Below are 265,000 nucleotides of genomic sequence, written 5' to 3' on the forward strand. Positions count from 1 at the left end.
GATGCCTCTGTATAGATAGCCAGGATTAGATGCCTCTGTATAGATAGTCCGGATTAGATGCCTCTGTATAGGTAGCCAGGATTAGATGCCTCTGTATAGATAGTCCGGATTAGATGCCTCTGTACAGGTAGTCAGGATTAGATGCCTCTGTATAGATAGTCTGGATTAGATGCCTCTGTATAGGTAACCAGGATTAGATGCCTCTTTTTAGATAGTCAGTATTAGATGGCTCTGTATAGGTAGCCAGGATTAGATGCCTCTGTATAGATAGTCCAGATTATATGCCTCTGTATAGCTAGTCAGGATTAGATGCCTCTGTATAGATAGTCAGGATTAGATGCCTCTGTATAGATAGTTAGTATTAGATGCCTCTGTATAGATAGTTAGTATTAGATGCCTCTGTATAGGTAGCCAGGATTGGATGTCTCTGTATAGGTAGCCAGGATTAGATGCCTCTGTATAGGTAGCCAGGATTAGATGCCTCTGGATAGATAGTCTGGATTAGATGCCTCTGTATAGCTAGTCAGGATTAGCTGCCTCTGCATAGATAGTCCGGATTAGATGCCTCTGTATAGATAGTTAGTATTAGATGCCTCTGTATAGATAGTCATGATTACATGCCTCTGCATAGGTAGCCAGGATTAGATGCCTCTGTATAGGTAGCCAGGATTAGATGCCTCTGTATAGGTAGCCAGGATTAGATGCCTCTGGATAGATAGTCCGGATTAGATGCCTCTGTATAGGTAGTCAGGATTAGATGCCTCTGTATAGGGAGTCAGGATTAGATGCCTCTGTATAAATAGTCAGCATTAGATGCCTCAGTATAGATAGTCAAAATTAGATGCCTCTGAATAGATAGTCAGGATTAGATGCCTCTGTATAGAAAGTCAGGATTAGATGCCTCTGTATAGAAAGTCAGGATTAGATGCCTCTGTATAGATAGTCCGGATTAGATGCCTCTGTATAGGTAGCCAGGATTAGATGCCTCTGTATAGATAGTCTGTATTAGATGCCTCTGTATAGGTAGCCTGAATTAGATGCCTCTGTTTAGATAGTCAGTATTAGATGCAGTGGCAGACATACGGCCGTGCAGGCCGTGTCGCCGCACGAGAGCCCCCTAAAGTTCCGTTGCTTCAGGGGCCCATTAAGTATTGCTGTTTTTTTTTCCTGGGGAGCACCGACTCCTATCCTCTCTCCCTCACCTCGGGGGGCCCCCCTCCCTCACCTCGGTGGGGCCCCCCTCCCGGTATGCGCGGCAGGAGAGCGGCAAATACAGGAAGTCTCCGGGGCTCCAGGCAGGCGCTAGAGGCTCAGCGGCCACTTGGTCTCCGATGTCTCCAACTCTATATACTGCTCGCTACTAAACCAGGAAGTAGCGAGCAGTATATAGAGTTGGAGACATCGGAGACCAAGCGGCCGCTGAGCCTCTAGAGCCTGCCTGGAGCCCCGGAGACTTCCTGTATTTGCCGCTCTCCCGCCGCGCATACCGGGAGGGCCCCCCCCCCCCCCGAGGTGAGGGAGGGAGGGAGGATAGGAGTCGGGTCCCCCACCCGGGTAGCTACCCACCCACCCGGCTACCTACCTACCTACCCACCCGGCTACCTACCTACCCACCCGGCTACCTACCTACATACCCGGCTACCTACCCACCCACCAGGCTTCCTACCTACCTACCCACCCGGCTACCTACCCACCCACCAGGCTACCTACCCACCCGGCTACCTACCTAACCACCCACCCGGCTACCTATCTACCTACCGGGCTAGTTACCAACCCGCTCACCAGGCTACCTAACCACCCGGCTACCTACTCACCCACCTACCTACCCACCTGGCTACCTACCCACCCACCAGGCTACCTACCCACCCGGCTACCTAGCCACCCACCAGGCTACCCAGCCACCCACCCGGCTACCTAATCACCCACCCACCCGGCTACCTACCCCCCCGGCTACTCACCCACCAAGCTGTCTACCTACCCACCAGGCTACCTACCTACTGGGCTAGTTACCAACCCACCCACCAGGCTACCTACCCACCCACCAGGCTGCCTACCTACCTACCTACCCACCAGGCTACCTACCTACCTACCTACCGGGCTAGTTACCAACCCACCCACCAGGCTACCTACCCACCAGGCTACCTACCCACCTGGCTACCTACCCACCAGGCTACCCACCCGCCAGGCTACCTACCTACCTACCCACCCACCCACCAGGCTACCTACCTACCCACCCACCAGGCTACCTACAATCCCAGCTACCCAACCACCCACCCACCAGGCTACCTACCCACCCACCCGGCTACCTAAAGGGCTGCCTACCTACCTACCCAGCCACCAGGCTACCAAAACCAGGCTACTTAACCACTCAGCCACCCATGGGAGCTGCGCGCCGGATGGAGGCTGGGACAGGAGGTCTGCTGCTACAGGCGAGTAAATGTTTTTTTTTTAATTTATATTTGCAGGTGTATGTTCTGGGCAGGTCTGCCACATGAGTGCATGTATTTTCTGGGCAAATCTGCCGACATGATTGCACGTATTTTCTGGGCATATCTGCCGACATGATTGCACGTATTTTTTGGCCATATCTGCCGACATGATTGCACGTATTTTCTGGGCATATCTGCCGACATGATTGCACGTATTTTCTGGGCATATCTGCCGACATGAATGCACGTATTTTCTGGGCATATCTGCCGCCATGATTGCACGTATTTTCTGGGCATATCTGCCGACATGATTGCACGTATTTTCTGGGCATATCTGCCTACATGATTGCATGTATTTTCTGGGCATATCTGCCGACATGATTGCACGTATTTTCTGGGCATATCTGCCGACATGATGTGTATTTTCTTGAGAAAACCTGCACAATTATGTGAATTTTCTGGGGAAAGGGTCACCAAAACTTGGGCCCTCTGTCTTTGCGTTGCACTTTTCAAGGGAACCTGAGGTGAGAATAATATTGAGGCTGCCATATTTCTCTCCTTTTAAGCAATACCAGTTGCCTGGCTGCCGTGCTGGTCCTCTGCCTCTTATTCTTTCAACCATAGACCCTGAACAAGCATGCAGCAGGTCAGGGGTTTCTGACAATATTGTCAGAACTGAGAAGATTAGCTGCATGCTTGTTGCTGGTGTAATTCAGTTTATTACTGCAGCCAAATAGATCAGCAGGGCCGCCAGGCAACTAGTATTGTTTAAAAGGAAATAAACCCTCACCCCGGGTTCGCGCTAATTTACAGTTAGCTCCGCCCTCACCTGGTCATTGCCACGGCGCGCCGCAGGTTATAGCCACACCCATTTTTTACCGCAGATCATAGGGGCCCGCAATTGCAATTTTGCACAGGGGCCCACTGCTGGCTGTGTCCGCCACTGATTAGATGCCTCTGTATAGATAGTCTGGATTAGATGCCTCTGTATAGATAGTCAGGATTAGATGCCTCTGTATCAGGGCCGGATTTAGGGATAGGATAGGCCTCCAAGGCCAGTTCCTAGGGTGCCAGAATCCACGGGAGTCTTAGGGGCGGGTGGTGACAGGTTGACTCCACCTGTCACCAGTCCTGAGAGGAGCCGCTGCGTGTCCACGGCCGCCCTTTCACTAGGTGGGCTTGGATTGGTGCAGGCTGGTGGAGAGAGCGAGCGTGCTGCGACCCTCTGGGCAGCGCTGTGCAGCTTCCTGTTAGCGGCCGCATTACTTTGCCCAGCGCCTCTCTCTCCCTCCCTTTCCCGATCCCCCCTCTCCTCCCTTCCCCGATCCTACCCCCGCACGTTCCCGCAGAGTAGCAGCAGAGGCAGCCACTTTACCTCTCCAGGCTTCCAGCGCCGAAGCTTCCTGTGTCCCGCTGCCGCTAGGTGCTTGTTTCTCCAGTCAGCGTCTCTCCCATGCGAGTCACATGATGGGAATCGCCAGCAAGAGAGAGGCGCTGCTACTCTGCGGGAACGTGCGGGGGTAGTATCGGGGAAGGGAGGGAGAGAGACAGAAAACAAGGACTGGCTCCTGGTGGTGGTGGGGGGAGGGGGAAATCAGCCAACATTATGATCCCTCCCTATACTAAAAGGGGTACACAGCATACCCTGACTACCTATGAAAATGGGAGGGGGGGGGGGATATGATAGCATCTGGCTTCCTGTGTGATAGCATCTAGCTACCGATACTAAAGGGGAGGGCAATGGGGGAAAACCATCTATCTACCTATGTTAAGATACTAAAGAAAGGGGGGGAGGTGCAGCACCTGCCTACCTGGACTAAGATACTAAGGGGGGGGGCAGCACCTGACTACCTATGCTAAGGAAGGGGGGCAGCACCTCACTACTTATACTGGGGGGGCTAACACCTGGCTACCTATACTAAAGTGGGGGGCAGCATCTGGCTATCTATACTGGGGGGGTTCAGAGACCCTATTTTTACTCATGGCTGTGCTCCCATGTACAAGTGCAACTATACTGAGCAAGCCCAAGTATGGTCCTCACATTCCCGTTTGCACAGAAACAGACATGTACGAAAGGCTTCGTGCTACTTGGCATGTGCAGACCATATTTGCACAGCTCCAGTATGGTTGCACACAGAGGAGAGTGCAGCTACAGGAAGAAGAGGGTTCCAGGCAGCAGTGAGGGGTCTGAATATGCTCAGAGGGTTCCAGTGCAGGAACAAGACTTTTTGCAGGTTGAAAAAAAGAGTGTAAGCTTGGGGGTGTTGAGAAGTTGTGTGTGTGTGTGTGTGGGGGGGGGGGGGGGGAGCTGGTGACAATGGGCGGTAAAAGGTACAAATCCGGCCCTGCTCTGTATAGATAGTCAGGATTAGATGCCTCTGTATAGGTAGTTAGGATTAGATGCCTCTGTATAGATAGTCAGGATTAGATGCCTCTGTATAGGTAGCCAGGATTAGATGCCTCTGTATCGGTAGTCAGCATCAGGGGGGACGCAGCAGCAGCTGCTCAGCAGTCATTAGATACTAACTCGGCCATGCTCCACGCGCGGCAGCTACAATCTTCTTCCTGTTCTTGTGTTCCATCTCACAGCAAGAGCGTCCCCTAGGGAGCACTCTTAACCTCCTTAGCGGTAACCCCATGCTGGACACGGGGTAAGCTGCAACGGAGGATTCCTCAGGCCCTGCTGGGCCGATTTGCATAATTTTTTTTCAAACACGCAGCTTGCACTTTGCTAGCTTCATGTTTGTTGCGATCGCCGCCGCCCACCGCCAATGCGCCGCTACCCGCCGTGATAAAGAGCCCCCCCGCATACCCCTTGTGCAGCCTGGCCTATCGCCAACAGGCTGTGCTATGGGATGGATCAGGATTCCCTGTGACGTAACGCCGTTGGCGACGTCGATGATGTCACTCCGTGGGAAGCCCTCAAGGAAATCTCGTTCAGAACGGGATTTCCTTATGGGCAAGTGGCGCCGGCGGCGATCGGTGAGTACGGGGGGACACCGCAGGGAGGGGGGAAGCATGTAGCTAGTGCTAGGCTAGCTACACGCTAAAAAAAAAAAAGAAAAAAAAACCCTCCCGCGGTTGCGCAGCTGCACATATCATACCGCCAGGGAGGTTAATGTGAGATGGAACACAAGAACAGGAAGAAGTTTGTAGCTGCAGCGCATGGATCATCGGCAAAGTGAGTATCTGATGACTCCCTCAGTGGCAGCAGTTTAAAGTTTTTACTGTTTCATTGTCTCTGCTCAATAACCCTTCATTGAAGTATGCCAGAGCTAAAATCTATGAACTGTTGACCCTTTTTAATCTTTTCTGCTCTCAGAAGCCATTTTCTGTATTATCGCTGTAATTTCTTATCACTGAGGGTTACGCTGTGGTCCCACCCAGTCCCAAACCAGTCACTTGCATGCCTGATGTTTAACTCTTTCAGACAAGGAAAGAAAAAAAGGAACACAGAATAGTTATTTGTATGCTTGGCGCTGTACATACACATGTCTATCTCATCATGTCACCTCGTGTATCCTTTCAAGGGTACCTGAAGCGAAAAAAGATAATTGAATACTTACCTCAGTAGTGGGAAGCCTCTGGAGAGTTCAGAGTCTTCTCAATCCTCCTTGATCCCACCGATCCAGAACTTATTCGACAAGAGCCTGTGGAGTCATGGAAACAGTACATTTAATTTATAAATACTGTTAAATACTGTTATACATGTTGATTAATATTAAAATATGAATTACCCAATTCACATAAAAACATTAGTTCAAGGTGGTAATTTAGGAATGATTTCTGTATAGACAGGCTAGCGGGCTATCTGCTGAGCAGCCTGTTCTGTTGTACGGAAAGGGGAGGGGAAAAGGGGTGAGCTGGAGTTGTAGGAAAAACAATAGAAGATAACTGTCAAACAATGCTGATCTAAAGTGTGTAATGGCTGAAGGGAATGCCAGGAACATTTGGGGCACCTGGACACACACTTCAGACTACTTGAACAATTTATTTAAGCAGCAAGATTCTAATATACTGTATATGCTTTATAAGTGTTGTGCAGTTACAGTACGTTCAGGACACTCAAGCAGTCCCCACAATATACAGTATATACCCTACTCTGTTCCTAGTGTTTGTTTATGGCAAAGGCCAAAGGACACACTTTTCACCAGAGGTGTAATCACAGAGAGCAGCCCCAGTGACTGCAGGGGGCTCCAGAGCTGTGGGGGCACGGCTTCTAGCCACCCCCCCCCCCCCCTCGAGTACAGGGGCCCATCTCACATATCAGAAAATGCAGCACATTAGCCAGTATAGAAAATGCATGTGAAATCGGCGCCGGTAGACTTGGGCGCAGGACACAGCCAGTACATGGCTGATCCTGCTTCTGCACAAGTCCGGGCCGTGGTAATTACTATTTCCCCTCAGGGGCGTCGCTAGCCCTGTTTTGGGGGGGCACGAGCCCCCAATCTATCCTGGGGTGCCACGGATCTCCGCCCGGCCCCCTCTGGCAGCGGCTCCCTCCAGCCGCCGCGTCACTCAGACCTCAGGATCAGGCGGCGAGCCGGCGACCAATCGTGCGGGCGCTAGGACTCAGCGCCCGCACTGATATGCGGAAGTGACATTACTTCCGCATATCGAGCGGGTGCGTCCAGCGCCCGCTCTTACTGGTCGGGTCGCCGCTGATCCTGAGGTCTGCTACAAGGTAAGGGGGGTGGGGGGAGCAGCGGCGGCGGCGGGGGGGCCTCCCTGGCACTCACTCACTCCCTAAAGGGGCTCCCTGGCACTCACTCCCTAAAGAGGCTCCCTGGCACTCACTCACTCACTCCCTAAAGGGGCTCCCTGGCACTCACTCCCTAAAGAGGCTCCCTGGCACTCACTCACTCCCTAAAGGGGCTCCCTGGCACTCACTCACTCCCTAAAGGGGCTCCCTGGCACTCACTCACTCCCTAAAGGGGCTCCCTGGCACTCACTCACTCACTAAAGAGGCTCCCCCTGGCACTCACTCACTCCCTAAAGGGGCTCCCTGGCACTCACTCCCTAAAGGGGCTCCCCCTGGCACTCACTCACTCCCTAAAGGGGCTCCCCCTGGCACTCACTCACTCCCTAAAGGGGCTCCCTGGCACTCACTCACTCCCTAAAGGGGCTCCCTGGCACTCACTCACTCCCTAAAGGGGCTCCCTGGCACTCACTCACTCCCTAAAGGGGCTCCCTGGCACTCACTCACTCCCTAAAGGGGCTCCCTGGCACTCACTCACTAAAGGGGCTCCCTGGCACTCACTCACTCCCTAAAGCGGCTCCCCTGGCACTCCCTAAAGGGGCTCCCTGGCACTCGCTCACTCCCTAAAGGGGCTCCCCCTGGCACTCGCTCACTCCCTAAAGGGGCTCCCTGGCACTCACTCCCTAAAGGGGCTCCCCCTTGCACTCACTCACTCCCTAAAGGGGCTCGCCCTGGCACTCACTCACTCACTAAAGAGGCTCCCCCTGGCACTCACTCACTCCCTAAAGGGGCTCCCTGGCACTCACTCCCTAAAGGGGCTCCCCCTGGCACTCACTCACTCCCTAAAGGGGCTCCCCCTGGCACTCACTCACTCTCTAAAGGGGCTCCCTGGCACTCACTCACTCTTTAAAGGGGCTCCCTGGCACTCACTCACTCCCTAAAGGGCCTCCCTGGCACTCACTCACTCCCTAAAGGGGCTCCCTGGCACTCACTCACTCCCTAAAGGGGCTCCCTGGCACTCACTCCCTAAAGGGGCTCCCTGGCACTCACTCACTAAAGGGGCTCCCTGGCACTCACTCACTCCCTAAAGCGGCTCCCCTGGCACTCACTCACTCCCTAAAGGGGCTCCCTGGCACTCGCTCACTCCCTAAAGGGGCTCCCCCTGGCACTCACTCCCTAAAGGGGCTCCCTGGCACTCACTCCCTAAAGGGGCTCCCCCTGGCACTCACTCACTCCCTAAAGGGGCTCCCTGGCACTCACTCACTCCCTAAAGGGGCTCCCCCTGGCACTCACTCACTCCCTAAAGGGGCTCCCTGGCACTCACTCACTCCCTAAAGGGGCTCCCCCTGGCACTCACTCACTCCCTAAAGGGGTTTCCTGGCACTCACTCACTCCCTAAAGGGGCTCCCTGGCACTCACTCACTCCCTAAAGGGGCTCCCTGGCACTCACTCACTCCCTAAAGGGGCTCCCTGGCACTCACTCACTCCCTAAAGGGGCTCCCCCTGGCACTCACTCACTCCCTAAAGGGGCTCCCTGGCACTCGCTCACTCCCTAAAGGGGCTCCCCCTGGCACTCCCTCAAGGGGCTCCCTGGCACTCACTCCCTAAAGGGGCTCCCCCTTGCACTCACTCACTCCCTAAAGGGGCTCGCCCTGGCACTCACTCACTCACTAAAGAGGCTCCCCCTGGCACTCACTCACTCCCTAAAGGGGCTCCCTGGCACTCACTCCCTAAAGGGGCTCCCCCTGGCACTCACTCACTCCCTAAAGGGGCTCCCCCTGGCACTCACTCACTCCCTAAAGGGGCTCCCTGGCACTCACTCACTCCCTAAAGGGGCTCCCTGGCACTCACTCACTCCCTAAAGGGGCTCCCTGGCACTCACTCACTCCCTAAAGGGGCTCCCTGGCACTCACTCACTCCCTAAAGGGGCTCCCTGGCACTCACTCCCTAAAGGGGCTCCCTGGCACTCACTCACTAAAGGGGCTCCCTGGCACTCACTCACTCCCTAAAGCGGCTCCCCTGGCACTCACTCACTCCCTAAAGGGGCTCCCTGGCACTCGCTCACTCCCTAAAGGGGCTCCCCCTGGCACTCACTCCCTAAAGGGGCTCCCTGGCACTCACTCCCTAAAGGGGCTCCCCCTGGCACTCACTCACTCCCTAAAGGGGCTCCCTGGCACTCACTCACTCCCTAAAGGGGCTCCCCCTGGCACTCACTCACTCCCTAAAGGGGCTCCCTGGCACTCACTCACTCCCTAAAGGGGCTCCCCCTGGCACTCACTCACTCCCTAAAGGGGTTTCCTGGCACTCACTCACTCCCTAAAGGGGCTCCCTGGCACTCACTCACTCCCTAAAGGGGCTCCCTGGCACTCACTCACTCCCTAAAGGGGCTCCCTGGCACTCACTCACTCCCTAAAGGGGCTCCCCCTGGCACTCACTCACTCCCTAAAGGGGCTCCCTGGCACTCACTCACTCCCTAAAGGGGTTCCCCCTGGCACTCACTCACTCCCTAAAGGGGCTCCCTGGCACTCACTCCCTAAAGGGGCTCCCTGGCACTCACTCCCTAAAGGGGCTCCCTGGCACTCACTCACTCCCTAAAGGGGCTCCCTGGCACTCACTCACTCCCTAAAGGGGCTCCCCCTGGCACTCACTCCCTAAAGGGGCTCCCTGGCACTCACTGACTCGCTAAATGGGCTCCCTGGCACTCACTCACTCACTCCCTAAAGGGGCTCCCTGGCACTCACTCACTCCCTAAAGGGGCTCCCTGGCACTCACTCACTAAAGGGGCTCCCTGGCACTCACTCACTCCCTAAAGCGGCTCCCCTGGCACTCACTCACTCCCTAAAGGGGCTCCCTGGCACTCACTCACTCCCTAAAGGGGCTCTCCCTGGCACTCACTCACTCCCTAAAGGGGCTCCCTGGCACTCACTCCCTAAAGGGGCTCCCCCTGGCACTCACTCACTCCCTAAAGTGGCTCCCCCTGGCACTCACTCACTCCCTAAAGGGGCTGCCTGGCACTCACTCCCTAAAGGGGCTCCCTGGCACTCACTCACTCACTCCCTAAAGGGGCTTCCTGGCACTCACTCACTCCCTAAAGGGGCTCCCTGGCACTCACTCACTCCCTAAAGGGGCTCAATGGCAATAAATCACTCCCTAAAGGGGCTCCCTGGCACTCACTCACTCCCTAAAGGGGCTCCCTGGCACTCACTCACTAAAGGGGCTCCCTGGCACTCACTCACTCCCTAAAGCGGCTCCCCTGGCACTCACTCACTCCCTAAAGGGGCTCCCTGGCACTCACTTACTCCCTAAAGGGGCTCCCCCTGGCACTCACTTACTCCCTAAAGGGGCTCCCCCTGGCACTCACTCACTCCCTAAAGGGGCTCCCTGGCACTCACTCCCTAAAGGGGCTCCCCCTGGCACTCACTCACTCCCTAAAGGGGCTCCCTGGCACTCACTCACTCCCTAAAGGGGCTCCCTGGCACTCACTCACTCCCTAAAGGGGCTCCCCCTGGCACTCACTCACTCCCTAAAGGGGCTCCCTGGCACTCACTCACTCCCTAAAGGGGCTCCCTGGCACTCACTCACTCCCTAAAGGGGCTTACTGGCACTCACTCACTCCCTAAAGGGGCTCCCTGGCACTCACTCACTCCCTAAAGGGGCTCCCCCTGGCACTCACTCACTCCCTAAAGGGGCTCCCTGGCACTCACTCACTCCCTAAAGGGGTTCCCCCTGGCACTCACTCCCTAAAGGGGCTCCCTGGCACTCACTCACTCCCTAAAGGGGCTCCCTGGCACTCACTCACTCCCTAAAGGGGCTCCCTGGCACTCACTCACTCCCTAAAGGGGCTCCCTGGCACTCACTCACTCACTCCCTAAAGGGGCTCCCCCTGGCACTCACTCCCTAAAGGGGCTCCCTGGCACTCACTGACTCCCTAAAGGGCCTCCCTGTCACTCACTCACTCCCTAAAGGCCCTTCCTGTCACTCACTCACTCCCTAAAGGGCCTCCCTGTCACTCACTCATTCACTCCCTAAAGGGCCTCCCTGTCACTCACTGACTCGCTAAATGGGCTCCCTGGCACTCACTCACTCACTCCCTAAAGGGGCTCCCTGGCACTCACTCACTCCCTAAAGGGGCTCCCTGGCACTCACTCACTAAAGGGGCTCCCTGGCACTCACTCACTCCCTAAAGCGGCTCCCCTGGCACTCACTCACTCCCTAAAGGTGCTCCCTGGCACTCACTCACTCCCTAAAGGGGCTCTCCCTGGCACTCACTCACTCCCTAAAGGGGCTTCCTGGCACTCACTCCCTAAAGGGGCTCCCCCTGGCACTCACTCACTCCCTAAAGTGGCTCCCCCTGGCACTCACTCACTCCCTAAAGGGGCTGCCTGGCACTCACTCCCTAAAGGGGCTCCCTGGCACTCACTCACTCCCTAAAGGGGCTTCCTGGCACTCACTCACTCCCTAAAGGGGCTCCCTGGCACTCACTCACTCCCTAAAGGGGCTCAATGGCACTAAATCACTCCCTAAAGGGGCTCCCTGGCACTCACTCACTCCCTAAAGGGGCTTCCTGGCACTCACTCACTAAAGGGGCTCCCTGGCACTCACTCACTCCCTAAAGCGGCTCCCCTGGCACTCACTCACTCCCTAAAGGGGCTCCCTGGCACTCACTCACTCCCTAAAGGGGCTCCCCCTGGCACTCACTCACTCCCTAAAGGGGCTCCCTGGCACTCACTCCCTAAAGGGGCTCCCCCTGGCACTCACTCACTCCCTAAAGGGGCTCCCTGGCACTCACTCACTCCCTAAAGGGGCTCCCTGGCACTCACTCACTCCCTAAAGGGGCTCCCCCTGGCACTCACTCACTCCCTAAAGGGGCTCCCTGGCACTCACTCACTCCCTAAAGGGGCTCCCTGGCACTCACTCACTCCCTAAAGGGGCTTACTGGCACTCACTCACTCCCTAAAGGGGCTCCCTGGCACTCACTCACTCCCTAAAGGGGCTCCCCCTGGCACTCACTCACTCCCTAAAGGGGCTCCCTGGCACTCACTCACTCCCTAAAGGGGTTCCCCCTGGCACTCACTCCCTAAAGGGGCTCCCTGGCACTCACTCACTCCCTAAAGGGGCTCCCTGGCACTCACTCACTCCCTAAAGGGGCTCCCTGGCACTCACTCACTCCCTAAAGGGGCTCCCTGGCACTCACTCACTCACTCCCTAAAGGGGCTCCCCCTGGCACTCACTCCCTAAAGGGGCTCCCTGGCACTCACTGACTCCCTAAAGGGCCTCCCTGTCACTCACTCACTCCCTAAAGGCCCTTCCTGTCACTCACTCACTCCCTAAAGGGCCTCCCTGTCACTCACTCATTCACTCCCTAAAGGGCCTCCCTGTCACTCACTCACTCACTCACTCACTCACTCCCTAAAGGTCCTCCCTGTCACTCACTCACTCCCTAAAGGGGCTCCCTGGCACTCACTCACTACCTAAAGGTCCTCCCTGTCACTCACTCACTCCCTAAAGGGCCTCCCTGGGACTCACTCACTGCCTGAAGGGCCTCCCTGGCACTCACTCACTGCCTGAAGGGGCTCCCTGGCACTCACTCACTGCCTGAAGGGGCTCCCTGGCACTCACTCACTGCCTGAAGGGGCTCCCTGGCACTCACTCACTGCCTGAAGGGGCTCCCTGGCACTCACTCACTGCCTGAAGGGGCTCCCTGGCACTCACTCACTGCCTGAAGGGGCTCCCTGGCACTCACTCACTGCCTGAAGGGGCTCCCTGGCACTCACTCACTGCCTGAAGGGGCTCCCTGGCACTCACTCACTGCCTGAAGGGGCTCCCTGGCACTCACTCACTGCCTAAAGGGGCTCCCTGGCACTCACTCACTGCCTAAAGGGGCTCCCTGGCACTCACTCACTGCCTGAAGGGGCTCCCTGGCACTCACTCACTGCCTGAAGGGGCTCCCTGACACTCACTCACTACCTGAAGGGGCTCCCTGGCACTCACTCACTACCTAAAGGGGCTCCCTGTCACTCACTATCGGGGTCCCTGTCACTCACTACCTAACTGGAGGCGCCTGTCACTCACTAGCTAACCTGGGGGTCCCTGTCACTCACTACCTAATGTGGGGGCTACCATATTAAGGGGGGATTCTGCCTATTTATGTGAAATGCTGTCTATTTATGTGCCTCATGACTGCTGAATTTGTCTTGTTGGAAGCCTTATGATTTGTTGGGGGCCTCAAGATTGCTGAATATGTCTTGTTGGGGGCCTCATGATTGCTGAATTTCTTGTTGGGGGGCCTTATGATTTGTTGGAGGCCTCATGATTGCTGAATTTGTCTTGTTGGGGGCCTCATGATTTGTTGGGGGCCTCATGATTGCTGAATTTGTCTTGTTGGGGGTCACATGATTGCTAACTGCGAGACTATGGGAAAAGCTGAATCCTTATCATATGAGACAATAGCATTAAACCTACTTTTTTAGCTTTTTAAAACAGAAAATAAAACTGGGAGGTTCTAAAAAATTGAATACATTTTTCAGGAGTAGGATGGATGAAATTGTTTATCTTCACAGTTTATTTTCAACTTGGATTTTCCATAATGTTCATGTATGAGTTAAAACGTTTGTACAGTATTTAGTTTAAATTGCGGTTGCCACTTTGCGATAGATAAGTGACTTTTGGGTTGCAGTTTGGGCACTCGGCCTCCAAAAGGTTCGCCACCACTGTCATAATCTAATGTCCCATCATTGCTAGGTTCATGTAAATTTGTTTCCACCCGGCCGTTACCACACCTATATTCTGGTCCATGGCCCACCCATTTTTCGGTGCGGCACGATAAGCACGCCGCACAACGTGATCCTCATATTTTTGGCACGCTAGCTGCAGTGTGCTGAATTCTGCTGCCTACAGTATGTACAGTATACGCTGTTCTCTAGTTGCTGCACTGTGTGCTGATTTACCTCCAGTGTGTACAGTGTAAGGTGTTACTCTGTGCCTTTACTGATTGTAAACCAGCTATATTGTATGCTGATCCCTGCTACTTTCAGTATGTACAGTATTAGCTGTAAAGCCTGGTACACACATACAATTTTGATTAGCCAATTTTAGCTCTGTTCATAAAATTCATTGTCTGTTGGCCCACTTACTGCACGGGGGTGGTAAAATTGGGGGTCAGTAATTGACCAATCAAAATTGTATGTGCGTATACATCTTTGATCTATGCCTATACTGATTGTAAATTATCCAAATAAAGGACAGGGGGCTCCATCCAATATTTCGATGGGCAGGCCCGTTATCTGTAGCTTACACCGCTGCTAAGTTCATGTACATTTGGCCCCACCCATGGCCACGCCCACTCACCGCATGGCCACGCCCATATACAAAATGCAGTCCATTAATAAAATGCAGCATGTTAGCCCATATAGAAAATGCAGCACGTTAGCCCATGTAGAAAATGCAGTCCATATATAAAATGCAGCACGTTAGCCCATGTAGAAAATAAGAAGATTAGCCCACACATAAAATGAGCATATTAGCCCATACAGAAAATGCAGTCCATATATAAAATGCAGCATATCCTACTAATATTATAAAAGGGGAAGTTCGGATGTTTGTTACTCGATCACGCAAAAATGGCTGAAGGAATTTGAATGAAATTTGGCACACACATAGTACATTACCTGAAATAACATATAGGATACTTTATATCCCCACAGCCAAAAAGGGCTTGATTCACAAAGCAGTGCTAACCTACTTAGCACGTCTAAAGTCTTTAGACGTGCTAACCAGGGTGCTAAGTAGGTTAGCACCGGATTTCTCAATCAGATCACGCACAAAGTTTTACGCGCGCAAAGTCCTATGCGCGCACTAAGTCCCATAGGCTTTAATGGGCACAGTGCGCGCGTAAAGTTTTACGCGCATAAAGTTTTATGCGCATAAAGTTTTGCGCGCGAAAAGCTGTTTTAGACGTGCTAAGGGGGTTTTCACAGGCGTGCTAACAGTTAGCACCGCTTTGTGAATCAAGCCCAAAGTGGGCAAAGACAAATACAAATTTCACTGGGAAAATGTAAACTGCAGCCATTCTTACACTGTTAATAGCAGGGTTCTCAAACTTTGCACAGTTGGTCACTGGGTGACTGGGATTAATATTCAGTAAAAGTGGGTGGAGCCTATAAAAGCCAATCAAAATTCACCTATTGATTTTCACATGGAATATTTAATTGCTGCCATTCTTGCACTGTTAATGGCGCAAGCCTCAAACCTGGTAGAGTTAGTCATTGGGTGACTGGGGGTCAAATTCAGAAAAGGGGTGGAGCCACCGCCAATCAGATTTGTTTCATTTCAATGCAAATTATTGATGCCAAAGACTGCAAAGCTCACAAACTTGGTCACTGAGTAATTGAGTGTTTAGGTGTTAGTGTTAGAAAAAGTGGGTGCAGCCAACACCAGCCAAATTCATACCCGAGCAACACCGGGTTATCAGTAGAGAGAGACAAATACAAATTTCACTGGGAAAATGTAAACTGCAGCCATTCTTACAATGGAAGGGTTCTCAATCTTTGCCCAATTGGTCACTGTGTGACTGGGATTGATATGCAATAGAAATAATCCGCACTCCTCAATAGTACTGGTGTGCAGCTTCCAGGACAAAAAGCATCATACCTTAACCATAAAAAAGAAAAAAGAGGTATTGGAAATACAGGCTGCATCACCATTCCAAATGTAAACAATCTTTATTGGACACCATGCAAAGAACACATAAAAGCATTTAAAAAGTTACAGCTAACAAGCAGCAACTCACCAGAATACATCAATTGCGGACCAATGATCAATAAGTGTCTCACCACCTATGTAAACAATCAGCCCTGTAACTGCTTAAATTGTCAAAAATTGGGTTCAATGATTGAGTCCAATGTAAGGCAATCCCAGACCCGGGTCTAGACCTGAAAATGACATGCTACAATAATAAGCCCTATAGTGACCAAAGTGCTAAGAAATAAGGATAGATATAATGCTCAAAGAACATAAGTGTTCAGGTAAAAGTGCATGAACAGTGCATATAGGGATCAGTAATGCAAGTCAAAAGTTATATATGGGGTTGTAGCATATATATATTGATGCTGGTGATACTGGAGGGTCCTGGAATTGATAGCAGCATTCAGATGAGGGCCAGACGCTCCATGCGTGGCATGGTTAAAGATAACCACTTCCTCAGGAGCAGTGTATCATGGGAACAGGGGTTGCTTAAAGAGACTCTGAAGAGAGAATAAATCTCGCTTCAGAGCTCATAGTTAGCAGGGGCATGTGTGCCCCTGCTAAACCGCCGCTATCGCGCCGCTAAACGGGGGTCCCTTCACCTCCAAACCCACCCCTGCAAGACTTGGTCGCAAAGTTGGTCGTGAAAAATCTCTTCCTGGAGGCAGGGCTAACGGCTGCAGCCCTGCCTCTAGTCGCGTCTATCAGACGCGCATCGCCGCCTCTCCCCCGCCCCTCTCAGTGAAGGAAGACTGAGAGGGGCGGGGAGAGGCGGAGCTACGCATCTGACAGACGCGCTAGGGGCAGGGCTGCGGCGGTTAGCCCTGCCCTAATGCGGAAGCGCTCCCCCGCTGTACGGAGGGGATTTGGGGGTGAAGGGACCCCCGTTAAGCCACGGGATAGCGGCGTTTTAGCAGGGGCACACATGCCCCTGCTATCTATGAGGTCTGAAGCGAGATTTATTCTCGCTTCAGACTCTCTTTAAGGATTAAACAACATTATATCATGGTACACAAGGGATAATATACATGTAAATAAAGTGATGAACAAAATAATAATATTGAAAATACAGCAGGAAAATCGGCACAAAATGCAGAGCAGAGACATCCCAGGTAAGGGGCGTTACTGTTTGACTCAAACAATAAGTAAATGCAAAGCTATATGGATATAGCCAATCAGGTAAGAGGCACTAACCATAGCGTCCATGTCCTACCCAATTCAATTTTTGATTTGTCCATTATTTATGTATACTCAGAAAGAGAGAGGAGGGGGATTTTTTGTTATTTGGTTGCCAAGAGGGAGGTAACAAGACACAAAAAGTGTTACGTAAAGTGCATGCTTCAAAATACACCAACAGGGGGAACTTCATCAATCAGTGTGATTGTCGGGTAAGGGAGAGGTTAATGTGGGTTCTGGGGGGTGAGAGAGGTTAGTGTGAGTGGTGGGGGAAGGGAGAGGTTAGTGTGGTTGTCAGGGAAGGGAGAGGTTAGTGTGGGTTCTGGGGGGTGAGAGAGGTTAGTGAAGTGGTGGGGGAAGGGAGAGGCCATGTGTGGTTGTCAGGGAAGGGAGAGGTTACTGTGGATTGTGGGGGGTGGGAGAGGTTAGTGTGGGGGGTGGGGGAGGGAGAGGTCAGTGTGGGTGTTGGTGGGAGGGAAAGGTCAGTGTGGGTGATGGAGAGGTTAATGTGGGTGGAGGGAGAGGTCAGTGTGTGTGTGTGTGGGAGGGGGGTAGAAGTTACTGTGGGTTCTGGGGGGGGGGGGGTGATAGGTCAGTGTAGGTGATTGGTGGAGGAAGAGGTCAGTGTGGGAGTGGGTGTGTGTGTGGGGGGGGGGATGAGGGAGAAGTTACTGTGGGTTCTGGAGGGGGGTGAGGGATCAGCGTAGGTTGATTGGTGGAAGGAGAGGTCGGTGTGTGTGTGTGTATGGGGGGGGGGGTCAGTGTGGGTGATTGGTGGAGGGAGAGGTCAGTGTGTGTGGAAGGGGGGGGGGATGAAGGTGAAGCTACTGTGGGTTTTGGTGGAGGGGGGGCTGAAGGTGAGGGATCAGCGTGGGTTGATTGGGGAAAGGAGAGGTAAGAGTGTGTGTGTGGGGTGGAGGGGGTTCTTGAGGGAGAAGATACTGTGGGTTCTGGGGGAGGGGTCAGTGTGGGTGATTGGTGGAGGGAGGGAGAGGTCAGTGTGGGTGTGTGAGAAAGAAGTTACTGTGGGTGCTGGGGGGGGGGGGGGGGGGGGGCAGGGGTCAGTGTGGGGGATTGGGGAAGAGGTCAGTGTGGGTGTGTGAGAAAGAAGTTACTGTGGGTGCTGGGGGGGGAGGGGTCAGTGTGGGGGATTGGGGAAGAGGTCAGTGTGGGTGTGTGGAAGAAGGAGAAGTTACTGCGGGTGCTGGGGGGAGGGGAGGGGTCAGTGAGGGTGCTAGGTGGGAGGGATTAGTGTGGGTGATTGGTGGAGGGAGAGGTCAGTGTGGGTGGGCTGGGGGGAAGAGGTCAGTGTGGGTGTGTGGATGAAGGAGAAGTTACTGCGGGTGCTGGGGGGAGGGGTCAGTGAGGGTGATTGGGCATGAGGGTCAGTGAGGGTGATGTGGGGAGAGATCAGTGTGGGTGCTGCTATCGGGGATGCACATTCTCACCTGCTCCCACATTCCTGTCAGGGCTTCCTCTTCAAAGTGTCCTGGATTGGGGGCGGAGCTTCTCGCGGCCGGGGGCGGAGCTTCTCGGAACCTGGGGCGTGGCTTCTTGCAGCCACCTTTGTTGTATGTAAAAAAGGCATGTGGGGGTCGGGGGGATGTGCCAGAGCCCCTCCCCTCTGCACGTGACCCTCTACTGTGACGAAGCCGCATCTGAGCCTCCAGTGCCGAGTCTGCCGACAGCTCCAGGGTCACGTGACAGCCTCTGTGCTTCTTCCATCACACTACTTTGTTCATAGCTCCCCATCACCGCCACCTGGAGGCCCCAAATAGCATTTCATGTGTCTGCTAGAGACCCCTCCTCCACCCCCAGCAGCGATCTCCCCTCTCTGTCCCCTCTCATCCCCGCAATCTGCCCCCGAACAGCAGATTCCCCGCCGCTAGCGCTGTGACCGCCAGGGGGCGCCCATGGATCGTGGGATTTCCACATGAAAGCGGCGGCATTCCTCCGGGATTCCTGTTCGGGTCTTCGGGGGGAGTCCGGAGATGGAGATATGCGGCTGGTCCCGGGTTTGGGGGTCGCCGATCGCCTGAAAGCCCCGCGAAGAGGCGGGAGAAGAAGCACAAGTGTGGCACAGCAGCGCGCAGGGGTTGTGTATGTTCTCAACGTGGTCCGCTCTGTGGCTTTATAAGGAAGCTCCGGTGCGGGAGCGAGGCATTCGCCTATAGACCGCCGAACCGAGCGGGGCTCCTCTGCCGCTGATCGCAGCTCCGATGCTTCACACCGCAGGAAGGAAGGAAGGAATGTTTTAGTAATTATTCTTTTTTATTATTTACACAACAATCATAGAGTCACATGAGGATTTCAATACAGCAATTATGGTAATAAAAGCGGTATATATATATATACAGTAGCCAGGGGAAAAGTAATGTAAGCTGATATTCCAAATGATATCAGAAATGATGGCTATATGTACCTGTCAAATAGCTAAAGAAAGATCATGTATGTTTTTTTTGTAACGTTTTACTGTAAATTGTCTTTCCAGATGAAAACTTGACTGATCAGTTGCAGCTGTTTTTTCCCCACCTGATGACCTCACAGTACTCAGATGGGTACAAATAGAGAATGCTGGGATTACCTAATGAATTTACAATACTCAGCTCGGTATAGAGGATTCTGGGATTATCTGATGGACCTCACAATACTCAGCTGGGTATAGAGGATGCTAGGATTACCTGATGACCTCACAATACTCAGATGGGTATAGAGGATGTTAAGATTACCTGATGACCTCACAATACTCAGCTGGGGATAGAGGATGCTGGGATTACTTGATGACCTCACAATACTCAGCTGGGTATAGAGGATGCTGGGATTACCTGATGACCTCACAATACTCAGCTGGGTATAGAGGATGCTAGGATTACTTGATGACCTCACAATACACAGCTGGGTATAGAGGATGCTGGGATTACCTGATGACCTCACAATACTCAGATGAGTATAGAGGATGCTGGGATTACTTGATGACCTCACAATACTCAGCTGGGTATAGAGGATACTGGGATTACCTGATGACCTCACAATACTCAGCTGGGTATAGAGGATGCTAGGATTACCTGATGACCTCACAATACTCAGCTGGGGATAGAGGATGCTGGGATTACCTGATGAACTCACAGTACTCAGCTGGTTATACAAAGAGGATGCTGGGCTCACCTGATGACCTCACAATACTCAGCTGGGTATAGAGGATGCTGGGATTACTTGATGACCTCACAATACTTAGCTGTGTATAGAGGGTGCTGGGATTACCTGATGACCTCACAATATTCAGATTGGTATAGAGCAGTGATGGCTAACATTTCAGAGGCCGAGTGCCCAAACTGCGACCTAAAATCGACTTATCTATCTCCGAGTGCCAATGGGCGGGGTGTTTGCCGAAAAATGGGCATGGCCATGATATTGTATGGGCGGAGCTAACGTAATGATGTAACAGCGAGGCAGAAGAAAGCAGTGTTTCCGCCATGATGTGGTGAAACGAGGATTCGCATCATGGGTGTGCAGAAACTGTATGATGCTATTTATACGGTTACCCGCCGTAACCCCAAAGCAGCAAATATAGCCAACTATGACCCTGGCGTTCTGATTAAATCGCCAGGGTGGCTGCGGGAGGGTTTTTTTTAAATAAAAAAAAAACTATTTCATGCAGCCAACTGAAAGTTGGCTGCATGAAAGCCCACTAGAGGGCGCTCCGGAGGCGATCTTCCGATCGCCTCCGGCGCCCAGAATAAACAAGGAAGGCCGCAATGAGCGGCCTTCCTTGTTTTGCTTATATCGTCGCCATAGCGACGAGCGGAGTGACGTCATCGACGTCAGCCGACGTCCTGACGTCAGCCGCCTCCGATCCAGCCCTTAGCGCTGGCCGGAACTTTTTGCTCCGGCTACGCTGGGCTCGGGCGGCTGGGGGGACCCTCTTTCGCCGCTGCTCGCGGCGAATCGCCGCAGAGCGGCGGCGATCAGGCAGCACACGCGGCTGGCAAAGTGCCGGCTGCGTGTGCTGCTTTTTATTTCATTAAAATCGGCCCAGCAGGGCCTGAGTGGCAGCCGCTGGCGGTGTTGGACGAGCTGAGCTCGTCCAGACCGCTCAGCTGGTTAAGGGCTCATTCACACTATGTGCTGCGCTGTCAGTTTTGACGCAACACACATAATGTAAGATTCATATGGTAACATGAAAGTCAATAGACTTCCATGTTACCATTCACACTACAGGTGTGCGTTCCCATGCTTTACGTTGTAACGCATCTGGGAACATTTTATTGCACAACGCATACGTTTCCCCGATGGGTACAGCTGCCGACGCCCACGCTTTAGCGCACCACAACGTGCATTCCATGCGATCACTGTGTGTTGGCAGCGCATGCATGAAATCACATTCGTGCATACGTTCTGTAGTGTGAATGAGCCCTTAATAATAAATGCAGCAACAGTTACCCCAGACACCAGAAAATAAACGCGATGGGCTTGATTCACAAAAGAGTGCTAACTGTTAGCACGGCCATTTTCGCGTGAATTTTCGCATTGCGCGTGATCGCAAATTTTCGCGCGACACGATAATGTTTTCGCGCGCAAACGCAAATTTTCGTTATCGATTTCGTGGTAAAATTCGCGTTTGCGCGCAAAAACGTCCGTGCTAACAGTTAGCACTCTTTTGTGAATCAAGCCCAATGTGTGCAACATTTCAGCAGAAAATAATGCAATGTTGGTAACATTTCAGCAGAAAATCATGCAATGTGGGCCACATTTCACCAGAAAACAAACGCAGTGGGCCACATTTCACCAGAAAACAAACGCAGCGGGCAGCGTTTCACCAGAAAACAAACGCAGCGGGCCACATTTCACCAGAAAACAAACGCAGTGGGCCACATTTCACCAGAAAACAAACGCAGCGGGCCACATTTCACAAGAAAATAAACGCAGTGGGCCACATTTCAACAAAAAAACAAACGCAGTGGGCCACATTTCACCAGAAAACAAACGCAGCGGGCCACATTTCACCAGAAAACAAACACAGTGGGCAGCATTTCACCAGAAAACAAACGCAGTGGGCCACATTTCACCAGAAAACAAACGCAGTGGGCCACATTTCACCAGACAACAAACGCTGAGGGCAGCATTTCACCAGAAAACAAACGCAGTGGGCCACATTTCACCAGAAAACAAACGCAGCGGGCCACATTTCACCAGAAAACAAACGCAGTGGGCCGCATTTCACCAGAAAATAAACGCAGTGGGCCACATTTCACCAGAAAATAAACGCAGTGGGCCACATTTCACCAGAAAACAAACGCAGCGGGCCACATTTCACCAGAAAACAAACACAGTGGGCCGCATTTCACCAGAAAATAAACGCAGTGGGCCGCATTTCACCAGAAAATAAACGCAGTGGGCCACATTTCACCGGAAAACAAACGCAGCGGGCAGCAATTCACCAGAAAACAAATGCAGTGGGCCACATTTCACCAGAAAACAAACGCAGCGGGCAGCATTTCACCAGAAAACAAACGCAGTGGGCCGCATTTCACCAGAAAATAAATGCAGTGGGCCACATTTCACCAGAAAATAAACGCAGTGGGCCACATTTCACCAGAAAACAAACGCAGCGGGCAGCATTTCACCAGAAAACAAACGCAGTGGGCCACATTTCACCAGAAAAAAACGCAGTGGGCCACATTTCACCAGAAAACAAACGCAGCGGGCAGCATTTTACCAGAAAACAAACGCAGTGGGCCACATTTCACCAGAAAACAAACGCAGCGGGCAGCAATTCACCAGAAAACAAACGCAGTGGGCCACATTTCACCAAAAAACAAACGCAGTGGGCAGCATGTCACAGGACATAAACACAATGTGACAAAACATTTTACCAGAAAATAACACAGTGGGCCGCATTTCACCTGCAAAAAATAGTAATGTACTCACCTGACAGAAGTCTTCTCTCTCGGCTGGGCTCTGGCGCGCATCTCCCCCGGACGTTCCTCCTGCAGTCTCCCGCGCTGCCGCTGACAGGCAGAGTGCAGGGCTACGGGAAGATGGCGCCCGAAGCCCTGTACTGGAGACACAAATAGTCTCCAGTACAGGGCTTCGGCAGCCATCTTGCCGTAGCCCTGGTCTGCCTCCAGGGAGACTGCGGGGCTGCGGGCTATGAACTGGTCCAGTACACGCTGCGGCCAGTTCATAAGCAGCGGAGGCGTGCCAGCAGATTAGGCTACGCATGCCGGGCCCGGCACGCGTGCCATAGGTTCGCCACCGCTGGTATAGAGGATGCTGGGATTACCTGATGACCTCACAATACTCAGCTGGGTATAGAGGATGCTGGGATTACCTGATGACCTCACAATACTCAGCTGGGTATAGAGGATGCTGGGATTACCTGATGACCTCACAATACTTAGCTGGGTATAGAGGATGCTGGGATTACCTGATGACCTCACAATACTTAGCTGGGTATAGAGGATGCTAGGATTACCTGATGACCTCACAGTACTCAGCTGGTTATACATAGAGGATGCATATAGGAAGAATAAGTATATGGAATAGAGAACATACAGGCTAGGTGCACACTTAGCAGAAACGCTAACGTTGCAGAACAAAAGCTGCGTTTTTGTTGCTAATGGAAGTCGATGGGCCGCAGGAAAAAATGCATATAAAAACGCATATGTGTTCTCAAACATGCGTTTTTAAAATGCAGGTTTTGTTGCATAATATTCAAAAACGCACATAATGAAAGTCAATGGGAACGCAATGGTATGCGTTTTTTATGTTTGTGTTTTACATGCGTTTTTACATGCGTTTTTATTTAAAAAAATTGTTTTCTGATGTATTTCCGCTTCCTGTTGTCTTCCTAGGGATTAGCATAAAACGCAATTGAAAAGCGCATACAAAACGCATATGGGTTTGTATATGCGAAACACAAATGCATAAAAATGCACACAAACGCTGGAAAATCGCATCTGCAAGGAAAAACCGCACACGTACTAAAAACACACACAAAAAACCCCACACATGACAGAAAACGCAACCTTTCACATTCTGTTATGTGTGCACCCAGCCTCAGTCAGTTTTAAGCACTGAGTATTTGCTGAGTGTAAAGGTGGCCATACACTTATAGATTTGCAGCAGATTTGACCATCAGATAGCTTTCTGGCAGATGCCTGTCAAGTCCAATCTGACAGGAATCAATCTGATGTGTCACACACTAGGAACAGGTTTCCAATAGATTTCAGAATGAAATCTATTGGAAATCGATCTAAATGCATTATTGGACCATTAGATCCAATGCAACTCTATGGACCATCGATCTGCTACCAGCAGCAGATCAACCTGGATTTTCCATCCTGTAAGATAGATCAAATTGATCAAAATCGTCCGCAAATCAATCGAATGGGGAATTTGATAGAATTGATTTTTGATCGATCGATTCTATAGAATCGATCGATCGCTGAAATCGACCAGTGTATGGGTCCCTTAAGTGCATTAGTAACCATAACTGTGGATTCATGATTGGCCAGCTTGGTGTTAGTAGTTTTCAGATCATCAAATCATATTTGTGATCTGTACACAGAAACTATGGTAATTAGTAGCCAAATAGAAAGTTATATAAACACATCACAAATATAATGACTTGATGATCTGAAAACTTCTAACACCAAGCAGGCTAATCCCGGCAAAACGATGGAACGTTTGACATGTTTAGTAGCCTGGTACCAGAGGCGGCCTTTGGGGGTGGCAAGTGGGGCGATCGCCCCAGGCCCCGCACATGAAGAGGGCCCCACATGTCATGCCCGCCATGCCATGCTCATTTTGGTGGTGGTGAAGGAATTTATTCATTTATTTATATATATATATTTTCTATATGTATGTATGCATCTTTGCATATCCACACTCTCACTATACACATTTAATGTTTCAGCGTTACTCAGCATACGTTTTTGCCATTTAGGCTAAACATAAACATGTATGTATATATTCTTTACTTATGTGTACCTGCTTTCTCCACAAGAGGGCGGAGTTGTATTGTTTTTTTTCCCTTGCCATATATATGTTCTCACGTATGTGTTTCGTATATATATATATAATATTTTTGTATCTTTGTATTATCCCTATTTGTGTATGTATGCCATATCCATATTTTATTATATTGTTTATATATTGCGCATTATTTATATATTTTTGTTATGCGCTCCAAGTCCCCTCCGTGTGCTGCTGTACATTGAAAATGAGGCTTGAACTCGGCGGTGCGCCGGAAGGGGGAGGCGCGTCTATGACGCGATGCCCAGTCCGGCGGGGGGTGTGGCCACGCCCCTCGATCGTTTTGCTCCACGGATAGGGTTTTTAAGGGATTGCGGTAGTTTGATACACTGTCTCCGACGAAGGACAGCAGTCCGACACGCGTCAGACAGTGAGCCCAGCCTCGCACAGCGGACAGCAGCATTACTTGGGGGTGAGTGGATTCATTGTACATTTTGGCACACACTGGCTGTCTTGTTGTCATGGACGCATGCTTCTATGGCAGCTTTTGTGGATCTGTATGCACCATCATGATTTGAATTCCCCCATTGCATGCAGGAGATATATATACCCATATATGTATAGGACTATTTCTTAGCATCCTTTACCAGTGTTTGCTGTATGCAGAGTGTTGGGCTCTGTGTGTGTTTTTAATTGCTTTTATTATCCCTTCATGAAATAAAATTCATTATTTACTTGCTTGGAGTTTTGCTGTTTTTGTGATTGTTTGGTTCAGTATGGACTTCTGTATGTTTTTCCAGTGGTGAAGGAAAGGTCTACAGAAGTCTAGCTGTTTGTGTTCTGAGCAGTGTGTCATTTACAAATACTCAGATTTTCCTATTTAGTTTTACACACCTTATATTTTGCACCCCCTCCCCTCCCTTTTATTGCTTAGGTTTTCGTCTTCAGCGTGCTTTACTATACTATGCCGTTTGCATTTTTTTAATGAATTTCTGCACTGACATGAAGCTTGCCAAATGTCAGATAAGGTAATGTGCAAGAGCCTCAGCCTGAGGGCCCCAGGGGCATTTAGGTCAGTCAAGCATGGACTGGAGCTAGAGGGGGCTCAGGCTGGTTCCAGACTGGCTAGGGATTGGTGCTAGGTTTCATGGGGAGCTAGGGATAGGTAGAGGCTGACTAGGGGGCTAGGGATAGGCACAGTTTGATTACATTATGTATTGTAATTGTTTCTGTATTGGTTGGCTTAGGGGCCTTTAACAAGTTTTTAAACAATAATAAGGCATACTGCTTTAGAGGTGGACAAGCCCATGACTGTGGTGGTACGGTACATGGCCTTCACTTATGCCTCTAGGCCCCACATATGACACTCGCCCCAGGCCCTGCGTACTCTAAGGCCGGCTCTGCCTGGTACACACTTTCAATTATGATTGGCCAATAACTGACCAGTTATACCACCTATGGCTAGGTCCACACTTGTCCGTTCAGGATCAAATCCATTTTAAACGGATCCTTTTTTTCTTTTTTCCTAAACAAAAGAGGCTATGGTAAAGCCACAGGGGACGTTTCCAGTCCGTGGAAACGTCAGCGGGGAGGGGGGTTATTACCCCGCCCCCCCCCCCCCCTTACCTGGGTCCCCCATCCCCGCTCTCCCTCCAGCTAGTGGGGGTCCTTGAAAATGTTGCAAATCCGGACTGCCCGTTCAGGTTTTAAAAACGGGTCCCCCTGAACGCAGACGGATCCCTTTTTTTTATGGGTGAAGAAAACTGCTATCTTTAACACTGGTATCCGTGGCTCCAGTTTTGATCCGGCCTGAAAAACAGAGCCACAGATACGTTAACGGACCAAGTGTGAACCTAGCTATATGTAGTGTGATTGTTTACCTACACTATCTGCTCATTAAATCCAATATCTGTTGGCTCCCATAGTGCATGTTGGTAAGGTTAGTTAGTGATTGGCCAATCATAACTGAAAGTGTGTACCGGATTTACTCACTGGGAAGACTACATCCTATAGGTGCTATGCCTGGGTCACACCATGCAATTTCCTTCAGATAGACCAGCCTTTCTCCACCTTTTTACCCTGGAGGAACCCTGCAAATAACTTTTGGATCACAAGGAACCCCTGCAAGTAATTTTTTGATCTCGAGGAACCCCTGCATTTATTTTGCAGGAGGCATGGTCTTTAAAAGTATGTGTAGCTGTTTATTTCACTGCCCCTATTACACTGCCACTCATTATACTGTTTTCTGAGCCCTCAATTTAGTGCTTCTTGTTACAGTACCACCTATTATAGTGTGCTCTATTATACTTCCCCCACGATGGGGGAAAATGCCAAGGATCCCCTGCAGAGTGCTCAAGGAACCCTGGTTGAGAAAGCCAGAGATAGACGGATTGAATTGATCATTTTCAGCAGATCCGATCTTATTTCAGATCGTTTTTCCAATTAAACTTTCCAAAAACGTCTACAAAAATGCATCAGAAAAATGATCAGAAATCAGATCAGATAGGACCTGTCAGAAATCATTGTTTGGACCCGTCTATCTGACGGGAAATTGCATGGTGTGCATGTACCAGGCATAACAACTAGCTGGAAGCATCTGAGTCATTATCTGATCATGCATGATATGTGTGAAAGTGGAGATTCCATTCTACAATGGGGCACAGTTCCATCTTATATCTGCTTATTAATGTTACTTTTTCTTTATGGTTATGATTGTCTCGCAAGGTTATATTCTCTACCGCAGGCTTATTAACTCCTTCCATAGAGTCAGGATCAGGCCTGTTTTGTAGGGATGTGCGGCCGCCCTGAGGGCGGTGGAGGGCGCAGTGATGGAGGGGGAGCTGCAGCTGTGGGGAGAGCGGCCCGACCTCTCCCTCCCTTCCTCTCCCGGGCCACCCTCCGTGCTCCCCCTCCGATGCAGAGTAAAGCGCAGCAGGAAGCAATGTAGAGAGCAACAGGAAGTAAGGTAGAGGGCAACTCACCTGCCTGAGTTCCAATCGCCGGTCACTAGCCGCTGGCCTCCTCCTCTGCATAGCGCTTATACACACTATACTTCCTGGGGGTACCTATTTAGCAGGAAGTATAGTGTGTATAAGTGGCTATGCAGAGGAGGAGACCAGCGGATAGTGACCGGCGATTGGAACACAGGCAGGTGAGTTACTCTCTACATTCCTGCTGCGCTTTACTCTGCATCGGAGAGGGGAGCACTGAGGGCGGCCTGTGAGAGGAATGGAGGGAAATGTCGGGTCGCTCTCCCCTCGGCTGTCTCCCCTCTCCATGATGGGGGGAAGAGGGTACCTACCTATCTAGCCGATACTGGGGGCAGCTACCTATCTAACCTATACTGGGGGTACCTACCTATCTAACCTATACTGGGGGCACCTACCTATCTAGCCTATATGGGGAAAACCTACCTATCTAACCTATACGGGGGCAGCCTCCTATCTAACCTATACTGGGGGCACCTACCTATCTAGCCTATACTGGGGGTACCTACCTATCTAACCTATACTGGGGGCACCTACCTACCTAGCCTATATTGGGGGGCACCTACCTATCTAACCTATACTGCAAGCACCTACCTATCTAACCTATACTGGGGGAAGCTACCTATCCTATACTGCGAGCACCTACCTGTCTAAACTATATTGGAGGCAGCTACCTATCTAACCTATACTGGAAGTACCTACCTATCTAAACTATACTGGGAGTACCTACCTATCTAATCTATACTGGGGGCAGCTACCTATCTAACCTATATTGCTGGTACCTACCTATCTAACCTATACTGGGTCAGCTACCTATCTAACCTTTATTGCTGGTACCTACCTATCTAACGTATACTGGGGGCAGCTACCTATCTAACCTATATTGCAGGTACCTACCTGTCTGAAGAAACCCGACGCCGGGTGAAACGCGTCACGTAAGGCTGCGATCATGTGACGGATCTCTGTGTACGGCCTCGCTCTCTCCCCCCAGCATCCTGGTTCCTGCTTCAAAACGCCTGAACAGCAGAAGTAGCCGGTGCACATAAACGGACGTCGGCAGATGAGTGGCACGCAAGGGAACCTGGCATATGGAGGTTGCTAATGCCGGAAGTACCCGCCATTATAGCGTAACACTCTTATACAAAAGGACAGGTGAGTCCCGGCGAGTGTCGGTCTGCTTAGAAAAATTGCTGGGTATGTTCTGCATATAAAAAGGGGAGCTAAAGTAAGAGGCTGAAGTCTATTCATCATATGCTGTCCATGACATATGGCACATGACCCGGATACCTATAGAGAACATCACAAGGATTAATAGCATCCGGAGTTTACATAAAGGGGGCCCGAACAAATACGCTATTAATAACTGTTGTTTATGCTTGAATAATAGAAGTGCACTCCAAATTCATCTAGCGCTAGGCCTACCATCCTCTATGAGAACTGCAGCCATTTTTATGGTTTTAAAAGGGGGGGGAGGGGGGGGGGGTTGTTCACACTATGCTTTTGGAATAAAAAATATTTTCGATATGTTGTATATGAGGCTCCCGACTAACTTTTTTGTCATACTTACCTATTTAACCTATACGGGGGGCCGCTACCTATCTAATCTGTACTGGGTGCTTCTACCTATCTAACCTATACTGGAGGAACCTACCTATCTAGCCTGTACTGGGGGCACCTACCTATCTAACCTATATTGGGGGCAGATACCTATCTAACATACTGGGGGCACCTACCTATCTAGCCAGTACTGGGGGCATCTACCTATCTAACCTGTACTGGGGGCACCTACCTATCTAGCCTTTACTGGGGGCAGCTACCTATCTAACCTATATTGGAGGCACCTAACTAACTAACCTATACTGGGGGCACCTACCTATGTAACATGCTGGGGGCAACTTTTCTGGCTACCTATATTGGAGGCACCCACCTAGCTAACCTGTACTGGGGACGCCTACCTATCTAACCTATAGAGGCGACACCTGCCTATCTAACCTATGCCGGGACAACTATACTACATACCTATACTGGAGGCACCTACCTGGCTAACCTATACTGTGGGGACCTATAGCTGGCTACCTATACTGGGGCACCTATGCCTGGCTACCTATACTGGTGGGACTTATAGCTGGCTACCTATACTGAGTGCAACTAGACCTGGCTAACCTATACTGCGGGCACCTATACCTGGCTCCACATGGAGGGGGGAGGGTGCCCTCGCCCTGGGTGTATTTTTGCCTAGAAACTGCCCTGGCCAGGATTACCTGATGATCTCACACTACTCAGCTGGGTATAGATAGAGGATGCTGGGAGCCTCTGGCACCCGCCCTCTCAGGTGGTGCTTTTCACTGCTGTTCTAGTATGGATGCACATTGGGGTAGAGGACTGAAAGGAAAGCAGATCTTGGTCACTCTGCAGTACTGGAGGCCGGGTGCCGGGTTCTGCAGAGAATACATCCTGTAAGACAGTCCTGCAGCTCTACAAATGGGAGAGGTACCCAAAAGTCATTTCTCACCACCATTTACAACTGATTGAAAGAGCGTGACTGTATACGCCGGCCCTGAAACATGGTCACACTTGATAGTAATCTGGCGTTACAATTTATAGGAGGACAGGGTGGCAACAATTCTCCAGTTATTTCATGCAACAGCTATGAATTGCTGCTATGAATTGTTACTCTGTGCTAGTATATGGTCCTGAAAAAGCATCACACTTGATAGATACATTTTCCAACAAGCCTACACACTCCAACTTCGGCCACTCCCACATCAACCTCTGGCAAAGTTGTGCTCCTCACTAGGAAACCTAAAAACACATCACCTCTTGGTATACATGCAGGGCCGGTTTAAGCAACAATGGGGCCCCAGGGCAAAATAAACCTGGGGGCCCCCCATCAGATACCCCGGAACAAAAATCGTCATTAAGGGACCTTTTTTGCAGCTGGTATTGTCAGGGTGTAAAGCCCCAATCCGTCGGAGCTCCACATTCTGGCTATCCCAGCCTGCATGGGGGACGGGGGTTAAAAAGTTTCAGGAGGGGGGACCCCACATAATTAAAAAAAAAATCCCACACTCTAAACATACAAAAAAAAAATGGGAAAATAGGAAAAAGTGCCAGGGATCTTCATACAGCCATATTGTGGCTGTATAGCGATCTCTGGCCAAAGCGCTGCGGCTGCATATGGACCCCCTGGAAACCCCATCAGGAAATTCATTGCTCTTTCCTTTGGTACATGTAAAATTACACTACCGTTAGGTTTGTTACTGAAAGTGACATTTACCGCATTTAAAAGTATACTTTTTTTCCTTCGAAACTTTAAAATCGATTTTCTCAAAAACTGGAAGGTCTTTTTGAAAAATATTTTTTTTCCTCTTCTTCCCAATGATCTCCTTAACATATCCTGCAAATATAGGGATTTTAGCATTTAAGGTGGTTTTGCTATTAACCGTTAAAGTCGGCGGGTTTTTAAATGTGTAATTTTTTTTCCTTTGAAACTTTAACCTCCCTGGCGGTAAGCCCGTGCTGAGCACGGGCTATGCCGCGCAGGGGGATTTCTCAGGCCCTGCTGGGCCGATTTGCACAGTTTTTGGTTTGCAACACGCAGCTAGCACTTTGCTAGCTGCGTGTGCAGTCTGATCACCGCCGCTCTGCGGCGATTATGTGCCTCCGCTCGCCGCGCCGCCCCCCCCCCCCCCCCAGACCCCGTACGCTGCCTGGCCAATCAGTGCCAGGCAGCGCTAAGGGGTAGGCCGGGACTCCCAATGACGTCACGACGTCGATGACGTCGGTGACGTCATGCCGTCCGTCGCCATGGCGACGGGGGAAGCCCTCCAGGAGATCCCGTTCTTTGAGCTGGGGGGATGCCGCTGAGCAGCGGCTATCATGTAGCGAGACTTTGTCTCGCTACATGAAAAAAAAAAAATATATTAAAAAAAAAAGATTTGCTGCCCCCTGGCGGATTTTTTGCAAACCGCCAGGAGGGTTAAAATCAGTTTTCTCAAAACCTATAAGGTCTTTTTGAAAAAAATTGTTTCCTCTTGTAGCCACTGGGGGCCCCTAAAGGCTCTGTGGCAATTTCCTCCTTTGCCTCTATGGTAGCGCCGGCCCTGTATATATGTTGTTTACTACCCCATCGCCCCAATTCTCATAGATTGTAAGCTTACAAGGACAAGGCTCTCTCAACATGTTGCGTCATGTAACATTTGTCACTGTAATTACTTTGTCTACCAAGTCTAAATTTTGAGCCAGTGCATTTATATTTGGTATACACATTTTTTCTGTACTACAATACACCCCATGTTTTTACTTACTTTCTACCGCGTACAGTAATTTGTTGGTGCTTGGAGTGCTTTTGGTGGGGAGCGTTTCTGCTCTTTGCTGAAAGCCGGTATTCAGCAAAGCACTGTGGTAAATCCTTGCAGTGCCTGCGGTGTGCTTTATATCGCAAAGGTGCACTGCATGCAACATGTTGGTGGTAGTTAGTATGCCATCCTGATTCTCTGGAATGAGACTCAAAAAACGCAATCACTGCACCATGTAGCCACAATTGCTTGGTAAAAATACAATCACACTCCATAGGCGATTGTGATTTGCCTTTTGCGATTCCAATGTTGAACCAGGCCTAAGGGGGACCAACTGGATTCCAATTATCAGGTAATCGTCGTATGTCCAGACATTACACTTGAGGGTGAGAGAGTGGTACCCATGATGACCACCTATCCCCATTATCCCTCTTCAAAACTGCCATCCCCTAGACCTCTCTCACTCCCTTCTCCCAACCCGCCCTAAGAGTCTACCTTGCCATGGTGGGCCGGCTTACAATCCTATTGGCCAAAATGTGATTTACTTCTAGCCAATTGGATTAGCCAAAGCCCTCTGCCAAAAAAGAATATAATAAACCATCTTAGAGGGAGATCAACTAATTAGGGCCCTTTTGTATTAGGCATGTTACAATTCAAAGATTGTATCGTGCCCATTCTGCCAATAGCAACAGCACAGCGATGGACATGTAATTTGCATTGCTGGGTTTTTGCTTTGTGCAATTGGTATTTTCCAGAATTACGATTGTTGGCCTGCATCTTTTTTGTTTTGTTTGCGCTTCTATGCTTTGTAACTTTTTGGAGAGGATTGGTATGGCTGTGGGGAGGAGGAGGCCATAACTAGAACTTGGCAGCATATTTAAATCATTTTAAATATGCCCCTGAGTTCTACACTGCAGGTTGCAACAATTTGTAATCACCAATCAAATTCTCTCAAGGGCCAGTTCACACTTGTTGTGCTTTTGGTGGGGAGCGTTTCTGCTCTTTGCTGATAGCCGGTATTCAGCAAAGCACTGTGGTAAATGCTTGCAGTGCCTGCGGTGTGCATATGTCGCAAAGGTGCACTGCATGCAACATGTTGGTGATAGTTAGTATGCCATTCTCATTCTCTGGAATGAGACTCGAAAAACGCAATCACTGCAACATGGAGCCACAATTGCTTGGTAAAAATGCAATCACACTCCATAGGTGATTGTGATTTTCCTTTTGCGATCCCAATGTTGAACCAGGCCTAAGGGGGACCAACTGGATCCCAATTATTTATCAGGTGGTCGTCATGTTTCCAGACATTACACTTGAGGGTGTAAGAGTGATACCCATGATGGCCACCTATCCCCATTATCCCTCTTCAAAACTGCCATCCCCTAGACCTCTCTCACTCCCTTTCCCCAACTCGCCCTAAGAGTCTACCTTGCCATGGTGGGCCAGCTTACAATCCTATTGGCCAAAATGTGATTTACTTTTAGCCAATTGGATTAGCCAAAGTACTCTGCCAAAAAAGAATATATTAAACCATCTTAGAGGGAGATCAACTAATTAGGGCCCTTTTGAATTAGGCATGTTACGATTCAAAAATTGTATCGTGCCCATTGTGCCAATAGCAACAGCACAGCGATGAACATGTAATTTGCATTGCTGGGTTTTTGCTAGTGCAATTGGTATATTCCAGAATTACGATTGTCGGCCTGCATCTTTTTTGTTTTGTTTGCGCTTCTATGCTTTGTAACTTTTTGGAGAGGATTGGCATGGCTGTGGGGAGGAGGAGGCCATAACTAGAACTTGGCGGCATATTTAAAGCATTTTAAATATGCCCCTGAGTTCTACACTGCAGGTTGCAACAATTTGTAATCACCAATCAAATTCTCCCAAGGGCCAGTTCACACTTGTTGTGCTTTTGGTGGGGAGCGTTTCTGCTCTTTGCTGATAGCCGGTATTCAGCAAAGCACTGTGGTAAATCCTTGCAGTGCCTGCGGTGTGCATATGTCGCAAAGGTGCACTGCATGCAACATGTTGGTGATAGTTAGTATGCCATTCTCATTCTCTGGAATGAGACTCGAAAAACGCAATCAATGCAACATGGCGCCACAATTGCTTGGTAAAAATACAATCACACACCATAGGCGATTGTGATTTGCCTTTTGCGATCCCAATGTTGAACCGGGCCTAAGGGGGACCAACTGGATCCCAATTATTTATCAGGTGGTCGTCATGTTTCCAGACATTACACTTGAGGGTGTAAGAGTGATACCCATGATGGCCACCTATCCCCATTATCCCTCTTCAAAACTGCCATCCCCTAGACCTCTCTCACTCCCTTTCCCCAACCCGCCCTAAGAGTCTACCTTGCCATGGTGGGCCGGCTTACAATCCTATTTGGCCAAAATGTGATTTACTTTTAGCCAATTGGATTAGCCAAAGTACTCTGCCAAAAAAGAATATAATAAACCATCTTAGAGGGAGATCAACTAATTAGGGCCCTTTTGTATTAGGCATGTTACGATTCAAAAATTGTATTGTGCCCATTGTGCCAATAGCAACAGCACAGCGATGAACATGTAATTTGCATTGCTGGGTTTTTGCTAGTGCAATTGGTATTTTCCAGAATTACGATTGTCGGCCTGCATCTCTTTTGTTTTGTTTGCGCTTCTATGCTTTGTAACTTTTTGGAGAGGATTGGTATGGCTGTGGGGCGGAGGAGGCCATAACTAGAACTTGGCGGTATATTTAAATCATTTTAAATATGCCCCTGAGTTCTACACTGCAGGTTGCAACAATTTGTAATCACCAATCAAATTCTCTCAAGGGCCAGTCTACACTTGTTGTGCTTTTGGTGGGGAGCGTTTATGCTCTTTGCTGATAGCCGGTATTCAGCAAAGCACTGTGGTAAAACCTTGTAGTGCCTGCGGTGTGCATATGTCGCAAAGGTGCACTGCATGCAACATGTTGGTGATAGTTAGTATGCCATTCTCATTCTCTGGAATGAGACTCGAAAAACGCAATCACTGCAACATGGAGCCACAATTGCTTGGTAAAAATGCAATCACACTCCATAGGCGATTGTGATTTGCCTTTTGCAATCCCAATGTTGAACCAGGCCTAAGGGGGACCAACTGGATCCCAATTATTTATCAGGTGGTCGTCATGTTTCCAGACATTACACTTGAGGGTGTAAGAGTGATACCCATGATGGCCACCTATCCCCATTATCCCTCTTCAAAACTGCCATCCCCTAGACCTCTCTCACTCCCTTTCCCCAACTCGCCCTAAGAGTCTACCTTGCCATGGTGGGCCAGCTTACAATCCAATTGGCCAAAATGTGATTTACTTTTAGCCAATTGGATAAGCCAAAGTACTCTGCCAAAAAAGAATATAATAAACCATCTTAGAGGGAGATTAACTAATTAGGGCCCTTTTGTATTAGGCATGTTACGATTCAAAAATTGTATTGTGCCAATAGCAACAGCACAGCGATGAACATGTAATTTGCATTGCTGGGTTTTTGCTAGTGCAATTGGTATATTCCAGAATTACGATTGTCGGCCTGCATCTTTTTTGTTTTGTTTGCGCTTCTATGCTTTGTAACTTTTTGGAGAGGATTGGTATGGCTGTGGGGAGGAGGAGGCCATAACTAGAACTTGGCGGTATATTTAAATCATTTTAAATATGCCCCTGAGTTCTACACTGCAGGTTGCAACAATTTGTAATCACCAATCAAATTCTCTCAAGGGCCAGTTCACACTTGTTGTGCTTTTGGTGGGGAGCGTTTCTGCTCTTTGCTGATAGCCGGTATTCAGCAAAGCACTGTGGTAAATCCTTGTAGTGCCTGCGGTGTGCATATGTCGCAAAGGTGCACTGCATGCAACATGTTGGTGATAGTATGCCATTCTCATTCTCTGGAATGAGACTCGAAAAACGCAATCACTGCAACATTGAGCCACAATTGCTTTGTAAAAATGCAATCACACTCCATAGGCGATTGTGATTTGCCTTTTGCAATCCCAATGTTGAGCCAGGCCTAAGGGGGACCAACTGGATCCCAATTATTTATCAGGTGGTCGTCATGTTTCCAGACATTACCTCTTGAGGGTGTAAGAGTGATACCCATGATGGCCACCTATCCCCATTATCCCTCTTCAAAACTGCCATCCCCTAGACCTCTCTCACTCCCTTTCCCCAACCCGCCTTAAGAGTCTACCTTGCCATGGTGGGCCGGCTTACAATCCTATTTGGCCAAAATGTGATTTACTTTTAGCCAATTGGATTAGCCAAAGTACTCTGCCAAAAAAGAATATAATAAACCATCTTAGAGGGAGATCAACTAATTAGGGCCCTTTCGTATTAGGCATGTTACGATTCAAAAATTGTATCGTGCCCATTGTGCCAATAGCAACAGCACAGCGATGAACATGTAATTTGCATTGCTGGGTTTTTGCTAGTGCAATTGGTATTTTCCAGAATTACGATTGTCGGCCTGCATCTTTTTTGTTTTGTTTGCGCTTCTATGCTTTGTAACTTTTTGGAGAGGATTGGTATGGCTGTGGGGCGGAGGAGGCCATAACTAGAACTTGGCGGTATATTTAAATCATTTTAAATATGCCCCTGAGTTCTACACTGCAGGTTGCAACAATTTGTAATCACCAATCAAATTCTCTCAAGGGCCAGTTTACACTTGTTGTGCTTTTGGTGGGGAGCGTTTCTGCTCTTTGCTGATAGCCGGTATTCAGCAAAGCACTGTGGTAAATCCTTGTAGTGCCTGCGCTGTGCATATGTCGCAAAGGTGCACTGCATGCAACATGTTGGTGGTAGTTAGTATGCCATTCTCATTCTCTGGAATGAGACTCGAAAAACGCAATCACTGCAACATGGAGCCACAATTGCTTGGTAAAAATGCAATCACACTCCATAGGCGATTGTTATTTGCCTTTTGCGATCCTAATGTTGAACCAGGCCTAAGGGGGACCAACTGGATCCCAATTATTTATCAGGTGGTCGTCATGTTTCCAGACATTACACTTGAAGGTGTAAGAGTGATACCCATGATGGCCACCTATCCCCATTATCCCTCTTCAAAACTGCCATCCCCTAGACCTCTCTCACTCCCTTCCCCCAACCCGCCCTAAGAGTCTACCTTGACATGGTGGGCCGGCTTACAATCCTATTGGCCAAAACGTGATTTACTTTTAGCCAATTGGATTAGCCAAAGTACTCTGCCAAAAAAGAATATAATAAAGCATCTTAGAGGGAGATCAACTAATTAGGGCCCTTTTGTATTAGGCATGTTACGATTCAAAAATTGTATTGTGCCCATTGTGCCAATAGCAACAGCACAGCGATGAACATGTAATTTGCATTGCTGGGTTTTTGCTAGTGCAATTGGTATTTTCCAGAATTACGATTGTCGGCCTGCATCTTTTTTGTTTTGTTTGCGCTTCTATGCTTTGTAACTTTTTGGAGAGGATTGGTATGGCTGTGGGGCGGAGAAGGCCATAACTAGAACTTGGCGGTATATTTAAATCATTTTAAATATGCCCCTGAGTTCTACACTGCAGGTTGCAACAATTTGTAATCACCAATCAAATTCTCTCAAGGGCCAGTTCACACTTGTTGTGCTTTTGGTGGGGAGCGTTTATGCTCTTTGCTGATAGCCGGTATTCAGCAAAGCACTGTGGTAAATCCTTGTAGTGCCTGCGGTGTGCATATGTCGCAAAGGTGCACTGCATGCAACATGTTGGTGATAGTTAGTATGCCATTCTCATTCTCTGGAATGAGACTCGAAAAACGCAATCACTGCAACATGGAGCCACAATTGCTTGGTAAAAATGCAATCACACTCCATAGGCGATTGTGATTTTCCTTTTGCGATCCCTATGTTGAACCAGGCCTAAGGGGGACCAACTGGATCCCAATTATTTATCAGGTGGTCGTCATGTTTCCAGACATTACACTTGAGGGTGTAAGAGTGATACCCATGATGGTAACCTATCCCCATTATCCCTCTTCAAAACTGCCATCCCCTAGACCTCTCTCACTCCCTTTCCCCAACTCGCCCTAAGAGTCTACCTTGCCATGGTGGGCCAGTTTACAATCCTATTGGCCAAAACGTGATTTACTTTTAGCCAATTGGATTAGCCAAAGTACTCTGCCAAAAAAGAATATAATAAAGCATCTTAGAGGGAGATCAACTAATTAGGGCCCTTTTGTATTAGGCATGTTACGATTCAAAAATTGTATTGTGCCCATTGTGCCAATAGCAACAGCACAGCGATGAACATGTAATTTGCATTGCTGGGTTTTTGCTAGTGCAATTGGTATTTTCCAGAATTACGATTGTCGGCCTGCATCTTTTTTGTTTTGTTTGCGCTTCTATGCTTTGTAACTTTTTGGAGAGGATTGGTATGGCTGTGGGGCGGAGAAGGCCATAACTAGAACTTGGCGGTATATTTAAATCATTTTAAATATGCCCCTGAGTTCTACACTGCAGGTTGCAACAATTTGTAATCACCAATCAAATTCTCTCAAGGGCCAGTTCACACTTGTTGTGCTTTTGGTGGGGAGCGTTTATGCTCTTTGCTGATAGCCGGTATTCAGCAAAGCACTGTGGTAAATCCTTGTAGTGCCTGCGGTGTGCATATGTCGCAAAGGTGCACTGCATGCAACATGTTGGTGATAGTTAGTATGCCATTCTCATTCTCTGGAATGAGACTCGAAAAACGCAATCACTGCAACATGGAGCCACAATTGCTTGGTAAAAATGCAATCACACTCCATAGGTGATTGTGATTTTCCTTTTGCGATCCCAATGTTGAACCAGGCCTAAGGGGGACCAACTGGATCCCAATTATTTATCAGGTGGTCGTCATGTTTCCAGACATTACACTTGAGGGTGTAAGAGTGATACCCATGATGGCCACCTATCCCCATTATCCCTCTTCAAAACTGCCATCCCCTAGACCTCTCTCACTCCCTTTCCCCAACTCGCCCTAAGAGTCTACCTTGCCATGGTGGGCCAGCTTACAATCCTATTGGCCAAAATGTGATTTACTTTTAGCCAATTGGATTAGCCAAAGTACTCTGCCAAAAAAAGAATATATTAAACCATCTTAGAGGGAGATCAACTAATTAGGGCCCTTTTGTATTAGGCATGTTACGATTCAAAAATTGTATCGTGCCCATTGTGCCAATAGCAACAGCACAGCGATGAACATGTAATTTGCATTGCTGGGTTTTTGCTAGTGCAATTGGTATATTCCAGAATTACGATTGTCGGCCTGCATCTTTTTTGTTTTGTTTGCGCTTCTATGCTTTGTAACTTTTTGGAGAGGATTGGCATGGCTGTGGGGAGGAGGAGGCCATAACTAGAACTTGGCGGCATATTTAAAGCATTTTAAATATGCCCCTGAGTTCTACACTGCAGGTTGCAACAATTTGTAATCACCAATCAAATTCTCCCAAGGGCCAGTTCACACTTGTTGTGCTTTTGGTGGGGAGCGTTTCTGCTCTTTGCTGATAGCCGGTATTCAGCAAAGCACTGTGGTAAATCCTTGCAGTGCCTGCGGTGTGCATATGTCGCAAAGGTGCACTGCATGCAACATGTTGGTGATAGTTAGTATGCCATTCTCATTCTCTGGAATGAGACTCGAAAAACGCAATCAATGCAACATGGCGCCACAATTGCTTGGTAAAAATACAATCACACACCATAGGCGATTGTGATTTGCCTTTTGCGATCCTAATGTTGAACCAGGCCTAAGGGGGACCAACTGGATCCCAATTATTTATCAGGTGGTCGTCATGTTTCCAGACATTACACTTGAGGGTGTAAGAGTGATACCCATGATGGCCACCTATCCCCATTATCCCTCTTCAAAACTGCCATCCCCTAGACCTCTCTCACTCCCTTTCCCCAACCCGCCCTAAGAGTCTACCTTGCCATGGTGGGCCGGCTTACAATCCTATTTGGCCAAAATGTGATTTACTTTTAGCCAATTGGATTAGCCAAAGTACTCTGCCAAAAAAGAATATAATAAACCATCTTAGAGGGAGATCAACTAATTAGGGCCCTTTTGTATTAGGCATGTTACGATTCAAAAATTGTATTGTGCCAATAGCAACAACACAGCGATGAACATGTAATTTGCATTGCTGGGTTTTTGCTAGTGCAATTGGTATTTTCCAGAATTACGATTGTCGGCCTGCATCTTTTTTGTTTTGTTTGCGCTTCTATGCTTTGTAACTTTTTGGAGAGGATTGGTATGGCTGTGGGGCGGAGGAGGCCATAACTAGAACTTGGCGGTATATTTAAATCATTTTAAATATGCCCCTGAGTTCTACACTGCAGGTTGCAACAATTTGTAATCACCAATCAAATTCTCTCAAGGGCCAGTTCACACTTGTTGTGCTTTTGGTGGGGAGCGTTTCTGCTCTTTGCTGATAGCCGGTATTCAGCAAAGCACTGTGGTAAATCCTTGTAGTGCCTGCGGTGTGCATATGTCGCAAAGGTGCACTGCATGCAACATGTTGGTGGTAGTTAGTATGCTATTCTCATTCTCTGGAATGAGACTCGAAAAACGCAATCACTGCAACATGGAGCCACAATTGCTTGGTAAAAATGCAATCACACTCCATAGGCGATTGTGATTTGCCTTATGCGATCCTAATGTTGAACCAGGCCTAAGGGGGACCAACTGGATCCCAATTATTTATGAGGTGGTCGTCATGTTTCCAGACATTACACTTGAAGGTGTAAGAGTGATACCCATGATGGCCACCTATCCCAATTATCCCTCTTCAAAACTGCCATCCCCTAGACCTCTCTCACTCCCTTCCCCCAACCCGCCCTAAGAGTCTACCTTGACATGGTGGGCCGGCTTACAATCCTATTGGCCAAAACGTGATTTACTTTTAGCCAATTGGATTAGCCAAAGTACTCTGCCAAAAAAGAATATAATAAACCATCTTAGAGGGAGATCAACTAATTAGGGCCCTTTTGTATTAGGCATGTTACGATTCAAAAATTGTATTGTGCCCATTGTGCCAATAGCAACAGCACAGCGATGAACATGTAATTTGCATTGCTGGGTTTTTGCTAGTGCAATTGGTATATTCCAGAATTACGATTGTCGGCCTGCATCTTTTTTGTTTTGTTTGCGCTTCTATGCTTTGTAACTTTTTGGAGAGGATTGGTATGGCTGTGGGGAGGAGGAGGCCATAACTAGAACTTGGCGGCATATTTAAAGCATTTTAAATATGCCCCTAAGTTCTACACTGCAGGTTGCAACAATTTGTAATCAACAATCAAATTCTCTCAAGGGCCAGTTCACAGTTGTTGTGCTTTTGGTGGGGAGCGTTTCTGCTCTTTGCTGATAGCCGGTATTCAGCAAAGCACTGTGGTAAATTCATGCAGTGCCTGCGGTGTGCATATGTCGCAAAGGTGCACTGCATGCAACATGTTGGTGATAGTTACTATGCCATTCTCATTCTCTGGAATGAGACTCGAAAAATGCAATCACTGCAACATGGAGCCAGAATTGCTTGGTAAAAATGCAATTACACTCCACAGGCGATTGTGATTTGCCTTTTGCGATCCCAATGTTGAACCAGGCCTAAGGGGGACCAACTGGATCCCAATTATTTATCAGGTGGTCGTCATGTTTCCAGACATTACACTTGAGGGTGTAAGAGTGATACCCATGATGGCCACCTATCCCCATTATCCCTCTTCAAAACTGCCATCCCCTAGACCTCTCTCACTCCCTTTCCCCAACTCGCCCTAAGAGTCTACCTTGCCATGGTGGGCCAGCTTACAATCCTATTGGCCAAAATGTGATTTACTTTTAGCCAATTGGATTAGCCAAAGTACTCTGCCAAAAAAGAATATATTAAACCATCTTAGAGGGAGATCAACTATTTAGGGCCCTTTTGTATTAGGCATGTTACGATTCAAAAATTGTATTGTGCCCATTGTGCCAATAGCAACAGCACAGCGATGAACATGTAATTTGCATTGCTGGGTTTTTGCTAGTGCAATTGGTATATTCCAGAATTACGATTGTCGGCCTGCATCTTTTTTGTTTTGTTTGCGCTTCTATGCTTTGTAACTTTTTGGAGAGGATTGGTATGGCTGTGGGGAGGAGGAGGCCATAACTAGAACTTGGCGGCATATTTAAAGCATTTTAAATATGCCCCTGAGTTCTACACTGCAGGTTGCAACAATTTGTAATCACCAATCAAATTCTCTCAAGGGCCAGTTCACACTTGTTGTGCTTTTGGTGGGGAGCGTTTCTGCTCTTTGCTGATAGCCGGTATTCAGCAAAGCACTGTGGTAAATCCTTGCAGTGCCTGCGGTGTGCATATGTCGCAAAGGTGCACTGCATGCAACATGTTGGTGATAGTTAGTATGCCATTCTCATTCTCTGGAATGAGACTCGAAAAACGCAATCAATGCAACATGGCGCCACAATTGCTTGGTAAAAATACAATCACACACCATAGGCGATTGTGATTTGCCTTTTGCGATCCCAATGTTGAACCAGGCCTAAAGGGGACCAACTGGATCCCAATTATTTATCAGGTGGTCGTCATGTTTCCAGACATTACACTTGAGGGTGTAAGAGTGATACCCATGATGGCCACCTATCCCCATTATCCCTCTTCAAAACTGCCATCCCCTAGACCTTTCTCACTCCCTTTCCCCAACTCGCCCTAAGAGTCTACCTTGCCATGGTGGGCCGGCTTACAATCCTATTTGGCCAAAATGTGATTTACTTTTAGCCAATTGGATTAGCCAAAGTACTCTGCCAAAAAAGAATATAATAAACCATCTTAGAGGGAGATCAACTAATTAGGGCCCTTTTGTATTAGGCATGTTACGATTCAAAAATTGTATTGTGCCCATTGTGCCAATAGCAACAGCACAGCGATGAACATGTAATTTGCATTGCTGGGTTTTTGCTAGTGCAATTGGTATTTTCCAGAATTACGATTGTCGGCCTGCATCTTTTTTGTTTTGTTTGCGCTTCTATGCTTTGTAACTTTTTGGAGAGGATTGGTATGGCTGTGGGGCGGAGAAGGCCATAACTAGAACTTGGCGGTATATTTAAATCATTTTAAATATGCCCCTGAGTTCTACACTGCAGGTTGCAACAATTTGTAATCACCAATCAAATTCTCTCAAGGGCCAGTTCACACTTGTTGTGCTTTTGGTGGGGAGCGTTTATGCTCTTTGCTGATAGCCGGTATTCAGCAAAGCACTGTGGTAAATCCTTGTAGTGCCTGCGGTGTGCATATGTCGCAAAGGTGCACTGCATGCAACATGTTGGTGATAGTTAGTATGCCATTCTCATTCTCTGGAATGAGACTCGAAAAACGCAATCACTGCAACATGGAGCCACAATTGCTTGGTAAAAATACAATCACACACCATAGGCGATTGTGATTTGCCTTTTGCGATCCCAATGTTGAACCAGGCCTAAAGGGGACCAACTGGATCCCAATTATTTATCAGGTGGTCGTCATGTTTCCAGACATTACACTTGAGGGTGTAAGAGTGATACCCATGATGGCCACCTATCCCCATTATCCCTCTTCAAAACTGCCATCCCCTAGACCTCTCTCACTCCCTTTCCCCAACCCGCCCTAAGAGTCTACCTTGCCATGGTGGGCCGGCTTACAATCCTATTTGGCCAAAATGTGATTTACTTTTAGCCAATTGGATTAGCCAAAGTACTCTGCCAAAAAAGAATATAATAAACCATCTTAGAGGGAGATCAACTAATTAGGGCCCTTTTGTATTAGGCATGTTACGATTTAAAAATTGTATCGTGCCCATTGTGCCAATAGCAACAGCACAGCGATGAACATGTAATTTGCATTGCTGGGTTTTTGCTAGTGCAATTGGTATTTTCCAGAATTACGATTGTCGGCCTGCATCTTTTTTGTTTTGTTTGCGCTTCTATGCTTTGTAACTTTTTGGAGAGGATTGGTATGGCTGTGGGGCGGAGGAGGCCATAACTAGAACTTGGCGGTATATTTAAATCATTTTAAATATGCCCCTGAGTTCTACACTGCAGGTTGCAACAATTTGTAATCACCAATCAAATTCTCTCAAGGGCCAGTTCACACTTGTTGTGCTTTTGGTGGGGAGCGTTTCTGCTCTTTGCTGATAGCCGGTATTCAGCAAAGCACTGTGGTAAATCCTTGTAGTGCCTGCGCTGTGCATATGTCGCAAAGGTGCACTGCATGCAACATGTTGGTGGTAGTTAGTATGCCATTCTCATTCTCTGGAATGAGACTCGAAAAACGCAATCACTGCAACATGGAGCCACAATTGCTTGGTAAAAATGCAATCACACTCCATAGGCGATTGTGATTTGCCTTTTGCGATCCTAATGTTGAACCAGGCCTAAGGGGGACCAACTGGATCCCAATTATTTATCAGGTGGTCGTCATGTTTCCAGACATTACACTTGAAGGTGTAAGAGTGATACCCATGATGGCCACCTATCCCCATTATCCCTCTTCAAAACTGCCATCCCCTAGACCTCTCTCACTCCCTTTCCCCAACTCGCCCTAAGAGTCTACCTTGCCATGGTGGGCCAGCTTACAATCCTATTGGCCAAAATGTGATTTACTTTTAGCCAATTGGATTAGCCAAAGTACTCTGCCAAAAAAGAATATATTAAACCATCTTAGAGGGAGATCAACTAATTAGGGCCCTTTTGTATTAGGCATGTTACGATTCAAAAATTGTATTGTGCCCATTGTGCCAATAGCAACAGCACAGCGATGAACATGTAATTTGCATTGCTGGGTTTTTGCTAGTGCAATTGGTATATTCCAGAATTACGATTGTCGGCCTGCATCTTTTTTGTTTTGTTTGCGCTTCTATGCTTTGTAACTTTTTGGAGAGGATTGGTATGGCTGTGGGGAGGAGGAGGCCATAACTAGAACTTGGCGGCATATTTAAAGCATTTTAAATATGCCCCTGAGTTCTACACTGCAGGTTGCAACAATTTGTAATCACCAATCAAATTCTCTCAAGGGCCAGTTCACACTTGTTGTGCTTTTGGTGGGGAGCGTTTCTGCTCTTTGCTGATAGCCGGTATTCAGCAAAGCACTGTGGTAAATCCTTGCAGTGCCTGCGGTGTGCATATGTCGCAAAGGTGCACTGCATGCAACATGTTGGTGATAGTTAGTATGCCATTCTCATTCTCTGGAATGAGACTCGAAAAACGCAATCAATGCAACATGGCGCCACAATTGCTTGGTAAAAATACAATCACACACCATAGGCGATTGTGATTTGCCTTTTGCGATCCCAATGTTGAACCAGGCCTAAAGGGGACCAACTGGATCCCAATTATTTATCAGGTGGTCGTCATGTTTCCAGACATTACACTTGAGGGTGTAAGAGTGATACCCATGATGGCCACCTATCCCCATTATCCCTCTTCAAAACTGCCATCCCCTAGACCTTTCTCACTCCCTTTCCCCAACTCGCCCTAAGAGTCTACCTTGCCATGGTGGGCCGGCTTACAATCCTATTTGGCCAAAATGTGATTTACTTTTAGCCAATTGGATTAGCCAAAGTACTCTGCCAAAAAAGAATATAATAAACCATCTTAGAGGGAGATCAACTAATTAGGGCCCTTTTGTATTAGGCATGTTACGATTCAAAAATTGTATCGTGCCCATTGTGCCAATAGCAACAGCACAGCGATGAACATGTAATTTGCATTGCTGGGTTTTTGCTAGTGCAATTGGTATTTTCCAGAATTACGATTGTCGGCCTGCATCTTTTTTGTTTTGTTTGCGCTTCTATGCTTTGTAACTTTTTGGAGAGGATTGGTATGGCTGTGGGGCGGAGGAGGCCATAACTAGAACTTGGCGGTATATTTAAATCATTTTAAATATGCCCCTGAGTTCTACACTGCAGGTTGCAACAATTTGTAATCACTAATCAAATTCTCTCAAGGGCCAGTTCACACTTGTTGTGCTTTTGGTGGGGAGCGTTTCTGCTCTTTGCTGATAGCCGGTATTCAGCAAAGCACTGTGGTAAATCCTTGTAGTGCCTGCGCTGTGCATATGTCGCAAAGGTGCACTGCATGCAACATGTTGGTGGTAGTTAGTATGCCATTCTCATTCTCTGGAATGAGACTCGAAAAACGCAATCACTGCAACATGGAGCCACAATTGCTTGGTAAAAATGCAATCACACTCCATAGGCGATTGTGATTTGCCTTTTGCGATCCTAATGTTGAACCAGGCCTAAGGGGGACCAACTGGATCCCAATTATTTATCAGGTGGTCGTCATGTTTCCAGACATCACACTTGAAGGTGTAAGAGTGATACCCATGATGGCCACCTATCCCCATTATCCCTCTTCAAAACTGCCATCCCCTAGACCTCTCTCACTCCCTTCCCCCAACCCGCCCTAAGAGTCTACCTTGACATGGTGGGCCGGCTTACAATCCTATTGGCCAAAACGTGATTTACTTTTAGCCAATTGGATTAGCCAAAGTACTCTGCCAAAAAAGAATATAATAAAGCATCTTAGAGGGAGATCAACTAATTAGGGCCCTTTTGTATTAGGCATGTTACGATTCAAAAATTGTATTGTGCCCATTGTGCCAATAGCAACAGCACAGCGATGAACATGTAATTTGCATTGCTGGGTTTTTGCTAGTGCAATTGGTATTTTCCAGAATTACGATTGTCGGCCTGCATCTTTTTTGTTTTGTTTGCGCTTCTATGCTTTGTAACTTTTTGGAGAGGATTGGTATGGCTGTGGGGCGGAGGAGGCCATAACTAGAACTTGGCGGTATATTTAAATCATTTTAAATATGCCCCTGAGTTCTACACTGCAGGTTGCAACAATTTGTAATCACCAATCAAATTCTCTCAAGGGCCAGTTCACACTTGTTGTGCTTTTGGTGGGGAGCGTTTCTGCTCTTTGCTGATAGCCGGTATTCAGCAAAGCACTGTGGTAAATCCTTGTAGTGCCTGCGCTGTGCATATGTCGCAAAGGTGCACTGCATGCAACATGTTGGTGGTAGTTAGTATGCCATTCTCATTCTCTGGAATGAGACTCGAAAAACGCAATCACTGCAACATGGAGCCACAATTGCTTGGTAAAAATGCAATCACACTCCATAGGCGATTGTGATTTGCCTTTTGCGATCCTAATGTTGAACCAGGCCTAAGGGGGACCAACTGGATCCCAATTATTTATCAGGTGGTCGTCATGTTTCCAGACATTACACTTGAAGGTGTAAGAGTGATACCCATGATGGCCACCTATCCCCATTATCCCTCTTCAAAACTGCCATCCCCTAGACCTCTCTCACTCCCTTTCCCCAACTCGCCCTAAGAGTCTACCTTGCCATGGTGGGCCAGCTTACAATCCTATTGGCCAAAATGTGATTTACTTTTAGCCAATTGGATTAGCCAAAGTACTCTGCCAAAAAAGAATATATTAAACCATCTTAGAGGGAGATCAACTAATTAGGGCCCTTTTGTATTAGGCATGTTACGATTCAAAAATTGTATTGTGCCCATTGTGCCAATAGCAACAGCACAGCGATGAACATGTAATTTGCATTGCTGGGTTTTTGCTAGTGCAATTGGTATATTCCAGAATTACGATTGTCGGCCTGCATCTTTTTTGTTTTGTTTGCGCTTCTATGCTTTGTAACTTTTTGGAGAGGATTGGTATGGCTGTGGGGAGGAGGAGGCCATAACTAGAACTTGGCGGCATATTTAAAGCATTTTAAATATGCCCCTGAGTTCTACACTGCAGGTTGCAACAATTTGTAATCACCAATCAAATTCTCTCAAGGGCCAGTTCACACTTGTTGTGCTTTTGGTGGGGAGCGTTTCTGCTCTTTGCTGATAGCCGGTATTCAGCAAAGCACTGTGGTAAATCCTTGCAGTGCCTGCGGTGTGCATATGTCGCAAAGGTGCACTGCATGCAACATGTTGGTGATAGTTAGTATGCCATTCTCATTCTCTGGAATGAGACTCGAAAAACGCAATCAATGCAACATGGCGCCACAATTGCTTGGTAAAAATACAATCACACACCATAGGCGATTGTGATTTGCCTTTTGCGATCCCAATGTTGAACCAGGCCTAAAGGGGACCAACTGGATCCCAATTATTTATCAGGTGGTCGTCATGTTTCCAGACATTACACTTGAGGGTGTAAGAGTGATACCCATGATGGCCACCTATCCCCATTATCCCTCTTCAAAACTGCCATCCCCTAGACCTTTCTCACTCCCTTTCCCCAACTCGCCCTAAGAGTCTACCTTGCCATGGTGGGCCGGCTTACAATCCTATTTGGCCAAAATGTGATTTACTTTTAGCCAATTGGATTAGCCAAAGTACTCTGCCAAAAAAGAATATAATAAACCATCTTAGAGGGAGATCAACTAATTAGGGCCCTTTTGTATTAGGCATGTTACGATTCAAAAATTGTATCGTGCCCATTGTGCCAATAGCAACAGCACAGCGATGAACATGTAATTTGCATTGCTGGGTTTTTGCTAGTGCAATTGGTATTTTCCAGAATTACGATTGTCGGCCTGCATCTTTTTTGTTTTGTTTGCGCTTCTATGCTTTGTAACTTTTTGGAGAGGATTGGTATGGCTGTGGGGCGGAGGAGGCCATAACTAGAACTTGGCGGTATATTTAAATCATTTTAAATATGCCCCTGAGTTCTACACTGCAGGTTGCAACAATTTGTAATCACTAATCAAATTCTCTCAAGGGCCAGTTCACACTTGTTGTGCTTTTGGTGGGGAGCGTTTCTGCTCTTTGCTGATAGCCGGTATTCAGCAAAGCACTGTGGTAAATCCTTGTAGTGCCTGCGCTGTGCATATGTCGCAAAGGTGCACTGCATGCAACATGTTGGTGGTAGTTAGTATGCCATTCTCATTCTCTGGAATGAGACTCGAAAAACGCAATCACTGCAACATGGAGCCACAATTGCTTGGTAAAAATGCAATCACACTCCATAGGCGATTGTGATTTGCCTTTTGCGATCCTAATGTTGAACCAGGCCTAAGGGGGACCAACTGGATCCCAATTATTTATCAGGTGGTCGTCATGTTTCCAGACATCACACTTGAAGGTGTAAGAGTGATACCCATGATGGCCACCTATCCCCATTATCCCTCTTCAAAACTGCCATCCCCTAGACCTCTCTCACTCCCTTCCCCCAACCCGCCCTAAGAGTCTACCTTGACATGGTGGGCCGGCTTACAATCCTATTGGCCAAAACGTGATTTACTTTTAGCCAATTGGATTAGCCAAAGTACTCTGCCAAAAAAGAATATAATAAAGCATCTTAGAGGGAGATCAACTAATTAGGGCCCTTTTGTATTAGGCATGTTACGATTCAAAAATTGTATTGTGCCCATTGTGCCAATAGCAACAGCACAGCGATGAACATGTAATTTGCATTGCTGGGTTTTTGCTAGTGCAATTGGTATTTTCCAGAATTACGATTGTCGGCCTGCATCTTTTTTGTTTTGTTTGCGCTTCTATGCTTTGTAACTTTTTGGAGAGGATTGGTATGGCTGTGGGGCGGAGAAGGCCATAACTAGAACTTGGCGGTATATTTAAATCATTTTAAATATGCCCCTGAGTTCTACACTGCAGGTTGCAACAATTTGTAATCACCAATCAAATTCTCTCAAGGGCCAGTTCACACTTGTTGTGCTTTTGGTGGGGAGCGTTTATGCTCTTTGCTGATAGCCGGTATTCAGCAAAGCACTGTGGTAAATCCTTGTAGTGCCTGCGGTGTGCATATGTCGCAAAGGTGCACTGCATGCAACATGTTGGTGATAGTTAGTATGCCATTCTCATTCTCTGGAATGAGACTCGAAAAACGCAATCACTGCAACATGGAGCCACAATTGCTTGGTAAAAATACAATCACACACCATAGGCGATTGTGATTTGCCTTTTGCGATCCCAATGTTGAACCAGGCCTAAAGGGGACCAACTGGATCCCAATTATTTATCAGGTGGTCGTCATGTTTCCAGACATTACACTTGAGGGTGTAAGAGTGATACCCATGATGGCCACCTATCCCCATTATCCCTCTTCAAAACTGCCATCCCCTAGACCTCTCTCACTCCCTTTCCCCAACCCGCCCTAAGAGTCTACCTTGCCATGGTGGGCCGGCTTACAATCCTATTTGGCCAAAATGTGATTTACTTTTAGCCAATTGGATTAGCCAAAGTACTCTGCCAAAAAAGAATATAATAAACCATCTTAGAGGGAGATCAACTAATTAGGGCCCTTTTGTATTAGGCATGTTACGATTCAAAAATTGTATTGTGCCCATTGTGCCAATAGCAACAGCACAGCGATGAACATGTAATTTGCATTGCTGGGTTTTTGCCAGTGCAATTGGTATTTTCCAGAATTACGATTGTCGGCCTGCATTTTTTTTTTGTTTGCGCTTCTATGCTTTGTAACTTTTTGGAGAGGATTGGCATGGCTGTGGGGAGGAGGAGGAGGCCATAACTAGAACTTGGCGGCATATTTAAATCATTTTAAATATGCCCCTGAGTTCTACACTGCAGGTTGCAACAATTTGTAATCACCAATCAAATTCTCTCAAGGCCAGTTCACACTTGTTGTGCTTTTGGTGGGGAGCGTTTCTGCTCTTTGCCGATAGCCGGTATTCAGCAAAGCACTGTGGTAAATCCTTGTAGTGCCTGCGGTGTGCATATGTTGCAAAGGTGCACTGCATGCAACATGTTGGTGATAGTTAGTATGCCATTCTCATTCTCTGGAATGAGACTCGAAAAACGCAATCACTGCAACATGGAGCCACAATTGCTTTGTAAAAATGCAATCACACTCCATAGGCGATTGTGATTTGCCTTTTGCGATCCCAATGTTGAACCAGGCCTAAGGGGGACCAACTGGATCCCAATTATTTATCAGGTGGTCGTCATGTTTCCAAACATTACACTTGAGGGTGTAAGAGTGATACCCATGATGGCCACCTATCCCCATTATCCCTCTTCAAAACTGCAATCCCCTAGACCTCTCTCACTACCTTCCCCCAACCCGCCCTAAGAGTCTACCTTGCCATGGTGGGCCGGCTTACAATCCTATTGGCCAAAACGTGATTTACTTTTAGCCAATTGGATTAGCCAAAGTACTCTGCCAAAAAAGAATATAATAAACCATCTTAGAGGGAGATCAACTAATTAGGGCCCTTTTGTATTAGGCATGTTACGATTCAAAAATTGTATTGTGCCCATTGTGCCAATAGCAACAGCACAGCGATGAACATGTAATTTGCATAGCTGGGTTTTTGCTAGTGCAATTGGTATTTTCCAGAATTACGATTGTCGGCCTGCATCTTTTTTGTTTTTGCACCATGGCGCCACAATAGCTTGGTAAAAATGCAATCACATACCATAGGCGATTGTGATTTGCCTTTTGCGATCCCAATGTTGAACCAGGCCTAAGGGGGACCAACTGGATCCCAATTATTGATCAGGTGGTCGTCATGTTTCCAGACATTACACTTGAGGGTATAAGAGTGATACCCATGATGGCCACCTATCTCCATTATCCCGCTTCAAAACTGCAATCCCCTAGACTTCTCTCACTCTCCATTATCCCTCTTAAAAACTGCCATCCCCTAGACCTCACTCCCTTTCCCCAACCCGCCCTAAGAGTCTACCTTGCCATGGTGGGCCGGCTTACAATCCTATTTGGCCAAAATGTGATTTACTTTTAGCCAATTGTATTAGCCAAAGTACTCTGCCAAAAAAGAATATAATAAACCATATTAGAGGGAGATCAACTAATTAGGGCCCCTTTGTATTAGGCATGTTACGATTCAAAAATTGTATTGTGCCAATAGCAACAGCACAGCGATGAACATGTAATTTGCATTGCTGGGTTTTTGCTAGTGCAATTGGTATTTTCCAGAATTACGATTGTCGGCCTGCATCTTTTTTGTTTTGTTTGCGCTTCTATGCTTTGTAACTTTTTGGAGAGGATTGGTATGGCTGTGGGGAGGAGGAGGCCATAACTAGAACTTGGCGGTATATTTAAATCATTTTAAATATGCCCCTGAGTTCTACACTGCAGGTTGCAACAATTTGTAATCACCAATCAAATTCTCTCAAGGGCCAGTTCACACTTAATGTGCTTTTGGTGGGGAGCATTTCTGCTCTTTGCTGATAGCCGGTAATCAGCAAAGCACTGTGGTAAATGCTTGCAGTGCCTGCGGTGTGCTTATATCGCAGAGGTGCACTGTGTGCAACATTTCGGTGGCAGTTAGAATGCCATTCTCATTCTCTGGAATGAGACTCGAAAAACGCAATCACTGCACCATGGAGCCACAATTGCTTGGTAAGAATGCAATCACACTCCATAGGTGATTGTGATTTGCCTTTTGTGATCCCAATGTTGAATCAGGCCTAAAGGGGACCAACTGGATCCCAATTATTTATCAGGTGGTCGTCGTGTTTCCAGACATTTCACTTGAGGGTGTAAGAGTGATACCCATGATGGCCACCTATCCCCATTATCCCTCTTCAAAACTGCCATCCCCTAGACCTCTCTCACTCCCTTCCCCCAACCCGCCCTAAGAGTCTACCTTGCCATGGTGGGCCGGCTTACAATCCTATTGGCCAAAATGTGATTTACTTTTAGCCAATTGGATTAGCCAAAGTACTCTGCCAAAAAAGAATATAATAAACCATCTTAGAGGGAGATCAACTAATTAGGGCCCTTTTGTATTAGGCATGTTACGATTCAAAAATTGTATTGTGCCAATAGCAACAGCACAGCGATGAACATGTAATTTGCATTGCTGGGTTTTTGCTAGTGCAATTGGTATTTTCCAGAATTACGATTGTCGGCCTGCATCTTTTTTGTTTTGTTTGCGCTTCTATGCTTTGTAACTTTTTGGAGAGGATTGGTATGGCTGTGGGGAGGAGGAGGCCATAACTAGAACTTGGCGGTATATTTAAATCATTTTAAATATGCCCCTGAGTTCTACACTGCAGGTTGCAACAATTTGTAATCACCAATCAAATTCTCTCAAGGGCCAGTTCACACTTGTTATGCTTTTGGTGGGGAGCGTTTCTGCTCTTTGCTGATAGCCGGTATTCAGCAAAGCACTGTGGTAAATCCTTGCAGTGCCTGCGGTGTGCATATGTCGCAAAGGTGCACTGCATGCAACATGTTGGTGATAGTTAGTATGCCATTCTCATTCTCTGGAATGAGACTCGAAAAACGCAATCACTGCAACATGGAGCCACAATTGCTTGGTAAAAATGCAATCACACTCCATAGGCGATTGTGATTTGCCTTTTGCGATCCCAATGTCGAACCAGGCCTAAGGGGGACCAACTAGATCCCAATTATTTATCAGGTGGTCGTCGTGTTTCCAGACATTACACTTGAAGGTGTAAGGGTGATACCTATGATGGCCACCTATCCCCATTATCCCTCTTCAAAACTGCCATCCCTTAGACCTCTCTCACTCCATTCCCCCAACCCGCCCTAAGAGTCTACCTTGCCATGGTGGGCCGGCTTACAATCCTATTGGCCAAAACGTCATTTACTTTTAGCCAATTGGATTAGCCAATGTACTCTGCCAAAAAAGAATATAATAAACCATTTTAGAGGGAGATCAACTAATTAGGGACCTTTTGTATTAGGCATGTTTCGATTCAAAGATTGTATCGTGCCCATTCTGCCAATAGCAACAGCATGGCGATGAACATGTAATTTGCATTGCTGGGTTTTTGCTAGTGCAATTGGTATTTTCCAGAATTACGATTGTTGGCCTGCATCTTTTTTGTTTTGTTTGCGCTTCTATGCTTTGTAACTTTCTGGAGAGGATTGGTATGGCTGTGGGGAGGAGGAGGCCATAACTAGAACTTGGCGGTATATTTAAATCATTTTAAATATGCCCCTGAGTTCTACACTGCAGGTTGCAACAATTTGTAATCACTAATCAAATTCTCTCAAGGTGCAGTTCACACTTGTTGTGCTTTTGGTGGGGAGCGTTTCTGCTCTTTGCTGATAGCCGGTATTCAGCAAAGCACTGTGGTAAATCCTTGCAGTGCCTGCGGTGTGCATATGTCACAAAGGTGCACTGCATGCAACATGTTGGTGATAGTTAGTATGCCATTCTCATTCTCTGAAATGAGACTCGAAAAACGCAATCACTGCAACATGGAGCCACAATTGCTTGGTAAAAATGCAATCACACTCCACAGGCGATTGTGATTTGCCTTTTGCGATCCCAATATTGAACCAGGCCTAAGGGGGACCAACTGGATCCCAATTATTTATCAGGTGGTCGTCATGTTTCCAGACATTACACTTGAGGGTGTAAGAGTGATACCCATGATGGCCCCCTATCCCCATTATCCCTCTTCAAAACTGCAATCCCCTAGACCTCTGTCACTACCTTCCCCCAACCCGCCCTAAGAGTCTACCTTGCCATGGTGGGCCGGCTTACAATCCTATTGGCCAAAATGTGATTTACTTTTAGCCAATTGGATTAGCCAAAGTAATCTGCCAAAAAAGAATATAATAAACCATCTTAGAGGGAGATCAACTAATTAGGGCCCTTTTGTATTAGGCATGTTACGATTCAAAATATGTATAGTGCCCATATTGCCAATAGCAACAGCACAGCAATAAACATGTAAATTGCATTGCTGGGTTTTTGCTAGTGCAATTGGTATTTTCCAGAATTACGATTGTCGGCCTGCATCTTTTTTGTTTTGTTTGCGCTTCTATGCTTTGAAACTTTTTGGAGAGGATTGGTATGGCTGTGGGGAAGAGGAGGCCATAACTAGAACTTGGCGGCATATTTAAATCATTTTAAATATGCCCCTGAGTTCTACACTGCAGGTTGCAACAATTTGTAATCACCAATCAAATTCTCTCAAGGGCCAGTTCACACTTGTTGTGCTTTTGGTGGGGAGCGTTTCTGCTGTTTGCTAATAGCCGGTATTCAGCAAAGCACTGTGGTAAATCCTTGCAGTGCCTGCGGTGTGCATATGTCGCAAAGGTGCACTGCATGCAACATGTTGGTGATAGTTAGTATGCCATTCTCATTCTCTGGAATGAGACTCGAAAAACGCAATCACTGCAACATGGAGCCACAATTGCTTGGTAAAAATGCAATCACACTCCACAGGCGATTGTGATTTGCCTTTTGCGATCCCAATTTTGAACCAGGCCTAAGGGGGACCAACTGGATCCCAATTATTGATCAGGTGGTCGTCATGTTTCCAGACATTACACTTGAGGGTGTAAGAGTGATACCCATGATGGCCCCCTATCCCCATTATCCTTCTTCAAAACTGCAATCCCCTAGACCTCTCTCACTCCCTTCCCCCAACCCGCCCTAAGAGTCTACCTTGCCATGGTGGGCCGGCTTACAATCCTATTGGCCAAAATGTGATTTACTTTTAGCCAATTGGATTAGCCAAAGTACTCTGCCAAAAAAGAATATAATAAACCATCTTAGAGGGAGATCAACTAATTAGGGCCCTTTTGTATTAGGCATGTTACGATTCAAAAATTGTATTGTGCCAATAGCAACAGCACAGCGATGAACATGTAATTTGCATTGCTGGGTTTTTGCTAGTGCAATTTGTATTTTCCAGAATTACGATTGTCGGCCAGCATCTTTTTTGTTTTGGTTGTGCTTCTATGCTTTGTAACTTTTTGGAGAGGATTGGTATGGCTGTGGGGAGGAGGAGGCCATAACTAGAACTTGGCGGCATATTTAAATCATTTTAAATATGCCCCTGAGTTCTACACTGCAGGTTGCAACAATTTGTAATCACCAATCAAATTCTCTCAAGGGCCAGTTCACACTTGTGCTTTTGGTGGGGAGCGTTTCTGCTCTTTGCTGATAGCCGGTATTCAGCAAAGCACTGTGGTAAACCCTTGCAGTGCCTACGGTGTGCATATGTCGCAAAGGTGCACTGCATGCAACATGTTGGTGATAGTTAGTATGCCATTCTCATTCTCTGGAATGAGACTCGAAAAACGCAATCACTGCAACATGGAGCCACAATTGCTTGGTAGAAATGCAATCACACTCCACAGGCGATTGTGATTTGCCTTTTGCGATCCCAATGTTGAACCAGGCCTAAGGGGGACCAACTGGATCCCAATTATTTATCAGGTGGTCGTCATGTTTCCAGACATTACACTTGAGGGTGTAGGAGTGATACCCATGATGGCCCCCTATCCCCATTATCCCTCTTCAAAACTGCAATCCCCTAGACCTCTCTCACTCCCTTCCCCCAACCCGCCCTAAGAGTCTACCTTGCCATGGTGGGCCGGCTTTCAATCCTATTGGCCAAAATGTGATTTACTTTTAGCCAATTGGATTAGCCAAAGTACTCTGCCAAAAAAGAATATAATAAACCATCTTAGAGGGAGATCAACTAATTAGGGCCCTTTTGTATTAGGCATGTTACGATTCAAAAATTGTATTGTGCCCATTGTGCCAATAGCAACAGCACAGCGATGAACATGTAATTTGCATTGCTGGGTTTTTGCTAGTGCAATTGGTATTTTCCAGAATTACGATTGTCGGCCTGCATCTTTTTTGTTTTGTTTCCGCTTCTATGCTTTGTAACTTTTTGGAGAGGATTGGTATGGCTGTGGGGAGGAGGAGGCCATAACTAGAACTTGGCGGTATATTTAAATCATTTTAAATATGCCCCTGAGTTCTACACTGCAGGTTGCAACAATTTGTAATCACCAATCAAATTCTCTCAAGGGCCAGTTCACACTTGTTGTGCTTTTGGTGGGGAGCATTTCTGCTCTTTGCTGATAGCCGGTATTCAGCAAAGCACTGTGGTAAATGCTTGCAGTGCCTGCGGTGTGCTTATATCGCAGAGGTGCACTGTGTGCAACATTTCGGTGGCAGTTAGAATGCCATTCTCATTCTCTGGAATGAGACTCGAAAAACGCAATCACTGCAACATGGAGCCACAATTGCTTGGTAAGAATGCAATCACACTCCATAGGTGATTGTGATTTGCTTTTTGCGATCCCAATGTTGAACCAGGCCTAAAGGGGACCAACTGGATCCCAATTATTTATCAGGTGGTCGTCGTGTTTCAAGACATTTCACTTGAGGGTGTAAGAGTGATACCCATGATGGCCACCTATCCCCATTTTCCCTCTTCAAAACTGCCATCCCCTAGACCTCTCTCACTCCCTTCCCCCAACCCGCCCTAAGAGTCTACCTTGCCATGGTGGGCCGGCTTACAATCCTATTGGCCAAAATGTGATTTACTTTTAGCCAATTGGATTAGCCAAAGTACTCTGCCAAAAAAGAATATAATAAACCATCTTAGAGGGAGATCAACTAATTAGGGCCCTTTTGTATTAGGCATGTTACGATTCAAAAATTGTATTGTGCCAATAGCAACAGCACAGCGATGAACATGTAATTTGCATTGCTGGGTTTTTGCTAGTGCAGTTGGTATTTTCCAGAATTACGATTGTTGGCCTGCATCTTTTTTGTTTTGTTTGCGCTTCTATGCTTTGTAACTTTCTGGAGAGGATTGGTATGGCTGTGGGGAGGAGGAGGCCATAACTAGAACTTGGCGGTATATTTAAATCATTTTAAATATGCCCCTGAGTTCTACACTGCAGGTTGCAACAATTTGTAATCACCAATCAAATTCCCTCAAGGGCCAGTTCACACTTGTTGTGCTTTTGGTGGGGAGCGTTTCTGCTCTTTGCTGATAGCCGGTATTCAGCAAAGCACTGTGGTAAACCCTTGCAGTGCCTGTGGTGTGCATATGTCGCAAAGGTGCACTGCATGCAACATGTTGGTGATAGTTAGTATGCCATTCTCATTCTCTGGAATGAGACTCGAAAAACGTAATCACTGCAACATGGAGCCACAATTGCTTGGTAAAAATGCAATCACACTCCATAGGCGATTGTGATTTGCCTTTTGCGATCCCAATGTTGAACCAGGCCTAAGGGGGACCAACTGGATCCCAATTAGTTATCAGGTGGTCGTCATGTTTCCAGACATTACACTTGAAGGTGTAGTAGTGATACCCATGATGGCCCCCTATCCCCATTATCCCTCTTCAAAACTGCAATCCCCTAGACCTCTCTCACTCCCTTCCCCCAACCCGCCCTAAGAGTCTACCTTGCCATGGTGGGCCGGCTTACAATCCTATTGGCCAAAATGTGATTTACTTTTAGCCAATTGGATTAGCCAAAGTACTCTGCCAAAAAAGAATATAATAAACCATCTTAGAGGGAGATCAACTAATTAGGGCCCTTTTGTATTAGGCATGTTACGATTCAAAAATTGTATTGTGCCAATAGCAACAGCACAGCGATGAACATGTAATTTGCATTGCTGGGTTTTTGCTAGTGCAATTGGTATTTTCCAGAATTACGATTGTCGGCCAGCATCTTTTTCGTTTTGTTTGTGATTCTATGCTTTGTAACTTTTTGGAGAGGATTGGTATGGCTGTGGGGAGGAGGATGCCATAACTAGAACTTGGCGGTATATTTAAATCATTTTAAATATGCCCCTGAGTTCTACACTGCAGGTTGCAACAATTTGTAATCACCAATCAAATTCTCTCAAGGGCCAGTCCACACTTGTTGTGCTTTTGGTGGGGAGCATTTCTGCTCTTTGCTGATAGCCAGTATTCAGCAAAGCACTGTGGTAAATCCTTGTAGTGCCTGCGGTGTGCATATGTCGCAAAGGTGCACTGCATGCAACATGTTGGTGATAGTTAGTATGCCATTCTCATTCTCTGGAATGAGACTCGAAAAACACAATCACTGCAACATGGAGCCACAATTGCTTGGTAAAAATGCAATCACACTCCATAGGCGATTGTGATTTGCCTTTTGCGATCCCAATGTTGAACCAGGCCTAAGGGGGACCAACTGGATCCCAATTATTTATCAGGTGGTCGTCATGTTTCCAGACATTACACTTGAAGGTGTAAGAGTGATACCCATGATGGCCACCTATCCCCATTATCCCTCTTCAAAACTGCCATCCCCTAGACCTCTCTCACTCCCTTCCCCCAACCCGCCCTAAGAGTCTACCTTGCCATGGTGGGCCGGCTTACAATCCTATTGGCCAAAATGTGATTTACTTTTAGCCAATTGGATTAGCCAAAGTACTCTGCCAAAAAAGAATATAATAAACCATCTTAGAGGGAGATCAACTAATTAGGGCCCTTTTGTATTAGGCATGTTACGATTCAAAAATTGTATTGTGCCAATAGCAACAGCACAGCGATGAACATGTAATTTGCATTGCTGGGTTTTTGCTAGTGCAATTGGTATTTTCCAGAATTACGATTGTCGGCCTGCATCTTTTTTGTTTTGTTTGCGCTTCTATGCTTTGTAACTTTTTGGAGAGGATTGGTATGGCTGTGGGGAGGAGGAGGCCATAATTAGAACTTGGCGGTATATTTAAATCATTTTAAATATGCCCCTGAGTTCTACACTGCAGGTTGCAACAATTTGTAATTACCAATCAAATTCTCTCAAGGGCCAGTTCACACTTGTTGTGCTTTTGGTGGGGAGCATTTCTGCTCTTTGCTGATAGCCAGTATTCAGCAAAGCACTGTGGTAAATCCTTGTAGTGCCTGTGGTGTGCATATGTCGCAAAGGTGCACTGCATGCAACATGTTGGTGATAGTTAGTATGCCATTCTCATTCTCTGGAATGAGACTCGAAAAACGCAATCACTGCAACATGGAGCCACAATTGCTTGGTAAAAATGCAATCACACTCCATAGGCGATTGTGATTTGCCTTTTGCGATCCCAATGTTGAACCAGGCCTAAGGGGGACCAACTGGATCCCAGTTATTTATCAGGTGGTCGTCATGTTTCCAGACATTACACCTGAAGGTGTAAGAGTGATACCCATGATGGCCACCTATCCCCATTATCCCTCTTCAAAACTGCCATCCCCTAGACCTCTCTCACTCCCTTCCCCCAACCCGCCCTAAGAGTCTACCTTGCCATGGTGGGCCGGCTTACAATCCTATTGGCCAAAATGTGATTTACTTTTAGCCAATTGGATTAGCCAAAGTACTCTGCCAAAAAAGAATATAATAAACCATCTTAGAGGGAGATCAACTAATTAGGGCCTTTTTGTATTAGGCATGTTACGATTCAAAAATTGTATAGTGCCCATATTGCCAATAGCAACAGCACGGCAATAAACATGTAAATTGCATTGCTGGGTTTTTGCTAGTGCAATTCGTATTTTCCAGAATTACGATTGTCGGCCTGCATCTTTTTTGTTTTGTTTGCGCTTCTATGCTTTGTAACTTTTTGGAGAGGATTGGTATGGCTGTGGGGAGGAGGAGGCCATAACTAGAACTTGGCGGTATATTTAAATCATTTTAAATATGCCCCTGAGTTCTACACTGCAGGTTGCAACAATTTGTAATCACCAATCAAATTCTCTCAAGGGCCAGTTCACACTTGTTGTGCTTTTGGTGGGGAGTGTTTCTGCTCTTTGCTGATAGTCGGTATTCAGCAAAGCACTGTGGTAAATCCTTGCAGTGCCTGCGGTGTGCATATGTCGCAAAGGTGCACTGCATGCAACATGTTGGTGATAGTATGCCATTCTCATTCTCTGGAATGAGACTCGAAAAACGCAATCACTGCAACATGGAGCCAGAATTGCTTGGTAAAAATGCAATCACACTCCATAGGCGATTGTGATTTGCCTTTTGCGATCCCAATGTTGAACCAGGCATAAGGGGGACCAACTGGATCCCAATTATTTATCAGGTGGTCGTCATGTTTCCAGACATTACACTTGAGGGTGTAAGAGTGATACCCATGATGGCCCCCTATCCCCATTATCCCTCTTCAAAACTGCAATCCCCTAGACCTCTCTCACTCACTTCCCCCAACCCGCCCTAAGAGTCTACCTTGCCATGGTGGGCCGGCATACAATCCTATTGGCCAAAATGTGATTTACTTTTAGCCAATTGGATTAGCCAAAGTACTCTGCCAAAAAAGAATATAATAAACCATCTTAGAGGGAGATCAACTAATTAGGGCCCTTTTGTATTAGGCATGTTACGATTCAAAAATTGTATTGTGCCAATAGCAGCAGCACAGCGATGAACATGTAATTTGCATTGCTGGGTTTTTGCTAGTGCAATTGGTATTTTCCAGAATTACGATTGTCGGCCTGCATCTTTTTTGTTTTGTTTGCGCTTCTATGCTTTGTAACTTTTTGGAGAGGATTGGTATGGCTGTGGGGAGGAGGAGGCCATAACTAGAACTTGGCGGCATATTTAAATCATTTTAAATATGCCCCTGACTTCTACACTGCAGGTTGCAACAATTTGTAATCACCAATCAAATTCTCTCAAGGGCCAGTTCACACTTGTTGTGCTTTTGGTGGGGAGCGTTTCTGCTCTTTGCTGATAGCCGGTATTCAGCAAAGCACTGTGGTAAACCCTTGCAGTGCCTGCGGTGTGCATATGTCGCAAAGGTGCACTGCATGCAACATGTTGGTGATAGTTAGTATGCCATTCTCATTCTCTGGAATGAGACTCGAAAAACGCAATCACTGAAACATGGAGCCACAATTGCTTGGTAAAAATGCAATCACACTCCATAGGCGATTGTGATTTGCCTTTTGCGATCCCAATGTTGAACCAGGCATAAGGGGGACCAACTGGATCCCAATTATTTATCAGGTGGTCGTCGTGTTTCCAGACATTACACTTGAGGGTGTAAGAGTGATACCCATGATGGCCACCTATCCCCATTATCCCTCTTCAAAACTGCCATCCCCTAGACCTCTCTCACTCCTTTCCCCCAACCCGCCCTAAGAGTCTATCTTGCCATGGTGGGCCAGCTTACAATCCTATTGGCCAAAATGTGATTTACGTTTAGCCAATTGGATTAGCCAAAGTACTCTACCAAAAAAGAATATAATAAACCATCTTAGAGGGAGATCAACTAATTAGGGCCCTTTTGTATTAGGCATGTATCGATTCAAAAATTGTATTGTGCCAATAGCAACAACACAGCGATGAACATGTAATTTGCATTGCTGGGTTTTTGCTAGTGCAATTGGTATTTTCCAGAATTACGATTGTCGGCCTGCATCTTTTTTGTTTTGTTTCCGCTTCTATGCTTTGTAACTTTTTGGAGAGGATTGGTATGGCTGTGGGGAGGAGGAGGCCATAACTAGAACTTGGCGGTATATTTAAATCATTTTAAATATGCCCCTGAGTTCTACACTGCAGGTTGCAACAATTTGTAATCACCAATCAAATTCTCTCAAGGGCCAGTTCACACTTGTTGTGCTTTTGGTGGGGAGCATTTCTGCTCTTTGCTGATAGCCGGTATTCAGCAAAGCACTGTGGTAAATGCTTGCAGTGCCTGCGGTGTGCTTATATCGCAGAGGTGCACTGTGTGCAACATTTCGGTGGCAGTTAGAATGCCATTCTCATTCTCTGGAATGAGACTCGAAAAACGCAATCACTGCAACATGGAGCCACATTTGCTTGGTAAGAATGCAATCACACTCCATAGGTGATTTGCCTTTTGTGATCCCAATGTTGAATCAGGCCTAAAGTGGACCAACTGGATCCCAATTATTTATCAGGTGGTCGTCGTGTTTCCAGACATTACACTTGAGGGTGTAAGAGTGATACCCATGATGGCCGCCTATCCCCATTATCCATCTTCAAAACTGCCATCCCCTAGACCTCTCTCACTCCCTTCCCCCAACCCGCCCTAAGAGTCTTCCTTGCCATGGTGGGCCGGCTTACAATCCTATTGGCCAAAATGTGATTTACTTATAGCCAATTGGATTAGCCAAAGTACTCTGCCAAAAAAGAATATAATAAACCATCTTAGAGGGAGATCAACTAATTAGGGCCCTTTTGTATTAGGCATGTTACGATTCAAAAATTGTATTGTGCCCATTGTGCCAATAGCAACAGCACGGCAATAAACATGTAAATTGCATTGCTGGGTTTTTGCTAGTGCAATTGGTATTTTCCAGAATTACGATTGTCGGCCTGCATCTTTTTTGTTTTGTTTGCGCTTCTATGCTTTGTAACTTTTTGGAGAGGATTGGTATGGCTGTGGGGAGGAGGAGGCCATAACTAGAACTTGGCGGCATATTTCAATCATTTTAAATATGCCCCCGAGTTCTACACTGCAGGTTGCAACAATTTGTAATCACCAATCAAATTCTCTCAAGGGCCAGTTCACACTTGTTGTGCTTTTGGTGGGGAGCGTTTCTGCTCTTTGCTGATAGCCGGTATTCAGCAAAGCACTGTGGTAAACCCTTGCAGTGCCTGCGGTGTGCATATGTCGCAAAGGTGCACTGCATGCAACATGTTGGTGATAGTTAGTATGCCATTCTCATTCTCTGGAATGAGACTCGAAAAACGCAATCACTGCAACATGGAGCCACAATTGCTTGGTAAAAATGCAATCACACTCCACAGGCGATTGTGATTTGCCTTTTGTGATCCCAATGTTGAACCAGGCCTAAGGGGGACCAACTGGATCCCAATTATTTATCAGGTGGTCGTCATGTTTCCAGACATTACACTTGAGGGTGTAAGAGTAATACCCATGATGGCCCCCTATCCCCATTATCCCTCTTCAAAACTGCAATCCCCTAGACCTCTCTCACTCCCTTCCCCCAACCCGCCCTAAGAGTCTACCTTGCCATGGTGGGCCGGCTTACAATCCTATTGGCCAAAATGTGATTTACTTTTAGCCAATTGGATTAGCCAAAGTACTGTGCCAAAAAAGAATATAATAAACCATCTTAGAGGGAGATCAACTAATTAGGGCCCTTTTGTATTAGGCATGTATCGATTCAAAAATTGTATCGTGCCCATTGTGCCAATAGCAACAGCACGGCAATAAACATGTAAATTGCATTGCTGGGTTTTTGCTAGTGCAATTGGTATTTTCCAGAATTACGATTGTTGGCCTGCATCTTTTTTGTTTTGTTTGCGCTTCTATGCTTTGTAACTTTCTGGAGAGGATTGGTATGGCTGTGGGGAGGAGGAGGCCATAACTAGAACTTGGCGGTATATTTAAATCATTTTAAATATGCCCCTGAGTTCTACACTGCAGGTTGCAACAATTTGTAATCACTAATCAAATTCTCTCAAGGTGCAGTTCACACTTGTTGTGCTTTTGGTGGGGAGCGTTTCTGCTCTTTGCTGATAGCCGGTATTCAGCAAAGCACTGTGGTAAATCCTTGCAGTGCCTGCGGTGTGCATATGTCACAAAGGTGCACTGCATGCAACATGTTGGTGATAGTTAGTATGCCATTCTCATTCTCTGAAATGAGACTCGAAAAACGCAATCACTGCAACATGGAGCCACAATTGCTTGGTAAAAATGCAATCACACTCCACAGGCGATTGTGATTTGCCTTTTGCGATCCCAATATTGAACCAGGCCTAAGGGGGACCAACTGGATCCCAATTATTTATCAGGTGGTCGTCATGTTTCCAGACATTACACTTGAGGGTGTAAGAGTGATACCCATGATGGCCCCCTATCCCCATTATCCCTCTTCAAAACTGCAATCCCCTAGACCTCTGTCACTACCTTCCCCCAACCCGCCCTAAGAGTCTACCTTGCCATGGTGGGCCGGCTTACAATCCTATTGGCCAAAATGTGATTTACTTTTAGCCAATTGGATTAGCCAAAGTAATCTGCCAAAAAAGAATATAATAAACCATCTTAGAGGGAGATCAACTAATTAGGGCCCTTTTGTATTAGGCATGTTACGATTCAAAATATGTATAGTGCCCATATTGCCAATAGCAACAGCACAGCAATAAACATGTAAATTGCATTGCTGGGTTTTTGCTAGTGCAATTGGTATTTTCCAGAATTACGATTGTCGGCCTGCATCTTTTTTGTTTTGTTTGCGCTTCTATGCTTTGAAACTTTTTGGAGAGGATTGGTATGGCTGTGGGGAAGAGGAGGCCATAACTAGAACTTGGCGGCATATTTAAATCATTTTAAATATGCCCCTGAGTTCTACACTGCAGGTTGCAACAATTTGTAATCACCAATCAAATTCTCTCAAGGGCCAGTTCACACTTGTTGTGCTTTTGGTGGGGAGCGTTTCTGCTGTTTGCTAATAGCCGGTATTCAGCAAAGCACTGTGGTAAATCCTTGCAGTGCCTGCGGTGTGCATATGTCGCAAAGGTGCACTGCATGCAACATGTTGGTGATAGTTAGTATGCCATTCTCATTCTCTGGAATGAGACTCGAAAAACGCAATCACTGCAACATGGAGCCACAATTGCTTGGTAAAAATGCAATCACACTCCACAGGCGATTGTGATTTGCCTTTTGCGATCCCAATTTTGAACCAGGCCTAAGGGGGACCAACTGGATCCCAATTATTGATCAGGTGGTCGTCATGTTTCCAGACATTACACTTGAGGGTGTAAGAGTGATACCCATGATGGCCCCCTATCCCCATTATCCTTCTTCAAAACTGCAATCCCCTAGACCTCTCTCACTCCCTTCCCCCAACCCGCCCTAAGAGTCTACCTTGCCATGGTGGGCCGGCTTACAATCCTATTGGCCAAAATGTGATTTACTTTTAGCCAATTGGATTAGCCAAAGTACTCTGCCAAAAAAGAATATAATAAACCATCTTAGAGGGAGATCAACTAATTAGGGCCCTTTTGTATTAGGCATGTTACGATTCAAAAATTGTATTGTGCCAATAGCAACAGCACAGCGATGAACATGTAATTTGCATTGCTGGGTTTTTGCTAGTGCAATTTGTATTTTCCAGAATTACGATTGTCGGCCAGCATCTTTTTTGTTTTGGTTGTGCTTCTATGCTTTGTAACTTTTTGGAGAGGATTGGTATGGCTGTGGGGAGGAGGAGGCCATAACTAGAACTTGGCGGCATATTTAAATCATTTTAAATATGCCCCTGAGTTCTACACTGCAGGTTGCAACAATTTGTAATCACCAATCAAATTCTCTCAAGGGCCAGTTCACACTTGTGCTTTTGGTGGGGAGCGTTTCTGCTCTTTGCTGATAGCCGGTATTCAGCAAAGCACTGTGGTAAACCCTTGCAGTGCCTACGGTGTGCATATGTCGCAAAGGTGCACTGCATGCAACATGTTGGTGATAGTTAGTATGCCATTCTCATTCTCTGGAATGAGACTCGAAAAACGCAATCACTGCAACATGGAGCCACAATTGCTTGGTAGAAATGCAATCACACTCCACAGGCGATTGTGATTTGCCTTTTGCGATCCCAATGTTGAACCAGGCCTAAGGGGGACCAACTGGATCCCAATTATTTATCAGGTGGTCGTCATGTTTCCAGACATTACACTTGAGGGTGTAGGAGTGATACCCATGATGGCCCCCTATCCCCATTATCCCTCTTCAAAACTGCAATCCCCTAGACCTCTCTCACTCCCTTCCCCCAACCCGCCCTAAGAGTCTACCTTGCCATGGTGGGCCGGCTTTCAATCCTATTGGCCAAAATGTGATTTACTTTTAGCCAATTGGATTAGCCAAAGTACTCTGCCAAAAAAGAATATAATAAACCATCTTAGAGGGAGATCAACTAATTAGGGCCCTTTTGTATTAGGCATGTTACGATTCAAAAATTGTATTGTGCCCATTGTGCCAATAGCAACAGCACAGCGATGAACATGTAATTTGCATTGCTGGGTTTTTGCTAGTGCAATTGGTATTTTCCAGAATTACGATTGTCGGCCTGCATCTTTTTTGTTTTGTTTCCGCTTCTATGCTTTGTAACTTTTTGGAGAGGATTGGTATGGCTGTGGGGAGGAGGAGGCCATAACTAGAACTTGGCGGTATATTTAAATCATTTTAAATATGCCCCTGAGTTCTACACTGCAGGTTGCAACAATTTGTAATCACCAATCAAATTCTCTCAAGGGCCAGTTCACACTTGTTGTGCTTTTGGTGGGGAGCATTTCTGCTCTTTGCTGATAGCCGGTATTCAGCAAAGCACTGTGGTAAATGCTTGCAGTGCCTGCGGTGTGCTTATATCGCAGAGGTGCACTGTGTGCAACATTTCGGTGGCAGTTAGAATGCCATTCTCATTCTCTGGAATGAGACTCGAAAAACGCAATCACTGCAACATGGAGCCACAATTGCTTGGTAAGAATGCAATCACACTCCATAGGTGATTGTGATTTGCTTTTTGCGATCCCAATGTTGAACCAGGCCTAAAGGGGACCAACTGGATCCCAATTATTTATCAGGTGGTCGTCGTGTTTCAAGACATTTCACTTGAGGGTGTAAGAGTGATACCCATGATGGCCACCTATCCCCATTTTCCCTCTTCAAAACTGCCATCCCCTAGACCTCTCTCACTCCCTTCCCCCAACCCGCCCTAAGAGTCTACCTTGCCATGGTGGGCCGGCTTACAATCCTATTGGCCAAAATGTGATTTACTTTTAGCCAATTGGATTAGCCAAAGTACTCTGCCAAAAAAGAATATAATAAACCATCTTAGAGGGAGATCAACTAATTAGGGCCCTTTTGTATTAGGCATGTTACGATTCAAAAATTGTATTGTGCCAATAGCAACAGCACAGCGATGAACATGTAATTTGCATTGCTGGGTTTTTGCTAGTGCAGTTGGTATTTTCCAGAATTACGATTGTTGGCCTGCATCTTTTTTGTTTTGTTTGCGCTTCTATGCTTTGTAACTTTCTGGAGAGGATTGGTATGGCTGTGGGGAGGAGGAGGCCATAACTAGAACTTGGCGGTATATTTAAATCATTTTAAATATGCCCCTGAGTTCTACACTGCAGGTTGCAACAATTTGTAATCACCAATCAAATTCCCTCAAGGGCCAGTTCACACTTGTTGTGCTTTTGGTGGGGAGCGTTTCTGCTCTTTGCTGATAGCCGGTATTCAGCAAAGCACTGTGGTAAACCCTTGCAGTGCCTGTGGTGTGCATATGTCGCAAAGGTGCACTGCATGCAACATGTTGGTGATAGTTAGTATGCCATTCTCATTCTCTGGAATGAGACTCGAAAAACGTAATCACTGCAACATGGAGCCACAATTGCTTGGTAAAAATGCAATCACACTCCATAGGCGATTGTGATTTGCCTTTTGCGATCCCAATGTTGAACCAGGCCTAAGGGGGACCAACTGGATCCCAATTAGTTATCAGGTGGTCGTCATGTTTCCAGACATTACACTTGAAGGTGTAGTAGTGATACCCATGATGGCCCCCTATCCCCATTATCCCTCTTCAAAACTGCAATCCCCTAGACCTCTCTCACTCCCTTCCCCCAACCCGCCCTAAGAGTCTACCTTGCCATGGTGGGCCGGCTTACAATCCTATTGGCCAAAATGTGATTTACTTTTAGCCAATTGGATTAGCCAAAGTACTCTGCCAAAAAAGAATATAATAAACCATCTTAGAGGGAGATCAACTAATTAGGGCCCTTTTGTATTAGGCATGTTACGATTCAAAAATTGTATTGTGCCAATAGCAACAGCACAGCGATGAACATGTAATTTGCATTGCTGGGTTTTTGCTAGTGCAATTGGTATTTTCCAGAATTACGATTGTCGGCCAGCATCTTTTTCGTTTTGTTTGTGATTCTATGCTTTGTAACTTTTTGGAGAGGATTGGTATGGCTGTGGGGAGGAGGATGCCATAACTAGAACTTGGCGGTATATTTAAATCATTTTAAATATGCCCCTGAGTTCTACACTGCAGGTTGCAACAATTTGTAATCACCAATCAAATTCTCTCAAGGGCCAGTCCACACTTGTTGTGCTTTTGGTGGGGAGCATTTCTGCTCTTTGCTGATAGCCAGTATTCAGCAAAGCACTGTGGTAAATCCTTGTAGTGCCTGCGGTGTGCATATGTCGCAAAGGTGCACTGCATGCAACATGTTGGTGATAGTTAGTATGCCATTCTCATTCTCTGGAATGAGACTCGAAAAACACAATCACTGCAACATGGAGCCACAATTGCTTGGTAAAAATGCAATCACACTCCATAGGCGATTGTGATTTGCCTTTTGCGATCCCAATGTTGAACCAGGCCTAAGGGGGACCAACTGGATCCCAATTATTTATCAGGTGGTCGTCATGTTTCCAGACATTACACTTGAAGGTGTAAGAGTGATACCCATGATGGCCACCTATCCCCATTATCCCTCTTCAAAACTGCCATCCCCTAGACCTCTCTCACTCCCTTCCCCCAACCCGCCCTAAGAGTCTACCTTGCCATGGTGGGCCGGCTTACAATCCTATTGGCCAAAATGTGATTTACTTTTAGCCAATTGGATTAGCCAAAGTACTCTGCCAAAAAAGAATATAATAAACCATCTTAGAGGGAGATCAACTAATTAGGGCCCTTTTGTATTAGGCATGTTACGATTCAAAAATTGTATTGTGCCAATAGCAACAGCACAGCGATGAACATGTAATTTGCATTGCTGGGTTTTTGCTAGTGCAATTGGTATTTTCCAGAATTACGATTGTCGGCCTGCATCTTTTTTGTTTTGTTTGCGCTTCTATGCTTTGTAACTTTTTGGAGAGGATTGGTATGGCTGTGGGGAGGAGGAGGCCATAATTAGAACTTGGCGGTATATTTAAATCATTTTAAATATGCCCCTGAGTTCTACACTGCAGGTTGCAACAATTTGTAATTACCAATCAAATTCTCTCAAGGGCCAGTTCACACTTGTTGTGCTTTTGGTGGGGAGCATTTCTGCTCTTTGCTGATAGCCAGTATTCAGCAAAGCACTGTGGTAAATCCTTGTAGTGCCTGTGGTGTGCATATGTCGCAAAGGTGCACTGCATGCAACATGTTGGTGATAGTTAGTATGCCATTCTCATTCTCTGGAATGAGACTCGAAAAACGCAATCACTGCAACATGGAGCCACAATTGCTTGGTAAAAATGCAATCACACTCCATAGGCGATTGTGATTTGCCTTTTGCGATCCCAATGTTGAACCAGGCCTAAGGGGGACCAACTGGATCCCAGTTATTTATCAGGTGGTCGTCATGTTTCCAGACATTACACCTGAAGGTGTAAGAGTGATACCCATGATGGCCACCTATCCCCATTATCCCTCTTCAAAACTGCCATCCCCTAGACCTCTCTCACTCCCTTCCCCCAACCCGCCCTAAGAGTCTACCTTGCCATGGTGGGCCGGCTTACAATCCTATTGGCCAAAATGTGATTTACTTTTAGCCAATTGGATTAGCCAAAGTACTCTGCCAAAAAAGAATATAATAAACCATCTTAGAGGGAGATCAACTAATTAGGGCCTTTTTGTATTAGGCATGTTACGATTCAAAAATTGTATAGTGCCCATATTGCCAATAGCAACAGCACGGCAATAAACATGTAAATTGCATTGCTGGGTTTTTGCTAGTGCAATTCGTATTTTCCAGAATTACGATTGTCGGCCTGCATCTTTTTTGTTTTGTTTGCGCTTCTATGCTTTGTAACTTTTTGGAGAGGATTGGTATGGCTGTGGGGAGGAGGAGGCCATAACTAGAACTTGGCGGTATATTTAAATCATTTTAAATATGCCCCTGAGTTCTACACTGCAGGTTGCAACAATTTGTAATCACCAATCAAATTCTCTCAAGGGCCAGTTCACACTTGTTGTGCTTTTGGTGGGGAGTGTTTCTGCTCTTTGCTGATAGTCGGTATTCAGCAAAGCACTGTGGTAAATCCTTGCAGTGCCTGCGGTGTGCATATGTCGCAAAGGTGCACTGCATGCAACATGTTGGTGATAGTATGCCATTCTCATTCTCTGGAATGAGACTCGAAAAACGCAATCACTGCAACATGGAGCCAGAATTGCTTGGTAAAAATGCAATCACACTCCATAGGCGATTGTGATTTGCCTTTTGCGATCCCAATGTTGAACCAGGCATAAGGGGGACCAACTGGATCCCAATTATTTATCAGGTGGTCGTCATGTTTCCAGACATTACACTTGAGGGTGTAAGAGTGATACCCATGATGGCCCCCTATCCCCATTATCCCTCTTCAAAACTGCAATCCCCTAGACCTCTCTCACTCACTTCCCCCAACCCGCCCTAAGAGTCTACCTTGCCATGGTGGGCCGGCATACAATCCTATTGGCCAAAATGTGATTTACTTTTAGCCAATTGGATTAGCCAAAGTACTCTGCCAAAAAAGAATATAATAAACCATCTTAGAGGGAGATCAACTAATTAGGGCCCTTTTGTATTAGGCATGTTACGATTCAAAAATTGTATTGTGCCAATAGCAGCAGCACAGCGATGAACATGTAATTTGCATTGCTGGGTTTTTGCTAGTGCAATTGGTATTTTCCAGAATTACGATTGTCGGCCTGCATCTTTTTTGTTTTGTTTGCGCTTCTATGCTTTGTAACTTTTTGGAGAGGATTGGTATGGCTGTGGGGAGGAGGAGGCCATAACTAGAACTTGGCGGCATATTTAAATCATTTTAAATATGCCCCTGACTTCTACACTGCAGGTTGCAACAATTTGTAATCACCAATCAAATTCTCTCAAGGGCCAGTTCACACTTGTTGTGCTTTTGGTGGGGAGCGTTTCTGCTCTTTGCTGATAGCCGGTATTCAGCAAAGCACTGTGGTAAACCCTTGCAGTGCCTGCGGTGTGCATATGTCGCAAAGGTGCACTGCATGCAACATGTTGGTGATAGTTAGTATGCCATTCTCATTCTCTGGAATGAGACTCGAAAAACGCAATCACTGAAACATGGAGCCACAATTGCTTGGTAAAAATGCAATCACACTCCATAGGCGATTGTGATTTGCCTTTTGCGATCCCAATGTTGAACCAGGCATAAGGGGGACCAACTGGATCCCAATTATTTATCAGGTGGTCGTCGTGTTTCCAGACATTACACTTGAGGGTGTAAGAGTGATACCCATGATGGCCACCTATCCCCATTATCCCTCTTCAAAACTGCCATCCCCTAGACCTCTCTCACTCCTTTCCCCCAACCCGCCCTAAGAGTCTATCTTGCCATGGTGGGCCAGCTTACAATCCTATTGGCCAAAATGTGATTTACGTTTAGCCAATTGGATTAGCCAAAGTACTCTACCAAAAAAGAATATAATAAACCATCTTAGAGGGAGATCAACTAATTAGGGCCCTTTTGTATTAGGCATGTATCGATTCAAAAATTGTATTGTGCCAATAGCAACAACACAGCGATGAACATGTAATTTGCATTGCTGGGTTTTTGCTAGTGCAATTGGTATTTTCCAGAATTACGATTGTCGGCCTGCATCTTTTTTGTTTTGTTTCCGCTTCTATGCTTTGTAACTTTTTGGAGAGGATTGGTATGGCTGTGGGGAGGAGGAGGCCATAACTAGAACTTGGCGGTATATTTAAATCATTTTAAATATGCCCCTGAGTTCTACACTGCAGGTTGCAACAATTTGTAATCACCAATCAAATTCTCTCAAGGGCCAGTTCACACTTGTTGTGCTTTTGGTGGGGAGCATTTCTGCTCTTTGCTGATAGCCGGTATTCAGCAAAGCACTGTGGTAAATGCTTGCAGTGCCTGCGGTGTGCTTATATCGCAGAGGTGCACTGTGTGCAACATTTCGGTGGCAGTTAGAATGCCATTCTCATTCTCTGGAATGAGACTCGAAAAACGCAATCACTGCAACATGGAGCCACATTTGCTTGGTAAGAATGCAATCACACTCCATAGGTGATTTGCCTTTTGTGATCCCAATGTTGAATCAGGCCTAAAGTGGACCAACTGGATCCCAATTATTTATCAGGTGGTCGTCGTGTTTCCAGACATTACACTTGAGGGTGTAAGAGTGATACCCATGATGGCCGCCTATCCCCATTATCCATCTTCAAAACTGCCATCCCCTAGACCTCTCTCACTCCCTTCCCCCAACCCGCCCTAAGAGTCTTCCTTGCCATGGTGGGCCGGCTTACAATCCTATTGGCCAAAATGTGATTTACTTATAGCCAATTGGATTAGCCAAAGTACTCTGCCAAAAAAGAATATAATAAACCATCTTAGAGGGAGATCAACTAATTAGGGCCCTTTTGTATTAGGCATGTTACGATTCAAAAATTGTATTGTGCCCATTGTGCCAATAGCAACAGCACGGCAATAAACATGTAAATTGCATTGCTGGGTTTTTGCTAGTGCAATTGGTATTTTCCAGAATTACGATTGTCGGCCTGCATCTTTTTTGTTTTGTTTGCGCTTCTATGCTTTGTAACTTTTTGGAGAGGATTGGTATGGCTGTGGGGAGGAGGAGGCCATAACTAGAACTTGGCGGCATATTTCAATCATTTTAAATATGCCCCCGAGTTCTACACTGCAGGTTGCAACAATTTGTAATCACCAATCAAATTCTCTCAAGGGCCAGTTCACACTTGTTGTGCTTTTGGTGGGGAGCGTTTCTGCTCTTTGCTGATAGCCGGTATTCAGCAAAGCACTGTGGTAAACCCTTGCAGTGCCTGCGGTGTGCATATGTCGCAAAGGTGCACTGCATGCAACATGTTGGTGATAGTTAGTATGCCATTCTCATTCTCTGGAATGAGACTCGAAAAACGCAATCACTGCAACATGGAGCCACAATTGCTTGGTAAAAATGCAATCACACTCCACAGGCGATTGTGATTTGCCTTTTGTGATCCCAATGTTGAACCAGGCCTAAGGGGGACCAACTGGATCCCAATTATTTATCAGGTGGTCGTCATGTTTCCAGACATTACACTTGAGGGTGTAAGAGTAATACCCATGATGGCCCCCTATCCCCATTATCCCTCTTCAAAACTGCAATCCCCTAGACCTCTCTCACTCCCTTCCCCCAACCCGCCCTAAGAGTCTACCTTGCCATGGTGGGCCGGCTTACAATCCTATTGGCCAAAATGTGATTTACTTTTAGCCAATTGGATTAGCCAAAGTACTGTGCCAAAAAAGAATATAATAAACCATCTTAGAGGGAGATCAACTAATTAGGGCCCTTTTGTATTAGGCATGTATCGATTCAAAAATTGTATCGTGCCCATTGTGCCAATAGCAACAGCACGGCAATAAACATGTAAATTGCATTGCTGGGTTTTTGCTAGTGCAATTGGTATTTTCCAGAATTACGATTGTCGGCCTGCATCTTTTTTGTTTTGTTTGCGCTTCTATGCTTTGTAACTTTTTGGAGAGGATTGGTATGGCTGTGGGGAGGAGGAGGCCATAACTAGAACTTGGCGGCATATTTCAATCATTTTAAATATGCCCCCGAGTTCTACACTGCAGGTTGCAACAATTTGTAATCACCAATCAAATTCTCTCAAGGGCCAGTTCACACTTGTTGTGCTTTTGGTGGGGAGCGTTTCTGCTCTTTGCTGATAGCCGGTATTCAGCAAAGCACTGTGGTAAATCCTTGCAGTGCCTGCGGTGTGCATATGTCGCAAAGGTGCACTGCATGCAACATGTTGGTGATAGTTAGTATGTCATTCTCATTCTCTGGAATGAGACTCAAAAACGCAATCACTGCAACATGGAGCCACAATTGCTTGGTAAAAATGCAATCACACGCCATAGGCGATTGTGATTTGCCTTTTGCGATCCCAATGTTGAACCAGGCCTAAGGGGGACCAACTGGATCCCAATTATTTATCAGTTGGTCGTCATGTTTCCAGACATTACACTTGAGGGTGTAAGAGTGATACCCATGATGGCCACCTATCCCCATTATCCCTCTTCAAAACTGCCATCCCCTAGACCTCTCTCACTCCCTTTCCCCAACTCGCCCTAAGAGTCTACCTTGCCATGGTAGGCCGGCTTACAATCCTATTGGCCAAAATGTGATTTACTTTTAGCCAATTGGATTAGCCAAAGTACTCTGCCAAAAAAGAATATAATAAACCATCTTAGAGGGAGATCAACTAATTAGGGCCCTTTTGTATTAGACATGTTACGATTCAAAAATTGTATTGTGCCCATTGTGCCAATAGCAACAGCACAGCGATGAACATGTAATTTGCATTGCTGGGTTTTTGCTAGTGCAATTGGTATTTTCCAGAATTACGATTGTCGGCCTGCATCTTTTTTGTTTTGTTTGCGCTTCTATGCTTTGTAACTTTTTGGAGAGGATTGGTATGGCTGTGGGGAGGAGGAGGCCATAACTAGAACTTGGCGGCATATTTAAATCATTTTAAATGTGCCCCTGAGTTCTACACTGCAGGTTGCAACAATTTGTAATCACCAATCAAATTCTCTCAAGGGCCAGTTCACACTTGTTGTGCTTTTGGTGGGGAGCGTTTCTGCTCTTTGCTGATAGCCGGTATTCAGCAAAGCACTGTGGTAAATCCTTGCAGTTCCTGCGGTGTGCACATGTCGCAAAGGTGCACTGCATGCAACATGTTGGTGATAGTTAGTATGCCATTCTCATTCTCTGGAATGAGACTCGAAAAACGCAATCACTGCAACATGGAGCCACAATTGCTTGGTAAAAATGCAATCACACACCATAGGCGATTGTGATTTGCCTTTTGCGATCCCAATGTTGAACCAGGCCTAAGGGGGACCTACTGGATCCCAATTATTTATCAGGTGGTCGTCATGTTTCCAGACATTACACTTGAGGGTGTAAGAGTGATACCCATGATGGCCACCTATCCCCATTATCCCTCTTCAAAACTGCCATCCCCTAGACCTCTCTCACTCCCTTTCCCCAACCCGCCCTAAGAGTCTACCATGCCATGGTGGGCCAGCTTACAATCCTATTGGCCAAAATGTGATTTACTTTTAGCCAATTGGATTAGCCAAAGTACTCTGCCAAAAAAGAATATAATAAACCATCTTAGAGGGAGATCAACTAATTAGGGCCCCTTTGTATTAGGCATGTTACGATTCAAAAATTGTATTGTGCCAATAGCAACAGCACAGCGATGAACATGTAATTTGCATTGCTGGGTTTTTGCTAGTGCAATTGGTATTTTCCAGAATTACGATTGTCGGCCTGCATCTTTTTTGTTTTGTTTGCGCTTCTATGCTTTGTAACTTTTTGGAGAGGATTGGTATGGCTGTGGGGAGGAGGAGGCCATAACTAGAACTTGGCGGTGTATTTAAATCATTTTAAATATGCCCCTGAGTTCTACACTGCAGGTTGCAACAATTTGTAATCACCAATCAAATTCTCTCAAGGGCCAGTTCACACTTGTTGTGCTTTTGGTGGGGAGCATTTCTGCTCTTTGCTGATAGCCGGTATTCAGCAAAGCACTGTGGTAAATGCTTGCAGTGCCTGCGGTGTGCTTATATCGCAGAGGTGCACTGTGTGCAACATTTCGGTGGCAGTTAGAATGCCATTCTCATTCTCTGAAATGAGATTCGAAAAACGCAATCACCGCAACATGGAGCCAGAATTGCTTGGTAAAAATGTAATCACATTCCACAGGCAATTGTGATTTGCCTTTTGCGATCCCAATGTTGAACCAGGCCTAAGGGGGACCAACTGGATCCCAATTATTTATCAGGTGGTCGTGATGTTTCCAGACATTATACTTGAGGGTGTAAGAGTGATACCCATGATGGCCCCCTATCCCCATTATCCCTCTTCAAAACTGCAATCCCCTAGACCTCTCTCACTCCCTTCCCCCAACCCGCCCTAAGAGTCTACCTTGCCATGGTGGGCCGGCTTAGAATCCTATTGGCCAAATTGTGATTTACTTTTAGCCAATTGGATTAGCCAAAGTACTCTGCCAAAAAAGAATATAATAAACCATCTTAGAGGGAGATCAACTAATTAGGGCCTTTTTGTATTAGGCATGTTACGATTCAAAAATTGTATAGTGCCCATATTGCCAATAGCAACAGCACGGCAATAAACATGTAAATTGCATTGCTGGGTTTTTGCTAGTGCAATTCGTATTTTCCAGAATTACGATTGTCGGCCTGCATCTTTTTTGTTTTGTTTGCGCTTCTATGCTTTGTAACTTTTTGGAGAGGATTGGTATGGCTGTGGGGAGGAGGAGGCCATAACTAGAACTTGGCGGTATATTTAAATCATTTTAAATATGCCCCTGAGTTCTACACTGCAGGTTGCAACAATTTGTAATCACCAATCAAATTCTCTCAAGGGCCAGTTCACACTTGTTGTGCTTTTGGTGGGGAGTGTTTCTGCTCTTTGCTGATAGTCGGTATTCAGCAAAGCACTGTGGTAAATCCTTGCAGTGCCTGCGGTGTGCATATGTCGCAAAGGTGCACTGCATGCAACATGTTGGTGATAGTATGCCATTCTCATTCTCTGGAATGAGACTCGAAAAACGCAATCACTGCAACATGGAGCCAGAATTGCTTGGTAAAAATGCAATCACACTCCATAGGCGATTGTGATTTGCCTTTTGCGATCCCAATGTTGAACCAGGCATAAGGGGGACCAACTGGATCCCAATTATTTATCAGGTGGTCGTCATGTTTCCAGACATTACACTTGAGGGTGTAAGAGTGATACCCATGATGGCCCCCTATCCCCATTATCCCTCTTCAAAACTGCAATCCCCTAGACCTCTCTCACTCCCTTCCCCCAACCCGCCCTAAGAGTCTACCTTGGCATGGTGGGCCGGCATACAATCCTATTGGCCAAAATGTGATTTACTTTTAGCCAATTGGATTAGCCAAAGTACTCTGCCAAAAAAGAATATAATAAACCATCTTAGAGGGAGATCAACTAATTAGGGCCCTTTTGTATTAGGCATGTTACGATTCAAAAATTGTATTGTGCCAATAGCAGCAGCACAGCGATGAACATGTAATTTGCATTGCTGGGTTTTTGCTAGTGCAATTGGTATTTTCCAGAATTACGATTGTCGGCCTGCATCTTTTTTGTTTTGTTTGCGCTTCTATGCTTTGTAACTTTTTGGAGAGGATTGGTATGGCTGTGGGGAGGAGGAGGCCATAACTAGAACTTGGCGGCATATTTAAATCATTTTAAATATGCCCCTGACTTCTACACTGCAGGTTGCAACAATTTGTAATCACCAATCAAATTCTCTCAAGGGCCAGTTCACACTTGTTGTGCTTTTGGTGGGGAGCGTTTCTGCTCTTTGCTGATAGCCGGTATTCAGCAAAGCACTGTGGTAAACCCTTGCAGTGCCTGCGGTGTGCATATGTCGCAAAGGTGCACTGCATGCAACATGTTGGTGATAGTTAGTATGCCATTCTCATTCTCTGGAATGAGACTCGAAAAACGCAATCACTGCAACATGGAGCCACAATTGCTTGGTAAAAATGCAATCACACTCCATAGGCGATTGTGATTTGCCTTTTGCGATCCCAATGTTGAACCAGGCATAAGGGGGACCAACTGGATCCCAATTATTTATCAGGTGGTCGTCGTGTTTCCAGACATTACACTTGAGGGTGTAAGAGTGATACCCATGATGGCCACCTATCCCCATTATCCCTCTTCAAAACTGCCATCCCCTAGACCTCTCTCACTCCTTTCCCCCAACCCGCCCTAAGAGTCTATCTTGCCATGGTGGGCCGGCTTACAATCCTATTGGCCAAAATGTGATTTACTTTTAGCCAATTGGATTAGCCAAAGTACTCTGCCAAAAAAGAATATAATAAACCATCTTAGAGGGAGATCAACTAATTAGGGCCCTTTTGTATTAGGCATGTTACGATTCAAAAATTGTATTGTGCCAATAGCAGCAGCACAGCGATGAACATGTAATTTGCATTGCTGGGTTTTTGCTAGTGCAATTGGTATTTTCCAGAATTACGTTTGTCGGCCTGCATCTTTTTTGTTTTGTTTGCGCTTCTATGCTTTGTAACTTTTTGGAGAGGATTGGTATGGCTGTGGGGAGGAGGAGGCCATAACTAGAACTTGGCGGCATATTTAAATCATTTTAAATATGCCCCTGAGTTCTACACTTCAGGTTGCAACAATTTGTAATCACCAATCAAATTCTCTCAAGGGCCAGTTCACACTTGTTGTGCTTTTGGTGGGGAGCGTTTCTGCTCTTTGCTGATAGCCGGTATTCAGCAAAGCACTGTGGTAAACCCTTGCAGTGCCTGCGGTGTGCATATGTCGCAAAGGTGCACTGCATGCAACATGTTGGTGATAGTTAGTATGCCATTCTCATTCTCTGGAATGAGACTCGAAAAACGCAATCACTGCAACATGGAGCCACAATTGCTTGGTAAAAATGCAATCACACTCCATAGGCGATTGTGATTTGCCTTTTGCGATCCCAATGTTGAACCAGGCCTAAGGGGGACCAACTGGATCCCAATTATTTATCAGGTGGTCGTCATGTTTCCAGACATTACACTTGAAGGTGTAAGAGTGATACCCATGATGGCCACCTATCCCTATTATCCCTCTTCAAAACTGCCATCCCCTAGACCTCTCTCACTCCTTTCCCCCAACCCGCCCTAAGAGTCTATCTTGCCATGGTGGGCCGGCTTACAATCCTATTGGCCAAAATGTGATTTACGTTTAGCCAATTGGATTAGCCAAAGTACTCTACCAAAAAAGAATATAATAAACCATCTTAGAGGGAGATCAACTAATTAGGGCCCTTTTGTATTAGGCATGTATCGATTCAAAAATTGTATTGTGCCAATAGCAACAACACAGCGATGAACATGTAATTTGCATTGCTGGGTTTTTGCTAGTGCAATTGGTATTTTCCAGAATTACGATTGTCGGCCTGCATCTTTTTTGTTTTGTTTGCGCTTCTATGCTTTGTAACTTTTTGGAGAGGATTGGTATGGCTGTGGGGAGGAGGAGGCCATAACTAGAACTTGGCGGCATATTTAAATCATTTTAAATATGCCCCTGAGTTCTACACTGCAGGTTGCAACAATTTGTAATCACCAATCAAATTCTCTCAAGGGCCAGTTCACACTTGTTGTGCTTTTGGTGGGGAGCATTTCTGCTCTTTGCTGATAGCCGGTATTCAGCAAAGCACTGTGGTAAATGCTTGCAGTGCCTGCGGTGTGCTTATATCGCAGAGGTGCACTGTGTGCAACATTTCGGTGGCAGTTAGAATGCCATTCTCATTCTCTGGAATGAGACTCGAAAAACGCAATCACTGCAACATGGAGCCACATTTGCTTGGTAAGAATGCAATCACACTCCATAGGTGATTTGCCTTTTGTGATCCCAATGTTGAATCAGGCCTAAAGTGGACCAACTGGATCCCAATTATTTATCAGGTGGTCGTCGTGTTTCCAGACATTACACTTGAGGGTGTAAGAGTGATACCCATGATGGCCGCCTATCCCCATTATCCATCTTCAAAACTGCCATCCCCTAGACCTCTCTCACTCCCTTCCCCCAACCCGCCCTAAGAGTCTTCCTTGCCATGGTGGGCCGGCTTACAATCCTATTGGCCAAAATGTGATTTACTTATAGCCAATTGGATTAGCCAAAGTACTCTGCCAAAAAAGAATATAATAAACCATCTTAGAGGGAGATCAACTAATTAGGGCCCTTTTGTATTAGGCATGTTACGATTCAAAAATTGTATTGTGCCCATTGTGCCAATAGCAACAGCACGGCAATAAACATGTAAATTGCATTGCTGGGTTTTTGCTAGTGCAATTGGTATTTTCCAGAATTACGATTGTCGGCCTGCATCTTTTTTGTTTTGTTTGCGCTTCTATGCTTTGTAACTTTTTGGAGAGGATTGGTATGGCTGTGGGGAGGAGGAGGCCATAACTAGAACTTGGCGGCATATTTCAATCATTTTAAATATGCCCCCGAGTTCTACACTGCAGGTTGCAACAATTTGTAATCACCAATCAAATTCTCTCAAGGGCCAGTTCACACTTGTTGTGCTTTTGGTGGGGAGCGTTTCTGCTCTTTGCTGATAGCCGGTATTCAGCAAAGCACTGTGGTAAACCCTTGCAGTGCCTGCGGTGTGCATATGTCGCAAAGGTGCACTGCATGCAACATGTTGGTGATAGTTAGTATGCCATTCTCATTCTCTGGAATGAGACTCGAAAAACGCAATCACTGCAACATGGAGCCACAATTGCTTGGTAAAAATGCAATCACACTCCACAGGCGATTGTGATTTGCCTTTTGTGATCCCAATGTTGAACCAGGCCTAAGGGGGACCAACTGGATCCCAATTATTTATCAGGTGGTCGTCATGTTTCCAGACATTACACTTGAGGGTGTAAGAGTAATACCCATGATGGCCCCCTATCCCCATTATCCCTCTTCAAAACTGCAATCCCCTAGACCTCTCTCACTCCCTTCCCCCAACCCGCCCTAAGAGTCTACCTTGCCATGGTGGGCCGGCTTACAATCCTATTGGCCAAAATGTGATTTACTTTTAGCCAATTGGATTAGCCAAAGTACTGTGCCAAAAAAGAATATAATAAACCATCTTAGAGGGAGATCAACTAATTAGGGCCCTTTTGTATTAGGCATGTATCGATTCAAAAATTGTATCGTGCCCATTGTGCCAATAGCAACAGCACGGCAATAAACATGTAAATTGCATTGCTGGGTTTTTGCTAGTGCAATTGGTATTTTCCAGAATTACGATTGTCGGCCTGCATCTTTTTTGTTTTGTTTGCGCTTCTATGCTTTGTAACTTTTTGGAGAGGATTGGTATGGCTGTGGGGAGGAGGAGGCCATAACTAGAACTTGGCGGCATATTTCAATCATTTTAAATATGCCCCCGAGTTCTACACTGCAGGTTGCAACAATTTGTAATCACCAATCAAATTCTCTCAAGGGCCAGTTCACACTTGTTGTGCTTTTGGTGGGGAGCGTTTCTGCTCTTTGCTGATAGCCGGTATTCAGCAAAGCACTGTGGTAAATCCTTGCAGTGCCTGCGGTGTGCATATGTCGCAAAGGTGCACTGCATGCAACATGTTGGTGATAGTTACTATGTCATTCTCATTCTCTGGAATGAGACTCAAAAACGCAATCACTGCAACATGGAGCCACAATTGCTTGGTAAAAATGCAATCACACGCCATAGGCGATTGTGATTTGCCTTTTGCGATCCCAATGTTGAACCAGGCCTAAGGGGGACCAACTGGATCCCAATTATTTATCAGTTGGTCGTCATGTTTACAGACATTACACTTGAGGGTGTAAGAGTGATACCCATGATGGCCACCTATCCCCATTATCCCTCTTCAAAACTGCCATCCCCTAGACCTCTCTCACTCCCTTTCCCCAACTCGCCCTAAGAGTCTACCTTGCCATGGTAGGCCGGCTTACAATCCTATTGGCCAAAATGTGATTTACTTTTAGCCAATTGGATTAGCCAAAGTACTCTGCCAAAAAAGAATATAATAAACCATCTTAGAGGGAGATCAACTAATTAGGGCCCTTTTGTATTAGACATGTTACGATTCAAAAATTGTATTGTGCCCATTGTGCCAATAGCAACAGCACAGCGATGAACATGTAATTTGCATTGCTGGGTTTTTGCTAGTGCAATTGGTATTTTCCAGAATTACGATTGTCGGCCTGCATCTTTTTTGTTTTGTTTGCGCTTCTATGCTTTGTAACTTTTTGGAGAGGATTGGTATGGCTGTGGGGAGGAGGAGGCCATAACTAGAACTTGGCGGCATATTTAAATCATTTTAAATGTGCCCCTGAGTTCTACACTGCAGGTTGCAACAATTTGTAATCACCAATCAAATTCTCTCAAGGGCCAGTTCACACTTGTTGTGCTTTTGGTGGGGAGCGTTTCTGCTCTTTGCTGATAGCCGGTATTCAGCAAAGCACTGTGGTAAATCCTTGCAGTTCCTGCGGTGTGCATATGTCGCAAAGGTGCACTGCATGCAACATGTTGGTGATAGTTAGTATGCCATTCTCATTCTCTGAAATGAGACTCGAAAAACGCAATCACTGCAACATGGAGCCAGAATTGCTTGGTAAAAATGTAATCACATTCCACAGGCAATTGTGATTTGCCTTTTGCGATCCCAATGTTGAACCAGGCCTAAGGGGGACCAACTGGATCCCAATTATTTATCAGGTGGTCGTGATGTTTCCAGACATTACACTTGAGGGTGTAAGAGTGATACCCATGATGGCCCCCTATCCCCATTATCCCTCTTCAAAACTGCAATCCCCTAGACCTCTCTCACTCCCTTCCCCCAACCCGCCCTAAGAGTCTACCTTGCCATGGTGGGCCGGCTTAGAATCCTATTGGCCAAAATGTGATTTACTTTTAGCCAATTGGATTAGCCAAAGTACTCTGCCAAAAAAGAATATAATAAACCATCTTAGAGGGAGATCAACTAATTAGGGCCCTTTTGTATTAGGCATGTTACGATTCAAAAATTGTATTGTGCCAATAGCAACAGCACAGCGATGAACATGTAATTTGCATTGCTGGGTTTTTGCTAGTGCAATTGGTATTTTCCAGAATTACGATTGTCGGCCTGCATCTTTTTTGTTTTGTTTGCGCTTCTATGCTTTGTAACTTTTTGGAGAGGATTGGTATGGCTGTGGGGAGGAGGAGGCCATAACTAGAACTTGGCGGCATATTTAAATCATTTTAAATGTGCCCCTGAGTTCTACACTGCAGGTTGCAACAATTTGTAATCACCAATCAAATTCTCTCAAGGGCCAGTTCACACTTGTTGTGCTTTTGGTGGGGAGCGTTTCTGCTCTTTGCTGATAGCCGGTATTCAGCAAAGCACTGTGGTAAATCCTTGCAGTTCCTGCGGTGTGCACATGTCGCAAAGGTGCACTGCATGCAACATGTTGGTGATAGTTAGTATGCCATTCTCATTCTCTGGAATGAGACTCGAAAAACGCAATCACTGCAACATGGAGCCACAATTGCTTGGTAAAAATGCAATCACACACCATAGGCGATTGTGATTTGCCTTTTGCGATCCCAATGTTGAACCAGGCCTAAGGGGGACCTACTGGATCCCAATTATTTATCAGGTGGTCGTCATGTTTCCAGACATTACACTTGAGGGTGTAAGAGTGATACCCATGATGGCCACCTATCCCCATTATCCCTCTTCAAAACTGCCATCCCCTAGACCTCTCTCACTCCCTTTCCCCAACCCGCCCTAAGAGTCTACCATGCCATGGTGGGCCAGCTTACAATCCTATTGGCCAAAATGTGATTTACTTTTAGCCAATTGGATTAGCCAAAGTACTCTGCCAAAAAAGAATATAATAAACCATCTTAGAGGGAGATCAACTAATTAGGGCCCCTTTGTATTAGGCATGTTACGATTCAAAAATTGTATTGTGCCAATAGCAACAGCACAGCGATGAACATGTAATTTGCATTGCTGGGTTTTTGCTAGTGCAATTGGTATTTTCCAGAATTACGATTGTCGGCCTGCATCTTTTTTGTTTTGTTTGCGCTTCTATGCTTTGTAACTTTTTGGAGAGGATTGGTATGGCTGTGGGGAGGAGGAGGCCATAACTAGAACTTGGCGGTGTATTTAAATCATTTTAAATATGCCCCTGAGTTCTACACTGCAGGTTGCAACAATTTGTAATCACCAATCAAATTCTCTCAAGGGCCAGTTCACACTTGTTGTGCTTTTGGTGGGGAGCATTTCTGCTCTTTGCTGATAGCCGGTATTCAGCAAAGCACTGTGGTAAATGCTTGCAGTGCCTGCGGTGTGCTTATATCGCAGAGGTGCACTGTGTGCAACATTTCGGTGGCAGTTAGAATGCCATTCTCATTCTCTGAAATGAGATTCGAAAAACGCAATCACTGCAACATGGAGCCAGAATTGCTTGGTAAAAATGTAATCACATTCCACAGGCAATTGTGATTTGCCTTTTGCGATCCCAATGTTGAACCAGGCCTAAGGGGGACCAACTGGATCCCAATTATTTATCAGGTGGTCGTGATGTTTCCAGACATTATACTTGAGGGTGTAAGAGTGATACCCATGATGGCCCCCTATCCCCATTATCCCTCTTCAAAACTGCAATCCCCTAGACCTCTCTCACTCCCTTCCCCCAACCCGCCCTAAGAGTCTACCTTGCCATGGTGGGCCGGCTTAGAATCCTATTGGCCAAAATGTGATTTACTTTTAGCCAATTGGATTAGCCAAAGTACTCTGCCAAAAAAGAATATAATAAACCATCTTAGAGGGAGATCAACTAATTAGGGCCCTTTTGTATTAGGCATGTTACGATTCAAAAATTGTATTGTGCCAATAGCAACAGCACAGTGATGAACATGTAATTTGCATTGCTGGGTTTTTGCTAGTGCAATTGGTATTTTCCAGAATTACGATTGTCGGCCTGCATCTTTTTTGTTTTGTTTGCGCTTCTATGCTTTGTAACTTTTTGGAGAGGATTGGTATGGCTGTGGGGAGGAGGAGGCCATAACTAGAACTTGGCGGTGTATTTAAATCATTTTAAATATGCCCCTGAGTTCTACACTGCAGGTTGCAACAATTTGTAATCACCAATCAAATTCTCTCAAGGGCCAGTTCACACTTGTTGTGCTTTTGGTGGGGAGCGTTTCTGCTCTTTGCTGATAGCCGGTATTCAGCAAAGCACTGTGGTAAATGCTTGCAGTGCCTGCGGTGTGCTTATATCGCAGAGGTGCACTGTGTGCAACATTTCGGTGGCAGTTAGAATGCCATTCTCATTCTCTGAAATGAGACTCGAAAAACGCAATCACTGCAACATGGAGCCAGAATTGCTTGGTAAAAATGTAATCACATTCCACAGGCAATTGTGATTTGCCTTTTGCGATCCCAATGTTGAACCAGGCCTAAGGGGGACCAACTGGATCCCAATTATTTATCAGGTGGTCGTGATGTTTCCAGACATTACACTTGAGGGTGTAAGAGTGATACCCATGATGGCCCCCTATCCCCATTATCCCTCTTCAAAACTGCAATCCCCTAGACCTCTCTCACTCCCTTCCCCCAACCCGCCCTAAGAGTCTACCTTGCCATGGTGGGCCGGCTTAGAATCCTATTGGCCAAAATGTGATTTACTTTTAGCCAATTGGATTAGCCAAAGTACTCTGCCAAAAAAGAATATAATAAACCATCTTAGAGGGAGATCAACTAATTAGGGCCCTTTTGTATTAGGCATGTTACGATTCAAAAATTGTATTGTGCCAATAGCAACAGCACAGCGATGAACATGTAATTTGCATTGCTGGGTTTTTGCTAGTGCAATTGGTATTTTCCAGAATTACGATTGTCGGCCTGCATCTTTTTTGTTTTGTTTGCGCTTCTATGCTTTGTAACTTTTTGGAGAGGATTGGTATGGCTGTGGGGAGGAGGAGGCCATAACTAGAACTTGGCGGCATATTTAAATCATTTTAAATGTGCCCCTGAGTTCTACACTGCAGGTTGCAACAATTTGTAATCACCAATCAAATTCTCTCAAGGGCCAGTTCACACTTGTTGTGCTTTTGGTGGGGAGCGTTTCTGCTCTTTGCTGATAGCCGGTATTCAGCAAAGCACTGTGGTAAATCCTTGCAGTTCCTGCGGTGTGCACATATCGCAAAGGTGCACTGCATGCAACATGTTGGTGATAGTTAGTATGCCATTCTCATTCTCTGGAATGAGACTCGAAAAACGCAATCACTGCAACATGGAGCCACAATTGCTTGGTAAAAATGCAATCACACACCATAGGCGATTGTGATTTGCCTTTTGCGATCCCAATGTTGAACCAGGCCGAAGGGGGACCTACTGGATCCCAATTATTTATCAGGTGGTCGTCATGTTTCCAGACATTACACTTGAGGGTGTAAGAGTGATACCCATGATGGCCACCTATCCCCATTATCCCTCTTCAAAACTGCCATCCCCTAGACCTCTCTCACTCCCTTTCCCCAACCCTCCCTAAGAGTCTACCATGCCATGGTGGGCCAGCTTACAATCCTATTGGCCAAAATGTGATTTACTTTTAGCCAATTGGATTAGCCAAAGTACTCTGCCAAAAAAGAATATAATAAACCATCTTAGAGGGAGATCAACTAATTAGGGCCCTTTTGTATTAGGCATGTTACGATTCAAAAATTGTATTGTGCCAATAGCAACAGCACAGCGATGAACATGTAATTTGCATTGCTGGGTTTTTGCTAGTGCAATTGGTATTTTCCAGAATTACGATTGTCGGCCTGCATCTTTTTTGTTTTGTTTGCGCTTCTATGCTTTGTAACTTTTTGGAGAGGATTGGTATGGCTGTGGGGAGGAGGAGGCCATAACTAGAACTTGGCGGTATATTTAAATCATTTTAAATATGCCCCCGAGTTCTACACTGCAGGTTGCAACAATTTGTAATCACCAATCAAATTCTCTCAAGGGCCAGTTTGCACTTGTTGTGCTTTTGGTGGGGAGCATTTCTGCTCTTTGCTGATAGCCGGTATTCAGCAAAGCACTGTGGTAAATGCTTGCAGTGCCTGCGGTGTGCTTATATCGCAGAGGTGCACTGTGTGCAACATTTCGGTGGCAGTTAGAATGCCATTCTCATTCTCTGAAATGAGACTCGAAAAACGCAATCACTGCAACATGGAGCCAGAATTGCTTGGTAAAAATGTAATCACACTCCACAGGCAATTGTGATTTGCGTTTTGTGATCCCAATGTTGAACCAGGCCTAAGGGGGACCAACTGGATCCCAATTATTTATCAGGTGGTCGTCATGTTTCCAGATATTACACTTGAGGGTGTAAGATGATACCCATGATGGCCCCCTATCCCCATTATCCCTCTTCAAAACTGCAATCCCCTAGACCTCTCTCACTCCCTTCCCCCAACCCGCCCTAAGAGTCTACCTTGCCATGGTGGGCCGGCTTAGAATCCTATTGGCCAAAATGTGATTTACTTTTAGCCAATTGGATTAGCCAAAGTACTCTGCCAAAAAATAATATAATAAACCATCTTAGAGGGAGATCAACTAATTAGGGCCCTTTTGTATTAGGCATGTTACGATTCAAAAATTGTATTGTGCCAATAGCAACAGCACAGCGATGAACATGTAATTTGCATTGCTGGGTTTTTGCTAGTGCAATTGGTATTTTCCAGAATTACGATTGTCGGCCTGCATCTTTTTTGTTTTGTTTGCGCTTTTATGATTTGTAACTTTTTGGAGAGGATTGGTATGGCTGTGGGGGGGAGGAGGCCATAACTAGAACTTGGCGGCATATTTAAATCATTTTAAATATGCCCCTGAGTTCTACACTGCAGGTTGCAACAATTTGTAATCACCAATCAAATTCTCTCAAGGGCCAGTTCACACTTGTTGTGCTTTTGGTGGGGAGCGTTTCTGCTCTTTGCTGATAGCCGGTATTCAGCAAAGCACTGTGGTAAATCCTTGCAGTGCCTGCGGTGTGCATATGTCGCAAAGGTGCACTGCATGCAACATGTTCTTGATAGTTAGTATGCCATTCTCATTCTCTGGAATGAGACTCGAAAAACGCAATTACTGCAACATGGAGCCACAATGGCTTGGTAAAAATGCAATCACACACCATAGGCGATTGTGATTTGCCTTTTGCGATCCCAATGTTGAACCAGGTCTAAGGGGGACCAACTGGATCCCAATTATTTATCAGGTGGTCGTCATGTTTCCAGACATTACACTTGAGGGTGTAAGAGTGATACCCATGATGGCCACCTATCCCCATTATCCCTCTTCAAAACTGCCATCCCCTAGACCTCTCTCACTCCCTTCCCCCAACCCGCCCTAAGAGTCTACCTTGCCATGGTGGGCCGGCTTACAATCCTATTGGCCAAAATGTGATTTACTTTTAGCCAATTGGATTAGCCAAAGTACTCTGCCAAAAAAGAATATAATAAACCATCTTAGAGGGAGATCAACTAATTAGGGCCCTTTTGTATTAGGCATGTTACGATTCAAAAATTGTATTGTGCCCATTGTGCCAATAGCAACAGCACAGCGATGAACATGTTATTTGCATTGCTGGGTTTTTGCTAGTGCAATTGGTATTTTCCAGAATTACGATTGTCGGCCTGCATCTTTTTTGTTTTGTTTGCGCTTCTATGCTTTGTAACTTTTTGGAGAGGATTGGTATGGCTGTGGGGAGGAGGAGGCCATAACTAGAACTTGGCGGCATATTTAAATCATTTTAAATATGCCCCTGAGTTCTACACTGCAGGTTGCAACAATTTGTAATCACCAATCAAATTCTCTCAAGGGCCAGTTTGCACTTGTTGTGCTTTTGGTGGGGAGCGTTTCTGCTCTTTGCTGATAGCCGGTATTCAGCAAAGCACTGTGGTAAAACCTAGCAGTTCCTGCGGTGTGCATATGTCGCAAAGGTGCACTGCATGCAACATGTTGGTGATAGTTAGTATACAATTCTTATTCTCTGGAATGAGATTTGAAAAATGCAATCACTGCAACATGGAGCCACAATTGCTTGGTAAAAATGCAATCACACACCATAGGCGATTGTGATTTGCCTTTTGCAATCCCAATGTTGAACCAGGCCTAAGGGGGACCAACTGGATCCCAATTATTTATCAGGTGGTCGTCATGTTTCCAGACATTACACTTGAGGGTGTAAGAGTGATACCCATGATGGCCACCTATCCCCATTATCCCTCTTCAAAACTGCCATCCCCTAGACCTCTCTCACTCCCTTTCCCCAACCCGCCCTAAGAGTCTACCATGCCATGGTGGGCCGGCTTACAATCCTATTGGCCAAAATGTGATTTACTTTTAGCCAATTGGATTAGCCAAAGTACTCTGCCAAAAAAGAATATAATAAACCATCTTAGAGGGAGATCAACTAATTAGGGCCCTTTTGTATTAGGCATGTTACGATTCAAAAAGTGTATTGTGCCAATAGCAACAGCACAGCGATGAACATGTAATTTGCATTGCTGGGTTTTTGCTAGTGCAATTGGTATTTTCCAGAATTACGATTGTCGGCCTGCATCTTTTTTGTTTTGTTTGCGCTTCTATGCTTTGTAACTTTTTGGAGAGGATTGGTATGGCTGTGGGGAGGAGGAGGCCATAACTAGAACTTGGCAGTATATTTAAATCATTTTAAATATGCCCCTGAGTTCTACACTGCAGGTTGCAACAATTTGTAATCACCAATCAAATTCTCTCAAGGGCCAGTTCACACTTGTTGTGCTTTTGGTGGGGAGCATTTCTGCTCTTTGCTGATAGCCGGTATTCAGCAAAGCACTGTGGTAAATGCTTGCAGTGCCTGCGGTGTGCTTATATCGCAGAGGTGCACTGTGTGCAACATTTCGGTGGCACTTAGAATGCCATTCTCATTCTCTGAAATGAGACTCGAAAAACGCAATCACTGCAACATGGAGCCAGAATTGCTTGGTAAAAATGTAATCACACTCCACAGGCAATTGTGATTTGCCTTTTGCGATCCCAATGTTGAACCAGGCCTAAGGGGGACCAACTGGATCCCAATTATTTATCAGGTGGTCGTCATGTTTCCAGACATTACACTTGAGGGTGTAAGAGTGATACCCATGATGGCCCCCTATCCCCATTATCCCTCTTCAAAACTGCAATCCCCTAGACCTCTCTCACTCCCTTCCCCCAACCCGCCCTAAGAGTCTACCTTGCCATGGTGGGCCGGCTTACAATCCTATTGGCCAAAATGTGATTTACTTTTAGCCAATTGGATTAGCCAAAGTACTCTGCCAAAAAAGAATATAATAAACCATCTTAGTGGGAGATCAACTAATTAGGGCCCTTTTGTATTAGGCATGTTACGATTCAAAAATTGTATTGTGCCAATAGCAACAGCACAGCGATGAACATGTAATTTGCATTGCTGGGTTTTTGCTAGTGCAATTGGTATTTTCCAGAATTACGATTGTCGGCCTGCATCTTTTTTGTTTTGTTTGCGCTTCTATGCTTTGTAACTTTTTGGAGAGGATTGGTATGGCTGTGGGGAGGAGGAGGCCATAACTAGAACTTGGCGGCATATTTAAATCATTTTAAATATGCCCCTGAGTTCTACACTGCAGGTTGCAACAATTTGTAATCACCAATCAAATTCTCTCAAGGGCCAGTTCACACTTGTTGTGCTTTTGGTGGGGAGCGTTTCTGCTCTTTGCTGATAGCCGGTATTCAGCAAAGCACTGTGGTAAATCCTTGCAGTTCCTGCGGTGTGCATATGTCGCAAAGGTGCACTGCATGCAATATGTGGGTGATAGTTAGTATGCCATTCTCATTCTCTGGAATGAGACTCGAAAAACGCAATCACTGCAACATGGTGCCACAATTGCTTGGTAAAAATGCAATCACACACCATAGGCGATTGTGATTTGCCTTTTGCGATCCCAATGTTGAACCAGGCCTAAGGGGGACCTACTGGATCCCAATTATTTATCAGGTGGTCGTCATGTTTCCAGACATTACACTTGAGGGTGTAAGAGTGATACCCATGATGGCCACCTATCCCCATTATCCCTCTTCAAAACTGCCATCCCCTAGACCTCTCTCACTCCCTTTCCCCAACCCGCCCTAAGAGTCTACCATGCCATGGTGGGCCGGCTTACAATCCTATTGGCCAAAATGTGATTTACTTTTAGCCAATTGGATTAGCCAAAGTACTCTGCCAAAAAAGAATATAATAAACCATCTTAGAGGGAGATCAACTAATTAGGGCCCTTTTGTATTAGGCATGTTACGATTCAAAAATTGTATTGTGCCCATTGTGCCAATAGCAACAGCACAGCGATGAACATGTAATTTGCATTGCTGGGTTTTTGCTAGTGCAATTGGTATTTTCCAGAATTACGATTGTCGGCCTGCATCTTTTTTGTTTTGTTTGCGCTTCTATGCTTTGTAACTTTTTGGAGAGGATTGGTATGGCTGTGGGGAGGAGGAGGCCATAACTAGAACTTGGCGGCATATTTAAATCATTTTAAATGTGCCCCCGAGTTCTACACTGCAGGTTGCAACAATTTGTAATCACCAATCAAATTCTCTCAAGGGCCAGTTCACACTTGTTGTGCTTTTGGTGGGGAGCGTTTCTGCTCTTTGCTGATAGCCGGTATTCAGCAAAGCACTGTGGTAAATCCTTGCAGTGCCTGCGGTGTGCATATGTCGCAAAGGTGCACTGCATGCAATATGTGGGTGATAGTTAGTATGCCATTCTCATTCTCTGGAATGAGACTCGAAAAACGCAATCACTGCAACATGGTGCCACAATTGCTTGGTAAAAATGCAATCACACACCATAGGCGATTGTGATTTGCCTTTTGCGATCCCAATGTTGAACCAGGCCTAAGGGGGACCTACTGGATCCCAATTATTTATCAGTTGGTCGTCATGTTTACAGACATTACACTTGAGGGTGTAAGAGTGATACCCATGATGGCCACCTATCCCCATTATCCCTCTTCAAAACTGCCATCCCCTAGACCTCTCTCACTCCCTTTCCCCAACCCGCCCTAAGAGTCTATCTTGCCATGGTGTACCGCCTTACAATCCTATTGGCCAAAATGTGATTTACTTTTAGCCAATTGGATTAGCCAAAGTACTCTGCCAAAAAAGAATATAATAAACCATCTTAGAGGGAGATCAACTAATTAGGGCCCTTTTGTATTAGACATGTTACGATTCAAAAATTGTATTGTGCCCATTGTGCCAATAGCAACAGCACAGCGATGAACATGTAATTTGCATTGCTGGGTTTTTGCTAGTGCAATTGGTATTTTCCAGAATTACGATTGTCGGCCTGCATCTTTTTTGTTTTGTTTGCGCTTCTATGCTTTGTAACTTTTTGGAGAGGATTGGTATGGCTGTGGGGAGGAGGAGGCCATAACTAGAACTTGGCGGCATATTTAAATCATTTTAAATATGCCCCTGAGTTCTACACTGCAGGTTGCAACAATTTGTAATCACCAATCAAATTCTCTCAAGGGCCAGTTCACACTTGTTGTGCTTTTGGTGGGGAGCGTTTCTGCTCTTTGCTGATAGCCGGTATTCAGCAAAGCACTGTGGTAAATCCTTGCAGTTCCTGCGGTGTGCATATGTCGCAAAGGTGCACTGCATGCAATATGTGGGTGATAGTTAGTATGCCATTCTCATTCTCTGGAATGAGACTCGAAAAACGCAATCACTGCAACATGGTGCCACAATTGCTTGGTAAAAATGCAATCACACACCATAGGCGATTGTGATTTGCCTTTTGCGATCCCAATGTTGAACCAGGCCTAAGGGGGACCTACTGGATCCCAATTATTTATCAGGTGGTCGTCATGTTTCCAGACATTACACTTGAGGGTGTAAGAGTGATACCCATGATGGCCACCTATCCCCATTATCCCTCTTCAAAACTGCCATCCCCTAGACCTCTCTCACTCCCTTTCCCCAACCCGCCCTAAGAGTCTACCATGCCATGGTGGGCCGGCTTACAATCCTATTGGCCAAAATGTGATTTACTTTTAGCCAATTGGATTAGCCAAAGTACTCTGCCAAAAAATAATATAATAAACCATCTTAGAGGGAGATCAACTAATTAGGGCCCTTTTGTATTAGGCATGTTACGATTCAAAAATTGTATTGTGCCAATAGCAACAGCACAGCGATGAACATGTAATTTGCATTGCTGGGTTTTTGCTAGTGCAATTGGTATTTTCCAGAATTACGATTGTCGGCCTGCATCTTTTTTGTTTTGTTTGCGCTTCTATGCTTTGTAACTTTTTGGAGAGGTATGGTATGGCTGTGGGGAGGAGGAGGCCATAACTAGAACTTGGCGGTGTATTTAAATCATTTTAAATATGCCCCTGAGTTCTACACTGCAGGTTGCAACAATTTGTAATCACCAATCAAATTCTCTCAAGGGCCAGTTCACACTTGTTGTGCTTTTGGTAGGGAGCATTTCTGCTCTTTGCTGATAGCCGGTATTCAGCAAAGCACTGTGGTAAATGCTTGCAGTGCCTGCGGTGTGCTTATATCGCAGAGGTGCACTGTGTGCAACATTTCGGTGGCAGTTAGAATGCCATTCTCATTCTCTGAAATGAGACTCGAAAAACGCAATCACTGCAACATGGAGCCAGAATTGCTTGGTAAAAATGTAATCACATTCCACAGGCAATTGTGATTTGCCTTTTGCGATCCCAATGTTGAACCAGGCCTAAGGGGGACCAACTGGATCCCAATTATTTATCAGGTGGTCGTCATGTTTCCAGATATTACACTTGAGGGTGTAAGATGATACCCATGATGGCCCCCTATCCCCATTATCCCTCTTCAAAACTGCAATCCCCTAGACCTCTCTCACTCCCTTCCCCCAACCCGCCCTAAGAGTCTACCTTGCCATGGTGGGCCGGCTTAGAATCCTATTGGCCAAAATGTGATTTACTTTTAGCCAATTGGATTAGCCAAAGTACTCTGCCAAAAAATAATATAATAAACCATCTTAGAGGGAGATCAACTAATTAGGGCCCTTTTGTATTAGGCATGTTACGATTCAAAAATTGTATTGTGCCAATAGCAACAGCACAGCGATGAACATGTAATTTGCATTGCTGGGTTTTTGCTAGTGCAATTGGTATTTTCCAGAATTACGATTGTCGGCCTGCATCTTTTTTGTTTTGTTTGCGCTTCTATGCTTTGTAACTTTTTAGAGAGGATTGGTATGGCTGTGGGGAGGAGGAGGCCATAACTAGAACTTGGCGGTTTATTTAAATCATTTTAAATATGCCCCTGAGTTCTACACTGCAGGTTGCAACAATTTGTAATCACCAATCAAATTCTCTCAAGGGCCAGTTCACACTTGTTGTGCTTTTGGTGGGGAGCATTTCTGCTCTTTGCTGATAGCCGGTATTCAGCAAAGCACTGTGGTAAATGCTTGCAGTGCCTGCGGTGTGCTTATATCGCAGAGGTGCACTGTGTGCAACATTTCGGTGGCAGTTAGAATGCCATTCTCATTCTCTGAAATGAGACTCGAAAAACGCAATCACTGCAACATGGAGCCAGAATTGCTTGGTAAAAATGTAATCACACTCCACAGGCAATTGTGATTTGCCTTTTGCAATCCCAATTTTGATCCAGGCCTAAGGGGGACCAACTGGATCCCAATTATTTATCAGGTGGTCGTCATGTTTCCAGACATTACACTTGAGGGTGTAAGAGTGATACCCATGATGGCCCCCTATCCCCATTATCCCTCTTCAAAACTGCAATCCCCTAGACCTCTCTCACTCCCTTCCCCCAACCCGTCCTAAGAGTCTACCTTGCCATGGTGGGCCGGCTTAGAATCCTATTGGCCAAAATGTGATTTACTTTTAGCAAATTGGATTAGCCAAAGTACTCTGCCAAAAAAGAATATAATAAACCATCTTAGAGGGAGATCAACTAATTAGGGCCCTTTTGTATTAGGCATGTTACGATTCAAAAATTGTATTGTGCCAATAGAAACAGCACAGCGATGAACATGTAATTTGCATTGCTGGGATTTTGCTAGTGCAATTGGTATTTTCCTGAATTATGATTGTCGGCCTGCATCTTTTTTGTTTTGTTTGCGCTTCTATGGTTTGTAACTTTTTGGAGAGGATTGGTATGGCTGTGGGCAGGAGGAGGCCATAACTAGAACTTGGCGGCATATTTAAATCATTTTAAATATGCCCCTGAGTTCTACACTGCAGGTTGCAACAATTTGTAATCACCAATCAAATTCTCTCAAGGGCCAGTTCACACTTGTTGTGCTTTTGGTGGGGAGCATTTCTGCTCTTTGCTGATAGCCGGTATTCAGCAAAGCACTGTGGTAAACCCTTGCAGTGCCTGCGGTGTGCATATGTCGCAAAGGTGCACTGCATGCAACATGTTGGTGATAGTTAGTATGCCATTCTCATTCTCTGGAATGAGACTCGAAAAACGCAATCACTGCAACATGGAGCCAGAATTGCTTGGTAAAAATGCAATCACACTCCACAGGCAATTGTGATTTGCCTTTTGCGATCCCAATGTTGAACCAGGCCTAAGGGGGACCAACTGGATCCCAATTATTTATCAGGTGGTCGTCATGTTTCCAGACATTACACTTGAGGGTGTAAGAGTGATACCCATGATGGCCCCCAATCCCCATTATCCCTCTTCAAAACTGCAATCCCCTAGACCTCTCTCACTCCCTTCCCCCAACCCGCCCTAAGAGTCTACCTTGCCATGGTGGGCCGGCTTAGAATCCTATTGGCCAAAATGTGATTTACTTTTAGCCAATTGGATTAGCCAAAGTACTCTGCCAAAAAAGAATATAATAAACCATCTTAGAGGGAGATCAACTAATAAGGGCCCTTTTGTATTAGGCATGTTACGATTCAAAAATTGTATTGTGCCAATAGCAACAGCACAGCGATGAACATGTAATTTGCATTGCTGGGTTTTTGCTAGTGCAATTGGTATTTTCCAGAATTACGATTGTCGGCCTGCATCTTTTTTGTTTTGTTTGCGCTTCTATGCTTTGTAACTTTTTGGAGAGGATTGGTATGGCTGTGGGGAGGAGGAGGCCATAACTAGAACTTGGCGGTATATTTAAATCATTTTAAATATGCCCCTGAGTTCTACACTGCAGGTTGCAACAATTTGTAATCACCAATCAAATTCTCTCAAGGGCCAGTTCACACTTGTTGTGCTTTTGGTGAGGAGCGTTTCTGCTCTTTGCTGATAGCCGGTATTCAGCAAAGCACTGTGGTAAATCCTTGCAGTGCCTGCGGTGTGCATATGTCGCAAAGGTGCACTGCATGCAACATGTTGGTGATAGTTAGTATGCCATTCTCATTCTCTGGAATGAGACTCGAAAAACGTAATCACTGCAACATGGAGCCACAATTGCTTGGTAAAAATGCAATCACACGCCATAGGCAATTGTGATTTGCCTTTTGCGATCCCAATGTTGAACCAGGCCTAAGAGGGACCAACTGGATCCCAATTATTTATCAGGTGGTTGTCATGTTTCCAGACATTACACTTGAGGGTGTAAGAGTGATACCCATGATGGACACCTATCCCCATTATCCCTCTTCAAAACTGCCATCCCCTAGACCTCTCTCACTCCCTTTCCCCAACCCGCCCTAAGAGTCTACCTTGCCATGGTGGGCCGGCTTACAATCCTATTGGCCAAAATGTGATTTACTTTTAGCCAATTGGATTAGCCAAAGTACTCTGCCAAAAAAGAATATAATAAACCATCTTAGAGGGAGATAAACTAATTAGGGCCCTTTTGTATTAGGCATGTTACGATTCAAAAATTGTATTGTGCCAATAGCAACAACACAGCGATGAACATGTAATTTGCATTGCTGGGTTTTTGCTAGTGCAATTCTTATTTTCCAGAATTACGATTGTCGGCCTGCATCTTTTTTGTTTTGTTTGCGCTTCTATGCTTTGTAACTTTTTGGAGAGGATTGGTATGGCTGTGGGGAGGAGGAGGCCATAACTAGAACTTGGCGGCATATTTAAATCATTTTAAATATGCCCCCGAGTTCTACACTGCAGGTTGCAACAATTTGTAATCACCAATCAAATTCTCTCAAGGGCCAGTTCACACTTGTTGTGCTTTTGGTGGGGAGCGTTTCTGCTCTTTGCTGATAGCCGGTATTCAGCAATGCACTGTGGTAAATCCTTGCAGTGCCTGCGGTGTGCATATGTCGCAAAGGTGCACTGCATGCAACATGTTGGTGATAGGTAGTATGTCATTCTCATTCTCGGGAATGAGACTCAAAAACGCAATCACTGCCACATGGAGCCACAATTGCTTGGTAAAAATGCAATCACACGCCTTAGGCGATTGTGATTTGCCTTTTGCGATCCCAATGTTGAACCAGGCCTAAGGGGGACCAACTGGATCCCAATTATTTATCAGGTGGTCGTCATGTTTACAGACATTACACCTGAGGGTGTAAGAGTGATACCCATGATGGCCACCTATCCCCATTATCCCTCTTCAAAACTGCCATCCCCTAGACCTCTCTCACTCCCTTTCCCCAACCCGCCCTAAGAGTCTACCTTGCCATGGTGGGACGGCTTACAATCCTATTGGCCAAAATGTGATTTACTTTTAGCCAATTGGATTAGCCAAAGTACTCTGCCAAAAACGAATATAATAAACCATCTTAGAGGGAGATCAACTAATTAGGGCCCTTTTGTATTAGGCATGTTACGATTCAAAAATTGTATTGTGCCCAATGTGCCAATAGCAACAGCACAGCGATGAACATGTAATTTGCATTGCTGGGTTTTTGCTAGTGCAATTGGTATTTTCCAGAATTACGATTGTCGGCCTGCATCTTTTTTGTTTTGTTTGCGCTTCTATGCTTTGTAACTTTTTGGAGAGGATTGGTATGGCTGTGGGGAGGAGGAGGCCATAACTAGAACTTGGCGGCATATTTAAATCATTTTAAATATGCCCCTGAGTTCTACACTGCAGGTTGCAACAATTTGTAATCACCAATCAAATTCTCTCAAGGGCCAGTTCACACTTGTTGTGCTTTTGGTGGGGAGCGTTTCTGCTCTTTGCTGATAGCCGGTATTCAGCAAAGCACTGTGGTAAATGCTTGCAGTGTCTGCGGTGTGCTTATATCGCAGAGGTGCACTGCATGCAACATGTTGGTGATAGTTAGTATGCCATTCTCATTCTCTGGAATGAGACTCGAAAAACGCAATCACTGCAACATGGAGCCACAATTGCTTGGTAAAAATGCAATCACACTCCATAGGCGATTGTGATTTGCCTTTTGCGATCCCAATGTTGAACCAGGCCTAAGGGGGACCAACTGCATCCCAATTATTTATCAGGTGGTCCTCATGTTTCCAGACATTACACTTGAGGGTGTAAGTGTGGTACCCATGATGGCCACCTATCCCCATTATCCCGCTTCAAAACTGCCATCCCCTAGACCTCTCTCACTCCCTTCCCCCAACCCGCCCTAAGAGTCTACCTTGCCATGGTGGGCCGGCTTACAATCCTATTGGCCAAAATGTGATTTACTTTTAGCCAATTGGATTAGCCAAAGTACTCTGCCAAAAAAGAATATAATAAACCATCTTAGAGGGAGATCAACTAATTAGGGCCCTTTTGTATTAGGCATGTTACGATTCAAAAATTGTATTGTGCCCATTGTGCCAATAGCAACAGCACAGCGATGAACATGTAATTTGCATTGCTGGGTTTTTGCTAGTGCAATTGGTATTTTCCAGAATTACGATTGTCGGCCTGCATCTTTTTTGTTTTGTTTGCGCTTCTATGCTTTGTAACTTTTTGGAGAGGATTGGTATGGCTGTGGGGAGGAGGAGGCCATAACTAGAGCTTGGCAGTATATTTAAATCATTTTAAATATGCCCCTGAGTTCTATACTGCAGGTTGCAACAATTTGTAATCACCAATCAAATTCTCTCAAGGGCCAGTTCACACTTGTTGTGCTTTTGGTGGGGAGCGTTTCTGCTCTTTGTTGATAGCCGGTATTCAGCAAAGCACTGTGGTAAATCCTTGCAGTGCCTGCGGTGTGCATATGTCGCAAAGGTGCACTGCATGCAACATGTTGGTGATAGTTAGTATGCCATTCTCATTCTCTGGAATAAGACTCGAAAAACGCAATCACTGCAACATGGAGCCACAATTGCTTGGTAAAAATGCAATCACACTCCATAGGCGATTGTGATTTGCCTTTTGCGATCCCAATGTTGAACCAGGCCCAAGGGGGACCAACTGGATCCCAATTATTTATCAGGTGGTCGTCATGTTTCCAGACATTACACTTGAGGGTGTAAGAGTGATACCCATGATGGCCCCCTATCCCCATTATCCCTCTTCAAAACTGCCATCCCCTAGACCTCTCTCACTCCCTTTCCCCAACTCGCCCTAAGAGTCTACCTTGCCATGGTGGGCCAGCTTACAATCCTATTGGCCAAAATGTGATTTACTTTTAGCCAATTTGATTAGCCAAAGTACTCTGCCAAAAAAGAATATATTAAACCATCTTAGAGGGAGATCAACTAATTAGGGCCCTTTTGTATTAGGCATGTTACGATTCAAAAATTGTATCGTGCCCTTTGTGCCAATAGCAACAGCACAGCGATGAACATGTAATTTGCATTGCTGGGTTTTTGCTAGTGCAATTGGTATTTTCCAGAATTACGATTGTCGGCCTGCATCTTTTTTGTTTTGTTTGCGCTTCTATGCTTTGTTACTTTTTGGAGAGGATTGGTATGGCTGTGGGGAGGAGGAGGCCATAACTAGAACTTGGCGGTATATTTAAATCATTTTAAATATGCCCCTGAGTTCTACACTGCAGGTTGCAACAATTTGTAATCACCAATCAAATTCTCTCAAGGGCCAGTTCATACTTGTTGTGCTTTTGTTGGGGAGCGTTTATGCTCTTTGCTGATAGCCGGTATTCAGCAAAGCACTGTGGTAAATCCTTGCAGTGCCTGCGGTGTGCATATGTCGCAAAGGTGCACTGCATGCAACATGTTGGTGATAGTTAGTATGCCATTCTCATTCTCTGGAATGAGACTCGAAAAACGCAATCACTGCAACATGGAGCCACAATTGCTTGGTAAAAATGCAATCACACTCCATAGGCGATTGTGATTTGCCTTTTGCGATCCCAATGTTGAACCATGCCTAAGGGGGACCAACTGGATCCCAATTATTGATCAGGTGGTCGTCATGTTTCCAGACATTACACTTGAAGGTGTAAGAGTGATACCCATGATGGCCACCTATCCCCATTATCCCTCTTTAAAACTGCCATCCCCTAGACCTCTCTCACTCCCTTCCCCCAACCCGCCCTAAGAGTCTACCTTGACATGGTGGGCCGGCTTACAATCCTATTGGCCAAAACGTGATTTACTTTTAGCCAATTGGATTAGCCAAAGTACTCTGCCAAAAAAGAATATAATAAACCATCTTAGAGGGAGATCAACTAATTAGGGCCCTTTTGTATTAGGCATGTTACGATTCAAAAATTGTATTGTGCCCATTGTGCCAATAGCAACAGCACAGCGATGAACATGTTATTTGCATTGCTGGGTTTTTGCTAGTGCAATTGGTATTTTCCAGAATTACGATTGTCGGCCTGCATCTTTTTTGTTTTGTTTGCGCTTCTATGCTTTGTAACTTTTTGGAGAGGATTGGCATGGCTGTGGGGAGGAGGCCATAACTAGAACTTGGCGGCATATTTAAATCATTTTAAATATGCCCCTGAGTTCTACACTGCAGGTTGCAACAATTTGTAATCACCAATCAAATTCTCTCAAGGGCCAGTTCACACTTGTTGTGCTTTTGGTGGGGAGCATTTCTGCTCTTTGCTGATAGCCGGTATTCAGCAAAGCACTGTGGTAAATGCTTGCAGTGCCTGCGGTGTGCTTATATCGCAGAGGTGCACTGTGTGCAACATTTCGGTGGCAGTTAGAATGCCATTCTCATTCTCTGGAATGAGACTCGAAAAACGCAATCACTGCAACATGGAGCCACAATTGCTTGGTAAGAATGCAATCACACTCCATAGGTGATTGTGATTTGCCTTTTGTGATCCCAATGTTGAATCAGGCCTAAAGGGGACCAACTGGATCCCAGTTATTTATCAGGTGGTCGTCGTGTTTCCAGACATTACACTTGAGGGTGTAAGAGTGATACCCATGATGGCCACCTATCCCCATTATCCCTCTTCAAAACTGCCATCCCCTAGACCTCTCTCACTCCCTTCCCCCAACCCGCCCTAAGAGTCTACCTTGCCATGGTGGGCCGGCTTACAATACTATTGGCCAAAATGTGATTTACTTTTAGCCAATTGGATTAGCCAAAGTACTCTGCCAAAAAAGAATATAATAAACCATCTTAGAGGGAGATCAACTAATTAGGGCCCTTTTGTATTAGGCATGTTACGATTCAAAAATTGTATTGTGCCAATAGCAACAACACAGCGATGAACATGTAATTTGCATTGCTGGGTTTTTGCTAGTCCAATTGGTATTTTCCAGAATTACGATTGTCGGCCTGCATCTTTTTTGTTTTGTTTGCGCTTCTATGCTTTGTAACTTTTTGGAGAGCATTGGTATGGCTGTGGGGAGGAGGAGGCCATAACTAGAACTTGGCGGCATATTTAAATCATTTTAAATATGCCCCCGAGTTCTACACTGCAGGTTGCAACAATTTGTAATCACCAATCAAATTCTCTCAAGGGCCAGTTCACACTTGTTGTGCTTTTGGTGGGGAGCGTTTCTGCTCTTTGCTGATAGCCGGTATTCAGCAAAGCACTGTGGTAAATCCTTGCAGTGCCTGCGGTGTGCATATGTCGCAAAGGTGCACTGCATGCAACATGTTGGTGATAGTTAGTATGCCATTCTCATTCTCTGGAATGAGACTCGAAAAACGTAATCACTGCAACATGGAGCCACAATTGCTTGGTAAAAATGCAATCACACGCCATAGGCAATTGTGATTTGCCTTTTGCGATCCCAATGTTGAACCAGGCCTAAGAGGGACCAACTGGATCCCAATTATTTATCAGGTGGTTGTCATGTTTCCAGACATTACACTTGAGGGTGTAAGAGTGATACCCATGATGGCCACCTATCCCCATTATCCATCTTCAAAACTGCCATCCCCTAGACCTCTCTCACTCCCTTCCCCCAACCCGCCCTAAGAGTCTACCTTGCCATGGTGGGCCGGCTTACAATCCTATTGGCCAAAATGTGATTTACTTTTAGCCAATTGGATTAGCCAAAGTACTCTGCCAAAAAAGAATATAATAAACCATCTTAGAGGGAGATCAACTAATTAGGGCCCTTTTGTATTAGGCATGTTACGATTCAAAAATTGTATTGTGCCAATAGCAACAACACAGCGATGAACATGTAATTTGCATTGCTGGGTTTTTGCTAGTGCAATTGGTATTTTCCAGAATTACGATTGTCGGCCTGCATCTTTTTTGTTTTGTTTGCGCTTCTATGCTTTGTAACTTTTTGGAGAGGATTGGCATGGCTGTGGGGAGGAGGAGGCCATAACTAGAACTTGGCAGCATATTTAAATCATTTTAAATATGCCCCCGAGTTCTACACTGCAGGTTGCAACAATTTGTAATCACCAATCAAATTCTCTCAAGGGCCAGTTCACACTTGTTGTGCTTTTGGTGGGGAGCGTTTCTGCTCTTTGCTGATAGCCGATATTCAGCAAAGCACTGTGGTAAATCCTTGCAGTGCCTGCGGTGTGCATATGTCGCAAAGGTGCACTGCATGCAACATGTTGGTGATAGTTAGTATGCCATTCTCATTCTCTGGAATGAGACTCGAAAAACGTAATCACTGCAACATGGAGCCACAATTGCTTGGTAAAAATGCAATCACACGCCATAGGCAATTGTGATTTGCCTTTTGCGATCCCAATGTTGAACCAGGCCTAAGAGGGACCAACTGGATCCCAATTATTTATCAGGTGGTTGTCATGTTTCCAGACATTACACTTGAGGGTGTAAGAGTGATACCCATGATGGCCACCTATCCCCATTATCCCTCTTCAAAACTGCCATCCCCTAGACCTCTCTCACTCCCTTTCCCCAAACCCGCCCTAAGAGTCTACCTTGCCATGGTGGGCCGGCTTACAATCCTATTGGCCAAAATGTGATTTACTTTTAGCCAATTGGATTAGCCAAAGTACTCTGCCAAAAAAGAATATAATAAACCATCTTAGAGGGAGATCAACTAATTAGGGCCCTTTTGTATTAGGCATGTTACGATTCAAAAATTGTATTGTGCCAATAGCAACAACACAGCGATGAACATGTAATTTGCATTGCTGGGTTTTTGCTAGTGCAATTGGTATTTTCCAGAATTACGATTGTCGGCCTGCATCTTTTTTGTTTTGTTTGCGCTTCTATGCTTTGTAACTTTTTGGAGAGGATTGGCATGGCTGTGGGGAGGAGGAGGCCATAACTAGAACTTGGCGGCATATTTAAATCATTTTAAATATGCCCCCGAGTTCTACACTGCAGGTTGCAACAATTTGTAATCACCAATCAAATTCTCTCAAGGGCCAGTTCACACTTGTTGTGCTTTTGGTGGGGAGCGTTTCTGCTCTTTGCTGATAGCCGGTATTCAGCAAAGCACTGTGGTAAATCCTTGCAGTGCCTGCGGTGTGCATATGTCGCAAAGGTGCACTGCATGCAACATGTTGGTGATAGGTAGTATGTCATTCTCGGGAATGAGACTCAAAAACGCAATCACTGCCACATGGAGCCACAATTGCTTGGTAAAAATGCAATCACACGCCATAGGCGATTTTGATTTGCCTTTTGCGATCCCAATGTTGAACCAGGCCTAAGGGGGACCAACTGGATCCCAATTATTTATCAGGTGGTTGTCATGTTTACAGACATTACACCTGAGGGTGTAAGAGTGATACCCATGATGGCCACCTATCCCCATTATCCCTCTTCAAAACTGCCATCCCCTAGACCTCTCTCACTCCCTTTCCCCAACCCGCCCTAAGAGTCTACCTTGCCATGGTGGGACGGCTTACAATCCTATTGGCCAAAATGTGATTTACTTTTAGCCAATTGGATTAGCCAAAGTACTCTGCCAAAAACGAATATAATAAACCATCTTAGAGGGAGATCAACTAATTAGGGCCCTTTTGTATTAGGCATGTTACGATTCAAAAATTGTATTGTGCCCAATGTGCCAATAGCAACAGCACAGCGATGAACATGTAATTTGCATTGCTGGGTTTTTGCTAGTGCAATTGGTATTTTCCAGAATTACGATTGTCGGCCTGCATCTTTTTTGTTTTGTTTGCGCTTCTATGCTTTGTAACTTTTTGGAGAGGATTGGTATGGCTGTGGGGAGGAGGAGGCCATAACTAGAACTTGGCGGCATATTTAAATCATTTTAAATATGCCCCTGAGTTCTACACTGCAGGTTGCAACAATTTGTAATCACCAATCAAATTCTCTCAAGGGCCAGTTCACACTTGTTGTGCTTTTGGTGGGGAGCGTTTCTGCTCTTTGCTGATAGCCGGTATTCAGCAAAGCACTGTGGTAAATGCTTGCAGTGTCTGCGGTGTGCTTATGTCGCAAAGGTGCACTGCATGCAACATGTTGGTGATAGTTAGTATGCCATTCTCATTCTCTGGAATAAGACTCGAAAAACGCAATCACTGCAACATGGAGCCACAATTGCTTGGGAAAAATGCAATCACACTCCATAGGCGATTCTGATATGCCTTTTGTGATCCCAATGTTGAATCAGGCCTAAGGGGGACCAACTGGATCCCAGTTATTTATCAGGTGGTCGTCGTGTTTCCAGACATTACACTTGAGGGTGTAAGAGTGATACCCATGATGGCCACCTATCCCCATTATCCCTCTTCAAAACTGCCATCCCCTAGACCTCTCTCACTCCCTTCCCCCAACCCGCCCTAAGAGTCTACCTTGCCATGGTGGGCCGGCTTACAATACTATTGGCCAAAATGTGATTTACTTTTAGCCAATTGGATTAGCCAAAGTACTCTGCCAAAAAAGAATATAATAAACCATCTTAGAGGGAGATCAACTAATTAGGGCCCTTTTGTATTAGGCATGTTACGATTCAAAAATTGTATTGTGCCAATAGCAACAACACAGCGATGAACATGTAATTTGCATTGCTGGGTTTTTGCTAGTGCAATTGGTATTTTCCAGAATTACGATTGTCGGCCTGCATCTTTTTTGTTTTGTTTGCGCTCCTATGCTTTGTAACTTTTTGGAGAGGATTGGTATGGCTGTGGGGAGGAGGAGGCCATAACTAGAACTTGGCGGCATATTTAAATCATTTTAAATATGCCCCCGAGTTCTACACTGCAGGTTGCAACAATTTGTAATCACCAATCAAATTCTCTCAAGGGCCAGTTCACACTTGTTGTGCTTTTGGTGGGGAGCGTTTCTGCTCTTTGCTGATAGCCGGTATTCAGCAAAGCACTGTGGTAAATCCTTGCAGTGCCTGCGGTGTGCATATGTCGCAAAGGTGCACTGCATGCAACATGTTGGTGATAGTTAGTATGCCATTCTCATTCTCTGGAATGAGACTCGAAAAACGTAATCACTGCAACATGGAGCCACAATTGCTTGGTAAAAATGCAATCACACGCCATAGGCAATTGTGATTTGCCTTTTGCGATCCCAATGTTGAACCAGGCCTAAGAGGGACCAACTGGATCCCAATTATTTATCAGGTGGTTGTCATGTTTCCAGACATTACACTTGAGGGTGTAAGAGTGATACCCATGATGGCCACCTATCCCCATTATCCCTCTTCAAAACTGCCATCCCCTAGACCTCTCTCACTCCCTTTCCCCAACCCGCCCTAAGAGTCTACCTTGCCATGGTGGGCCGGCTTACAATCCTATTGGCCAAAATGTGATTTACTTTTAGCCAATTGGATTAGCCAAAGTACTCTGCCAAAAAAGAATATAATAAACCATCTTAGAGGGAGATCAACTAATTAGGGCCCTTTTGTATTAGGCATGTTACGATTCAAAAATTGTATTGTGCCAATAGCAACAACACAGCGATGAACATGTAATTTGCATTGCTGGGTTTTTGCTAGTGCAATTGGTATTTTCCAGAATTACGATTGTCGGCCTGCATCTTTTTTGTTTTGTTTGCGCTTCTATGCTTTGTAACTTTTTGGAGAGGATTGGCATGGCTGTGGGGAGGAGGCCATAACTAGAACTTGGCGGCATATTTAAATCATTTTAAATATGCCCCTGAGTTCTACACTGCAGGTTGCAACAATTTGTAATCACCAATCAAATTCTCTCAAGGGCCAGTTCACACTTGTTGTGCTTTTGGTGGGGAGCGTTTCTGCTCTTTGCTGATAGCCGGTATTCAGCAAAGCACTGTGGTAAATCCTTGCAGTGCCTGCGGTGTGCATATGTCGCAAAGGTGCACTGCATGCAACATGTTGGTGATAGTTAGTATGCCATTCTCATTCTCTGGAATAAGACTCGAAAAACGCAATCACTGCAACATGGAGCCACAATTGCTTGGGAAAAATGCAATCACACTCCATAGGCGATTGTGATATGCCTTTTGTGATCCCAATGTTGAATCAGGCCTAAGGGGGACCAACTGGATCCCAGTTATTTATCAGGTGGTCGTCGTGTTTCCAGACATTACACTTGAGGGTGTAAGAGTGATACCCATGATGGCCACCTATCCCCATTATCCCTCTTCAAAACTGCCATCCCCTAGACCTCTCTCACTCCCTTCCCCCAACCCGCCCTAAGAGTCTACCTTGCCATGGTGGGCCGGCTTACAATACTATTGGCCAAAATGTGATTTACTTTTAGCCAATTGGATTAGCCAAAGTACTCTGCCAAAAAAGAATATAATAAACCATCTTAGAGGGAGATCAACTAATTAGGGCCCTTTTGTATTAGGCATGTTACGATTCAAAAATTGTATTGTGCCAATAGCAACAACACAGCGATGAACATGTAATTTGCATTGCTGGGTTTTTGCTAGTGCAATTGGTATTTTCCAGAATTACGATTGTCGGCCTGCATCTTTTTTGTTTTGTTTGCGCTCCTATGCTTTGTAACTTTTTGGAGAGGATTGGTATGGCTGTGGGGAGGAGGAGGCCATAACTAGAACTTGGCGGCATATTTAAATCATTTTAAATATGCCCCCGAGTTCTACACTGCAGGTTGCAACAATTTGTAATCACCAATCAAATTCTCTCAAGGGCCAGTTCACACTTGTTGTGCTTTTGGTGGGGAGCGTTTCTGCTCTTTGCTGATAGCCGGTATTCAGCAAAGCACTGTGGTAAATCCTTGCAGTGCCTGCGGTGTGCATATGTCGCAAAGGTGCACTGCATGCAACATGTTGGTGATAGTTAGTATGCCATTCTCATTCTCTGGAATGAGACTCAAAAAACGTAATCACTGCAACATGGAGCCACAATTGCTTGGTAAAAATGCAATCACACGCCATAGGCAATTGTGATTTGCCTTTTGCGATCCCAATGTTGAACCAGGCCTAAGAGGGACCAACTGGATCCCAATTATTTATCAGGTGGTTGTCATGTTTCCAGACATTACACTTGAGGGTGTAAGAGTGATACCCATGATGGCCACCTATCCCCATTATCCCTCTTCAAAACTGCCATCCCCTAGACCTCTCTCACTCCCTTTCCCCAACCCGCCCTAAGAGTCTACCTTGCCATGGTGGGCCGGCTTACAATCCTATTGGCCAAAATGTGATTTACTTTTAGCCAATTGGATTAGCCAAAGTACTCTGCCAAAAAAGAATATAATAAACCATCTTAGAGGGAGATCAACTAATTAGGGCCCTTTTGTATTAGGCATGTTACGATTCAAAAATTGTATTGTGCCAATAGCAACAACACAGCGATGAACATGTAATTTGCATTGCTGGGTTTTTGCTAGTGCAATTGGTATTTTCCAGAATTACGATTGTCGGCCTGCATCTTTTTTGTTTTGTTTGCGCTTCTATGCTTTGTAACTTTTTGGAGAGGATTGGCATGGCTGTGGGGAGGAGGCCATAACTAGAACTTGGCGGCATATTTAAATCATTTTAAATATGCCCCTGAGTTCTACACTGCAGGTTGCAACAATTTGTAATCACCAATCAAATTCTCTCAAGGGCCAGTTCACACTTGTTGTGCTTTTGGTGGGGAGCGTTTCTGCTCTTTGCTGATAGCCGGTATTCAGCAAAGCACTGTGGTAAATCCTTGCAGTGCCTGCGGTGTGCATATGTCGCAAAGGTGCACTGCATGCAACATGTTGGTGATAGGTAGTATGTCATTCTCGGGAATGAGACTCAAAAACGCAATCACTGCCACATGGAGCCACAATTGCTTGGTAAAAATGCAATCACACGCCATAGGCGATTGTGATTTGCCTTTTGCGATCCCAATGTTGAACCAGGCCTAAGGGGGACCAACTGGATCCCAATTATTTATCAGGTGGTCGTCATGTTTACAGACATTACACCTGAGGGTGTAAGAGTGATACCCATGATGGCCACCTATCCCCATTATCCCTCTTCAAAACTGCCATCCCCTAGACCTCTCTCACTCCCTTTCCCCAACCCGCCCTAAGAGTCTACCTTGCCATGGTGGGACGGCTTACAATCCTATTGGCCAAAATGTGATTTACTTTTAGCCAATTGGATTAGCCAAAGTACTCTGCCAAAAACGAATATAATAAACCATCTTAGAGGGAGATCAACTAATTAGGGCCCTTTTGTATTAGGCATGTTACGATTCAAAAATTGTATTGTGCCCAATGTGCCAATAGCAACAGCACAGCGATGAACATGTAATTTGCATTGCTGGGTTTTTGCTAGTGCAATTGGTATTTTCCAGAATTACGATTGTCGGCCTGCATCTTTTTTGTTTTGTTTGCGCTTCTATGCTTTGTAACTTTTTGGAGAGGATTGGTATGGCTGTGGGGAGGAGGAGGCCATAACTAGAACTTGGCGGCATATTTAAATCATTTTAAATATGCCCCTGAGTTCTACACTGCAGGTTGCAACAATTTGTAATCACCAATCAAATTCTCTCAAGGGCCAGTTCACACTTGTTGTGCTTTTGGTGGGGAGTGTTTCTGCTCTTTGCTGATAGCCGGTATCCAGCAAAGCACTGTGGTAAATGCTTGCAGTGTCTGCGGTGTGCTTATATCGCAGAGGTGCACTGCATGCAACATGTTGGTGATAGTTAGTATTCCATTCTCATTCTCTGGAATGAGACTCGAAAAACGCAATCACTGCAACATGGAGCCACAATTGCTTGGTAAAAATGCAATCACACTCCATAGGCGATTGTGATTTGCCTTTTGCGATCCCAATGTTGAACCAGGCCTTAGGGGGACCAACTGCATCCCAATTATTTATCAGGTGGTCCTCATGTTTCCAGACATTACACTTGAGGGTGTAGGAGTGATACCCAAGATGGCCACCTATCCCCATTATCCCTCTTCAAAACTGCAATCCCCTAGACCTCTCTCACTCCCTTCCCCCAACCTGCCCTAAGAGTCTGCCTTGCCATGGTGGGCCGGCTTACAATCCTATTGGCCAAAATGTGATTTACTTTTAGCCAATTGGATTAGCCAAAGTACTCTGCCAAAAAAGAATATAATAAACCATCTTAGAGGGAGATCAACTAATTAGGGCCCTTTTGTATTAGGCATGTTATGATTCAAAAATTGTATTGTGCCCATTGTGCCAATAGCAACAGCACAGCGATGAACATGTAATTTGCATTGCTGGGTTTTTGCTAGTGCAATTGGTATTTTCCAGAATTACGATTGTCGGCCTGCATCTTTTTTGTTTTGTTTGCGCTTCTATGCTTTGTAACTTTTTGGAGAGGATTGGTATGGCTGTGGGGAGGAGGAGGCCATAACTAGAACTTGGCAGTATATTTAAATCATTTTAAATATGCCCCTGAGTTCTATACTGCAGGTTGCAACAATTTGTAATCACCAATCAAATTCTCTCAAGGGCCAGTTCACACTTGTTGTGCTTTTGGTGGGGAGCGTTTCTGCTCTTTGTTGATAGCCGGTATTCAGCAAAGCACTGTGGTAAATCCTTGCAGTGCCTGCGGTGTGCATATGTCGCAAAGGTGCACTGCATGCAACATGTTGGTGATAGTTAGTATGCCATTCTCATTCTCTGGAATGAGGCTCGAAAAACGCAATCACTGCAACATGGAGCCACAATTGCTTGGTAAAAATGCAATCACACTCCATAGGCGATTGTGATTTGCCTTTTGCGATCCCAATGTTGAACCAGGCCCAAGGGGGACCAACTGGATCCCAATTATTTATCAGGTGGTCGTCATGTTTCCAGACATTACACTTGAGGGTGTAAGAGTGATACCCATGATGGCCACCTATCCCCATTATCCCTCTTCAAAACTGCCATCCCCTAGACCTCTCTCACTCCCTTTCCCCAACTCGCCCTAAGAGTCTACCTTGCCATGGTGGGCCAGCTTACAATCCTATTGGCCAAAATTTGATTTACTTTTAGCCAATTGGATTAGCCAAAGTACTCTGCCAAAAAAGAATATATTAAACCATCTTAGAGGGAGATCAACTAATTAGGGCCCTTTTGTATTAGGCATGTTACGATTCAAAAATTGTATCGTGCCCTTTGTGCCAATAGCAACAGCACAGCGATGAACATGTAATTTGCATTGCTGGGTTTTTGCTAGTGCAATTGGTATTTTCCAGAATTACGATTGTCGGCCTGCATCTTTTTTGTTTTGTTTGCGCTTCTATGCTTTGTTACTTTTTGGAGAGGATTGGTATGGCTGTGGGTAGGAGGAGGCCATAACTAGAACTTGGCGGTATATTTAAATCATTTTAAATATGCCCCTGAGTTCTACACTGCAGGTTGCAACAATTTGTAATCACCAATCAAATTCTCTCAAGGGCCAGTTCACACTTGTTGTGCTTTTGTTGGGGAGCGTTTATGCTCTTTGCTGATAGCCGGTATTCAGCAAAGCACTGTGGTAAATCCTTGCAGTGCCTGCAGTGTGCATATGTCGCAAAGGTGCACTGCATGCAACATGTTGGTGATAGTTAGTATGCCATTCTCATTCCCTGGAATGAGACTCGAAAAACGCAATCACTGCAACATGGAGCCACAATTGCTTGGTAAAAATGCAATCACACTCCATAGGCGATTGTGATTTGCCTTTTGCGATCCCAATGTTGAACCAGGCCTAAGGGGGACGAACTGGATCCCAATTATTGATCAGGTGGTCGTCATGTTTCCAGATATTACACTTGAAGGTGTAAGAGTGATACCCATGATGGCCACCTATCCCCATTATCCCTCTTTAAAACTGCCATCCCCTAGACCTCTCTCACTCCCTTCCCCCAACCCGCCCTAAGAGTCTACCTTGACATGGTGGGCCGGCTTACAATCCTATTGGCCAAAACGTGATTTACTTTTAGCCAATTGGATTAGCCAAAGTACTCTGCCAAAAAAGAATATATTAAACCATCTTAGAGGGAGATCAACTAATTAGGGCCCTTTTGTATTAGGCATGTTACGATTCAAAAATTGTATTGTGCCCATTGTGCCAATAGCAACAGCACAGCGATGAACATGTTATTTGCATTGCTGGGTTTTTGCTAGTGCAATTGGTATTTTCCAGAATTACGATTGTCGGCCTGCATCTTTTTTGTTTTGTTTGCGCTTCTATGCTTTGAAACTTTTTGGAGAGGATTGGCATGGCTGTGGGGAGGAGGCCATAACTAGAACTTGGCGGCATATTTAAATCATTTTAAATATGCCCCTGAGTTCTACACTGCAGGTTGCAACAATTTGTAATCACCAATCAAATTCTCTCAAGGGCCAGTTCACACTTGTTGTGCTTTTGGTGGGGAGCGTTTCTGCTCTTTGCTGATAGCCGGTATTCAGCAAAGCACTGTGGTAAATCCTTGCAGTGCCTGCGGTGTGCATATGTCGCAAAGGTGCACTGCATGCAACATGTTGGTGATAGTTAGTATGCCATTCTCATTCTCTGGAATGAGACTCGAAAAACGCAATCACTGCAACATGAAGCTACAATTGCTTGGGAAAAATGCAATCACACTCCATAGGCGATTGTGATATGCCTTTTGCGATGCCAATGTTGAACCAGGCCTAAGGGGGACCAACTGGATCCCAATTATTTATCAGGTGGTCGTCATGTTTCCAGACATTACACTTGAGGGTGTAGGAGTGATACCCAAGATGGCCACCTATCCCCATTATCCCTCTTCAAAACTGCAATCCCCTAGACCTCTCTCACTCCCTTCCCCCAACCCGCCCTAAGAGTCTACCTTGCCATGGTGGGCCGGCTTACAATCCTATTGGCCAAAACGTGATTTACTTTTAGCCAATTGGATTAGCCAAAGTACTCTGCCAAAAAAGAATATAATAAACCATCTTAGAGGGAGATCAACTAATTAGGGCCCTTTTGTATTAGGCATGTTACGATTCAAAAATTGTATTGTGCCCATTGTGCCAATAGCAACAGCACAGCGATGAACATGTTATTTGCATTGCTGGGTTTTTGCTAGTGCAATTGGTATTTTCCAGAATTACGATTGTCGGCCTGCATCTTTTTTGTTTTGTTTGCGCTTCTATGCTTTGTAACTTTTTGGAGAGGATTGGTATGGCTGTGGGGAGGAGGAGGCCATAACTAGAACTTGGCGGCATATTTAAATCATTTTAAATATGCCCCCGAGTTCTACACTGCAGGTTGCAACAATTTGTAATCACCAATCAAATTCTCTCAAGGGCCAGTTCACACTTGTTGTGCTTTTGGTGGGGAGCGTTTCTGCTCTTTGCTGATAGCCGGTATTCAGCAAAGCACTGTGGTAAATCCTTGCAGTGCCTGCGGTGTGCATATGTCGCAAAGGTGCACTGCATGCAACATGTTGGTGATAGGTAGTATGTCATTCTCGGGAATGAGACTCAAAAACGCAATCACTGCCACATGGAGCCACAATTGCTTGGTAAAAATGCAATCACACGCCATAGGCGATTGTGATTTGCCTTTTGCGATCCCAATGTTGAACCAGGCCTAAGGGGGACCAACTGGATCCCAATTATTTATCAGGTGGTCGTCATGTTTACAGACATTACATCTGAGGGTGTAAGAGTGATACCCATGATGGCCACCTATCCCCATTATCCCTCTTCAAAACTGCCATCCCCTAGACCTCTCTCACTCCCTTTCCCCAACCCGCCCTAAGAGTCTACCTTGCCATGGTGGGACGGCTTACAATCCTATTGGCCAAAATGTGATTTACTTTTAGCCAATTGGATTAGCCAAAGTACTCTGCCAAAAACGAATATAATAAACCATCTTAGAGGGAGATCAACTAATTAGGGCCCTTTTGTATTAGGCATGTTACGATTCAAAAATTGTATTGTGCCCAATGTGCCAATAGCAACAGCACAGCGATGAACATGTAATTTGCATTGCTGGGTTTTTGCTAGTGCAATTGGTATTTTCCAGAATTACGATTGTCGGCCTGCATCTTTTTTGTTTTGTTTGCGCTTCTATGCTTTGTAACTTTTTGGAGAGGATTGGTATGGCTGTGGGGAGGAGGAGGCCATAACTAGAACTTGGCGGCATATTTAAATCATTTTAAATATGCCCCTGAGTTCTACACTGCAGGTTGCAACAATTTGTAATCACCAATCAAATTCTCTCAAGGGCCAGTTCACACTTGTTGTGCTTTTGGTGGGGAGTGTTTCTGCTCTTTGCTGATAGCCGGTATTCAGCAAAGCACTGTGGTAAATGCTTGCAGTGTCTGCGGTGTGCTTATATCGCAGAGGTGCACTGCATGCAACATGTTGGTGATAGTTAGTATTCCATTCTCATTCTCTGGAATTAGACTCGAAAAACGCAATCACTGCAACATGGAGCCACAATTGCTTGGTAAAAATGCAATCACACTCCATAGGCGATTGTGATTTGCCTTTTGCGATCCCAATGTTGAACCAGGCCTAAGGGGGACCAACTGCATCCCAATTATTTATCAGGTGGCCCTTATGTTTCCAGACATTACACTTGAGGGTGTAGGAGTGATACCCAAGATGGCCACCTATCCCCATTATCCCTCTTCAAAACTGCAATCCCCTAGACCTCTCTCACTCCCTTCCCCCAACCCGCCCTAAGAGTCTGCCTGGCCATGGTGGGCCGGCTTACAATCCTATTGGCCAAAATGTGATTTACTTTTAGCCAATTGGATTAGCCAAAGTACTCTGCCAAAAAAGAATATAATAAACCATCTTAGAGGGAGATCAACTAATTAGGGCCCTTTTGTATTAGGCATGTTACGATTCAAAAATTGTATTGTGCCCATTGTGCCAATAGCAACAGCACAGCGATGAACATGTAATTTGCATTGCTGGGTTTTTGCTAGTGCAATTGTTATTTTCCAGAATTACGATTGTCGGCCTGCATCTTTTTTGTTTTGTTTGCGCTTCTATGCTTTGTAACTTTTTGGAGAGGATTGGTATGGCTGTGGGGAGGAGGAGGCCATAACTAGAACTTGGCAGTATATTTAAATCATTTTAAATATGCCCCTGAGTTCTATACTGCAGGTTGCAACAATTTGTAATCACCAATCAAATTCTCTCAAGGGCCAGTTCACACTTGTTGTGCTTTTGGTGGGGAGCGTTTCTGCTCTTTGTTGATAGCCGGTATTCAGCAAAGCACTGTGGTAAATCCTTGCAGTGCCTGCGGTGTGCATATGTCGCAAAGGTGCACTGCATGCAACATGTTGGTGATAGTTAGTATGCCATTCTCATTCTCTGGAATGAGGCTCGAAAAACGCAATCACTGCAACATGGAGCCACAATTGCTTGGTAAAAATGCAATCACACTCCATAGGCGATTGTGATTTGCCTTTTGCGATCCCAATGTTGAACCAGGCCCAAGGGGGACCAACTGGATCCCAATTATTTATCAGGTGGTCGTCATGTTTCCAGACATTACACTTGAGGGTGTAAGAGTGATACCCATGATGGCCACCTATCCCCATTATCCCTCTTCAAAACTGCCATCCCCTAGACCTCTCTCACTCCCTTTCCCCAACTCGCCCTAAGAGTCTACCTTGCCATGGTGGGCCAGCTTACAATCCTATTGGCCAAAATGTGATTTACTTTTAGCCAATTGGATTAGCCAAAGTACTCTGCCAAAAAAGAATATATTAAACCATCTTAGAGGGAGATCAACTAATTAGGGCCCTTTTGTATTAGGCATGTTACGATTCAAAAATTGTATCGTGCCCTTTGTGCCAATAGCAACAGCACAGCGATGAACATGTAATTTGCATTGCTGGGTTTTTGCTAGTGCAATTGGTATTTTCCAGAATTACGATTGTCGGCCTGCATCTTTTTTGTTTTGTTTGCGCTTCTATGCTTTGTTACTTTTTGGAGAGGATTGGTATGGCTGTGGGGAGGAGGAGGCCATAACTAGAACTTGGCGGTATATTTAAATCATTTTAAATATGCCCCTGAGTTCTACACTGCAGGTTGCAACAATTTGTAATCACCAATCAAATTCTCTCAAGGGCCAGTTCACACTTGTTGTGCTTTTGTTGGGGAGCGTTTATGCTCTTTGCTGATAGCCGGTATTCAGCAAAGCACTGTGGTAAATCCTTGCAGTGCCTGCAGTGTGCATATGTCGCAAAGGTGCACTGCATGCAACATGTTGGTGATAGTTAGTATGCCATTCTCATTCCCTGGAATGAGACTCGAAAAACGCAATCACTGCAACATGGAGCCACAATTGCTTGGTAAAAATGCAATCACACTCCATAGGCGATTGTGATTTGCCTTTTGCGATCCCAATGTTGAACCAGGCCTAAGGGGGACGAACTGGATCCCAATTATTGATCAGGTGGTCGTCATGTTTCCAGATATTACACTTGAAGGTGTAAGAGTGATACCCATGATGGCCACCTATCCCCATTATCCCTCTTTAAAACTGCCATCCCCTAGACCTCTCTCACTCCCTTCCCCCAACCCGCCCTAAGAGTCTACCTTGACATGGTGGGCCGGCTTACAATCCTATTGGCCAAAACGTGATTTACTTTTAGCCAATTGGATTAGCCAAAGTACTCTGCCAAAAAAGAATATAATAAACCATCTTAGAGGGAGATCAACTAATTAGGGCCCTTTTGTATTAGGCATGTTACGATTCAAAAATTGTATTGTGCCCATTGTGCCAATAGCAACAGCACAGCGATGAACATGTTATTTGCATTGCTGGGTTTTTGCTAGTGCAATTGGTATTTTCCAGAATTACGATTGTCGGCCTGCATCTTTTTTGTTTTGTTTGCGCTTCTATGCTTTGAAACTTTTTGGAGAGGATTGGCATGGCTGTGGGGAGGAGGCCATAACTAGAACTTGGCGGCATATTTAAATCATTTTAAATATGCCCCTGAGTTCTACACTGCAGGTTGCAACAATTTGTAATCACCAATCAAATTCTCTCAAGGGCCAGTTCACACTTGTTGTGCTTTTGGTGGGGAGCGTTTCTGCTCTTTGCTGATAGCCGGTATTCAGCAAAGCACTGTGGTAAATCCTTGCAGTGCCTGCGGTGTGCATATGTCGCAAAGGTGCACTGCATGCAACATGTTGGTGATAGTTAGTATGCCATTCTCATTCTCTGGAATGAGACTCGAAAAACGCAATCACTGCAACATGAAGCTACAATTGCTTGGGAAAAATGCAATCACACTCCATAGGCGATTGTGATATGCCTTTTGCGATGCCAATGTTGAACCAGGCCTAAGGGGGACCAACTGGATCCCAATTATTTATCAGGTGGTCGTCATGTTTCCAGACATTATACTTGAGGGTGTAGGAGTGATACCCAAGATGGCCACCTATCCCCATTATCCCTCTTCAAAACTGCAATCCCCTAGACCTCTCTCACTCCCTTCCCCCAACCCGCCCTAAGAGTCTACCTTGCCATGGTGGGCCGGCTTACAATCCTATTGGCCAAAACGTGATTTACTTTTAGCCAATTGGATTAGCCAAAGTACTCTGCCAAAAAAGAATATAATAAACCATCTTAGAGGGAGATCAACTAATTAGGGCCCTTTTGTATTAGGCATGTTACGATTCAAAAATTGTATTGTGCCCATTGTGCCAATAGCAACAGCACAGCGATGAACATGTTATTTGCATTGCTGGGTTTTTGCTAGTGCAATTGGTATTTTCCAGAATTACGATTGTCGGCCTGCATTTATTTTGTTTTGTTTGCGCTTCTATGCTTTGTAACTTTTTGGAGAGGATTGGTATGGCTGTGGGGAGGAGAAGGCCATAACTAGAACTTGGCGGCATATTTAAATCATTTTAAATATGCCCCTGAGTTCTACACTGCAGGTTGCAACAATTTGTAATCACCAATCAAATTCTCTCAAGGGCCAGTTCACACTTGTTGTGCTTTTGGTGGGGAGCGTTTCTGCTCTTTGTTGATAGCCGGTATTCAGCAAAGCACTGTGGTAAATCCTTGCAGTTCCTGCGGTGTGCATATGTCGCAAAGGTGCACTGCATGCAACATGTTGGTGATAGTTAGTATGCCATTCTCATTCTCTGGAATGAGACTCGAAAAACGCAATCACTGCAACATGGAGCCACAATTGCTTGGTAAAAATGCAATCACACTCCATAGGCGATTGTAATTTGCCTTTTGCGATCCCAATGTTGAACCAGGCCCAAGGGGGACCAACTGGATCCCAATTATTTATCAGGTGGTCGTCATGTTTCCAGACATTACACTTGAGGGTGTAAGAGTGATACCCATGATGGCCACCTATCCCCATTATCCTTCTTCAAAACTGCCATCCCCTAGACCTCTCTCACTCCCTTTCCCCAACTCGCCCTAAGAGTCTACCTTGCCATGGTGGGCCAGCTTACAATCCTATTGGCCAAAATGTGATTTACTTTTAGCCAATTGGATTAGCCAAAGTACTCTGCCAAAAAAGAATATATTAAACCATCTTAGAGGGAGATCAACTAATTAGGGCCCTTTTGTATTAGGCATGTTACGATTCAAAAATTGTATCGTGCCCATTGTGCCAATAGCAACAGCACAGCGATGAACATGTAATTTGCATTGCTGGGTTTTTGCTAGTGCAATTGGTATTTTCCAGAATTACGATTGTCGGCCTGCATCTTTTTTGTTTTGTTTGCGCTTCTATGCTTTGTTACTTTTTGGAGAGGATTGGTATGGCTGTGGGGAGGAGGAGGCCATAACTAGAACTTGGCGGTATATTTAAATCATTTTAAATATGCCCCTGAGTTCTACACTGCAGGTTGCAACAATTTGTAATCACCAATCAAATTCTCTCAAGGGCCAGTTCACACTTGTTGTGCTTTTGGTGGGGAGCGTTTATGCTCTTTGCTGATAGCCGGTATTCAGCAAAGCACTGTGGTAAATCCTTGCAGTGCCCGCGGTGTGCATATGTCGCAAAGGTGCACTGCATGCAACATGTTGGTGATAGTTAGTATGCCATTCTCATTCTCTGGAATGAGACTCGAAAAACGCAATCACTGCAACATGGAGCCACAATTGCTTGGTAAAAATGCAATCACACTCCACAGGTGATTGTGATTTGCCTTTTGCGATCGCAATGTTGAACCAGGCCTAAGGGGGACCAACTGGATCCTAATTATTTATCAGGTGGTCGTCATGTTTCCAGACATTACACTTGAGGGTGTAAGAGTGATACCTATGTTGGCCCCCTATCACCATTATCCCTCTTCAAAACTGCAATCCCCTAGACCTCTCTCACTCCCTTCCCCCAACATGCCCTAAGAGTCTACCTTGCCATAGTGGGCCGGCTTAGAATCCTATTGGCCAAAATGTGATTTACTTTTAGCCAATTGGATTAGCCAAAGTACTCTGCCAAAAAAGAATATAATAAACCATCTTAGAGGGAGATCAACTAATTAGGGCCCTTTTGTATTAGGCATGTTACGATTCAAAAATTGTATTGTGCCAATAGCAACAGCACAGCGATGAACATGTAATTTGCATTTTGCTAGTGGAATTGGTATTTTCCAGAATTACGATTGTCGGCCTGCATCTTTTTTGTTTTGTTTGCGCTTCTATGCTTTGTAACTTTTTGGAGAGGATTGGTATGGCTGTGGGGAGGAGGAGGCCATAACTAGAACTTGGCGGTATATTTAAATCATTTTAAATATGCCCCTGAGTTCTACACTGCAGGTTGCAACAATTTGTAATCACCAATCAAATTCTCTCAAGGGCCAGTTCACACTTGTTGTGCTTTTGGTGGGGAGCGTTTCTGCTCTTTGCTGATAGCCGATATTCAGCAAAGCACTGTGGTAAATTCTTGCAGTGCCTGCGGTGTGCATATGTCGCAAAGGTGCACTGCATGCAACATGTTGGTGATAGTTAATATGCCATTCTTATTCTCTGGAATGAGACTCGAAAAATGCAATCACTGCAACATGGAGCCACAATTGCTTGGTAAAAATGCAATCACACTCCATAGGCGATTGTGATTTGCCTTTTGCGATCCCAATGTCGAACCAGGCCTAAGGGGGACCAACTGGATCCCAATTATTTATCAGGTGGTCGTCGTGTTTCCAGACATTACACTTGAGGGTGTAAGAGTGATACCTATGATGGCCACCTATCCCCATTATCCCTCTTCAAAACTGCCATCCCCTAGACCTCTCTCACTCCCTTCCCCCAACCCGCCCTAAGAGTCTACCTTGCCATGGTGGGCCGGCTTACAATCCCATTGGCCAAAACGTGATTTACTTTTAGCCAATTGGATTAGCCAATGTACTCTGCCAAAAAAGAATATAATAAACCATCTTAGAGGGAGATCAACTAATTAGGGCCCTTTTGTATTAGGCATGTTACGATTCAAAGATTGTATCGTGCCCATTCTGCCAATAGCAACAGCACGGCGATGAACATGTAATTTGCATTGCTGGGTTTTTGCTAGTGCAATTGGTATTTTCCAGAATTACGATTGTCGGCCTGCATCTTTTTTGTTTTGTTTGCGCTTCTATGCTTTGTAACTTTTTGGAGAGGATTGGCATGGCTGTGGGGAGGAGGAGGCCATAACCAGAACTTGGCGGTATATTTAAATCATTTTAAATATGCCCCTGAGTTCTACACTGCAGGTTGCAACAATTTGTAATCACCAATCAAATTCTCTCAAGGGCCAGTTCACACTTGTTGTGCTTTTGGTGGGGAGCATTTCTGCTCTTTGCTGATAGCCGGTATTCAGCAAAGCACTGTGGTAAATGCTTGCAGTGCCTGCGGTGTGCTTATATCGCAGAGGTGCACTGTGTGCAACATTTCGGTGGCAGTTAGAATGCCATTCTCATTCTCTGGAATGAGACTCGAAAAATGCAATCACTGCAACATGGAGCCACAATTGCTTGGTAAGAATGCAATCACACTCCATAGGTGATTGTGATTTGCCTTTTGTGATCCCAATGTTGAATCAGGCCTAAAGGGGACCAACTGGATCCCAGTTATTTATCAGGTGGTCGTCGTGTTTCCAGACATTACACTTGAGGGTGTAAGAGTGATACCCATGATGGCCACCTATCCCCATTATCCCTCTTCAAAACTGCCATCCCCTAGACCTCTCTCACTCCCTTCCCCCAACCCGCCCTAAGTCTACCTTGCCATGGTGGGCCGGCTTACAATACTATTGGCCAAAATGTGATTTACTTTTAGCCAATTGGATTAGCCAAAGTACTCTGCCAAAAAAGAATATAATAAACCATCTTAGAGGGAGATCAACTAATTAGGGCCCTTTTGTATTAGGCATGTTACAATTAAAAAATTGTATTGTGCCAATAGCAACAGCACAGCGATGAACATGTAGATTGCATTGCTGGGTTTTTGCTAGTGCAATTGGTATTTTCCAGAATTACGATTGTCGGCCTGCATTTATTTTGTTTTGTTTGCGCTTCTATGCTTTGTAACTTTTTGGAGAGGATTGGTATGGCTGTGGGGAGGAGAAGGCCATAACTAGAACTTGGCGGCATATTTAAATCATTTTAAATATGCCCCTGAGTTCTACACTGCAGGTTGCAACAATTTGTAATCACCAATCAAATTCTCTCAAGGGCCAGTTCACACTTGTTGTGCTTTTGGTGGGGAGCGTTTCTGCTCTTTGTTGATAGCCGGTATTCAGCAAAGCACTGTGGTAAATCCTTGCAGTTCCTGCGGTGTGCATATGTCGCAAAGGTGCACTGCATGCAACATGTTGGTGATAGTTAGTATGCCATTCTCATTCTCTGGAATGAGACTCGAAAAACGCAATCACTGCAACATGGAGCCACAATTGCTTGGTAAAAATGCAATCACACTCCATAGGCGATTGTAATTTGCCTTTTGCGATCCCAATGTTGAACCAGGCCCAAGGGGGACCAACTGGATCCCAATTATTTATCAGGTGGTCGTCATGTTTCCAGACATTACACTTGAGGGTGTAAGAGTGATACCCATGATGGCCACCTATCCCCATTATCCTTCTTCAAAACTGCCATCCCCTAGACCTCTCTCACTCCCTTTCCCCAACTCGCCCTAAGAGTCTACCTTGCCATGGTGGGCCAGCTTACAATCCTATTGGCCAAAATGTGATTTACTTTTAGCCAATTGGATTAGCCAAAGTACTCTGCCAAAAAAGAATATATTAAACCATCTTAGAGGGAGATCAACTAATTAGGGCCCTTTTGTATTAGGCATGTTACGATTCAAAAATTGTATCGTGCCCATTGTGCCAATAGCAACAGCACAGCGATGAACATGTAATTTGCATTGCTGGGTTTTTGCTAGTGCAATTGGTATTTTCCAGAATTACGATTGTCGGCCTGCATCTTTTTTGTTTTGTTTGCGCTTCTATGCTTTGTTACTTTTTGGAGAGGATTGGTATGGCTGTGGGGAGGAGGAGGCCATAACTAGAACTTGGCGGTATATTTAAATCATTTTAAATATGCCCCTGAGTTCTACACTGCAGGTTGCAACAATTTGTAATCACCAATCAAATTCTCTCAAGGGCCAGTTCACACTTGTTGTGCTTTTGGTGGGGAGCGTTTATGCTCTTTGCTGATAGCCGGTATTCAGCAAAGCACTGTGGTAAATCCTTGCAGTGCCCGCGGTGTGCATATGTCGCAAAGGTGCACTGCATGCAACATGTTGGTGATAGTTAGTATGCCATTCTCATTCTCTGGAATGAGACTCGAAAAACGCAATCACTGCAACATGGAGCCACAATTGCTTGGTAAAAATGCAATCACACTCCACAGGTGATTGTGATTTGCCTTTTGCGATCCCAATGTTGAACCAGGCCTAAGGGGGACCAACTGGATCCTAATTATTTATCAGGTGGTCGTCATGTTTCCAGACATTACACTTGAGGGTGTAAGAGTGATACCCATGTTGGCCCCCTATCACCATTATCCCTCTTCAAAACTGCAATCCCCTAGACCTCTCTCACTCCCTTCCCCCAACATGCCCTAAGAGTCTACCTTGCCATAGTGGGCCGGCTTAGAATCCTATTGGCCAAAATGTGATTTACTTTTAGCCAATTGGATTAGCCAAAGTACTCTGCCAAAAAAGAATATAATAAACCATCTTAGAGGGAGATCAACTAATTAGGGCCCTTTTGTATTAGGCATGTTACGATTCAAAAATTGTATTGTGCCAATAGCAACAGCACAGCGATGAACATGTAATTTGCATTTTGCTAGTGGAATTGGTATTTTCCAGAATTACGATTGTCGGCCTGCATCTTTTTTGTTTTGTTTGCGCTTCTATGCTTTGTAACTTTTTGGAGAGGATTGGTATGGCTGTGGGGAGGAGGAGGCCATAACTAGAACTTGGCGGTATATTTAAATCATTTTAAATATGCCCCTGAGTTCTACACTGCAGGTTGCAACAATTTGTAATCACCAATCAAATTCTCTCAAGGGCCAGTTCACACTTGTTGTGCTTTTGGTGGGGAGCGTTTCTGCTCTTTGCTGATAGCCGGTATTCAGCAAAGCACTGTGGTAAATTCTTGCAGTGCCTGCGGTGTGCATATGTCGCAAAGGTGCACTGCATGCAACATGTTGGTGATAGTTAATATGCCATTCTTATTCTCTGGAATGAGACTCGAAAAATGCAATCACTGCAACATGGAGCCACAATTGCTTGGTAAAAATGCAATCACACTCCATAGGCGATTGTGATTTGCCTTTTGCGATCCCAATGTCGAACCAGGCCTAAGGGGGACCAACTGGATCCCAATTATTTATCAGGTGGTCGTCGTGTTTCCAGACATTACACTTGAGGGTGTAAGAGTGATACCTATGATGGCCACCTATCCCCATTATCCCTCTTCAAAACTGCCATCCCCTAGACCTCTCTCACTCCCTTCCCCCAACCCGCCCTAAGAGTCTACCTTGCCATGGTGGGCCGGCTTACAATCCCATTGGCCAAAACGTGATTTACTTTTAACCAATTGGATTAGCCAATGTACTCTGCCAAAAAAGAATATAATAAACCATCTTAGAGGGAGATCAACTAATTAGGGCCCTTTTGTATTAGGCATGTTACGATTCAAAGATTGTATCGTGCCCATTCTGCCAATAGCAACAGCACGGCGATGAACATGTAATTTGCATTGCTGGGTTTTTGCTAGTGCAATTGGTATTTTCCAGAATTACGATTGTCGGCCTGCATCTTTTTTGTTTTGTTTGCGCTTCTATGCTTTGTAACTTTTTGGAGAGGATTGGCATGGCTGTGGGGAGGAGGAGGCCATAACCAGAACTTGGCGGTATATTTAAATCATTTTAAATATGCCCCTGAGTTCTACACTGCAGGTTGCAACAATTTGTAATCACCAATCAAATTCTCTCAAGGGCCAGTTCACACTTGTTGTGCTTTTGGTGGGGAGCATTTCTGCTCTTTGCTGATAGCCGGTATTCAGCAAAGCACTGTGGTAAATGCTTGCAGTGCCTGCGGTGTGCTTATATCGCAGAGGTGCACTGTGTGCAACATTTCGGTGGCAGTTAGAATGCCATTCTCATTCTCTGGAATGAGACTCGAAAAACGCAATCACTGCAACATGGAGCCACAATTGCTTGGTAAGAATGCATTCACACTCCATAGGTGATTGTGATTTGCCTTTTGTGATCCCAATGTTGAATCAGGCCTAAAGGGGACCAACTGGATCCCAGTTATTTATCAGGTGGTCGTCGTGTTTCCAGACATTACACTTGAGGGTGTAAGAGTGATACCCATGATGGCCACCTATCCCCATTATCCCTCTTCAAAACTGCCATCCCCTAGACCTCTCTCACTCCCTTCCCCCAACCCGCCCTAAGTCTACCTTGCCATGGTGGGCCGGCTTACAATACTATTGGCCAAAATGTCATTTACTTTTAGCCAATTGGATTAGCCAAAGTACTCTGCCAAAAAAGAATATAATAAACCATCTTAGAGGGAGATCAACTAATTAGGGCCCTTTTGTATTAGGCATGTTACAATTAAAAAATTGTATTGTGCCAATAGCAACAGCACAGCGATGAACATGTAGATTGCATTGCTGGGTTTTTGCTAGTGCAATTGGTATTTTCCAGAATTACGATTGTCGGCCTGCATTTATTTTGTTTTGTTTGCGCTTCTATGCTTTGTAACTTTTTGGAGAGGATTGGTATGGCTGTGGGGAGGAGAAGGCCATAACTAGAACTTGGCGGCATATTTAAATCATTTTAAATATGCCCCTGAGTTCTACACTGCAGGTTGCAAACATTTGTAATCACCAATCAAATTCTCTCAAGGGCCAGTTCACACTTGTTGTGCTTTTGGTGGGGAGCGTTTCTGCTCTTTGTTGATAGCCGGTATTCAGCAAAGCACTGTGGTAAATCCTTGCAGTTCCTGCGGTGTGCATATGTCGCAAAGGTGCACTGCATGCAACATGTTGGTGATAGTTAGTATGCCATTCTCATTCTCTGGAATGAGACTCGAAAAACGCAATCACTGCAACATGGAGCCACAATTGCTTGGTAAAAATGCAATCACACTCCATAGGCGATTGTAATTTGCCTTTTGCGATCCCAATGTTGAACCAGGCCCAAGGGGGACCAACTGGATCCCAATTATTTATCAGGTGGTCGTCATGTTTCCAGACATTACACTTGAGGGTGTAAGAGTGATACCCATGATGGCCACCTATCCCCATTATCCTTCTTCAAAACTGCCATCCCCTAGACCTCTCTCACTCCCTTTCCCCAACTCGCCCTAAGAGTCTACCTTGCCATGGTGGGCCAGCTTACAATCCTATTGGCCAAAATGTGATTTACTTTTAGCCAATTGGATTAGCCAAAGTACTCTGCCAAAAAAGAATATATTAAACCATCTTAGAGGGAGATCAACTAATTAGGGCCCTTTTGTATTAGGCATGTTACGATTCAAAAATTGTATCGTGCCCATTGTGCCAATAGCAACAGCACAGCGATGAACATGTAATTTGCATTGCTGGGTTTTTGCTAGTGCAATTGGTATTTTCCAGAATTACGATTGTCGGCCTGCATCTTTTTTGTTTTGTTTGCGCTTCTATGCTTTGTTACTTTTTGGAGAGGATTGGTATGGCTGTGGGGAGGAGGAGGCCATAACTAGAACTTGGCGGTATATTTAAATCATTTTAAATATGCCCCTGAGTTCTACACTGCAGGTTGCAACAATTTGTAATCACCAATCAAATTCTCTCAAGGGCCAGTTCACACTTGTTGTGCTTTTGGTGGGGAGCGTTTATGCTCTTTGCTGATAGCCGGTATTCAGCAAAGCACTGTGGTAAATCCTTGCAGTGCCCGCGGTGTGCATATGTCGCAAAGGTGCACTGCATGCAACATGTTGGTGATAGTTAGTATGCCATTCTCATTCTCTGGAATGAGACTCGAAAAACGCAATCACTGCAACATGGAGCCACAATTGCTTGGTAAAAATGCAATCACACTCCACAGGTGATTGTGATTTGCCTTTTGCGATCGCAATGTTGAACCAGGCCTAAGGGGGACCAACTGGATCCTAATTATTTATCAGGTGGTCGTCATGTTTCCAGACATTACACTTGAGGGTGTAAGAGTGATACCCATGTTGGCCCCCTATCACCATTATCCCTCTTCAAAACTGCAATCCCCTAGACCTCTCTCACTCCCTTCCCCCAACATGCCCTAAGAGTCTACCTTGCCATAGTGGGCCGGCTTAGAATCCTATTGGCCAAAATGTGATTTACTTTTAGCCAATTGGATTAGCCAAAGTACTCTGCCAAAAAAGAATATAATAAACCATCTTAGAGGGAGATCAACTAATTAGGGCCCTTTTGTATTAGGCATGTTACGATTCAAAAATTGTATTGTGCCAATAGCAACAGCACAGCGATGAACATGTAATTTGCATTTTGCTAGTGGAATTGGTATTTTCCAGAATTACGATTGTCGGCCTGCATCTTTTTTGTTTTGTTTGCGCTTCTATGCTTTGTAACTTTTTGGAGAGGATTGGTATGGCTGTGGGGAGGAGGAGGCCATAACTAGAACTTGGCGGTATATTTAAATCATTTTAAATATGCCCCTGAGTTCTACACTGCAGGTTGCAACAATTTGTAATCACCAATCAAATTCTCTCAAGGGCCAGTTCACACTTGTTGTGCTTTTGGTGGGGAGCGTTTCTGCTCTTTGCTGATAGCCGATATTCAGCAAAGCACTGTGGTAAATTCTTGCAGTGCCTGCGGTGTGCATATGTCGCAAAGGTGCACTGCATGCAACATGTTGGTGATAGTTAATATGCCATTCTTATTCTCTGGAATGAGACTCGAAAAATGCAATCACTGCAACATGGAGCCACAATTGCTTGGTAAAAATGCAATCACACTCCATAGGCGATTGTGATTTGCCTTTTGCGATCCCAATGTCGAACCAGGCCTAAGGGGGACCAACTGGATCCCAATTATTTATCAGGTGGTCGTCGTGTTTCCAGACATTACACTTGAGGGTGTAAGAGTGATACCTATGATGGCCACCTATCCCCATTATCCCTCTTCAAAACTGCCATCCCCTAGACCTCTCTCACTCCCTTCCCCCAACCCGCCCTAAGAGTCTACCTTGCCATGGTGGGCCGGCTTACAATCCCATTGGCCAAAACGTGATTTACTTTTAGCCAATTGGATTAGCCAATGTACTCTGCCAAAAAAGAATATAATAAACCATCTTAGAGGGAGATCAACTAATTAGGGCCCTTTTGTATTAGGCATGTTACGATTCAAAGATTGTATCGTGCCCATTCTGCCAATAGCAACAGCACGGCGATGAACATGTAATTTGCATTGCTGGGTTTTTGCTAGTGCAATTGGTATTTTCCAGAATTACGATTGTCGGCCTGCATCTTTTTTGTTTTGTTTGCGCTTCTATGCTTTGTAACTTTTTGGAGAGGATTGGCATGGCTGTGGGGAGGAGGAGGCCATAACCAGAACTTGGCGGTATATTTAAATCATTTTAAATATGCCCCTGAGTTCTACACTGCAGGTTGCAACAATTTGTAATCACCAATCAAATTCTCTCAAGGGCCAGTTCACACTTGTTGTGCTTTTGGTGGGGAGCATTTCTGCTCTTTGCTGATAGCCGGTATTCAGCAAAGCACTGTGGTAAATGCTTGCAGTGCCTGCGGTGTGCTTATATCGCAGAGGTGCACTGTGTGCAACATTTCGGTGGCAGTTAGAATGCCATTCTCATTCTCTGGAATGAGACTCGAAAAATGCAATCACTGCAACATGGAGCCACAATTGCTTGGTAAGAATGCAATCACACTCCATAGGTGATTGTGATTTGCCTTTTGTGATCCCAATGTTGAATCAGGCCTAAAGGGGACCAACTGGATCCCAGTTATTTATCAGGTGGTCGTCGTGTTTCCAGACATTACACTTGAGGGTGTAAGAGTGATACCCATGATGGCCACCTATCCCCATTATCCCTCTTCAAAACTGCCATCCCCTACACCTCTCTCACTCCCTTCCCCCAACCCGCCCTAAGTCTACCTTGCCATGGTGGGCCGGCTTACAATACTATTGGCCAAAATGTGATTTACTTTTAGCCAATTGGATTAGCCAAAGTACTCTGCCAAAAAAGAATATAATAAACCATCTTAGAGGGAGATCAACTAATTAGGGCCCTTTTGTATTAGGCATGTTACAATTAAAAAATTGTATTGTGCCAATAGCAACAGCACAGCGATGAACATGTAGATTGCATTGCTGGGTTTTTGCTAGTGCAATTGGTATTTTCCAGAATTACGATTGTCGGCCTGCATTTATTTTGTTTTGTTTGCGCTTCTATGCTTTGTAACTTTTTGGAGAGGATTGGTATGGCTGTGGGGAGGAGAAGGCCATAACTAGAACTTGGCGGCATATTTAAATCATTTTAAATATGCCCCTGAGTTCTACACTGCAGGTTGCAACAATTTGTAATCACCAATCAAATTCTCTCAAGGGCCAGTTCACACTTGTTGTGCTTTTGGTGGGGAGCGTTTCTGCTCTGTGTTGATAGCCGGTATTCAGCAAAGCACTGTGGTAAATCCTTGCAGTTCCTGCGGTGTGCATATGTCGCAAAGGTGCACTGCATGCAACATGTTGGTGATAGTTAGTATGCCATTCTCATTCTCTGGAATGAGACTCGAAAAACGCAATCACTGCAACATGGAGCCACAATTGCTTGGTAAAAATGCAATCACACTCCATAGGCGATTGTAATTTGCCTTTTGCGATCCCAATGTTGAACCAGGCCCAAGGGGGACCAACTGGATCCCAATTATTTATCAGGTGGTCGTCATGTTTCCAGACATTACACTTGAGGGTGTAAGAGTGATACCCATGATGGCCACCTATCCCCATTATCCTTCTTCAAAACTGCCATCCCCTAGACCTCTCTCACTCCCTTTCCCCAACTCGCCCTAAGAGTCTACCTTGCCATGGTGGGCCAGCTTACAATCCTATTGGCCAAAATGTGATTTACTTTTAGCCAATTGGATTAGCCAAAGTACTCTGCCAAAAAAGAATATATTAAACCATCTTAGAGGGAGATCAACTAATTAGGGCCCTTTTGTATTAGGCATGTTACGATTCAAAAATTGTATCGTGCCCATTGTGCCAATAGCAACAGCACAGCGATGAACATGTAATTTGCATTGCTGGGTTTTTGCTAGTGCAATTGGTATTTTCCAGAATTACGATTGTCGGCCTGCATCTTTTTTGTTTTGTTTGCGCTTCTATGCTTTGTTACTTTTTGGAGAGGATTGGTATGGCTGTGGGGAGGAGGAGGCCATAACTAGAACTTGGCGGTATATTTAAATCATTTTAAATATGCCCCTGAGTTCTACACTGCAGGTTGCAACAATTTGTAATCACCAATCAAATTCTCTCAAGGGCCAGTTCACACTTGTTGTGCTTTTGGTGGGGAGCGTTTATGCTCTTTGCTGATAGCCGGTATTCAGCAAAGCACTGTGGTAAATCCTTGCAGTGCCCGCGGTGTGCATATGTCGCAAAGGTGCACTGCATGCAACATGTTGGTGATAGTTAGTATGCCATTCTCATTCTCTGGAATGAGACTCGAAAAACGCAATCACTGCAACATGGAGCCACAATTGCTTGGTAAAAATGCAATCACACTCCACAGGTGATTGTGATTTGCCTTTTGCGATCCCAATGTTGAACCAGGCCTAAGGGGGACCAACTGGATCCTAATTATTTATCAGGTGGTCGTCATGTTTCCAGACATTACACTTGAGGGTGTAAGAGTGATACCCATGTTGGCCCCCTATCACCATTATCCCTCTTCAAAACTGCAATCCCCTAGACCTCTCTCACTCCCTTCCCCCAACATGCCCTAAGAGTCTACCTTGCCATAGTGGGCCGGCTTAGAATCCTATTGGCCAAAATGTGATTTACTTTTAGCCAATTGGATTAGCCAAAGTACTCTGCCAAAAAAGAATATAATAAACCATCTTAGAGGGAGATCAACTAATTAGGGCCCTTTTGTATTAGGCATGTTACGATTCAAAAATTGTATTGTGCCAATAGCAACAGCACAGCGATGAACATGTAATTTGCATTTTGCTAGTGGAATTGGTATTTTCCAGAATTACGATTGTCGGCCTGCATCTTTTTTGTTTTGTTTGCGCTTCTATGCTTTGTAACTTTTTGGAGAGGATTGGTATGGCTGTGGGGAGGAGGAGGCCATAACTAGAACTTGGCGGTATATTTAAATCATTTTAAATATGCCCCTGAGTTCTACACTGCAGGTTGCAACAATTTGTAATCACCAATCAAATTCTCTCAAGGGCCAGTTCACACTTGTTGTGCTTTTGGTGGGGAGCGTTTCTGCTCTTTGCTGATAGCCGGTATTCAGCAAAGCACTGTGGTAAATTCTTGCAGTGCCTGCGGTGTGCATATGTCGCAAAGGTGCACTGCATGCAACATGTTGGTGATAGTTAATATGCCATTCTTATTCTCTGGAATGAGACTCGAAAAATGCAATCACTGCAACATGGAGCCACAATTGCTTGGTAAAAATGCAATCACACTCCATAGGCGATTGTGATTTGCCTTTTGCGATCCCAATGTCGAACCAGGCCTAAGGGGGACCAACTGGATCCCAATTATTTATCAGGTGGTCGTCGTGTTTCCAGACATTACACTTGAGGGTGTAAGAGTGATACCTATGATGGCCACCTATCCCCATTATCCCTCTTCAAAACTGCCATCCCCTAGACCTCTCTCACTCCCTTCCCCCAACCCGCCCTAAGAGTCTACCTTGCCATGGTGGGCCGGCTTACAATCCCATTGGCCAAAACGTGATTTACTTTTAACCAATTGGATTAGCCAATGTACTCTGCCAAAAAAGAATATAATAAACCATCTTAGAGGGAGATCAACTAATTAGGGCCCTTTTGTATTAGGCATGTTACAATTAAAAAATTGTATTGTGCCAATAGCAACAGCACAGCGATGAACATGTAGATTGCATTGCTGGGTTTTTGCTAGTGCAATTGGTATTTTCCAGAAATACGATTGTCGGCCTGCATTTATTTTGTTTTGTTTGCGCTTCTATGCTTTGTAACTTTTTGGAGAGGATTGGTATGGCTGTGGGGAGGAGAAGGCCATAACTAGAACTTGGCGGCATATTTAAATCATTTTAAATATGCCCCTGAGTTCTACACTGCAGGTTGCAAACATTTGTAATCACCAATCAAATTCTCTCAAGGGCCAGTTCACACTTGTTGTGCTTTTGGTGGGGAGCGTTTCTGCTCTTTGTTGATAGCCGGTATTCAGCAAAGCACTGTGGTAAATCCTTGCAGTTCCTGCGGTGTGCATATGTCGCAAAGGTGCACTGCATGCAACATGTTGGTGATAGTTAGTATGCCATTCTCATTCTCTGGAATGAGACTCGAAAAACGCAATCACTGCAACATGGAGCCACAATTGCTTGGTAAAAATGCAATCACACTCCATAGGCGATTGTAATTTCCCTTTTGCGATCCCAATGTTGAACCAGGCCCAAGGGGGACCAACTGGATCCCAATTATTTATCAGGTGGTCGTCATGTTTCCAGACATTACACTTGAGGGTGTAAGAGTGATACCCATGATGGCCACCTATCCCCATTATCCTTCTTCAAAACTGCCATCCCCTAGACCTCTCTCACTCCCTTTCCCCAACTCGCCCTAAGAGTCTACCTTGCCATGGTGGGCCAGCTTACAATCCTATTGGCCAAAATGTGATTTACTTTTAGCCAATTGGATTAGCCAAAGTACTCTGCCAAAAAAGAATATATTAAACCATCTTAGAGGGAGATCAACTAATTAGGGCCCTTTTGTATTAGGCATGTTACGATTCAAAAATTGTATCGTGCCCATTGTGCCAATAGCAACAGCACAGCGATGAACATGTAATTTGCATTGCTGGGTTTTTGCTAGTGCAATTGGTATTTTCCAGGATTACGATTGTCGGCCTGCATCTTTTTTGTTTTGTTTGCGCTTCTATGCATTGTTACTTTTTGGAGAGGATTGGTATGGCTGTGGGGAGGAGGAGGCCATAACTAGAACTTGGCGGTATATTTAAATCATTTTAAATATGCCCCTGAGTTCTACACTGCAGGTTGCAACAATTTGTAATCACCAATCAAATTCTCTCAAGGGCCAGTTCACACTTGTTGTGCTTTTGGTGGGGAGCGTTTATGCTCTTTGCTGATAGCCGGTATTCAGCAAAGCACTGTGGTAAATCCTTGCAGTGCCCGCGGTGTGCATATGTCGCAAAGGTGCACTGCATGCAACATGTTGGTGATAGTTAGTATGCCATTCTCATTCTCTGGAATGAGACTCGAAAAACGCAATCACTGCAACATGGAGCCACAATTGCTTGGTAAAAATGCAATCACACTCCATAGGCGATTGTAATTTGCCTTTTGCGATCCCAATGTTGAACCAGGCCCAAGGGGGACCAACTGGATCCCAATTATTTATCAGGTGGTCGTCATGTTTCCAGACATTACACTTGAGGGTGTAAGAGTGATACCCATGATGGCCACCTATCCCCATTATCCTTCTTCAAAACTGCCATCCCCTAGACCTCTCTCACTCCCTTTCCCCAACTCGCCCTAAGAGTCTACCTTGCCATGGTGGGCCAGCTTACAATCCTATTGGCCAAAATGTGATTTACTTTTAGCCAATTGGATTAGCCAAAGTACTCTGCCAAAAAAGAATATATTAAACCATCTTAGAGGGAGATCAACTAATTAGGGCCCTTTTGTATTAGGCATGTTACGATTCAAAAATTGTATCGTGCCCATTGTGCCAATAGCAACAGCACAGCGATGAACATGTAATTTGCATTGCTGGGTTTTTGCTAGTGCAATTGGTATTTTCCAGGATTACGATTGTCGGCCTGCATCTTTTTTGTTTTGTTTGCGCTTCTATGCATTGTTACTTTTTGGAGAGGATTGGTATGGCTGTGGGGAGGAGGAGGCCATAACTAGAACTTGGCGGTATATTTAAATCATTTTAAATATGCCCCTGAGTTCTACACTGCAGGTTGCAACAATTTGTAATCACCAATCAAATTCTCTCAAGGGCCAGTTCACACTTGTTGTGCTTTTGGTGGGGAGCGTTTATGCTCTTTGCTGATAGCCGGTATTCAGCAAAGCACTGTGGTAAATCCTTGCAGTGCCCGCGGTGTGCATATGTCGCGAAGGTGCACTGCATGCAACATGTTGGTGATAGTTAGTATGCCATTCTCATTCTCTGGAATGAGACTCGAAAAACGCAATCACTGCAACATGGAGCCACAATTGCTTGGTAAAAATGCAATCACACTCCATAGGCGATTGTAATTTGCCTTTTGCGATCCCAATGTCGAACCAGGCCCAAGGGGGACCAACTGGATCCCAATTATTTATCAGGTGGTCGTCATGTTTCCAGACATTACACTTGAGGGTGTAAGAGTGATACCCATGATGGCCACCTATCCCCATTATCCTTCTTCAAAACTGCCATCCCCTAGACCTCTCTCACTCCCTTTCCCCAACTCGCCCTAAGAGTCTACCTTGCCATGGTGGGCCAGCTTACAATCCTATTGGCCAAAATGTGATTTACTTTTAGCCAATTGGATTAGCCAAAGTACTCTGCCAAAAAAGAATATATTAAACCATCTTAGAGGGAGATCAACTAATTAGGGCCCTTTTGTATTAGGCATGTTACGATTCAAAAATTGTATCGTGCCCATTGTGCCAATAGCAACAGCACAGCGATGAACATGTAATTTGCATTGCTGGGTTTTTGCTAGTGCAATTGGTATTTTCCAGAATTACGATTGTCGGCCTGCATCTTTTTTGTTTTGTTTGCGCTTCTATGCTTTGTTACTTTTTGGAGAGGATTGGTATGGCTGTGGGGAGGAGGAGGCCATAACTAGAACTTGGCGGTATATTTAAATCATTTTAAATATGCCCCTGAGTTCTACACTGCAGGTTGCAACAATTTGTAATCACCAATCAAATTCTCTCAAGGGCCAGTTCACACTTGTTGTGCTTTTGGTGGGGAGCGTTTATGCTCTTTGCTGATAGCCGGTATTCAGCAAAGCACTGTGGTAAATCCTTGCAGTGCCCGCGGTGTGCATATGTCGCAAAGGTGCACTGCATGCAACATGTTGGTGATAGTTAGTATGCCATTCTCATTCTCTGGAATGAGACTCGAAAAACGCAATCACTGCAACATGGAGCCACAATTGCTTGGTAAAAATGCAATCACACTCCACAGGTGATTGTGATTTGCCTTTTGCGATCGCAATGTTGAACCAGGCCTAAGGGGGACCAACTGGATCCTAATTATTTATCAGGTGGTCGTCATGTTTCCAGACATTACACTTGAGGGTGTAAGAGTGATACCCATGTTGGCCCCCTATCACCATTATCCCTCTTCAAAACTGCAATCCCCTAGACCTCTCTCACTCCCTTCCCCCAACATGCCCTAAGAGTCTACCTTGCCATAGTGGGCCGGCTTAGAATCCTATTGGCCAAAATGTGATTTACTTTTAGCCAATTGGATTAGCCAAAGTACTCTGCCAAAAAAGAATATAATAAACCATCTTAGAGGGAGATCAACTAATTAGGGCCCTTTTGTATTAGGCATGTTACGATTCAAAAATTGTATTGTGCCAATAGCAACAGCACAGCGATGAACATGTAATTTGCATTTTGCTAGTGGAATTGGTATTTTCCAGAATTACGATTGTCGGCCTGCATCTTTTTTGTTTTGTTTGCGCTTCTATGCTTTGTAACTTTTTGGAGAGGATTGGTATGGCTGTGGGGAGGAGGAGGCCATAACTAGAACTTGGCGGTATATTTAAATCATTTTAAATATGCCCCTGAGTTCTACACTGCAGGTTGCAACAATTTGTAATCACCAATCAAATTCTCTCAAGGGCCAGTTCACACTTGTTGTGCTTTTGGTGGGGAGCGTTTCTGCTCTTTGCTGATAGCCGATATTCAGCAAAGCACTGTGGTAAATTCTTGCAGTGCCTGCGGTGTGCATATGTCGCAAAGGTGCACTGCATGCAACATGTTGGTGATAGTTAATATGCCATTCTTATTCTCTGGAATGAGACTCGAAAAATGCAATCACTGCAACATGGAGCCACAATTGCTTGGTAAAAATGCAATCACACTCCATAGGCGATTGTGATTTGCCTTTTGCGATCCCAATGTCGAACCAGGCCTAAGGGGGACCAACTGGATCCCAATTATTTATCAGGTGGTCGTCGTGTTTCCAGACATTACACTTGAGGGTGTAAGAGTGATACCTATGATGGCCACCTATCCCCATTATCCCTCTTCAAAACTGCCATCCCCTAGACCTCTCTCACTCCCTTCCCCCAACCCGCCCTAAGAGTCTACCTTGCCATGGTGGGCCGGCTTACAATCCCATTGGCCAAAACGTGATTTACTTTTAGCCAATTGGATTAGCCAATGTACTCTGCCAAAAAAGAATATAATAAACCATCTTAGAGGGAGATCAACTAATTAGGGCCCTTTTGTATTAGGCATGTTACGATTCAAAGATTGTATCGTGCCCATTCTGCCAATAGCAACAGCACGGCGATGAACATGTAATTTGCATTGCTGGGTTTTTGCTAGTGCAATTGGTATTTTCCAGAATTACGATTGTCGGCCTGCATCTTTTTTGTTTTGTTTGCGCTTCTATGCTTTGTAACTTTTTGGAGAGGATTGGCATGGCTGTGGGGAGGAGGAGGCCATAACCAGAACTTGGCGGTATATTTAAATCATTTTAAATATGCCCCTGAGTTCTACACTGCAGGTTGCAACAATTTGTAATCACCAATCAAATTCTCTCAAGGGCCAGTTCACACTTGTTGTGCTTTTGGTGGGGAGCATTTCTGCTCTTTGCTGATAGCCGGTATTCAGCAAAGCACTGTGGTAAATGCTTGCAGTGCCTGCGGTGTGCTTATATCGCAGAGGTGCACTGTGTGCAACATTTCGGTGGCAGTTAGAATGCCATTCTCATTCTCTGGAATGAGACTCGAAAAATGCAATCACTGCAACATGGAGCCACAATTGCTTGGTAAGAATGCAATCACACTCCATAGGTGATTGTGATTTGCCTTTTGTGATCCCAATGTTGAATCAGGCCTAAAGGGGACCAACTGGATCCCAGTTATTTATCAGGTGGTCGTCGTGTTTCCAGACATTACACTTGAGGGTGTAAGAGTGATACCCATGATGGCCACCTATCCCCATTATCCCTCTTCAAAACTGCCATCCCCTAGACCTCTCTCACTCCCTTCCCCCAACCCGCCCTAAGTCTACCTTGCCATGGTGGGCCGGCTTACAATACTATTGGCCAAAATGTGATTTACTTTTAGCCAATTGGATTAGCCAAAGTACTCTGCCAAAAAAGAATATAATAAACCATCTTAGAGGGAGATCAACTAATTAGGGCCCTTTTGTATTAGGCATGTTACAATTAAAAAATTGTATTGTGCCAATAGCAACAGCACAGCGATGAACATGTAGATTGCATTGCTGGGTTTTTGCTAGTGCAATTGGTATTTTCCAGAATTACGATTGTCGGCCTGCATTTATTTTGTTTTGTTTGCGCTTCTATGCTTTGTAACTTTTTGGAGAGGATTGGTATGGCTGTGGGGAGGAGAAGGCCATAACTAGAACTTGGCGGCATATTTAAATCATTTTAAATATGCCCCTGAGTTCTACACTGCAGGTTGCAACAATTTGTAATCACCAATCAAATTCTCTCAAGGGCCAGTTCACACTTGTTGTGCTTTTGGTGGGGAGCGTTTCTGCTCTTTGTTGATAGCCGGTATTCAGCAAAGCACTGTGGTAAATCCTTGCAGTTCCTGCGGTGTGCATATGTCGCAAAGGTGCACTGCATGCAACATGTTGGTGATAGTTAGTATGCCATTCTCATTCTCTGGAATGAGACTCGAAAAACGCAATCACTGCAACATGGAGCCACAATTGCTTGGTAAAAATGCAATCACACTCCATAGGCGATTGTAATTTGCCTTTTGCGATCCCAATGTTGAACCAGGCCCAAGGGGGACCAACTGGATCCCAATTATTTATCAGGTGGTCGTCATGTTTCCAGACATTACACTTGAGGGTGTAAGAGTGATACCCATGATGGCCACCTATCCCCATTATCCTTCTTCAAAACTGCCATCCCCTAGACCTCTCTCACTCCCTTTCCCCAACTCGCCCTAAGAGTCTACCTTGCCATGGTGGGCCAGCTTACAATCCTATTGGCCAAAATGTGATTTACTTTTAGCCAATTGGATTAGCCAAAGTACTCTGCCAAAAAAGAATATATTAAACCATCTTAGAGGGAGATCAACTAATTAGGGCCCTTTTGTATTAGGCATGTTACGATTCAAAAATTGTATCGTGCCCATTGTGCCAATAGCAACAGCACAGCGATGAACATGTAATTTGCATTGCTGGGTTTTTGCTAGTGCAATTGGTATTTTCCAGAATTACGATTGTCGGCCTGCATCTTTTTTGTTTTGTTTGCGCTTCTATGCTTTGTTACTTTTTGGAGAGGATTGGTATGGCTGTGGGGAGGAGGAGGCCATAACTAGAACTTGGCGGTATATTTAAATCATTTTAAATATGCCCCTGAGTTCTACACTGCAGGTTGCAACAATTTGTAATCACCAATCAAATTCTCTCAAGGGCCAGTTCACACTTGTTGTGCTTTTGGTGGGGAGCGTTTATGCTCTTTGCTGATAGCCGGTATTCAGCAAAGCACTGTGGTAAATCCTTGCAGTGCCCGCGGTGTGCATATGTCGCAAAGGTGCACTGCATGCAACATGTTGGTGATAGTTAGTATGCCATTCTCATTCTCTGGAATGAGACTCGAAAAACGCAATCACTGCAACATGGAGCCACAATTGCTTGGTAAAAATGCAATCACACTCCACAGGTGATTGTGATTTGCCTTTTGCGATCCCAATGTTGAACCAGGCCTAAGGGGGACCAACTGGATCCTAATTATTTATCAGGTGGTCGTCATGTTTCCAGACATTACACTTGAGGGTGTAAGAGTGATACCCATGTTGGCCCCCTATCACCATTATCCCTCTTCAAAACTGCAATCCCCTAGACCTCTCTCACTCCCTTCCCCCAACATGCCCTAAGAGTCTACCTTGCCATAGTGGGCCGGCTTAGAATCCTATTGGCCAAAATGTGATTTACTTTTAGCCAATTGGATTAGCCAAAGTACTCTGCCAAAAAAGAATATAATAAACCATCTTAGAGGGAGATCAACTAATTAGGGCCCTTTTGTATTAGGCATGTTACGATTCAAAAATTGTATTGTGCCAATAGCAACAGCACAGCGATGAACATGTAATTTGCATTTTGCTAGTGGAATTGGTATTTTCCAGAATTACGATTGTCGGCCTGCATCTTTTTTGTTTTGTTTGCGCTTCTATGCTTTGTAACTTTTTGGAGAGGATTGGTATGGCTGTGGGGAGGAGGAGGCCATAACTAGAACTTGGCGGTATATTTAAATCATTTTAAATATGCCCCTGAGTTCTACACTGCAGGTTGCAACAATTTGTAATCACCAATCAAATTCTCTCAAGGGCCAGTTCACACTTGTTGTGCTTTTGGTGGGGAGCGTTTCTGCTCTTTGCTGATAGCCGGTATTCAGCAAAGCACTGTGGTAAATTCTTGCAGTGCCTGCGGTGTGCATATGTCGCAAAGGTGCACTGCATGCAACATGTTGGTGATAGTTAATATGCCATTCTTATTCTCTGGAATGAGACTCGAAAAATGCAATCACTGCAACATGGAGCTACAATTGCTTGGTAAAAATGCAATCACACTCCATAGGCGATTGTGATTTGCCTTTTGCGATCCCAATGTCGAACCAGGCCTAAGGGGGACCAACTGGATCCCAATTATTTATCAGGTGGTCGTCGTGTTTCCAGACATTACACTTGAGGGTGTAAGAGTGATACCTATGATGGCCACCTATCCCCATTATCCCTCTTCAAAACTGCCATCCCCTAGACCTCTCTCACTCCCTTCCCCCAACCCGCCCTAAGAGTCTACCTTGCCATGGTGGGCCGGCTTACAATCCCATTGGCCAAAACGTGATTTACTTTTAACCAATTGGATTAGCCAATGTACTCTGCCAAAAAAGAATATAATAAACCATCTTAGAGGGAGATCAACTAATTAGGGCCCTTTTGTATTAGGCATGTTACGATTCAAAGATTGTATCGTGCCCATTCTGCCAATAGCAACAGCACGGCGATGAACATGTAATTTGCATTGCTGGGTTTTTGCTAGTGCAATTGGTATTTTCCAGAATTACGATTGTCGGCCTGCATCTTTTTTGTTTTGTTTGCGCTTCTATGCTTTGTAACTTTTTGGAGAGGATTGGCATGGCTGTGGGGAGGAGGAGGCCATAACCAGAACTTGGCGGTATATTTAAATCATTTTAAATATGCCCCTGAGTTCTACACTGCAGGTTGCAACAATTTGTAATCACCAATCAAATTCTCTCAAGGGCCAGTTCACACTTGTTGTGCTTTTGGTGGGGAGCATTTCTGCTCTTTGCTGATAGCCGGTATTCAGCAAAGCACTGTGGTAAATGCTTGCAGTGCCTGCGGTGTGCTTATATCGCAGAGGTGCACTGTGTGCAACATTTCGGTGGCAGTTAGAATGCCATTCTCATTCTCTGGAATGAGACTCGAAAAACGCAATCACTGCAACATGGAGCCACAATTGCTTGGTAAGAATGCATTCACACTCCATAGGTGATTGTGATTTGCCTTTTGTGATCCCAATGTTGAATCAGGCCTAAAGGGGACCAACTGGATCCCAGTTATTTATCAGGTGGTCGTCGTGTTTCCAGACATTACACTTGAGGGTGTAAGAGTGATACCCATGATGGCCACCTATCCCCATTATCCCTCTTCAAAACTGCCATCCCCTAGACCTCTCTCACTCCCTTCCCCCAACCCGCCCTAAGTCTACCTTGCCATGGTGGGCCGGCTTACAATACTATTGGCCAAAATGTGATTTACTTTTAGCCAATTGGATTAGCCAAAGTACTCTGCCAAAAAAGAATATAATAAACCATCTTAGAGGGAGATCAACTAATTAGGGCCCTTTTGTATTAGGCATGTTACAATTAAAAAATTGTATTGTGCCAATAGCAACAGCACAGCGATGAACATGTAGATTGCATTGCTGGGTTTTTGCTAGTGCAATTGGTATTTTCCAGAATTACGATTGTCGGCCTGCATTTATTTTGTTTTGTTTGCGCTTCTATGCTTTGTAACTTTTTGGAGAGGATTGGTATGGCTGTGGGGAGGAGAAGGCCATAACTAGAACTTGGCGGCATATTTAAATCATTTTAAATATGCCCCTGAGTTCTACACTGCAGGTTGCAAACATTTGTAATCACCAATCAAATTCTCTCAAGGGCCAGTTCACACTTGTTGTGCTTTTGGTGGGGAGCGTTTCTGCTCTTTGTTGATAGCCGGTATTCAGCAAAGCACTGTGGTAAATCCTTGCAGTTCCTGCGGTGTGCATATGTCGCAAAGGTGCACTGCATGCAACATGTTGGTGATAGTTAGTATGCCATTCTCATTCTCTGGAATGAGACTCGAAAAACGCAATCACTGCAACATGGAGCCACAATTGCTTGGTAAAAATGCAATCACACTCCATAGGCGATTGTAATTTGCCTTTTGCGATCCCAATGTTGAACCAGGCCCAAGGGGGACCAACTGGATCCCAATTATTTATCAGGTGGTCGTCATGTTTCCAGACATTACACTTGAGGGTGTAAGAGTGATACCCATGATGGCCACCTATCCCCATTATCCTTCTTCAAAACTGCCATCCCCTAGACCTCTCTCACTCCCTTTCCCCAACTCGCCCTAAGAGTCTACCTTGCCATGGTGGGCCAGCTTACAATCCTATTGGCCAAAATGTGATTTACTTTTAGCCAATTGGATTAGCCAAAGTACTCTGCCAAAAAAGAATATATTAAACCATCTTAGAGGGAGATCAACTAATTAGGGCCCTTTTGTATTAGGCATGTTACGATTCAAAAATTGTATTGTGCCCATTGTGCCAATAGCAACAGCACAGCGATGAACATGTAATTTGCATTGCTGGGTTTTTGCTAGTGCAATTGGTATTTTCCAGGATTACGATTGTCGGCCTGCATCTTTTTTGTTTTGTTTGCGCTTCTATGCATTGTTACTTTTTGGAGAGGATTGGTATGGCTGTGGGGAGGAGGAGGCCATAACTAGAACTTGGCGGTATATTTAAATCATTTTAAATATGCCCCTGAGTTCTACACTGCAGGTTGCAACAATTTGTAATCACCAATCAAATTCTCTCAAGGGCCAGTTCACACTTGTTGTGCTTTTGGTGGGGAGCGTTTATGCTCTTTGCTGATAGCCGGTATTCAGCAAAGCACTGTGGTAAATCCTTGCAGTGCCCGCGGTGTGCATATGTCGCAAAGGTGCACTGCATGCAACATGTTGGTGATAGTTAGTATGCCATTCTCATTCTCTGGAATGAGACTCGAAAAACGCAATCACTGCAACATGGAGCCACAATTGCTTGGTAAAAATGCAATCACACTCCATAGGCGATTGTGATTTGCCTTTTGCGATCCCAATGTTGAACCAGGCCTAAGGGGGACCAACTGGATCCCAATTATTTATCAGGTGGTCGTCATGTTTCCAGACATTACACTTGAGGGTGTAAGAGTGATACCCATGATGGCCACCTATCCCCATTATCCCTCTTCAAAACTGCCATCCCCTAGACCTCTCTCACTCCCTTCCCCCAACCCGCCCTAAGAGTCTACCTTGCCATGGTGGGCCGGCTTACAATCCTATTGGCCAAAATGTGATTTACTTTTAGCCAATTGGATTAGCCAAAGTACTCTGCCAAAAAAGAATATAATAAACCATCTTAGAGGGAGATCAACTAATTAGGGCCCTTTTGTATTAGGCATGTTACGATTCAAAAATTGTATTGTGCCAATAGCAACAGCACAGCGATGAACATGTAATTTGCATTGCTGGGTTTTTGCTAGTGCAATTGGTATTTTCCAGAATTACGATTGTCGGCCTGCATCTTTTTTGTTTTGTTTGCGCTTCTATGCTTTGTAACTTTTTGGAGAGGATTGGTATGGCTGTGGGGAGGAGGAGGCCATAACTAGAACTTGGCGGCATATTTAAATCATTTTAAATATGCCCCTGAGTTCTACACTGCTGGTTGCAACAATTTGTAATCACCAATCAAATTCTCTCAAGGGCCAGTTCACACTTGTTGTGCTTTTGGTGGGGAGCGTTTCTGCTCTTTGCTGATAGCCGGTATTCAGCAAAGCACTGTGGTAAACCCTTGCAGTGCCTGCGGTGTGCATATGTCGCAAAGGTGCACTGCATGCAACATGTTGGTGATAGTTAGTATGCCATTCTCATTCTCTGGAATGAGACTCGAAAAACGCAATCACTGCAACATGGAGCCACAATTGCTTGGTAAAAATGCAATCACACTCCACAGGCGATTGTGATTTGCCTTTTGTGATCCCAATGTTGAACCAGGCCTAAGGGGGACCAACTGGATCCCAATTATTTATCAGGTGGTCGTCATGTTTCCAGACATTACACTTGAGGGTGTAAGAGTGATACCCATGATGGCCACCTATCCCCATTATCCCTCTTCAAAACTGCAATCCCCTAGACCTCTCTCACTCCCTTCCCCCAACCCGCCCTAAGAGTCTACCTTGCCATGGTGGGCCGGCTTACAATCCTATTGGCCAAAATGTGATTTACTTTAAGCCAATTGGATTAGCCAAAGTACTCTGCCAAAAAAGAATATAATAAACCATCTTAGAGGGAGATCAACTAATTAGGGCCCTTTTGTATTAGGCATGTTACGATTCAAAAATTGTATTGTGCCAATAGCAACAGCACAGCGATGAACATGTAATTTGCATTGCTGGGTTTTTGCTAGTGCAATTGGTATTTTCCAGAATTACGATTGTCGGCCTGCATCTTTTTTGTTTTGTTTGCGCTTCTATGCTTTGTAACTTTTTGGAGAGGATTGGTATGGCTGTGGGGAGGAGGAGGCCATAACTAGAACTTGGCGGCATATTTAAATCATTTTAAATATGCCCCTGAGTTCTACACTGCTGGTTGCAACAATTTGTAATCACCAATCAAATTCTCTCAAGGGCCAGTTCACACTTGTTGTGCTTTTGGTGGGGAGCGTTTATGCTCTTTGCTGATAGCCGGTATTCAGCAAAGCACTGTGGTAAACCCTTGCAGTGCCTGCGGTGTGCATATGTCGCAAAGGTGCACTGCATGCAACATGTTGGTGATAGGTAGTATGTCATTCTCGGGAATGAGACTCAAAAACGCAATCACTGCCACATGGAGCCACAATTGCTTGGTAAAAATGCAATCACACGCCATAGGCGATTGTGATTTGCCTTTTGCGATCCCAATGTTGAACCAGGCCTAAGAGGGACCAACTGGATCCCAATTATTTATCAGGTGGTCGTCATGTTTCCAGACATTACACTTGAGGGTGTAAGAGTGATACCCATGATGGCCACCTATCCCCATTATCCCTCTTCAAAACTGCCATCCCCTAGACCTCTCTCACTCCCTTCCCCCAACCCGCCCTAAGAGTCTACCTTGCCATGGTGGGCCGGCTTACAATCCTATTGGCCAAAATGTGATTTACTTTTAGCCAATTGGATTAGCCAAAGTACTCTGCCAAAAAAGAATATAATAAACCATCTTAGAGGGAGATCAACTAATTAGGGCCTTTTTGTATTAGACATGTTACGATTCAAAAATTGTATCGTGCCCATATTGCCAATAGCAACAGCACGGCAATAAACATGTAAATTGCATTGCTGGGTTTTTGCTAGTGCAATTGGTATTTTCCAGAATTACGATTGTCGGCCTGCATCTTTTTTGTTTTGTTTGCGCTTCTATGCTTTGTAACTTTTTGGAGAGGATTGGTATGGCTGTGGGGAGGAGGAGGCCATAACTAGAACTTGGCGGTATATTTAAATCATTTTAAATATGCCCCTGAGTTCTACACTGCAGGTTGCAACAATTTGTAATCACCAATCAAATTCTCTCAAGGGCCAGTTCACACTTGTTGTGCTTTTGGTGGGGAGCGTTTCTGCTCTTTGCTGATAGTCGGTATTCAGCAAAGCACTGTGGTAAATCCTTGCAGTGCCTGCGGTGTGCATATGTCACAAAGGTGCACTGCATGCAACATGCTGGTGATAATTAGTATGCCATTCTCATTCTCTGGAATGAGACTCGAAAAACGCAATCACTGCAACATGGAGCCAGAATTGCTTGGTAAAAATGCAATCACACTCCACAGGCGATTGTGATTTGCCTTTTGCGATCCCAATGTTGAACCAGGCCTAAGGGGGACCAACTGGATCCCAATTATTTATAAGGTGGTCGTCATGTTTCCAGACATTACACTTGAGGGTGTAAGAGTGATACCCATGATGGCCACCTATCCCCATTATCCCTCTTCAAAACTGCCATCCCCTAGACCAGTGGTCCTCAAACTAAGGCCCGCGGGCCGAATGCGACCCCCTGAGGCTTTTTTTCCGGCCCCGACACACAAAATGTATTACTTATAGATGCAGTCAGCTACATCTTTAAATATTGGTGGTCCACATATAGAATAGCAGTGCTGGCACTACCCATCCACATGGAAGCCAGAAAGCAGTCATTTTGCTGGTTTTCAATCAAATTCCACATCAGGTGACACTGCTGTTCAATTGGACTTCAGGTTGTCACATGGGTATGCTTCACTGTCTGGCCCGCAAAGACATCATTTTATGTATATTCCGGCCCCTCAGCAGTCTGAAGTATGTTGACCCGGCCCTCGACCCAAAACGTTTGGGGACCCCTGCCCTAGACCTTTCTCACTCCCTTTCCCCAACCCGCCCTAAGAGTCTACCTTGCCATGGTGGGCCGGCTTACAATCCTATTGGCCAAAATGTGATTTACTTTTAGCCAATTGGATTAGCCAAAGTACTCTGCCAAAAAAGAATATAATAAACCATCTTAGAGGGAGATCAACTAATTAGGGCCCTTTTGTATTAGGCATGTTACGATTCAAAAATTGTATTGTGCCAATAGCAACAGCACAGCGATCAACATGTAATTTGCATTGCTGGGTTTTTGCTAGTGCAATTGGTATTTTCCAGAATTGCGATTGTCGGCCTGCATCTTTTTTGTTTTGTTTGCGCTTCTATGCTTTGTAACTTTTTGGAGAGGATTGGTATGGCTGTGGGGAGGAGGAGGCCATAACTAGAACTTGGCGGTATATTTAAATCATTTTAAATATGCCCCTGAGTTCTACACTGCAGGTTGCAACAATTTGTAATCACCAATCAAATTCTCTCAAGGGCCAGTTCACACTTGTTGTGCTTTTGGTGGGGAGCGTTTCTGCTCTTTGCTGATAGTCGGTATTCAGCAAAGCACTGTGGTAAATCCTTGCAGTGCCTGCGGTGTGCATATGTCACAAAGGTGCACTGCATGCAACATGCTGGTGATAATTAGTATGCCATTCTCATTCTCTGGAATGAGACTCGAAAAACGCAATCACTGCATTTTTACCAAGCAATTCTGGCTCCATGTTGCAATCACACTCCACAGGCGATTGTGATTTGCCTTTTGCGATCCCAATGTTGAACCAGGCCTAAGGGGGACCAACTGGATCCCAATTATTTATAAGGTGGTCGTCATGTTTCCAGACATTACACTTGAGGGTGTAAGAGTGATACCCATGATGGCCACCTATCCCCATTATCCCTCTTCAAAACTGCCATCCCCTAGACCTCTCTCACTCCCTTCCCCCAACCCGCCCTAAGAGTCTACCTTGCCATGGTGGTCCGGCTTACATTCCTATTGGCCAAAATGTGATTTACTTATAGCCAATTGGATTAGCCAAAGTACTCTGCCAAAAAAGAATATAATAAACCATCTTAGAGGGAGATCAACTAATTAGGGCCCTTTTGTATTAGGCATGTTACGATTCAAAAATTGTATAGTGCCCATATTGCCAATAGCAACAGCACGGCAATAAACATGTAAATTGCATTGCTGGGTTTTTGCTAGTGCAATTGGTATTTTCCAGAATTACGATTGTCGGCCTGCATCTTCTTTGTTTTGTTTGCGCTTCTATGCTTTGTAACTTTTTGGAGAGGATTGGTATGGCTGTGGGGAGGAGGAGGCCATAACTAGAACTTGGCGGCATATTTAAATCATTTTAAATATGCCCCCGAGTTCTACACTGCAGGTTGCAACAATTTGTAATCACCAATCAAATTCTCTCAAGGGCCAGTTCACACTTGTTGTGCTTTTGGTGGGAAGCGTTTCTGCTCTTTGCTGATAGCCGGTATTCAGCAAAGCACTGTGGTAAATCCTTGCAGTGCCTGCGGTGTGCATATGTCGCAAAGGTGCACTGCATGCAACATGTTGGTGATAGTTAGTATGTCATTCTCAGTCTCTGGAATGAGACTCAAAAACGCAATCACTGCAACATGGAGCCACAATTGCTTGGTAAAAATGCAATCACACGCCATAGGCGATTGTGATTTGCCTTTTGCGATCCCAATGTTGAACCAGGCCTAAGGGGGACCAACTGGATCCCAATTATTTATCAGGTGGTCGTCATGTTTACAGACATTACACTTGAGGGTGTAAGAGTGATACCCATGATGGCCACCTATCCCCATTATCCCTCTTCAAAACTGCCATCCCCTAGACCTCTCTCACTCCCTTTCCCCAACCCGCCCTAAGAGTCTATCTTGCCATGGTGGGCCGGCTTACAATCCTATTGGCCAAAATGTGATTTACTTTTAGCCAATTGGATTAGCCAAAGTACTCTGCCAAAAAAGAATATAATAAACCATCTTAGAGGGAGATCAACTAATTAGGGCCCTTTTGTATTAGGCATGTTACGATTCAAAAATTGTATTGTGCCCATTGTGCCAATAGCAACAGCACAGCGATGAACATGTAATTTGCATTGCTGGGTTTTTGCTAGTGCAATTGGTATTTTTCAGAATTACGATTGTCGGCCTGCATATTTTTTGTTTTGTTTGCGCTTCTATGCTTTGTAACTTTTTGGAGAGGATTGGTATGGCTGTGGGGAGGAGGAGGCCATAACTAGAACTTGGCGGTATATTTAAATCATTTTAAATATGCCCCTGAGTTCTACACTGCAGGTTGCAACAATTTGTAATCACCAAAATTCTCTCAAGGGCCAGTTCACACTTGTTGTGCTTTTGGTGGGGAGCGTTTCTGCTCTTTGCTGATAGCCGGTATTCAGCAAAGCACTGTGGTAAATCCTTGCAGTTCCTGCGGTGTGCATATGTCGCAAAGGTGCACTGCATGCAACATGTTGGTGATAGTTAGTATGCCATTCTCATTCTCTGGAATGAGACTCGAAAAACGCAATCACTGCAACATGGAGCCACAATTGCTTGGTAAAAATGCAATCACCATAGGCGATTGTGATTTGCCTTCTACGATCCCAATGTTGAACCAGGCCTAAGGGGGACCAACTGGATCCCAATTCTTTATCAGGTGGTCGTCATGTTTCCAGACATTACACTTGAAGGTGTAAGAGTGATACCCATGATGGCCACCTATCCCCATTATCCCTCTTCAAAACTGCCATCCCCTAGACCTCTCTCACTCCCTTCCCCCAACCCGTCCTAAGAGTCTACCTTGCCATGGTGGGCCGGCTTACAATCCTATTGACCAAAATGTGATTTACTTTTAGCCAATGGGATTAGCCAAAGTACTCTGCTAAAAAAGAATATAATAAACCATCTTAGAGAGAGATCAACTAATTAGGGCCTTTTTGTATTAGGCATGTTACGATTCAAAAATTGTATCGTGCCCATATTGCCAATAGCAACAGCACGGCAATAAACATGTAAATTGCATTGCTGGGTTTTTGCTAGTGCAATTGGTATTTTCCAGAATTACGATTGTCGGCCTGCATCTTTTTTGTTTTGTTTGCGCTTCTATGCTTTGTAACTTTTTGGAGAGGATTGGTATGGCTGTGGGGAGGAGGAGGCCATAACTAGAACTTGGCGGTATATTTAAATCATTTTAAATATGCCCCTGAGTTCTACACTGCAGGTTGCAACAATTTGTAATCACCAATCAAATTCTCTCAAGGGCCAGTTCACACTTGTTGTGCTTTTGGTGGGGAGCGTTTCTGCTCTTTGCTGATAGTCGGTATTCAGCAAAGCACTGTGGTAAATCCTTGCAGTGCCTGCGGTGTGCATATGTCGCAAAGGTGCACTGCATGCAACATGCTGGTGATAATTAGTATGCCATTCTCATTCTCTGGAATGAGACTCGAAAAACGCAATCACTGCAACATGGAGCCAGAATTGCTTGGTAAAAATGCAATCACACTCCACAGGCGATTGTGATTTGCCTTTTGCGATCCCAATTTTGAACCAGGCCTAAGGGGGACCAACTGGATCCCAATTATTTATAAGGTGGTCATCATGTTTCCAGACATTACACTTGAGGGTGTAAGAGTGATACCCATGATGGCCACCTATCCCCATTATCCCTCTTCAAAACTGCCATCCCCTAGACCTCTCTCACTCCCTTCCCCCAACCCGCCCTAAGAGTCTACCTTGCCATGGTGGGCCAGCTTAGAATCCTATTGGCCAAAATGTGATTTACTTTTAGCCAATTGGATTAGCCAAAGTACTCTGCCAAAAAAGAATATAATAAACCATCTTAGAGGGAGATCAACTAATTAGGGCCCTTCTGTATTAGGCATGTTACGATTCAAAAATTGTATTGTGCCAATAGCAACAGCACAGCGATCAACATGTAATTTGCATTGCTGGGTTTTTGCTAGTGCAATTGGTATTTTCCAGAATTACGATTGTCGGCCTGCATCTTTTTTGTTTTGTTTGCGCTTCTATGCTTTGTAACTTTTTGGAGAGGATTGGTATGGCTGTGGGGAGGAGGAGGCCATAACTAGAACTTGGCGGCATATTTAAATCATTTTAAATATGCCCCTGAGTTCTACACTGCAGGTTGCAACAATTTGTAATCACCAATCAAATTCTCTCAAGGGCCAGTTCACACTTGTTGTGCTTTTGGTGGGGAGCGTTTCTGCTCTTTGCTGATAGCCAGTATTCAGCAAAGCACTGTGGTAAAACCTTGTAGTGCCTGCGGTGTGCATATGTCGCAAAGGTGCACTGCATGCAACATGTTGGTGATAGTTAGTATGCCATTCTCATTCTCTGGAATGAGACTCGAAAAACGCAATCACTGCAACATGGAGCCACAATTGCTTGGTAAAAATGCAATCACACTCCATAGGCGATTGTGATTTGCCTTTTGCGATCCCAATGTTGAACCAGGCCTAAGGGGGACCAACTGGATCCCAATTATTTATCAGGTGGTCGTCATGTTTCCAGACATTACACTTGAAGGTGTAAGAGTGATACCCATGATGGCCACCTATCCCCATTATCCCTCTTCAAAACTGCAATCCCCTAGACCTCTCTCACTCCCTTCCCCCAACCCGCCCTAAGAGTCTACCTTGCCATGGTGGGCCGGCTTACAATCCTATTGGCCAAAATGTGATTTTTTTTTATCCAATTGGATTAGCCAAAGTACTCTGCCAAAAAAGAATATAATAAACCATCTTAGAGGGAGATCAACTAATTAGGGCCCTTTTGTATTAGGCATGTTACGATTCAAAAATTGTATAGTGCCCATATTGCCAATAGCAACAGTATGGCAATGAACATGTAAATTGCATTGCTGGGTTTTTGCTAGTGCAATTGGTATTTTCCAGAATTACGATTGTCGGCCTGCATCTTTTTTGTTTTGTTTGCGCTTCTATGCTTTGTATCTTTTTGGAGAGGATTGGTATGGCTGTGGGGAGAAGAAGGCCATAACTAGAACTTGGCGGTATATTTAAATCATTTTAAATATGCCCCTGAGTTCTACACTGCAGGTTGCAACAATTTGTAATCACCAATCAAATTCTCTCAAGGGCCAGTTCACACTTGTTGTGCTTTTGGTGGGGAGCATTTCTGCTCTTTGCTGATAGCCGGTATTCAGCAAAGCACTGTGGTAAATGCTTGCAGTGCCTGCGGTGTGCTTATATCGCAGAGGTGCACTGTGTGCAACATTTCGGTGGCAGTTAGAATGCCATTCTCATTCTCTGGAATGAGACTCGAAAAACGCAATCACTGCAACATGGAGCCACAATTGTTTGGTTAAGAATGCAATCACACTCCATAGGTGATTGTGATTTGCCTTTTGTGATCCCAATGTTGAATCAGGCCTAAAGTGGACCAACTGGATCCCAATAATTTATCAGGTGGTCGTCGTGTTTCCAGACATTACACTTGAGGGTGTAAGAGTGATACCCATGATGGCCACCTATCCCCATTATCCCTCTTCAAAACTGCCATCCCCTAGACCTCTCTCACTCCCTTCCCCCAACCCGCCCTAAGAGTCTACCTTGCCATGGTGGGCCGGCTTACAATCCTATTGGCCAAAATGTGATTTACTTATAGCCAATTGGATTAGCCAAAGTACTCTGCCAAAAAAGAATATAATAAACCATCTTAGAGGGAGATCAACTAATTAGGGCCCTTTTGTATTAGGCATGTTACGATTCAAAAATTGTATAGTGCCCATATTGCCAATAGCAACAGCACGGCAATAAACATGTAAATTGCATTGCTGGGTTTTTGCTAGTGCAATTGGTATTTTCCAGAATTACGATTGTCGGCCTGCATCTTTTTTGTTTTGTTTGCGCTTCTATGATTTGTAACTTTTTGGAGAGGATTGGTATGGCTGTGGGGAGGAGGAGGCCATAACTGGAACTTGGCGGCATATTTAAATCATTTTAAATATGCCCCCGAGTTCTACACTGCAGGTTGCAACAATTTGTAATCACCAATCAAATTCTCTCAAGGGCCAGTTCACACTTGTTGTGCTTTTGGTGGGGAGCGTTTATGCTCTTTGCTGATAGCCGGTATTCAGCAAAGCACTGTGGTAAATCCTTGCAGTTCCTGCGGTGTGCATATGTCGCAAAGGTGCACTGCATGCAACATGTTGGTGATAGTTAGTATGCCATTCTCATTCTCTGGAATGAGACTCGAAAAACGCAATCACTGCAACATGGAGCCACAATTGCTTGGTAAAAATGCAATCACACACCATAGGCGATTGTGATTTGCCTTTTGCGATCCCAATGTTGAACCAGGCCTAAGGGGGACCAACTGGATCCCAATTCTTTATCAGGTGGTCGTCATGTTTCCAGACATTACACTTGAAGGTGTAAGAGTGATACCCATGATGGCCACCTATCCCCATTATCCCTCTTCAAAACTGCCATCCCCTAGACCTCTCTCACTCCCTTCCCCCAACCCGCCCTAAGAGTCTACCTTGCCATGGTGGGCCGGCTTACAATCCTATTGACCAAAATGTGATTTACTTTTAGCCAATGGGATTAGCCAAAGTACTCTGCTAAAAAAGAATATAATAAACCATCTTAGAGGGAGATCAACTAATTAGGGCCTTTTTGTATTAGGCATGTTACGATTCAAAAATTGTATAGTGCCCATATTGCCAATAGCAACAGCACGGCAATAAACATGTAAATTGCATTGCTGGGTTTTTGCTAGTGCAATTGGTATTTTCCAGAATTACGATTGTCGGCCTGCATCTTTTTTGTTTTGTTTGCGCTTCTATGCTTTGTAACTTTTTGGAGAGGATTGGTATGGCTGTGGGGAGGAGGAGGCCATAACTAGAACTTGGCGGTATATTTAAATCATTTTAAATATGCCCCTGAGTTCTACACTGCAGGTTGCAACAATTTGTAATCACCAATCAAATTCTCTCAAGGGCCAGTTCACACTTGTTGTGCTTTTGGTGGGGAGCGTTTCTGCTCTTTGCTGATAGTCGGTATTCAGCAAAGCACTGTGGTAAATCCTTGCAGTGCCTGCGGTGTGCATATGTCGCAAAGGTGCACTGCATGCAACATGCTGGTGATAATTAGTATGCCATTCTCATTCTCTGGAATGAGACTCGAAAAACGCAATCACTGCAACATGGAGCCAGAATTGCTTGGTAAAAATGCAATCACACTCCACAGGCGATTGTGATTTGCCTTTTGCGATCCCAATGTTGAACCAGGCCTAAGGGGGACCAACTGGATCCCAATTATTTATAAGGTGGTCATCATGTTTCCAGACATTACACTTGAGGGTTTCCAGACATTACCATGATGGCCACCTATCCCCATTATCCCTCTTCAAAACTGCCATCCCCTAGACCTCTCTCACTCCCTTCCCCCAACCCGCCCTAAGAGTCTACCTTGCCATGGTGGGCCAGCTTAGAATCCTATTGGCCAAAATGTGATTTACTTTTAGCCAATTGGATTAGCCAAAGTACTCTGCCAAAAAAGAATATAATAAACCATCTTAGAGGGAGATCAACTAATTAGGGCCCTTTTGTATTAGGCATGTTACGATTCAAAAATTGTATTGTGCCAATAGCAACAGCACAGCGATCAACATGTAATTTGCATTGCTGGGTTTTTGCTAGTGCAATTGGTATTTTCCAGAATTACGATTGTCGGCCTGCATCTTTTTTGTTTTGTTTGCGCTTCTATGCTTTGTAACTTTTTGGAGAGGATTGGTATGGCTGTGGGGAGGAGGAGGCCATAACTAGAACTTGGCGGCATATTTAAATCATTTTAAATATGTCCCTGAGTTCTACACTGCAGGTTGCAACAATTTGTAATCACCAATCAAATTCTCTCAAGGGCCAGTTCACACTTGTTGTGCTTTTGGTGGGGAGCGTTTCTGCTCTTTGCTGATAGCCACTATTCAGCAAAGCACTGTGGTAAATCCTTGTAGTGCCTGCGGTGTGCATATGTCGCAAAGGTGCACTGCATGCAACATGTTGGTGATAGTTAGTATGCCATTCTCATTCTCTGGAATGAGACTCGAAAAACGCAATCACTGCAACATGGAGCCACAATTGCTTGGTAAAAATGCAATCACACTCCATAGGCGATTGTGATTTGCCTTTTGCGATCCCAATGTTGAACCAGGCCTAAGGGGGACCAACTGGATCCCAATTATTTATCAGGTGGTCGTCATGTTTCCAGACATTACACTTGAAGGTGTAAGAGTGATACCCATGATGGCCACCTATCCCCATTATCCCTCTTCAAAACTGCCATCCCCTAGACCTCTCTCACTCCCTTCCCCCAACCCGCCCTAAGAGTCTACCTTGCCATGGTGGGCCGGCTTACAATCCTATTGGCCAAAATGTGATTTTTTTTATCCAATTGGATTAGCCAAAGTACTCTGCCAAAAAAGAATATAATAAACCATCTTAGAGGGAGATCAACTAATTAGGGCCCTTTTGTATTAGGCATGTTACGATTCAAAAATTGTATAGTGCCCATATTGCCAATAGCAACAGCACGGCAATAAACATGTAAATTGCATTGCTGGGTTTTTGCTAGTGCAATTGGTATTTTCCAGAATTACGATTGTCGGCCTGCATCTTCTTTGTTTTGTTTGCGCTTCTATGCTTTGTAACTTTTTGGAGAGGATTGGTATGGCTGTGGGGAGGAGGAGGCCATAACTAGAACTTGGCGGTATATTTAAATCATTTTAAATATGCCCCTGAGTTCTACACTGCAGGTTGCAACAATTTGTAATCACCAATCAAATTCTCTCAAGGGCCAGTTCACACTTGTTGTGCTTTTGGTGGGGAGCATTTCTGCTCTTTGCTGATAGCCGGTATTCAGCAAAGCACTGTGGTAAATGCTTGCAGTGCCTGCGGTGTGCTTATATCGCAGAGGTGCACTGTGTGCAACATTTCGGTGGCAGTTAGAATGCCATTCTCATTCTCTGGAATGAGACTCGAAAAACGCAATCACTGCAACATGGAGCCACAATTGCTTGGTAAAAATGCAATCACACACCATAGGCGATTGTGATTTGCCTTTTGCGATCCCAATGTTGAACCAGGCCTAAGAGGGACCAACTGGATCCCAATTATTTATAAGGTGGTCGTCATGTTTCCAGACATTACACTTGAAGGTGTAAGAGTGATACCCATGATGGCCACCTATCCCCATTATCCCTCTTCAAAACTGCCATCCCCTAGACCTCTCTCACTCCCTTCCCCCAACCCGCCCTAAGAGTCTACCTTGCCATGGTGGGCCGGCTTACAATCCTATTGGCCAAAATGTGATTTACTTTTAGCCAATTGGATTAGCCAAAGTACTCTGCCAAAAAAGAATATAATAAACCATCTTAGAGGGAGATCAACTAATTAGGGCCTTTTTGTATTAGACATGTTACGATTCAAAAATTGTATCGTGCCCATATTGCCAATAGCAACAGCACGGCAATAAACATGTAAATTGCATTGCTGGGTTTTTGCTAGTGCAATTGGTATTTTCCAGAATTACGATTGTCGGCCTGCATCTTTTTTGTTTTGTTTGCGCTTCTATGCTTTGTAACTTTTTGGAGAGGATTGGTATGGCTGTGGGGAGGAGGAGGCCATAACTAGAACTTGGCGGTATATTTAAATCATTTTAAATATGCCCCTGAGTTCTACACTGCAGGTTGCAACAATTTGTAATCACCAATCAATTTCTCTCAAGGGCCAGTTCACACTTAATGTGCTTTTGGTGGGGAGCGTTTCTGCTCTTTGCTGATAGTCGGTATTCAGCAAAGCACTATGGTAAATCCTTGCAGTGCCTGCGGTGTGCATATGTCACAAAGGTGCACTGCATGCAACATGCTGGTGATAATTAGTATGCCATTCTTGATCATTTGGTTTTTTATTGAATTTTTTGTAAGCAGATAACAACATACAAATATTAATTATAAGCATACCTCTTACAGTTGTAAATACATCTTTACAGTATTAAAACAGAGAGGCATTCTAGACATTGGATGTCTAATTCTACTATTGATCGTAGCTAGTAACAGCCAAATAACAGTAACAATAACAGTAACACTATTACAAGTGGTATAACAAGTGTAGATTAAAGAGTTGGTAAACAATTATGCATTATACATTATACCTTATACCTTACATATATTGAAGCAGGCCTATGGGGCAAGGTATGGGATATTTTTTTTGGTAACGGTGATGATGGGGGGGGGGGGGGGGTGGGGGGGTTGGCAAGTCATGAGCATATATGATTGTGGGGGTGTCTAATAAGGCTCTGGCAATGGTTTCACAACGACTTATATAGAGTAAACAGTTGTTTAACGGGTCTGAAGATTGTTCTCATATATGGAGTACCACTCGATCCAAAACTTCCATTGCTCCAAGAATACTTTTTCTTTACTACATGTCCTAGCATACATATGTTCATATACACTGTTTTGTTGTATTATAGCAATTATTTGTTTGGTGTTTGGGCAGTTATCTGTTTTCCAGTTTCTGGCAATGGAGATCTTGGCAGCCAAGAGAATATGTAAGATTAGAGTTTTCAGGTGTGATGGGATCATGCTAATATCTAGGTGTAGCAGAAGGGTATCAGGTTTGTATGGTATATGTACACCTGTAATATCAAAAATTAATTGGATCACTAGCTTCCATAGAGGTATAATTTTAGGGCAGAGCCACCAAATATGGAAGAACGAACCTTCTGCCTTACATGTTCTCCAGCATATGTTAGGTGTGGAGTGGTCGTAATTTGATAGTTTATCAGGGGTCAGGTACCATCTTAACAGTATTTTTTGGGAAGTTTCCCAGTGTGTTGTACAGTGCGAGATACGACTAGACATGTAGAAGAATTTGTCCCATTGTTCTTGAGAGAACTCTTTTCCCAAATCTTTTTCCCATGCGATTATGTATTTATGCTCACGTTTGTGAAATTGTTTCAAGCATTGGTACCAAACACCTGTAGAGGACTTTTTGACCATATTGTGTTTAATGATGGGTATCAGCTCGCTATGGAACCTAATTTTCTGTGTTGGTAGATGTTGTAGGTAGTGTTGGATTTTGGCATAACTATATATGTCTGTGTCTGGTATGTTGTATTTGCCTTGTATATATAGGAAAGTGTGGGGGGTTTCTCCATTCATTAACTGTCCTATATTGGTTATCCCATACTCAGACCATTTAGTTATGTTTAAGTCGTCTATTAAGGAATTTAGCCATACTAGGGGGCATTGTTGTAATGTGATTCCATCACCAGGTTTTTGTGTGGAGGCAAACCTTTTTACCGCTAACCATGAGGCTTGGGCTGTTGGAGATTGGGGTTTTGCAGTTGGTTGTTGCATTAATGTCCGGAGGAGTATATCTCTTAAGTTATGGCTCATATTGTGTTGTTCTAACTGGATCCATGCTTTATCTTTAGCTGCCGAAGGGATTAGCCAAAACTTGGATTGATCAAGTAACGTGGCGAGGTAGTATTGTTTGATATCTGGTATTCCCATTCCGCCTTTAGTGGTTGGAATTCCCATGATGTGTCTATTTATACGAGGTTTGCGATTTTGCCATACAAATTCATTAATGGTTTTCTGAATTTTGGGGAAAAAATGTGCGGGTATGGTTATGGGGAGATTTCTAAATTGGTAGAGTATGATTGGCAGTATGAGCATTTTAACTGCTGCTATTCTTCCCGCCCAGGAAATCGATATGTGTCTATAGCTTTTACATAAATCTTCGACTTTTTTAAGTAATGGAATGTAATTTTTTGTGTATAGTTTAGTGGTACGATTGGTCAGCTGGATCCCCAAATATTGTACTTGGGAAGGTTCCCATACAAAGGGGGTAGAGGCTTGTATTCTTTTTTTCATTGGATCAGGTATGTTAAAGGGGAGTATTTGGGACTTGTTTTCATTAATTTTATAATAAGATATTTTTCCAAAAGTCTTAAGTGTTTCATATACTGCTGCTATTGATTTTTCAGGATTCTCAATCATGATGATTACATCATCCGCATAGAGACCAATTGGGTATGTGGAAGAGCCTACTCTGATGCCTTGAATATTAGGGTGTTGTCTGATTTTTTCTGCCAGTGGCTCCATTACAAGGTCAAATATAAGTGGGGATAGGGGACAGCCTTGTCTTGTACCATTTGTGATACTAAATGATTTGGATAATAGGCCAGCAGCAAGGACTTTTGCAGAGGGGACTGAGTATAGGGACATAATCGCTTGTTGAAAGAATAGTGGGAAACTAAATTTATTTAGGATTGATCTTAGGTATAGCCAGTTGACTCTGTCAAAGGCCTTCTCTGCATCCAAAGTGAGAAGCAGAGAAGGCCTTCGAGATTTTTCAGCTGCAAATATTAGATTTAGGACTTTCCTGGTACCATCTGCGGTGTGACGATTTTTAACGAAGCCTACTTGGTCGTTTTTGATAAGAGTGGGTAAGATGTTAATTAGTCTTTTGGCCAAAATTTTTGAAAAGATTTTTAGGTCTGTATTTAACAGAGAGATTGGTCTATAATTTGCAGGGAAGGTGGGGTCTTTGCCTGATTTAGGAATAGTTGTAATAGTGGCTTGAAGCATTTCTTTTGGAAAAGATGCAGACAGTATGGCTTGATTAAAGGTCTGGGTAAGAAAAGGTATTAGAGTTCCTGAGTATGTTTTATAGTATTCACTACTTAACCCGTTAGTATGCCATTCTTATTCTCTGGAATGAGACTCGAAAAACGCAATCACTGCAACATGGAGCCAGAATTGCTTGGTAAAAATGCAATCACACTCCACAGGCGATTGTGATTTGCCTTTTGCGATCCCAATGTTGAACCAGGCCTAAGGGGGACCAACTGGATCCCAATTATTTATAAGGTGGTCGTCATGTTTCCAGACATTACACTTGAGGGTGTAAGGGTGATACCCATGATGGCCACCTATCCCCATTATCCCTCTTCAAAACTGCCATCCCCTAGACCTCTCTTACTCCCTTCCTCCAACCCGCCCTAAGAGTCTACCTTGCCATGGTGGGCCAGCTTAGAATCCTATTGGCCAAAATGTGATTTACTTTTAGCCAATTGGATTAGCCAAAGTACTCTGCCAAAAAAAGAATATAATAAACCATCTTAGAGGGAGATCAACTAATAGGGCCCTTTTGTATTAGGCATGTTACGATTCAAAAATTGTATTGTGCCAATAGCAACAGCACAGCGATCAACATGTAATTTGCATTGCTGGGTTTTTGCTAGTGCAATTGGTATTTTCCAGAATAACGATTGTCGGCCTGCATCTTTTTTGTTTTGTTTGCGCTTCTATGCTTTGTACTTTTTGGAGAGGATTGGTATGGCTGTGGGGAGGAGGAGGCCATAACTAGAACTTGGCGGCATATTTAAATCATTTTAAATATGCCCCTGAGTTCTACACTGCAGGTTGCAACAATTTGTAATCACCAATCAAATTCTCTCAAGGGCCAGTTCATACTTGTTGTGCTTTTGGTGGGGAGCGTTTCTGCTCTTTGCTGATAGCCAGTATTCAGCAAAGCACTGTGGTAAATCCTTGTAGTGCCTGCGGTGTGCATATGTCGCAAAGGTGCACTGCATGCAACATGTTGGTGATAGTTAGTATGCCATTCTCATTCTCTGGAATGAGACTCGAAAAACGCAATCACTGCAACATGGAGCCACAATTGCTTGGTAAAAATGCAATCACACTCCATAGGCGATTGTGATTTGCCTTTTGCGATCCCAATGTTGAACCAGGCCTAAGAGGGACCAACTGGATCCCAATTATTTATCAGGTGGTCGTCATATTTCCAGACATTACACTTGAAGGTGTAAGAGTGATACCCATGATGGCCACCTATCCCCATTATCCCTCTTCAAAACGGCCATCCCCTAGACCTCTCTCACTCCCTTTCCCCAACCCGCCCTAAGAGTCTACCTTGCCATGGTGGGCCGGCTTACAATCCTATTGGCCAAAATGTGATTTACTTTTAGCCAATTGGATTAGCCAAAGTACTCTGCCAGAAAAGAATATAATAAACCATCTTAGAGGGAGCTCAACTAATTAGGGCCCTTTTGTATTAGGCATGTTACGATTAAAAAATTGTATAGTGCCCATATTGCCAATAGCAACAGCACGGCAATAAACATGTAAATTGCATTGCTGGGTTTTTGCTAGTGCAATTGGTATTTTCCAGAATTACGATTGTCGGCCTGCATCTTTTTTGTTTTGTTTGCGCTTCTATGCTTTGTAACTTTGTGGAGAGGATTGGTATGGCTGTGGGGAGGAGGAGGCCATAACTAGGACTTGGCGGTATATTTAAATCATTTTAAATATGCCCCTGAGTTCTACACTGCAGGTTGCAACAATTTGTAATCACCAATCAAATTCTCTCAAGGGCCAGTTCACACTTGTTGTGCTTTTGGTGGGGAGCGTTTCTGCTCTTTGCTAATAGTCGGTATTCAGCAAAGCACTGTGGTAAATCCTTGCAGTGCCTGCGGTGTGCATATGTCGCAAATGTGCACTGCATGCAACATGCTTGTGATAGTTAGTATGCCATTCTCATTCTCTGGAATGAGACTCGAAAAACGCAATCACTGCAACATGGAGCCAGAATTGCTTGGTAAAAATGCAATCACACACCCTAGGCGATTGTGATTTGCCTTTTGCGATCCCAATGTTAAACCAGCCTAAGAGGGACCAACTGGATCCCAATTATTTATCAGGTGGTCGTCATGTTTACAGACATTACACTTGAGGGTGTAAGAGTGATACCCATGATGGCCACCTATCCCCATTATCCCTCTTCAAAACTGCCATCCCCTAGACCTCTCTCACTCCCTTTCCCCAACCCGCCCTAAGAGTCTATCTTGCCATGGTGGGCCGGCTTACAATCCTATTGGCCAAAATGTGATTTACTTTTAGCCAATTGGATTAGCCAAAGTACTCTGCCAAAAAAGAATATAATAAACCATCTTAGAGGGAGATCAACTAATTAGGGCCCTTTTGTATTAGGCATGTTACGATTCAAAAATTGTATTGTGCCAATAGCAACAGCACAACGATCAACATGTAATTTGCATTGCTGGGTTTTTGCTAGTGCAATTGGTATTTTCCAGAATTGCAATTGTCGGCCTGCATCTTTTTTGTTTTGTTTGCGCTTCTATGCTTTGTAACTTTTTGGAGAGGATTGGTATGGCTGTGGGGAGGAGGAGGCCATAACTAGAACTTGGCAGCATATTTAAATCATTTTAAATATGCCCCTCAGTTCTACACTGCAGGTTGCAACAATTTGTAATCACCAATCAAATTCTCTCAAGGGCCAGTTCACACTTGTTGTGCTTTTGGTGGGGAGCGTTTCTGCTCTTTGCTGATAGCCAGTATTCAGCAAAGCATTGTGGTAAATCCTTGCAGTGCCTGCAGTGTGCATATGTCGCAAAGGTGCACTGCATGCAACATGTTGGTGATAGTTAGTATGCCATTCTCATTCTCTGGAATGAGACTCGAAAAACGCAATCACTGCAACATGGAGCCACAATTGCTTGGTAAAAATGCAATCACACGCCATAGGCAATTGTGATTTGCCTTTTGCGATCCTAATGTTGAACCAGGCCTAAGAGGGACCAACTGGATCCCAATTATTTATCAGGTGGTCGTCATGTTTACAGACATTACACTTGAGGGTGTAAGAGTGATACCCATGATGGCCACCTATCCCCATTATCCCTCTTCAAAACTGCCATCCCCTAGACCTCTCTCACTCCCTTTCCCCAACCCGCCCTAAGAGTCTATCTTGCCATGGTGGGCCGGCTTACAATCCTATTGGCCAAAATGTGATTTACTTTTAGCCAATTGGATTAGCCAAAGTACTCTGCCAAAAAATAATATAATAAACCATCTTAGAGGGAGATCAACTAATTAGGGCCCTTTTGTATTAGGCATGTTACGATTCAAAAATTGTATTGTGCCCATTGTGCCAATAGCAACAGCACAGCGATGAACATGTAATTTGCATTGCTGGGTTTTTGCTAGTGCAATTGGTATTTTTCAGAATTACGATTGTCGGCCTGCATCTTTTTTGTTTTGTTTGCGTTTCTATGCTTTGTAACTTTTTGGAGAGGATTGGTATGGCTGTGGGGAGGAGGAGGCCATAACTAGAACTTGGCAGTATATTTAAATCATTTTAAATATGCCCCTGAGTTCTACACTGCAGGTTGCAACAATTTGTAATCACCAAAATTCTCTCAAGGGCCAGTTCACACTTGTTGTGCTTTTGGTGGGGAGCGTTTCTGCTCTTTGCTGATAGCCGGTATTCAGCAAAGCACTGTGGTAAATCCTTGCAGTTCCTGCGGTGTGCATATGTCGCAAAGGTGCACTGCATGCAACATGTTGGTGATAGTTAGTATGCCATTCTCATTCTCTGGAATGAGACTCGAAAAACGCAATCACTGCAACATGGAGCCACAATTGCTTGGTAAAAATGCAATCACACACCATAGGCGATTGTGATTTGCCTTTTGCGATCCCAATGTTGAACCAAGCCTAAGGGGGACCAACTGGATCCCAATTATTTATCAGGTGGTCGTCATGTTTCCAGACATTACACTTGAAGGTGTAAGAGTGATACCCATGATGGTCACCTATCCCCATTATCCCTCTTCAACACTGCCATCCCCTAGACCTCTCTCACTCCCTTCCCCCAACCCGCCCTAAGAGTCTACCTTGCCATGGTGGGCCGGCTTACAATCCTATTGGCCAAAATGTGATTTACTTATAGCCAATTGGATTAGCCAAAGTACTCTGCCAAAAAAGAATATAATAAACCATCTTAGAGGGAGATCAACTAATTAGGGCCCTTTTGTATTAGGCATGTTACGATTCAAAAATTGTATAGTGCCCATATTGCCAATAGCAACAGCACGGCAATAAACATGTAAATTGCATTGCTGGGTTTTTGCTAGTGCAATTGGTATTTTCCAGAATTACGATTGTCGGCCTGCATCTTCTTTGTTTTGTTTGCGCTTCTATGCTTTGTAACTTTTTGGAGAGGATTGGTATGGCTGTGGGGAGGAGGAGGCCATAACTAGAACTTGGCGGTATATTTAAATCATTTTAAATATGCCCCTGAGTTCTACACTGCAGGTTTTCAACAATTTGTAATCACCAATCAAATTCTCTCAAGGGCCAGTTCACACTTGCTGTGCTTTTGGTGGGGAGCGTTTCTGCTCTTTGCTGATAGCCGGAATTCAGCAAAGCACTGTGGTAAATCCTTGCAGTGCCTGCGGGGTGCTTATATCGAAGAGGTGCACTGTGTGCAACATTTCGGTGGCAGTTTGAATGCCATTCTCATTCTCTGGAATGAGACTCGAAAAACGCAATCACTGCAACATGGAGCCACAATTGCTTGGTAAGAATGCAATCACACTCCATAGGTGATTGTGATTTGCTTTTTGCGATCCCAATGTTGAACCAGGCCTAAAGGGGACCAACTGGATCCCAATTATTTATCAGGTGGTCGTCGTGTTTCCAGACATTACACTTGAGGGTGTAAGAGCAGGGGCGCCGCGAGGCATAAAGCAAACCAAGCAGTCGCTTGGGGCCGCAAGATCGTAGGGGCCTCGGCGGCTCAGTGACGTCGGCGTGACGTCACTGTTTCCCAGCAGCCCCGCGGGGCTGGCAGGGCAGGGCTACGGGAAGATGGCCGCTGCCGAATCCCTGCTCTGGAGACTATTTATATGCCTCCAGTACAGGGCTTCGGGTGGCCATCTTCCCGTAGCCCTGATTCAATCAGCGCGGGAGATTGGAGGAGGGAGGGAGCTCCGTGGGAACTGCGCGCCTCAGGAGCCGGCCAGGAGAGGAGACGGGGAGAGAAGACTTCTGCCAGTGCCACTGCCAGGTGAGTAAATCCTTTTCTTTTTGCAGCTCTGAAATTGTGCCCTAATTGTGTTTGATTTCTGCTGAACTGTACCCTAATTGTGTTTGATTTCTGCTGAGAATGTGCCCTAATTGTGTTTGATTTCTGCTGAAAATGTGCCCTAATTGTGTTTGATTTCTGCTGAGCTGTTCCCTAATTGTGTTTGATTTCTGCTGAACTGTGCCCTAATTGCGTTCGATTTCTGCTGAACTGTGCCCTAATTGTGTTTGATTTCTGCTGAAAATGTGCCCTAATTGCGTTCGATTTCTGCTGAAAATGTGCCCTTATTGCGTTCGATTTCTGCTGAAAATGTGCCCAAATTGCGTTTGATTTCTGCTGAAATGTGGCCCAAATTGCGTTTGATTTCTGCTGAAAATGTGCCCTAATTGCGTTTGATTTCTGCTGAAAATGTACCCAAATTGCGTTTGATTTCTGCTGAAAATGTGCCCTAATTGCGTTTGATTTCTGCTGAAATGTGCCCAAATTCTGTTTGTTTTCTGTTGAAATGTTGCACAAATTGTACAGCACTGGAGAGTGTGATTGATGTGGATGTACAGCACTGGATAGTATGATTGATGTGGATGTACAGCACTGGATGGTGTGATTGATGTGGATGTACAGCACTGGAGGGTGTGATTGATGTGGATGTACAGCACTGGATGGTGTGATTAATGTGGATGTACAGCACTGGACAGTGTGAGAGATGCGGATGCACAGCACTGGATGGTGTGATAGATGTGGATGTACAGTACAGCACTGGATGGTGTGATTGATGGGGATGCACAGCACTGGATGGTGTGATTGATGTGGATGTACAGCACTGGAGAGAGTGATTAATGTGGATGTACAGCACTGAATGGTGTGATTGATGTGGATGTACAGCACTGGAGGGTGTGATTGATGTGGATGTACAGCACTGAAGGGTGTGATTGATGTGGCTGTACAGCACTGGAAGGTGTGATTGATGTGGCTGTACAGCACTGGAGGGTGTGATTGATGTGGATGTACAGCACTGGAGGGTGTGATTGATGTGGATGTACAGCACTGGAGGGTGTGATAGATGTGGATGTACAGCACTGGATGGTGTGATTGATGTGGATCTACAGCACTGGAGGGTGTGATTGATGTTGATGCACAGCCCTGGATGGTATGACTGATGTGGATGTAAAGCACTGGAGGGTGTGATTGATGTGGATGTACAGCACTGGATAATGTGATTAATGTGGATGTACAGCACTGGACAGTGTGATAGATGTGGATGCACAGCACTGGATGGTGTGAGAGATGTGGATGTACAGTACAGCACTGGAGGTTTGATTGATGGGGATGCACAGCACTGGATGGTGTGATTGATGTGGATGTACAGCACTGGAGGATGTGATTGATGTGGATGTACAGCACTGCATGGTATGACTGATGTGGATGTACAGCACTGGATGGTATGACTGATGTGGATTTACAGAACTGGAGGGTGTGATTGATGTGGATGTACAGCACTGGATGGTGTGAATGATGTGGATGTACAGCACTGGATGGTGTGATTGATGTGGATGTACAGCACTGGAGGGTGTGATTGATGTGGATGTACAGCACTGGAGGGTGTGACTGATGTGGATGTATAGCACTGGATGGTATGACTGATGTGGATGTACAGCACTGGAGGGTGTGATTGAGGTGGATGTACAGCACTGGAGGGTGTGGTTGATGTGGATGTACAGCACTGCATGGTATGACTAATGTGGATGTACAGCACTGGATGGTATGACTGATGTGGATGTACAGCACTGGAGGGTATGATTGATGTGGATGTACAGCACTGGATGGTGTGATTGATGTGGATGTACAGCACTGGAGGGTGTGATTGATGTGGATGTACAGCACTGGATGGTGTGATTAATGTGGATGTACAGCACTGGACAGTGTGAGAGATGTGGATGCACAGCACTGGATGGTGTGATAGATGTGGATGTACTGGATGTACAGTACAGCACTGGATGGTGTGATTGATGGGGATGCACAGCACTGGATGGTGTGATTGATGTGGATGTACAGCACTGGAGAGAGTGATTAATGTGGATGTACAGCACTGGATGGTGTGATTGATGTGGATGTACAGCACTGGAGGGTGTGATTGATGTGGATGTACAGCACTGAAGGGTGTGATTGATGTGGCTGTACAGCACTGGAGGGTGTGATTGATGTGGCTGTACAGCACTGGAGGGTGTGATTGATGTGGATGTACAGCACTGGAGGGTGTGATAGATGTGGATGTACAGCACTGGATGGTGTGATTGATGTGGATCTACAGCACTGGAGGGTGTGATTGATGTTGATGCACAGCCCTGGATGGTATGACTGATGTGGATGTAAAGCACTGGAGGGTGTGATTGATGTGGATGTACAGCACTGGATGGTGTGATTAATGTGGATGTACAGCACTGGACAGTGTGATAGATGTGGATGCACAGCACTGGATGGTGTGAGAGATGTGGATGTACAGTACAGCACTGGATGGTGTGATTGATGGGGATGCACAGCACTGGATGGTGTGATTGATGTGGATGTACAGCACTGGAGGATGTGATTGATGTGGATGTACAGCACTGCATGGTATGACTGATGTGGATGTACAGCACTGGATGGTATGACTGATGTGGATGTACAGGACTGGAGGATGTGATTGATGTGGATGTACAGCACTGGATGGTGTGAATGATGTGGATGTACAGCACTGGATGGTGTGATTTATGTGGATGTACAGCACTGGAGGGTGTGATTGATGTGGATGTACAGCACTGGAGGGTGTGACTGATGTGGATGTATAGCTCTGGATGGTGTGATTGATGTGGATGTACAGCACTGGAGGGTGTGATTGATGTGGATGTACAGCACTGGAGGGTGTGATAGATGTGGATGTACAGCACTGGATGGTGTGATTGATGTGGATCTACAGCACTGGAGGGTGTGATTGATGTTGATGCACAGCCCTGGATGGTATGACTGATGTGGATGTAAAGCACTGGAGGGTGTGATTGATGTGGATGTACAGCACTGGATGGTGTGATTAATGTGGATGTACAGCACTGGACAGTGTGATAGATGTGGATGCACAGCACTGGATGGTGTGAGAGATGTGGATGTACAGTACAGCACTGGATGGTGTGATTGATGGGGATGCACAGCACTGGATGGTGTGATTGATGTGGATGTACAGCACTGGAGGATGTGATTGATGTGGATGTACAGCACTGCATGGTATGACTGATGTGGATGTACAGCACTGGATGGTATGACTGATGTGGATGTACAGCACTGGAGGATGTGATTGATGTGGATGTACAGCACTGGATGGTGTGAATGATGTGGATGTACAGCACTGGATGGTGTGATTTATGTGGATGTACAGCACTGGAGGGTGTGATTGATGTGGATGTACAGCACTGGAGGGTGTGACTGATGTGGATGTATAGCTCTGGATGGTATGACTGATGTGGATGTACAGCACTGGAGGGTTTGATTGAGGTGGATGTACAGCACTGGAGGGTGTGGTTGATGTGGATGTACAGCACTGCATGGTATGACTAATGTGGATGTACAGCACTGGATGGTATGACTGATGTGGATGTACAGCACTGGAGGGTATGATTGATGTGGATGTACAACACTGGATGGTGTGATTGATGTGGATGTACAGCACTGGATGGTGTGATTGATGTGGATGTACAGCACTGGATGGTGTGATAGATGTGGATGTACAGTACAGCACTGGATGGTGTGATTGATGTGGATGTACAGCACTGGAGGGTGTGATTGATGTGGATGTACAGCACTGCATGGTATGACTGATGTGGATGTACAGCACTGGAGGGTGTGATTGATGTGGATGTACAGCACTGGAGGGTGTGATTGATGTGGATGTACAGCACTGGAGGGTGTGATTGATGTGGATGTACAGCACTGGATGGTATGACTGATGTGGATGTACAGCACTGGATGGTATGACTGATGTGGATGTACAGCACTGGATGGTATGACTGATGTGGATGTACAGCACTGGATGGTGTGATTGATGTGATTGATGTGGATGTACAGCACTGGATGGTGTGATTGATGTGGATGTACAGCACTGGATGGTGTGATTGATGTGGATGCACAGCACTGGATGGTGTGATTGATGTGGATGTACAGCACTGGAGGGTGTGATTGATGTGGATGTGCAGCACTGCATGGTATGACTGATGTGGATGTACAGCACTGGATGGTATGACTGATGTGGATGTACAGCACTGGAGGGTGTGACTGATGTGGATGTACAGCACTGGATGGTGTGGTTGATGTGGATGCACAGCACTGGATGGTGTGATTGATGTGGATGTACAGCACTGGAGGGTGTGATTGATGTGGATGTACAGCACTGGATGGTATGACTGATGTGGATGTACAGCACTGGATGGTGTGATTGATCTGGATGTACAGCACTGGAGGGTGTAATTGATGTGGATGTACAGCACTGGAGGGTGTGATTGATGTGGTTGTACAGCACTGGATGGTGTAATTGATGTAGATGCACAGCACTGGATGGTGTGATTGATGTGGATGTACAGCACTGGATGGTGTGATTGATCTGGATGTACAGCACTGGAGGGTGTGATTGATGTCGATGTACAGCACTGGAGGGTGTGATTGATGTGGGTGTACAGCACTGGATGGTGTGACTGATGTGGCTGTACAGCACTGGAGGGTGTGATTGATGTAGATGTACAGCACTGGATGGTGTGATTGATGTAGATGTATAGCACTGGATGGTATGACTGATGTAGATGTACAGCACTGGAGGGTGTAATTGATGTGGATGTACAGCACTGGAGGGTGTGATTGATGTGGTTGTACAGCACTGGATGGTGTAATTGATGTAGATGCACAGCACTGGATGGTGTGATTGATGTGGATGTACAGCACTGGATGGTGTGATTGATCTGGATGTACAGCACTGGAGGGTGTGATTGATGTCGATGTACAGCACTGGAGGGTGTGATTGATGTGGGTGTACAGCACTGGATGGTATGACTGATGTGGATGTACAGCACTGGATGGTATGACTGATGTGGATGTACAGCACTGGATGGTATGACTGATGTGGATGTACAGCACTGGAGGGTGTGATTGATGTGGATGTATAGCACTGGATGGTATGACTGATGTAGATGTACAGCACTGGAGGGTGTAATTGATGTGGATGTACAGCACTGGAGGGTGTGATTGATGTGGTTGTACAGCACTGGATGGTGTAATTGATGTAGATGCACAGCACTGGATGGTGTGATTGATGTGGATGTACAGCACTGGATGGTGTGATTGATCTGGATGTACAGCACTGGAGGGTGTGATTGATGTGGATATGCAGCACTGGATATTGTGAATGATGTGGATGTACAGCACTGGAGGGTGTGATTGATGTGGATGTACAGCACTGGATGGTGTGATTGATGTGGATGTACAGCACTGGAGGGTGTGGTTGATGTGGATGTACAGCACTGGATGGTGTGATTGATGTAGATGCACAGCACTGGATGGTGTGATTTATGTGGATGTACAGCACTGGATGGTGTGATTGATGTGGATGTACAGCACTGGAGGGTGTGATTGATGTTGATGCACAGCCCTGGATGGTATGACTGATGTGGATGTAAAGCACTGGAGGGTGTGATTGATGTGGATGTACAGCACTGGATGGTGTGATTAATGTGGATGTACAGCACTGGACAGTGTGATAGATGTGGATGCACAGCACTGGATGGTGTGATAGATGTGGATGTACAGTACAGCACTGGATGGTGTGATTGATGGGGATGCACAGCACTGGATGGTGTGATTGATGTGGATGTACAGCACTGGAGGATGTGATTGATGTGGATGTACAGCACTGCATGGTATGACTGATGTGGATGTACAGCACTGGAGGGTGTGATTGATGTGGATGTACAGCACTGGAGGGTGTGATTGATGTGGATGTACAGCACTGGAGGGTGTGATTGATGTGGGTGTACAGCACTGGATGGTATGACTGATGTGGATGTACAGCACTGGATGGTATGACTGATGTGAATGTAAACCACTGGATGGTATGACTGATGTGGATGTACAGCACTGGAGGGTGTGATTGATGTGGATGTACAGCACTGGATGGTGTGATTGATGTGGATGTACAGCACTGGATGGTGTGATTGATGTGGATGCACAGCATTGGATGGTGTAATTGATGTGGATGTAAAGCACTGGATGGTGTGATTGATGTGGATGTACAGCACTGGAGAGTGTGATTGATGTTGATGCACAGCACTGGATGGTATGCCTGATGTGGATGTACAGCACTGGAGGGTGTGATTGATGTGGATGTACAGCACTGGATGGTGTGATTGATGTGGATGTACAGCACTGGATGGTGTGATTGATGTGGATGCACAGCACTGGATGGTGTAATTGATGTGGATTTAAAGCACTGGCTGGTGTGATTGATGTGGATGTACAGCACTGGAGAGTGTGATTGATGTTGATGCACAGCACTGGATGGTATGACTGATGTGGATGTAGAGCACTGGAGGGTGTGATTGATGTGGATGTACAACACTGGATGGTATGACTGATGTGGATGTACAGCACTGGATGGTATGACTGATGTGGATGTACAGCACTGGATGGTATGACTGATGTGGATGTACAGCACTGGATGGTGTGATTGATGTGATTGATGTGGATGTACAACATTGGATGGTGTGATTGATGTGGATGTACAGCACTGGATGGTGTGATTGATGTGGATGCACAGCACTGGATGGTTTGATTGATGTGGATGTACAGCACTGGAGGGTGTGATTGATGTGGATGTACAGAACTGCATGGTATGACTGATGTGGATGTACTGCACTGGATGGTATGACTGATGTGGATGTACAGCACTGGAGGGTGTGATTGATGTGGATGTACAGCACTGGATGGTGTGATTGATGTGGATGTACAGCACTGGATGGTGTGAATGATGTGGATGCACAGCACTGGATGGTGTGATTTATGTGGATGTACAGCACTGGAGGGTGTGATTGATGTGGATGTACAGCACTGGAGGGTGTGACTGATGTGGATGTATAGCACTGGATGGTATGACTGATGTGGATGTACAGCACTGGAGGGTGTGATTGAGGTGGATGTACAGCACTGGAGGGTGTGATTGATGTGGATGTACAGCACTGCATGGTATGACTAATGTGGATGTACAGCACTGGATGTTATGACTGATGTGGATGTACAGCACTGGAGGTTATGATTGATGTGGATGTACAGCACTGGATGGTGTGATTGATGTGGATGTACAGCACTGGATGGTGTGATTGATGTGGATGTACAGCACAGGATGGTGTGATTGATGTTGATGTACAGCACTGGATGGTGTGATCAATGTGGATGTACAGCACTGGACAGTGTGATAGATGTGGATGTACAGCACTGGAGGGTGTGATTGATGTGGATGCACAGCACTGGATGGTGTGATAGATGTGGATGTACAGTACAGCACTGGATGGTGTGATTGATGTGGATGTACAGCACTGGAGGGTGTGATTGATGTGGATGTACAGCACTGCATGGTATGACTGATGTGGATGTACAGCACTGGAGGGTGTGATTGATGTGGATGTACAGCACTGGAGGGTGAGATTGATGTGGATGTACAGCACTGGAGGGTGTGATTGATGTGGATGTACAGCACTGGATGGTATGACTGATGTGGATGTACAGTACTGGATGGTATGACTGATGTGGATGTACAGCACGGGATGGTATGACTGATGTGGATGTACAGCACTGGATGGTGTGATTGATGTGGATGTACAGCACTGCATGGTATGACTGATGTGGATGTACAGCACTGGAGGGTGTGATTGATGTGGATGTACAGCACTGGAGGGTGAGATTGATGTGGATGTACAGCACTGGAGGGTGTGATTGATGTGGATGTACAGCACTGGATGGTATGACTGATGTGGATGTACAGCACTGGATGGTATGACTGATGTGGATGTACAGCACTGGATGGTATGACTGATGTGGATGTACAGCACTGGATGGTGTGATTGATGTGATTGATGTGGATGTACAGCACTGGATGGTGTGATTGATGTGGATGTACAGCACTGGATGGTGTGATTGATGTGGATGCACAGCACTGGATGGTGTGATTGATGTGGATGTACAGCACTGGAGGGTGTGATTGATGTGGATGTGCAGCACTGCATGGTATGACTGATGTGGATGTACAGCACTGGATGGTATGACTGATGTGGATGTACAGCACTGGAGGGTGTGATTGATGTGGATGTACAGCACTGGATGGTGTGATTGATGTGGATGTACAGCACTGGATGGTGTGATTGATGTGGATGCACAGCACTGGATGGTGTGATTGATGTGGATGTACAGCACTGGAGGGTGTGATTGATGTGGATGTACAGCACTGGATGGTATGACTGATGTGGATGTATAGCACTGGATGGTATGTCTGATGTGGATGTACAGCACTGGAGTGTGTGATTGATGTAGATGCACAGCACTGGATGGTGTGATTGATGTGGATGTACAGCACTGGATGGTGTGATTGATGTGGATGTACAGCACTGGAGGGTGTGATTGATGTTGATGCACAGCCCTGGATGGTATGACTGATGTGGATGTAAAGCACTGGAGGGTGTGATTGATGTGGATGTACAGCACTGGATGGTGTGATTAATGTGGATGTACAGCACTGGACAGTGTGATAGATGTGGATGCACAGCACTGGATGGTGTGATAGATGTGGATGCACAGCACTGGATGGTGTGATAGATGTGGATGTACAGTACAGCACTGGATGGTGTGATTGATGGGGATGCACAGCACTGGATGGTGTGATTGATGTGGATGTACAGCACTGGAGGATGTGATTGATGTGGATGTACAGCACTGCATGGTATGACTGATGTGGATGTACAGCACTGGACGGTGTGATTGATGTGGATGTACAGCACTGGAGGGTGTGATTGATGTGGATGTAAAGCACTGGATGGTGTGATTGATGTGGATGTACAGCACTGGAGAGTGTGATTGATGTTGATGCACAGCACTGGATGGTATGACTGATGTGGATGTAGAGCACTGGAGGGTGTGATTGATGTGGATGTACAGCACTGGATGGTATGACTGATGTGGATGTACAGCACTGGATGGTATGACTGATGTGGATGTACAGCACTGGATGGTATGACTGATGTGGATGTACAGCACTGGATGGTGTGATTGATGTGATTGATGTGGATGTACAACATTGGATGGTGTAATTGATGTGGATGTACAGCACTGGATGGTGTGATTGATGTGGATGCACAGCACTGGATGGTTTGATTGATGTGGATGTACAGCACTGGAGGGTGTGATTGATGTGGATGTACAGCACTGCATGGTATGACTGATGTGGATGTACAGCACTGGATGGTATGACTGATGTGGATGTACAGCACTGGAGGGTGTGATTGATGTGGATGTACAGCACTGGATGGTGTGATTGATGTGGATGTACAGCACTGGATGGTGTGAATGATGTGGATGCACAGCACTGGATGGTGTGATTTATGTGGATGTACAGCACTGGAGGGTGTGATTGATGTGGATGTACAGCACTGGAGGGTGTGACTGATGTGGATGTACAGCACTGGAGGGTGTGACTGATGTGGATGTACAGCACTGGAGGGTGTGATTGAGGTGGATGTACAGCACTGGAGGGTGTGATTGATGTGGATGTACAGCACTGCATGGTATGACTAATGTGGATGTACAGCACTGGATGTTATGACTGATGTGGATGTACAGCACCGGAGGGTATGATTGATGTGGATGTACAGCACTGGATGGTGTGATTGATGTGGATGTACAGCACTGGATGGTGTGATTGATGTGGATGTACAGCACTGGATGGTGTGATTGATGTGGATGTACAGCACTGGAGGGTGTGATTGATGTTGATGTACAGCACTGGATGGTGTGATCAATGTGGATGTACAGCACTGGACAGTGTGATAGATGTGGATGTACAGCACTGGAGGGTGTGATTCATGTGGATGCACAGCACTGGATGGTGTGATAGATGTGGATGTACAGTACAGCACTGGATGGTGTGATTGATGTGGATGTACAGCACTGGAGGGTGTGATTGATGTGGATGTACAGCACTGCATGGTATGACTGATGTGGATGTACAGCACTGGAGGGTGTGATTGATGTGGATGTACAGCACTGGAGGGTGAGATTGATGTGGATGTACAGCACTGGAGGGTGTGATTGATGTGGATGTACAGCACTGGATGGTATGACTGATGTGGATGTACAGCACTGGATGGTATGACTGATGTGGATGTACAGCACTGGATGGTGTGATTGATGTGGATGCACAGCACTGGATGGTGTGATTGATGTGGATGTACAGCACTGGAGGGTGTGATTGATGTGGATGTGCAGCACTGCATGGTATGACTGATGTGGATGTACAGCACTGGATGGTATGACTGATGTGGATGTACAGCACTGGAGGGTGTGATTGATGTGGATGTACAGCACTGGATGGTGTGATTGATGTGGATGTACAGCACTGGATGGTGTGATTGATGTGGATGCACAGCACTGGATGGTGTGATTGATGTGGATGTACAGCACTGGAGGGTGTGATTGATGTGGATGTACAGCACTGGAGGGTATGACTGATGTGGATGTATAGCACTGGATGGTATGACTGATGTGGATGTACAGCACTGGAGGGTGTGATTGATGTAGATGCATTGCACTGGATGGTGTGATTGATGTGGATGTACAGCACTGGATGGTGTGATTGATGTGGATGTACAGCACTGGAGGGTGTGATTGATGTTGATGCACAGCCCTGGATGGTATGACTGATGTGGATGTAAAGCACTGGAGGGTGTGATTGATGTGGATGTACAGCACTGGATGGTGTGATTAATGTGGATGTACAGCACTGGACAGTGTGATAGATGTGGATGCACAGCACTGGATGGTGTGATAGATGTGGATGTACAGTACAGCACTGGATGGTGTGATTGATGGGGATGCACAGCACTGGATGGTGTGATTGATGTGGATGTACAGCACTGGAGGGTGTGATTGATGTGGATGTACAGCACTGGATGGTATGACTGATGTGGATGTATAGCACTGGATGGTATGACTGATGTGGATGTACAGCACTGGAGGGTGTGATTAATGTGGATGTATAGCACTGGATGGTGTGATTGATGTGGATGCACAGCACTGGAAGGTGTGATTGATGTTGATGTACAGCACTGGATGGTGTGACTGATGTGGCTGTACAGCACTGGAGGGTGTGATTGATGTAGATGTACAGCACTGGATGGTGTGATTGATGTAGATGTATAGCACTGGATGGTATGACTGATGTAGATGTACAGCACTGGAGGGTGTAATTGATGTGGATGTACAGCACTGGAGGGTGTGATTGATGTGGTTGTACAGCACTGGATGGTGTAATTGATGTAGATGCAGAGCACTGGATGGTGTGATTGATGTGGATGTACAGCACTGGAGGGTGTGATTGATGTTGATGTACAGCACTGGATGGTGTGATCAATGTGGATGCACAGCACTGGACAGTGTGATAGATGTGGATGTACAGCATGTGGATGCACAGCACTGGATGGTGTGATAGATGTGGATGTACAGTACAGCACTGGATGGTGTGATTGATGTGGATGTACAGCACTGGAGGGTGTGATTGATGTGGATGTACAGCACTGCATGGTATGACTGATGTGGATGTACAGCACTGGAGGGTGTGATTGATGTGGATGTACAGCACTGGAGGGTGTGATTGATGTGGATGTACAGCACTGGAGGGTGTGATTGATGTGGATGTACAGCACTGGATGGTATGACTGATGTGGATGTACAGCACTGGATGGTATGACTGATGTGGATGTGCAAACAAAGGAAAGCGGGATTCCAGCACTCAACGGAAGATGCAACAGGGGGCTGGGCTGGGCTATACTGTATAGCAACTGTGTGGATGCAAGGCCCTCTTTGGCTGCGTGCTCCGGCAGGAAAGAAGCAATATACTTGTAAGCGTAGAGAGAGAAGGCAAAGCCAGCACTGCAGTTAGGGTTCTTTAATTGTTGAAAGCTTAAAACACTCACAGTTGTGTAGTAGCCAGATGTACAAGCAGGTTAAGTGGGCGCCAGGTCTGAAGTCCCCTGCGGACGACCGTTTCGCGCCGAATGCGCTTGTTCACCGCTGAGGGGAAGTACTTCCCCTCAGCGGTGAACAAGCGCATTCGGCGCGAAACGGTCGTCCGCAGGGGACTTCAGACCTGGCGCCCACTTAACCTGCTTGTACATCTGGCTACTACACAACTGTGAGTGTTTTAAGCTTTCAACAATTAAAGAACCCTAACTGCAGTGCTGGCTTTGCCTTCTCTCTCTACGCTGACTGATGTGGATGTACAGCACTGGATGGTATGACTGATGTGGATGTACAGCACTGGATGGTGTGATTGATGTGATTGATGTGGATGTACAGCACTGGATGGTGTGATTGATGTGGATGCACAGCACTGGATGGTGTGATTGATGTGGATGCACAGCACTGGATGGTGTGATTGATGTGGATGTACAGCACTGGAGGGTGTGATTGATGTGGATGTACAGCACTGCATGGTATGACTGATGTGGATGTACAGCACTGGATGGTATGACTGATGTGGATGTACAGCACTGGAGGGTGTGATTGATGTGGATGTACAGCACTGGATGGTGTGATTGATGTGGATGCACAGCACTGGATGGTGTGATTGATGTGGATGCACAGCACTGGATGGTGTGATTGATGTGGATGTACAGCACTGAAGGGTGTGATTGATGGGGATGTACAGCACTGGATGGTATGACTGATGTGGATGTATAGCACTGGATGGTATGACTGATGTGGATGTACAGCACTGGAGGGTGTGATTAATGTGGATGTATAGCACTGGATGGTGTGATTGATGTGGATGCACAGCACTGGAAGGTGTGATTGATGTGGATGTACAGCACTGGATGGTGTGACTGATGTGGCTGTACAGCACTGGAGGGTGTGATTGATGTAGATGTACAGCACTGGATGGTGTGATTGATGTAGATGTATAGCACTGGATGGTATGACTGATGTAGATGTACAGCACTGGAGGGTGTAATTGATGTGGATGTACAGCACTGGAGGGTGTGATTGATGTGGTTGTACAGCACTGGATGGTGTAATTGATGTAGATGCACAGCACTGGATGGTGTGATTGATGTGGATGTACAGCACTGGATGGTGTGATTGATCTGGATGTACAGCACTGGAGGGTGTGATTGATGTGGATATGCAGCACTGGATGTTGTGAATGATGTGGATGTACAGCACTGGAGGGTGTGATTGATGTGGATGTACAGCACTGGAGGGTATGATTGATGTGGGTGTACAGCACTGGATGGTATGACTGATGTGGATGTACAACACTGGATGGTATGACTGATGTGGATGTACAGCACTGGATGGTATGACTGATGTGGATGTACAGCACTGGAGGGTGTGATTGATGTGGATGTATAGCACTGGATGGTATGACTGATGTAGATGTACAGCACTGGAGGGTGTAATTGATGTGGATGTACAGCACTGGAGGGTGTGATTGATGTGGTTGTACAGCACTGGATGGTGTAATTGATGTAGATGCACAGCACTGGATGGTGTGATTGATGTGGATGTACAGCACTGGATGGTGTGATTGATCTGGATGTACAGCACTGGAGGGTGTGATTGATGTGGATATGCAGCACTGGAGGGTGTGATTGATGTGGATATGCAGCACTGGATGTTGTGAATGATGTGGATGTACAGCACTGGAGGGTGTGATTGATGTGGATGTACAGCACTGGATGGTGTGATTGATGTGGATGTACAGCACTGGATGGTGTGATTGATGTGGATGTTCAGCACTGGACGGTGTGATTGATGTGGATGTACAGCACTGGACGCTGTGATTGATGTGGATGTACAGCACTGGATGGTGTGATTGATGTGGATGTACAGCACTGGAGGGTGTGATTGATGTGGATGTACAGCACTGGATGGTGTGATTGATGTAGATGTACAGCACTGGATGGTGTGATTGAAGTGGATGTACAGCACTGGAGGGTGTGGTTGATGTGGATGTACAGCACTGCATGGTATGACTGATGTGGATGTACAGCACTGGATGGTATGACTGATGTGGATGTACAGCACTGGAGGGTGTGATTGATGTGGATGTACAGCACTGGATGGTGGGATTGATGTGGATGTACAGCACTGGATGGTGTGATTGATGTGGATGTATAGCACTGGAGGGTGTGATTGATGTGGATGTACAGCACTGGACGGTGTGATTGATGTGGATGTACAGCACTGGAGGGTGTGATTGATGTGGATGTACAGCACTGGATGTTGGGATTGATGTGGATGTATAGCACTGGAGGGTGTGATTGATGTGGATGTACAGCACTGGAGGTTATGATTGATGTGGATGTACAGCACTGGATGGTGTGATTGATGTGGATGTACAGCACTGGATGGTGTGATTGATGTGGATGTACAGCACGGGATGGTGTGATCGATGTTGATGTACAGCACTGGATGGTGTGATCAATGTGGATGTACAGCACTGGACAGTGTGATAGATGTGGATGTACAGCACTGGAGGGTGTGATTGATGTGGATGCACAGCACTGGATGGTGTGATAGATGTGGATGTACAGTACAGCACTGGATGGTGTGATTGATGTGGATGTACAGCACTGGAGGGTGTGATTGATGTGGATGTACAGCACTGCATGGTATGACTGATGTGGATGTACAGCACTGGAGGGTGTGATTGATGTGGATGTACAGCACTGGAGGGTGAGATTGATGTGGATGTACAGCACTGGAGGGTGTGATTGATGTGGATGTACAGCACTGGATGGTATGACTGATGTGGATGTACAGTACTGGATGGTATGACTGATGTGGATGTACACCACTGGATGGTATGACTGATGTGGATGTACAGCACTGGATGGTGTGATTGATGTGATTGATGTGGATGTACAGCACTGGATGGTGTGATTGATGTGGATGTACAGCACTGGATGGTGTGATTGATGTGGATGCACAGCACTGGATGGTGTGATTGATGTGGATGTACAGCACTGGAGGGTGTGATTGATGTGGATGTGCAGCACTGCATGGTATGACTGATGTGGATGTACAGCACTGGATGGTATGACTGATGTGGATGTACAGCACTGGAGGGTGTGATTGATGTGGATGTACAGCACTGGATGGTGTGATTGATGTGGATGTACAGCACTGGATGGTGTGATTGATGTGGATGCACAGCACTGGATGGTGTGATTGATGTGGATGTACAGCACTGGAGGGTGTGATTGATGTGGATGTACAGCACTGGATGGTATGACTGATGTGGATGTATAGCACTGGATGGTATGTCTGATGTGGATGTACTGCACTGGAGGGTGTGATTCATGTGGATGCACAGCACTGGATGGTGTGATTGATGTGGATGTACAGCACTGGATGGTGTGATTGATGTGGATGTACAGCACTGGAGGGTGTGATTGATGTTGATGCACAGCCCTGGATGGTATGACTGATGTGGATGTAAAGCACTGGAGGGTGTGATTGATGTGGATGTACAGCACTGGATGGTGTGATTAATGTGGATGTACAGCACTGGACAGTGTGATAGATGTGGATGCACAGCACTGGATGGTGTGATAGATGTGGATGCACAGCACTTGATGGTGTGATAGATGTGGATGTACAGTACAGCACTGGATGGTGTGATTGATGGGGATGCACAGCACTGGATGGTGTGATTGATGTGGATGTACAGCACTGGAGGATGTGATTGATGTGGATGTACAGCACTGCATGGTATGACTGATGTGGATGTACAGCACTGGAGGGTGTGATTGATGTGGATGTACAGCACTGGAGGGTGTGATTGATGTGGATGTAAAGCACTGGATGGTGTGATTGATGTGGGTGTACAGCACTGGAGAGTGTGATTGATGTTGATGCACAGCACTGGATGGTATGACTGATGTGGATGTAGAGCACTGGAGGGTGTGATTGATGTGGATGTACAGCACTGGATGGTATGACTGATGTGGATGTACAGCACTGGATGGTATGACTGATGTGGATGTACAGCACTGGATGGTATGACTGATGTGGATGTACAGCACTGGATGGTGTGATTGATGTGATTGATGTGGGTGTACAACATTGGATGGTGTAATTGATGTGGATGTACAGCACTGGATGGTGTGATTGATGTGGATGCACAGCACTGGATGGTTTGATTGATGTGGATGTACAGCACTGCATGGTATGACTGATGTGGATGTACAGCACTGGATGGTATGACTGATGTGGATGTACAGCACTGGAGGGTGTGATTGATGTGGTTGTACAGCACTGGATGGTGTGATTGATGTGGATGTACAGCACTGGATGGTGTGAATGATGTGGATGCACAGCACTGGATGGTGTGATTTATGTGGATGTACAGCACTGGAGGGTGTGATTGATGTGGATGTACAGCACTGGAGGGTGTGACTGATGTGGATGTATAGCACTGGATGGTATGACTGATGTGGATGTACAGCACTGGAGGGTGTGATTGAGGTGGATGTACAGCACTGGAGGGTGTGATTGATGTGGATGTACAGCACTGCATGGTATGACTAATGTGGATGTACAGCACTGGATGTTATGACTGATGTGGATGTACAGCACCGGAGGGTATGATTGATGTGGATGTACAGCACTGGATGGTGTGATTGATGTGGATGTACAGCACTGGATGGTGTGATTGATGTGGATGTACAGCACTGGAGGGTGTGATTGATGTTGATGTACAGCATTGGATGGTGTGATCAATGTGGATGTACAGCACTGGACAGTGTGATAGATGTGGATGTACAGCACTGGAGGGTGTGATTGATGTGGATGCACAGCACTGGATGGTGTGATAGATGTGGATGTACAGTACAGCACTGGATGGTGTGATTGATGTGGATGTACAGCACTGGAGGGTGTGATTGATGTGGATGTACAGCACTGCATGGTATGACTGATGTGGATGTACAGCACTGGAGGGTGTGATTGATGTGGATGTACAGCACTGGAGGGTGAGATTGATGCGGATGTACAGCACTGGAGGGTGTGATTGATGTGGATGTACAGCACTGGATGGTATGACTGATGTGGATGTACAGCACTGGATGGTATGACTGATGTGGATGTACAGCACTGGATGGTGTGATTGATGTGATTGATGTGATTGATGTGGATGTACAGCACTGGATGGTGTGATTGATGGGGATGCACAGCACTGGATGGTGTGATTGATGTGGATGTACAGCACTGGAGGGTGTGATTGATGTGGATGTACAGCACTGGAGGGTGTGATTAATGTGGATGTATAGCACTGGATGGTGTGATTGATGTGGATGCACAGCACTGGAAGGTGTGATTGATGTGAATGTACAGCACTGGATGGTGTGACTGATGTGGCTGTACAGCACTGGAGGGTGTGATTGATGTAGATGTACAGCACTGGATGGTGTGATTGATGTAGATGTATAGCACTGGATGGTATAACTGATGTAGATGTACAGCACTGGAGGGTGTAATTGATGTGGATGTACAGCACTGGAGGGTGTGATTGATGTGGTTGTACAGCACTGGATGGTGTAATTGATGTAGATGCACAGCACTGGATGGTGTGATTGATGTGGATGTACAGCACTGGAGGGTGTAATTGATGTTGATGTACAGCACTGGATGGTGTGATCAATGTGGATGTACAGCACTGGACAGTGTGATAGATGTGGATGTACAGCACTGGAGGGTGTGATTGATGTGGATGCACAGCACTGGATGGTGTGATAGATGTGGATGTACAGTACAGCACTGGATGGTGTGATTGATGTGGATGTACAGCACTGGAGGGTGTGATTGATGTGGATGTACAGCACTGCATGGTATGACTGATGTGGATGTACAGCACTGGAGGGTGTGATTGATGTGGATGTACAGCACTGGAGGGTGTGATTGATGTGGATGTACAGCACTGGAGGGTGTGATTGATGTGGATGTACAGCACTGGATGGTATGACTGATGTGGATGTACAGCACTGGATGGTGTGATTGATGTGATTGATGTGGATGTACAGCACTGGATGGTGTGATTGATGTGGATGTACAGCACTGGATGGTGTGATTGATGTGGATGCACAGCACTGGATGGTGTGATTGATGTGGATGTACAGCACTGGAGGGTGTGATTGATGTGGATGTACAGCACTGGAGGGTGTGATTGATGTGGATGTACAGCACTGGAGGGTGTGATTGATGTGGATGTACAGCACTGGATGGTATGACTGATGTGGATGTACAGCACTGGATGGTGTGATTGATGTGATTGATGTGGATGTACAGCACTGGATGGTGTGATTGATGTGGATGTACAGCACTGGATGGTGTGATTGATGTGGATGTACAGCACTGGAGGGTGTGATTGATGTGGATGTACAGCACTGGATGGTATGACTGATGTGGATGTATAGCACTGGATGGTATGACTGATGTGGATGTACAGCACTGGAGGGTGTGATTAATGTGGATGTATAGCACTGGATGGTGTGATTGATGTGGATGCACAGCACTGGAAGGTGTGATTGATGTGGATGTACAGCACTGGATGGTGTGACTGATGTGGCTGTACAGCACTGGAGGGTGTGATTGATGTAGATGTACAGCACTGGATGGTGTGATTGATGTAGATGTATAGCACTGGATGGTATGACTGATGTAGATGTACAGCACTGGAGGGTGTAATTGATGTGGATGTACAGCACTGGAGGGTGTGATTGATGTGGTTGTACAGCACTGGATGGTGTAATTGATGTAGATGCACAGCACTGGATGGTGTGATTGATGTGGATGTACAGCACTGGATGGTGTGATTGATCTGGATGTACAGCACTGGAGGGTGTGATTGATGTGGATATGCAGCACTGGATGTTGTGAATGATGTGGATGTACAGCACTGGAGGGTGTGATTGATGTGGATGTACAGCACTGGAGGGTATGATTGATGTGGGTGTACAGCACTGGATGGTATGACTGATGTGGATGTACAGCACTGGATGGTATGACTGATGTGGATGTACAGCACTGGATGGTATGACTGATGTGGATGTACAGCACTGGAGGGTGTGATTGATGTGGATGTATAGCACTGGATGGTATGACTGATGTAGATGTACAGCACTGGAGGGTGTAATTGATGTGGATGTACAGCACTGGAGGGTGTGATTGATGTGGTTGTACAGCACTGGATGGTGTAATTGATGTAGATGCACAGCACTGGATGGTGTGATTGATGTGGATGTACAGCACTGGATGGTGTGATTGATCTGGATGTACAGCACTGGAGGGTGTGATTGATGTGGATATGCAGCACTGGAGGGTGTGATTGATGTGGATATGCAGCACTGGATGTTGTGAATGATGTGGATGTACAGCACTGGAGGGTGTGATTGATGTGGATGTACAGCACTGGATGGTGTGATTGATGTGGATGTACAGCACTGGATGGTGTGATTGATGTGGATGTTCAGCACTGGACGGTGTGATTGGTGTGGATGTACAGCACTGGACGCTGTGATTGATGTGGATGTACAGCACTGGATGGTGTGATTGATGTGGATGTACAGCACTGGAGGGTGTGATTGATGTGGATGTACAGCACTGGATGGTGTGATTGATGTAGATGTACAGCACTGGATGGTGTGATTGATGTGGATGTACAGCACTGGATGGTGTGATTGATCTGGATGTACAGCACTGGAGGGTGTGATTGATGTGGATATGCAGCACTGGATGTTGTGAATGATGTGGATGTACAGCACTGGAGGGTGTGATTGATGTGGATGTACAGCACTGGAGGGTATGATTGATGTGGGTGTACAGCACTGGATGGTATGACTGATGTGGATGTACAGCACTGGATGGTATGACTGATGTGGATGTACAGCACTGGATGGTATGACTGATGTGGATGTACAGCACTGGAGGGTGTGATTGATGTGGATGTATAGCACTGGATGGTATGACTGATGTAGATGTACAGCACTGGAGGGTGTAATTGATGTGGATGTACAGCACTGGAGGGTGTGATTGATGTGGTTGTACAGCACTGGATGGTGTAATTGATGTAGATGCACAGCACTGGATGGTGTGATTGATGTGGATGTACAGCACTGGATGGTGTGATTGATCTGGATGTACAGCACTGGAGGGTGTGATTGATGTGGATATGCAGCACTGGAGGGTGTGATTGATGTGGATATGCAGCACTGGATGTTGTGAATGATGTGGATGTACAGCACTGGAGGGTGTGATTGATGTGGATGTACAGCACTGGATGGTGTGATTGATGTGGATGTTCAGCACTGGACGGTGTGATTGATGTGGATGTACAGCACTGGACGCTGTGATTGATGTGGATGTACAGCACTGGATGGTGTGATTGATGTGGATGTACAGCACTGGAGGGTGTGATTGATGTGGATGTACAGCACTGGATGGTGTGATTGATGTAGATGTACAGCACTGGATGGTGTGATTGAAGTGGATGTACAGCACTGGAGGGTGTGGTTGATGTGGATGTACAGCACTGCATGGTATGACTGATGTGGATGTACAGCACTGGATGGTATGACTGATGTGGATGTACAGCACTGGAGGGTGTGATTGATGTGGATGTACAGCACTGGATGGTGGGATTGATGTGGATGTACAGCACTGGATGGTGTGATTGATGTGGATGTATAGCACTGGAGGGTGTGATTGATGTGGATGTACAGCACTGGACGGTGTGATTGATGTGGATGTACAGCACTGGAGGGTATGATTGATGTGGATGTACAGCACTGGATGGTGGGATTGATGTGGATATATAACATTAGATCAGGATATGGATACAATTTAATCCATTGTGGTAACGTTTTAGTTTTTTTTTTGTTCATTACAATGGTTTTTAATGTGCCTGCGATTTTGTTCTTTCATTTTTTTACCCTTTCTACATAGGCATTGGGTCATAACATAGGTATCGGGTCATAACATAGGTATGGGGTCATACCTATTCACTCACTGTGCTCACTGGCTCCTACCGCTCTCAATATACATTACCCACTTGCCATGATTCAGCGATTGGTGGGGTGTTAGGCCCACACTGCACGCGTTTCCAGACACGTTTTGGAAACACGTGCAGGAGGCAGCCACGCGCGACATCAGACAGTGCATAGAGTGCACTGTCTGATGTTCACACTGCATGTGTTCCAGACCTGTGCGGTCCGGGAACGCATGCTGCATGCATTTTTTTGTAAAAACGCCTGGCTGTCCCATTCACTTTTCAGTGATGGGATCAGCCACGCAACGCATACAAACGCGGATGGCGTGCGTTTGCATGCGTTGTGTTCCGCACGCATGGCCATCCGCGTTTGTGATGTGAACGGGGCCTTAGTGAAGAGGAATGCCATTATTTTAAACTGAAAACTTTTAGGTGTTTATGTAATATTTCTTTGACGTTGCAGTTTAACCACTTGAGGACCCACCCTTTACCCCCCCCCTTAAGGACCAGCGCTGTATTATGTGATCTGTGCTGGGTGGGCTCTGCAGCCCCCAGCACAGATCAGGGTGCACGCAGAGCGATCAGATCGCCCCCTTTTTTCCCCCCTATGGGGATGATGTGCAGGGGGGGTCTGATCGCGTCTGCGTGCAGGCATGTTGCGGGGGGGGGCACCTCAAAGCCCCCCTCCGCGGCGACATTCTCCCCCTCCCTCTCCTACCTCCCTTCCCCGGAGATCCGGGCTGCACAGGACGCTATCCGTCCTGTGCAGCCAGTGACAGGACGTCCCCTGTCACATGGCGGCGATCCCCGGCCGCTGATTGGCCGGGGATCGCCGATCTGCCTTACGGCGCTGCTGCGCAGCAGCGCCGTACAATGTAAACAAAGCGGATTATTTCCGCTTGTGTTTACATTTAGCCTGCGAGCCGCCATCGGCGGCCCGCAGGCTATTCACGGAGCCCCCCGCCGTGATTTGACAGGAAGCAGCCGCTCGCGCGAGCGGCTGCTTCCTGATTAATCAGCCTGCAGCTGGCGACGCAGTACTGCGTCGCTGGTCCTGCAGCTGCCACTTTGCCGACGCACGGTATAAGCGTGCGGTCGGCAAGTGGTTAAAAATACAATATCTCCTGACAGAATTCATGTTTAAAAAGTACCATCTCCAGCTGTTTGTGTATAATGATGACAGCAATTTACTACAGCAGTAATACATCTGGCTCTATATGTGCTCCCACTTCCAGTCTGCAGGGAGGTTTATTAAAAAAACAAAAGTTTGCTTTCCTAAAACAGAAAGAATTTGCGATAATTCAGGTTGGAGTGAGCTCGAGATGTCTCCCAGGCACCACTGCTGAATATATGCAAATTAACCATTGTACCCTTAGAAGCTAAACACACCTCCAGAACCGCTGGAATGCAATGATGTGTCAGCTTGTTAATGTGTACAGAGACATAATAATCCAACATGCATACAGGCTGTTTCGGATTGTTTGATCCTCATCAGTGCATGGCATGGATTAATTTGGCTCTATGGAGTAGGGCTTGTAAATCCGAGAGGCACAGACTAACCAGCAAGCTCATGGTGACCCAGAACTCATTGGGGTGTGTAAGGGACTACAATGGTCCTAAAAGCCCCCTTACTAAGATGTTAAGAGGTTTATTAAAAATACATTTTTCCCCGATTGCAAGTTGCCACGGCTTACTGAGGCAATAATAATCCAATCCCTATATGTCCTTCCCCTCCCAGTCTGTAGCTGCAATTACTGAAAACAAAACTGAACTACCCTGACAAGTATCAGGAAAAGATGAAAAAACAAACAGGAATTGTACACGTTATGACATGGTGCGCTTGCTACTTCTGTGGAACTGTTGCTTTCTGCACAAGGCCCACGCGTGCATTATACTGAGTACTGTCCAAGCTTGAAAGAAGTTTATGGAATAAGAACAAACTTCCTAACCATATTATTGACTCTATTATTTTCTTTTTTTATCATCTGCCAAAATTTCTCTCAGTTTGGCTTCAGAAATGGAAGACTCATGGGAAATAAGTGTTGAGCACAAACTGAAAGTATTATTTTTGGAAATAATATATGTTGGGAGGTATATCCAAAACCGTGTGCCAGACCATTAAAGCATTTGCGTGATGAGTTACCCTATTTTCCGGACCATAAAACGCACCTTTTCTCATCCAAATGTGGAGGGAAAAAGTCAGTGCATCTTATAGTCCGATTGTAACAATCCAGACCCCAACATGTCCCTCCCACCCGATGTTCGCTATGCCCACACCTCCATGAAGCTGAATGCTACCTCCAGTGTCCCCTCTCACAAACATGCTGAATATGAATATAACAATGAAAAGTAGTCAAAATCCAGGCAGACGTTGGTGCAGGCGGCAGGCTGAGAGTAGTCAAAATCCAGGCAAAAATCGGTAACAGTAAGGCAGAAGCACTTAGCTTGGAAGCAGTTGGGAACCAAATGGCTATATTGTTAACATCCTGTGTTTTCAAAAGGGGTTATATGCCATCTCTGCCGTGGCAGGCGTGTGACACAGGGGGGAGATCAAATTAGAATTTGTAATTAGAGACAAATGAGGAGGAATTAGACAGGCTAAATTCTCTATGTACAGTACATGTAGGCAGCATTTCTCTGTTTACCTTCTGTCCTGAAGATCGGGTCCAGATGGGGGGATCAGACAGGGTAAACTCTCCAGACACATACAGGATGCATCCAGAGTGTTGGGTCTTGCGTCTCTCAACTTTCTCTTCACAATATACCACAGATTCTCTATGGGGTTCCGGTCAGCTTGCTTGGAGAGCGGCGCGGCGGCCCCCGCGCCTGAATCAGCTGATACATTGCAAAACATGTCTGGTGTGGCTGGGACTGCTAGTCCACACAGGTTACAGAAGGACGCGCGCGCGCGCTGAGAGGCAGAGCTTATATGACAGCCAGAGAAGAGTCAGCTGAAGAGTCAGCTGACCAAGCTGGTCAGCTGACATTTTCACCACCATCCATTGGTCCAGCACTTAGGGGTGGCGCTGGAGAGCGCTAAGGTATATATACTGGGTGCTGGACATTTCTCTGGTGTCTGGCGTTGCGATCACTACGTGGTAGCACTCAGACCTTGTCTGTATCTGTGTTCTAGCATAGTTTCCAAAGGTGTTGACGGCCAAGGAACTCACACCTTAGCGTTTAGGAATTTGAACTGTATTATTTGTTATGATCTTCTGCCTGCCTGACTATTCCTTTGAACTCTGATTCTGTACCTTGCTATTTCTGATATCCTGTTGCCAAACTCTGCTCGTTCCTGGACTCTGTATTTGCCTCCTGATTCTGTACCCTGCTATTCTGATACTCCATTGCCAAGCTCAGCCTGTTCATTGGATTCTGTTTCTGTCTCCTGAATCTGTACTTTATCTGTCTGTGTGGTTACGACCTGGCTTGCCCGACCTCAAGAACTAGCCTTACTGTTAGAGGCAGTTCCCAGATCTGTTAGTGACACCCTCTCTCTGGTGTCACTCACACTCTGTCCTTCCTACCTTCAGCCTAGCTCCTCCCCCCGGGAGAGTCTAGGTCTACGGAAGGAACATTCCTTTTGTGTACTCAAAGTATTACTGTTGCATTAACACTCACTCGTCTCTCAGGTGTCCAGAGGTTAGAATATATATCTGACTATCGGTGATACTGCAGATCACCAATAATCGGGTATATTCTGCATATTCGGTGATACTGCAGTTCACCGGTAATCAGACCCTCTCTGTGTTACACCGATCGTTACAGAACGCCAGACCAAAATGCAAATGGACGCACACACTGACCGTCTGGGCGCACTTGCCACTTCGGTGGAAAACATCAACCAAGTGCTGGGTAGTCACAAGACTATGATTGACGCCTTGTCTGGTTCTTTACAAACCCTCCAGACGGCAGTAATTGAGGTGCGATCCCCTCCTAGCTCTGACATACGTTTGCCTGTACCTGAGAAATTTTCTGGTCACAGATCTGACTTCCGAAATTTTAGAAGTAGAGTGTTATCTTACTTTGAGTTGAGACCCCGATCTTCAGGAACTGTGGCCCAAAGGGTCACATTTATTAAGACTTTGTTATCAGGCGATTCTCAGACATGGGTGTATAGTTTGCCCACCGGAAATCTAGCCCTGACCTCAGTGGATGAATTTTTTAAAGCTATGGCAGTAATTTACGACGACCCAGACCTTGCTTCAATTTCTGAGCGAAAGCTCAAGCTTTTGCGTCAAGGCAAGGGTCCGGTCGAGGATTATGCAGCAGAATTTAGGAGGTGGTCAGTTTCAGCCAGGTGGGACACCTATGCCCTCTTGGATTGTTTCCTATCGGGGTTGCCAGATAAGGTCTCTGATCTTATGTTAAGTCAGCCTGAACCTAAAACAGTCGATGAGGCCATTTCATCGGCCATTCGAGTCGACCGCAGGCTGCACTATCAGAGGCAGACCCGGGGTAGTAACCGTGTAAGAATGGTGTCCTACGCTGCGCCTTCAGTAACTCCACCTCCTCCCGTCTCGCCTCCACCCGAACCAATGCAAATTGGTCGGTCGAAACTATCCCAAGTGGAGCGGAGACGTAGGATGTCTGAGCAGCTGTGTCTTTACTGCGCAGAGGGGGGGTCATAGAGTACGGAATTGTCCTGACAAGTCGGGATACGCTACCGCCTAGGAGTTGTGGGGGGGGGGGGGGTAACACCCTGGGCGTGCGACTTTTACCCCTAGAGGATAAACGCTTACTTCTTCCCTGTACTGTTACATGGGAAGATAAAACTGAGGTTTCTGAGGCCTTTATTGATTCAGTCTTTGCAGCTAATTTTATGGATTTCGAATTTGCTAAGAAATTAGGTATTCCGCTCACCCTGGTAAAACGTTTGCCTGGTTACAGCAGTAGATGATTCCCCCCTGCAAAGTAATCATCCTCTGTCTCAAACACCAGAGGTGGAAGTCACTACAGGGGTGCTACATAGGGAGAAACTACAGTTATTTGTATTACACATGACAACCTCCACAGTCATCCTTGGCATGCCATGGCTGCACCTTCACTCCCCACAGATTAATTGGGCCACCGGTCAACTAACAAGTTGGTCAGAGCATTGTTTTCAGCAGTGTTTAGGGAGGGTGACACTGGGCCAGACCAGGATTCATTTGGAGGGGGTACCAGTACAATATTCTGAGTACTCTGATGTGTTTTGTCCCAAGGCTGCTGATAAGTTACCTCCACATCGCCCTTTTGATTGCCCCATTGATCTCCGATCTGGTTGTATGCCCCCTAGGGGCCATCTCTACAATTTATCTGGGACAGAGAAAGTGGCCATGCAGGAGTACATTCATGAAAATTTAGCCAAGGGGTTCATTCGCCCTTCCCGGTCGCCTGCGGGCGCAGGTTTCTTTTTTGTCAAGAAGAAAGACGGAGGCCTACGGCCGTGTATTGATTACCAAGGTCTGAATAAGATTACAGTAAAGAATCGCTATCCATTACCTTTGATAGACGATTTATTCACGCAGGTCACCAACGCTAAGATCTTCTCGAAATTGGATTTGCGGGGGGGCATACAACCTGGTGCGAATCAGAAAGGGAGATGAATGGAAGACGGCCTTTAACACGCCCGACGGGCATTACGAGTACCTGGTGATGCCCTTCGGGCTGTGTAACGCCCCAGCCGTCTTCCAAGAACTAATTAATGAGGTATTCAGAGAGGTGTTGGGCAAATTCGTCCTAGTATATCTAGATTATATACTTATTTTCTCAAACAACCTCTCTGAGCATAGGACTCATGTCAAGTTTGTGTTAGACAAACTAAGGCAGAACATGCTTTACGCTAAATTGGAGAAGTGCATCTTCGAGGTAACATCGGTCACCTTTTTGGGGTACATAATTTCCACCTCGGGCCTGTCTATGGATCCTGCGAAGGTCTCTGCTGTTCTGGAATGGCCTCAACCTGTAGGGTTGAAATCTCTTCAGAGATTTTTAGGCTTTGCTAATTACTATAGAAGGTTCATAAAGGGGTTCTCCACTGTCATTGCACCCCTTACCAGTCTCACTAAAAAAGGGGCAGTCAGATATCACCCACTGGTCTCCAGAAGCTCTGCATGCATTCTCCACTTTGAAAGATTTGTTTTGCTCTGCACCCATCCTAAGACACGTTGACACCGCCTATCCCTTTATTGTTGAGGTGGACGACTCGGAGGTCGGGATAGGGGCTGTGCTGTCTCAGCGGTCAGGGTTGCAGGGTAGATTGCACCCATGTGCCTATTTTTCTCTCTGCCGGAGAGAACCTACGATATAGGCAACAGGGAGCTCCTGGCCATTAAATTGGCCTTTGAAGAATGGCGTCATTGGTTGGAAGGAGCAGAACATATGATTACAGTTTACACTGATTACAAAAATTTGGAATACATCGAGGGAGCTAAAAGATTAAGCCCCCGTCAGGCTTGATGGTCATTGTTCTTCTCGAGGTTCAGATTTATAATTACGTACACTCCGGGTAGCAAAAACATTAAGGCAGATGCCCTGTCCAGATGCTTTGAGCCGGAGACAGCACAGCCCTCTGTCCCAGAGACCATTGTCCCACAGAGATTGGTGCTAGCAACAACTGAGACTTGGGAAGACTGGACAGAGACTTTAAGTCCCTTTTTAGCAGGACGTCCTGGAGGGGAAGCCCGAGGGGGTTATGTTTATACCACTACCATTCCGTCTTCAGATTTTGCAGATGTTCCACTCCAGGACACAGGATCTTGTTGCCAGGTGTGCTTGGTGGCCGTCTCTGGCAACAGACTGCAAGGAGTATGTTAGAGAGTGTGCGGTGTGTGCGAAAAGTAAGCCCTCTCGGCTGGCACCTGTGGGAACGTTGCAGCCCTTGCCCACCCCGAGTGAGCCGTGGACCCACTTGTCCATGGATTTTGTGGGTGAGCTTCCCAGGTCTAAGGGCATGTCGGTCATTTGGGTGGTAGTCGACCGCTTCAGTAAAATGGCCTACTTTGTGCCCTTGAAAGGACTCCCCTCGGCCCAGGAGTTGGCCGATTTGTTCATCATCCATGTTTTCCGATTGCACGGCATTCCGGAAAACATAGTGTCAGATCGGGGAGTCCAATTTGTTTCGAGATTTTGGAGGGCATTTTGTCACCAAATGGGCATGGAACTATCATTTTCGTTAGGCTACCACCCACAGACCAACGGTCAGACTGAGAGAGTCAATCAATCATTAGAACAGTTTTTGAGGTGTTACGTGGCAGAAGCGCAAAATGATTGGGTCAAGTTCTTGCCCTTCGCAGAATTTGCGCACAATAATTTGAAAAGTTCTTCCTCGGGATTTTCTCCGTTTCAGGTAGTGACTGGGAGATTGCCTAAATTCTCCCCATTGCCAGTCGCCTCCACTCCGTTTCCAGCTCTGGAGGCCTGGCAAAGGTCATTTAAAGACATTTGGTGGATCGTAAAAAATAATTTGGAGAAGGCGTTTCAAAGTCAAAAAGGTCAAGCTGACAAAAGACGTTCCTTAGAGTGGAAGTTCCAACCAGGAGACTTAGTCTGGGTGTCCACACGGCATTTGACCCTGAAACAGCCCTCAGCCAAGTTGGGCCCCAGGTTTGTGGGTCCGTTTTCAGTAACTAGAAAGATCAACAATGTTACTTATGCCATTGATCTTCCTGCCAGCATGCGTGGCGTAAGATCTTTTCATGTGTCCCTGCTTAAGCCAGCAGTCCATGTGGGTCCCACTCCCCCTCCTCCCGTGATGGTAGATGACCAACCTGAGTACGAAGTAGAGAAGATTTTAGACTCACGTATAGTACAGAACTCAGTACAATATCTGGTTCACTGGAAAGGGTATGGTATTGAGGAGAGAACATGGGTACCTGAGTGTCGCATGAATGCGGACAAATTAAGAAGGGAGTTCCACGCGTTGCATCCTGAGAAGCCTGGTAGGAGCTGTCCGGAGTCCACTCCTCGGGGGGGGGGGTACTGTGAGGAAACGCGGAAAAGCCGCCGCGAGTGAGGCGGCTGTTTCCGCGTCCAACATGGCGGCACAACGCGGAGAAACCGCCGCATGCCGCATGGGCAGAGCGGTGGAGTCCGCGTTGGATGCGGCAGATTGTGCGCATGACAATGTTAATGACAGTGTGGTTGGACGCGGGGAGGCCGCCGCTTGCTTGGAGAGCAGCGCGGCGGGTCCCGCGCCCGAGTCAGCAGATACATTGCAAAACTTGTCTGGTGTGGCTGGGACTGATAGTCCACACAGGTTCAGAAGGATGCGCGCGCGCGCTGAGAGGCAGAGCTTATATGACAGCCAGAGAAGAGTCAGCTGACCATGCTGGTCAGCTGACATTTTCACCAGTTTTCATTGGTCCAGCACTTAGGGGTGGCGCTGGAGAGCGCTATAGTATATATACTGGGTGCTGGTCATTTCTCTGGTGTCTGGCGTTGCGATCACTACGTGGTAGCACTCAGACCTTGTCGGTATCTGTGTTCTAGATCAGTTTCTAAAGGTGTTGATGATCACGGAGCTCACACCTTAGCTTAGGAATAATGTATTATTTGTAGGGGTGGGACGACGAATCCTGCGAATCCACGAATCCCTCGAATATTAGGAAATATTCGAGTTTCGTGGATTTGAATCCCGACGCCATTTTCCACTGTACGAATCCGCCGAATCCCGACGCTGCATCGCAGCGCATCCGCCGCTCGCACTCGTCCTCCTCCGACCCCCCCCGCGCCTCCTCCGCCCGCCCGCATACAGTAACAACTCACCTATCCATAGCGGAGCGCAGAGCGGCAGACCTCTCGCTGACTTCCTAGTTCCCCCTAGTGACCGGCTCTTACAATGACGTCATCAGTAAGAGCCGGTCCGGCCACTAGAGGGAACAGGGAAGTAACGAAGAGGTCTGCCGCTCTGCGCTCCACGGGAAAGGTGAGTAGATTCTAATGCAGGGGTGAGCGGAGGAGGCACGGGGGACGGAGGGGGCCGTGGGGGAGGGGGGGGGGGGGTTCTACCTACCGGACACTATCCTTACCTACCTACCTACAGGCCACTATACCTACCTACCTACATGCCGCTATACCTACCTACCTACAGGCCCCTATACCTACCTACCTACCTACAGGCCCCTATACCTACCTAAAGGCCCCCTTTACGTACCTACCTACCTAAAGGCCCCTATACCTACCTACCTACCTACCTAAAGGCCCCTATATCTACCTACCTACCTAAAGGCCCCTATACATACCTACCTACCTACAGGCCACTATACCTACCTACAGGCCTCAATACCTACCTACCCACCTACCTACAGGCCCCCTATACGTACCTACCTACCGGACACTATACCTACCTACCTACAGGCAACTATCCTTACCTACCTACCTACAGGCCGCTATACCTACCTACCTACAGGCCACTATACCCACCTACCTACAGGCCCCTATACCTACCTAAAGGCCCCCTATACCTACCTAAAGGCCCCTATACCTACCTAAAGGCCCCCCATACGTACCTACCTAAAGGCCTCTATACCTTACCTAAAGGCCCCTATACCTACCTACCTACCTAAAGGCCCCTATACCTACCTACCTACCTACAGGCCACTATACCTACCTACAGGCCTCAATACCTACCTGCCTACCCACCTACCTACATGCCCCCTATACGTACCTACCTACCTAAAGGCACCTATCCCTGCCTACCTACATACCTACACTTAAGGCCCTATACCCTGCTACCTATACTGAAGGTCCATTTACCTACCTACCTAAAGGCCCCTATACCTACCTACATACCTACCTATAATTAAGGCCCTATACCCTGCTACCTATACTGAAGGTCCCTTTACCTACCTACCTAAAGGCCCCATTACCTACCACCTACCTATACTTAAAGCCCTATACCCCGCTACCTATACTGAAGGTCCCTTTACCTACCTACCTACCTATACTGAAGGCACATGTACCTTACTACCTATACTGAAGGCCCCTATACCTAGCTACCTACCTATACTGAAGGCACATATACCCTGCTACCTATACTGAAGGCACATATACCCTGCTACCTATACTGAAGGCCCCTATACCTAGTTACCTACCAATACTGAAAGCACATGTACTGTGCTACCTATACTGAAGGCCCCTATACCTTGATACCGATACTGAAGGCACATGTACCTTGCTACCGATACTGAAGGCCTCTATACCCTGCTACCTACCTATACTGAAGGCCCATATACCCTGCTACCTATACTGAAGGCCCATATACCCTGCTACCTATACTGAAGGCCCATATACCCTGCTACCTATACTGAAGGCCCATATACCCTGCTACCTATACTGAAGGCCCATATACCCTGCTACCTATACTGAAGGCCCCTATACCCTGCTACCTATACTGAAGGTCCCTATACCTTGCTACCTATACTGCAGGCCCCTATACCTTGCTACCTATACTGAAAACTACCAATATTGAAGGCACCCATACCTAGCTAGCTATACTGAAGGCACCTTTACCTCGCTACCTATGCCTGGGTACCTATACTGCGGGCAACTATACCACGGATCGCACAATTCTTATGTGCAGGATTCGTTAGATTCGGGATTCGAAAGGTTCGAGATATTCGAGAACCTTTTCAGATTCGGATTCGGATTCGAAAAAATTGTGGATTCGTCCCATCCCTAATTATTTGTTATGACCTTCTGCCTGCCTGACCATTCCTCTGATCTCTGATTCTGTATCTTGCTATTCTGATATCCTGTTGCCAAACTCTGCTCGTTCCTGGACTCTGTACCTGCCTCCTGATTCTGTACCTTGCAATTCTGATACTCCGTTGCCAAACTCTGCCTGTCCATTGGATTCCGTATCTGTCTCCTGAATCTGTACCTTATCTGTCTGTGTGTTAACGACCTCGCTTGCCCGACCTCGAGAACTGGCCTTACTGTTAGAGGCAGTTCCCAGACCTGTTAGTGACACCCTCACTGGTGTCACTCACTCTCTGTCCTTCCTACTCTCAGCCTAGCTCCTCCCCCGGGAGAGTCTAGGCTAACAGAAGGAACGTACTTCTGTGCAGTATTCCTTACTGTTGTGCACCTGCTCCTCAGGTGCAGTCCTCAAAGTATTTCTGTTGCACCAAACACTCTTATCACCCAGGTGTCCAGAGGTTAGAGATATATCTGATTATCGGTGATACTGCAGATCATCAATAATCAGGTATATATCTGTATTCTCGGTGATACTGCAGATCACCGGTAATCAGACCCTCTCTGTGTTACACCGATCGTTACAGCTGGACAATAAATAGGGATACATACAATATTTAGGGGTGACATACAGCAAAATGACAATACCTGAATACAATAAACATCAGATCATGCAGCACAGTATGAGTACAAGGTAATGCTTAGTCAGTCACTGGAGGGGAGCATGGCGATTAGGCAAGTCAGGTTCACTCAGATGCCTAGCATGGGTTCACAGTAATGGAGGTGCATGATCAGGTTGGACACAAAAGGAGGAGGACCCTGCCCAAAGGCTTACAATCTAAAGGGAGAGGTAGGGACAAGAGAGGTAGGAGACCAGAGTTCAGCTGTGGGTTTAGAGCACTTGTGAGGGGTAGTAGGCCAGAGTGAAAAGATGAGTTTTGAGGGCTTTCTTGAAGATGTTGAAGGAGGGGGCTGCCCTAATGGGTGGAGGTAGGGAGTTCCATAGTGTTGGAGCAGCTCTTGAGAAGTCCTGGAGGTGTGCATGGGACTGGGTGATGCGGGGGGCGGTTAGGCGAAGTTCATTGGAAGAGCGGAGTGAGCGGCTAGGTGTGTACCTCTGAGTAAGATCGGAAATGTAGGTTGGACAGGTTTTGTGGACAGATTTGTAGGACAGACACAGTATCTTGAATCTGATTCTGGACTGGATAGGAAGCCAGTGGAGGGATTCAAGGAGGGGATCCGCCATGGTGGAGCGATGGGAGCAGTGGATAATTCTGGCAGCTGCATTCATGATGGACTGCAGTGGGGCTGTTCGGGTCATAGGGAGACCAGACAGCAGGGCATTGCAGTAGTCAAGGCGGGAAATTATGAGGGCATGGATGAGGAGTTTGGTGGTGGCAGAGGTCAGGAAAGGGCGAATCTTACAGATGTTACGAAGGTGGAAGTTGCAGGACTTTGTGAGGTTTTGGATGTGGGGAGTGAAGGAGAGTGCGGAGTCCAGGGTGACACCCAGACAGTGGGCTTGAGAGGTAGGGTGAATGGTAGTGTGGTTAACAGTGACATGCACATCTGGGAGGTTTATGGATGTCCAGGGTGGGAAGATCATAAATTCCGTTTTGTCTAGGTTTAGTTTCAGCAACCTAGCGGACATCGAGGAGGAGATGGCTGATAGACAAGAGGAGACCTTGTCCATGGTAGTGGTGGATATGTCAGGGGTGTGGAGGTAGATCTGGGTGTCATCTGCATACAGATGATAGTTAAAACCCATGGAGGAGATAACCTTGCCAATGTAGGATGTGTATAGGGTGAACAGTAGGGGGCCAAGGACCGAACCTTGGGGGACTCCCACCGAGAGGTGGTTGGGGGTGGATGAGGACTCATTGAAGGCGGTCGTGAAGGAGCGGTTGGAGAGGTAGGATGAAAGCCAGGACAGGGCAAGATCATGAATGCCCATGGACTGGAGGAGTAGGGGATGATCTACTGTGTCAAAAGCTGCTGAAAGGTCAAGAAGGAGGAGAATGGAGTATTTACCTTCAGCTTTAGCTAAGGCAAGGTCATTGACCACTTTGGTGAGAGAAGTTTTGGTTGAGTGGGCAGGCCGAAATCCAGATTGCAGTGGGTCTAACAGTGAGTTGGCATTGAGGAACTACATACAAAATCAAGGTGGAACTCACAGCAGGGTTTCGTCACCAGAAATTGTCCCTCTCCTATTCTGGGCAGAAAACAACATGTCGAATTTGAAGGCTGTATACCTCTCAGGTATGCTGAAAATAAAAACAGACTTTTTGTCGAGAACCGTGATAGACGACGAGTGATGATCACTGAATCACACAATCTTTGATTAGATGATCCAGCGATTTGGAACGCGAGTGTTAGATCTTTTTTGCCTCAATACACAACCACAAACTACTTCAGTTTTTCTTGAGGAACCATTGTCAGTCAGCAGTGGGAGTAGATGCCTTGTCCTCCTCTGCTTCTCTATGCTTTTCCTCCTTTATGGATAATGTTTTGGTTCCTGAAGAAACATATGACAGAGAAGTCGACAGTACGAGCAATAATTCTGTACTGCCCCAAGAGGCTTTGGTTTCCTCTTCTCCCTTAATTGTCAGAGACAAAACAATGATTCTGCCAAAAACTCTCCCAAATGTTATGTCAGGGCTGCATCTTTTTCCTGACACCTCACAAACTACATCTGGTGGCCTGGATATTGAAGGGAAAAGGTTGACTAAACTGTAGTGAAAATAACACGATGAATAAAATTGCTTATTGGTTACAATATTAATTTACAGATTATTTAGTCAGTGTTTGCCCATTGTAAAATCTTTCCTCTCCCTGATTTTGAAATGTATCATTGTTGGTGACATCTTTAGCTCTGCCAGGTGATCTGTACGGTATGTTCTTTACTTAGTGTTGTATGCACAGAGGGAGATATTATTTGCTTGGCATTTGGAAAAAGCCATTATTTCCCACAATGCAACAAGGTTCACAGACAACAAACTGTCAGGAAGACCTTGGTCCCATCATACCATGGGAGGGGTTACACCACAATATCAGCCATACAGACCTCCATGATGATCTATTCGGAGAAAAGGTAAAGATTTCTTGTGGGAAAGGGGGTATCAGCCACTGACTGGAATGAAGTTTGATCCTTGGTTAAAGTTCTTCTTTAAGGCAAGGAAGGTGTCAACCAATTTAGTTTACCAGAAATTCTGGAATATATTTCAAGGCTTTACCTCTAGTATAGAGACAAGTATCACCTTTGTTTGTTTTTTAGTAGTGAAATCTGGAAAGCAGTTTTTGGCATTCTTGTATGACTTCAAACTCTGTTCATAATTTAGGATTAACAATAGATTAAGTTGTTTTTCATTAGCAGCACGGTGGCGTAGTGGATAGCACTCTCGCCTTGCAGCGCTGGGTTCTAATTCCAGCCAGGGCACTATCTGCAAGGAGTTTGTATGTTCTCCCTGAGTCTGCGTGGGTCTCCTCTGGGCACTCTGGGTTTTCGCCCACATTCCAAAAACATACAGATAAGTTCATTGTCTTCCCCCTAAAATTGGCCCTAGACTATGATGGACATAAGACTATGGTAGGGATTAGATTGTGAGACCCACTGAGGGACAGTTAAAGGGAATCTAAACCAAGAGGGATATAGAGGCTGCCATGTTTATTTCCTTTTAAACAATGCATATTGCCTTGTTGTCATAAACCCTGAACATGCATACAGATCAGGTACTCTGACTGAAGTCTGACTGTATTAGTTGCATGCTTGTTTAATGTGTGTAATGTGGGCGCAATTGCAGCCAAAGAGATCAGCAGGATAGCCAGGCAACTGGTGTTGCTTAGAAGGAAATAAATATTAAGGCCTCGCTTTAGGTTCCCTTTAAGGGACAAGACTATACAGCACTGCAGAAAATGTCAGGTGTTGGGTATTGTTAGGTTGAATTTCAAGGAAAACGAAACTAGTTGGTAGGTGATGTACACCGACTAGCGTGTCAATTCTCAGTTGGCATCTGTTCTACGTTCATTCTTATTAAGTACAACCTCCGCATCCTCTTTATTCCAAATAATGATTTACTGTTATTTTTAGGGAGGAAATAGCCTGGGGTTAAAGCCGATTTTGTTTTAGTAGCAGTCTGGAGAGGCGCCAAGTCAGCCTCCACTAAATGCTGGAAGGGGATTCTTCTGTCATTAGCAAGATGGAATCAAAGAATAAAAAAAGATCATTAGTAATCTTTTTAGTAACAGCAAACAGGTGTATACATGAGTGATCATGAACAGGGTGGTACAAATGCACCATCTGCTTTAGATGCTGTCTCAGTAATGGCACGGTACAGCTTTTACTATGACCTCAGTGGCATAGCAATAAGGGTTGCAGAGGTCTCGACCTGTAGGGCCCTCCCTAAACCACAGTATTAGCTCTCTAACCCCTTTTACCTTACCTTTTGAGGACCAGTGGTTTACACCCCCTAGTGACCAAGTGATTTTTTACAATTCAGCACTTCGCCACTTTAACAATTTATTGCTCGGTCATACAACCTAGCACTTAGATGAATTTAACCTCCTTTTCTGGCCACTAATAGAGCTTTCTTTCGGTGGCCTCTGATTACTGCTGCATCTTTTGTTTTTTATTAATTAAAATTGAATTTTTTTTGGTAATAAAAATCCCTATTTCCTTTAATTTACCCCTGTAGATTTCTTGTGGGAAGGGGGGTATCAGCTACTCCTTTTGATGAAGTTCAATCCTTGGTTACAGTTCCTCTTTGAATCTTGCAGGTTGCTCAGCACAGGTAACTCTTGAACAAACAACTGTTTTGCATAACATTATTTCTGTCCACTCTTCTCACTCCTGATTTATCTACATTTGCCTATATAAGCAATAAAAATGTCTTTGTGATATGAGAACTACACACAGACAAAGGGTGCATTCCCACTGTGCCAATTGCGTGCATTATAGCAATTGCATAGCAACACTTTTCAGTAGTCCCACAATGGGCCCATTTACATTGTTTTGTTGAGTCTGTGGTGCATCAGGTTTTGTTGTAATAATGCTGTGCACTACCAGACAAGGGGTGTATATGCTAGGGCCAAAGCCAGAAGTGTGGCCAGTTCCCATTGTGGGAAGTGGCAAGAGATGTGGCCAATTTAAGATGTAACAGAGCAGGGCTCCCCAACCCTGTCCTCAGGGCCCACCAACAGTACGTTTTGCAGGAAATAACACACATCCAGGCTGGTAATTAGATTAACTACCTCTGTGGATTTCCACAAAACATGCACTGTTGGTGGGCCTTGAGAACAGGGTTGGGGAACACTGTAAAATAGAGTACATCGTACCTTCTATCTGTATTGTATACCTTGTCTGGTGAGGGGACAAAAAAAAGGGTTTTCTTCTTAATGTGCAACCTGCAGGCCTAAGCCTAACACTAACCTACACCTCTCTAGTGCCTAATACTAATCTCCACTCTCCTCTGCATAACACTAAGCTCCCTTCTATTGTGCTTAAAGGAGAACTGTAGTGAGAGGCATATGGAGGCTGCCATATTTATTTCCTTTTAAACAATACCAGTTTCCTGGCAGCCCTGCTGGTCTATTTGGCTGAAGAAGTATCTGAATCGCACCAGAAGCAAGCATGCAGCTAATCTTGTCATATCTGTCAAATTTGTCAGAAATGCCTGTTCTGCCGCATGCTTGTTCTGGGTCTATGGCTGAAAGTACTAGAGGCAGAGGATCAGCAGGACTGCCAGGCAACTGGTATTACTTAAACGGAAATAAATATGGTAGCCTCCATAGGAAGCAGTAGATTTGGGCGCATGAGACAAGTGGACAAAAAGGGCGCCCCATTCACTTTCATTATAAATATCGTTTAATGGGCGCTGAACGGGGAAAATAAGGCGCCGGAGATTTTTAAGGATTTATAACGGCGCCCGGAGATTTTTAAGGATTTATAACTATGTTTGTGATGATTTAAGTTTACAAAATGAGCCCGTGACGAATAACGTTTATGAAGATAATAAATCACTATTTCTAAAACATTTCTAACACATTATTATCCACCCAAAAAAATAATTTACATTTTTTTTCTTTACATTCTTTATTTATTCATGTCTGTAAAACATTATTATCCATAGGGGGTTTTAGGTTTAGGCACCAACAGGGGGGTCTTAGGGTTAGGCACCTACAGGGGGGTCTTAGGGTTAGGCACCTACAGGGGGGTCTTAGGTTTAGGCACTAACAGGGGGGTCTTAGGTTTAGGCACTAACAGGGGGGTCTTAGGGTTAGGCACCAACAGGGGGGTCTTAGGGTTAGGCACCAACAGGGGGGTCTTAGGGTTAGGCACCAACAGGGGGGTCTTAGGTTTAGGCACCAACAGGGGGTCTAGGGGTTAGGGATAGGTACAGGGAGGGTTTTTAATAAACGAAAATATAAGTTTCACTTTACAAACAGGGAAGATTAACGTTTTAAGAATTGCCGATCTCATACACATTATTTAGTGATTTATACATTTTTAAATCACTATTTATAAACGAAATTCTACACAATAATTTCTATAAACGATATTTCCATTTATCGTTTATACCACGCGCCCTTTTTTCCCGACGCCCTTTTCGTACGTACGCGCCTCCATATACCTCTCACTACAGTTCTCCTTTAAGATTAATCTCCCCTCTCTTTTGCCTAGCACTAACCTCCCCTCTTCTGTGTCTACCACTAACCTCCCCCTCTCCTCTGTCTAATCCTAACCTTCCCACCTCTCCAGATTCTGTCATGTTCAAAATAGTGACACAACAACAGGCACATAGTAAAATGGCAGGAAAGCCATTTGGCACATTGGCTGGCCAAAGTTTGACTTTGGTCAGTGATGTTACAACTAAATTGGTCATTTTGAGAAATGGCTTACCAGTTCCCACTTTGGCGGACTTCTGGTTTTCGCTGTAACATATGCAACAAACTGTGTTATTCAGGAATTACATGTGTAAAGTCTTACACATGATGAGTACAGCATAATGTATTGTAGGTAATGTATCGCATTCGTCTCTACTCATCGTGCAGTAAGACTTTACGCACTTTATTTTGCTTAAAAGGACACTGATTAGTCCTAAATAAAAACCTAAACTGAGCATACCTGGGGCTCCCTCCAGCCCACCGTAGCCCGTGCGGTCCTTCAGCACCCTTCATTCTCCAGCTGGCGGCTCCGTTGGGTGCACAATCCATTCGGGAGTCATGTGCAACCCGTCCGTCCGACCGTTTCGATCACGTGCCTATCACCATGAGAATTCTCTGCACGGTTCATTTTTTCAAGAACTAACCATGCTCAGCACTGCATAATATGTTGGCACTTTATAAATACAATAAATAAGTAATGCTCTCTGAGTCCCCTTTATTCTCCAGCTGGCGACTCCATTAGCTGTGCAGCTCTGCCTGTAGTCGTGCGCAACTGCGAATGCCTGGCCTGTCCGCTGTCCCACTTCGATCACCCGCCCATTGTCCATCAGCATTTTGCACATGCGTCGTTCATTCTTTCAAGAACTGAGCATGCTCTCTGGGTGCCCTCCATTCTCCCATTATCGGTTACGTTAGCTGCGTGACCTGGCCAGAAGCCGTGTGCAACTGCGCATCTGCGGACCGTCCGCCCTCCCGTCTCGATCATGCGTCCGTCACCATGAACATTCTGCACATCGCTCCCTTGCCATACTCCTCCACCTCTTGATTCTTCTGCCATTGGCCCTGGAAAGTCCTCCAGTCCGGAGCCAAATACACATGTGCGCCCAGGCTGCATGGGCGCTCCCTCGTCTTGCTCCAGCTGCTGGGTTCATTCTGTGCTTGCACAGTAGTACTGCGCAGGCACAGAATGCTCCGGCCGACGGGAGCAAGATGAGGGACAGCACGTGGCCAGACTGCCCCTGCGTCAACTGGCCCCAATTGGACAACTTACCGGGACCAGTTGCGCACGACCCAGGTGGCAACTGAGGATGACAAGGGAGCGATCAGGCCGGAGGGGGCTGGAGGAAGTCCCAGGTATGTATATTTCTTCTTTGTATCCCCATCTCAGGTGCTCTTTAACTGGATATTGTAGGGGGGTCAGGGGAAAATGAGTTGAACTTACCCAAAGCTTCTATCAACACATCCTGTGTTGGCGCAGCCACTCACCAATGCTCCGGCCCCGCCTCTGGTTCACTTCTGGAATTTCAGACTTTAAAGTCTGAAAACCACTGCGCCTGCGTTGCCGTGTCCTCACTCCTGCTGATGTCATCAAGAGCGCACAGCGCAGGCCCAGTATGGTCTGTGTCTGCGCAGTACACTCCTGGTGACATCAGGAGGAGTGAGGACATGGCAACACAGGCGCAGTGGTTTTCTGACTTTAAAGTCAGAAATTCCAGAAGTGAACTGGAGGCGGGGCCGGAGCATCAGTGAGTGGCTGCGCCAACACAGGATGTCTGCGGGGGACCATTAGAAGCCCCGGGTAAGTTCAGCTCATTTTCCCCCCGACCACCTCCCCCCCCCCCCCCCCACAGTATCCCTTTAAAGTAACTTTTTAACATGTTTGTACTAATGTAAATAATCAGTTCAAAAGACCCAAGAAATGCTTTTATAGTCTATTTACTTCCTTCTTTTTCAGGCATGCACTCTGCAAACAAGAGTTAAGAAACATCTGGTGATCTCATTCTCACTTTGTTTAATCATCAACAGACCATATCCGTTAAGATGGATTTGAAAGACTGACAAGACAAATAACATTTATATTGCACTTTTCTGTTGGCGGAGTTAAAGTGCTAGAGCTGCAGCCACTAAGTGCTCATTAGGCAGTAGCAGTGTTAGGGAGTCTAACCCAAGGACTCCTTACTGAATAGGTGCTGGCTGTTCAGGTCAAGGTTCAAATCCAGGTTGAGTGCTTCAGAGGCAGAGCCCTTAACCATTACACTATCCAGAGACAAATATCTGTGGTCACTGTCTTTGGAGGTATTTTGCAAATCTATTTACAACGATTCCTGGCAGATCAATTGTTGGTTTTTCAAATACTTCTCAAATCTCACGTGTGTATGCAGCTTTACTAATCTTTTAAGAGTCCTATATTTTCAGATTTCTTCCTTTTTGAATGTATGTATTTGTTAAAATTGAACAGAGAGATGTTCTATTTTGTGCTGGTCTATTCATGGCAATCAGCTGGTTAACACTGAGTGGCTGCTGATATGCCAGGAGAGGAGATTCAGGGAATATCTCTCTGTCTGTCATTAGGGCCGGTCCTAGACTTTTTGCTGCCTGAGGCAAACTTGTGAGGATGCCGCACCCCCGCTTCCCCCCTCCCCCGATAGGTAGCCTGGACGGCGTAGCAGCCAGGAAGGGGGAGCAGCGGGCACAGTGGTGGGGGGGGGGTTCAGACCCCCCCTGTCTCACCTGGAGCTCTCGTCCGCACCCCCCCATTTAGCTATTTTTGCTAAATTTAAATCAGCCAGTAGCGAACGCAGAAACAATTACCTACTTCCTTACTTGCGCTCCACCGCTCGCCGCGTCATTTCCTGCAATGCCGCCCACTTAACACAATGGGCGGCATTGCAGGAAGTGACACTGCGAGCAGAGGAACGCAAGTAATGAAGTAGGTAATATGGTGGAGCATCACCATACTGAGCCATACCAGCACACATATATGGGGGCTCTGTAAGAGAGGGGTGACAAATCCTCCCTCTCTCCTACAAAGCCCTTGTCCATATTATGGGGCTCATCCCACCTTCGGTAGCCAGGAGAAGGTGGGGGTAACTATCATCACACATGTGGGGATAGGTCCTGGAGTGCTCATGGGGGATCATCTGGTAGCCCCCTTTACTAAGACAAACTCAGGATGTTCATCCCCTTCCAGGAAAATATTTACAGAGGGTCACTTTTGACCCTTTACTTATTTAGTATTGAAACTGGTAATAAACTTTTTGGAAAAAAAAATACAGTATTTTTTTTTATTTATCATATCCCATTTCGTCTGTGACTTCTTCCTTCTGTCTTCTTTCTTCTCCTTATGATTTTGATTGAAGTATCCTCCCTGCTGCCGCTTCCCACCAGACAACCACAGCCGCTGCCGCTCAACACCGCTACATGCCAGGTTTCCTGGCACTCACCCGATGTCTGCTTGCTACATGCCAGACTCCCCTGTCACTGTCAACCCACGCTGGCTTGAGCTGAACCGTCAAGATCACCCACGGCACTCTCCTCCTAGCAACAGATGGTGGTGGACACAGTGATGGATCTTCCAGGGGAAGGAGGCAGCTGTGCTGGAGTGCTAAAGGACAGCACAAAACCCTGCTTACCCATCACTCGGCATGTAGAAGAAATGCTCAGGAAACCGCTATTAGCTATAAAGCTTTTCTCACTTGGACATGGTTCAGATAAAGCCAGCGATTGGATTGAATTCTCCAGTAATTGCCGGTTTCCACTAACTGGCATACGTCTTGCAGGATGGCACTTTAAATTATGCAAGTAAACATCTAGAGCACCTAGCCGTGCCATGCATGGCTAGGGATTTAGGTGCATGCGGCAGAAATTTGCAATGGAATGTGACCTGGACGGCAAGTCATAGGCCATATGCAACGTTCCCCATGCGACTCGCCAGGAAATGCTGAAGAAATTGAACGTAAACTAAGGGCCGGTTTCCTAAATCTGGAGTGATGTCAGGTGATTGGAAGTTTGCACACTGCTTCTTATCACCTCAAATTGCATATGGCTCGGTGTGTCAAACAAAAAAAATACTTATGTACTTTTTTCTGCAATAAAGACTAATGACTCACAAATTCATCTATCAAGATTTTTCTGTTGAAATCCAAAAACAGAGACTTGCTTTTTTTGATGTCAAGAAAATACTGCGTGAAAAGCAACTGAAGTATAGTATGATTTTTCCAGCTAAGTTGTGTGTGGTTCATGAGGATAAGGTGCTCTTTTTTTCAACTCCTTTTGAGGCTATGGACTGGCTGGAGGGTCTGGGCTCTGATCCTTCACAACAGCGTCGAGCTTCTAGATGAAAACTTTTCCTGCCAATTTTGTTTCTCATTATGCTTAAATTGAACCAGAGACGAAACACCCTCATGTATTTTACCATATATATCAGCGGGAACATTAGAGAAAATACCTACCCTGCTCTCTGTTTCATTCTTCACTGCTCAGCCTGCTTTTAATCAGCACTGATAAAATCCCTGACTGAGCATTCAGTCTGGCTTGGCTCAGGAATCATTATAGCGGAGTCATTATAGCAGAGCCAGAAGGGGGCAGGCTTGGGCTTCAAAAGACATCAGAGAAGACAGACTCAGCTATAATGATTCCTGAGCAAAGCCAGACTGAATGCTCAGTCGGGGATTTTATCAGGGCCGATAAGAAGCAGGCTGAGCAGTGAAGAATGAAACAGAGAGCAGGGTATGTGTTTTCTCTAATGTTCCCACTGATATATATGGTAAAATACATGAGGGAGCTTCATCTCTGGTTCACTTTAAGTGACTCTGCTACTCATGATGGGCCGCTGACACACTTGCTTTATTTTGACGTTAATCTTACTACATTAGATATGTTTTTTAGTTTCTGCCTCTATGTGATAGCAACTCTCGCCTTTCAGTTTTAGATCAGCCTCTGTATGCATGTTAATTTACTGTTATTGAAACCTCTACAGTATAAGATGAGTATGTTGTAGAACACGGTTCTCTTACAGGATGGACTGAAAACTAGTTGGTCTCCCCTGAGACGTTCTCCCATGCTGATCGTTTTTTATCTTTCCTGCTCTCCATTTTTGCTATGACTTCATGATTCTACGATAACTGGATGCCTATGTTTTTGACAGCTAATCCTGAATGTCCCAGATAGATCAGTAGAATGTTCTAATAGTGTTCTGGTCTTATGCTGGATGACTAATACATGTATCACCTCCCACCTATATTTGGGGATTTACATGAGGGTGTGGGGATAGTTAGGGTAGCCTCATTGTCTGGGGTTCTGGAGGGTTCCCTCTAGTCGCACGTTTCAGTAAGGTCGCATTTGTTTGGGTATAAAGCGGGGTGGGTTTGGGTGGGGTTACTACAGCTGACAGTGTTAGTTTCAGAATTCTCTGCATTCGTTTTGTCATATTGAATGGGATATGTTTGTATTACCAAATTTGTGATAATGGCTGATATCAATATTTTGTCATGGAATGTGAGGGGAATTAACCACCTCATTAAGAGATGCTTGGTATTTGACTATTTACAGAAACTCAACCCTCACATTGGCCTTGATTCACTAAAGGGTGCTAAGTGTTAGCACGCCAGTGAAAAGGTACCGTACTTAGGACAGGAAAACTGCTGCTTCACGCGCTAATATTCGCGCACGAGTTTGCACGCGCAAAGTTTAGCGCTGCGCCCAAAAGTCACACCGATGCACGTGAAAGGCCGCACCATCCGCGTCCAAAATAGCCTGAACAGCTATTTTGCACGCGTATGGTGCGACCTTTTGCGTGCACCGGTGCAACGTTTCGAGCGCACCGGATAGCGTGCAATCACTAACAGCTTTGCCCATGCAAACTACTTAACACCCTAGTTTGCATGTCCAAAGCCTTAAGGCGTGCTTACTGAGTTAGCACCGGTTAGTGAATCGAGGCCATTATATGTTTGCAGGAAGCGCATCTAATAAGCTCCAGACTAACAGCGTTGAAGAAACCATGGATTGCTAACGTGTATTCCTCTTACTCCAGGGGCACCATCATTTTAGTCACAAAAAAAGCCCTGATTAAAGTTTTGTCAGTTCACTCTGATCATCTTGGTTGTTTTGTGGTTATACAATTCTTATATGAAGGATGCACTATAACGGTTGCCTCTGTCTATGTCCCCCCTCCTTTTCAGGCCGATATATTAGATAAATTAGTCTCATATATACACGGATTATCCTCTGGTCCCACATTTCTCTGTGGCGACTTCAACGCTGTTCTAAATCATCTATTAGATTAATGCAGTCCTGGGGAGCATAGGGGGTCAATCTGCATTTAGGGATTGGGTTCAAAAACATAATTTAACCAGTTCGGCCTATCTGGACGAGCTTCCTCGTCCAGATAGGCACTGCTGCTGCCGCCTCGTGCGCGCGATCGGGCGCGCCCCCGCGCGCGCTTCTGCTGCCCGCCGCTAGCCCCCCGATCAGTGAATGGGAATATAATTCCCATTCACCGATCTATCTTCCCCGCAGAAATACCGACGCTTTCTCTCCAGAAAGCGCGGTATTTCTGCCCCCAGGAAACATTTCCCCTGCTTTTAAGTTCCTAGATGCGAAATCGTTCGCATCTAGGACTTTTTTCACTGTGGCCATCTTGTGGCCGAATAGTAAACTGCACCACAATTCATTTTTAATTAAAAAAAATATATATTTTACATTTAAAATTAACAGTTTCCCTCCCACACCAAAAATTACGCACATACACTTTTTTTATTAAAAATAAAAATAAAAAATACAATTAAAAAAAAAAAAAAAAAAAGACTTCCGGTTCCGGCGCCTGGATGGAAGGAGGCTGACGGAGGAGCTCCGCAGATAGAGGCTCCCTCGGCTGAATCGCAGCACAGCTGAAGCGCCCCCGCTTGGCATAGGAAGCCGTAGGAGACCACCCCGACACTCCGCACGCCAAACACCTGCTACATGGACCGCTATATTACGCGGTCCGCAACGAAGCAGCCCCCAGCCGCGGAAGAAGTTCCTTCCAAGATGGCCGCCGCAACACTCGCAGCACAAGCCTCACAGCCGCCCCCCTCACCTACTCAAGCCACGGAGACAACAGAGGATGCCGGAGGGGACTGGGAGAATACAGAGCGGGCCACATCAGGTGAGAAACACCATGGGGACATAGATTACCAAAGGCTGGCAGTAGCGGTAGTTGAAAGACTTGCGCCAGAGCTCCACACTATGATACAAGCAGCCATAGACCGCTCCTTGAGAGACACCCAGCTAAAACTCCAGGCCCATGAAAACAGACTGGATCAGGCTGAGACACGGATCTCAGCCATAGAAGATGACAGGGCTAGAGAGGCAAGAGAGAATAAGCAGATGAAATTGGAGCATAAACAGATGAGGGACAAGCTGCAAGATCTAGAAAACCGCTCAAGGCGCAACAATCTTAGAGTGGTGGGACTCCCAGAAAGCATGACACCTCAAAACCTGAAAGATTTCTGTGCATCTGCACTACCTAAATTGCTTGGCTTTAAAAAAGGTTTTAAAGTAGAAAGAGCTCACAAAGTAGGCCCCCCTCGCCCCCCTTCAGACAAAAGGCCCCCGCGCCTCGTATTGGCGAGATATTTAGACTTTGCGGATAAGAACGAGATGCTGAGAGCCTACAGAGAGCTTGATCGACCTTTGGAATACCAGGGGACACAAATTAGAATCTTTAACGACTATTCGGCTGAAGTGTCAAAAAAGCGCCAAGCCTTTAACCCAGCCTGCGCACTTTGTATACAAAAACAGTGGAAATTTGCATTACAGTACCCGGCAATACTACGAGTCACAGATGATGCTGATGAGACGCACGTGTTTCACTCAGTTGCAGATGCACTATCCTTTTTACGTGCGGATAACGCACCCACAGAGTGAAGCCTACAAAAGATTGGATGTTGATCTCAGTATGATGGGCAGGGGGCGCTGCCTAACAGAAAATAAAGCGACTGTACTGATGCAAGGAAACAATCACTCTTGTTCACCTGAATGTTCCATTTTTGATCTTTAATGTTTCTAGTTAATGACTTGCCATAGGGAGCCGTATTTTGAGGGCTCTCGGTTTGAAATGAAAGCTTTATGTTACCACCAGATAAGATTCGTTTAGTCAAGGGAGATTCACTTCTGGAGTTAATATGAGGAGGAAGACATCCTGGGAAGAAGTGGAGTCAAGTAACTATAAGTTTTGTTGGTTCGGATTATTTTTTTTGGTTGTTGTTTTTTCTATTATTTCTTCAGTTACAACTAAGGCAAAGTCATGGCACCTACTCAAAATATCCAAGGGCAGACCAGCCCTGCTTTTGCTGCAATTGCTGAGAACGGGGAAAACAGGGAAGGGGGAGGGGTTATTCAGGGGAGGGTTCTGTCATCTCGGGGCAAAGAATAGGTTAATTAATAGTACTTTAAGTATAATGGAAATTGACTTGATCCATAGTCCACCGCCCCTATGTCAATAAAAATCACATCGTGGAACGTTAGAGGCCTACGCTCGCCAGGAAAGAGATCAATAGTTCTGAGGCATTTGAAAAAAGTTAAAACTGACATAGCACTGCTTCAGGAATGCCACCTAGCACAGGAAAATTTTAATTACATGAAAAAATCATGGGTGGGACAGGTGTTTGGCTCCCCAGCCCAAGGGCGCAAATCTGGAGTTCTGATATTGCTACATAAATCCTTACAGGGGCAAGTAATTTCGCATAAACAGGACACAGGGGGGCGCTGGGTATGGATCAAGTTGCAATTGGCAGGAGAAGAAATAGTATTATTCAACCTGTATGCGCCAAACGTGGAGGACAAATGTTTTTACGAGGAGCTAAGTAGAGAGATTCAACTGATCGGAAATGTTAAGGTAATACAAGGGGGTGACTTCAATGCAGTAATGCACACACAAGAAGATAGATCTAAAAGAGTACCGGCTTCTGGCCTGACAGTAAACAAGTCACACATTTTAAATGATTATAGACAAGCCACAATGCTATGTGATAGTTGGAGGCTCCTACACCCAGATGGTGAGGAATATACATTCCATTCGATCCCCCATGATATATGGTCACGTCTGGACTATCTGTTAGTCACTCCTTTAGTAATGGCTCAGGTGGTTCAGACTGAAATTCTGGATCTAGTTATATCAGATCATGCCCCAATTCAGCTGACTTTTTCCCCCCTAGTTCCCAGAGGATCAGACATCATCTGGCGTTTCCCCTCACACCTCTATGAAGATGAAGGATTTACTCAACTGCTACTCCAATGGTGGTGGGAATACAAAGACGACAATGCTCGTCACGCTAAAGATATATTTTTGTTTTGGGAAGCGGCTAAACCTACACTCCGGGGCAGAATCATTAGCTATATAGCAGGGAAAAGAAAAAAATCACACGAAGCGTATATGATCTCTATGAAAAAAGTCAGAGAAGCACATACAGCTTTTCTAACCAATCCCTCCCCTGAAACGAGATTAAATTGGCTAGCAACAAAAAAACAAGCAGACACTGATCTGAGGATCAGGGAGAGATACCTAAAATCGTATAGAGATTTATATTATTACAAGTTTGGAAACAAAATGGGAAGTCTTCTGTCCAGAATGTCTAGACCACCGCAAACGGCAACGGTTATCACCAGCCTGCGCTCTGACACAAACCAGGTATGCAATGATCCCAAGTCCATTAATACTATCTTTAGTAAGTTTTATAGGAAACTATACGAACGCCCACCCAATCAGGAGAGGGAGGCGGCTCTCCCGTTGTGGTTTGAGAGCTTGAACCTACCTTCCCTATCCGAAGAAGATCTTGCGTTTCTCAACTCACCTATTACACAAGAAGAGGTCATGGGGACAATAAAATCATTATCTAACAAAAAAGCCCCGGGTCCCGATGGCCTAACTTCAGAATTTTATAAAATGTTAAAACAAGAATTGGCCCCTTACTTAACTACCTTATTTAACAAAATATTAAAAGAAGGCAAATATCCCTCATCGGCGAACATGGCTTACATCAAACTAATCCCAAAACAGGGCAAGGATCCACTGGATCCAGGGTCATACAGACCCATCTCACTGATCAATCAAGACCTCAAACTCCTATCTAAAATAATAGCCGATCGACTGGCGGAATTGCTCCCAAAATTAGTTAGCCCACATCAAGTGGGCTTTGTGAGACAAAGGTCGGCTATAGCAAATATACGCAAAGTCCTGGTAGCCCAAGATCATGTTAGAGCATACCCGAGATCCTGCAAAAATTATGCCTTGCTATTAATCGATGCTGAAAAGGCTTTCGATAACGTAGACTGGGGTTGGATGGATAAGGTATTAGATAAATTCAACATACAAGGAGAAATCAGGAATCTCATCAAAGCAATGCATACAAACCCGAAGGCACGTATATATACGCCAGGTTTTCTCTCGGAAGAAGTAGTATTAGAAAAAGGAACCAGACAGGGCTGCCCTTTGTCTCCCCTGCTCTTTAATCTAGCGCTAGAGCCCCTAACCCAAATATTAGAGAGTAAATTGCCAGGCATAGATATTGGAAACACTGTGGTGTCGCAAGCCATGTTCGCCGATGACATCCTTTTATTTTTAAAAAATCCAGAAACTCAATTGGAAGAAGCCCTAAACATTATCCAGCAAGTTGGTAACTTTAGCGGCTTCAAGGTGAATGTTTCCAAATGTGAACTACTATATCTCTCCCCCCTGGCACCCAAACACCGACTGACCCATCTTCCAGTAAAAGTAAGTACGGTGGTTACCTATCTAGGGGTAAAAATTCATAAAGACCCAAGCATGCTATATAGCTTGAACTATTCTCACCTGATAAAAGATCTTAAGAATCAGCTGTTAAGATGGGAAAATTTACCAATAAACCTGGCAGGTAGAGCTGCTCTGATTAAATCAGTCACCTTTGGGAGACTACTCTATCCCCTACAAACCATCCCATTGCTACTGAAACATTCAGACATATTAGACATAAACAGAGCAATATCGAGATTTTTATGGAAACACAAAAGAGCAAGAATTGCTCTCGTAAAATTACAGTTACCAAGAGAATGGGGGGGTCTAGCGATTCCTGACATACGAAGATATAATCTTGCTTGTTTGGCAAGACATGTGAGAGACTGGATAAATAAATCCAGCGTGTATTCAAATTATGATCTTGAGGCAGCATTCTCTGAGCCATGGTCACTAGCAGGCCTCCTACACACCCCACGAAGCAAAATGCCCCCGAAGCTGGTAAATAGTAGAGTTATTAAAGATACGGTGATGGCCTGGAGAGAGCTAAGGAAAATATATCGGGTACCTCAGCAGATCTCAAAATACATGCCATTTTGGGGACTTCCCGGCTTTACTGCAAGCATTATGCATGGAGGATTTCTGAGTTGGAGTGAGAAAGGGCTTGAGCACTTGGGCCAGATCTGTGACCTGCGCAGGGGGAGATTTATGACCTTTCAGGAAATAAGAGCTAAATTTGGGATTCCCAGAAGCCATTTTCTCTATTATTGCCAAATAAGATCACACATACGGAGCAAAATTAATGATATATCATCAGTGGTAGCCCTAAACACTTTTGATAAATTTATCTCGCCCCATATGCATCAATTATCGCTAGCTGAAATGCATTCAAGATTACAGGCAATAAATATAGAAACGAAAGCTAGGAACAATTTAACCAAATGGCAAAAGGACATTCCAACAGAAAAGCTCGAGGAAAAAATATTAGAGGGTTACAGACTAGTGCACAAAATAATACCAGGGGAGACATGGAGGGAGTCGCAACTCAAATTAATTCATAGAGCGAAATACGCGTTTAATATAAAGTACCGTATCCCCCCTGCGCATTATTCTCCGAGATGTCCTAAGTGCTCACTACAAAATGCAGACTTATTCCATTGTCTTTGGTTATGTCCAGCAATTACCACCTTCTGGCAGGAGGTGTTGTTATATATCGATTCTGTCTGTAAAAATCGGTTGGATTGTTGCCCAATAGCATGTCTTTTTAACTATATCACACCTCCAAATCTAGAAATCGACCCACATAAACATCAAATCCCTAGCAAGCTCGCACACTTGATTCTGATTGCGGCACGCAAAGCCATATTTAATAAATGGATCTATCCCAGCAATCCAACGCTTTGGGATGTAAAAGAAGAATTATTTCACCTCTTTAACCAGGATAGACTAGAAGCAACCATACATAAAGACAGAAAGACAGCGAACTTCTTCAAAAAATGGAGGACCTTTATTTTGGCATCATACTCAGACTTGGAAATCAAAGATATCATGGAGCCTTTCATCTATACCAAATGGTACCTGACAAATCACATCCAGGGAACTTTGGGCCGCTTGGACATTTCACTTTCCAACTAGATTATAAGCATTTAATGCTTCGCCTTAGAGATGACAGAAGGGGGGGTGGGGGGAGGGGGGTTGAGGGAGGGGCGGGAGGAATCAGGAATGTAAACAAAATTGGTTATAACACATTGTGGACGGATATATGCTTGTAATGTTAAAGCTAAATGCGATCTAGATCTTGGCAATGTAACTGTTTGTTCATTATGTGACAGTCGAATTCCTGAATTGCTGTTATATGGGATAAAATCAATAAAAATTGTGTTTAAAAAAAAAAAAAAAAAAAAAAAAAAAAAAACAACATAAATAGTTACCCAAGGGTCTGAACTTTTTAAATATGCATGTCAAGAGAATATGTTATTATATTATTTAAAATGATAAGCTTATAAATAGTGATGGACGCAAATTGAAAAAATGCACCTTTATTTCTAAATGAAATATCGGCACCATAAATTGTGATAGGGACATCGTTTAAATGGTGTAATAAGCGGGACAGATGGGCAAATAAAATACATGAGTTTTAATTACGCTAGCGTATATTAATTTCAAACTATAATGGCCAAAAACTGAGAAATAATGAATTTTTTTCATTTCTTTCTTAATCTTCCTGTTAAAATAGATTTAGAAAAAAATAATTCTTAGCAAAATGTAGCACCCAAAGAAAGCCTAATTAGTGGCGGAAAAAACAAGATATAGATCAATTCATTGTGATAAGTAGCAATAAAGTTATAGGCGAATGAATGGGAGGTGAACGTTGCTCGGATGCATGAGATTTTTGGACTGCGGTGCTGAACCGGTTATATGATATCTGGAGATGGAGGAATCCAAGTAAAATACTGTTCTCTTGCTTTCCTGATATCTCCAATACTATGTCCAGGATTGATATGATTATTGGGTCACAAGACTCCCTTGCTAGGGTCTAAAGGTTGGACTACTATTCACACAGTATTTCAGATCACTCCCCTCGGTCTGTTCCCTAGCCTCTACATCGCATGGTGGGGTTGGAGGTTGGAGAATGGGTCAATTGTGGTTGCAGGATGAGGTTGTTGTCAATCAATGTTTGTCTATGATGGATGAGTACTGTCGGCTGAATAATGGGTCAGCCTCTAAGGTTGTTCTTTGGGATGCCTCTAAAGCAGCCCTGAGAGGTCATTTTGGTCATATTAAAGGGGTCACCCTTAAAAATGATAAAGCTTTCATAAGCATGACAGAAAATGTTATGAACTCCACCAAACAGTAATTTGAAAATCCCCTTCTCCCGATAATTATCATGTACGAGCAAAAGCTAGACGGGTATTAGGAATCCACCTGTGAGCGCCACCGAGACCCGGGCGGAATCTGTCACTTCCGGGTCTCGAAGCTTGTTCCCCGCTGCTGGCCCTGCCGGTGACTCACAGGCCGCACATGTTAATAGGTGGAGGGCGCGTTCTCAGTACGCCCTCCGCAAAAGTAAACAATAGTCAGCCGACCCGCTCAGCTGACTAGAGCGGTGTCAGCTGACCTAGTGCTTGACAGGGCTTTGCTGTGTGATTTGTTGTGCGGAAGGTGCCCGGCCACTGATTGGATTGTGAATGATATTTAAATATGCAGAGTGCTCTCAGTCATGGCCCGTGATTAGCATAGTTTTGGCTAGTTGCTGGGTGTGCACTCTTTGATTACCGATTGCTGGATTTTGACCTTGGCTTGTATTAGACTATTCCTGTCTGCTGTGATTAACCCATGCTTGCTTCCTGGATAATTCTTGTTTGCTACCTGGATTGACCCTTGTCTGTTTACTGAATGCTCTCTTGTCTGCTGCCTGGACCAACAATTGCCTGTTATTGGATACCTGTTGTATGCTATATGGATTGTCTATTACCTGGGAACTTTCCTGTCATCCCTGCTACTGCTGACTCTCAACGCTGATTGCTGCATTCCTCTGAATCCAGGTAATACTTGTGTGATACTGCTGAACTGTGGAATTGTGTTGCTAGCCTTAGTAGTGGCACTTGGTAGTGTATCTGTTGTCTATGCCAGCTTGTATGCCTTGCTCGCCTAAGTCCTATCTAGTGCCAGCTAGTGGTGTGCCAGGCAGGGACAGTTTAGGTGTCAGCTAGTGGTGTGCCAGGCAGGGACAGCTAGGTGAAGAGCGAGACTTAGCCTGGGCATACACGCTGACTCCGAGAGTTATACCACCAAGCCTGACAACAGGATCACAAATTGATTTTGCTTAATAGAGCAAAACGTTGGGAATTTCTTACACATTAGAGAGAACAAATCCAGCAAAATTCTGGCCTCTATGTTGCGTGCTCAGCACTCTCCAGCTGCTATACCTAGAATTACATCAGGGCAGGAATGCTGCACCTCTGAAAGTATTCTAGAAGTTATCAGAATATTTTACAGTAATCTATATAAGCAAACCCATTTACAGTGGGATGCGAAAGTTTGGGGTACCTTGTTAACTGTCATGATTTTCCTGTATAAATGTGTATTGGTTGTTAAGATAAAAATGTGAGTTAAATATATCATATAGGAGACACACACAGTGATATTTGAGAAGTGAAATTAAGTTTATTGGATTTACAGAAAGTGTGCAATAATTGTTTAAATAAAATTAGCCAGGTGCATAAATGTGGGCACTGTTGTTCTTTTATTGATTTAAAAACCATTAGAACTTATTATTGGAACTCAAATTGGCTTGGTAAGCTCAGTGACCCCTGACCTACATACATAGGTGCATCCAATTATGAGAGAGAATATTTAAGGGGGTCAATTGTAAGTTTCCCTCCGCTTTTAATTCTTCTCTGAAGAGTAGCAACATGGGGATCTCAAAACACAATAGGTGCATCCAATTATGAGAGAGAATATTTAAGGGGGTCAATTGTAAGTTTCCCTCCGCTTTTAATTCTTCTCTGAAGAGTAGCAACATGGGGATCTCAAAACAACTCTCAAATGATCTGAAGACAAAGATTGTTGACCATCGTGTTATAGAGGAAGGATACAGAAAGCTGTCTCAGAGATTTCAGCTGACTGTTTCCACAGTTAGGAACATATTGAGGAAATGGAAGACCACAGGCTCAGTTCAAGTTAAGGTTCGAAGTAGCAGACCAAAGAAAATCTCGGATAAACAGAAGCGACGAATGGTAAGAACAGTCAGAGTCAACCCACAGACCAGCACCAAAGACCTACAACATCATCTTGCTGCAGATGGAGTTACTGTGCATCATTCAACCATTTGACGCACTTTACACTAGGGGATACTGTATGCGAGAGTGATGCAGAGGAAGACGTTTCTCTGCTCACAGCACAAACAGAGCTGCTTGAGGTATGCTAAAGCACATTTGGACAAGCCAGCTTCATTTTGGAATAAGGTGCTGTGGACTGATGAAACTAAAATTGAGTTATTTGGGCATAACAAGGGGCATTATGCATGGAGGAAAAACAACACAGTATTCCAAGAAAAACAACTGCTACCTACAGTAAAATATGGTGGTGGTTCCATCATGCTGTGGGGCTGTGTGGCCAGTGCAGGGACTGGGAATCTTGTCAAAGATGAGGGACGCATGTATTCCACTCAGCATCAGCAGATTCTGGAGACCAATGTCTAGGGATCAGTGACAAAGCTGAAGCTGTGGTGGGACTGGATCATTCAAGAAGACAACGACCCTAAACACTGCTCAAAATCCACTAAGGCATTCATGCAGAGGAACAAGTACATCATTCTGCAAAGTCCATCTCTGTCCCCAGACCTGAATATAATTGAAAACCTGTGGTGTGAGTTAAAGAGAGCTGTCCATGCTTGGAAGCCATCAAACCTGAATGAATTAGAGATGTTTTATGAAGAGAAATGGTCCAAAATACCGTCAAACAGAATCCAAACTCTCATTGGAACCTACAGGAAGCGTTTAGAGGCTCTAATTTCTGCAAAAGGAGGATCTACTAAATATTGATGTCATTTCTTTTTTGTGGTGCCCAAATTTATGCACCTGCCTAATTTTGTTTAAACAATTATTGCACACTTTCCGTAAATTCAATAAACTTCATTTCACTTCTGAAATATCACTGTGTGTCTCCTATATGATATATTAAATATTTTTTATCGTACGATTTATACAGGAAAATCATGACGCTTAACAAGGTTACCCAAACTTTCGCATCCCATTGTATGTGACCAAACCGCTTTAAATCACTTTTTGGAGTACTGTCAGTTACCAGTTTTAGACTATCTGGACAGACAAATGCTTGATGCCCCTCTGACCTTTGGGGAAGTCTCCAATGCTATCAAAGACCTTAAAAAGGAACTCCAGGGAAAATAATGTAATAAAAAGTGCTTCATTTTTACAATAATTATGTATAAAGGATTTAGTCAGTGTTTGCCCATTGTAAAATCTTTTAAATCCCTGATTTACATTCTGACATTTATTACATGGTGACATTTTTACTGTTGGCAGGTGATGTAGCTGCTGCATGTTTTTTTGGCAGTTGGAAACAGCTGTAAACAGCTATTTCCCACAATGCAGCAAGGTTCACAGACAGGAAACTGCCAGGAGTACATACTCAGAGTTTCTTGTGGGAGGGGTTTCACCACAATATCAGTCATACAGCGCCCCCTGATGGTCTGTTTGTGAAAATGAATAGATTTCTCATGTAAAAGGGGGTGATAAAGTTCAATTCTTGGTCGGAGTTTCTCTTTAAACCAAATAAAACTCCAGGTCTCGATGGTATTCCATCGGAATGGTACATTAAAAGCAGATCTCTTACCACCCCAGCTTTGCTTCAGACTTTCTACAATGGATACTTTGCCAGACTCCATGGGCTTAATTCACTAAGACAAATAGCATGCCTTACCCGAGTTAACACACCTTATTAGAGATAGCCCGCCTTATCAGACATAACACTTTATCAGAGATAACACGACTTATCAGAGTAGCATAGCGAGCACTATGAACCTGCAGGGACTCAGGGCAGGACAAGTGGAGCTCTCGTCATTGCCAATTAGCAGGCATAAGTTCATAGCACTAGCTATGTTACTCTGATAAGTCGTGTTAGCTTTGATAAGGCGTGCTATCTCTGATAAGGCATGTTAACTCAGATAAGGCATGCTATCTCTGATAAGGCGTGTTATCTCTGATAAGGCATGTTAATTTGGATAATGCATGCTATTGGTCTTAGTGAATCAAGCCCAATGTGTGAAGCTTTTATTAAAACCCAGGAAAAATCCAGATATGTGCGATTCATATTGCCCTATAGCAGTGTTGTCCAACTTCGGGAAAAAAAAATCTAGCAGCAGTTTCCCCACAAAATGCACTCAGATTGGCTGCAGATGTACACACAATATGCTGTCATATTGGCTGCAGATGTACCCACAATATGCTGTCAGATTGGCTGCAGATGTACCCACAAAATGCTGTCAGATTGGCTGCAGTTGTACCCACAAAATGCTGTCAGATTGGCTGCAGATGTACCCACAAAATGCACTGAGATTGGCTGCAGATGTACCCACAAAATGCACTTAGATTGGCTGCAGATGCACCCACAAAATGCACCTAGATTGGCTGCAGATGTACCCACAAAATGCAATTAGATTGGCTGCAGATGTACCCACAAAATGCACCTAGATTGGCTGCAGATGTACTCACAAAATGCACCTAGATTGGCTGCAGATGTCCCCACAAAATGCACCTAGATTGGCTGCAGATGTACCCACAAAATGCACCTAGATTGGCTGAAGATGTCCCCACAAAATGCCCTCAGGTTGGCTGCAGATGTCCCCACAAAATGCCCTCAGGTTGGCTGCAGGTGTACCCACAAAATGCTGTCAGATTGGCTGCAGATGTACCCACAAAATGCACTCAGATTGGCTGCAGATGTACCCACAAAATGCACTCAGATTGGCTGCAGATGTACCCACAAAATGCACTCAGATTGGCTGCAGATGTACCCACAAAATGCACTCATATTGGCTGCAGATGTACCCACAAAATGCACTCAGATTGGCTGCAGATGTACCCACAAAATGCACTCAGATTGGCTGCAGATGTACCCACAAAATGCACCTAGATTGGCTGCAGATGTACCCACAAAATGCACCTAGATTGGCTGCAGATGTACCCACAAAATGCACCTAGATTGGCTGCAGATGTCCCCACAAAATGCACCTAGATTGGCTGCAGATGTCCCCACAAAATGCCCTCAGGTTGGCTGCAGATGTCCCCACAAAATGCCCTCAGGTTGGCTGCAGATGTACCCACAAAATGCCCTCAGGTTGGCTGCAGATGTACCCACAAAATGCCCTCAGGTTGGCTGCAGATGTACCCACAAAATGCACTTAGATTGGCTGCAGATGTCCCCACAAAATGCACCTAGATTGGCTGTAGATGTCCCCACAAAATGCACCTAGATTGGCTGCAGATGTACCCACAAAATGCACCTAGATTGGCTGCAGATGTTCCCACAAAATGCGCCTAGATTGGCTGCAGATGTACCCACAAAATGCACCTAGATTGGCTGCAGATGTCCCCACAAAATGCACCTAGATTGGCTGCAGATGTAACCACAAAATGCACCTAGATTGACTGCAGATGTACCCACAAAATGCACCTAGATTGGCTGCAGATGTCCCCACAAGATGCACCTAGATTGGCTGCAGATGTCCCCACAAAATGCACCTAGATTGGCTGCAGATGTCCCCACAAAATGCACCTAGATTGGCTGCAGATGTACACACAAAATGCACCTAGATTGGCTGCAGATGTCCCCACAAAATGCCCTCAGGTTGACTGCAGATGTCCCCACAAAATGCACCGATTGGCTGCAGATGTACCCACAAAATGCTGTCAGATTGGCTGCAGATGTACCCACAAAATGCACCTAGATTGGCTGCAGATGTACCTATAAAATGCACCTAGATTGGCTGCAGATGTCCCCACAAAATGCCCTCAGGTTGGCTGCAGATGTCCCCACAAAATGCACCTAGATTGGCTGTAGATGTCCCCACAAAACGCCGTCAGATTGGCTGCTGTAATGTAATATTTCCAGCCCCCCTCTGCTCCGCTCCCCTCGTTCCCCCGTGCTGCCGCCGCCTCACCTCAAATCAGCGGCGGGTAGGAGATAGCAATCAGCCACACCAGCGCACGACAGCCGCGCGGTGAATTTTAATGCAGGAAGTGACATCATCGGTCACGTTCAGCATTTAAAGTCCCCCGTGCGGCTGCCGTGCGCAGTGTGGCTGGTTCCTATCTCTTGCTCGCTGACGATCTGAGAGTTGAGGCGGCGGCAGCACGGGGGAAGATTAGCGGAGGGGGGCTGTAATTTATTACATTACAGCACAGGAATGGGGGAAAAGGTTTAAAAAAAGTCCCCTCAGGTCTGGGGACTCGGGGGATAACACTGCCACAGCAGGGGGGCCGCAGCAGAAGGCCTGGCGGGCCGGATGCGGCTCGCGGGCCGCCAGTTGGACAGCACTGCCCTATAGCATAATTGAATACCGATGTTAAGGTGCTAGCTAAAATTCTGGCGGTTAGATTAAAGTTGGTTATTGAAAAATTGGTATTTCCAGATCAAACGGGTTTTATTCCCTCACGTTCCACTAAACTGAACCTGAGGAGGTTATTTTCAAATCTGCAATACTCCCATAGCAATTCTGGTTCCAGGATTTTACTTGCACTAGATCCGAACAAGGCGTTCAATACTGTTTCCTGGCAGTACCTACTTGAAGTCCTTTCCGCCTTTGGATTTGGTTCTACTTTCAGGAAATGGGTGGAACTTTTATATACCAATCCGCGTGCTTGTCTACGGGTAAATAGCCATCTGTTGGCTCCCTTTGATATTGGGACACCAGGCAGGGGTGCCCACTGTCCCCTCTCCTCTTTGCTCTAGCCATAGAACTTTAGGCAGCGTATATCCGGGAAGATCAAGGTATTGGGGGTTGGGTAATTCAATGGGTGCATTAGAAAATTTCTCTTTATACGGATGATATTCTCTTATACTTAGATAAACCTAGAGCCAGGCACGTACACAGGGGGTGCTGGGGATGCTCCAGCACCCCCCTTCCCTTTTGTAAGACACACTAATGTGGCCCCTTCCTCAGACTTCCTCAGTGCCTGGAGTTTGTTAAAAAAAAAAAAGTACTTATTAGCCGGCAGCAAGGTTGCCAAGCCTCATTTGTACATATGCGTCCATAAAAAGTGACTTTTTTTTAGATGCACTGAGGCCAGCAATGCTCGGTCTGTGTCCCAGAGAGCCCGTCCTCTTTTCCCCAGTCAGAACCAATTTGTCCTTTGTGGCCCCGTGATTGGCCAGAGCTGCGTGGTAGCTCTGTCCTCCCTCCCTTCCTCTTCTCCCTCCCTCTTCTCCCTCCTTGGTTGCAGACTCGGAGTAGCTGCATACATTTCAAACACACGTGGAAGGAATGATAGAAGAGAAGCATCCCTGTCAGGCAGGGTCGGACTGGGACACCAAGGGCCCACCAAGGAAGTTTCAGCCTGGGGCCCACCCCCCTCTCCTCCTCCCCCCCCCCCCCCCCCATTTTGGGCTCACATACACATGTACTCTAGAAATTTTGCATGACTTTATGGTAGGGAATAGATTGTGAGCAATTCTGAGGACAGTCTCCAATAGGGATATGTCTAAATGCGAAACTAAATGGGTGTCACCACGCACTGGAACATCGGCGTGGTCATGATGAGTCATGGGCAGACTTAAAAAAAAATACAAAACACAAAATAAGTAGCGGCGTTATTCACAGAGATTAGGTCCGACCAGATACATTGTAGATAAAATATTCAAGTAGTTACATGCCTCATAATTCATCAAGTAGTCAAATGGCAGCAGATACCCCCACAAAATGCAATCAGGTTGACGGCAGATACCCCCACACAATGCAATCAGGTTGGTGGCAGATACCCCCACAAAATGCAATCAGGTTGACAGCAGATACCCCCACACAATGCAATCAGGTTGACGGCAGATACCCCCACAAAATGCAATCCAAAAGTCACTTATCTATTGCAAAGTGGCAACAGCAATTTAAACTAAATAAAAACGTTTTAACTCATACATGAACATTATGGAAAATCCAAGTTGAAAATAAACTGTGAAGATAAACAATTTCATCCATCCTACTCCTGAAAAATGTATTCTTTTTTTTTTATTTTAGAACCTCCCAGTTTTATTTTCTGTTTTAAAAAGCTAAAAAGTAGCTATTGTCTCATATGATGATGATTCAGCCTTTTCCATAGTCTCGCAGTTAGCAATCATGTGACCCTCAACAAGACAAATTCAGCAATCATGAGGTCCCCCGTCAAGACAAAATCAGCAATCATGAGGCCCCTAACAAGACAAATTCAGCAATCATGAGGCCCCCAACATGACAAATTCAGCAATCATGAGGCCCCCAACAAGACAAATTTAGCAATCTTGAGGCCCCCAACAAGACAAATTCAGCAATCATGAGGCCCCCAACAAGACATTCAGTAACCATGAGGCCCCCAACAAGACAAATTCAGTAACCATGAGGCCCCCAACAAGACAAATTCAGCAGTCATGAGGCACATAAATAAACAGCATTTCACATAAATAGGCAGAATGCCCACTTAATATGGTATACACCTCTCACCTGGCTTCTGAATTCTCCTCTACTGGCTGCTGTGCCAGGCAATACTGTTTTTGGCTGGATTGGGGATGATGTGTGGGCTGAAAGGCCTGGCGGTGATGCTGTGGCCGGCCTGGCGGTGATGCTGGGCTGTACTTGGCTGGTTGAAGTAAATGTTGGCCTGACTGTTGGTGGTGATGCTGTGGCCTTTTTGACAGTGATTCTGGGCTGGTTGGCTGGTGGTGATGCTGGGCTGGCCTGGATAGTTTAGGTAGTGACAGGTGCACCCTAGTTTAGGTAGCACCAGGAGCCTCCCAGCTTAGGTAGTGACAGGACCCCCAAGTTTAGGTAGCGACAGGAGCCCCCCAGTTTAGTTAATGACAGATACCCCCCAGTTTAGGTAGTGACAGGAGCACCCAGTGTTTGTAGTGACAGGTGCCCCCCAGTTAAGGTAGTAACAGGTGCCCCCCAGGGTATGTAGTGACAGGAGCCCCCAGTTTAGGTAGTGACAGGGCCCCCCAGTTCAGGTAGTGACAGGTGCCCCCAGTTCAGGTATTGACAGGCGCCCCCCCCAGTTCAGTTAGTGACAGGTACCCCCAGTTTAGGTATGACAGGAGCCCACAGTGTATGCAGTGACAGGGACCCCCCCCCAGTGTATGTAATGACAGGAGCCCCCAGTTTAGGTAGTGACAGGGCCCCCCAGTTCAGGTAGTGACAGGTGACCCCAGTTCAGGTATTGACAGGCGCCCCTCCAGTTCAGTTAGTGACAGGTACCCCCAGTTTAGGTATGACAGGAGCCCCCCAGTGTATGCAGTGACAGGGACCCCCCCCCCAGTGTATGTAGTGACAGGAGCCACTAGTTTAGGTAGTGACAGGGCCCCCCAGTATAGATAGACAGGTCTATAGGTGTCCCCAGTTTAAATAGCCAGATCTATAGGTGTCCTCAGTGGCAGCGGAGAGAGAAGAGAAGCGGTGGGGAAGGGAGGACGTTTCCCCCTCCCCCTTCCCTCACCTTGGGGCTCCCCCTCTCTCGCTCCCCCCTTTAGAATTAAGTGATGCGGCAGGCAGCGCCGCTGTTCCTGCCACTTCTTTTCTCTCTCCGCTGCCACCCCAGGGCGGGCGGGCCAGCCACGTCCGGGTAGCTAGGGGGGGGCAGCAGCTAGCCAGGGGAGTGCGCATGCCCCATTTTGCCCTATGTAGGGACGCCCATGGCATGGTAGGCAGATAGGTAGCCGGGTAGGCAGTTATGTAGCCGGGTGGGAGGGTAGGCAGATAGGTAGCTGGGTGGGCAGTTAGGTAGCCGGGTGGGAGGGTAGGCAGTTAGGTAGCCAGGTGGGCAGATAGGTAGCTGGGTGGGCAGTTAGGTAGCCGGGTGGGCAGTTAGGTAGCCGGGTGGGAGGGTAGGCAGATAGGTAGCTGGGTGGGTAAATAGGTAGCCGGGTGGGCAGATAGGTAGCCGGGTGGGAGGGTAGGCAGATAGGTAGCTGGGTGGGTAGATAGGTAACCGGGTGGGCAGTTAGGTAGCCAGGTGGGAGGGTAGGCAGTTAGGTAGCCGGGAGGGCAGATAGGTAGCTGGGTGGGTAGATAGGTATCCAGGTAGGCAGATAGGTATCCAGGTGGGCAGATAGGTAGCCGGGTGGGCAGATAGGTAGCCGGGTGGGCAGATAGGTAGCCGGGTGGGCAGATAGGTAGCCGGGTGGGAGGGTAGGCAGTTAGGTAGCCGGGTGGGCAATTAGGTAGCCGGGTGGGAGGGTAGGCAGATAGGTAGCTGGGTGGGTAGATAGGTAGCCGGGTGGGAGGGTAGGCAGTTAGGTAGCCGGGTGGGCAGTTAGGTAGCCGGGTGGGAGGGTAGGCAGAAGGGTAGCCGGGTGGGAGGGTAGGCAGAAGGGTAGCCGGGTGGGCAGTTAGGTAGCCGGGTGGGAGGGTAGGCAGATAGGTAGCTGGGTGGGTAGATAGGTAGCCGGGTGGGCAGCCAGTTAGGTAGCCGGGTGGGTAGATAGGTAGCCGGATGGGCAGTTAGGCAGCCGGGTGGGAGGGTAGGCAGATAGGTAGCTGGGTGGGTAGATAGGTAGCCGGATGGGTGGGTAGGCAGTTAGGTAGCCGGGTGGGCAGTTAGGTAGCCGGGTGGGAGGGTAGGCAGATGGGTAGCTGGGTGGGTAGATAGGTAGCCGGGTGGGCAGCCAGTTAGGTAGCCGGGTGGGTAGATAGGTAGCCGGATGGGCAGTTAGGCAGCCGGGTGGGAGGGTAGGCAGATAGGTAGCTGGGTGGGTAGATAGGTAGCCGGATGGGTAGGTAGGCAGTTAGGTAGCCGGGTGGGCAGTTAGGTAGCCGGGTGGGAGGGTAGGCAGATAGGTAGCTGGGTGGGTAGATAGGTAGCCGGGTGGGCAGTTAGGCAGCCGGATGGGAGGGTAGGCAGATCGGTAGCCGGGTGGGTAGATAGGTAGCCGGGTGGGAATGTAGGCAGTTAGATAGCCGGGTGGGCAGTTAGGTAGCCGGGTGGGTAGCCAGTGGGGGCCCCGACTCCTTTGCTCCCCCTCACCTGGGTGTCCCCCCTCCTATTACAAGCCGCGGGGAGGGCAGCTCTTTTCCCCGGTGGGGCCCCCTCCTATCCTCCCCCTCCCTCACCTCGGACTCTCGGAGGGCCCCCCTCCTATTACGAGCGGCGGGAGAGCGGCGGGTACAGCAAACTTCCGGCGAGGTAAAGCAGAAGATGGTCCAGCTGCCTCCCAGTCGCTGTCTCCTTTGTAATTGCCGCGCACTAAACCAGGAAGCAGTGCGAGCGGCATAGAGGAGACAGCGTAGCCCGGGAGGCAGCTGGACCTCTATCTTCTGCTTTACCTCGCCGGAACTTTGCTGTAACCGCCGCTCGTAATAGGAGGGGGGCCCTCTAAGGTGAGGGAGGGGGAGGATAGGAGGGGGCCCCCCCGGGGGGAAAGAGGTTTTTAATAAATTTAAAAAAAAAACAAAAAACCGTCACAACGCTAGTGCCCCCCTCCCTCTTAGCTCTGGGGCCCCCAGGAGGAGGGGCAGTCGGGGCCCACCGATGGGATCATCGGTGGTTCGGCGGCTCTGTCCGAGCCTGCTGTCAGGTATACTGACACTGTATCAGCCCAGCCCTGCTGTATCATCTGTGGAAACAAGGAATCTGCAGCTCAAGATGGACATTGTTTGTACAAGCTGATATGCACACACTTCCCCGCTGATAACTCAGTGCACACCAAACAAAAGCATTCTTATTTCAGCTCCAAGGAGCAAGTTCAGTCTGGCCAGCTAACCAGAGAGCAGAGAGAGCAGCAGCCAATTAGCACCTCTCATCTCCAGCATCCATCTGATTTCTCTGCCCCCTCTCCAACAGTGCAGTTCTTTCCCCTGGTGGGTGCAGTCACTGTACACTTGTTGTTCAGAGAGAGAGAGTGAGAGTGTGTCTGTACAGTGTGTGTGGGTGTACTGTGTGTGTGTACAGTGTGTGTGTGTGTGTATGTGTACAGTGTGTGTGTGTATGTGTGTGTGAACAGTGTGTGTGTGTGTGTGTGTGTGTGTGTGTGTGTGTACACAGTGTGTGTGTGTGTGTACAGTGTGTGTGTGTACAGTGTGTGTTTGTGTACAGTGTGTGTGTGTATGTGTGTGTGAACAGTGTGTGTGTACAGTGTGTGTGTGTGTACAGTGTGTGTGTGTATGTGTACAGTGTGTGTGTATGTGTGTGTGAACAGTGTGTGTGTGTGTGTACAGTGTGTGTGTACAGTATGTGTGTGTGTACAGTGTGTATGTGTGTGTACAGTGTGTGTGTGTGTGTACAGTGTTTGTGTGTATGTGTACAGTGTATGTGTGTGTGAACAGTGTGTGTGTGTGTGTACAGTGTGTGTGTGTGTACAGTGTGTATAGTGTGTGTGTGTGTGTACAGTGTGTGTTTGTGTACAGTGTGTATGTGTGTGTACAGTGTCTGTGTGTGTGCGCATACTGTGTGTGTGTGTGTGTGTGTACAGTGTGTGTGTATGTGTACAGTGTGTATGTGTACAGTGTGTATGTGTACAGTGTGTGTGTATGTGTGTGTGAACAGTGTGTGTGTGTGTGTATAGTGTGTGTGTGTACAGTGTGTATACAGTGTGTGTGTGTGTGTGTGTACAGTGTGTATTTGTGTACAGTGTGTATGTGTGTGTACAGCGTCTGTGTGTGTGTGCGCATACTGTGTGTGTGTGTGTACAGTGTGTGTGTGTGTGTGTACAGTGTGTGTGTGTGTGTGTACAGTGTGTGTGTGTGTACAGTGTGTGTGTGTGTACAGTGTTTGTGGGTGTACTGTGTGTGTGTGTGTACAGTGTGTATACAGTGTGTGTGTGTGTGTGTGTGTACAGTGTGTGTATGTACAGTGTGTATGTGTGTGTACAGTGTGTGTGTGTGTACAGTGTGTGTGTGTATGTATGTGTACAGTGTGTGTGTGTGTATGTGTGTGTGAACAGTGTGTGTGTGTGTACAGTGTGTGTGTGTGTGTACAGTGTGTATACAGTGTGTGTGTATGTGTGTGTACAGTGTGTATTTGTGTACAGTGTGTATGTGTGTGTACAGTGTCTGTGTGTGTGCGCATACTGTGTGTGTGTGTGTGTGTACAGTGTGTGTGTGTGCGTGTACTGTGTGTGTGTACAGTGTTTGTGGGTGTACTGTGTGTGTGTGTGTACAGTGTGTGTGTGTGTGTACAGTGTGTATGTGTGTGTACAGTGTGTGTGTGTGTGTACAGTGTGTGTGTGTACAGTGTGTATGTGTGTGTACAGTGTGTGTGTGTATACAGTGTGTATGTACTGTGTGTGTGTACAGTGTCTGTGTGTGCGCGAACAGTGTGTGTGTGCGTGTACTTTGTGTGTGTGTACAGTGTGTGGTGTGTGTACAGTGTGTGTGTGTGTGTGTATGTACAGTGTGTGTGTGTGTACAGTGTGAGTGTGTGTACAGTGTGTGTGTGTTTACAGTGTGTGTGTGTGTACAGTGTGTGTGTGTACAGTGTGTGGTGTGTGTGTACAGTGTGAGTGTGTACAGTGTGTGTACAGTGTGTGTGTGTACAGTGTGTGGTGTGTACAGTGTGTGTGTGCAGTGTGTGTGTGTGTGTACAGTGTGTGTGTACCACCAGCCACCAGGATTTTACTTGTATGTGGGAGGGAGCCACTATGGGCCTGGGAACTGTATAGGGGAGCACACCATATGTAAAATTAGGGCATGGCTCAAGGTGTGGCAGGGGCTTATCTGTCCCTCTTTGCTGGCTCCAAAAGTTGTGATGTACGCATTGTCCCGTGGAATGGGATGTGCGTCGTATTCTGCTGGGTGATGTCATTGCTGTGGTGGCCCTCACTAGTCCCACCAACAAATGTGATCCTCAATGGCGTAGCTAAGGAGCTGTGGGCCCCGATACAAGTATTACAATGGGGCCCCCCAAGCGCTCTATACATAACAATTGATACGGCGCACCAAAACCTGCCAATGGCAACTACAGTGCAAGAAGGGGATGGGGAACAGCTTGTTATTGATTACTATTCATAGCATCTATAGAAGTGATTATTTTGAGCACAGGACCAATAGACAGCTAATACTGTAGTTGAGGGAGGGCCCTTTGGGGCCCCTCTGGTCCAAGGGCCCCAATGCGGTCGCTACCTCTGTAACCCCTATTGCTACGCCCCTGGTGATCCTTATTCCTGTAGGTGTGTGCCTGGTGCCAACCTCACGACACTGGCTGTCCTCTCTCAACAGACAAGGGCCCTCCTGGGACAATGAACCTGAGAAGAGCAGTACTTTCTCCTATAATTCCTCACTCCATTGTCTCTCCTTAAAGGGTCCCTCCAGGTGATGGGTCTGGCCAGTAAGTGTATTGAAAGGTGCTGGGGAAATAAATCAGCATTGACTATTTGTTAGTGGGTCAGCAATGCCCAGAAGAGACCCATACAGGCACAGCATACAAATTCAGAGTAGATAGTGCCCTGGCTGAAGCATGGACCTCTGTAGTCACACCCAGTTTAACAAAACTGGGTGTGAGGTCTCTGCAGTCCTGAGAACCCAGCTCTGCACATCTGCTACTTCCATTACGATGGACTCCCTGTGCCCCTTATGGATGCTTCCACCTCATGGTATGCTATGGTAGGGCATTAGAGTTTGATATGGTAGGAGTATATTGTGAGCTCCTCTGAGGACAGTCAGTGACATGACTATGTACTCTGTAAAGTGCTGCGGAAGATGTCAGTGCCATATAAATACTAAGGAATAATAAAAATTATAATAATGATCACAATTTAACTCCACCCACAACTCTCCTTAATATTAAACCTCTGACTCCACTCCCTGTCTGCACAAAATTTGGGGTGTTTTTTCGGTCTTCTGTCCAAAATTTGGTTGCCAACAGATCTGCAGGCCAGGGATGGAGTCATGGAACAAATAACTTTTCTCTGGGTTTCAGGGGTGAGACACAATTTGGCTGCCAGCTGTAGCTGGATAGTGTGCCTGGTTAAGAGCCCTGCCTCTGACACAGGACACTTGGGTTCAAATCTCAGCTCTTCCTGTTCAGCCAGCACCTATTTAGTAAGGAGTCCTTGGGCTAGACTCACTAAAACAGCTACTGCCTATAGAGTGTCATCTAGTGGCTGCAGCTCTAGCGTTTTTAGTCTGCCAGGAGAAAAACACAATATAAATGTTTGTCTTGATTTGTAGTGATTGGGCTCAGTCTTTTGACAACGCCCAAATTACTGTCTGAGCTATAGCTGTAATTTATATTATGGCCTAAAGCGGCGCATGATGAGCCCAAATCTCCTGCGTCGCTTTTTCCTGTTTTGTCTGTAACTACTGTTGGGGCGGGGAGGGGACACACACACCAATTGCTTCTTTGCTAGTTGGGGGGAATGGAGAGAGTCAAGGGCCCACTTGCTGCATTCTTGGGGGATGGTGAAAGCAGAGGCCATGCGTAGCAATTCTGGTGACTGCAGCATTGTATATGGCAGAAAATTACATGGATTACCCAAAATTAATAGAATTACAGTGCCACAGAATATGTTGGCGCTTTATAAATAAGAAATAATTATTTCAGACTCGTAATTATGTATGGCTGTAATTGCGAAAATGTAACCATAATCATTATGAGTAGATTACGATCATTACTACTCAATTGATCACGTTTGAAATAGGGCCCCTTTTTTAAATGTGAGCACCCCCCACTTAACCTGCCTGGCGTTCTGATTCCCGTGGCCCTGTGGCGGCGGGAACGTTTTCTGCACAATTTTTTTTAAATTTATCATGTAGCTAGCCTAGCGCTAGCTACATGATTCCCCCCTCCCTGCGGCGTCCCTCACACCCCTCCGATCCCCGCCGGCGCAATCACCCGTCCTGAAATTCCGTTCTGAACGGGATTTCCAGGAGCGCTTCCCCGTCACCATGACGACGCACGTCGTCACGTCATGACGTCACAGGGAGACCCGATCCACCCCTCAGCGCTGCCTGGCACTGATTGGCCAGGCAGCGCACGGGGTCTCGCCTGGGGGGGCCCTGCATCGCGGTAGATCGGCGGCGGCGATCGGGTGAGGCACGCAGCAAGCGAAGTGCTTGCTGCGTGTTTTAAAAAAAATTATTCAAATCGGCCCAGCGGGGCCTGAGCGGTGACCTCCGCCAGGGAGGTTAAGGATCCTCTGCACAGCCCTGCCTGGAGCTTCTTTGTGGAGATTACTTTCTGGTTTACTGGTAAATTGCTTCTTTCTGGTTTACTGGTAAATTGGTCCAAATCCATCCTTCTACCTGTAGATACACTTTCTCCTGATGCCTTGCCAATTAATCTCCCTTACAGGTTTGTTCCTACTTTAAATATTCGGGTATCGTGATTACCACACGCAATGAGGAATTGTAACGATTGTGGAACTTTCTCCGTGATCAGCGCACAACGCGTGCGCTGACACGGCGGAAATCCTCCACAAGCGTATATTTGCAGACACCCAGCAAAAGGTGCTACGCACCCGTAGAGGGAAATTCCTATCGGCAGATGGCGCTGGGGAGTGCAGAGGAACCAATCCTCTGTACCTCCACAAATGCCAGACAGGAATTGTACGAAGCGCAGAACGCAATCGCAAGAGAGGCGATTGCGAATGAGATGAGCAAAGGGACAGGATTTATGTGTGTGCGCCAATCCAGTCGCCACCCCGTGACCGCGCACACACAACAGCAGATATGGAATAGGAACGCGATCGCGAGAGGTGCGATTGCCAGACGTGACACAAGACAGATCAGGACAGAATACGAGGTTAGCAAAGGCACAGCAAATAATACAATGAGGAGATACGGAAAATAACAAACGCTAGCTAACCGCGAACACCGCACTCATTCGCAACAGTGCACGCGGTTATGCGCGGTCTCCACATGATAAGCACAATAGAGACAAGCACGCCTAACTAACCATTAACAGACAAACATGAAACAGAGGACGCGAGCGCTTGCTTAACGGTTACCTCACCGAGCCTCCAGCAAGCGTAGCAGACAAGACAGACACACGAAAACAGGGACAAGCGAGAGATAGGATCCACAGCACTAGCGAAAAGTGGCTAGCGCGATCCAAGTACAGAGTAGCAGAACAGAAGGATCCCCAGCGCTAGCGAAAAGTGGCTAGCGCGATCCCAGAAGAAAGAACAGAAGGATCCCCAGCGCTAGCGAAAAGTAGCTAGCGCGATCCCAGGAGACAGAACAGAAGGATCCCCAGCGCTAGCGAAAAGTAGCTAGCGCGATCCCAGGAGACAGAACAGAAGAGATAGCTGGTAGCAACCGCTGCACCAGCTATACTCCAAGAACAGAGATCAGAACCATTTCCTGTCGACCACCATAGGAACAGGACAATGGCAACAGGCAAGATAAGACAGAACAGGCAATACAGATAATACAATCCTAACTGCACTAGGGAAATCTGCCTAGCGCAGATTCAGGAATTACTCTAAGCTGATGTTCAAACAGAGAGCAAGGCTGACACCCCACCAGGAGTGTTACATAGGACGAAATCCTTATGAACAGCGAAGCATTGTGGGAAAGACATAGTACTTATAGTACACGCCTCCAATGAATGTGGCCAGGCAATTTGCATGACAACGTATGCAAATTCCTCTGCAAGCACAAGCTGCAAAACTGACAGAAGCTCTTCTTTCCAGAGTCCTGCAGCATGCAAATCAAAACAATGGTCAAAAAGCTGCCTGCCTGCACAGGCAGCTGAGCAAATCATCACAGTACCCCCCCCCCCCTCCCCCCTCCAGGGTCGAATTCCAGAAGACCCTCAAAACTGCTATTAGCAACAGACTCAAACTGAAGACTCATGAAGGTCAGGACAGCCCGACAAGGTCCAATTCCAGAGTCAGTCCACCCGAAACCGACCTCATCGGAAACAGAAGCCACCGAAACATGCCTATCAGTCCTACCAGTCTCAGTATAACACCCATCAGGACTGTGAACGCCAGAGAAGAAGCCATCGACACCCTCCAGACAATACCCACCACCTTCCAAGGAGCGTCCGAAAATACCAAACCTGCCACAATATCTGTTCGAAGTGTCCCTTACAACACAAAAGCCACCATTGATCTTATCCAGGGTACCAAGCAAAATTTCTCCCGGAATCTCCCAGAACCTTTTGAAGCTCCACAGAGATCCCAAGAGGGCAGAACAATCACCAGGCTCACATGGAGAATTACCAAGAACCCCCATGGAACCAATGACAATTCCGGATTCAGAATTACGAGGACCCCCATCAAGATCAGGACTTTCAGGGACCACTTCTGGGCATGCGACCAGGCAGGCCATATCAGAGCATGTCTCCACCGAGGAAGCATCTGAGTACGCTGGTAACCGAGGCACACTTGGGCTTTCTGGGTCACAGAGCACACTGGGGTACACCAGCACAGGAGAAACCTCAGGACATGTCGGGGAACTGCCAACCTCAGAGTCCGACACGAGGAAACCTAAACCAGGACCGGGCAGAGAATCATCACGAGCAATGGTCTCAAGCACTGGACTTTCAAAAGAAGACTCGGACTCAAATTCAGAAATTTCTGTGACTGCAATATCATCATTGACTACATATGAGTGAAGCTCCACCAGAGCTGCAAAGGTAGTCAGCACAACAGCAATGCCTACTGAAGTGGGCAACAACTCAGAAGGACTTGGGGGGCAGGAGACATCTCCTACAAGTTCTGCTCCCTTTGGGAGGAACTCGGAGACCTCCAGAACATCAGACAAAACTTCAGGAACATAATTTTTCAAGTTTTCTGAGAAGGATTCTGAACTATCCATGTTACAGGGCAAAACTAGAACTTTATTTTGTGGACAGGGCAAATGTCCCAGGGAAGGTTCCACTATAAACTGAGACTGGATCTCATCATCATGAGCGGAATGTACAGGAATATCTACTAGAACACACACTGACTCCCCAACTTTAATCTCACTGCACCCCGAATTCTGCGTAGCAGTCAAACTAGCTTGCAACTCCAAAACTGCAGAAAAACAGGTGAGTATAGCAGCAATACCTAGACGAGCCTCTAGGGGCACTGCAGGAGACACTGTACAAGGCAATATTAACTCATCCAGAGTACAGGGTGCAGAATCAGCATTTTTCTCAAATCAAGAAAGGGACTCACAAATGTCAGTGCAAGTGGAGATCATGTTTTTATTCATGGTACAGGGCAGATTCAGAGAAAGCGTCTCTGAACAAGGCAAAGAAGGTTCAGCATCAGATTCGCAAAACCGAAGCGCTGTCTCACTCTTAGATTCGGCTAACAATGTCGAATCCGAGGAATCAGAACGCAAAACCTGCGAATTAAAAATTCACTTTAGGTTGTGAAACTGACGCTTCTATAGCGCAAACCTCCGCGATCTGCGGAGCAGACAGCAAGGCATCTAGGACCGAAACGCTGGAGCAACTGTCCCCAGGCAATGGGCCCTTACAGGTGTGAACAGGGTGAGACAGAGACTCATTTGCAGGAGAAATGGCGACATCAATAGGATAAACTTTATTAGGCATAAAAATTTTACTTTTGACGCTGCATAGTCGAGAAATTTTCCCCATAGCAGGGTCACAGACGGAAGATCTCAAAGATCTGTTTCTAACTGACAAAGGATCCCACACATCCTTGAGGAAACCGGCAGACTCATGCCGATCACAATCTGCAGGAACATCCGAGAAACAGGCATCAGATCGCACAGATTCAAACTGCACACTGTCAGGAGAGAATCCTTCAGGATTCGCACAGGAACCAACCACAGCGGCACACTCATTCATTTCAGATTGCACAAAGTCAAGACTCTCATGCTTTACCCCAGAAAGGCAGGAACAATCATCCAAAAACGATGTCTCTTTATTCGTACAAATCGGAAATTCCGTCTACACTGGGGTTTTGGGTTTGGCTGTTCATACTGTAACGATTGTGGAACTTTCTCTGTGATCAGCGCACAACGCGTGCGCTGACACGGCGGAAATCCTCCACAAGCGTATATTTGCAGGCACCCAGCAAAAGGTGCTACGCACCCGTAGAGGGAAATTCCTGTCGGCAGATGGCGCTGGGGAGTGCAGAGGAACCAATCCTCTGTACCTCCACAAATGCCAGACAGGAATTGTACGAAGCGCAGAACGCAATCGCAAGAGAGGCGATTGCGAATGAGACGAGCAAAGGGACAGGTTGTATGTGTGTGCGCCAATCCAGTCGCCACCCCGCGACCGCGCACACACAACAGCAGATATGGAATAGGAACGCGATCGCGAGAGGTGCGATCGCCAGACGTGACACAAGACAGATCAGGACAGAATACGAGGTTAGCAAAGGCACAGCAAATAATACAATGAGGAGATACGGAAAATAACAAACGCTAGCTAACTGCGAACACCGCACTCATTCGCAACAGTGCACGCGGTTATGCGCGGTCTCCACGTGATAAGCACAATAGAGACAAGCACGCCTAACTAACCATTAACAAACATGAAACAGAGGACGCGAGCGCTTGCTTAACGGTTACCTCACCGAGCCTCCAGCAAGCGTAGCAGACAAGACAGACACACGAAAACAGGGACAAGCGAGAGATAGGATCCACAGCACTAGCGAAAAGTGGCTAGCGCGATCCAAGTACAGAGTAGCAGAACAGAAGGATCCCCAGCGCTAGCGAAAAGTGGCTAGCGCGATCCCAGAAGACAGAACAGAAGGATCCCCAGCGCTAGCGAAAAGTAGCTAGCGCGATCCCAGGAGACAGAACAGAAGGATCCCCAGCGCTAGCGAAAAGTAGCTAGTGCGATCCCAGGAGACAGAACAGAAGAGATAGCTGGTAGCAACCGATGCACCAGCTATACTCCAAGAACAGAGATCAGAACCATTTCCTGTCGACCACCATAGGGACAGGACAATGGCAACAGGCAAGACAAGACAGAACAGGCAATACAGATAATACAATCCTAACTGCACTAGGGAAATCTGCCTAGCGCAGATTCAGGAATTACTCTAAGCTGATGTTCAAACAGAGAGCAAGGCTGACACCCCACCAGGAGTGTTACATAGGACGAAATCCTTATGAACAGCGAAGCATTGTGGGAAAGACATAGTACTTATAGTACACGCCTCCAATGAATGTGGCCAGGCAATTTGCATGACAACGTATGCAAATTCCTCTGCAAGCACAAGCTGCAAAACTGACAGAAGCTCTTCTTTCCAGAGTCCTGCAGCATGCAAATCAAAACAATGGTCAAAAAGCTGCCTGCCTGCACAGGCAGCTGAGCAAATCATCACAGGAATATATTCAGAATATCCACTGTCAGTGACGAGCTTCAAAAATGGTCATCTTTACCCCTTGATCTTATGAGTCGCACTAATAGCATGAAAATGATAATAGTCCCTAAGGTCTTGTATGTGTTGCTCATGTCACCTGTTTGGATTTCTAATTCGTACTTTGTTAAATTTGTTGGTACAAAGCGTTTTATGGGCTCATAGACCTCCTAGACTTTTGTATGGATACTTTACGATTGCCAGTAAGTAAAGGAGGCCTTGCCCTACCTCATTTTCAACTATATTACTATGCGGCTCAACTTACTTATGTGTATTGTTGGCTTCATAATATAAGAGACAATGCTTCGATGGATGCAGAGGTGGACATGGCATACGCTTATAAAAACCTTGTGTAATATAATTTAAAGGGGAGAAATGTTTGCAAACGAAGGTTTCAGTATTCTAAAATATTCTCTTAAGATCTATTATAAATGTCAAAAACTGGTGGGTGACAATAGATCCAATTGTTCACCGAGTGCCCCCTCTGGTATAATCCAAAGCTGGCTGAATTTTTACTTTTAGAAGACGTGAGTTTCTGGGTAAGGAGAGGGGTAAAGTATATCAATCATCTTTTTCATAATAATACATTTAAATCATTGTTCCTGATGGTGTTAGAATTCTCCCTTCCGGCACACTCTCCATTTTGATATTATCAGCTTCGTCATGCAACTAGATCACAATTTGGTAGTTTCACTGTTGCTTTATCTCCAGGCATTGTTGAAAAATGGCTCTTAAATAAAGATTCTGATAAGCCTATTTCAAACACAGAACATTTATATTGTGCTTTTCTCCTGGCGGACTCAAAGCGCCAGAGCTGCAGCCACTGGGACGCGCTCTATAGGCAGTAGCAGTGTTAGGGAGACTTGCCCAAGGTCTCCTGCTCAATATGTGTTGGCTTACTGAATACGAAGAGCTAAGATTTTAACCCAGGTCGCTTGTGTCAGAGGCAGAGCCCTTAACCATTACACAATCCAGCCGATATTTCAAGATATTACCGTATATACTCGCATATAAGCCGACCCGCATATAAGCCGACTCCCCAACTTTTCCCTGAAAAACCAGGGAAAAATGATTGACCCCCATATAAGCCGGGGGTAGGAAATGCTGGATTGGTGCAGCCCCCCCCCAGTGTGTCCCAGTATAGCTAGTATAGTGCCCAGTATAGGTAGGTAGTGTCCAGTATAGCTAGTATAGTGCCCAGTATAGCCAGTATAGTGCCCAGTATAGTGCCCAGTATAGCGCCCAGTATGGGTAGGTAGTGCCTCAGTTTAGCTAGTATAGTGCCCAGTTTAGCTAGTATAGTGCCCAGTTTAGCTAGTATAGTGCCCCAGTATGGCTAGTAAAGTGCCCAGTTTAGCCAGTATAATGCCCAGTATAGCGCCCAGTATGGGTAGGTAGTGCCTCAGTTTAGCTAGTATAGTGCCCAGTTTAGCTAGTATAGTGCCCCAGTATAGCTAGTAAAGTGCCCAGTTTAGCTAGTATAGTGCCCAGTTTAGCTAGTTTCAGTGCCCAGTTTAGCCAGTATAGTGGCCAGCATAGGTAGGTAGTGTTCCCTCCGCTCACCGCTCCCCCCGCGGCCGCCGCTGCTATTACCTGCTTAGGCAGCGGCCGCATTTAAGCCAACCCCCCAACTTTTCCCTGAAAAACCAGGGAAAAATGATTGACCCCCATATAAGCCGGGGGTAGGAAATGCTGGATTGGTGCAGCCCCCCCCCCCAGTGTGTCCCAGTATAGCTAGTATAGTGCCCAGTATAGGTAGGTAGTGTCCAGTATAGCTAGTATAGTGCCCAGTATAGCCAGTATAGTGCCCAGTATAGCCAGTATAGTGCCCAGTATAGCGCCCAGTATGGGTAGGTAGTGCCTCAGTTTAGCTAGTATAGTGCCCAGTTTAGCTAGTATAGTGCCCAGTTTAGCTAGTATAGTGCCCCAGAATGGCTAGTAAAGTGCCCAGTTTAGCCAGTATAGTGCCCAGTATAGCGCCCAGTATGGGTAGGTAGTGCCTCAGTTTAGCTAGTATAGTGCCCAGTTTAGCTAGTATAGTGCCCAGTTTAGCTAGTATAGTGCCCAGTTTAGCTAGTTTCAGTGCCCAGTTTAGCCAGTATAGTGCCCAGCATAGGTAGGTAGTGTTCCCTCCGCTCACCGCTCTCCCCGCGGCCGCCGCTGCTATTACCTGCTTAGGCAGCTCTCCGCATCACGTGGTCCCGCCAGCCAATCAGCGGCCGCTCCAAAGAGTAAACACTGCAAGTGCAGTGAATGCCAAGTAGCCATGTGCCTGGCTACGTAGCGGCCTGTCCCCGCCTCCTTTACACCCCTAAAATAAAAAAAAAACCACCCGTACTGAGCATGTGCAAACAGTCTAACGTGGCTTAGCCGCGTATAAAGTACTGCATGCAGTACGTTGTTTTGCCGTGAAGCGTTACTGTGAAACGCAACGTGGGCACTGTGAACAGCCCATTGATTTTTCATTGCTGTTCGGTGGGGGTGCGTTACAGGCTGCTCTAACGTGCGCCTGTAACGTCCCACTGTGAAAGCAGCCTAAAAGTATTAGAAGCAGAGGATCAGCAGGACAGCTAGGCAGCTGATTTTGTTTTAAAAGGAAATAACTATGGCAGCTTCCATATCTCCCAGCCTGATTGGCTGAAGCCTCTTTCCCTCCTGTTTTCCCCTCCCACACCTCTGTTCCTCTTTGATTGGCCAATATTTCTCATGCTGAGACAACGCACTTTCTTTAGTGAAGGGCAGGCAATGCATACACAATCAGGCAGAGGAGAGTAAGGGAGGAAATTACATCAGGATTGGCTTCAAAATAGCCACAGTTAAAGTGGGAAATGCTAAAAAGGATTTTCTCTTTTTTTTTTTACTGTAGAAAAATTACTAAAATCAAAACGTGGACAGTGCAAAACATACCTTATGTAAGAAGAGCAAGTATTTATCTTCTTATATGTGTGCTTTTTTCTGAGATAGTATGGCTGACAGCTCTTCTTTAAAGGAAAACTGTAGCGAGAGGGATATGGAGGCTGACTCTTGCACAGGACAGAAGGAGAACACAGAGAAATGCACCCTGTATGTATTTAGAGAATGTAGCCTGTCTAATTCCACCTCATCTGTGATTAATCACAACTTGTAATTTGATCTCTCAGTTGTGTCAGCTGGCTGCCTCAGCAGAGCAGCTTATTTGTAAGCACAAGATGTTAACCCTATGTCTGCTGCCATGAAAGCAGGAAGTAGACACACTGCAGATGTATTGCAGAATTTGCATCAGCTGTAACAAAGAAATGTTTTCCTTTAAAGGTTATTATGCTAGTGTTTATGTTTTAGAGCAGAGAGGAAGTCTGCATTAAGCAATACCAGTTACCTGACAGCCCTGCTGATCTATTTGGCTGCAGTAGTGTCTGAATCACATCTGAAGCAAGCATGCAGCTAATCTTGTCAGTTTTTACAAAAATGTCAGAAATATGGCAACCTCCATACAGCTCTCGCTTCAGTTGTCCTTCAAGGGCACTGCCTCTGACATTTGAGCCCTGCCTTCACATCTCGGCTTTTCCTATCCAGTAAACCAGTACCTATTCAGTAAGGAGTTCTTAGGCACAAGACTCCCTAACAGTGCAGGGTGGCCTCTTGAGTGCTCCCTAGTGGCTGCCCCCTAAGCGCTTTGAGTCCCACAGGAGGAAAGCACTATACAAATGCAGGAATTATTATTATACACCATGCAATTTCTCATTAGATTGATGGGTCGAAACGATAATTTCTGTCATGTTTGATTTGCTCGTGTTCGATTTTCAGTTCATTCATTCATTCACAAAAGCAATCCTGTTCTCGATTGGGAGCAGATCGGACATAAAAGAAATGAGCAATTTGACCAGTCAATCTGATGGGAAATTCTATGCTGTGTACCAGGCATTAAAGTGTACCCGAGATGAACTTTGGATCAAAAAACACAAACTTAACCACGAAGAGGGAAGCTTCTGGATCCTGTACAGGCTTCCCAGGCTGTCCTCTGGACCCCTGTTGCTGAGCACTGACCACCAAAGAAATACAAGAGCTTTTTGGATTGAAGATCCGGGTTGTCCTCCTCTTCATGCTAGTTCTCAGGCGTGGCCATGCTTGCAAAAATCACATACTTACCAGCTTACTATACCTAAGTGGACAGACGTCAGAAAAAGTGGACAAAGCAGACACTTGTACCTTCTGTGTGTGAGTCCAAGGTCCAAATCTAGCCACACCTGTAAAGATCCAGAATGTTAACATTAGGAGATGAAGACCTTTATTCAATTCACTTTTTCTCCTGAGTTTTCTTCTAGAAGATCATTTTTATTTCCTCTTTAAAATACCGTTTCAGCAGTTTGCAATAGGAAAAGTAGTCAAAAGTAGGTGAAAAAGTACTATCAAAATTATTTTGAGTATTTCCTGGGTTGCTGGTGGTTTAGAAGGCATTTTATTTACAAGGTATGAAAATATCACCTAGAACAAAACTCAGGAGAAAAAGTTAATTGCAAATAGGCCAAAGCATCAAGAATGTATTTTTAAATGCAAAATCAGAGACATTTCCCCAAATTCTAAAGTCTATTTTTTCAGATTTCTGTAAAGTTTGAATAACAGATGAAAAAAAAAGCCTACAGCTGTATCCCCCCCCCCCCCCCCTTCCCCTCTCAGGATCCAGACTACCAGATGGCAGTTGGCCCTGGGTTTGTAGATTGAAGGAAAGTGGAAGAGGGATTCACTGGCAGTTTGACTACAGCAAAAAACAGGGTCTCTTCAGCTAGTAAGGTATTATTGTTAATGCAGGGGTCTTCTCCTACCTTTGTCTTTTAAAGATGTAGACGATTAGAGAAGAAGTTGCTGGAAAGGCCTAAACCAGGAGAGGAGGACATGGTTGAGTTAGAACATCTGTCCCCACAGAGTTGTAGCATGGAAGTCTGGAGAATAACTGAAGTAGCTTGTGGTTGAGACTGGGTGCAAAGAGATCTATGACCAGAATTGGCCAGATACGTGTCAGCCATTGCAAAACGTCTTCTTTCAGGGACCATTTGTTGCCTCCTACTGACACTTTGAGCATCCACCTTCATGTTTGGACTACCTGAACTATGTACTGTGTGTTTAGGTTGAAGAGATCTGAATTAGCCCGAGTAATAAGAGACTTCAGTTTTTGCTTCAGGATGAAACAGTAGATATCACCTTGGTGCTGATCTAAGGTGCCCATACATCAGACGATGTACAGTGGGTTGCAAAAGTATTCAGCCCCCTTGAAGTTTTCCACATTTTGTCACATTACTGCCACAAACATTTATCAATTTTATTGGAATTCCACATGAAAGACCAACACAAAGTGGTGTACACATGAGAAGTGGAACGAAAATCATACATGATTCCAAACATTTTTTACAAATAAATAACTGCAAAGTGGTGTGTCCATAATTATTTAGCCCCCTTTGATCTGAGTGCAGTCAGTTGCCTACAGGGGTCTAGTCCTGGTAAAAGAAGTGAGTGGACTCACCTAGAAAACCCATGCGCCGTGCATAGCGCGGCGCGCCAAAAAATGGGCGTGGTCAAGCATACTGTAGGCGTGATCATGGGTGGGGCCAAATATACATGACCTTAGCAATGATGTAAAAAGAAAAGGTCTGCCGAGGAAGTTTGAGCTCTGCCGTAGTGTATCCCCCCAAAATAGATGTAATCTGACAGCATTTCACCAAAAAGACACATAATCTGGTAGAAGTTCCTCCAAAATACAGATAATATGGCAGTGGTTCCCCCAAAATAGATAATGTGGCAGCAGCAGTTCCCCCAACATACACAATTTGGAAGCAGTTCCGCAAAATATGCGAAACCTGGCAGCGGAACACGCAAAATACATATAATCTGGCAGCAGTGGTCCCCCAAACATACACAATCTGGCAGCATTTCCCCAAAATACGCATAATCTGGCAGTAGCCGTTCCCGTAACATACACATAATCTGGCAGCTGTTCCCCAAAATACACATAATCTGGCAGCAGCCGTTCCCCTAACATACACATAATCTGGCAGCCAGTTCCCCAAAATACATAACAGCGGTTCCACAAAAATGCAGTTTCCCTAAAATAGGTACCCCCAGCATAAGTAGCCAGGTCTATAGGTGTCCCCAGTATAAGTAGCCATGAGTGTAGTAGTCCCCAGTATATGTAGCCAGAGGTATATGTGCCTAGTATATGTAGCCAGGAGTATATGTACCCAGTATATGTAGCCAGGGGTATACGTGCCCAGTATATGCAGCCAGGGTTATACGTGCCCAGTATATGTAGCCAGGGGTATACGTGCCCGGTATATGTAGCCAGGAGTATATGTACCCAGTATATGTAGCCAGGGGTATACGTGCCCAGTATATGCAGCCAGGGGTATACGTGCCCAGTATATGTAGCCAGGGGTATACGTGCCCAGTATATGTAGTCAGGGGTATATGTCCCAGTATATGTAGCCAGGGGTATATGTGCCCAGTATATGTAGCCAGGGGGATATGTGCCCAGTATATGTAGCCAGGGGGTATATATCCCCAGTATATGTAGTCAGGGGGTATATGTGTCCAGTATATGTAGCCAGGGGGTATATGTCCCCAGTATATGTAGTCAGGGGGTATATTTGCCCAGTATATGTAGTCAGGGGGTATATGTCCCCAGTATATGTAGCCAGGGGGTATATGTGCCCAGTATATGTAGTCAGGGGGTATATGTCCCCAGTATATGTAGTCAGGGAGTATATTTGTCCAGTATATGTAGCCAGGGGGTATATGTCCCCAGTATATGTAGCCAGGGGGTATGTCCCCAGTATATGTAGCCAAGGGGTATATGTGCCCAGTATATGTAGTCAGGGGGTATATGTCCCCAGTATATGTAATCAGGGGGTATATGTGCCAGAATAGGTAGCCAGGTGTCCCCCCAGCAGGAGGGGAGCAGCGCAGTGAAGACGGAGAGCTGTGAGCAGCGGTGGAGAAGGGGGCGATCCCCCCCCCCCTTCTCTCACATCGGGGCTCTCCTTCCCTCGCTCTCCCCTCCACAAGTAATGTGCGCGGGCAGCCGGCAGCAGGCGGGACTTACCTCTCCTCGTCGTCGGAACACCGGATCTGCATGCCGCAAGTCTGGTCTAGTTCTGACCAGAGCAACGGCATGCAGATCCGGAACGAGGAGAGGTAAGTCCCGCCCGCTGCCGGCTGCCCGCACATTACTTCTGGAGGGGAGAGCGAGGGAAGGAGAGCCCCGAGGTGAGAGAAGGGGGGGGGGGAGATGGCCCCCTTCTCCACCACTGCTCACAGCTCTCCTTCCACTGCGCTGCTCCCTCCACACAAGCCAGCGTGGATGGCGTCCACCCTAGGGAAATAGTAAGTGGACGCCGTCCACGCGCGTCCACGCCCCACTCGACACCTGGTTGCCTATAGACATTGCCTGATGAGTGCTAATGACTAAATAGAGTGCACCTGTGTGTAATCTAATGTCAGTACAAATACAGCTGCTCTGTGAAGGCCTCAGAGGTTGTCTAAGAGAATATTGGGAGCAACAACACCGTGAAGTCCAAAGAACACACAAGACAGGTCAGGGATCAAGTTATTGAGAAATTTAAAGCAGGCTTAGGCTACAAAAAGATTTCCAAAGCCTTGAACATCCCACGGAGCACTGTTTAAGCGATCATTTAGAAATGGAAGGAGTATGGCACAACTGTAAACCTACCAAGACAAGGCCATCCACCTAAACTCACAGGCCGAACAAGGAGAGCGTTGATCAGAAATGCAGTCAAGAGGCCTCTGGTGACTCTGGACGAGCTGCAGAGATCTACAGCTCAGGTGGGAGACTCTGTCCATAGGACAACTATTAGTCATGCACTGTACAAAGTTGGCCTTTATGGAAGAGTGGCAAGAAGAAAGGCATTGTTAACAGAAAGCATAAGAAGTCCCGTTTGTAGTTTGCCACAAGCCATGTGGGGGACACAGCTGAAATCGATTCAGAATCCAGAAGGCCTTGTGATGCCGCATTGCCAATCCGGCGCTTTCCCCCCTAATGCTAAGGTTTATATTTGAGGGGCATTGCTTATGCTTAAAGTGGACCTGAACTCTTGCACAGGACAGAAGGAAAACAGAGAGGAATGCACCCTGTATGTATTTAGAGAGTTTAGCCTGTTTAATTCCCCCTCATTTGTGTGTAATCACAAGTTGTAATTGATCTCTCCCCGTGTCACATGACTGATGATTTGAAAGCACAGGATGTTAACAATATGTCTGCTTCCATGAAAGCAGGAAGTAGTAACAGATAAAGGTTATTATGCTGTTGCGTATCTTTTAGATCTGAGTTCAGGTTCGCTTTAAAGAGACACTGTAACATCAAAAAGTTCCACTGGGGGGTACTCACCTCGGGAGGGGGAAGACTCAGGGTCCCAGTGAGGCTTCCCACGCCGTCCTCTGTCCTACGGGGGTCTCGCTGCAGCCCTCCGAACAGCAGCCCGACAGATCCGACAGCTTGTTCAATATTTACCTTTCCAGGCTCCAGCAGGGGCGCTGTTGCGTCTTTCGGCTCCGAAGTAGACGGTAATACCTGATCTCAGTCAGGTCCTCTCTACTGCGCAGGCACCGGAGACTTGCGCCTGCGCAGTAGAGAAGACCCGACGGCGATCGGGTATTTCTGCCTATTTTGGAGCCGAGAGCCGCCACAGAGCCTGCGCAGGAGCCGGAAAGGTAAATATTTACATCACCGCTGTTCGGAGGGCTGCAGCGAGACCCCTGAGGGACAGCGTGGGAAGCCTCATTGGGACCCTGAGGCTTCCCCCTCCCGAGGTGAGTTCCCCCCAGGGGAACTTTTTGATGTTACAGGTTTTCTTTAAGACCTTATTGAGCTCTGAAGTGGAGTGGGAAAGCCCATGACAGGCAAGGGGAGGCCTCAACTACCCCGGAGGCGCTGTGGTCCCAATCTCATAGAGCAGTGATGGCTAACCTTGGCACTCCAGCTGTGACAAAACTACAAATACCATCATGACTCTGCCTCCCCGAGTTATGCTTAGAGCTGTCAGAATATTGCAATGCCTTATGGGACTTGTAGTTCCACCACAGCTGGAGTGCCAAGGTTAGCCATCACTGTCATAGAGCGTCGATATATAAGGGTGAGTGCTCCATCTAGAGGGTGTGGTGGAGGTAACTCACAATGTGAGGCGAACCTATTTCGCGGACTGTTCCTACTCATTTTTTTGGATATACCTAAGACCAGATTGGTCAGGAGTCTTACTCATATTGGACTCATTTGCATGTGCGCTTTGAGGGTGTTAAAATTGTACAGAAGTAGAACTAAGCGCACCACCGTTGTGAACATTCTCATCTTTTATAGCGCAGTGTTTTATGTAATATCATAAAAAATATATAATGACTTGCTAGGTCCTTTCTCTCCAACTCCCACCGCTTGCAGAGGAGTGCTCTCTCTGTATCCGAGATAGAGAGTGCCACAGAAGTGCCACAGCAGGTCTCTGCAAGGGGAGCTGACGCAAATGGGGCGGATGAGTTGGAGAGAAAAGACCCGGCAAGTCACAATAACGTTTTATGAGAAGATGATACAAACAATGTTTATTTTAGACTGACTAGTCTCTAACTTCAGGATTAGATGCCTCTTTATAGGCAACTGAAAAAGGTAAGGGGACAAAATACTACACGAATGAGCCTGTATTTCCAACAAACCCACTGTGTATTAGTGCATTACAAAAAGTGCATACTCAGACGAACATCTAGTAAAATATCTGACAGATTTGTCAAATTATTAAAAACAATATGGCCGGCCCATGCTGTAATGCCATTCACACACCACCTACAACTTCCTGCTGGACTACACCTACTAGGTATGAGCAACAGTTCAGAGAGCAGGTATCCCTGGTCGCAATTCCCAGATATTCATTTGAATGTTAATAGCATCAAGCACAATTCATGATGGAAAAACAATGATGCTTGGCGCCTTAAAATGATACTTTCATTCCTAAATCAATTGCCAATGCAATAATTCCGGCAGTGTCCGCACTATTCCAGCAGAGTGTCCAGATCACAACTCAATCACAGTTGTTGAATCAGTTAGAACTCTTGAGTATGGAATATGCCACCATGAAGCTTGTACAAAAGCAAGCGATGCAGCATGCATAAGCACAAGACATTGCGGCCCAGAGATAAACAAAGCTACCGTTGTAAAGCAGAAGTCTCACCCATCCGCAGTGAGCGCTGGGTGGATGACACACGGCGGACCTCCGTATGCAGCTACACGCTGATGCAGGTGGCATGGACGGCATTGTCACGTGGTACCCGGAAGGAAACACCTCTGTATAGGTAGCCAGGATTAGTTGCCTCTGTATAGGTAGTCAGGATTAGATGCCTCTGTATAGATAGTCAGGAATAGGTACCTCAGTATAGATAGTCAGGAATAGGTACCTCAGTATAGATAGTCAGGAATAGGTACCTCAGTATAGATAGTCAGGAATAAGTACCTCAGTATAGATAGTCAGGATTAGATGCCTCTGTATAGATAGCCAGGATTAGATGTCCACATTTGTTAATAGCATCAAGCACAATTCATTATGGAAAAGCAATGATGCTTGGCGCCTTAAGCTGATGCTCTCATTCCTCAAACAATTGCCAATGCAATAATTCCTGCAGTGTCCACACCATTCCAGCAGAGTGTCCAGATCACCACTTAATCGCAGTTGTTGAATCAGTTAGAACTCTTGAGTATGGAATATGCCACCATGAAGCGTGTACAAAAGCAAGCGATGCAGCATGCATAAGCACAAGGCATTGCGGCACAGAGACAAACGGAGATACTGTTGTAAAGCAGAAGTCTCACCCATCCGCTGGTCAACCTCTCTGTATAGATAGTCCTCTGCCTCTGTACAGATAGTCCGGATTAGATGGCGCTGTATAGGTAGCCAGGATTAGATGCCTCTGTATAGGTAGTCAGGATTAGATGCCTCTGTATAGGTAGCCAGGATTAGATGCCTCTGTATAGGTAGTCAGGATTAGATGCCTCTGTATAGGTAGCCAGGATTAGATGCCTTTGTATAGGTAGCCAGGATTAGATGCCTCTGTATAGGTAGTCAGGATTAGATGCCTCTGCATAAGTAGCCAGGATTAGATGCCTCTGTATAGGTAGCCAGGATTAGATGCCTCTGTATAGGTAGCCAGAATTAGATGCCTCTGTATAGGTAGCCAGGATTAGATGCCTCTGTATAGATAGTCAGGATTAGATGCCTCTGTATAGGTAGCCAGGTATAGATGCCTCTGTATTGGTAGCCAGAATTAGATGCCTCTGTATAGGTAGCCAGGATTAGATGCCTTTGTATAGGTAGCCAAGATTAGATGCCTCTGTATAGGTAGTCAGGATTAGATGCCTCTGTATAGGTAGCCAGAATTAGATGCCTCTGTATAGGTAGCCAGGATTAGATGCCTCTGTATAGATAGTCAGGATTAGATGCCTCTGTATAGGTAGTCAGGATTAGATGCCTCTGTATAGATAGTCCGGATTAGATGCCTCTGTATAGATAGTCAGGATTAGATGCCTCTGTATAGATAGTCAGGATTAGATGCCTCTGTATAGGTAGTCAGGATTAGATGCCTCTGTATAGGTAGCCAGGATTAGATGCCTCTGTATAGGTAGTCAGGATTAGATGCCTCTGTATAGATAGTCCGGATTAGATGCCTCTGTATAGATAGCCAGGATTAGATGCCTCTGTATAGGTAGTCAGGATTAGATGCCTCTGTATAGGTAGCCAGAATTAGATGCCTCTGTATAGGTAGCCAGAATTAGATGCCTCTGTATAGGTAGTCAGGATTAGATGCCTCTGTATAGATAGTCAGGATTAGATGCCTCTGTATAGGTAGCCAGGATTAGATGGCGCTGTATAGGTAGCCAGGATTAGATGCCTTTGTATAGGTAGCTAGGATTAGATGCCTCTGTATAGGTAGTCAGGATTAGATGCCTCTGTATAGGTAGCCAGGATTAGATGCCTCTGTATAGGTAGTCAGGATTAGATGGCTCTGTATAGGTAGTCAGGATTAGATGCCTCTGTATAGGTAGCCAGAATTAGATGCCTCTGTATAGGTAGCCAGGATTAGATGCCTCTGTATAGGTAGCCAGGATTAGATGCCTCTGTATAGGTAGCCAGGATTAGATGCCTCTGTATAGGTAGTCAGGATTAGATGCCTCTGTATAGATAGTCCGGATTAGATGCCTCTGTATAGGTAGCCAGGATTAGATGCCTCTGTATAGGTAGCCAGGATTAGATGCCTCTGTATAGGTAGCCAGGATTAGATGCCTCTGTATAGGTAGCCAGAATTAGATGCCTCTGTATAGGTAGTCAGGATTAGATGCCTCTGTACAGGTAGTCAGGATTAGATGCTTCTGTATAGGTAGTCAGGATTAGATGCCTCTGTATAGGTAGTCAGGATTAGATGCCTCTGTATAGATAGTCCGGATTAGATGCCTCTGTATAGGTAGCCAGGATTAGATGCCTTTGTATAGGTAGCCAGGATTAGATGCCTCTGTATAGGTAGCCAGGATTAGATGCCTCTGTATAGGTAGCCAGAATTAGATGCCTCTGTATAGGTAGTCAGGATTAGATGCCTCTGTATAGGTAGTCAGGATTAGATGGCTCTGTATAGGTAGTCAGGATTAGATGCCTCTGTATAGATAGTCAGGATTAGATGCCTCTGTATAGGTAGTCAGGATTAGATGCCTCTGTATAGATAGTCCGGATTAGATGCCTCTGTATAGGTAGCCAGGATTAGATGCCTCTGTATAGGTAGTCAGGATTAGATGCCTCTGTATAGGTAGCCAGAATTAGATGCCTCTGTATAGGTAGCCAGGATTAGATGCCTCTGTATAGGTAGCCAGGATTAGATGCCTCTGTATAGGTAGCCAGGATTAGATGCCTCTGTATAGGTAGCCAGGATTAGATGCCTCTGTATAGGTAGTCAGGATTAGATGCCTCTGTATAGATAGTCCGGATTAGATGCCTCTGTATAGGTAGCCAGGATTAGATGCCTCTGTATAGGTAGTCAGGATTAGATGCCTCTGTATAGGTAGCCAGGATTAGATGCCTCTGTATAGATAGTCAGGATTAGATGCCTCTGTATAGGTAGTCAGGATTAGATGCCTCTGTATAGATAGTCCGGATTAGATGCCTCTGTATAGGTAGCCAGGATTAGATGCCTCTGTATAGATAGTCCGGATTAGATGCCTCTGTATAGGTAGTCAGGATTAGATGCCTCTGTATAGATAGTCCGGATTAGATGCCTCTGTATAGGTAGCCAGGATTAGATGCCTCTGTATAGGTAGTCAGGATTAGATGCCTCTGTATAGGTAGTCAGGATTAGATGCCTCTGTATAGGTAGTCAGGATTAGATGCCTCTGTATAGGTAGCCAGGATTAGATGCCTCTGTATAGGTAGTCAGGATTAGATGGCTCTGTATAGGTAGTCAGGATTAGATGCCTCTGTATAGATAGTCAGGATTAGATGCCTCTGTATAGGTAGTCAGGATTAGATGCCTCTGTATAGATAGTCCGGATTAGATGCCTCTGTATAGGTAACCAGGATTAGATGCCTCTGTATAGGTAGTCAGGATTAGATGCCTCTGTATAGGTAGCCAGAATTAGATGCCTCTGTATAGGTAGCCAGGATTAGATGCCTCTGTATAGGTAGCCAGGATTAGATGCCTCTGTATAGGTAGCCAGGATTAGATGCCTCTGTATAGGTAGCCAGGATTAGATGCCTCTGTATAGGTAGCCAGGATTAGATGCCTCTGTATAGGTAGTCAGGATTAGATGCCTCTGTATAGGTAGCCAGGATTAGATGCCTCTGTATAGGTAGCCAGGATTAGATGCCTCTGTATAGATAGTCTGGATTAGATGCCTCTGTATAGATAGTCCGGATTAGATGCCTCTGTATAGATAGTCAGGATTAGATGCCTCTGTATAGATAGTCAGGATTAGATGCCTCTGTATAGGTAGCCAGGATTAGATGCCTCTGTATAGGTAGCCAGGATTAGATGCCTCTGTATAGGTAGCCAGGATTAGATGCCTCTGTATAGGTAGCCAGGATTAGATGCCTCTGTATAGGTAGTCAGGATTAGATGCCTCTGTATAGGTAGCCAGAATTAGATGCCTCTGTATAGGTAGCCAGGATTAGATGCCTCTGTATAGGTAGCCAGGATTAGATGCCTCTGTATAGGTAGCCAGGATTAGATGCCTCTGTATAGGTAGCCAGAATTAGATGCCTCTGTATAGGTAGCCAGGATTAGATGCCTCTGTATAGGTAGCCAGGATTAGATGCCTCTGTATAGGTAGCCAGGATTAGATGCCTCTGTATAGGTAGCCAGGATTAGATGCCTCTGTATAGGTAGCCAGGATTAGATGCCTCTGTATAGGTAGCCAGGATTAGATGCCTCTGTATAGGTAGTCCGGATTAGATGCCTCTGTATAGATAGTCCGGATTAGATGCCTCTGTATAGGTAGTCAGGATTAGATGCCTCTGTATAGATAGTCAGGATTAGATGCCTCTGTATAGGTAGCCAGGATTAGATGCCTCTGTATAGGTAGCCAGGATTAGATGCCTCTGTATAGGTAGCCAGGATTAGATGCCTCTGTATAGATAGTCAAACACAAGTTAGTAGGGCTGCGCTGCCTGTAAATAATACTAAAACCTTAACAGGACTCAAAACTGCATCAAAATTTCCTAGTAATTATCAAAAGTATCTGCTACAATCAAAAGGTCCATTCAAAATTAGTAAGACATTAAAATACAGCGTGGAGAAAATAAATAAATAATAAAGAAAATACTGCAGCACAATCAGACCTTACTGCAGCCTAAAATCTGTAGGGTGATATCCACAGTAATGAGATATTTCAATGTAATTCTCTCAGCCCTATCAGACCTTACTGCAGTCAATAAATTATTTCAATGCAGTTCTCTCAATCTTATCAGACCTTACTGCAGTCAAACAGTTTGCTTGTGCAATTGTTGACCAAATAATCAGCAGTCAATAAAGTTGCTCTTTGTTTGGGATCGTTGTTTTACTTTGCCAGGTGTTGAAATATTATCGATTGCTGAGTTGCGCTCACCATAAGTTCCTATAAAACATAAATGTGCTACGCATAGCGTAATTCCGTTATAACCCTGCAGACACCCGAGTGATAGTGAGTAGTGTGACACGCGTGAATCCACTCCCCAAAGTAGATAAGCCTCAGAAGTGGGGTCTGTCCTGGCTTCTGGATGGGTACGGCATCCTGTGTCCCCTCTAGGGCGGAGCTACCTACAGTGCGTCTGACGTCACTGCGTGCGGAGGAAAGCCGGCACTTGTAAAACTATCTGACAGAGCGGAGCACGGGAACCTAGGCGGATGGAGCCATAGAGGCGACACGGGACGCCGTACCCATCCAGAAGCCAGGACAGACCCCACTGCTGAGGCTTATATGGTGCGCAATGATTCAAGTCATGATATGTGAGTGCGCAATTGATGCGCGGGCGATTCTCAATGTCTAAGCAGTATCACGCTATGATGGCTCTATGTGTTTTTATGTGAAGGAAACATTTATAGATATATTAAAGCAAAGGTGAAGAGTGAAAGCGCCAGTGGGATGATTTAAGTTGAAACGCTAGATCCACCTGATGTTTGAGGTGGCTGCAATTTGGTGAGCGCAATCTACTTTGGGGAGTGGATTCACGAGTGTCACACTACTCACTATCACTCGGGTGTCTGCAAGATTATAACGGAATTACGCTATGTGTAGCACATTTATGATTTATAGGAACTTATGGTGAGCGCAGCTCAGCAATCAATAATGTATCTCATAAATGTGTTATAGGGAAGCGCTCATAAATCCTTTTCACATGTGGTAGCAAAACACATTCAGCGTATTCGGGGTATAGTCCCCCCCTTCAGGGATAAACTCACCAGATGTTGCAGCCTAACCGGGCCCGTTACAGCATTTGAGGTATTGGCCACCTCGCAGCCTCTCTGGCTTCCTCGTCCTTGTATTGCTGTGTGTTCAAAAAGAAAAGCTCCACATCGCGTAAAAGCGTAAAAACCAAATGTTTATTTGTGCAAAAAATCCTTTAGCTAGCAGTAACAGCTCTATATAGTGTGTTATGCCTCTATACAAAAATGGAAGTAGGCAATCGGTTGGTAAGTACATAACATCTACCAAACATATGTTAAGAGATGCTAATGGTGATATGCACTTTTCCTGTAGCCTCCATGTCAGCACAAACAGTTGGGTTGATCCCGCCTCCCTCAACCCCTATAGGACAGATTTTCTATAATAGATTCCCTGTTGACTGTGGCAGCCATTCTTTTTTCTGTCCTCCTTTAGGACAGCGTTTTCTATATTTTATATCCCTGCAAAAGCCTTCCAGATTTATCCCTTTCCTGGAGGATGACTCTCTGTATGGGATGCTAAATGCTCCCTATGAGAAGTTCTCGGCTGTCATTCCCTGCGGCCGAGATTCCGTATATTTACAGCTCACAATGTGGCTGGGTACGGTGCGCGCTGCTGTGTGGCTGTTTACCTGTCTTTCATTGTATTCTGGGTGTTGTTCGGTGTCCGGAGGCTGGGTGTTTTCTCTCCAGCGTCCTCCATTCAGTCTCTAGGCGCGCGCGCGCGCGCACTGCATGTTTCTTTATTGGCTCTGGATGTTTGGGAGCTCCACCTGCTGGTGGGCGGTGGAAGTTCTCTTACTATGTTCCGTCCTCCATCTTTGTGATGAGCGGACTTCAGCAGAGCGCTTGCGTCGGCCTGCAGGGAGGGCTCTATTCTATTTAATTCAGTTGGGAGCCGGGTCTTATCGAGTTTGGACGTATGGGACCCGGCTCCGCTCTTCCTGCAGTGGCATTAATCGTTTTTCTCTAAGGATTAGGTTAGTGTCATACAAAGCTGTGGATATAAGCATATGTAGTTTTAGGTAAAACATTTGTTTTTGATGTGCCATATAGGGATGTGGATGTGTATATATAGGGACATATATATATATATATGTGATGTATATATTATGTATGTCTATAGGCTTGTATATATTACATATTTAGATTTTGTTTTCCATATATATATGTATATATATATATATATATATATATATATATATATATATGTGTGTGTGTGTACAGTCGGTTTTTCCTTTTCATTTTGTCCTTGTTTTCTTTCCTGCCACACAGCGGATCCAGTCTATCTGGTGTTGTTCAAGACGCAACATGGGGCGCAATGAAAAAGCGCAGGGATCCTATCGAAGGTAGGGAGACTGCGAAAAAAAAAAAAAGAAAATCTAAAGAGAGATCTCGCAGCAGAAACCGAGAGTTGAGAAGAAAGACATGCTCAAGGTCTAGGACAAGATCTAGAGATCGCTCTGTATCTTATTACAGCTACCGTCCATACTCACCTGAAAGGTCAAGACGTGATCGTCAGCCATCTCAAGAACCAGGAACCTCCCATCAGGAGAATCAGTCTCAAAAGCAGTGTTGGGCCTGTGATAGGCCAGCATTGCCAGATAAGAAACTCTGTCATCAATGCTTTAAAGACTCATCGAAAGAAAGGGAACAGGAGTCATCAGAGGCTCTAGACTTGATCAGGCAGGCAGTCAGAGAGGAGATGGAGAAGGAGCGGCAAAGTAATGCTACGGAAATGTCGCAGACTCAGCCTGCAGCGCAGGTGATGGAAGAGGAAGAAATAGCAGCTTCTTTCGATTTTGCCCTAATTCCAAAGTTTATTGTGGCAGTAAAAGAAGCTATCGAATGGGAGGATGAAACTACAGCTCAAGTAGATGATAAGCCTGGGAAATATTACCCACACTTGCAAAAGAAGGGTCCAACATTTCCTTTTATGTCAGAAATTAGGAGGCTCATAAAGGAGGAATGGGAATCGCCTGAGAAGAAACCATCTTTATTAAATAAATGGGGGAAAATGTATCCACTGTGCGAGAGAGATGCAGATTCTTTGATGTCAACACCGGCAGTAGACGCATCAATTTCTGATCTGGCCAAACATGTAACGTTGCCTATGGACGACTCAGTTTCGTTAAAGGACCCCTGGAGAGACGTGTAGATGCAGATCTAAAGAAGATCTATATGAATGCCGGAGGTACCTGCCGGTCTGGAGTCGCTTTAACGTCTGTAGCAAAGGCGATTAAAGCGTGGACTCAGAATATAGAAGAGGTGATTAGATCGGATGTCGATAAAGATCAAATACTTGCAGCTTTACAAGATTTTAAAGTCACAGCGGATTTCGTAGGAGAAGTTGGAATTGACTCAGTGAGAGCATCAGCAAGATCGATGTTATTCTCAACAACGGCTAGACGAGCGATGTGGCTGAAGCCCTGGTCGGCTGACTTGGCGTCCAAACAGAACTGGGTTAAGATCCCCTATGATGGAAAATTACTGTTTGGGCCGAAGATGGATGCAGCTATCGCCAAGAAAACAGGGGGCCGTTCAGGCATGATTCCGCAGGACAGGAAATATAGGGCTAACAGATTTAATCAGAAGTCGCAGCAGCAGAATCGATTTAAAGACACAAGATCTTATAGGCCAGGAAGGCAGTATAGGCGCAACTGGAAGAGTGCACAGTCATCTCTGGCGAAGACTGTAAAATCGACAGCCAACAACCGACAACCTCAAGAGAAATCTTTTTGAGGGTACGTCCATCCACGCTCAGCAAGTGGAAGCTCAATTAATATTATTCAGGCGGGTGTGGATGGAGAAAGTGCAAGATTCTTGGACTCTAAACACAATAAGCAGGGGGCATCGTTGGATATTCAAGAGGGCTCCAAAAACAAGATTTGTGATGACACATATGCCAAGAGTCCAAGAGAAAAAAGATTGCATGTTTCATTACCTGACGTCCCTGATATCACAAAATGCAGTGGAAGAGGTGCCAAGGAAACAAAGATACAAGGGCCTGTATTCCAGAATTTTTCTTGTCCTCAAGAAAACAAAAGAGTGGAGACCGGTGATAGACCTCAGGAATCTCAATCAGTACATAAAGATTCAAAAGTTCAAAATGGAATCGTTACAATCAATAATGTCATTGGTGCAGCCACAAGATTACATGATCTCCATAGACTTAAGGGACGCATACCTTCATATACCAGTCCACAATCACTTCAGAAGGTTCTTGAGATTCCATTTCGCAGGTCTCCATCTCCAATTCAGGGTGTTACCCTTCGGTCTATCAACTTCCCCCAGGACATTCACAAAAGTTCTACAGGAGTCAATATCGATAATCAGATTAAAGGGAATAAGAATTTTTCACTACTTGGACGACATACTGTTGTTGGCCGCGTCCGAAAGTCAGTTAATAGAACACAGAGATGTAACGTTGTCCATACTAAAAGAGATGGGTTGGCTGATAAATTGGCAGAAAAGCCAACTTCTTCCAACAAGAAAAATGATATACTTGGGAGCAGAATTCGACACAGTAAAAAACACAGTAACCCTTACTCAGGAAAAAGCAGTACTACTGACCAGGATGGCTACACAGCTGATGTCAGTGACTTCCCTGGAAGCGAGACGTTGTCTGAGAGTTCTGGGGCTCATGGCTTCAACCATCTCGACCGTGAAGTGGAGTCATTGGCACTTAAGATGTCTACAATGTCATTTTCTCAACAACTGGGACAAGAAACATCTGAATCAGAAAATAAATTTAACGGAAGAAGTAAGAAACAGTCTGGTCTGGTGGTCCAAGATAGAGAATCTTTTGCAAGGCAAGACTTTACTCCGTCAGCGTTGGATCACTATAACCACGGATGCAAGTGCGTGGGGTTGGGGAGCCCACTGCATGGATCATTCAATTCAACACCGCTGGCCGTCAACACAGCAAAAATTGTCATCGAACTTGAAGGAGTTGAGAGCGGTGAGGTTAGCTCTGCAAGAAATGACTTCAGTGCTGAGGGGTCAGTCAGTGATTGTCCGTTCAGACAACAAAACGGCAGTCGCTTACATCAAAAGACAGGGCGGAACTCGCAGTACGACTCTTCTGAAAGAGATGAAACCCATAATGCTGTGGGCAGAGACAAATGTACAGGATTTGACAGCCACTTACATTCCGGGAGTGGACAATGTCAAGGCAGACAAGCTATCCAGAGGTGCGTGTGACAACAACGAGTGGTCTCTCTCGCAAGAGGAGTCCAACAAAGTAGTGAGAAAGTGGGGAACGCCTCAATGGGACTTATTTGCCTCGGAACACAATGCGAAAACGGAGAGATTCTTCAGCAGAGCATCATGCAGAGGAACAGCGGGAGTGGATGCCCTAGCACAGCCTTGGAAATCAGCCCTACTTTATGCTTTTCCCCCGGTTCCGTTAATACTGAAGTTCCTGTTTAAACTGATTTTAGAGAAATCTATAGTGATTGCGATATTACCAAACTGGCCGAGAAGGATCTGGTATCCTTTGTTGCTACAGTTGAACACCAGGCCTCCACTGAAGTTGAAGGTGTTGAAACGCCTATTGTCACAACAGGGAACAGCGCACCCAAATCCAAGCAGACTTCAACTCTCAGCATGGAGGCTGAGGGGACAAGGCTGAGGAACATGTCATATTCTGAAGAAGTAATTGAAACTCTCTTAAAAGCCCGTAAAGGGACGACAAATGCAACCTACTCTAGGGTCTGGAAAAGATTCAAAGATTTTGCTTTGAAAAATCAATTTAACCCAGTAGAACCACAAATTCAACACGTAATATCGTTTCTACAGTCAGGTTTGGACTTGAATCTAGGATATAATACGCTGAGGTCCCAAGTGTCTGCGATTTCAGCTGTTACAGGAGTGAAGTGGGCGATGAAGCCAATAGTTCAACAATTCCTCAGAGCGGCATTGAAAATTAGACCTCCTAGGAAAAATTATTTCCCAAAATGGGACCTTTCTCTGGTACTAAACTTTCTCACTAAAGAGCCTTTTATACCAATGGAGCAATGCTCGCTGGTAGACCTCACGCAGAAAGTCTTCCTCACGGCAATAGCTTCTGCCTCCAGAGTATCAGAGATTCAAGCTATGGGTTGTAAGGAACCGTTTCTAACTTTATATCCAGATCGAGTAGTATTGAGACCCATACAGCGGTTCTTACCGAAAGTTGTTTCACCTTTTCACATGAATGCGGAATGGGTTTTTCCAAACTTGGTGCACCAAGATCAACCTTTTACTGCTCATCCCCTATGTATTCCTACGATACTAAGGGCATACCTAGAAGCTACGGAGAGTTTCAGAGATTCAGAGCAACTCTTTGTTATTCCTACAGGACAAAGAAAAGGAAAACCTGCTTCATCTAGGACAATTGCTTCCTGGTTGTCCAAATTAATTAAGAGAGCGTACAGGTCTTCCAATAAAGTGCCGCCTCCTGAAATGTCAGCTCACTCAACCAGGGGTATATCCTCTTCATGGGCTTGTTTAGCAGGTGTCTCGGCAGAGGCAATCTGCAGATCAGCAAACTGGACTTCTAAAAACACTTTTGTAAAAAATTACAAAGTTGACCTGACAGCAGCTGCGTCTGCTCAATATGGAAATGCAGTATTAAGTATGGCTTTTGTTGGGAAATAAAATATGATTTCAGCATTAATTGTTGTCCCACCCTTCTATTGGTTGATAGTTAATACCCAACTGTTTGTGCTGACATGGAGGCTACAGGAATATAGGAAAATTGAATACTCACCTAACGGTAATTTTCCTTTCCTGTTGCCTCCATGGCAGCACAACAGGCCCTCCCAGGTCCTTCGGGAGGAGTAGAGTTATAAGAATGGCTGCCGCAGTCAACAGGGAATCTATTATAGAAAATCTGTCCTATAGGGGTTGAGGGGGGCGGGATCAACCCAACTGTTTGTGCTGCCATGGAGGCAACAGGAAAGGAAAATTACCGTTAGGTGAGTATTCAATTTTCCTATAATCCAAAGAGTTTCACCACTTGCTCAGCCACTCAGTTCACACTAACTGCCAGTGATAGTAAAAAGTTGCAAGTTAAAGGCCATAAAAATAGTTCCAGCATGTAAGGATAAGCTGCGTCCAGCCAACTGCACGCTCACTCAAAAAGACGTCACTTCGTTGCTCCGCCCGGCGCCGCCTCTTTATAGGTAGCCAGGATTAGATGCCTCGGTATATAATCAGGATTAGATGCCTCTGTATAGGTAGCCATAATTAGATGCCTCTGTATAAATAGTCCGGATTAGATGCCTCTGTATAGGTAGTCAGGATTAGATGCCTCTGTACAGGTAGTCCGGATTAGATGCCTCTGTATAGATAGTCCGGATTAGATGCCTCTGTATAGATAGCCCGGATTAGATGCCTCTGTATAGATAGTCAGGATTAGATGCCTCTGAACAGGTAGTCAGGATTAGATGCCTCTGTATAGGTAGCCAGGATTAGATGCCTCTGTATAGATAGTCAGGATTAGATGCCTCTGTATAGGTAGCCAGGATTAGATGCCTCTGTATAGGTAGCCAGGATTAGATGCCTCTGTATAGGTAGTCAAGATTAGATGCCTCTGTATAGATAGTCAGGATTAGATGCCTCTGTATAGGTAGTCAGGATTAGATGCCTCTGTACAGGTAGTCTGGATTAGATGCCTCTGTATAGATAGTCCGGATTAGATGCCTCTGTATAGATAGTCCGGATTAGATGCCTCTGTATAGATAGTCAGGATTAGATGCCTCTGTACAGGTAGTCAGGATTAGATGCCTCTGTATAGATAGTCAGGATTAGATGCCTCTGTATAGGTAGCCAGGATTAGATGCCTCTGTATAGATAGTCCGGATTAGATGCCTCTGTATAGGTAGCCAAGATTAGATGCCTCTGTATAGATAGTCAGGATTAGATGCCTCTGTATAGATAATTGAAAAAGGTAAGGGGAAAAAATAACAAACCCACTGTGTGGTCACTTTATTAGTGCATTAGAAAAAGTTAAAGTGCATATTCAGACGAACATCTAGTAAAATATCTGACAGATTTGTCAAATTATTAAAAACAATATGGCCGGCCCGTGCTGTAATGCCATTTACACACCACCTACAACTACCGGCCAGGAATGGTCCGCTGGACAACACCTACTAGCTATGAGCAACAGTTCAGAGAGCAGGTATCCCTGGTCGCAATTCCCAGATATTCATTTGTTAATAGCATCCAGCACAATTCATGATGGAAAAGCAATGATGCTTGGCGCCTTAAGCTGATGCTCTCATTCCTCAAACAATTGCCAATGCAATAATTCCTGCAGTGTCCACACTATTCCAGCAGAGTGTCCAGATCACAACTCAATCACAGTTGTTGAATCAGTTAGAACTCTTGAGTATGGAATATGCCACCATGAAGCGTGTACAAAAGCAAGCGATGCAGCATGTTTAAGCACAAGACATTGTGGCCCAGAGACAAACAAAGCTACCGTTGTAAAGCAGAAGTCTCTCACCCATCCGCTGGACAACCGCTTCCTATCTGGTCTCAAGATGCTGCTAAATCCATAACACAGGGCTTCTGCTCAGAGTCGCGCTCCACTGAGCGCTGGGTGGATGACACACGGCGGACCTCCGTATGCAGCTACACGCTGATGCGCGCTGATGCAGGTGGCATGGACGGCATTGTCACGTGGTACCCGGAAGGAAACGCCTCTGTATAGGTAGCCAGGATTAGATGCCTCTGTATAGTCAGGAATAGGTACCTCAGTATAGATAGTCAAGATTTGATTAGAGATGGGCCAAACGGTTCGCCGGCGAACGGTTCCAGGCGAACTTTGGGGGTTTGCGTTCGCCTGCATCAGGCGAACTTTTGCGGAAGTTCGATTCGCCCCATAATGCTGTATTGAGCAAAATTTTTAGCCTCCATTTCACTGTCAAACACCCTCCTTTCAAGCTAGGTCCTTTATACCATTTGACTCAGTTGTCTGGCTACACTAATTAGTTATGGGACAGCTGCTACACACTCTGCTAGGGAGATTTTAATTGACCTCCCTCCACCCTCCTACTGGAGGGAGGAGGGTCTCTTCTGCCAGGGAATTATACTATTTTAAAAACCAGTATACATCATACCATAGCTGGGAATACATACATGAGTATACATCATACCATAGCTGGGGATACATACATGAGTATACATCATACCATAGCTGGGGATACATACATGAGTATACATCATACCATAGCTGGGAATCGAACCCAGATCTCACTGTGTGGTGGGCATGTCACCCTAAGCACTGTACCACTACAGAAGTAAGTGAAGCTAGCCTAAAATTTAACATTTATGCTCAATGCAATAGAACCATTAGGTTGCTTAAAGGAGAACTGTAGTGAGAGGTATATGGAGGCTGCCATATTGATTTCCTTTTAAGCTATACCAGTTGCCTGGCAGCCCTGCTGATCTATTTGGCTACAGTAGTGTGAATCACACCAGAAACAAGCATGCAGCTAATCTTGTCAGATCTTACAAAAATGTCAAAGACCAGATTATACCATAGCTGGGAATCGAACCCAGATCTCACTGTGTGGTGGGCACATCACCCTAAGCACTGTACCACTACAGAAGTAAGTGAAGCTAGCCTAAAATTTAACATTTATGCTCAATGCAATAGAACCATTAGGTTGCTTAAAGGAGAACTGTAGTGAGAGGTATATGGAGGCTGCCATATTGATTTCCTTTTAAGCTATACCAGTTGCCTGGCAGCCCTGCTGATCTATTTGGCTGCAGTAATAATAATAATCCAAACATTTGTATAGTGCTTTTCTCCTGTCGGACTCAAAGCGCTCAAGAGCTGCAAGCCACAGGGACGCGCTCAAGAGGCCACCCTGCAGTGTTAGGGAGTCTTGCCTTGAACTCCTTACTGAATAGGTACTTGACCTAGCCAGGATTCAAACCCTGGGCTCCCATGTCAAAGGCAGAGCCCTTAACCAGTACACTATCCAGCCACTGTAGTGTGAATCACACCAGAAACAAGCATGCAGCTAATCTTGTCAGATCTTACAAAAATGTCAAACACCAGATCTGCTGCATGCTTGTTCAGGGTCTAGGGCTAAAAGTATTGGAGGCAGAGGATCTGCAGGATAGCCAGGTAACTGGTATTGCTTAAAAGGAAATCAATATGGTAGCCTCCATATACCTTTCACTACAGTTCTCCTTTAAGCAACCTAATGGTTCTATTGCATTGAGCATAAATGTTAAATTTTAGGCTAGCTTCACTTACTTCTGTAGTGGTGCAGTGCTTAGGGTGACGTGCCCACCACACAGTGAGATCTGGGTTTGATTCCCAGCTATGGTATGATCTGGTGTTTGACATTTCTGTAAGATCTGACAAGATTAGCTGCATGCTTGTTTCTGGTGTGATTCACACTACTGCAGCCAAATAGATCAGCAGGGCTGCCAGACAACTGGTATAGCTTAAAAGGAAATCAATATGGCAGCCTCCATATACCTCTCACTACAGTTCTCCTTTAAGCAACCTAATGGTTCTATTGCATTGAGCATAAATGTTAAATTTTAGGCTAGCTTCACTTACTTCTGTAGTGGTACAGTGCTTAGGGTGATGTGCCCACCACACAGTGAGATCTGGGTTCGATTCCCAGCTATGGTATGATCTGGTGTTTGACATTTTTGTAAGATCTGACAAGATTAGCTGCATGCTTGTTTCTGGTGTGATTCACACTACTGCAGCCAAATAGATCAGCAGGGCTGCCAGGCAACTGGTATAGCTTAAAAGGAAATCAATATGGCAGCCTCCATATACCTCTCACTACAGTTCTCCTTTAAGCAACCTAATGGTTCTATTGCATTGAGCATAAATGTTAAATTTTAGGCTAGCTTCACTTACTTCTGTAGTGGTACAGTGCTTAGGGTGACGTGCCCACCACACAGTGAGCTCTGGGTTCGATTCCCAGCTATGGTATGATGTATACTCATGTATGTATCCCCAGCTATGGTATGATGTATACTTATGTATGTATTCCCAGCTATGGTATGATGTATACTGGTTTTTAAAATAGTATAATTCCCTGGCAGAAGAGACCCTCCTCCCTCCCTCCTCCCTCCGGTAGGAGGGAGGAGGGAATAGGTAGCAGGGTAGCAGGGTAGCAGGGTAGGAGGGAGTAGGCCAATTAAAATCTCCCTAGCAGAGTGTGTAGCAGCTGTCCCATAACTAATTAGTGTAGGCAGGCAAATGGTATAAAGGACCTTGCTTGGAGGAGGGCGGGTCCTCCAGCAGTGATGTGTATTTCACTCAATTAGGTGCGACTCCAGGTATTAGAGCTTTTGAAACATGTTTTCTATCATTTTTCCAGTTGATAGAATTTTTTTAAACTTTCAAAGTTCGCCTCCCCATTGAAGTCTATTGCGGTTCGCGAACTTTTTCGCGAACCGAACCTTTCGCGGAAGTTCGCGAACACGGAGGTTCGGCCCAACTCTAGATTTGATGCCTCTTTATAGGTAGCCAGGATTAGATGCCTCTGTATAGATAGTCAGGATTAGATGCCTCAGTATAGATAGTCAGTAATAGATACCTCAGAATACATAGCCAGGATTAGGTGCCTCTATATAGTCAGGAATAGGTATCTCAGTATACATTGCCAGGTTTAGAGCCTCTGTATAGATAGTCAGGAATAGGTACCTCAGTATAGATAGTCAGGATTAGATGCCTCTTTATAGGTAACCAGGATTAGATACCTCAGTATAGATAGTCAGGATTAGATGCTTCTGTATAGGTAATTGAAAAAGGTAAGGGGAAAAAATAACACACTAATGAGCATGTATGTCCAACAAACCCACTGTGTGGTCACTTTATTAGTGCATTAGAAAAAGTTAAAGTGCATACTCAGACGAACATCTAGTAAAATATCTGACAGATTTGTCAAAATATTAAAAACAATATGGCCGGCCCATGCTGTAATGCCATTTACACACCACCTACAACTACCGGCCAGGAATGGTCCGCTGGACAACACCTACTAGCTATGAGTAGTGTTGGGCGAACAGTGTTCGCCACTGTTCGGGTTTTGCAGAACATCACCCTGTTCGGGTGATGTTCGAGTTCGGCCGAACACCTGGTGGTGTTCGGCCAAACTGTTCGGGTTCGCCCGAACGGCTCAATGCCTGGCCGAACAGGGCCCCTGTTCGGCCGAACAGGGCCCTGTTAGGCCGAATACGGCCCCCCTATGGGGTCGCAGGCATAAGGGGGGAGCATGCCCCGATCGCGGGGGGGTCGGAAATTCCCCCCACCCCCTCCGCTAGCGCTCCCCCCTCTGCCCGCTTCCCCATACAAAAGTTTAAGGAAAGTAAAATAGTACCGGTGGTAGTGGCTGGCAGTGGCACTGTGAAGTGAGTGAGGAGGAGGAGTCCGGAGAGTGACGCGTTGAGGGAGGCCGGGCAGCGGGCGGTTCAGCGGTAGTACCCTTGTGGTACTTCCGCCCTTTCTCTGACCTCACGTCCTCTGCGTGATGACGCATACGAGGGTACGCGTGAGGTCAGAGAAAGGGCGGAAGTACCACAAGGGTACTACCGCTGAACCGCCCGCTGCCCGGCCTCCCTCAACGCGTCACTCTCCGGACTCCTCCAGCCACTACCACCGGTACAATTTTACTTTCCTTAAACTTTTGTATGGGGAAGCGGGCAGAGGGGGGAGCGCTAGCGGAGGGGGTGGGGGGAATTTCCGACCCCCCCCCCCCCCCCCGCGATCGGGGCATGCTCCCCCCTTATGCCTGCAACCCCATAGGGCCCCCAAAAGCGGGATGTTCGGGGAGTTCGGGGTCGCGGCCATGTTCGGCGAACGTT

General features: G+C 45.7%; 1 long non-coding RNA gene across 1 annotated transcript; it reads left to right on the forward strand.

Annotated features, from left to right (window-relative positions):
• The first annotated feature begins 28,902 nt into the window (after positions 1-28,902).
• Positions 28,903-204,667, forward strand: LOC137534992 (uncharacterized). Its single transcript, XR_011024390.1, has 3 exons — positions 28,903-29,162; positions 200,559-200,654; positions 204,482-204,667. It is a non-coding gene; the product is annotated as an uncharacterized lncRNA (long non-coding RNA).
• The last annotated feature ends 60,333 nt before the right edge of the window (positions 204,668-265,000 follow it).

The sequence above is a fragment of the Hyperolius riggenbachi genome, chromosome 10 (genome assembly GCF_040937935.1).
Source record: "Hyperolius riggenbachi isolate aHypRig1 chromosome 10, aHypRig1.pri, whole genome shotgun sequence".
Classification (NCBI taxonomy): Eukaryota; Metazoa; Chordata; class Amphibia; order Anura; family Hyperoliidae; genus Hyperolius; species Hyperolius riggenbachi.